At 42.4% G+C, this 288,358-nt stretch overlaps 3 protein-coding genes and 1 pseudogene across 8 annotated transcripts; 2 read left to right on the top strand and 2 right to left on the bottom strand.

The window, feature by feature from the left end:
• The first annotated feature begins 27,760 nt into the window (after positions 1-27,760).
• Positions 27,761-27,859, top strand: LOC147912990 (U6 spliceosomal RNA; annotated as a pseudogene).
• A 53,446-nt stretch (positions 27,860-81,305) lies between these two features.
• Positions 81,306-110,644, bottom strand: ASB13 (ankyrin repeat and SOCS box containing 13). 4 transcript variants are annotated; one of them, XM_087420865.1, is made up of 7 exons: positions 110,523-110,644; positions 92,321-92,508; positions 90,912-91,062; positions 88,383-88,589; positions 84,518-84,709; positions 83,251-83,282; positions 81,306-82,173 (listed from the first exon to the last, which is right to left on the bottom strand). In XM_087420865.1, the coding sequence occupies exons 1-7, from the start codon at positions 110,563-110,565 to the stop codon at positions 81,988-81,990; spliced, it is 999 nt and encodes a 332-aa protein (XP_087276991.1). In that variant the 5' UTR covers positions 110,566-110,644; the 3' UTR covers positions 81,306-81,987. The 4 variants fall into 4 exon arrangements, with proteins under 4 accessions (XP_087276991.1, XP_087276992.1, XP_087276993.1 ...); XM_087420866.1 differs by having other exon boundaries at positions 88,455-88,589; XM_087420867.1 differs by having other exon boundaries at positions 82,038-83,282.
• Positions 110,645-143,710: 33,066 nt separating this feature from the next.
• On the top strand, positions 143,711-224,805 carry TASOR2 (transcription activation suppressor family member 2). Of its 3 annotated transcripts, XM_087420862.1 has the most exons (24): positions 162,589-162,694; positions 167,862-167,995; positions 171,937-172,082; positions 172,379-172,474; positions 173,541-173,613; positions 178,031-178,122; positions 185,988-186,125; positions 186,272-186,396; positions 186,476-186,495; positions 186,598-186,697; positions 188,563-188,663; positions 189,459-189,562; positions 193,273-193,345; positions 193,447-193,509; positions 196,762-197,478; positions 200,725-200,967; positions 204,333-205,212; positions 206,882-207,311; positions 210,086-213,958; positions 218,031-218,156; positions 218,850-219,003; positions 220,007-220,112; positions 222,857-223,038; positions 223,572-224,805. In XM_087420862.1, exons 1-24 carry the CDS (start codon positions 162,636-162,638, stop codon positions 223,688-223,690), a joined length of 8,154 nt encoding a protein of 2,717 aa, XP_087276988.1. In that variant the 5' UTR covers positions 162,589-162,635; the 3' UTR covers positions 223,691-224,805. The 3 variants fall into 3 exon arrangements, with proteins under 3 accessions (XP_087276989.1, XP_087276990.1, XP_087276988.1); XM_087420863.1 differs by lacking the exons at positions 162,589-162,694; positions 167,862-167,995 and adding an exon at positions 143,711-144,288; XM_087420864.1 differs by lacking the exons at positions 162,589-162,694; positions 167,862-167,995; positions 171,937-172,082 and adding an exon at positions 144,114-144,288.
• Positions 224,806-226,523: 1,718 nt separating this feature from the next.
• On the bottom strand, positions 226,524-263,427 carry GDI2 (GDP dissociation inhibitor 2). The gene is made up of 11 exons (XM_004425392.3): positions 263,168-263,427; positions 251,603-251,710; positions 249,606-249,705; positions 246,345-246,479; positions 240,087-240,285; positions 239,689-239,820; positions 231,024-231,123; positions 229,404-229,575; positions 227,810-227,954; positions 227,555-227,609; positions 226,524-227,465 (listed from the first exon to the last, which is right to left on the bottom strand). Exons 1-11 carry the CDS (start codon positions 263,210-263,212, stop codon positions 227,319-227,321), a joined length of 1,338 nt encoding a protein of 445 aa, XP_004425449.1. The 5' UTR covers positions 263,213-263,427; the 3' UTR covers positions 226,524-227,318.
• Positions 263,428-288,358: the final 24,931 nt, after the last annotated feature.

Below are 288,358 nucleotides of genomic sequence, written 5' to 3'. Positions count from 1 at the left end.
AAATGATCAGAGGAATATTCTAAACCTTGATCGAGTGGCAATTTCACAGGTGTATACACATTTAAAAATTCATCAACCTGTATACCTTTGTACACTTTACTATATTACGTCATGTCCCTATAGAAAAATATAATAAGCGATCAGAGGGCCTGCTGAAGGTGAACATCAGAGAGCTGCCCAAACACCTCCTGAATTGTGGAGAGAGGTTAGAGGGGAGGAGAAAAGCAGCCCCGCCAACCCATCTGTGAAATGTTGCCAGTGTGTGAGGGCCAGGAGATACCTATCTACAGAAATAGTTAATAAATGCTAGTTTATCTCGGACTTCGTAAGATAATTTGTTTTATGCTTTTTGGAGTCTCATCGTTTATTTCCCTTATTTCTCACTTGGTATTAGACAAAGTACAGTCGATTATTTATTCATGGTAGTTAAGTTCTTTAAAGTCTCTAAGAACACTGAATTAGCAGATACGAAACCTTCGCTCCTAGGACAAATACAGGATTAGGTTCCGGCGAGCCTCTGGTCACAGCATTTCCATCAACCAATCAACACAGAACTTTGTTTTGTGTGTTTCTTTTTAAAGACCTCTTATTTAATACATATTATTGAGTCGTTAACATTGAACTCACTGCCAACAACACTGTTAACTCATGCCTGAAGGAGGCTGATCTAACACACGTATTTTCTCCATAAGGTACATCATAGCCTTCTCATACGTAGGACCACTAGGCACTATAGCAATACACTCGGGGGCCCTTTTAATCGGTGAAATCACCAACAAAAAGCCCAAAAATGAGAAAAACATGACACTAAATAGGCCGTGAAAGGACACTTGTTTACAGTATGAGAGCTGGAACAAATAGCAGAGCGTCACTTCCGTTTGACCTCAGCTGGGACATGCTCATTGGGTGATTCAAGTATTTTTGCTGCTCTGTGCAGGTTCCTGAACAAGTTTGAAAGCACTGTGAGTATTGATCTCAAGGTTACAAATAAATTTTAGCAAGTAGGTGAATTCACAAATACAGAATCCATGAATAATGAGGATCAACTGTATTTTGAAAGTTTCCACTTGGTTTAGCTGTGGTAAGTGGAACTAAAGGAAGGAGCTGTTGTCTATACCGATGGTTACCAACTTTACTCCATATTAGAATCTCCTGGGGAGCTTTTGAAACCCTCAGGGTCCAGACTGCACTCCATGCCAATTAATTAAGCATCTCTAGTTTGGAAACTAGGCATCAGTATTTTTTTTTTTTAATTTTCCAGCCATATTTGAAAGCCAATGGTCTGCTTTGACCAAAAGTTTAATGGCATAGCCCATGTTGAGGGGTAGGATGGTGTTGATAGCAGCAGAATTAGAAGGAGAAAACTTCAAGGGGTCATTGATCACCATGTGTATTAGTTATTTATTGCTCTGTAACAAATCATCCCAAAGCTTAGCAGCCTGAAACAACATTTATTGTCTCAAAGTGTCTGTGGGTTAAGAATACATGTGTGACTGAGCTGGGTCCTCTGGCTCAGGGTCTCTTCAAAGACCAAAATCAAGGTGTCAGATGGGGCTATGGTCCCATCTGAAAACTCAACTGATGGAGGATCTGACTCCAAGCTCAGGGCAATGATCGTTGGCAGGATGTAGTTCCTTGCAAGCTGGTGGACTGAGAGCCTCTGTTTCTCCCTCATTGGTGCTGGAGGCCACCCTCAGTTCCTTGCCATGTGGGCCCCTCCATCCAGCAGCTCACAATGTGGCAGCTGGCTTTTATCAGAGTGAACAAGTGAAGAGACAAGAGAGAATGTCCAATCTCTCGTAACCCAATATCAGAAGCCATATCCCATCACTTTTGCTGTATTCTGTTCATTAGAATCAAGTCACGAGGTCCAGCCCACACCCAAGGGGAAGAGATTACACAAGGTGTGAATGCCAAAATGTGGAATCGCCAGGATGGGGGTGAGGGGAATCTTAGAATCCATGTACCACACCAGCCTTTCTGACCTAGAGATTTTCTTTCTAGAGCTGAACCTTGAAATTGCTGGTTTGGTCTTAAAGAAATTACTTCTTTATATCTATACTTTCAAATAAAATATCTTTGTATGAAGTAGTCACTTCCTGCATTCTATGTGGATAAATCCACACGCTCCAGGACTTCGTTCTCCTGCTCTTAATTTTTGCCTGTTCAGGGATGATAGAGGCCACACAATTGGAAAGATACGTCTTCCACCATAAAATTATATATCTCGGGGCTAAATATAAATAGTTTATATTAATTATAAATTCATTAATTTTGAGGCAGAAGGAATACAAGTGTAAAGACCCTAAGGGACATTCATCCAAGAGGCCAATGTGGCTGGAGTAGGGTATGAGGGGGAGGAGGAGCTAGTGGAAGGAGAGAAAATTCTAGAAGTAATGAAGGTGCAAGGGCAGATTATACAGTCTTGTAGGCCATGTATACTAGTCATCTATTGCTGCATAACAAATAACCCTGAAATTTAACAGCTTAAAATGAAAATAAACCTTTATTATCTCCCACAGTTTCTGTGGTCATGACTTCAGGACTGGCTCAGCAAGTGATTCTGGCCTTGTATTTCTCATGAATTTGCTGTCAAGATGTCGGCCAAAGAATATTCATCTGAAGATTTAATTTGGGGGTGGGGAGTCCACTTCCAAGATGGCTCACCAAGTGGCTGCCAAGTCAGTGCTGGCTCTGAGGACTTCTTCACACAAGGATCTGTCTATAAGGCTGCTTGAGTGTCCTCCCAACATGGTGGCTGGCTTCTCCCAGAGAGCAAGATAGAACCGGATGTCTTTTATAACCTGACCTTGGAAGTCTGCTCATCAAGTTTCCATGTTACTAACTCCCACCCCTGGGAATAAACCCTGGGACACATGCTGTAAAATGACAGCCCTGGGAATATACTATCGTAATTACACTCAGGGACTTCACTGCAAGAGGGTCATGTCAAGAGAGCCCCCACAGGAGAAAATTGTCAAAAGAGCACAACTCTTTTGAAGAAGGTTCAAGAAGTAGTTCTGCAAGCCTTGCCCTAAAGAATGCCCTGGGCAGGTGACCACCAGCACCAGAGACTCCCACAATGGGAGATAAGCCATCCCGGAGAGATGTCCACACAGGGGTGCGACGGACCACTGGAGCTGCACTGTGATTGCTGATGGCCAACCATGCATCCAGAAGAGAAGGCTGGGCAGAGGGGAGTGACGTGAGGGCATCATTTGAGAAGTGACTGAGTGTAGACCTGCTGCCCTAGGTGGTGTCTATGGCTGTGATTGGGAGTCCACAGCAGAACCAATGGCTTCATACATAGGAGATGGCAATGCTTCACTTCTCGCTTCTGTGGTCTACCTCAATCCTAGCAAAGATGCTGCCCATGGTCCTCATAGGTGGGAGCAAATCAGGTCTGCTTCTGTGCAACAGAGGGAGGAAGCCAAACAAGGCAAAAGATACCCAGTCCCATGGAAAGTGAGGCTGTGTGCAGTTTCTCTTATATAATAGCAATGCTAAAATGTGTGTGTGTGCACGCATGCATGTATATTGTGTGTACGCCTGTGTGTGCATGTGTGTATTGTGTGTGCATGTGTGTATTGTGTGTGCATGTGTTTCTACACACTCTTGCCAGCACCGCACCCCTGCCCTGGGTAGGAGTGTAAATCAGCACACCTTTCCTTGAAAGCAAGTTGCCAGTGTGTATCAAGAGCCCTAAAAACGTCCATTGTGGAGCCGGCCCTGTTGCCTAGTGGTTAAGTTCGGCATGCTCTGCTTCAGCAACCCAGGTTCAGTTCCCAGGTGTGGACCTATACCACTCACTGGTGGCCATGCTGTGGCAGCGACCCACATACGAAATAGAGGAAGATTGGCATGGATGTTAGCTCAGGGACAATCTTCCACAAGCAAAAAGAAGAAGATTGGCAACAGATGTTAGCTCAGGGCCAATCTTCCTCACCAAAAAAAAGAAAAAAGTGTCCATTGCCTTTGACCCAGTCATTTCACTTCTAAGAAATTATGCTTAGGAAATTATCAGACATAAGGATAAAGTTATGTATAATGATGTTCTTCTCAGTGTCATTTATACTAATCGAGTGTTGAAATAATCAAAGTGTCCACCAATGGGGAAACGGTTAAATAAATTATGATGTATACAGCCAATAAGAATATATTGTCAGAAGCCATTTTAAATGAATGCTCACAACTAAACGTTTATTTTTTTATAAAGTAAGATGCCAAACCATATATACTGTGATTATGTTGTCGTGTGTAATCAAAAAAGACTAGTAGGGAATATACCAACATATACCTGGGTGCTGAAATTCTTGGTGACTGCTGGGTGCTGTTCTTATTTTCCAAATTTTCCACAGTGAGCACGTATTGTTGTCTTAGCTCGGATTTGCTCCAGAAAGCAGAGCCTGAGGCATGGACCCAAGGGCAGGTGGCTTATTTTGGGAAGAGATTCTCGGGAGCAGGGTGAGGACTAGGCAGTGAATCAGGGCCCGCTCATCACAACTTTGCAAAGCTGCTGGCTGCAGGAGCGCTGGGGAGTCGGTGGGAGGAGGGAATGTGAGAAGATGTGCCCATGATGTCTGATAATCAGAGAAAATGTAATTAAAAAGAAAAGAGAGAGGGGGAGGAGGGAAAAAGAGAGTGAGTAGAAAGGAAAAAGAAAGGGAGAGAGGGGAGAAGGAAGGGAAGAGAAGGGCGTCCATCTTCATTGTTGCTGCACTTCCCTCCTAACTCTCTGCCTTTTCTTGGTTGCGTCACCATCAGCACCTGCCAGCTGGTAGCTCAGAGCTCTGGTTGCAAAGGAGAGACACTCTGTTCTAGAAGATTCCGGCCCTGAGCAGGAGAGAGCACGGCCCTCGATGCCCCAGCCTCTCCTCCCACTCCACTCACTTCCCCGCCTGGGCAGGTCACTCCATGCTCCTGTGAGTCTCCTGAAAGTCAGGCCGATAAGAACAATCTACAGTGGTGTCACATTTCAGGCTTTACAAAGCTTTCACTTGAATTATTTCATTTTATTCTTGCAACCAAGTGTGAAGTAAACAAGGTAGGGCTTTTAATCTCTGTTTTGCAGCCAGGAAATGAAAGCCCTGAGAGGTGAAGCAGTTTGCTCAAGGTCACACAGCTAATAAGCGGCCGAGCGCCAGAGCCTGGCCTCGAATCTCCGGCTTGTGACCCCAAGAGCAGTTGTGTCTTCCTCCACAGAGCCCTGTCCTCTGGGTACGTGCCTTACAGCCTGACCACCAGCCCAGACGGTGCCCAGATCCTCATAAATTCTACACTCATTTGCAACAAACTGATAATATTTATTGAGCCTTTATCAAATACCAGACTTTTCCTAAGCATTTGCATTCATTATCTCGTTCAATCCATATATCAATCCCATTGACAGGCGAGGAACCAGAGGTTCCTGAAGGTGAATAGCTCTCCTGTGCACACAACCATGCACACAAGCAGGACAATTTGACTTCAGGACTATGACAATGACGTTACTGGGTGCTCCTTTGAAAAAGGGTCCATTTAAGATGACAAAATCAAATCTTCAAAGAGAGATCCCAATCCATCTGGACCAGCTCTTACACAGTGCTTAGATTCTGACGGGCCCCTTTCTGCTCTCTTCTGAACTTCATCCCCTAACAAGAGCCCTGACCTCTAACCCATCACTCTCTGGGCTCTCACTTGCAGAGCTATGATTTGGGGCTATGCCTCTCAGATGTCTGTAAGCACAGCACACACTCAGTCAACGTTGGGTTGTTGTCGATTGGTTGGCTGGTTGAATGAATTAATGAATTCTGTGCTCTTGGAAGCCCACCTTCCCCCCAATCCCTTCTCCACCAGTCTCAGGGTCGGACGTTTCCGATGTTAAGATCACCAGTTTAAAAGCTTGATGGAAGCATAAATGTTTTAACTGGATCACCGAATTATTTTACCCCGGAAGTAGGAGCCTATTAACAAGCTAATGAATCATCCCGGACTCATTCTCTAGCCCCTCTTCCCTTTCACCCCATGGCACCCTGTACCATGGCCCTGTGGGTGTGTTTCGATGGAAAAGAGGGAAGAAGTAGGAAACCTCTGGAGCAGCACTTCCGAGCTAGTTTTAGAAAACCTGTTGTGAATTCAGCTGCTCCTCAGTGAGCTTGTTTATTCACCTTTAAACAAAGGTAATATGTTGTAAATCCCATCAAATCCTTTAATGTGTTACCATGATCACAAGTCTCCCCAAAAGGAGGATTTCATAGACAAAATTTTTCAAAAACACTTCTCCATAGAACCGCAGTCCAGCAAACGGTCACTGAGAAGCCCAGCATAGGGCATGCACCCTCCAGTGGAGGGTTCGAGCCTGCTCTGTGGCCAGGATAGCCTGGGACGTTCTTAAAAACATATATTTCCAGGCCCACACTGGACCTTTGGGAACAGTCTTTAGGTTGGGACCAGGAAACGGTGTTTCTTAGACGCCCACCAGATGATCTGAGGATGAGCCAGTGTGGGCATCTCAGCTGAGGTCCTGGGACACTGTGTGAAGGTCTGAGTGGAAAGAAGCCCACCCAGGGATGGGGAGAGGCAAGGAGAGGTGTAGGGGAGCCCAGAATGAGGGGGTACTCAAAGGAAGGGTGTCACGTGTCGCCGACAAGCTTTGCCCAGCTGACAATTTCCCCTGCCCTCTCAGGAGCAGAGCAGGGGCTGTGTGCTTTTAGAAGGGTCGCCATCTGCCACCAAAGCTGAGGGGCGTGGGAAGAGCCAAGGCATGTCATCTTTACAGCCGGGCACAGATGTGGCATCCACCCAGCAACCCCCCACAACCAGGCCAGCCTCAGAGGAAGAGGGTGGGCCGAGAGCCTGGCTGGCTCGTCTGTCTCCATCATACTGGATGGGCTGCACAGGGCACAGCCCGGGGTGAGGACAAGCTCAGGGCCTTCCGGCTCTGCTCCCGGCTGGGTCTCAGAACCAATCTGTGTCGGCGGCACCAGGAGGCCTGTGGGCCGCGTCGGGAGGAAGCTGAAATGCCCAGGGCTTTGCATTCAGATTCCGTGTCCCTGACTTTTGTCAACCTCCCTCACTGCCTTGTCGACCACCTCAGGGCAGGGTCCCCACCTTACTTTTTTGGGTGCCCAGTGCCTAGCATCAAGCCTGGCCTCGAGTAAGTCTGAGATAAATACTTGTTAAATTGAGTTGAATTCTCCTTTTCAAATGGCCTCGAGTTCCTCCTTCTGTCTTTGTGGGTTCAGAGCAGGTGGTCATTGGGCTGATGGAGCGCCGTGGTCCAGCTAGCACCCTGCCCGCACGAAGCGAGCTGGACTTCTGGAGTTGAAATGAGTGCCTGCAAAACCCTCTCCCCTTGAGTCTGGCGTTGGTTTGCTTCCCGAGGGTCCAGGTGGACCTCAATGCTGTTGTCACTACGGGACAAACTACCGTGCCCTCCTCTCTTCCCACTTCTGCAACCTCTGCTCTAAGTGCAAACAGGTGAGAAGACTGGATTCGTCTTGCCTCCATCTGAGCTGGGGAGGGGCAATGAGGCATCTTAGTTCTACCAACTGTGTGATCTTGGACAGACTGCTCAACCTCTCTGAACTGCAGGGACAGAGGCTCAGTAGGTGTAAGCGCTGTGCATGGAGCCCATCTCTCTGTGGATAAAGTTCTGTTTACTGACAAGGACGTGGTTTAAACATCGTTGCATTTTGGTTCATGCATTTACACAAATGTGCGTCTTGTGCCTTGTTTATTAATGTGGGTGGTGAGTCTGCTGGGTGGGATCGTGCACCCTCCGGGCTTGGACACTCAAAGCCATTGCCCAGGCCCAGTGCCAGGTCCCTCCAATACAAAAGCCCCAGGTCCTTGCCCGTGAGAACCCTGCATTCCCAAGTCACAGCCTCTGTTCTCAGGACCACTGGGGACGTAGGTCACAGACAGCGCTCACTCCTCAGGTGGCGGAGCTGGAGGGAAGAATTCTTAGAGCAGGGTTCATTCAATAGATGACTAAAACAACCTTGCTCTGGGTGTAAAATCTTCTTTAGGTGAGTAGGGACAAGGTCAAGGAACCAAAGTTATTGATACAATTTTCTTTTTTTTTTTTTGTGAGGAAGATTGACCTTGAGCTGACATCTGTGCCCATCTTCCTCTATTTTGTATGTGGGACGCCATCACAGCATGGCTTAACAAGTGGTGTGTAAGTCCGTACCCAGGATCCAAACCCGCGAACCCCCAGACTGCCAAAGTGGAGCACGTGAAATTAACTACTATGCCACCAGGCTGGCCCTGATATAATTTTTTTTATAGATTTGATACAAGTTAACTGATATTTATTGATATCTATTCACACACATATTGAATGCTTATTGTGTCTGGGATTTTCAAGGCAGAGGAAGAGGAAATCTAGCTGTGGCCGTGATTGGGGCCCCCGTTTTCACAAGTCCTGTAGGATTTGGGAGTGAAGGAGACAGAGCTGCTCCTGCCCGCACATCTGTGGAGGTGGGCACACCTACTCACATCAGTTCAACACCTGGGGCACAGGGGTAGCTTTAAAACATCCTGCAGCTGGATAAATGCAGCCTGAACAGTAGGTTCCGTCTTGGGGGAAGGGGAGAGGAAATTACCGAGGATCCTGAAGGCAGTTCCGTTTATGTGTCTTTTTTCTCCCCCTTGGGCCATGGACTTGGTAAGGGCAGGCCTCGAACAGAGCTCTTTCCAAAACTCTGTTCTTGTGCGATGGTCGACGTCAGGGGCTTGGCTTCCTGGTCAGGTCAGGGCTCCCTGCTCCCCTCTGAGGAGCTGCCCTGATCTTTCCCGAAATTGGATTGGGGCGATGGGAGATGTTCTCAGAGGATGGGCAGCCCAGCAGATCCGTGCCAGCTTCTTCCCCAGAGGAGGAGGAGGGCAGGACAGCAGTGGCCTTTTTGAGGACAACAACCAAGGTTTCCAGTGGACCACACTTCACAGTGGATCACTCTCCTGACACCCAGTGCAGAAGTCCCATGCGCTGAAGAGCTGTAGGGGCTGCCTCAGCCTTGCACGTGGCAGGAGGCTCTCAGAGTGTGTGTGGAGCCCTCGGGGGCTCCCTCGCATGAGGGAGACTGTTAGCCCTGTCACCTCTCATTGCAACCTTTGCATTTCTGCAAACTCTGAACGAATAACCACAAACTCTGGGTTAGCCTGGTCCTCAGACTGAGCAGGATCTGGAAGTCACAGACTCTTCGCAGCCCTGACACTAGAATGGGTTGCTCCGGGCCTCCTTGTGGCTGGTTCCCAGTGAGGGGGGTGGGGGGGCGCTGAGCACATTACCCCCAATTCCATTCATCCCTTCTCCGGTCAAGTACGAACATGCTTCCTCATGCCTCTCCTTGGAACGTGCTTACAGAGCAGTTAGTCACGCGGCTCTTTATGCCCACAAAGTCTGGACCTGTTAGTTCTGCTGCGCCTGCTTGCATTACAGCATGAGCAATCTAAAGTTCAGGGAGATTAAATACATCACCAAGGAGAAGCAAATGACAGGCCACTGAGTCATTCAGCCGCCTTACAGACACTGTTGAAACAAGGACAGAACCCGAGGCCAGGCCCCCGACAGAAATCAGACATTAAGGAGAGAGAAACCATGCAACAGGCGAGTGGCTAGTTTAGCCAAAGAATAACTGAGACTCTTAACATCTCCTGGGCCTCCTTCTCATTAGGAATATGCACTCCATTCGCGATGTTTTCACAGTGTGACTGGTCCTTTAGAGAGGTGGTGTGACAGTTTGGCAGGCGAGGGAGGGAGAGGGCTTGTAGGCCAGTGGACTATGTAGACACGTATATCAGTATAGTCGAGTCTTCCTGGTTGGAAAGATGAGGTAGTCATGAGTGTCCAACTAAGAGCTTGCATGTGCTGTTTTTCATGCATTATCTCAGAAAATGTTCGCAATAGCCCTAGGAGATAGCTTTTGTTGAGGACTCGAGACTTCTGGCTTTGGTTTATATGTCTGGAGGCCCATTAAATTGCTCCCAGCAGCAAATCTGGCCTCCATTGTGCTTCAGAGGCCCCCATCACTGGCACACGATGCTGCCTCTGTGCCCGTCACGTCTAGAACAACATCCCACCTCCTGGCACCCGGGACTTACTGCAGTGCGTGCCCGATCTGCACCATTCACCCCAGATCTGATCTGTCCTCCTCCTCCAGCTCTGAGGTCATTCGGAGGAGGCTGAGGACAAAATGCAACTGCTCCCTCTAAAGTGGGCGGCACACGGTGTTCTTGTGCCTGATAAATGTACCAGGAATTTCATTATCTGATGAGGAAAGTCTCCTGGGCTGCCCAAGTCTGCTGCACAGCCAGCTGAGGGAGGCGCAGCTGGTAGGAAGCAGGATCGAAGACTGGGCCCGCCTTCTTGAGCCAGTGACCCCTGCTGAGGACAGCTGAGGAATATTTCCCTGGACCAGTCTCAGTCTCAGCAGAAGGGACAGACGGGGACTTTGGAGAAGACTGAGGCTCTGCGAGGTAGTGGAGGTGTCACCAGGCTGGATAAGAGTCAGAACATAGATGGGAACCCAGTATTCTAACTTTGTGATGACAGTACCCAACACTTAGAGAGAACCTTCTACAGGACCCACATAGCACAACTATTCACTCATTCAATCCTCCCAGCAACCTGCGAGGCCAGGACTGTTACTGTCTCAGTGCCACACACGAGGAAACTGAGGCACAGGGAAAGAGGCCCGCCCGAGGTCACACCAGCTAGTTAGGCTTCTTTCCCATCACGTCCCCTGTGGCTCTTATCTGTTCCCTCGAAGCCTCAGCCTCCCCAGCGGGAGGGCCACCTGGTTAATGATGGACACGCTCTCCAGGTGCAAGGGCAGCGTGCCCAATGGCTGGCTCACTGGCACCTGTTGTTTTATGGACGGTTGTAAGCATTCTGTGACCATAAGGGCACAGGTTAGTAGGCTCTCCAAGGCACGTCCAGACCACAGCAAACCCAGGTGGATGCTGAAACATGTCTTCCTCGTGTCTGAGCTTCGCCCCTACACACCTATCCCCCATCAGCCACCTGTGAACGAATGATGTCCCCTTCTCCACGCCTGCCTTCTCCAGAAGAACTCCACTGTGGCCCTCACTGGGACAGCCCTTCCTTTGAAAAGCCTTCTCTGACCTTCCATTTCCACGTGGCACAGCAGGCAGTGGTTGGGAGCGTGGCTTGGCTTGCATCTGGTTCACTAGCCATGTGACTGTGGGTTTCAGAGACACTTAAGTTCTCTGTGCCTTGGGTTCCCCAGTTGTAAATCTAGATGACCATGGGATCAGAAGCGAGGGCGTATGGGGCAGGTAGCAGGCCCTGTGTCAGCGGGACGCTCACCCTTCCTGGGTCCCGTGGCCCCTGGCCCTGTCAACATAGCGGTGTCTCTGTCCCATCATGGTGGACCCCTTGAGGGCCGGACCGTGTCTTATCGTCTCCTCAGCGCCCAGCCACGGAGGAGGTGCCCAGGGAGTGATGTCTCTTTTAGTAGAGAGACCGTTCTTGACTATTTGTGCTAAGTGAGGGAGGAAAACATAAATAACCCCAATAGGAAACGCTCCCTCTTCGTGACAGGATCAGCCAAATGGCCGCACTAGTAAATGGCGGGAAAGAGTGCTTAACTGCGTTCCAAGTTACAGAAATGATTTCCAGCTTTCTGCTGGTGGGGGATCATCTCCCTCGTCGACTTCCAGCCGATGATTCACACGCTGATTCTGTGCTTCATTCCCTAGAGGGGAAACCCTCTCAGTTTCTCAAGTCATTCATCTGACCGCGTGCGGCTGACCTAACAGAAAGCCGCCGCTGCCCGGCCAGTGCATTGCCGCGACCCCAAAGCAGAGCCAGCAGAGAGTCTGGACACACAGGAGACCCCGGGCTGGAAGGTGGGCCCTGGCGTCACAGTTGCACGTGAGACCCTAAGGAGAGGCCTGACTGTTCTAGCCTTTCTTCACGCTGCGTCTTTGGCCTCTGACTCCCTCCAGCTGAGCTCCCGGCCCGGGTGTCTGAGCCCTCCCCTGAGGGACCCCTGGGCTTCCCGGCCTGCTGTGTCTGGACGGGTGGCTGTGGCCAGGGTCAGAGGGGACAGCTGTCCCTCTTTGCCACCTGCCCCCAGGCCCAGGCCCTGCTCTGCTGCATGGTCCTCTACACCATCGCTCAGAAAGGAGCTCAGCCGGGCGGGGACGGGGGGTCTCTCCCTCACAGGGGGTGCAAGAGCAGCTCGGGGCTAAGCCGGGCCCACCCCTCAGTGGGTTCTGCTGCCCGCTGTGCCCCCACTGTTTCCCCCTTTGACCCAGACCCTCAGGCTGCCGCTGTCTCTCTCCCCCACCCCCACTTTTCTCCTCTGAAGGGGCCACAACCTCCTCCAGGCAGCTCACTTTGCTGCTGGCCTCTCTCCAGACATTTGTTTCCCTTTCTTCTCAGTGGGGACCAGGAGGGGCGGTCAGGGGCTAAGGAGAGAGGGAGAGCCAGGTCGGCCCCCTGGGTTTTCTCTGAAGCATGAATATTTCTGGCGGGGTTTACTCCGCCTTTTCAGAGAGTCCCGCTCCCGTTTCTGCTGCCGCCTTCAGATCTGGCTGCTCAGAGCCCAGGCCCCCGCACGGCCCCTTAGGACCTGGGACTCAGGGGAGCAGAGACCACCCAAGCCCGCTCCTGCTGCTCTGCCTCCCCGGGCGTGCCCCTTGCACCTGTGGGCACCCTCACAGGCACATGCTCACACACGCACACCCACATGTACTCACACACTCATAGGCACACACGCTCACACACGCACACCCACATGTTTCCACAGGCACGCACACGCACGCTCACATGTACTCACACACTCACAGGCACACACATGCACACCCACATGTACTCACACACACACAGGCATACCCACATGTACTCACACACTCACAGGCACACCCACACCCACACATGCACATCCACATGTACTCACACACTCACACAGGCACACTCACATGCACTCACACACAGGCACACATGCTCACACATACGCACCCACACATACACATTCACGCACTCACATACTTACAGGCACTTGCTGACATGCTCACACATGCACACACACCACATATACATTCACGGGCACACTCTGACATGCTCACACACAATCACACTCGCGCATACTCATAGGCACATGCTGACTTGCTCACACACACATGCACACTCACGTAATCATAATTGTACACGCACATGTTCACAGAGACCCTCTGCTGAACTGTCTTGCACATCCCTCACACTTATGCACACACATGTGTACAAGGAGAGAGGCCTCTTCACCCTTGGGGAATGGGCTCCTCTCACAGATGTGGGCCCACCAAAAACCTGTGCTCCCTCTTCCTGCAAAAACACGAGAGTCACCTACCTACATGTGCGCACACCCCACCCTGCTGTCTGCACTATCACCTTCCGGCCTCTCTCAGTCACCGTCACTCTGTCTCACCTCCACTGTCTCTCCCTTGGTCTCTTTTCCTTCTGTTCTTCTCTTGGTCTCTACATCTGTCTGACACACACGCACACCACATGCACACTCATACCTGCACACACACATGCACACTTTGTTCCTCAGCATTTCCATGGAGGTGAAGGGTGTGCATGTGAACCAAGCAAGCCAACCTAAATAACCTGCAAAATACATACCCAACTTAATGCAAATTGCAGGAAATCAAAAATTATAAACACCTAAACAATTGTGGTCTGGGCATTAGGTGCCCTGTTATTCTCTGTCACTCCTCCAGCATCCGGGCCCCCTCACTTATGGTTCAGAGCACCCTTAATTTTCAAGATTCTACAACTCCAGTGGGATTTGCTCCTGAACACACATGAGAACAGCTACCACCAACGCACCCTCCCAGGACTTGCAGAAATCCTCAGGTGAGATGTTTTGGAGGCTGAGAAGCTGCCAGACCTGAGGGCATTAGTGGGAACCAGCCAGTCCATGGAAAAAAGCCGCCCCCTCTGGGTTAGAAGTGTCTGCCAACACAGACCCAAAAGACCTCTATTGCTACTGCTGGACAATCCAAAAACGAAAACTAAAGGAAAGCAAAATACCCCCCTTTCACCTCGCCCAGCTTTGCAACCAGGAGGGGGGGGGGGGGGGGGGTGTCGACGATGCCCTAGAGGCCTGATCTTATGGCGAAAGGGAAGAAGGAGAAACCAGAGGCCCTTGTTTACTTGGTCACTGGAGTAGAAGCCACCTTCAGGTGAAGGAGAGGTAACCAAATGTGACCTTGATGTGTCCCCAGCAATTCCTTGGTTACAAGAAACAGAAACCACGGGAGGTTGTTAGAGGGACATGGGAGAGCTGACACAGTCAGAGGAACACTTAAGACCCAGCCTCTGGCTGGGATAAGACTTGGAAAGCCCCAAAGACGTAATGAAGGGTCTCTGTAGGACCGCAAGATGAATGGGCTACCACTCATTCAGGGCCAGTCACTCTGATGCAAATCCCCGAACAAAGGCTATGAGTGCGCCTGGCTTAGGTCATCTTGATTTATGGTCATTGAGACCTTCCCTAATGAGGGAAAGTGAGTCTGCAAAGTTCAGGGTCAGTTATCAGAGGAAGGAAGACTAGAGGCCGGGTAGGCAGAAGCAAAAGATGTCAGCTGGAGAAGACTTCCCCCTTTGCAATGTCCCTGCAGTGACAGGGACAGTAGCAGGCCCACACGGGCGGTGCCTGGAGCATTCCCAACCCCAATTAAAGAAGTGAGAATAGGAGACAGGGGCACTTTCTCAAGAGAAGGTATTTTTAAGGAGTTGGTACATTAACTTGGCTCCAAACATCTTCAAGGAATTTGAGATGGCTTTCCAGAAGGTTTCTTTATTTTTTAACTTTTCATGTTGATATAATTTCAAATTTACAGAAAAGTTGCAAGAATAGTTCAAGGAGCTCCATAAACCCTTCACCAAGATATACTAATTGTTTACGTTTTGGCCCATTTGCTGTATCATTCTCTTGCTCTCTCTTGCTCTCTCTCTCTCTGTATATATATATACACACACATATATATATATGTGTGTGTATATATATGTATCATGTGTGTGTGTAAATATATATATAACTATCAAAATGAAGAAATTCAACATCAATACAATACTATTACCTAATCCACAGCCTATATTCAAATTTCTTCTTGTCTCAATAATGTCCCCAGTAGCTACTTTATTTCTTGGTCCAGGATCCAGCCTGGCTTCTTGCATTGCATTTAGTTATTGTGCCTCATTAGTCATCCTGATGGGTTTTAAACATGGCCTCAGGCCCAGGTTCAGTTCCTGGGCACAGACCTACACCACTCATCAGTGGCCATGCTGTGGCGGGGACCCACATACAAAAAAGAGGAAGATTGGCAACAGATGTTAGCTCAGAGCGAATCTTCCTCAGCAGGGAAAAAAAAAAAAAGTGGCCTCATACACTCCTCCAGTTGAGAAGTGGGCCTGGGTCCACTCAAACCCTGCGGGCTTGTAACAGCTCTGACCAATGGTGGAAGTGACACTGTATCATTTCCAAGGCTACATGAAAACACACTGCTTCCTCCCGGCTTACTGGAATACCTGCTCTTGGAATCCTGAGCTACCCTGCAGGTGTCCTGAATTTTGGAAGCCCAAGCCACATGAGAGGCCACACACAGGCATTCATGTTCACTGTCCCAGCTGAGCCCAGACTTTGAGTCAGCCCAGCCCAGGTATCAGGCATGTGGGTGAAGAACATTCTGTGTGATTCCTAACTTCCATTCAAGTCACCCCCAGCCATTTGAGTCTTCCAGCTGAGGTCCCAAACTGTGGAGCAGAGTCAAACCATTCTTGCTGTGCTTTCTCTGAATTCCTGACCTACAGAAGCCATGAACATAATGAAATATTTTTATATGATTGAATTTAGGGTGGTTGGTCACACAGAGAGAAAACTGGACTGGTCTCCTTAGTCTGGACCAGATTTTGTCTTTGCTTCTTTGTCTTTCTTGAACTTGGCGTTTTTGAAGGATACAGGCCAGTTATTTTATAGACTGTCCCTCAATTTGGGTTTGTCTGATGTTTCCTCATGATTAGATCCAGGTTGTGCATTTTTGCCTGGAATACCACAAGTGTGATGCTGCATTCTTCTTAGTGCATTGTATCAGGAGGGACGGGATGTGAGTTTGTCCCAGTGTTGATGATGTTAACTTCGATCACTTGGTTAAGGTGGTTCAGGTTCTTCACTGCAAAATTACTGTTTCCTTTGTAATTAACAAGTAATTAATACTTTGAGACTATGTAAATATCCTGTTCCTCATCAAACGTTCACCTACTGGTTTTAGCACCCATTGATGATTTTCTAACTTCATCATTTCTTCTATATTTATTAGTTCACATTTTATTACAGGCAAGACCTTTCTCCTTTCCTCAGTTGAATTATTTACTCACTCATTTGTTTGTATCACTAAGGACTTGTGGATTTTAATTTTATTCAATGAGTTATAATCCATTAATATCATTATTTAATTTGATACTCATATTACCCCATATTTGGCTATTGGGAGCCCATTCAAACTGGTTTCCATGTCCTTTTGATATGCCGCCATCTTTTGGAGTATTCCTTGCTTTCTGATTCAACAAGATGGTCCAGGCTCATCTTGTGCTATCCCAGCCAGTCCTGGAAACAGTCTTTCTGCAGGGAAACTTGATTCCTCTTAGCAAAGGATGGTATTAGAACCAAGATCTGGGTGCTAAGTAAGCAAGCACATTGTTACTGGCGTTCACTGCTTCTTGGTCCTTCAGTGGACAGAGCTAGGAATACACACATGCACACACACACACCTCTCTATCTATATTTATTTCTATGTCTATAACTATACCCGTATCCTAGGTCTATATGAAAATAGAGACAAAGATCCTACAAACCATGAGTTCATACTGACGCCTCCTATCCAGTCCAATGCCACAAAACCACATTCTCTCTTTCACTCTTCCCATATTTTTAACTCCCTTCTCCAGCAGTGAGAGGCTCCCATTATCATTAACACATTTTGTCATTTGGTCAAGCCTATAGTAAACAGAAAGAGGTTTCAGAATTGTGACTCTATACCACTGAAAGAAGCAAACCTACTACCTAGGGTCAATACCTGTTTGTAGTTTTTTTTAAGTGAAATTTACAAACAATGAAACAAATGAACAAATCTTAGGTGTACAATCCAATGAGTTTTGACATATGCATATCCCCATGTAACCCACTTCCTTACCAAGATATACAGAACATTTTTATCACTCCAGAAATTTCCCTCGTGCCCCGTCCTATTCAAGCCCTCACCCAGAGGCAACCACAGATCTACTTTCTATCACTATAGATTAGTTGTCGGCATTGGAACTTCATATAAGCAGCATCCTACACACATGTGTGTAGTATTTTGTATCTGGTTTCTTTTGCTAAGCACGATGTCTATAAGAGTCATCATGTCATTGCAGATGTCACTGGTTTATTCCTTTTTATTGTGGCATAGAAGTCAATTACACGAATCTTCCAAAATTCATTTATCCATTTTCTTTCTGATGGACATTAGTGTTGCTTCTAGTTTTTAGCTATGGTGAATAAAGCTGCTATGAACCTTCTTGTACACGTATTTTTGTAGACATATGTTTTTGCTAAATGTCTAAGAGTGGCATTGCTGGGTGATAGCGTAGGTATCTGCTTAACTTTATAAGAAAATGCCAAACCTTTTTCCAAAGTGGTTACACCACTTTACATGCTCCCACCAGCAGCATATGTGAGTTCAAGTTGCTCTACGTCCTCATCAACACTTGCTGTCAGGCTCATAGTCAGCCTGCACCTGAGCTAAAGAGAGAAAATAAACAGAAAGGGCACTAATGTGTATTCAGTGCTCCATCAGCAAAGCATTCTGCTGGACCTTGCACAGGCTTAATTTTCATAGCAACCCCATGAAGTTCATTATCATCCACATTTTACAGATGAGGAAATGGAGTGCTCTGAGATCCCACAGGGAGCAAGTGGCAGCAAGGATTGCCACCCAGAGCTGTTGAGCTCCAAACCCCACTGTCTCCCAGTATATGGAGCTGCCATCACACAACAGCAGGGTGGCATGCAGGAGTGTTCACAGGGAAGACACATAGAGAGGTGGCAGCTTGTGTCAAAGGTGTGTCTCCTGCTGCCCAGCTCCTGCAGCCAGGAGATGTGAGATACCTGGTAGGCATCACAGGTCTACCCCCCGTTCCTTCTGGGGCTCAAGACCCTGAAAGCCAATAGGCATCAATGCAATATCCAAAGCACAGCAGGCCAATGGTGCACAGTTGACCCTGGATCTGGGAGAGGGGAGCAGACAGAGCCAACGGGGCCAGGCTGAGGCTCCAAGTGGGGCTGGGCTGAGCTCACTGGCACCAGCTCCCCTGGTACCCCCTGGCCTGGGCAGTGTGGACAGGCTGGCCAGGCTGTGAGGACTAGTTCCACCTTGCAGTTGAGAGAGTGCCCCTGAGGTCCAGAGACAGAGATGCCAAGCTGAGCCTGAGAAGGGAAACGCATGACCTGGCCTAGGTTCCCCAAACTTGCCCAAATGGGAGCATCACCAGAGGCAAGTTTTCCAAAACAGATTCCCAGGCAACCTTCCTAGAGTTTTTGATTCCACAGGTCTCAGGAATCTGAATTTCAAATACTTCTAAATGTTTCTGAGCGATTCTTCCGATCTGGATATTTTGAGAAAAACAGAGTTAACCAAAAAAATTATTGCAAAATCAAGGGAGTAGAAATAAACCTGCAGGATGGGTAGGAATGAAGCAGAAACGTCGCAAAGAAGGGAGGAATGTTTTATGCCTGTGCTCAGGAGAGGGATCTCTGTGAGTTTCTAAAACTTGTAGAGTTTTCCCTCTTCCAGAAGTGAAAATAGCTGGGATGGGTTCTGTATGAAGGAAGGCTGACTCCCAAGATATGGCTGCACGGACAGGGCCGGCCTGGAGAGGGGCGCCCTGGAGCAAAGAAAGGGCGTGGCCACGTCTCGAACGGAACCATCATGAGGATCCTCATGGAGGTGTCCCACAGATCAACGACCTGGGTCAGATGTTTTAGGGACAGGTGCTTAGAGGGTTGAGGCGCTGAGGCTGCAGGGTGGATCTGCCAATGTGGCCACCATCGGTCCCTCCCCAGGCCTTGTTTTCATCTGATTTTTATTTTATGTTTTATTGTTTCAGTCTTTGATGTTGATGTTCTCATGCCTGGGAAAGGAGGAAGAAAAGAGTCCGAACAGAAAAAGAGAGAAGGAGAGGAAGGGTTTGAAGACAGCCGGGTGGGAGTGGGAATGTGTGAAAGAAAGGGCTCTGCGGGGCCAGGTGGACCCCTGACGAGGCAGACACGCGGGAACACCAGCAGGTGGAACACAACAGGGAGCTGTGCTGGGAGCTGGCCGGCCGGAGCCGGCAGAGGGATCCTCAGTTGACATTTGGAACAATCGCTCCTGAATGGTGGACCTGGCCTCACCCCTGGCCCTCCCTTCAACTCCTTGACCCCCGGAGGCCGGTCCAGAACCGGGCTCCTTTCTATTACTCTTTCTGCCCCACTGGTTGCCTTGGCAACAGCTTCCCTGGGCCGCTGGCCTTCCAAAGCACCGCTGTAATGCAAATCTCAGGCAGGTTTGTTCTGCTCTGCTGGCTTTGAAGATGATAGGGGGATGCCGGGTAGCAGCTCTGGTTTCAGAACCTGTCCCCAAGGACACCCCTCTCCCATTGAGGGGAAGGAACAGGATCTGGGAGGAAAGGTGAAGAGGGGGCCACAGAAGCAGTGCAGCTGGGTGAGGAGCAGCCGGAGGAGTGGGGACAGTGGGACTTTCCTGTTACACCCTTTGGATCAGCGGGCTGGATGAGAGCCCACAGTGGGACTGACCTGTAGTCGATTAAATAATAGTAACTGAAGAAAGTATCTTTTCCCCCATCCTGTCCCTTCACCGTGTGCTTGTCTGTCACCTGCTCCCCTATGCTGCCTCATGGCCGAGAACCCCTCAGGTAAAGCGTGCAGGTCTCAGAAGGAAAAGTGGCTGATGAGATCTGAATTCAGGTTCCAGTGTTGTATTTAGAAGGTGAGTATGTAACTGTGTGACTCATGAGCCGTTTGATGTTGTGGTTAAGAGCAAGAATTCTGGAGCCTAACCAGGTGTGTTTGAACCCCACTCTAGTATTTATAACTGTGCGTCCTTGAGGAAGTTACTTAACCTCTCTGCATGTTAGTTGCGCCATCTATACAATGGAGATAATAACACCACCTATCTCTGAGCCAGTGACTCTAGATAAAGCCCTTGGAAGAGTGCCTGGCACATAGGAAATGCTTTTAAGTGGTTGCTACTGGTATTAGTGACTCAGCTGTGTGCTTTTAAAAGCTTAGTGAGTTATTTTTGCCTGGAGGGCCCTAGACTCTGAACACCTGGCCAGCCTCGATATGCTTGGGCAACTCAACCTCCAAACTCCTAGTCACCCCAGATATCATCAGGCCGTGCCCTGCCACTCCCGATAGGGCTGAGGTCCACGCCCAGATAGCCCTGTCCATCAGAGGGACCAATGACCCTCTCTCTTCCCAGGGCAGCCTAAGGGTACAAGCCCCAGACCACATTGCTGCCCTTGGTGGGACCTACGAATGAGAGGGCTGTCCCTCCTCTGCTGGTCCACAAGGACCCACTGATCTGAGGACGTGTGGCTGCCAGGAAACCACAGCTCCACACCCGGCTGTGCTGCATCAGGGGGAAGCCGCCTCCTTACCTCCCTTCTCTGCTAGGGCTCTCTCTCCTCCCCCACTGGGTCCTGGGGGGGACTAGAGAGGCCATTACCAAATGAGGATGTGACATTGTATAAACGTCTGCTTGTCCTGAGGAAAAACACTCTGCTCTTGTCCAATTCCTACAAGATCTGTCTGTAATCAGCCCCACACACCACCTCAGACACCATCCTGCTCCCTGACCTCACCGGAGGCCATCTCCTTCATAATTTCTCCTCTCAACATGGGAGCATTGATTCAGGAGCCTCTGGAGCCCTCGCCGTCCACCTGAACTTGTCGGAGAAGAGATTTACGCCATGCTTTGCTCCTAGGAGAGTGGCTCTCAGGCAGGCAAGCCCGTGGTCTTAACTGCTTTGTAAAGATCCCCGGATATGGGATTCGCCCTCCTTCACGTGTGCCTCCCCCAAACCCAAAACAGATTTGAAGCAACCAAAACTAGGATTGAAAAATGGAATCCATGCTGGAAAACTGTCAAACCTCATCTGAAAAACCGAATATGGTCTCTTCCCATTTGCCGTGGCCGATTTTTATTTTACTTATGTGTTATTTATTTTACCAACATTAAGTGCATAATGCCAGACGCTGTTCGAAGGGCTTTGCAAACAGTGACTCATTTAATCCTCAAAACAGCTCAATAAAGTAGATGCCATTGTTATCTTCTTGCCCATTTTCAGAGGGGGAAACTGAGGCATGGCGCAGTTAAGTACCACGCCAAGGTATATAGCCAGTAAGTAGGCAAGTCGAGATTCAAACCAGGGCAGCAAGCTCCAGAGTCCCTAGTCTTATCCCACCATGCTGGCTTTCATTCTGCCATGCTGGTCAGCATTTTCCATAAGTAGCCTGGAATCTTCTAGAAGGCAGAGATAGTGTCTTCCTGAAAACATCCTACCAGGGTACTGAAGGCAATCAAGAAATGGTTTGTGATGTTGATGGCTGTTAATAGTAGTGGCAATGACCAAGAAGAGTCGTTTACCTCCACAGCACTCATTAGAAACTGTGACCCTGGGAAGCAGGAGACACCAGCTCCTCTCTGCTGGAGCTGCTCCTGCAGCTTGCCCACTCGCCCTCAGAACAGTGAGCTGACAGTGCTCCCCAGGCCCTCAGGAAGGGCTGGCCAGGCGGGAGCAGTCTCCTGATGCCTGCCCCACCAAGGAGGAGGCTTCCCCGGCGGCACTCTGCCTCTGCCCGACCTTTCCAAGACCTGTAACCACCACACCCCTTCCAGCTTCCCCAGCGGGAAGAAAGCATCTTCTCTCCCATTGTTCTTTGAGGAAGTTTGGCAGCCGGCACAGAAAGTGTTTCTTCCAGACCCCCAGGCAGGCTTGCAGGAGCCTTGCTGGGCAAGAGTCCCCAGATGCTTCTGGAGTGTCTGCCAGAGCCTACAGCTCAGGGAGTGGCCCTCCCTTCTGTGAGTGACCCACCCTTGCTCAGATGCTGAGCAGGGAGGGGACAATAGCTGGCTCCCAGTCACACTCCCAGCAGCTGGCCTATCCTGAGCCCCCACCGTGCTGGGGAAGGACCGCCAGGAGCCCCTCCAGGCGAGGCAGCCTTTCTTCTGAAGAGTGAGACCTACTTGGTGGAGCACAGGTTGCACCCGTCCTTGCCCCATTTCTGCAGGAAGAATGACAGCTCTCACGTATGTGTCACACGCATCCCCCAGCCCCAGTGGTGGTTTATTCTCCACCCGTGCTGCTGGGGGTGGTCGTTTAGCACACACAGGTGTTTTGTTCTGGGAGGTCCTGTTACAGAGCAAGACCTGCTCTAAGAACACAACAGATCAAGCCCACACCTACTGCGGGCTGTGGGGTCTCCTCCCATGTGCCACGAGCCTAGGGGGCCAGGACAGCTGTGTGACCCCAGGAAAAAGCAAGGAAGGGAGATTCACCATCCTCTGCTCTCTGTGTCTCTACAATCAGCCGACAGTCTGCTCCTGAAGGTGCTGCAAAAACTCCATCGGCTCCAGTGTCAAACCATCATGCGTCGGTTATGAGTTCTCAGCAACCCTGCAGAGTAGACTGGTGGGGTTTTATTACACCCATTTTACAGATGAAAGAACACAGGAACAGAGAAGTGGTCTATCGAATGGCGCCCATCCTGACTCTCGGCCCAGGAACTTCCCACTTTAACAAACGCTGAGGAGTAAGGTTGCCTCGCAGGGGTGAGGGCGGTGAGGAGGGGAATTGCACAAACCTGAGAGTGAGCGCCTCTTGAGATTTGGGGCCCAGGCACCCTGCTTGCCTCACCCTAGTCCCAGCCCTGTAGAGCCTCTCTGTCATGGAATTAATGGCAGGCGTCTGTGGCCACCCAGCTGTCCCCTACTCCAATCCAAGGAGAGCCCACCCAAAACTGAGCCAACATTTCCTCTCTCCAGGAGACCATCGCCTTGTTCTCCCCAGTCTATCTATCTCCTCTGCTAGATTCCAGGATGCTCCCAGCCAGCACCGCCTTTCCTTAGGAAAGCCAGGGGACATGCAGTGACTGTTGGCTGGGGTGGGCTTGAGGGCCCTCGGGAAAGTGCCCTAGAGAGAGGGCTGGCATGCACCCGGAGCTGCCTAAAAATAGGCCTTGAGTGACAGCCTCTCCTTGAGTGACAGCTGGGACTGTGTGAGGAGAAATGGGGAGGCAGGAGCCAGGGAGACTGGGTGTCCCCAGTGGGCTTAGTGAAGCTATTTTGAAGCCAGTTTATTGGGCTGCCAGGAGGGCTCCCCCATGCTTGCTTGGTGACCTTGGAGGCACTGGGTACAGGGAGATGATGAAGAGGACAGCTCAGAGGTGGGAGCAAAAAGAAGAGAGAGGGACACTTAGAAGTGCAGCAGGGCCGAGCGAGGAGGCAGAGTCGGGGGCATTGCACCAGACTGCAGGGCCAGGCAGGGAGCAGGCCAGCCCACCACCTCCTGCTAAGTGAGGGCTCTGCTGGGGAGGGGTGGCAGGATCAGGTGAGCCAGACCTCCAGTGGGCAGGTTGTGCCATGCAGGCAAGTCCAAGTGGTGCTGAGTGAGGCTCCAGTGCCCACCGCACCCACATGTCCTGGAGGGCCATCCACCCCAGCTGAGGCACAGCAGGCTGTTCCCATCCCACTGGCTGGAGCCTGTGGTAGTGCCAAAGAGCTGGCTCTGCTTGGGTTTCTTGGAGGTTCCTCGGCACAGTATTCCACTGAGAACAATAGAAGTGCCAAGTTTCTTCTGGTGCAACCCAATATCTGTACCAATCCCAGCTGCCCAGCCCCATACCCTGGGATTCCGACAGCAGCTACAGATGAGTCAGCTCCTGTGGCTCCTGTCTGTCCCCAGTTGGGTGGACATGTTCCAGACCCTGAGATGTGACACCATCCCTTGGAGCACCCTTTCAGCCTCATTCCCAGCAGCTTTGTGTTGTCCCCAAGTCCCCCAGGACCTGCCATGTCTGAGGAGGAAATGCCCCAAGCTTCCTCCTCGCTCTGCCCAGCCCCACCAGCACTTACTGTCCTGTGTCCTGCCACCTGAGGTGGCTGCTTCGTGATAATAGCTCGGATTCTACTGACTCTGTTGAGAAACTGTTACATGGGTGTCCCGAAGGTTCAGTCATATGATACAGAGTCCTTGACTAGTTTGGGATTATCATCTAGTTGAATAGAAAACGTGAGTGAAAATGTGAATGCATTACAGCATAACCAGTAGTAAAAACTAAAAAAGCATTGCAACAATAAAAGTGGTTACAAGAGTTCCAGAAAGGGGACACCACAGTGCTCAACAGTGTTCAGGCTTGAGAGGGGATTTGAGGCTTGAACTGAACTCAGACTACCATCTCAGCACAGGGACATGGAAGCAGAGGAGCTCCGACCACCGTCTCAGCGTGGGGACATGGAAGCAGAGGAGCTCCGACCACCGTCTCAGCACGGGGACATGGAAGCAGAGTTTCAAATGTTGAAGTAAGTGGCCCTAGGTGGGAAAGGAGGAAGACACCACGTGGGTGTGTAGAGTTCTCCTCTAAGGGGTCTTTGGAGATAAAGGAGACCATCTTAAAGCTGAGGGTAAGGGGTTAGTCTTAGTCTTATGGGCAGTGGATGACTGTCAAAGGTTTAAAACAGGAAAGGCCAAATGAGGTTTTGAGATGACCAGTCTGGGGGTGGTAGAGGGTAGACAGGAGGGTGGAAAGACTAAAGGCAAGAAACGGTCTCAAGGGCCCTGATCAGAGTGCAGGCCATGAGGCAGAGAGGAGAGGAGGGGACAGTGGGGGAGGGAGGGGAAGGAGAGGGAGTGGAGAGGAGAGGGAGTGGGGAGGGAAGGCAGAGGAGAATGATGACTCCACAGTTTCCAGACCAGAAAATCTAATAAAGCAATGTTTGCTAATTGTGCTCTCAGATGATTTAAGAAGCCTAATTAGATGGCGTCTTTTTAAACAGTTCCATGAGGAGTGAGGCTGATGCCAGGAATTTCAAACACTGGTAGAGCAGAGTTTGGGGTAAATTGTCCTATCCCACTACCCTCTTTCTTTCTATGCATATGACTGGGCAGCGGGACTGCCATCTGGAGTGGAGACACCAAGGATGAAGGGAAAACCCTGGGGGATGGAAGAAGAAAGCCTTCTCCAGCTGGTGGGCAGGCGCATGCCCAGTGTCTGCTACCCCACAAAGATGAGGTTCTCATACCCGAAGTGCATAAACAAAGCCAATTATTACAGCATCAGCTTTTGGGAAAAGAATACAGCTTTATTGTGAGATCGATCTGCAAGGAGACGGGAGGCAACGCTCACAAATCTGTCTCCCCAATCCAGGGCTTGGGGCATAGTTTATGGGGTAAAGGTCAGGGTGGTCTGAAGTGTGGAGATAGGTGATTGGAGGTGATTAGAGGTGAGGAGAAATGAGGTAATTGATGATCTGTGCAAGCATAGTCAAGCTTCATGGCTCCTTATAGGACACATGTTCACAAAATGGTGGTGTTAGTAGGATCTGAGGGTGGAGTTTTCAGCCCCCTGATATCAAAAGGGTCACTTATAGAGCATTTGCACAGGCCCAGTTGATGGGTTGGTGGTCTTAACTGGCCTGAATGAGACAATGGGGGGAATCTCAGTTCCTTCAAGATAACTCTTGATTACTCTGTTGGTAAGATGGGTCAGTTGAATTGGTCCTAGTGGGCCCATGGTTACATGTCCACTCTCCGTGGGACCCTCCCATTCCTGCCTTTGGGGAGCACTGGCTATTTTCCTGGAGCCCTCCCTCCTTCCCCACTCCTCCGCCTGTGCATGGAAGAGGCCTCTGATGCAACCAGCCCAGGCCTTTTTGCTAGGAGTCATGGATTTGACTTAAAGCTTGATTTGATGCCATGCTTAGACTTACCCTGGGTTTCTGTGATTGTGCATCATTCTTCTCACGATCCGAGGGCCCAGCGCCTACCTAACTGCCTCTTGTCTCCGGAATTTGTTCCCAGTCTCCCACCTCACTGTGACTCTGCTTCTCCTCATACTCACTGCCCACCCCTCAGCCCCTAAAAACAAGGGATGCAGTGACAAAGAGGTGAAAGTCTGGGCCAGCAGAGCAGAGGGAGCAGGGATGTGGATGGCCTTCCTTGCAAGGAGGGCGGGAGGAGCCGTGGGGAGGAAAGCCTTCCAGTTGGTGGGGCAAGCACTGCCCTCCGGGTGAAGACCTAACTCCTCCCGCTGGGCCTTCGGGCGGACTCCAATTCCTCACACCCTTCCCTACTTCCCCCTGCATATTTTGCCTCATTAGTGTCCCCTGATGTTCAGTCTTTCCCGTTCTTTCTCTGTCATGTTTGGCAAACTTCATCTGGTATGCTTTGAAGTCTTCATCTTAAAGTTTCTGAGAAATCAGGTAGGATGCTATTCAAATACAGTTCAAATACAATTGCATTTTGCATTTATTTCCCGATGCTTTATATATATATGTATAAAGTACCCAACTAAGCCACTAGAAAGAACTTGAAAGGAAGATGACACCACTACCACTCTCAAGTGGCCTCCTTGAAGATCTGGGGAGGTGAGCTGACAAACGGACCTGGAATCCTAAGTGCCCCAGGCTGCCACCCGGGTGACAGGCGGGCTGGGTCTGGAGGTAGAATGTGCTCTCTGACCTTCAGCCATGAGGGCCCCCAGCTGAGCTCCCCAGGGACGGCCACACCTGTCCCTGCATTTCACCCATCCCCTCAAGAGGCCCAAGGCAGTTTCCCAGGCCCAGACATGGGGAACTTCCAAGGGCTGGGTCTGGAACAAGGCCTTTCCAGGTCACAGTGGCTCCGAGAGCTGGACTCCCAGCACAAAACACTCTAAGCTGGAGGTCTGCTCTAGGCAGGCAGAGAGGGTGGCAGGCGTAGCTAAAGGCTTCCTGGAAACAATGAGCCGGGCCTGCTTTCACCTGTTGTTCTCTGCCCTGACAGCTGTGGGAGATGAATGAGCCTAGCTGAGCCAGCGGCAAGGGGAAGGCTGGCTCCAGCCCGTGTGTGGCCTGTGCACACACACACCACTGCGAACATATCCTTTGGAATGTGACTGAGACTCAGGCTGGAGCCTCTTGGTGCAGGACTCACCAACTCCGATGCCACCATGGCTAGGAGCTTGTGTCGACCTGAGCCTGACGTGTGCATGTCACAGGGTCTTGGACTGAGTTCCTGGTGATTGTACCTCCAGGAAGATGCCCTCATTCTCTTTGTTATATACGTGGATCTCTAGGGGCCAAGGGAAACCGCAACCTGCACGGAGGAGGCAGCGTGGCTGCGCCGTGCTTTCCATCCAGGTCTGTTCTGGAAGCACCCCCCACAGGCCGCACCTGCCACCACTGCTCCTCAGCCACCCAGGAGGCCAATGAGAACAGATGACCCGTGACAACCACCATCTCATGGCCTTCCCCTGCACATTTTGCCTGCTCACGGGTGTCATAGCCCTGATGTTCAGAACTCTCCGTCTCTCTCTGTCATACTAGGCAAACTTCATCTGGGATGCCTCCAAGTCCTTACCTTATAGATTCCCAGAATTTAGGCAGGATGCCATCAGTGCGGTTCAAAAACATTTGCATTTTGCATTTATTTCTCAATGCTTAATACAAATGAAACACCAAGGCCATTAGAAATAACATAAGTGCTAAAATTGGAACAGTCCAGAGATTAGCATGGACCCTGCACAAGGATGACATATAAGTTTGTGAAGCGTTCCATATTTGGAGATGTGTTAACTCATCTTATTGCAACAATCAATTTGCAATATATACAAATATAAAATCGTGACTTTGTACACTTTAAACAATGTTATTAAGTGTGTTAAACAATGTTATTTGTGAATTACATCTCAATAAAGCCAGAAAACAAAAGAAAGAACTTAAAAGGAAGATGACACAATTACCACTCTCAAGCAGACTGCTTGAAGATTTGGAGAGGCACGCTGGCAAATGGACGTGAAATATTGCCAGGACAGCACAAGAAAGAATATGGTTCTGTGCCCACAGACACGCTACAGAAGCGAACGCTATGAAATGAGGAAGGATTCACCCAGCCCTGGGTGTTGGGAAGGTCCAAATATTGTGAAGGATGAAGCCGTGTGATTCTATGTGAGGGTCTAATATCAATGCCAGAAATCAGGTTGTCTTGCATGTGGAAGAAGAGTGTGTGGAATTGCCCAAATCCCAACGTATTGGGAGGGCGAGTGAGTGTGGTTCTGTCCCTGGGGGAGGCAGGAAGCCCATTTCAAGAAACAACCCCCAGCTCTATCATTCCTGAATTACCAGTTAAATGGGATTAAGATTTTTTTCTTCATTACTGAAATAATTAATCTGTGTTTATGGTTGAAAATTTAGAATATACAAGTGAAGAGCAGAAGAAAATACAAAGCACGTGTATTCTCACCCACAGTTACAGTTCGTCCTTCCAATCTTTTTTCTCTGCATGAGCAGAGTTTTGCTAAATTACAATTTCTTAAATAAAGCATTGATTCAGAGTATGTGTATCTTAGATTGTGCTGTTGTTGCACGTGTTCAAAGGTGGCTCAGTGACAGCGTGACCCCTCAGGTGTGCAGGAGGGCTAAGAAGAGTTACCCTTTGGGAATGTGACTATGACTTGTCACATCATCCCTTGGATTTATCGTCACATTGGATGCGTTCATATAAAGAAAGGCCAGCCCCTCTACCTGCCATCTCCTCAGCCCCCAACACAGTCCCCTCCAAAATCACCACCAATTTCACCTTTGTTTTCTATGACATGTGTCTGTGATACAGTGTGCAGAGTTGAGCATATTTGAAATACTTCTTATAACTCCCCGCCTCTTCATAAACCTCTTCGGTTCAAGAGTAGTGAGCCCACAGGGGCAGAAAGATGAAGAAAAATAGTTGTATGCACCCAGACGTGACCCCTGACCTCAAGGAAATGTCCACTTTGGGAGAGGCCTTATCTAGATTAAAAACAATCATATAGGGGCCGGCCATGGCCTAGTGGTTAAGTTTGGAGCACTCCACTTTGGCAGTCCTGTTCGGTTCCTAGGCGCAGACCTACACCACTGATCAGCAGCCGTCCTGTGGCGGCGACCCACAAACAAAATGGAGGACGATGGGCACAGATGTTAGCTCGGGGCTAATCTTCCTCAGCAAAAAAATAAAATAAAATAAAATCATATAATACAAGTTGAATGTTTATGGGCTTGAGTAATGTAAGAGCTGGGGAAGAACTGAGAAATAATCTGGTCCCCACCCCCCACTTTTGTATTACAGATGAGGAAAACTGGTTCTAGAAACAGACTTATCCACAGCCCTCTTGCAAAGCCCCAAAATGCTTGTTTCTGAGCCCTAATGTAACCTTTCAGCAGTTTTGGTGCCTTCTGGTTCCAGTACATACGCATCAACACATTTTTACTGAGTTTGTAGTAAGTCACTGTGACTCATGCCATCTTCCTCCTAAAGGCAAAATCTCCAGGAGCGAGTTAGAGGATGCAGGGCCTTCCTCCCCCCAAAGGGTTAAGTGGGGACTGGTGAAGTAAGTGCTGGTCCCAATGGCGTTTGGACAGGAAAAGAACTTGGGGGCTGTTTTTCTTCTCTGAAAGCCAATCCCAGTGGAGTCGCTGGGGTTTTTAAAACCAAATGTCTTTACAGCCTGAAACGAAAAACCATGACCTCAGCAGTCACACATGCAGCCCCGCTGCTATACATTTAGCATCGGCCGCGCTCCAGGCGGCCTGTAAATAACCCAAGTCTGCGGGGCACATGTGGGGAGGACGAGCTGCCGTCAGAAATGGTTTTAGTTGGAAGGCAGAGGCTCCAGCCCTGTGATTGTTCCAGTCATCTGTTAGTGATTTCCCGCTCCCGTTAAAGCCAGACACTGGGTCCGTTTGCGTCGTTGCAGACTGTCATAAGGGATTCGTTTTTATTGCTTGGACTCCAGTCTCTGAACCACATCAATTACAGCCCTTTGTGTTACGGATGGGGGGTGTGAAACAAAATGACAGTCTTGTTGTGGCGGAACAGTTCACAGATTGTACCGGGACAGGATCCCATGTTCACCGTGAAAACAGAGGAGGGGGAATAAATCGAGATTCTAGGCTGCAGAGACAGATCAGCCCCCCCAAAATACAAACGCCTAATCACTATCGGCAAATCATCGCGTCGGGAAGTTTAGGCTGCATTCAAACCTAACTTTGCAAGGTCAGGCAATGGAGACCCAAAACCCAGACTTAAGGAGTAATTTCCAGAGTTATCAAAACAATGTACCACTATTATTATTATTATTCAGAACAGCCTATGGAAAATTTAGTTGTTATTAACTAGCCTCGTGGAGACTGTAAGACACACAGTGGACCAGCCAGAGAAGAGAATTGGGGTTTGTCCTGGCTCTTCCATGAATTTGCTCCGTGACCTTGGGCATGTCATGGACGTTGAGCCTCAGTTTCCTGTTCTGTTAGATTAAGGGTTTAGATGATCCGAATTTCCCTCCATCTCTAACTCTCTAGGGCTCCAAGCACCTTTATGAGACATGGAAAGAAAACCATCAGCAGATAAAGTCACCGTGACTTGAGAAATCATCGTACCGGAGGGGTAAACGTTGCTGAGCTGTGCACACCCGAAGCATTTCGGACAGAAGGCCTGTGCCTTCCCAGAGGCCACAATCAAAGACGGCTGTCATTGCAATAACAAGAATCCCAGGGCACAGGTGGAATTTAGGTTCTAAATCACAAAGCCTACATCGTGAAGGCCTCTAAAGAGCTACTTTATGACACTCTCCAGCCTCCTGATAACCGTGTTCTGCCTTCGAGGTAACCCCCACCCAGGAGAAGAGCAGAGGCTACACTGTAGGAGAAGGGACCCTGGAAAGTATACAAAGAACAGTCTTTTGTCTTCAGGGAACTCCTGCACCTCGCAGAACAGGCCTGACTTGGCCAAAGGACGCCCCCAGCACCCCCGAGGAGGCTCACCAGCCACAACAGTTCCATCAAATCCTGGCAAAAAGAGAAGTCTGCCATCAGAAGTTTGCAGTCTGTCTTCTCTCTTGCTCTCTTTTGTCTTCTGCACATGACTGATGGATGCACTGGCAAGGAAGGTCGGCCCGATAAGTCATTTCCTCCTCCGAAGGCTTTTGACTCACCTCTGATTCACCTCGCACGCGTCTGCTCAGAACCAGACAGTGTGTTTTTTTCTGAGCTGTAATCTACTGTGGTTCTTGACTCGAGCCCGCACAGGTCGCATAGCTGTGCAGGAAGCCCGGGCTGGGGGCTGTGGCGCTGAGTCCTAATCCTGTTTCTCTGCTCTCAACTTGGCGGGCGCCTGGAATGAGTCCCGCTCATCTCCAGTTTCCGCTCCAGGGAACAGGAGGATGAGCCTGCCCAGACTCGCAGGAGGGTGGTGTGCAGCCGCAGGGTCCAGTCGGGACCAGACCCCACTTGTCCTGAGCACACAGGAGACCAGGCACCGGCCTGGCCTTACAAGGGAATTCAACAGCAGCTCTCAACAGGCCTGACACCCAGTGGGCCGTAGACGTCACACCCTAAGAAAAATGCAAGGGGTAGCTTCCGCTTAAAAAAAAGAGTTTTAATTGTCACCAACCACACTTCTTCCTGACTTACCCCCAAGGCTTGATGGAGGAACTGCAGCTGACAGCCTAGGAGAAAGAAGAAAGACTCTCCATACTGTGCCTTTTTCTCTCTGCTGTGTGTCTGTGGACACACAGTAGTCCGTCACACACACGTAGTGACCATGCATTAGCAGCCCCATCGGCATGGGCAAAGGGAGCCATGAATACAACGAGTCTTGATGAAGACAGACCCGCCCCACGCTCCAGCTGTTAGGAGAGGAAGTAGTAACTCCACCTACCTCCCATAGAGGATGCTCTCAGCTGCAGAGATGACTGTGTCTGCCCATTCACATCTGCCATTCCATGAATAAGTCCTGACTGCCTAAAGATGGACCGCCATGTCTGCCTGCGCCACAGAAATGTCCTGGGGCTGGCCAGCAGCTCTCGTCACACTGCCTGGGCTGCTTCCCAGGAGGCACTGAGCTCAGACATAATGCCACTGAAAACTCCTGGGGTGACAGGGGGTCACCTGAAGGAGGACCGAGGTGCTGGAGAGGAATGGGCTGTCTCTGCAGATTTGCACATCCCTGGAGGGTCCTGAGCACAGGCTGGATGGGCTCAGCAGGGCTGTGATGGGGGACCTGGGGACTTGCAGAAGCACACTTCCAAAGACCCTGCTGATTGCCTGAGGACAATCTCACCACCTGGGCACTGCAGAGTGACCTAGAGGTAGACTTCCTCGTAAATAAAATATGTGGTGTGACCCGAGAAAGGAGAGTGGCTGAGGAGAACAAGGGGCTGGGGGGACACTTCTCAGCCCTCCTCTTCAGCATCGAGAGGGGCAGCTAATGAAGTGGGGCCCAGGCATCGTTGTCATGGGACATGGGGAAATGTGAACTCTGGGGGGTTTCTCTTCCTGAGTTTTCCCCTCTCCCTGCTCATACTCTGTGCCTCAATATCCCCAAGTAAAAGTAGCAAGAATATTAATAGCTACATTTATTGGGTACTTCATGTGTGCTGGGCACATTTATTTTTAACTCATTTAATCCCCAGGGAGGCATAAGGAAGAGCGGGTACCAGAAATAGCCTGCACGTTTTTCTGGCTGTTCTTGGGAGAATTGAAGAGAGACAGAGTCTTGAAGAAACTTGCTGGGTGAAGGATTTCCCCCTGACAAAAGATTCAGCTTGCCTGTAAGGAAGGAACCAAGGGAGAGAAACAAGGAATGAGAGAGAGGGAATCGCGGTTTCTGGGGCGGGAGGGATGGGGGACCTGGGCCCACATCCTTGGCTCCTCTGAGGGAGAGAGGCAGACGAAACAGGAGCAGGAGTCCCCCACCCCCAGCCTGACAGGGAAGCACAGGACCAAAGTGGTCATCGGACTGGACAACGGATGTCTCAAGTGGTCCCATATAGACTGAACATCAAGGGGGGCTACAAGACCGCCCCCAAAAGCTTTTGCACTATTCAAGACCCCAAGAATATGCCACAATGCTTGGATGGGTGAAGACTGAGAAGGATTGAGGTTAAGTTTCCCAGCAGCCTGGCAGAGGATGGAGTGAAATCAGATATTCTGTTGTTACAGAAAAATAAAGTTGGTTCTGTTTCTTTCATAACTGAGTTTTTGAACTAGGATTCATATATGCTACATTTGTCTTTAAACTCCCAGCTTAACACTTGATAGTTTTTCAATGAATGTTTATTGAATGACTGTATGAGCCAGAGTAAAAAAGACAAGGTAAATACAGATATGTAATAGACCAATGGTTCTCAAAGTGTGGTATAGGGACACCTAGGGGCGTCCAAGATCCTTTCATAATAATCCAAAGACATTAAGTTGTTTTTTTCACTCTCATCCTCTCACAGTGGAGTTTTCCAGAGGCTTCATAAAGTGTGATATTACAACTGATCAAATGCAGAAGCACATGGAACAATCCCACTGTCTTTTCTTAAGCCAGACATTAAAACTATGTGCAAAATGTAGAATAATACCACTCTTTTCACTAATTTTTTTTTATTTTGGAAAACATAGCTATTAGTCATAAAATATTTAATGTTAACATGCAATGAGTTTATTAGTGCATTTTTAATGAATTAATAAACCATATTTTTAAAATTTCTCAGCTTTAATGTTAACACAACATACATCGCTAGATATGATGCATATAAACAAGTGCTCTTGGAGATCCTCAATAATTTTTGAGAATGCAAGGGGTCCAAGTCAAAATGTGTGGGAACTGCTGTAACAGACAAAGAGCAGGAGGAGGGATGAGGTGGGAGGGACAGGAGGGCAGATCTGCAACTGGCTGTTTGACCTTGAACGAGCCATTTGACCTCTCCAGGCTGATCTACCAAGTGATGATGCTGGACTGATGGGCTCCAAGGGCTCCATCCTTAACAATCTCTGATTTCACAGGCAGAGGCAGAGATGTAAGCTCAATAAAGTCAAAGGTGCCCTCCTTGAAATTCTGGCTCCCTTGAATACACCATGGGAATGCCACAGGATGGGTTCGCTGGCTAAAAATAATTGCCCTAAGACCTGGGGGTCAGAGGCCTCCTTCAGAGCTAGGAGGGGGGATGATGTCAGCGCCCAGGAGCCATCAGCATTCCTGGGCAGCTCAGGTCTGTGGGTGACTGCTCAGGAATCCGCCATCCTTTTGTGCCTCCAGAAATGTCACCTCTAATCTCTGCCTGAGCCCAGAGTGTGTGTGTGTGTGTGTGTGTGTGTGTGTGCGTGCGCGCGCGCGCACCCTCCATCAAATGCTAAAAGTAATCCGATTTAGGCTCTGACATCCTTTCAGGGAAGCCTCAGCGAGAAACAAAGCTCAGAGACTTGTTTTTCAGCCTCCCATCTCCCCTTCCCATGTTGGGGCCTCAGTAAGTGCAATGCTGAGGAGAGGGCAAGGCTGTGATTTCGAGCAGTGATGACATCCTGCACTTTCCGCCCCATCCCTCCAGAGCTGGAGCCCACACTGCTTTGTGGGGTTATTGAAAACCTGCTCTGAAACACTGTTATAAATACTCCATAATAAGTAAACATGAGCTATTTCTGAAATGTACCCAAGAATAGCCAACTGCCCAAATAGCCAAGGTTCTTCAGATCCTGGGAAAAAGAGAAATGTGGGTATGGTTTATTTTTCCATTGCCCAAAGCCGAATCGTTGGTATATGACTAATTTTAGTTTTCTGTTTCCATTTTTTTTATCTTATCATCTTGTAGCCTGAGCAAAGAGGGAAGAGGGGAGAAGGAGAGAGAGAAAGACAATGAGAGTGAAGGAGAAATGGAAGAGGGAGGAAGATTCCATTCTTCCACGTCAGTGCTTTTGATAATGTTCAGAAAAACAACCGGGTCTAGGTTTTAGTATTCCCTTGACCCTGGGAGACATGAATGATAAAGACACAAGATGGTGAGTAAGCCATAGAGGAATGTTATGAACTTCCAAATCCCAGAAGAATCAGAAAAAAAAAAGAGAAAGCTGGGGAAAAAAGAGAAAGGCCACAATAAAGACTGGAGTGACTTGAGGTGTCAGAAAAGAAGTTTGAGGTGAGCAAAGGGGTCTGGAATTAAGACCCGTCTCACAAGAGTCCTGGAGCCACTGGAAATGGTTCTCTTTGCCACATTACTGTGGAGGAGAACAGGAAATACACAACCTGATGAATTCCACAAATGTTGTTCGCATGCCCGGCCCCCAGTTTTCATATCCACAGGAAGCAGGCAGTGCCACCCCCTGCCCCTTCTCTCCTGTCGCTATCAAGACTCAATGACTTCAGCACATTTCTGAGTCATTGCTGAGATGCCAGATTCCATTCTCAGCGCTGGGTGAGTGAGCTGACACCAGCAGAGCTCTCTGTCCTCTTTGGAAAGTCTAGTGGAACAGAATCACGCCCCTGAGTGTCTCAGAGGGGGACCAACCCCACACAGCTGAAATTCCTCCTGGGCCAGGTCCTCAGCTGCCAGTACAAGGACCCCAGAGTCCTGACATCAGCCAGACCTCTCACCAGCCACCCAGGAAGTTGGGCCTGACATCCTCAAAGCTGTCACAGGATCACCTGAAGGCCCTCATCTGTTCCTAGCCTACTTGCTCCAGACCCCATCCATCTTCACCCAGCGTGGAACCTCTGGGTGTGTCTCCTTAACTTCAACTGGGCTGCTGGTGTTTTGTGGGTTTGACCTCTGCTTTTGGCTTCCTGGTCTCAGCTTTCCCCAAAGGATCTCCCTGGACTTGACCTTCATTTTTCTATGCACTCCCCCAATCCAACCCTAAGCAAACCAGCTTCCAAACCACTCCCACCCCTGAAAGAATAAGGTTCCTACATCAATACTCAGCTTAGGCTCTAACCATGCTATTACTGCCTCATCCACAGCACAGATCAAACGCCTGGGGGATGACATGTCTTTTGGGGTGTTCACAGGAAGACTGTTCACCTTCCCAGGTGCTCTCAGTGCTTGGATTTAGGGATGAAATCTTCAATATTCTGAAAAAGATTAGACTCGATGAAGAGAGAAAACTTTCATGTCTGCGCACGCCTTCCTCCAGAGCTGCTGTCAGGAGTGGTACAATCCTGACCTGCAGCTAACTAGGGAGGCCAGGGCAACAGCGCCCTCCCCAAGGGAACGTGGGGGTCTGATAGGCTGAAATGTACAATGGATTATAATTATGGTGAGCTTGAATTCCAAAAACAGGCACCAAAGCTTGGAGGAAAAGACTGAGAGACCAAACACTCTGATCTGGCCCTGAGCAGATCACTGTGCTTGTGTCCCTAAGTCAAAAAAGACTGTCATTTTTTGTGCCAAAGTCACACGAGGGGCCCTTGCTAACATGAACATGAAGATTGAGATGCTGTTCTAATCATGGTGACAGATTTGTTTTAAGGCCATCACATTCTCTCTCATCTGATTATTCTTGGAGCGGGAATACACATATGTTATGAACTGAATGTTTGTGTCCCCTCAAAATTCGTATGTTGAAACCCTACTCCGCCACGTGATGGTATTTGGAGGCGGGGCCTTTGGGAGGTAATGAGGGAGGATTAGATGAGGTCATGAGGGTAGCGCTTTCATGAACGGAATTTGTGCCCTTATGAGGGCCACGAGAGATCTGGCTTCCTCTCTCTGCGCTCAGCCACGTAAGGACACAACGAGAAGTTGTCTGTCTACAACCTGGAAGAGGGCCTTCACCAGAACCCAACCATGTGGCACCCTGATTCAGACTTCCAGACTCCAAAACTGTGAAAAATAAATTTCTGTTGTTAGTAAGATACCCAGTCTGTGGTAGTCTGTTACAGAGCCCAAACAGATTAAGACACACATTTGCAAGAGATCTGAGAGCATTTGGGTACAATCTGTGGTTATGGAACAAAGTTAAACCAGCTGGCCGAGATGAGTATCAAAGCCAGGATCTTTGTTTAAGAGCCTTTCACCACGATATTCCAGCCTCCCTAGTCCCCCAGCAAGCCACACAGAGAAGACGTGTTTGCGGTACATGCACCTTCTCCTGGTCCTAAGCTCAACTGAGTTTGATGTAAGAAACATCCTATACCTATGACTTGTTAACATGGCTCCTGCCACTTCACATCATTTACACACTGTCTGTAAAGTTTGCCTATCGCTCAGTATATGGTAGCTACTTGAGGGGTGAAATAAAGCTATTTTAACACAGGTACAACTTCATGGGGATAGATTTTGGAGGAGACCAGACAAAGAAGGCTTAAACACTGAAATTTGAAAACCCTTCCCATGATCGCATGAGGGAATTTTCTCCCTTTATTGGGTTTTATTTTGTACAGGGCACTTTTCAAGGACCTACGCTTGCTCAAGAGTTTTGCTGATACCTGGAGTTCAAAAGGAAAGACACAGCTGAATGGACGGAGAAAGTGAACCTCTGACAGCCACCTGGCCATCTCCCAGGGGTCCATGACCACCTCACCCTCAACAATGCCCAAATGAGTTCTCATCTTCTGCCCATCACATGCCACCCCATCTCCTGGTCTCTAAAAATGGAGGCAACTTGCATGTGTCACCCAAGCCCAAACCAAGAGTCATTCTAGACTCCTCCTCCTCCCTTGTCTTTTTTAACTCTAGTCCTTAGTTTACTCCAGATCTGTTCTCCCTCTCCATCCGCACTGCCACTGCCATATTTCAATCCCATGTCACTGGCTAGGACAGGCTAGGTGGGTTGCAGTGACAAACAACCCCAAAGTCTTACCGACTTAAACAACAAAGATCTATTTCTTGCTTGCGATACAAGTCCAGCATGGGCTGGCAGGACGGACTATACTCACCATAGTCACTCAGGGCCCCAGGTGCACTGAGATTCCACTGTATTAGCATGCTGACTCAATTGAAGCTACTGTGGCCAGGGTTGGGGAGTCGAGCTCTAGCAATTAAGTGTTTCAGTCTGGAAGTAACATATTATGATGGCTAATTGCATGTTGGGTTGTATGTATGGCTAATTGTATGTTGGGTGGCTGGGCCACAGGGTGCCCAGATATTGGGTCAAATATTGGATGAGACTAACATTTATTTACTTATTTTTTAATGAAAGCATCTTTTTTTTTTTTGAGGAAGATTGGCCCTGAGCTAACATCTGTTGCCAGTCATCCTCCTTTTTTCCTTTTTTCTCCCCAAGCCCCAGTAGATAGTTGTAGACTAACATTTAAATTGGTGGACTTTGAGAAAAGCAGATTGCCCTCCCTCGTGTGGGTTGGCCTCATCCAAGCAGTTGAAGGCCTGAATAGAACAAAGACTGACCTCCCTGAGCAAGAGGGAATTCTGCAGCAGACAGCCTTCAGACTTCATCTGCACCATTGACTTTTCCCTAGATCTCCAACCTACTGGCCAACTCTGCAGATTTTGGACTTGCCAGCCTCTGTAATCACATGACCCAATTCCTTAAAATAAATCTTTCTGTATACACATACACATCCTGTTGGTTCTGTGTCTCTGGAGAACCCTGAGTAGTCCACACATGGAGCTTCCACTCACCTTTCATCACCAGAACCAGTTGCAGAGCTGTGCCTCAGTTCAGGAGGGAGGTCAGACCAGCCTCAGTGTACCAGGAAGCGGAAAGAGCCTCTCTGCCTGCGTCCACTTCTGCCCCTTCCAAGCCAAAGTCCACTGCCCCCTTGGAGTGATTTTTTAAAAACGCAAATTGATGTCACTTGTCTATTTAAACCCTGCTGTGATGTCCCATCACCTCTAGAATAAAATTCTAAACCCTTAGACCCCCTTTCTGATGTGGCTCAGGCATTTTTTACTTCCTCCCCCATAGTTCTGGATCCAACCATCAGCAGGTCACTAGCCCCAAACGAGCCAGGCCCCCGCTCCTTTGTTGCCCCCACTTGCCTGGAAGGCCCCTTCTCTATTTTTCCATTGGTCAATTCCTGCTAAGCTCTCATGTGTCACCCCCGACGTCCTCGCCTCAGTAAAGCCTCTCGTGAGGCTCTCAGGAAGGGCCGAGAGTTCCTTCCTCAGGCGCCCATTGCATCTTGTGCATTTTTCTAGCCTAACACATCACATTTCAGATATCTCTTCCAATAGTAATAAAAATTAAAAATAATATAAATATATTATAATATATAATATATTTGTATTATATACTTTACATAATATAAATAGTATAACTATATAATATGTTATACTATATAATATGATATATTTATATTATATACTTAATATAATATAAAATAACTAGTTTTCATTCAGCACTTGTGATCTACCTGGTAATTTACATGCATTGTCTCATTTAGTCACCAAAAAGCCTTTTCTCATTCTACAGAGGAGGAAAAGAAGGCTCAAAGAGGTGAAATAACATGTCTGTCAGCTCTCGGTTTTCAGGTGGCCTGGTTGATGTTGGAACCCCTCGGGCTGACTCCATGGCCTTTACACTAACTGCCACACCTCAATGCACCTGTCTTTCCAGTCTGTCCCCCTCTAGACAGCAGTGCCCTGAGGGGGCACTAGGTGTCTGTCAGCCTTGCAGCCCCAGCCCTTTGCCCGGCACTGACACTGAGGTACCAGCATGATGGTAGATTCTAGCCAAGTGCTGGAAACAAAAGGAATCTGTGTCCTCATGTTCTAAGGGGCCTGAAGGGCTCAACAGAGGGACAGCCCCAAAAGGCAGAGATGGTAGAATCCGCCTTACTTACACCACCCGACCCCACCCAGGTGGCAGAGCACAGAGGGGAGAAGGAAGTCGGGATGTGGCCCTGTGGGGAGGCTACCGGAAGAGGTTTTTCTCCCTGACCCCTGTGAAAAGTGCATTCTTCTCTCTGCAGCCAAGTGAGGCTCATTCAGATGCTGGCTTCAAGCAGGGGCACTGGTGCCTCCTTCCCCAGCTGGTATTTGCTGAGCAGGAGTGGAGCATGGTGAGAGAGCACCCAGGAATGCAGGACATGGTCTCCCGGAGTCTGGGGCACGCGGGAAGGTGAAGGTCACTGGAGTGGCCTATATCAGCAGGGGCTTAAGATCCCACGTCCCGGGAAGAGAAGGAGAGGACGTCGTCCCAGTTACATGAGGCTCTGGAAGGTCAGAAAGAGTCTCAGAGGCTCCCATGGCCACCGGAAGGAGCAGACAGGGAAGAGGAGAGTCAGGAGCAGGGCACACCCCCACTCAGGAAAGGAGTGAGCGATGTGTCTGCTGAAGAGGCTGCGGGGGACACAGAGGCTGGTTCCTCAGGGAGCCTCCAGCCACAACAGGAGCCTGGGACCACCACACACATGCATGCACACACGCAAGCACATGCATGCACACAGCAGGCCCTCCATCTACACAGGACCTGCCACGTCAGCAGAGCCCCCAGTGCCCATGGAACCAGGTGGGACAGGGTGAGACCAGGGCCACCTCCCACTGCCAACTGCAACCTCACTCAGGTAAGCAAAAACTCTTCCTATGCCCCCCTATTTTTTAACTTAAAAAAAAACTGTGAAATATAACACACATAGAGAAATGTATATGTAAATGTTTAGTTGATGAATTATCATGAAGTGAGCAACCATGTAACGGTTGTGTCTTAGTCCCTGCAGGCTTCTCAAACAGAACACCACAGACTGGAGGGCTCATCAACAACAGATATTTATTCATCACAGTTCTGGAGGCTGGAAGTCCAAGTTGAAGGTGTCAGCAGATTTGGTGTCTGGGGAGAACCCGCTTCTGGGTTGCAGACAGCCAACTCCTCACTGTGTCCTCACATGGCAAGTGCAGAGAGGGGAAGCCAGCTGTCTCGTGACTCATAAGCATGCTAATCCCATTCACGAGGCCCTACCCTCATGACCTCATCTAATCCTAAGCACCTCCCAAAGGCCCCCCCTCCAAATACCATCATCTAGGGCAGTAGGGTTTCGACATATGAATTTGGGAGGATGAAAACATTCAGTCCTTAACACACCAGGCAGGTAGTAGAGCACAGCCGGTCCATAGAATCCGCCTGCAGGTCCCCTCTCCATCTCTACCCGTCTCTTCTCACAGCAATCCCTGCTGCCCTGACTTCCAACACTGCCCTTTGGCTTTGCCTGGCTATAACTGAAACGGTTTCTTAACTTTTTCCCTCTCTTCTCCATCTTGAAATACTAGAGTAGTGTTATGGGTCAAATTGTATCCCTCCAAAACTCATATGCTGAAGTCCTACCCCCCAGGACCTCAGAATGTGACCTCACTTGGAATTAGGGTCATCACAGATGATTAGTCAAGATGGGGCCCTACTGGAGAAGGGTGGGCCCGAATCCAATATGGCTGGTGTCCTCATAAAGGGGAGATTAGGACACAGATGCACACAAGGAGAAGGCCATGTGACGATGGGGGCAGAGATTGGGGTGATGCCTCTACCAGCCAAGGAACTCCAAAGATTGCCCACAAACTCCCAGGAGCCAGGGGAAAGGCATGAACAGACTCTCCCTCAGAACTCTTGGAAGGAACCAGCCCTGCCGACACCTTGATCTTGGACTTCTGGCTCCAGAACTGTGAGAGAATGTATTTCTGTTGTTTAAGCCCACATCTGTGGTGCTTTGTTACGGGCCCCAGCAAACTAATACAAGCAGCTACAGCCTAGAAGAGGTATAAACAGAGGTACAGAGCTTGAATTGGATCACAAATTATGGTTTTAAACTGGACAGACTACATTTCAATTACCCAGAGTGTGCAGAAAGCTGTGGCACCTGCTCCAGCTCTTGTTAAGGGAGAGGCAGGGGGAGTGGAGAGGGGCTGAAACCTGCCGTTGGGTTGGACAAATGAAGATACTTCAGATGTCAACACACAGGTTCTAATCGTCTGTGGGGTTGCTGAAGCCTGCAGGGGTCCCTTGGAGCGTCTGTGTGTGGTGAGGTGTTTTGGAGGTGCTCAGCGTGGGATCAGGCAGGAGAGGGAAGCAGCTGGGCCCCAGAGGAAAGACGTTTCCACAGGACCCATGCTTGCCCATCATGTGGCCTGCACCCACGCCTCCAAAGGGAAACTGAGTCCTCTGCCAACTTGACCTCATTTCCTATTCTCTTCTTTTTCCCTTGTGTAAAATAAGGCGAAAGACAAAAATCTCCCTCCTGAATTGGTGGCATGAGGAACGATAAAAGAAAATTATTTCAAGGCTTTCATGATATGTAAGTTGCTTAGACATTTTCTAAGAAGCACATGAGCGTTTCTCAGCCTAGTAAACAGCAGAGACCACGTCATTCCCTGTTGAATAATCACCCCTCAGAAGACGTGTTGTCTCTGTTCTAAATTACCGGGTCAGTAGTTTGGTTAGATTTAAAAAAAAAAAAAAAAAAAGTGCTTCCCAGGAGAGCATGCGTGCATGTGATATTCTGGTTGCAGCCCTGAGAAGCCATTCCTTTTAGGCTGGCTTCCTGGGCTGCAAGAGCAGGACTCCTTCCCATCAGCTTTAGAGACCTCAGTGCTCTGGACAGCTGTCACAACTCTGAGCTGTGGCAGGGAAACCAGTTTGGGAGACAGCCCAGTTCTCTGGCTCTGGACTGAGGACTCTGCACTAGCCTCTGCCTTCTCTTCGTGCCATCCTATGAGGAAGCCGCCTACTTGCACTGTAAGCCTGATGACACTGCTTTGTTTTTGGACCCCTCAAAAGAGGTGAGACCGACCCTATGGAGCAGAAGGTGCCAGACACGAAAAAGTGCATCTTGCATGTGACAAATAAATGGAAAGCAATAGGATATATTGGAGCATATGATGAAGCCATTTGGTGTAAAATTAATTCGGCCTGACTTTTTTTTTCCAAGAGGGTCTGACCGTGGCCTTTGAACATGCATTGTATATCTGCTTTAAGCATTTACCATGTCCCAAAGACAAGAACAAATGCCCTTAGGATAAGGATGCAACTTCCCCCACATTGGCATTTCCTTAAGGGTAAGCATTTCTCCCTAGGCTAGGATTTGATTGCTGCGCTCATCCTGTGACCACCCAACTCAAGACAGCAGACCTGCTACCTGCTGTGTCCATCAATGGCTGTGCCAATAGAACAATCTCATGACTATTGTAAAAGGGACATTGCAATCATATGTGATACATGCTCTTTGAAGGTACATAACTGCTCTGCACATCCCACTTCTTTGGTGTGCTTCCTTCCTTGGGGTAGGAAGTCTCCAGGCTATATGGTCCTCAAATTTGGCTCATAATAAACTCACCCCAATTTTGATTTATAGATTGATTATGGATTATTTGTGTCAACATATGATTCCATTTATATGAGGTCTAAGAACAGGCAAAACCAACTGTTCATCAGTAGCCCGTGCCACAGACCCCTGGGACAGGGTGGGAGGCGGGGGCCACTGGAAGGGACAGTGAGGGGGTTTCTGGGGGTGGCACTGTTTTGTTTCTTGAACTGAATGCTGACTTCACACGTGTGCTCAGTTTATAAAATTTCAACTAGCTGAACGCTTATGGCTTGGGTATCTTTCTACAGGTATATTCAATGAAAAGTTAAAAAGAGAGAGACGAGGACACAGCACAGAAAACTGCTCCTCAAATGTTAGGGGTTTCTATAGACTTCAAAGCTGCCTTGTCTTCTTCTAAACGGGATGATTTCTCTCTCACCCTCTCGTAAAAGTGATAATGATGTTTAATGTCCCAAATCAGAAATAACCTGCTCTCTGACTTCAGAAGGGAGATGTTGGCTCACTCTCCCATTCCCATAGCACCCAGTCATGGAAAAGTGGAACGGCCCTGTGATGAGGATCACAGTGTGGTCCTTGGTTCCAGGATTTGGAGCAGGCACGTAAGGCATATGTGATGTGATTAACTAATACAGGACCCTGGGGACAGGTGGGCTGTCTTGGGGGCTGCACAGACGCAGGTACACACTCCCTGCCTGGTTCCTCTCCACCCATCTCAGAATTAGACTCAGTTCCACTGGCCTTGTCTTCAAGGATCTCTCTGTGCTTCATCACAAGATTCTTCCAAGGAAGACCTGGAATGTGAGGTGGAAACTGAGGCACGAGGGGCACTGCCCAGGACCCTGAGGCAGCTTGATTCCCAGAAGCTGGTTGAATCCCCAGAGCAAGCATCAGCCAAATCAAGTTCCATTCCCCTAAAACTTAATAAGCAATATCTATCTCCCCCTAAAAATACAACCCAGCTTTAAATAAGCCTGCAGAGTTATATAAGGCCCAGGGAGTGAGGACAATGGAAAGATTGACTCCTGCTCTCAAAATCAAAAATAAAACTCGTGCCAATGAGTGATCTCGGACCTTGTCAGGAAGACCCCATAAAGACTCTTTTCTTCTCTTGCTGTCCCTTCTGTGCCCACAATTTCCCCAATCTAAGCCCTGACGACCTCATGATACCTCCAAAACAACCTCACCGACTCAAGTTATTATCTTCGTTTAGCTGCCTCTCTCACACTCTGTCACACTTTCTTAGAGCATCTTAAGGAAGATTTCCTTAGTCATGCAGTGAAAAGAGATTGGGGAGACCCACTCCATGCCAGTTAACTCCTGTCCACCAGCTCACATGCTCTGAACCGCTTTGACAGAGTCAGATGAGTCAAGTCCTAGAGTCCTAGAACCTGGAGAGGTTCCCACCCACCTTTCTGACTTCAGCCACGTGAACAGGTGAGTATCCATCCTGTGTGATTGGAAAGACCTGGGGAGGGTGAGATTGCCCGGGCTGCTTTTACTTTTGCTTTTAAGTCTTAAAAGAGTTAAGAGTGCCCATTATTTGAGCCATAAATTTATGAAAACATTAAGTTTATCCACTTACATGATGTATTTATGATAACAAGCCCAGGAATGGAGATCAGGAGGAAATTGGCCCAAGTGTTCGAGTTCTAATTCCGTCACTTTATAGTGTCTCCTTTGATATAAGCTCAAAGGAGAGGACCAGATGATCTCTAGGGTCCCTGCTGGGTCACCAGTGTCTGATTCAATTCTTCCTGGGTTATCTGATGTCGGCTTTAGCCGTGGTGTCTTCTGGTATCCAATAGGCAGGCCTCCCATCCCCACTATTCAGCTGGGTCAGACCAGTGGCTCTTACTGCTATGAAACTTGGGGTCCACCAAACCAAATGCCTAAAAGTGGCCATTGTGTGGCCCCACCATTGTGTGTTGAGAGTGTGTGGGAGCCCCTCTCAGCGCAGCCATCCACCTGACAATGGGTACTGAGCTCCAGAGGTGCTGGAATACAACAGTGAGCACAGAAGGCAGCTGTGCTTGGAGCCAAAGCATCTTCCCTTCTCTACACGGAGGATCCATGTTTTCCAGCATCGGGAGTGGTGTTGGGCCGGACAGAGTAAAGCAGGTGCCGTCTGTCATTTCCTGCCTAAAGGAAGCAAAGAATGGAGACGTCACATGTCATCACGGACTGGGTGGACAGGACCTCTCCAGACTCCCTGCCATAAAAGAAACAGAAAGTGGTGATACCCAATTCTGAGGAAATCGCATGTCAGTTTGGTCTTCAAAGTTAAGACTGATAATAGAGGTAGAGGTGGGCACAAGGTGAAGGTAAATGCTTCCCATCCTGAAGGGCAGATGTGCTGGACATCAGGTCAGGCCAGCCCCAGGACAGGCGTACAGAAGTGGCCACTCCCTGTGTTACTCTCCTTCCCTTTCCATAGACATGACATGTTCTCAGGAACCCTGCTTTGACTCAAGCTGACTCCAAGAGGAGATACTTCTAGAACCACCATTTCTCCTTTTTTTAAGAAAAAGTGGTTCTTCCAGAGAAGACTCTCCCCCACCAACTATTTCTCAAACCCCACCCCCCACCTCTCTTACCAGGACCAGCGCTTTAGTGCCAAGCCTGGGCCGGGCAGGAGATGGGGCCTTAGCGACCCCACACTTACACATAATCCCCATCAACTCCCCACCCAAGCCGCCCTTTGATGTTTTTAGTCTTTATTGCCGTTTTTCAATCTCATGCTAGTGGACTTTGGGGGCCGTCCCACCCACGTCCATAGTTTGGAGAGCCCCAAGATCCAGCTGATTTCTCTTGTCATAAGCATGGTTCAGGGAAGGATGCAAAAACAACCCATGCATTCTGAGTGAAACGCAGGGGTTTGTTCTCCCTTTGGGAGAAGAGGCGCCCTCTCTCTCCTCCTAGAGATGAACAAGGAAGCACATGCCCTGGGAGGTTAGGCAGCCATGCCATCACCATGAGGGAAGCCAGCCTGAGGACAGACTGCCCCACGGAGGAGGCAGGGCTCAGAGAACCACAGATAAATCAATCTGCAGTCCTGATGAGAGTGAGAACTTCCAGAGCTAATAACCCAGAAGCTCACCCTACCTCTGGCTGTTTTGGTGGCGTGAGCTGACAGGTGCCCTGTTGTTACACCAGTTGGATGTGGAATTTCTGTTATTGAACCGGGAAGCACTCTGAATAAAATCATCTTTAGAAAGCTTTGCTACTTGTATGTATCTGTTACTCCAACGGAAGTAAAAACATTGTGCTTACTACAAAAGTACTCTCTAAAACAATCCTAATCCCTCCCTTCTAGCCAGATTGCCACACCCAGTCCTCCTATAACGATATTCTGGACCCTGTGGGCAGGAGCCTGCCAAAGTCTCATCCAACATCCACACTTGTCCCCACACATCCTGAGATTACAGATTCTTGAGCAGAATGGACAACGTGATGAATGAGATATTCTAGAATGATTGTCTGGTGGTATTATGCAGATGGCACTGAGAAGCAGAGAAACAACTGGGAGGCAGCGGCAGCAATGGAGGCCTGAGGAGGCCAGGTGGAGGCCAAAGGAGAAGGAGGAGGGCATGTGAGAGATACTTCCAAGGAAGAACGGCCTGATGGAGTTAGAGGGACGAAGTGGCCAGCAATGACTCTGAGCTGCACAGAGCATGGCGACAGCTTTCACAGAGAGGGAGAAATAGGAGGTGTGTGTGCTGGGAGATGAGTTTAGCAATTTGGTTAAATGAACTGCAATGCCCGCAAGGTGGAATCAGGAAGGATCTGTCTCGATCTCTGATCATTTACAGTTTTGTTTAATTTGTTTTTGTCTTGTTTTGTTTGGCAGAGTGGGTGGGAGTTCCAGTGGCAAGTGGGAGATTTACGGGCATGAGAGCATGAGAAATCTCCTCTGCTCAAAGAAGGAAAGATGGAGATGAGGAGAAACTGTTACCACCCAAAGTGGGTTCGTCTGCCTGCCACAAGACATGCCAATAGTCAAGAGGCAAGATGGTAAGAGAGAAAGGACTTTTTATTACAGCTTGCTAGCAAGAGGGAAGATAGCTGACTCCTGTCCGAAAGAACCATCTTACAGAACAAAGACTACAGGCCAGTTATATAGGGGGCTGGTCTCCAGGTGGGGGAGGCAGCTGGTCTCTGGGTGGGGGCATCCATCTGATCTCCAGGTGGAGGCAGACATCTGGTGTTAGTTCCTGATGTTCTTTGGTTTTACTGGATATGTATCAGAGACGGGAGCAATGCCTCCTGCCCAGATCTTTCAGTTGTCATTGATGATGGCTATCAGTGTAGACTCTCTGTTCAGGGGTCATCACATTCCTAAGGAACTCAATAGAACAAAGTTATTCAACTTATAGCAGCTGGGAGGGGCCATAAAATCCACAGAGCATGTCTGGGCTAGTGAATCAGAGGTCATTCAAAGTTACAATAGGGTTTCTTTTCTACAATATGGCTTCCCTTATGTCAACCTTTTGTTGAGCTGGTATCAAAACAATTCCTTCCATTTCACTGTTAAAACCCCGATTGGGACAAATTAAGAATGTAGAATCAGGGGCCGGCCACGTGGCTTAGCGGTTCAGTGTGCGTGCTCCGCTACTGGCCACCCAGGGTTCGGATCCCCGGCATGCACCGACGCACTGCTTCTCCGGCCATGCTGAGGTGGCATCCCACATACAGCAACTAGAAGGATGTGCGACTATCACATGCAGCTATCTACTGGGGCTTTGGGGGGAAAAAAAGAGGAGGATTGGCAATAGATGTTAGCTCAGAGCCGGTCTTCCTCAGCAAAAAAAAAAAAGAGGAGGATTGGCATGAATGTTAGCTCAGGGCTGATCTTTCTCATAAAAAAAAAAAAAAAAAAAAAAGAATGTAGAATCACCAAGTCCTTTTCTCAGTCAGCCGTGAGGGCCTGGAGGGGAGATTAGAATTCGAGTGGAAAACCACCCTGGGTTTGAGAAGCCGGAGTTTTCTGCCGGTTGCCTGGGGGCTCAGTGTGGGGGCTGGGAAAGCGTCCCCCCTCTTACAGGGGTGCAGTAAGTGCTGTCAGACATGCAAAGTTCTCTCTTCCCTTCAGGGGTCGGTGAGCCCTACTCTGGACTCATTCTGCTCCCTCCCACCCAGCAACTTCCAGGTTCCCTTCTGAGCAATTTGGTCCCTAAGGTGCTGTCAGGACCGTGTGCGCAGACAGGGGTGTTGTTTACGTCCCACCATCGACACAGAATTCGTTTATTTGTTGGGCATTGGCAAGCACAGATCAACAGCCAAGGCTGTCAGAAGCCTCCTGGGGTCCGCAGAGTTCTAGGCGGCTGGCCTAGGCCCGGGCCTGGCACGTGGTCAGCTCTGTCTGCAGCTCAGGAATGCACACTGCAGAGGAAGGAGAGAGAGCCTGAGAAGGCTCTGGTGGGGTTGATGTTTCACATGGATGCGGCCCACGGACTGGGGACACTGAGTCACGTCTAGGCTCCCTTCTTCCTTGCGTACTGCTCAACGTGATAATTTACCCTTGCACAGGTTAGAGCAGGGAATGTAGCTAGGCTGGTGCATCCTTTCTACAGAGGAGAAACCAGTGACTCTTCCCAAATGGTCAGCCAGTGACAGAGCTGAGGACAAGGCCCAACTTTCCTGTGCCCAGAGCGCCACCACTGCCTGTCTCAGGAGCAGCAAGGCCTTGCCGTAATCCATCCCGCTCCTCGCTGTCTGAATGACAGCTGATCTTGTTGTCCACGCTGTGTGCAGTCCTGGACAGCCTCCCGACAGCAGGACGTGGCCCGGTTTTGCATTTAGAGCCTGAGTTATGTCTCCTAAATTCTCCACACATACCCCTGTGCCTGTGACCCCGACCAGGGCAGAGTGAGGCGTCTAACAGCAAAAATGAGATGGATTATCTCAATGATGACTTCTCCAGGTTCCCACTAAGTGCTCGGGAGTTGTCAGAAGTAACCAGAAAAGCTAGGGATCAGGCACCATTCCAACCACTGATAAGTTCTGTTATTATCTCCATTGTATAGCTGAAGATGCTGAGGCCCAGAGATGTTAAATATTTTGGGCCAGGTCACATGGTTAGTCAGAACTAAGATTTGAACCTAGATACTTAAAAAGGCAGTGATCTTTCATACGTCACTATACAGTCACTAAGTCACCATCTTGGACATAAAGACACATCCCACCAGATGACCTCCAAGGACCCGTCCACCTCTGATGGCTCTAGGTTAGGTGGCAGGGCTGGGAGAATTTTAATATCAACCCCTTTGTCTCAGTGAGCTCCGGCTGCTATAACAGAACACCACAGACTGGGGGCTTATCAACAGTAGACATTTATTTCTCACAGTTCTGGAGGCTGGAAGTCCAAGATCAAGGTGTGGGCAGGTTTGGTGTCAGATGAGGGCCCCCTTCTTGGTTCATAGATGTCATCTTCTCGCTGTGTCCTCACATGGTGGAAGGTGCAAGGGAGTTCTCTGGGGTCTCTTTTATAAGGACACTAATCTCATCATGAGGGCTCCACTCTCATGACCTCATCACCTCCCAAAGGCCTCGCCTCCTAATACCATAACATTAGTGCTTCAATATATGAATTTGGTGGAGACACAAACATTGCGTCTGAAGCACCCTTCTCCTCCTTTCTGGGGCCTTGTGGTTTGGATACATGGAAACATTATCTGTAAGAAAACTCAAAATGTACGAGCTTTGGGGAAATGCTGGGGTTCAGTCAACCTGCTGATGTGGGCATGGAAGAAAGCTGACATGCCTGAGGACAGGACCACACCTGCCTGTTCCTGACTATACCCAGCACTGGGCCCAGTGCCTGGCACAGAGCGGTGAGAGCTCACTGACGATTTCCTGAGTAAGTCAATGATGATTTCTTAATGTATTTAACCTATGTAACTGCCTAACAGATCCCTTTGAGCCTCTAAGTCCTGAGGCTCTGTTCACAGTCTTTATGGCATCCCATTAATGGAAATGTTTGTGGATTTACAAATTCTTCATGTCTGCTCACCAGAGCAGGAGCCACCAGGTGACCAGAGTCTTTATCCCAGTCACTTTAGCACCACAAAAAAGAAGAAGCATCTCAGCAAATCTCCTCTCCACCTGGTCTTAGCCTTCCAGACCTCCTAGGCTCTGCTGGACCAGAGCTGGAGGAACCTGGACGCGCATGTCTTGTGGTATCGGCCCTATTGTTGGTGTGCCCAGTCTACACACTCCTGTGTACACACCGTATGTGTGTATCTATGTGTACGTGTCCAATATCATATCCTGGAAGGTGACAGCTATGCCATGAAGAATGAACGACTCACTGCTCTGTACCAGCCCTCGATGGCACATAGGCCTGCCTGGAGCTGTCCAGAGCCTGGGTCCTGTAGAGAACAAGGATGGAGGATCAGGTGTGAAACTGAAGGCCAGGTCACTGCTTTGATAGGGGATAGGCCCTACACCCACCCTCTGCCATCTATTTGACTCTGGGCCACTGAGAAGAGAAAAGTGTTGTCTCTCTGGGTAATTCTCTTTCTTTTTAGTTTCTTAAATAAGTATCTAGGAAAGGTTGAAGAAGGGGAATCAGTGAGGTTTCCAGATAGCATCTGAAGTAGGAGAGAAAATGGGTTCTTTGCCTTGACCATCTGGATGACCAATTCCATCTTCTCATCTCATTTCCTCCCCCTTCTGGCTCTGCAGGTAACTTCTCTGTCCTCCCTCTGCCTCCTCCTCCCCTCCTGTCATTTCCTGACCCGCACTCTCATTCACTCAACATTTTAGGGACCTATTCTGCGTAGATTTTATGCTAGGCCCTGAGGATACAGAGATGGGTAAGGCAACATTCCTGCCCCTAAGGTAAAAACTGAGACCAGCTGGGAGCAAAAAGCTTGCTTCAAGTCTTGTTGAGTGTTGGGGGGAGGGGAGGTGGAGTCCTTAACCACTTCTTGCCTGTGAGCAGTTCAAAGAGGAACATCTTCACTGCTCTGGGTCTTCCTTGGAAACCTGAAGGGAGTGCTGAGTATGAGGCTTCAGCACTCCCAAACAGTTCCACTGTATTAAAATTATGTTTGGGCCAGCCCCAATGGCCTAATGGTTACGTTCAGTGGGCTCCGCTTCGGTGGCCCAGGTTCAGTTCCCGGGTGCGGACCTACACCACTTGTCTATCAGTGGCCATGCTGTAACGGTGGCTCACATACAAAATAGAGGAAGACTGGCAACAGATGTTAGCTCAGGGCAAATCTTCCTCAGCAAAAAGAGGAAGACTGGCAACAGATGTTAGTGCAGGACAAATCTTCCTCAGCAAAAAAAAAATATATATATATATGTTCATGGCTCCTTTTCCTGACCATGCACCACTGCTAACCCAGAAGCATCTCTCTTAAGCATGGAATCTAAGAGATGGCCTCTATGTGGGTGGTCCTGCACAACCAGACCTCTGAAAGATGGTGAAACCAGACCAGGAATGGACTGGAAAGATCCAATGCTTTTACACAGAAGCGTAGAAGGAATGAGGTGAGGTCTGGAGAAGTTCTGAAGCCATCTAACCTAGTCCTGGCATTATTGTGTGCTCCTTACTAAAGTCCACAAGCCAAACCATCTCAGGGGATGACATTTACCATCAGGAAACAGAGAGAAGGGCTGTGTTCACAATCCCCTTGAATCTGACAGCTTCTCCATTGGCCAAGATAGAATTTTCCTCCTAAGCTGGCAGGGTCTGGGCAGCTGGAAGTGGTTTTGTTTGCGTGTGTGTTTTGTTTTGTTTAAGGGGGATGGGGCAGCCTAGAAGCCATCAAGGATGACTGTTGACCTTTTACCCAGTTAAGGTCCTAAGGGCTCAAAGCCCAAATGTGTAAGCAGGTGGTTGAAGGGCCTGGTAGCCAAGGGACAGGAAGACCCCCTTAGTCTTGCTGATCAGGAAATATAATGCAGACAAACGGGCAACCCATGGAATCCTCGAAAAGCCCTACTAGAGGTCTACATTTCCAGTTCCAGTGGAGTTATGGTGGGAGACTGACAGACAGCTCCCAGAAGGACAGTCCTTGATTGTTCACCGTTCCTCCCACCTGGAAGGTGCTTCTTCAGTAACCAAACTCCACTGGAGACTGAACCTGATATCCACCCTCTCTACTCTCTACTCTCTACTCCACCTCCTTTAACCCCCCTGCAAGCAGAACGAAACCAAAGAGGCACGTTTACAAGGACAGGTTGAAAGCTCCCGTCCAGGAGGCTATGACCACAGGGTTTCCTCCGTCTTTAGAACCACAGGTGAACTCCAGGCTCTGGGAGGCTTTGTAGCTGAAGATGATGGACCTGTGGCTCCAGCCAATCAGAGACCTTGGGTGGCATCCTTGGGGTTGCTGGAGAAGGACATAGGCCCAGTCTGTGCTGAGGCCATGAGGTACCAGAGAGCCCGTGTGGGGCCGGGAAGGAGAATAGAAACCTCTTATGGTCCATAGGAAGCTTTATTTATCACATTTGAGTTCATTAACCTCAAAGCTTATGATTATGGGGGCAGAGAGGGAGGCTTATCATGGCCATTTAGCTAAAACTTTGGGATCACTTTGTGGAGGTTTTCCAGGAAATCGAGGTCTGCCAGGAACCAGGAATCTGGGTGTGTCTAGCTCTGCACATGGCCGTTGACGGAACGGAACAGTCCTGACATCCACTATGACCGACCCATCCTAATCCAGTATTTTGGTTAGGTTTGTTTTTCACTGTCTCATCACTAACCCTGTGGTTTTCAAATGCCTCCTCCCTGCCCCTGTTCCGCTAGGTTCTTCTGTCCCCAGAGGGGTCAGCTGCCAGGAACCAAAATAAATACTGGGAGTTGGAAAAGAGGAGGACTGAAATGGAGCGGCTGCTGCGAGTCTTTCTCTCGGTAGAGTCCACACCCCATCTCCACCCGCATTCCAGCTGCTCACCATGGTGGCTAAGGGCGCCTCCCCAGCCCCCCAGCTGCGAAGACTCCTCGAGTTTCTTTAGGTTGGCAGCAAAGGGAACGAGACGCTGCTGCACTGGAAAATGTCATGTTTTTACATCAATCTCAGACCACAGCTCTGTGATTGCAGAGACAGAGAGAAATTGACTTCTTCCCTTTCCCCTCAACCGTCCCAAATGTGGGTGTCTCTGCCCTATGGCCTGGGAAGCAAGGACAAACTACTAACAGACACTCTAATTGGGGCATGGTTCACCACGTGGGGCTCCAGCATGGTCTTTGGTTGCCTTGGGTCAGGCTTCTGCTTTCATTATATCCATGAAGGGTAAAGTGCTGAGATTTCACAGGTCTCAGACGTCATGGCCACCGCTCAGATTCAATCAATACTCTCCTATAATAACTCAATGCAAGACACAGAATCTGAATTAAGTCAACAAATGTTGTAGCTGAGATTCAAATAGGACCCTGATTAGCAACTGGTTTTCATTCTTCCTGGTCATGGTATTTCAGCTCTTTTTCTTTCTTTCTTTCTTTCTCTCTCTCTCTCTTTCTTTCTTTCTTTTCAATTGTTAGCCCTAATATCCTTATTATTCTTCAAACTATTTAGATAAAGTGAGTTCTGAAAAGGCTTTGGTCACTTATTCTAGTACCATTCAATGGCCACAGTCAGCAAGTTCTGTCCAGGTTCTAACTTTAATCATGTTGGCCACTTAAATAGGCCTGTTTTCTCTCAAAACATGAATGTCTGTGCTAGAAAGCTTTCATCAGGTTCCTGTACATGTTATTTTGTTTTGGGAAGACTGAAGAATAGCCCACAGTTTTAGGAAGAAGTGGTACCAAAGGTGGGATGATAAAACACTATCTCCAGAGATGAAGCGTGAATCTATGAGGCTCTCACAGACCCAGCATTGGAGTGAAGTTCATGAAATAATTTATTGAATGATTACCATAGGCCAGTCCTGTGCTGAGCAAGTTTATATGTTATATTATTTAATCCTTCCAACAGCCCTCTGAAATAAATATTATCTCCATCTTCAAATCAATCCAGGCAGAGCCCGTGACCTTCCCAAGGTCACACAACCACCACAGGCACAGCCAGGTCCAGGCTGGGCTTTCTGCGTGGGCTCCCAGTCACTGGGGTCCTAGGGTTCTGGATCTGATACCCTGTTCATATTCTCAGCAACTGGCAATAGATTACCTTTGTTCTACAGCTTCCACCTCTTCACTTTGCAGTAGGCATCGCTGTCGACCATCCACTCAAGAACATCAGTGGAAAGCGCCCGGCACTGTGCTAAGTGCTGAGAGTGGGAAGTTGTGGTGAGCAGCCCCCCAGGGTTGTTGTGGAGATTAAAGAGATGGTGTATAGCGATCCCTCATCACAGTTCTGGCACACAGTTGGCTCCCGATAGATGGGGGCTAGGTAGTAATGATGGCCCCACAAAGCCTTCCAGGACCATCCATGGCCACCAAACATCTTTTCTTCTGAACTAACTCTGGGACACTCATTGAGCACCACCATGAGCGTGGGTCTGCTCCCCTGCCCCCTCGACTCAGTGTATGTGCTTGCGGATAAGGTCTGGCTCTGGCTCATCTTTGTATCCTCCAGCGTCTAGCAAGGTGTTAGTGGCATAGAAGAAGCCCAGAAATGTTGCTTAGTTGATCCCCAAAATACTTTCTACCCGCAGCACTGGGCACCCTGCATCTCCCTCCACACAGCTGGATGATTTTATGTGTCAACTTAACTGGGCTAAGGAACACTCAGATAGCTGGTTATTCCCGGATGTGTCTGTGAGGGTGTTCTAGAAGAGATTAACATTTAAACCAGTAGACTGAGTAGAGAAGATCACCCTTAGCAATACAGTGGGCATCAACCAGTCCATTGAGGGTACAAATAGAACAAAAAGGAGGAGGAAGAGTGAATTTCCTGTCTCTGAGCTGGGACATCCATCTTCTCCTGCCCTTGGACATCGATGCTCCTGGTCCTTGGGCCTTCAGACTTGGCCTAGACCTACGCTGCCGGCTCTCCTGGGCCTCCAGCTTGCAGACAGCAGATGGTGGGACTTCTCAGCCTCCATAATTTTGTGAGCCAAGCCCTCATAAAAAAAAAAAACTTCTTTCTATATGTCTATATATATATCCTATTTGTTCTGTTTCTCCTGAGAACCCTGACTAATACAGCTGGGTCCTATTCCCTCTCCTCTTACCAAAGCAAATCGAGACAATCTACCCCCTTGGTACAGAATGGAACAATTCTCTTTGAATAACTGCTTTTTGACAGTCATTTTTGTCCTGAGAGAATTCAAGTGTTTTTAAGGACCCTTGAAGCTTGAGGAGACTTCTGCTGTATCAGCATGGGGGGATCTTTCTGGTCCCTCCACGGTCAGCGGGCAAATGTCATGTCCAGGCCTCTTTAGGAAAGTTGGTGTGAGTCTTCTCTGGACTGGGGACTGGACTGAGACCCCTGGACCCAGGAACCCCAGAGGCCGTGGGGGGAGGGGACCATGAGATCATGTCTGCAGAGGCCCGCAGCCCCTTGAAAGAGGTCCCTCTGCAATTTCTTGGAAAAGGCTTCTCCTTCCAGCCATTTCTGCTCACACCATCTCAGTTTTCCTTGTCTGGCAGCCCCCACAAACAGCAGCCTGTGTGCTCTTGCCAAATTTCCACTAGCTCGCCCTCTGGTTTTCTCGGGCTCTGGGATCCCCGCTTGGGACCAGGTGCGTGTCTGACCACACGGTCCCGAGTGTAAACCTGTGTGGTTTCCACTAGTAATTTAACCCTTCAGATAACTCTAATAAAGCGTGTTTGGGGATTTGGGAACATGTTTCTTTTGGTTTTTTCATTTTTATGCATTCCCTCCCTCTGTCTGCATATAGGAATCTGGGGAGGGAGGGAGAATCTAGGTTTTCTCGGGAGGAGATGCTTGCCTGTTGGGAGCATAGTAATTTAGGATTTGGGGACCCTTGGTCAACCCCCGGCTTGTGTGTGGTAAGTCCCCCTTCTGTGGTTCCTTCTCAGTGCACTAGGGTGGACATGGGTGGGGAGGCCCTGTTGCTCCCTAAATAACTCTACCCGGGACACTACGGAACTGGGTTCCGGTTCCGCTTCTCGTGTTGATGGATTGGGGATTGATGGAAAATCCCTTTTCATCTCCAGTTTTTATCCTCTCCTCTGTAAGATGGTCATTGCTGTCTGGCATCCACGGTTTTCTATGGGAACATGAAAATGCTTAAGTGGAGGCCACTGCCTGAATGAGTCTACTGAGGGGATGGACATGTGAACCGAAGAGTGGAAGGAAGGGTCCAGGTGCTGCCGTAGAAGAGGTGGCTGCCTGGGGGGGAGTCAGGGAAGACATCTAGAGCTGACTTTTCCATGCAGGATGGCAGCAGGTGGCCAGGAAAGATGAGGCTGGACAGGTAAGCAGGTGGGCAGGACGCTGAAAACTACACTAGGGAGACTGGGTTTTGCCCTGAGGACCAAGGGTTCTTAGCAGGGTGTCGGCAGAGCTTGGCAGGACTAGAGGCAGAAGATTCTGCCAGCTCATCCCTCAGCGGAGCATCTCAGACGTACGCAGTGAGAAGAAGGCCCAGTGGAAACCCAGCGACTCTGAGACGTCAAGGCAAGGAGGAGCCTCGAAATCTCTCTCGACAGACTAGAGCCAGAAGGAAAATTTCTGAAGGTGGCGAGAGTGCCGTGCTTCAGAGCAGGATCCTTGCCCCCAGCTGGACAGTCACTATGCAGCCATCCGGCAACTGCGTCGCTCTGCACAACGACCTCACCTCATCCTCCAGAGGTGGGAGGGTGAGGGTAGGGCGGGACTCAGCGTGCAGCCTTGAAGGAGAAGCCACAGCACTCTGCAAGCAGGGGTTGCTCTGTGGTTGACCGTCCTTTGCACTGGAAGGTGGAACGGGGTAATGAGGAAAGGTGTGGGTTCTCAGGTTGCACACCTTAAACTTACACAATGTTATATGTCAGTTATATCTCAATGCAGCTGGGAAACAGACAGCGTGGGTTCTGGCGTCAACGCCCAGGGTGGAATCCCAGCTCCGTCACTAACTGGTGTGGACCTTGTGCAGGTTCCTTAATTTCTCTGGGCCTCCATTCCCCCATTAGCAAACTAGGGATCACAGTAGTATGTACCCCTCTGAAATAGTCTGAGGATTTATTGAGATAATACGTGCAAACTCTTGGAACTGCACCTGGCATCTTCTGAGACCACCACAAAATGAGCTCATGATAATCTGTTTCTCTAGCATTTTGCTTTGAAACCGTCTTTGGAAAATGGAATAATAATGACTCGAGGGTTTTGGAGGTAGGAACTGTAATTATCCCACGTTCCTGAGGAGGAAACCGAACCTTGGGAGGTGAAATAACGTGCAGAATCAAGCAGCTGTACAAGGGGCGAAGCTCAGGTAGGAGGCTGGCCCACTTCCCATCATCGAGCATGGCCGGGAGGGGGGACCTGCTGGCCCGAGGCTTACAGAGCACCTGGTGTTCAGGAAGGGGGCAAAAAATATGGGCGGCCATGTCCTGGAGGCTGAGTCCCTGGCAGGCTCAGGCAGGCAGAATTAGGGGAGGCAGCTGCAGAGGTAGGACCCAGGGGACGGGCTCCCTCAAACCACACTTCTCGACAGCAGTGGGAGACATCAGCATCTCCTCTTCAGAGTGAGAAGGACGCCTGATCCCCAAGGCGGGCCCACCTCTCGGTGCAGGCCCACCCGGTAATCAGTAACAGCTGCAGCTATTGGTTCGGCTGGCCAAGGATCAAGGCTCCAGCTCTTAGTGGTTTTGTAGCCTGGCCAGGCTGTAGCTCAGAGCTGCAGCCAGGGCCTGAGTCTCTCCAGCCCGATGTCTGGAACAGCCTGCCTGTTGGAACAGAGTGAGTGCTCGTGAAATGCTGAAATGATGGATGAGTGAATGAATGAGTGAGTGAATGAATCTTTCCTCCTCTTCTCTGGTAAACGCACTGCAGCGGCAGCTCCTGCCTGGGTCTCAGGGGCTTTCCAGCCCTGTGCTGAGAAGAGGGGCCTGCCGTGTGGCAGGAACCACCCCCTCAGGTCTCAGACATCGCAGAGGCAGCAGCAGGCTGACCCAAGCCTCCGGCTTGTTCCACCGCAGTGACCACTCAGGCTGCACCTTCACAGTGTGCATGCCGGCAGCAGCAAGGGCCCTTCAGTGCGGGGACACAGTGTCTCCAAGCCCCCAGCCCAGGGTCTGCGGCTCCTCCTGGAAAAGGTAAGCAAAGAAAGGGAGCTCCTTTCCAAAAGGAGGAGGAGCAGATGGGGCCTGGGCCCGCTCTCGGGCGGGAGGAAAGAGCTGAACTGAGCAGGCCTGGGGCAGAAACACGTGTGGGGAGACTTACAGGAAACCCACAAGCCAGACGCTCTCCCCGGAGAGGCTGGGGCTGGCTGGAGGGCCGAGGAAGGGGAGGGGGGCAAGAGACGTGATGGAAAAGCGGGTCTGACAATTAACTCCAGACACCTCCTCCTCCCCTTGGGTCCCTCGTGTGAGCAGGCTAAACTTTAGGCTCTGCTCTGGGGGACTGTCCCCTCCTGCAGTGCCCCATTCCTACGCTCCCCACCCCACCAGAGACCTCTCTCCAAGGCAGAGACCCCGCCGCAGCAGAGCCCTCAGCCCACACATAGGAGCCTCCTCACTTCACTATTTTAAGTGGTTTGGAAGTGAATCCGGTTCTGGGTTTCGAGGCCAAGATACATTTAACTTTTTTCCCCCTTTTCCTCTTTTGAGAGTTTGTTATGGCTGGTTTTGGAGCCAGGCTGACAGGCGGAGGAGAAGGCGCAGGCTGTAGGGGGTGGCGGGGCCCTGACAAGGGAGGGCAGCCTGAAGGGGCCCGGGGACCCCTGCCCTGCGGAGGTCGGAGGCCGGGCTGGGCTCCCAGCAGTACCTGGGGATGGGGCTGGACCCGAAGGGCAGGAGGAGGGGGCACAGTGTCATGGCCACCTAGAAAGTGGTCTAGGGTTTAGGAAGTCCATCAAGTGAGTGGGAAGGAGAAGGGAGAAAATGGACATGCCAAGTCCTCGAGGAAGGGGCGCTTCCTTGTGAGGACTTCAAGGTTTGTGTCTTAGATGTTCTCTGAGCACAGAACAGACATCATTCATCTGCCCTGAACTGAGTGTTCCTCGTGTGCTTGGGACCATCAGGGCCAGGATTTAGGTTCTGGCCTCCAAGTCCCCCTGGGACAAAAGAAGGCCACGCGTGCCCTCAGCCAGCTCTGGGGGAGACGCCTGGTGGTGGCCCAGCTGCCCGCTCTTAGGGCTGCAGGCAAGGGCTGAAGATTTGAGGGGTGCTGAGGATGTGCAGTGCCACCAGCATTCCACAGTGGCCGCAGCCTGGGAGAGGCGGAGAAGGCGGCCCCAGACTAAACATAAGATGGAAAAGGCTGGTTCTGAAAAATGGCTATTTTTACATCGCCCTTCCCAGAATGCCAAGGTACTAAGATGTGATTTAAAACAAAAAAGAACCAAAAATAGGAAAAAAAATAACACCCCCTAATGAAAATTATTCATTCTTTCAACTCATTTCTAAGGCATTATTTCACCTGGGCAGCCGGTTAAAAGAATGCCAATTTCTGGGTCCCACCCCAGATCTACGAAATCAACTCAGGCCTGGAATCTGTATTTTTAATCAGCACCTCAGCTGACTCTTCTGCACCACAGCTACGGGGGGTGCTGGAGACACTGAGATGTTTTAAATACAAGCAAGTTCACAGCGCTGGGGAGGCACTTCAGTAAAAAGCAATCAATGCAATGGGGTCTGGACCAAGCTAAGTGAGAGCTCTTGTTGGGAGATCTGTTGTTGAAGGAGAGCGTGGGATTTGTGCCCTGGGCTTGGCTCTCCTGCCTTTTTCTGCTCCCCCAGAACTCAGCAGTTCCTCCGGGCCTCAGCAGCAGGAAGGTGGAAGGTTCTAGTTTCCAGGGGCAGGATTGCCTGGCAGCCTGCCTCTAGCCCACTTCCTCTGAGACAGCCCCAGTCAGCCCTTTCCCAGCCAGCATCTTGGAGAGAGGCAGGAGACAGCAAAGTCACGTGGGCCCTGGGGAGACTCAGGACAGGCTGGTGGCCCCTTGAAAGGCCTCTTTCTTGCAGATAAAGCAAGCGAGAACCAGAGAGGGAAAGTGACTTGCCTGAGGTCACCCAGCCAAGGTAATGGCCAGCAGAAACAGGGAACCAGGCCCCAGCAGTGTGTGCAGGAGAGACTTCTGCCCTGTGGCATTTCCTGCAGAATTCAAGTTTGAGAGCAGAAGTGGCCTTAGAGATCTTTATAGTCTACCCTGAGTGTTTCAGATAAGGAGCCCTAGGCCCAGAGAGGTGACGCTCCTTCCCCAGGGCCACACAGCTCAGCAGTGATGTGCGAGGTAGCAGCCCAGGATCAGTGTTTTCCTGGGCCCAAGTCACCTTCAGTGTCCCCAGAGTCATGGGGGTTACTGAGGGTGGCAGGGAGAGAAGGGCCTTCTAGATAAATACCCTGCTCTGGCCCAGGCCTCAGACAGCTCTGCAAACTCCAGCCAGGATGACCGGCTCAGGCAGAGATCCCAGGCAGTGGAGGCAGCAGGCCGGCACATCGATGCCCCCATGTGGCCAACAGTTGAAACACCAGGAGGGCACCGATGCTGCAGTGTGGCTGCCCGTGAGCTTTGCGCTAACCAGCACCTTTCACTCCGCTGGTCGCGGGCCAGTGAAGCTAAGGAAGTCTGTGCATACAGAGACTCAGGCGTTAAAAGTGGACCCCACCAGTGTCTGACCAATATTTTGGGTTGAACCCTTGACTCCTTCATGAAAGCTGAGGACGTGAGGAGGACCCCAAGCTTAAAGAGGCTTAAGGGTGACGTTAAAAAGCTAACCTGATTAAAAATAGAGATACCATATGATCCGGCTATCCCACTACCGGGTATTTACTCGAAGAACCTAATTCAACAATTCAAAGAGATTTATGCACCCCTATGTTCATTGCAGCATTATTTACAATAGCCCAGATGCAGAAGCAACCTAACTGCCCTTCTGTGGATGAATGGATAAGGAAGATGTGGTATATATACACAATGGAATACTACTTAGCCATAAAAAAGACAAAATCATCCCATTTGCAGAAATATGGATGGAACTTGAGGGTATGAAGTTAAACAAAATAAGTCAGACAGAGAAAAACAAACACCGCATGATTTCACTCATACGTGGAAGATAAACAAACACATGGATAAAGAGAACAGATTAGTGGTTACCAGAGGGGAAGGGGGTTGGGGGGTGGGTGAAAGGGGTAAAGGGGCACAGATGTATGGTGACAGATAAAAGCTAGACTACCGTGGTGAGCACGATGCAGTCTATATGGAATACTGATAATAATGTGCACCTGAAATTATACAACGTTATGAACCACTACGGCCTCAATAAAATAATTGAAAAAACAAAACTAAAAAAAAAAAACTAACCTCAATAACCTCCCTTTGGTTCTGTCTTCAGCAGTTACAGATTCCAGAATGGCCACTTCTCCCATGGTGCCCCTTTAGCGACCATCCCAGTGACTAAATTCCCTGCTCTTATCAAGGGTTAAGAGATACAGGGTCAACATATCTCTAGGCACAGTGGGGGCGCTGCCTGGGGCCCATGACACTTTAAAGGGCCCAGGAAAATGTTTTAACTTTAAGTTCTTTTAAAATGAGAAGGAAAAAATAAATATAATAATAATTAATATATAATAATCCAGCCTGGATTATATTCATCTTTGTACCAACATAGTCGTAAAATGTCATTTTTGTATAATTTTATTTATTTATTTATTTTTCCCCCAAAGCCCCAGTAGATAGTTGTATGTCATAGTTGCACATTCTTCTAGCTGCTGTATGTGGGACGCGGCCTCAGCATGGCTGGAGAAGCAGTGCGTCTGTGCGCACCCGGGATCCGAACCCGGGCTGCCTGCATCGGAGCGCACGCACTTAACCGCTAAGCCACAGGGCCGGCCCAAAATGTAATTTTTGATTTTTTTTTTTTTTAGCGGAGAGAGAGATTATGAAAGTAAAAATACCAAGGGCCCCTCACCAACAAAAAAACTACCAACCCAATTAAAAAATGGGCAAAAGACCTGAACAGACATTTCGCCAAAGAAGATACACAGATGGCCAACAGACACATGAAAAGATGTTCAAAATCACTAACTATCAGGGAAATGCAAATCAAAACTACAATGAGATATCACCTCACGCCCGTCAGAATGGCTATAATTAACAAGACAGGAAACAACATGTGTTGGAGAGGATGTGGAGAGAAGGGAACTCTCATACACTGCTGGTGGGAGTGCAAACTGGTGCAGCCACTATGGAAAACAGTATGGAGATTCCCCAAAAAATCAAGGCTAGATCTACCATATGATCCAGCTATTCCACTGTTGGGTATTTATCCAAAGAACTTGAAAACACCAATTTGTAAAGGTACATGCACCCCTGTGTTCATTGCAGCATTATTCACAATAGCCAAGACTTGGAAACAACCTAAGTGCCCATCAAGGGACGAATGGATAAAGAAGATGTGGTATATATACACAATGGAATACTACTCAGCCATAAGAAACGATGAAATCCAGCCATTCGTGACAACATGGATGGACATTGAGGGTATAATGCAAAGTGAAATGAGTCAGAGGGAGAAGGTCAAATACCGTATGATTTCCTTCATTAAGTAGTAGATGATAACAACAATAAACAAACACATAGGGACAGAGATTGGATTGGTGGTTACCAGAGGGGAAGGGGGGAGGGAGGAGGGTGAAAGGGATAATTCGGTACATGTGTGTGGTGATGGGTTGTAATTAGTATTTTGGTGGTGTACATGATGTAATCTATGCAGAAATAGAAGTACAATGATGTACACCTGAAATTTTTACAATGTTATAAACCAATGTTACTGCAATAAACAAAAAATTAAAAAAAAAAAAAATACCAAGGGCCCACGACAGTCATAGTGCAGGCCTGAGGGCCCCGGGCCTCCAGAAAGCCCTTACAAAGGTAAAACCATGTTTCCAGAGATGAGGAACACAATGAGCCCACGCTCATTTATTTTCACAGAATCGACTGGTTCATCCCTTCTCCAAGACAGGGCAGACGACTGAGGGATCACAGCCAGGTGGAGCAACCAGGAGGTGAAGTCGTATGAAGAACTGCGGAGGGGAGGGAGATGTTGAGAGGAGAAAACAAAGAGTGTAGGCAGCAGACTGCAGCACGTGCTAGCCGTCTGCACAGATGTTGACGCAGTAAGAAGAGTCTAGAAGTCAGATACCCCCCGGTTCCTCTCCACGTGCCGTCTCTTCCTTAGAACGTCATCTTAGAATGGTTTAACCTCTCAGAAACTTCCCTTATCTGAAAAACAGAGAAGATAGGAATACGTCCCCAGTACAGCTGTTGTGACACACAGGAGACGCTCGAGAACTAGAGCTTGATAATAATAACATTACAGACTGGGTGTCTGTGTCCCGCTCCCCAATTCCTACGTTGAAGCCTGACCCCCATGCTGTCGTACTCGGAGGCGGGGCCTTTGGGAGGTGATTAGGGTTAAATGAGGTTGTGAAGTGGGGCTCCTGTGATGGGACTAATGCCCTTGTAGAAGAGGGAGAGAGACCAGAGCTGCTGTCACCACCCTGTGAGGACTCAGTGACAATGCTGTCTGCAAGCCAGGAGAGGGTCCTTCCTCACCAGGAGCCAGATCTCCCGGCACCTTGATCTCAGACATTCAGCCTCCAAAACTGAGAAATAAATGTCTGTTGTTTAAGCCCCCAGTCTGGTATTCTGTTATGGCATGGCAGCCCGAGCTGACTAAGACAAACCATCAGTGTATTTTACTGCAGGACTGCCAAGTGGAGAAAAAGCAGACCTGTTCTCTTTAGTCCCAAGGATGGAGCAAAGCCCGGTAAGTAAAAGCCTGGCTGTCATCTCAGAGCAAAGCCCGAGTTGTCCAGAGATGGGACAGGCGCCCTCTGCAGTGGCCAGTCCCTGCCTCAGGTCGCAGGGCGCACCCAGCCCTGGGTGGGCAGGTGGGGTGGGTAGAGCCTGTGACTGTGGGTGAGACCGGGGCCCATTCGCTGCCTTGGGAAGGGGCAGGGAGGGAGGAGGAAGTCTCTCGCTGCAGGAGAGAGAACTGGCGTTGGGGAGATTCACAGAAGGGTCCGGAACGACAGTCGAGATGATCTACTCTGTGATCCTCCTGGAGCCGGCCCCTCACTGACCACTCCGCATGGCAGGACTGGCCTCTGCTGAGAAGTTGCTCTGCTTCCTCTCTGGTTTTTGCTGACTCTCTGCCTTGAGGACAAAGTGCTGCGGCCTCTTTAACGCTTCAGGCACCGCGGGCTGTCACGAGGCCAGCGCTCTCTGCCAGGGCATCCTGATCACCGTTGGTTCAAAGGTCAGAAACCCAGGGGGCAGCTGAACTTGTGGCAACTGTGGGAGAGGACCTGCTGTTGACCAATGTCTGGGCCAGAAGGCTACTTATTCCTGGCAGGTTCTGGAAATCTGTGTGGAGGGCTTACGCCCTTGTCCAGTGAACAAGCTCAGGGCAGTTACTTATTCACCCATCCACCCTATGCTGCGCCTAAAATTCAAATTCCAGATTTCAAATACTGCTCAAAGGCAGCCCTCTCCCTTTAGCCAGTGACTCCAGAAACGCCCTCACGAAGTGGTCTCCTCTCGGACCCGTTGGCATCTCCAGGGTTTCCCCAGCAGTCCTGCTGCTCGTGGCTCAGTGTCTACCTGGGAAACTATAGCAAATAAGCTACTGAGATATTCAGGCTCTTTCCTCTGTGCAGAGTGTACACAGGAGCCAGATGTAACTGGAAAGACCAATAGGGGCCAGCCAACCTCCCTGCCATGTGCCATGAGTACCCAGGGCCCAGGACACGCATTCCTGAGAAACACCGTTCTTCCAGCCTGGGCACGTGGTGGTGGTGGTGTTTGAAGCCAGCGTTACACCTCACCGTGTTAATGTGGGTGTCCGGGAAAAGTGTTCAGATTACAGTGGGAGGTAAAAATTGCAGTCCAAAAGCCACAAATATCCAGAATCCACACACTAACCTGCTCTTTCCAGGACTTCTAGGTGGATGAGCAGTGTCGTCGTCATCTCCGGCTGCTATACCAAGAATGCCACAGACTGGGGGACTTGAACAACAGACATTTGTTTCTCACAGTTCTGGAGGCTGGAAGTCCAAGATCAGGTGCCAGCATGGTTGGGTTCTGGTGAGAGCCCTCCTCCTGGGTTGCAGATGGCACCTTCTCGCTGTGACCTCACATGGCAGAGAGAGAGAGAGCTCTGGTGTCTCTTCCTCTTCTTAAAAGGGCACCAGTTCTGTCAGACCTCATTTAACCTTCATCACCTCCAGACAGGCCCATCTCCAATGCAGTCACATGGGAGATTGGGGCTTCAACATGTGAATTTAGGGGGACACAATACAGTCCACAGCAGTCACACACGGCAATGCATCGAAAAACATGGAGGGTTGAAAAGAGAGAATGCTAGAGAAGAAAGAGTTGGGAAGGGAAGGGGCCATGGGCAAGATGGTGTCAGAGTGAGTCGCTGAAAATACATAAAAACCAAGGATTCAGACCACCATCTGGGGCCACTCCTAAATCAAGGGGAATGGCTGAAAGGGTGCATGGTGGTCTCCTTCTGTTCTACAGCAGCTCTCCTGGATTCTAGCGCCAACTCAGGGCATCTCCTGTCCTTGTCACCATAGACTCAAAAAAAAAAAGAGCACTTGTCTGGAGAGGGGAAGTCAGTGATGGGAAAGAGAACAGAGAGAGGCTATTACACTTTAGGTTCCCGGAGGACAAGGGTCTTCCTGGTCTGTGAGTAAGGAACTTTCTGCACACCACATGCCTCACAGGACCGGGAGAGCATCTGCAGGGTGGTAGTTTGGAAAGACTCATGGAAAACAGAGTAAAACCTGGGGCCCAGGAAAACTGCCTTTTCATAAAATCCTTTTGGATGAGGCAGCATTGAAATAATTATCAAGAGACGTCATGGAATCTGCTTGCCACACCCTTGAACAAGCAGGACAGATAGTTCCTGGTACCTGTCATCCATCACCTCTCTTCCATCATCCATCATCCATCATCCATCATCCATCATCCATCATCCATCATCCATCATGCCAGAAGACACAGGAGCCTTCCATTGCTCCTCTCCTCAAGCTGGTAACAATCATTGCTGTGCCAGCGATGCACAGCCTCCTTTCTCCCCGCCTCTCTCACCACTTTCTTTGTTCCCCACCTGGAAATTGATGGTGCTTGAAAGGACTTGTTGAGTTTTTGTTTCGCTCTTTTCTTAACAAGAATTGGAAAATTTGAGTCGTCTTTTTGCAAAGTTAGAGTGTGAAGGTTGTACTCTCCTCTAAGGATTTCAGAAGGGAGAGAAGTTGAAGGTGACCAGAAACAAATAAACAGAGGAGCCCTTATTGACTGATTGCTTGGAGGATTAAAAAAAAAAAAGGCACTTGTGCTAGGCGCTGCTAGGTGCTACTTACTCTCTATTCTTCCCTTCTTCCTTAATAAGAGAAAACTTGTATTGTTTGGGATAGCAATGTGCCCAAACTAAAAAAACAAAAACTGTACGTCCAAGTCTTCTTTACAGATGTGGGTGGCCAGAGACATAAACAGAAGCTATTGGATCGGACCTCCAGTAAACAAAACTTATTTAGCAGGCAGACACCCCTTTGTCCATTTTTCTTCCTGCCTGGAACATGGACATGATGACTGGAGCTATAGCAGCCATCATGGGACCATGAGGGAAAAGTCAAGAAAAATGTAAAAATTTTGGCCCTGGCATACTTGAGCTTCTACACCAGGGCCTGGCAAACTATGGCCCATGAGCCAAATCTGGCCCACCAACTGTTTTTGTAAATAAAGTTTTATTGGAACACAGCATGCTCATTCATTTGTCTGTGGCTGCTTTTGCCCTGTAATGACAGAGTAAAGTAGTTGCAACAGAGACCATATGTCCCCAAAAAACTGAAAATATTTACTATACAGAAAAAGTTTGTCATCTTCTGCTCTAAACCACAGGCAGTAACTGCTTACTCCCAGAGTTATCACATAAAAATAATGAATCTTCTTGTGTTTAAGACATGAGGTCAGCTTTCTTTTACTCACAGTCTAATTGATATAATAATACTTACACTTCAGGCAATTAGAGTTTACACAGCTATGGGAGAAGAACACGGCAACTTTGGGGAAATTAAGAAAAAGACACATCCCAAATTCCCTCCATTAGAAGGAACACAGCCAACCCAGTGGACATAGCCCCACAGAACTCCAGGAGGCTCTGCTCACACTGTAGTCCAGGTGGAGCTGTGCAGTACACAGCCTGGGTGACTGTACATGGCAGCCCTGTAGCCCTGGCTTCTTCCTGCAGTCCACTCATTCAGCCAGCATGTGTGGAATATCTCTGTGCCGGATACTGCGGAAGGTGAATAAAACATGGTCCCTGGTCTTCAGAAGCTTACAGTATAAAGGAAATAAGCCAAGCATGCGTATGTTAGGGACTGAATTGTGTCCCCCCCCAAATTCGTATGTTGACTCCCTGACCCCCCAATATGACTATATTTGGAGATGGGGCCTTTAAGGAGGTGATTAATGTTTGATGAGGTCATAGAGGTGAGGCCCTGATCCAATAGGACTGGTGTCCTCATAAGAAGAGGAAGAGGCACCAGAGATGTGCACAGAGAGAGAAGACCATGTGAGGCCACAGAGAGAAGGCGGTCATCTACACACCAAGGAGAGAGGCCTCAGGAGAAACCAACCCTGCCGACACCTTGACCTCGGACTTCCAGCCTCCAGAACGGTGAATAAATAAATGTCTGTTATTTAAGCAGCCCAGTCTGTGGTATCTTGTCATGGCAGCTTGAGCCAACTAAGACGTCATATAAATCCAACACGGGGCGCTTTGGGGTAAGTAAGCATCCAGAGAGGCAAACATCGTATAGCAGACAGCTTCGATCTGAGGCCTGCAGGACAAGGGCGTGAGAGCCACTGTTCCATTTAGACAATGAGCCGTGACTGGCACGTTCCCTCCGTTCAGGCTGGCGCATCTGATCCTGAGATTGTCCTTGATGGACATCATATTTGTGAAGCAAGCATAGACTTGGGAGATGTGAATTCACTTGCTCTGATTTCTTCTCTCTGGTCTAAATTAAATGGCCCCCTTCTATTTGGGGGAGAAAAACGCTGGCGGGGCTCTGTTTGGGGCTCTTTGCTCACTCATGCTTCCCTGCCGGAACTACTCACAGTAAAGTGTGTTGAGCTTCAAGTTTCTGTCTTCCTTTTAATGCTTGATTTCCTGAGAACATGTTATTTTGGAAAATAATGTTTTCTTAGCCTCAGTTGAGCTCAGATGGGGAGTATTCCTTCTGCCCCATCTCCCTTCTCCCTAAGTGTTGGCATTTGGCCACGTCATAAAAAATGTGGACTCTGCTCTGCCCGGTGGCCTGGTCCTCCCGCACATCCAGTGTCCTGTGGGGCTGGAACTGAGTGCTGGGTTAGGAAAAGGGCACCTACATTTTGCCCCAAAGGGAAGACAAGAGAACAAGAATGCAAAATCGGGCTCCAAGAAGGACACAAGCACTTCTTGGCCCTCATGGTGGAAAGATCGTTATTCTTCCTTCCATGTTACATGCACAGCAGGTACCAGAGGAGGCCGGTCCAAACCTTAGACAAGTGTGGATCTTCTCAGGCCAGCAGAACAGAGGGAAATTCAAGAAGGAGGTTGCGTTTGGCATTCTTTAATACACATGTCGTTCTATTTGACTCAGACTAGCTGTTCACCAGTATCCGTCTTTCCATCTTCCCCACCACACAGTTACATTACAGTCCTCAGCATCCTTCCATCTAGGTGGAACCTGTTCTTACCAATAGACTGTAAGTGGCTGTGACGTGTGTACCTCCAGGCTGAGGTGGGTGACAGGGACATGCCTCCTCCACATGCTTTCTCTTCGCTTGTCTGCTGGCCAGTTGCAGAAGTTTCAGAGGAGAACTCCAAGGCCCCAGATACTGGTGAACCCTGGGTCTCTGAGGATTTCAAGGAGCAGAGCCCCCACCAACCCATGTTCCCTGTGCCATAAAGGAAAAGTAACTTTTATCATAGGAAGCCCCTGGGATTTGGGGCTGTTTGTTACAGCAGCTGGCCTCACCTGACTAATATAGAGACTTAAGAATGGAGCATTAGAGAGGGTCCAACATTGGACTCTTAGTCTTCCAGGGAAGAGAATCTCATTCCTTCCACCCTGAGCAACCTCACTCACAGGGATGACAAGACTGGACCCCACAGTTTTTACAGGAGAGAATGAAGAAGATCTGGGCTGAGCATGATATGCCCCCTCTTGGGATGGGCTGTGGATGTTCTGCTTGTGGTGTCGTTCAAGACCAAGTAAGCCAGACATCAGAAGATGTGCCCATGTCACACTCTTGTGTTTTTCTTGTTGGGGGCCTAAGATCAATCAGACCTCTGTGGGTGAGTGTGGGCTTCCCATGCAGATAGTGGCCACTGTTTCTCTAATTATCCTAGGAGGACATCAAGAGGTCTATTCTGGGGTGGCGGTTGAGGACTTGGAAGGCAAGTCGTTGATGGGAATAAAGGAGACAGTTCCTCTTCTCTCTTGAATTGGAGCTCCATCCAGAGGAAAGGCGGAGAAGTGGAGATACCAGGAGAGCGTCCAGCAGGGGGTGGGTCCACCACCCCTTCACACGGAGGCCACCTGGGAGTGAGACAACAGATCTCTGCTCTTCCTTTATCCCAAACTCACAGTAGGTTCTTGTTGACATTTCTCGCCTGGGCTGGAAGGTGTGAAGAGGAAAGGACTGTCCTAGTCTTGGGAGCAAAGAAGACGGAGGAAGAGTGTCTATACCTCCAAATCCAGAGAGAGAGTGGCCAGGGGGGTCAGCAGTGGTCCGCAGGGAACAGTGACCTGCAGAGGGTCACGGGCAGCAAAGGCAGCAAACAGTGTATGACGACAAGGCCAGAGTGCAAGGATCTGAGGGACATGCCCCCAAGCCCCAGCACCCACAGGCCAGGCCCCAGGGAAACACACAGAAATTGTGGGGCTGCTTTTGGGGGGGCCAATTTCCCAAAGTAAAGCTTGCAGGGACTCCCTTACTGTCATTATTTGGGTTACATAAAAGCAGAGAGAACGTTTCCATCTTGGCAATAGTCAGAGAGCAAAGGACATGCTCTGGCTAGCAAGACGAGCAACCCTGAGCCCCAGCGGGGACAATGGAAATTCTTTACTCTGGGAATCTAGGCTCCGTTAATATTGCACCTGAGTGGAAAGTTAGACAATTAGCACACGAGTAGAAGCAGGCCCCAGCCCTCATTTCCACCAGCTCTCAGGTCCATGAGTCATCTTTCCGTTGGGACTTGGCCGGTTCACGCCTTCTGCAGCAGGGTCAAATGCATGATCCCTTCAAGGCCTTACATGCCACTGTGGGAGGGATTGTTCTTCTAAAGAGGGGCACACTGCTCCCCTCTATTCCGGTCCTGCATCTACCCCTGCCTGCAGTGTTTTGGGGAAGTCACAACAGCTCCAGGATTTGAAGGGAAAATTTGGATTTTCTCCCCAGCTGTAAATCCGCCTGGAGGAAACTCCAGGTACCAAAGAGAGGCTGCCTGGAGCCTCAAGTTCCCACTCCTCCCTCTGCTGTCCACATAGGCTCTCACGAATCAAGTCAGCACGGGGATGAGGGACTTGGAGCTCCCCAGTCTGGGGACGGGCATGTGTTTGCAGAGCCGGCAGAGCCGTGGGGGGATCCAGGGTCCTGACCTGAGTGAGGGGGTGGCCACTGCTCAACCACCTCCATTTCTTCATCCCTTATTTTATTTTATTTTTTTATGGCATCATCATTTTCCCAGGAACTGAGTTGAATTCATGAGATCACTGCTCCCCACCCCGGGCTTAATCCAGTTAGTCACTGAGTCCGGTCAATTTTCCTCTGAATTGGCAGGCGCGACCTTCTTCACTTTCCTCCCTCGCTGCCATCTCTCATCACTGCTCCTCAACTCCCAAAAGAGCTTCTAACAGACCTCGTGCCTCCAGTCTCTGCTTGCTGCCCGTCTTCCAGAACATGCAGACTTCTGTTCCTATCATTCTGTTATTGAACCCAAACACAAGTTCGTTTACCCATCGCATAGTAGGGCCAATAAAGAAAACAACTGGGGGCTGGCCCGGTGACGTAGTGGGTAAGATCTTGTGCTCCACTTCGGCGGCCCGGGGTTCACAGGTTTGGATCCCAGGCGTGGACCTATGCGCCGCTCATCAAGCCATGCTGTGGCAGCGTCCCACATATAAAGTAGAGGAAGATGGGCACAGATGTTAGCCCAGGGCCAATCTTCCTCAGCAAAAAGAGGAGAATTGGCAACAGATGTTAGCTCAGGGCTAGTCTTCCTCACCACACACACAAAAAAAAACATAAAAGACTAAAAGAAGATGTAAAAAAAAAGAAAAAACTGAAACACCAGGCTTGTGGCAAGGAAAGAGGTTTACTATTATCGAAAGGCAGCCAGACGAGGAGATGGGAGTTAATTAGAACTCAGATTCACCTCCTCAAAGGGAAAAAGGTAGGGGTTTTTGTCTGGGGTTTTAGGGAGAGGAGGCAGAGCATGAGCTGGGGTTTTGGGTAGGGGAGAGGGATCATGTGGCCGTGCTTGTCGGCACCTTCCCACCAGGCTGTGTTTGGCCTTGAAGACTGAATTTCTTTTCCTTTGACTGGACTTTTCTGGTTAGATTTCATCTTCAGCTTGTGTTTGGCCTTATGAGGCTGAATCTTGATGTCTGGACCTTGACTTCCTGGGAAAGACAGCTCGCTCATATCCTAAGGAGGGACAGAAAGACCTGGTTAGTTTTAAACAACAGTTGATGATGCTGAATATGCACAGCTGCAGCTAGCAAAGCTTATGTCAAAGTTTTGATTCTCTTCCTCTAGCCCAGGGAAGATTTTTTAACCTCTTCATCCTCAGTTTCAATTCCCTGACTAAAATACTTCAGAGGGTCCCCTCTGTCTCCAGAATAAAACTCCCCTGCCCTCCTTACCCTAGCATTTAGGGCCCCTCCTTCCTTTCCATCTTATTTACCGATTCAGCATTTCACGTGTCCTCTGCCACAGTAGGTGGTCTTTTCCTCTGTTCCCTGGTATTCCCTTTATGGGAGCCACCATGGACCCCCAACACCCATTTCACCCCAGAAATTAAGCAAATCTCAGTAACTTCACTGCCAGCATTGGTTCAGGAATGGACATTAATTTAAATCTGCCCAATGTCTGCTGGGTGGGTAGGTGGGGGGAGCTTGGAAAGATGAGGGATGTCTGTTGGGCAGATTTAGGGAAAGTTCTCCCCATCCTACAAGAGAACCACTGTGAAGAGATGATATCACTTCTTCCTCTGGACATTGTGGAGGTGGGGTGTGAAGCTAGCACCTCAAAAGTCCTCTGCAGGGAGGGTGCAGTCACCCTGGGATGGCCCAGTAGAGCAAAGGGCCACATACTTGATGACATCTTAAAGCTGTAAACTCAGCCCACCGTGGAGCCTACCCCACCGCTGGACTCCCTGTCCTGTGAGAGAATACATTCCTCATTGTGTCTGGGGTTTCCTTGCAGTCAAATACATCCTAAGTGATGCTCAAAGCCTAAAATTCCCTATTCCCCACCTCTGTCTGTTAGTTCTGCTTCCTGTGCTTGTAAAGCCTTCCCTCTCTCTCTCTCTCTCTCTATTTAAATCTTATCCAATTTTCAAAGTTCAACTCAATGTCGCCTCCTCCATGAAGCTTCTCCAGATACATTTTTTCAAGAAAAAAACTCTTAAGCACTTTTTTCCTTTCTTAAGGCATTCTCTCCATTCTGGCTTCTTTTGAGATTAACGTTGATATTGTTTACACACCTTTTATCCCCTCCTAAATGGGAAGGTCCTAGAGGAAAGCTAGATCTTTGCATTCCCCATTTCCAATACTCAGTTCAGAACCATGTATTGGACATTCAATACATGTCTATTAAATAATACATAGATAAATGATAGATTGATAGGTAGGTAGATAGATAGATAGGCAGGCAGATAAATAGATATGAACAGCCATTATTTCTGGCCTTGCAAGGGATGCTATTGAAGCCATTAAATGTCCTGGCTGCACTGGGCAGGGGGTGGGTCCATACTCTGGCTGTAACTTCCTGAGCACCGTGAGAAACAAGCCTGACCCCAGGTAACTGCCTTCCTCAGTGTCCACCTGGGAACATGCCACAAGCCCAGGTGAGCGTTCTGATTTCCTAAGGGGACTAGATGTCCCAGTTTGCGCAAAGGGACCTCCTGAGAAAATAGGGTGCAGCCAAGGACTCAGTCTGACCAGTTCCCAAAAGGAAGGGAAACTGTCTCCATCCTGCCGTGAATGTGGATGTGGCTGGTTCCGAGGTTACATGTTTATGCTACTGCTCAGTGTTTCAGGGCAAAAAGATGGCGGCCACTCCTCTCCTTTACCTCATGAAGCTGCTCAAGGGCAAAACTTTACAGAGGGCCTCGATTCGCTTGGAAATATAAAAACGTGAAAGGAAATGCAGTTAACAGTGGCGTGTCCTTATTCATTGTAAGACCAAGATTTATCTGACGTCTTTGGATCTCTTCTGCTCATCAATCATTTCCTTCAGTGGTGGGCACGTCCTGAGGAAAATAATGATTCGCACCTGGTCTGAGGTAATCCGCAGTCGTCGTCAGCACAAAGTACGCACAATTACAGAGCTCAGTTCCTGAGGTTCAAACGCTTGGCTGCAGCTGGAAGTCTAAACAAATGGTGGCAGAAAGATTCAATCATATTCCTCCTGGCCAAGATCTGCAAAGCACATTTCCAGGGACTCCAGCCTTAGAAACCTGGTTCCAGTGATTTCTGGAAGCACCGAGCAGGGTCCATGGGAAATGGGCCTTGGCTGTGCCCGGCATCTTGAGACTCCCTAAGTCTCCCTAAAATACCAGACTTCAGGGGCATTTCATTCAATTGGGACTAGAAACTAAAATGAGAGAGCCTGGTGAAGAGGAAACTGTGGCAGGCTAGAGCAGAGGTTCTGAAAGTGTGGTTCTTCCCCATATCTGACCAACAGCATAAGGGTCCCTGGAACTTACTAGAAATGCAGGTTCTCAGGCCCCACCCCAGACCCCCTGAATCAGAAACTCTGGGAGCAGGGCCCAGCAATCTGCATTTTAACAAGCCCTCCAGGTGACTCGGAGACATGCTAAAAGTTTGAGAACCACTGGAATAGAAGCTCAGGAAAGTTCCATGACCACCTTCATCTCCTCCCTGGAAAGTCAGAGTGTGGGAGTTGATAGCTCAGGTCCATCTGATCCTGACCCTGGGAATCCCAATCTAGCTGCTTTCCTACCTTACCCCCTGACAAAAGGCAATGCTTAGTAGGTAGTAGACTATAACACAGATTTTAATAAACGTCAAATTTAAAGCAACATTCTTGCTTGGCAAATGAAGGGTCCTAGGTTCATATTCAGTAGGCACCGCCATGTTGAATTATGACTATCGGATTTGCAAAATACTCCCTTCTTGTATTAGGATTCTCCAGGGAAAGAGAACGAATGGGAGATACACATATTTACAGAGAGAGAGAAGGATTTATTATTAAAAAAGTGGGCACACGATTACAGAGGCTGAGAAGTCCCACAATCTGCCCTCTGTAAGCTGGAGACCCAGGAAGCTGGTGGTGTAGTTCAGTTCAAGCCTGAAGGCCTGAGAACCAAGGGATCCAACGGTGTGAGTTCCTGTCTGAGGGCGGGAGAAAACCAATGTCCAGGCTCAGCAGTCAGGCAGAGAGATGGAATTCACCCTTCCTCCGCCTCCTTGTTTGTTCAGGCCCTCAGTGGATTGGATGATGCCCACCTGCATTGGGGAGGGCGATCTTCTTTACTGGGTCTACTGATTCAAATGCTAATCTCTTCCAGATACACCCTCACAGACACACCCAGAAGAGTGTTTTACCAGCTACTTGGGCATCCCTTGGCCCAGTCAGGTTGACACGTATAATTAATCCTCACACTATTCATAGAATCCCTTTCTCCCAATCCACCCTGAGGCATCCTGCTCCTGAATGTTACTCCAGATAGTAACTAAGCTATGCTGGGCCAAATTTCCAACATCTCTTTAACCCCTGAATTGTTTCCTTCTCATCCAAGTTTTGCCCAATAACTTGAGAAACTCATTTTCCTCTCTCTATTCATTTTCTCTCTCACATTCTTCTCCCGTTCTTGGCCCCACACTGGCCTTTCTGGTGACGCACAGTCGTCCTGGAGGCACACCTGTGACGGGAGAAGGAACCATCTCCATTTTGAAGTCACTTGAGAGGAATAACCCAGGTTACAATCTTCTAAAACCCTTCCAAGTACTGAAAGTGCCTTCAGCATCTCCATAAAGGTTTGCTCCCACCTCCTCACCCTCCTCCTGCCTTTTCTCAAGTTCTGTATAAATCCAAAGCCTGTATTTGAAATCTGTTTTGTTTTGTTTGGTCTGGAGTAGATTCTGTCATGTTTCTTCACCGTCCAGCCTTTGGACCCCACTGTAGCCCGAGTGGGAGGCAACTGTTTGTTCCTAAGTGGTCTTCCCCGCAGCCCCAAGCTGAGCCCTCTTGTCTGCAGTTGGCTGGCTGCCTACCCCAGTTTCTATTCCTCTGTGATTCGAGCAGACCCTCACAGAATGCTCTACCCCTGATAGGCAACCAATTAAATGAACTAAAAGCTTCTAGAATGGGAAGGAATACATTGTTATAGGCTGGCCTGGGAACTTATAATGTTTGTTTCCGTGAAGAAATGTGTTCAAATAAGAACCAAAGGCTCCTGTCTTGGGTCAGTTTCCTTGTTATTAGAAATGTCATTCGGCTTTTTTGAGTCTTAGTGACTGTACTGCCCTGTTTTAAGGACATACGGAATTGATCTATGGGCTAGGTCACGTGATCTGGGGAAAGCTCGCTGGGTCTGGGAGTGGCAGATGTGGGATTCGGGTTTGATGTCATCTCCAGCCTGTCAGGTAACATTGCTCTGATCAATGCCACATTTGTCCAGAACTGTACCTACTGTCAGCCTGTTCTGAGTGGAAAGTTCCCAGCTCACCACATGATGCCACAAAGGGCAGTGGATGGACTCAATAATCCCTACACGCACGGCCGTGGCTCGCTAGCATGCTGTCCCTCCCCTCCTGGTGCCTCCATCCTCCATCCTCTCTCTTTGCTATCCCTCTTATCGCTTCTTCAGTTGGCTATTAAATAGAAGTGAATCACATTTTTGCTATATTTCTTGAAGAAAATTTTACACTCTTCGCTTTTTTACAAGTAGCAAGGGACCCCTCTGATTCTCCAAAAGGGAAAAATAACCTGATGATTAGACTCTTTGAAGGTAGCTTGTGATGGATTTTTTCATATGCCTCAGCTCACTTCAATTTTTTAATTTACCCACACGTGTTCTGCAAGGTGTGTCTTCCCACAGGCTCTCATGTGAAATCCCCAGGATCCCTGCATGGCCCATCCGGTCCTTTATCAAAGGCTCTTCCAGGTCTTTGGAAACCATAAGCATAAGAAGGGATTATAGTAAACTCTTTACGCATGTAAAATTTCATGGGATTACACCTCATTCTCTTCTTTCTGTGCTTGGGAGAAAAGTCATGAAACAGAAGAGAAGCCACATCAATAAGTCTTATGTATCTTCACACTCACTCCAGAGAAGTGCTGCCAATAACCCAAGTCCTTAAAATCTTTGTAAACTGCCCAGCACCATGAATATAAAATGGGGTTGTTTTTATGTTATGCAACTGCATTTACTAACCCAAGACTTGAGAAACAGAATCAAGGTCATCTCTCTTCTCTGGTTCTTCCCCTATTCGTTCCTGGGGAGCTTACCCAGTGGCCCTGGCAGGGTTGGCTCTTCCTTCGTGTTTGGGGCTCATACCCCTAACCCCTGACATTTCTAGATGCAGCATTTGCTCCTGTGTCTGCTCCTTGAGAGACAGTGAGATCCTGCAGGGCCAAGATTTGTGTTTATGGTTTTTTGTATCCTTAGTACCCAGCACAGAACCTAAAATAATTGGTTAAAAAAAAGAAGAAAAAAGGATGGATGGATGGACGGACGGACAGACGGTTGGATGGATGGATGGATGGATGGATGGATGGATGGATGGATGGACGGATGGGTGGACGGATGGGTGGATGGGTGGATGGGTGGATGGATGGATGGATGGATGGATAGGGAAAGAGGATCAAACAATAAATGACCGTTCTTTCTTCTTGTCTCATCTAAACCTCTGTCTCTAACACAGCAGAATGAGCCTCAGGATTCGGATTAACAACCAGAAGTAATGGCAGTTTTCTTTGTTGCTCAAGCAGAAGGCAGAGAGCTAAACTAAGTGTGCATGCTGGCTCAGAATTCAGTTGCAAATTCTCTCTCAGCCCTGAAGTTTGTGGTTTACAAGAACTGCACACCTGGAGACCAGCTGCTGGGAGGTAAAATTTTACATAAATAAATAAGTACATGTGTGAGAGAGAGAACTGTTATGAATCTTTTCTCCTTTTATTTATGGTTTTGAGACATTAGGCTTTTAGGAAGCACCTTGTTTAGATTGGACCAACTTAAGACATATTTTCAATCAAATTGCCAGAGATCACAAGACTTTCACACCAACCTAACTGGGGCCTAGCTGTCAACGCCATGTGGTACCAACATTGAGAAAAGAGAAAAAGCAAAGACTCCAGGATCTGGAAGTATTTTCCTGGCCATTACAGGGAGAACAGTAAATGCTACAGTGCTGCCCAGAGGGTGGGAGAGCAGTCACAGCCTGCTACCCCCTGGCGATCCCTCCTTGCATCTGGAAGACAGCACAGCTGCTCACAATATGGGAGAGCTGGTGAGCTGTGTGTTCAGAGCCAGTTTTATGCTCTTTTTCGTGAATAAAGGAACTCAACCGCTTAAAGTAAAGGGTGTTGCCCCCTGGAAAGAAAGCATGAACAGTAGTGCTAACGAAGCAACCAGGGGAGGAAATGGACAGGCATTCTTTTGGTCTCAAACAACTTCAAAGCTTTGTGCAGACTCATCTAAAAGTACCAATGGTTCACCACATGTGGCATTTGTGTGCAAGCATCAGCATCAGCAAAGGAAGGAAGAAGGGAGGAGACTCCACTTCCTTCCCTGGCGACTAGAGGGGGCCCAGAGATGAGCAGGAGAGTGAAGGCACTGCTGGGAGACCCACTTCTTTCCCTCCACCTCTCCTCGTCCCCACCTGCAGAGGGCAGGCAGCACCCAGGAACTGGAGGCTGCGTCTTCCTACTGTGAAATGGTTCCTCAGTTTAAAGGAACTGGTTTTGATCTCTCCAAAGGGTAGGATTTGAAGCTGGAGACTTTGCCCAGACCCACATCTAGAAGGCTTATAGTCATCTAGGGAGTGAGTCATGCCAAAGCAGGAGAGGCTAACCAATGAAAGCGATTTTACCCGACACTTTCCTTCACGTGAGATGCAGGCAGGTCCTGTGAGCCACACAGCACACTCAGGGCTTTTAAAGTCTAGTTTATCCAACAGAAGGTAGCTGCAACCTGTTTCCTCGTCCAAAAACGAGGTTGGTCAAGAAAAAGTGTGAGCACCTATTGTGGAACACAAGATCTTATAATCCCAAACACAACCTTGGGGCCAACAGGAAGGTATTCTTAAGCAGAATCCGGTTTGTAACAGTCACACAGATCTCTTTCTCTTTTTTTTAGACATTTCTGCCCTTTGTCCCTCCATTGCGCATTAAATTTTTATTATGAAAATAAATAAATACTGAAACATATGTGTAACAGCTAGATCTTAGGTTAGCATGAGGGAAGCCATCTTAGGGAAAGGAAGCAATATTGTAACTATGACCCTGACTCACCAGTCTCTATGAATGCCTTCTGGCCTGCACGTAGCCTAGATGATTAAGCACCTCTCGCTTTTGCAAAATACATGATCTGCTAGCTCTACGACTCTTGTTTACGTATATCTCCCAGCTGTGATAAGATGATAACTTTGTTCTCTGAGTTCCCGAGGAACATGGTGACCTCCAGAAGGAGAAACTCTGTGTTGGTACCGGTCACAAATGACAGAAGAAAGAGATAATGTGGTGTCTTGAAGTTTGTCACACGGGACAATCTATATCCCTAAACCCCCTCCATCCCTGCCCATTTCCCCTACATAACTGCCTCAAGATTCAGGATGATTTTAAGATGGTTCTTTAGGACACTAGTCCACCATCTTCCAATTATGCTGCTAATTGTATAAACTTTCCTTTCTCAACCAAAAACTTGTTGGCAATTGGTTGGCACCGGATTGCGGAGAGCAGAAGGAGCCCCTTTTTGCTCAGTTACACATGAAGAATGACACCCATGTATCTATTCTCCACCCAACATGAACGAATAGCAACATTCTACCATACTTGCTTCTGATCTTTTTTAAGAAATGAAATATCACAGAGAGGTGAAGTTCCCTTTGTTTATATCCCCAAGTCACATGTCCCTCCCTCCCCCAGAGGTAACCACAGTGGGATGCTGGCATGTGGTTCCCATGATTCTACGCATTTACTACACACATCGGTATCCTTAGGTACTTAGGCTGTTTTGTATTTCAATTTATACAAATGGGTTCATACTGTACATAAATGGGTTGGCAACTTTCTTTTCCTCTGCCATTATAATGTTTAGATCTATTTGTGTTAAAACATATAACTCTAATTCATCTAACTTTTGTTGAGTGCAGGCATTGTACTGATATGTTCTGCAACTTCTCCCCGACTAACGGGGCCTTTCGCTATTACAAACATTGCTGCACTAAACATCCTCACATGTCACCTTATGATGTGGCTGAGAGTTTCTTAAGGTATATTTGGAAAGGTAGAAACACTGGGCACACATGGCATAAACAATCATACTGGATGTCATCTAACAGCCCTCCAAAATACACATATCAATTCACACTCCCATTAGCAGCCTGTGGGTCCCCATGTGCCAGTATGGTCCATCAACATTAAGAAACTGTCAGACCTTTTGATGTTCATCAAGATGATGGTATATAAAACTAACACAATATTGTATGTCAACTACAATAAAAATTAAAAGATGATGGTATATAACGGTATTGCTTTGTTGAATTAAATATTCACCAATTTGCATTTCCCTGATCATAACTGACCAACCTTTCCTCAAATGCCAGCGAACATTTGAGGTTTCCTCTTTTGTAAATTTTCCTGTTCATTGTCTTTGCCGTTTTTTTCCCTGTGGGGTTGTTAATCTTTTTCTTAATGATTTATAAAAGATCTTTATGTATTTTGATTACCAGTCATTTGTTATCTATGTTGCAAATGTCTTCTCCTAATCTGTCAGCCGCACATCGAGTGTTGAAATACAGACTAAGAAGTCTTCTGAATATATTACTCCTGAAACAGGTGGTACTGTCCCGAAGGCAGACGAGAATCGTTTACACAGCGATAAGATCTACAAACATCCACAAAACCAGAGTACAGTCATAACCACATAAATTTTACATCCGGGGAGCTCTTTATACTTTTCAAGGTATCTTTTAACCACCTAATTTCAGCCTCACAAAAACGTATGAGGTTAGCAGGGCCTGATTTTCTCATCTGTAAGATTCAGCGGTTGATCATCAAAATCCTTTTAATGATCGACATCGGACCTTTTATCCTTCGTCTGCAGCTGGGAAGATCCAGGCCCAGAGGAGTGGACAAACTTGTCTACAGTCACACTCCTACTTGAAGATACAGGCACTTTATATGTCAATTATATCTCAGTAAAGTTGGGGGAGGGAAGTACAGGAGGCTCTAAAATCTTAGTCATCTGATCCCTTAGGCAGTGTCTCTCCCCATGAGGGTGGCATTGAGATCCACACTAGGAGACAAGCAGAAAGGCAGGAAGACGGGAGTCTGAGACAGAGACAGGCACAGCTCCATCACCGGACCTTCCAAAACACAGGAAGATGACAATGGCCCCTCTCGACTCACACAGGATGAACCCATCTTGTGTTTCCGCTCCCAACAAGAAAAGGGCCGTGTGAACACAAAGACGGACTCTATTCAAGAACTTTTATTGAGCAACGAGTATGGGGCCCAGATTCTGCACCCAGTGCTCCAGGTGTGGAAATATTATCGGCTTTCATTGCTAGAGGCAAGTTTCTCTCACAAAGAGAATGGGTTTTTTTTTTCATTGTTCTTAGTACATGCAGAAACACTGATTGACCCAGAAGATGTATCTAAGACTGTAACTGAATGGGAGTGGCTCTAACTCTCAGCGTACAATGACACACCACCGTAACAATGGCTGAAGCAGCGGAGATGGAAAATACCCATGGGTGCCAGCACGAAACTTCTCACCAGATCCGGGGCCCCACCCAAGTCACCCTGCAAAGAGACACTTCTGGTGGTGGAGCACAATGGGCATTACCGTGGCCAGTGTCAGCTCATCCTATTCCACACACTCTCCAGGGTAGGGAGGTCCAGACAGACCTGGGAGAATCTGGTGATGTTGGCATTTCTGGGGACGCTGGCTTCAGGCATGACCCACAACAGCGTTCACAAGTGGTGTCTTCTCCAGTTCCCCAGAAACCAAATATACCTGAACTAATTATGCAAAAGTCCGCCAGTTTAACTCCCTCGTTTCTGTTTTTGTTTTAATTACGATGCAGAATCTTAGGGAGACAAACGCAGTCTGAATACACTCCTTAATAGCACACCTCATGGCGTATAATGCAGAATTACTTGTTTCTATCACTATAGGAACAGATTGCGAAACATCTTCCTCCCTCCCTTGGATGATGAGTCTGATTCCTGTCCAGTTCGGAGCACTGAGACAATGCCTTCAGCATAACAGATGTTCCATGAGTATCCACAAAATGAATGAATCGCTGGTGGACGGCACCCACGGCTGCCGGCAACCTCTCCTGCCAATTTCAGAGGTTCAAGGAGTTAGCATAATTTAGAGTGGGAGAGGAAGTCATCTGTAGAAAAAGATGAAAAACAATACCTAAAGAGTTTCCTAACAGCCCTTCACATTAGAAACGGGTACTCCTGGTTATACATGCTAACACACCTCACATTCCCTGTTGTTTAGACTCAGTAACAAAACCTAAGGGTTACAGCCTATTATAGCCTCTAAAAGTTTTTATCCCCTACATAAACTTTTTAAAAGAGTTGAGACCTAAAACTGAAGAAAAACTTCCTAATAAACACTGTGCTAGTTGTGGGGGATAAAGAGCCTGTGCCTTCCCCCACTCAGACCCATAAAAAGCCCCCTGAGTGATGACCACACCTGGGCGCAGGTGGGCCTTGGAAAGAGCCCACCAAGGCTCCAGAAAACAGCATCCCAAGTGGCAGGGTGTCACCAAAGCAGCCGTCACGGGCCACATGGTCAGGACCTGACCTCCCATGGGCCCCCGTCTGCGGCACAGGAGCCTCCCTTTGCACACCCAGCGCCACCCTAGTGCTGAATGAGTCAGAGATGGCACCAGGTGGCTGGGCCTCCTGGACATGTGGAAATCAGCAGCAGTGCCCTGGACCCCCAGCCCCACCTGGCCTTGCCCTGTGCTCCCGGAAGAGTCTTTCCTGAGAGTCCCTCTGAGGAAGGTCGGTGAAAAGAGAACAACTGCACAGAGTTAGAGCGGAGTTCTAGAAGAGCCAGCACAGGAACATGCCCCCAGCAGAAGCTGAGGCAGGGCCTTCCTAATGCCTTGGAAACATTCTCCAGGAGTCGGCAGAGAGGACAAAACAGGACAGCCCAAAGGGACTCGGGGAACGTTGTTCTATCTATGGCAACTGCACCGCTTCAGACAAACATGGCAGAAGCCCTTGCAGCCCGACGCTGGGCTCAGCAAGGCCAGCAGCCATGGTGCCACCAGCCTGCTCCCGCCTCCCGTGCCTGCAGCTCAGTTGTAGGAAAGGTAATTGATGAGCCGGGGTGGGATGTTCAGCTTGGCGATTTTCTCCAGCCCTCTGACGCCGGTGGCCCTCCTCAAGCTCACCCTGCACAGCTGCGACAGGGTCAGAGGTGTCTCTGGAAAAAGGGAACAGGAAGCACGTGAGGTCAGCTTAAGGAAGTAGCATAACATCCTCCAACTTAATAAACACTCTAAGGTGGAATTGGAAACATCTCCCTCTTCCCAGAGCTAGCACACGTCCTGCATGCCTTCTCTGGAAGGCTACCAGGAAGGACAGCCAGGGACCGAGGACACACGATCAGGAAATGGGATTCCAGTGATGTCCATAGGGATTTCATTTTGTGGGGTTTTTTGTTTTGATTTTCTTTTTTGTTTTCCATAATGTTGTAACTTGGCACACAGATTTGTCAGCAAAGGACGAACCTACGGCTAGGAGCCTTGTTTGTCGAACTTCCGGACAAACGAAGGACGGGGCGGAGGGTTAGTGCCCGGAGGTGCTGGTGCCAGCTCCTGCTGTTCCAGACCACAGGCTCTGCTCTCACTACCGAGTGCCACAGGCCGCAGGAGACCCAAGGAGAGCGGATGCACATCACAGAACATCTAGCAGACACCGGACGCAAATGCACGTCCTGCTGGCAGAGGGTCAGGGCCTCAGGACTAAAGAAGCAGCCAGGAGCTGGAGGTGCTGGGGGGTGAGCAAACCAGGGCCAGAGATGGAAGACGCTGGAGGTCCCTGGCAGCTGGGGCATGGCACTATTGGCCAAGCAGAGCCTGGCCTCAAGGACTGCCTTTTAGAATGATCCGTGATTGATAAAAACAAATTAACCAGAGTATTCCCAATTTATGAAAATGTATGAAATAAAAAGCTCTTTGAAAGAAAAAAAAAAAAACTACTGGTGAAATTCATTTTCCCATGTTACTTCTTCCCCCAAATTATTTGGATGCAGAAGAAGAAACATCTTCTGGGAAATAGTTAACCAACAGATATGGATAGTGTTGCCTCTGAATTCATAATGGATTTTGGTTGGGTAGAGTTGCCAAAAATTTGAATAAATTGACACACTTTTTTTCAACTGATAGGTGTCTGAAAGCCTCTTGTGAATGTAATCCTGGTAAACTCATTTAAAGATTTGTACCAAAGAAGTCTTGTCCTTAGCCAGATCATTTGTACTTTGTTTCCTGAAGAGTGAAGCTTGTGTCTATATTACCAGCCTCACATGGAGTTTGCAATTATTTACTCATAAATGATCTGATATATTGCCAGAACAGAGCTTCCTGCATAACTGTCTCTCGTGCAATTCTAAAATACATTGCATCGTGCAAACAGCAACAAAAGTAAGAGTCCCCTCACTTTCGTAGTGCTCGAAGCATTTGCCAGGGGCGCTGCTGCTCCACGTGTAGTCGGAGGGTTTCTTCCCCCGGTTGTCCCGCGCGTAGATGTTGCCTCCAAATTCGATGAGCATCTCAATCAGGTCAACGTTCTTCACCTTGGCCGCGTGATGAAGGGCTGTCTCGTGAAGCTTTGCTGCATTCACGTTGGCCCCTGCAGGTCCAGAGCGGGGAACAAATATCACCGAGCAGAGAACGTGGAGCCAAGAGAAACATCAGCTCGTTCTTTTTCATTCAGCACCGTGTACAAAAGCGAACCCCATCCAGGGCACAAAATCAAAACAGACTCTGCTACAGCCTTGTCAGGATGTTTTTCAAAATCCGAAAGCAGGAAGTACTTTTTTTTTCTTACAACAAGTGAGCTAAAGTCAGGTAACAGTAATAAAGAAACATAACTGGAAATAGAACCAAAAAGAAGAAAACTAAAACAAAGAAGTCCCCTGTGAGTTAAGAGGCAGTTCTAATGCCCAGTGCAGGCTGTCCCCACAGGTCCCGAGGCTCTGGAAGCTCAGGTTGAGCTACTCAAGCTCTCCTGCCTGTCCTTGCATGCAAACGCACACACACAACCACACCGTGGACACACACACACAGCGACACACATACACACACCATGGGCACAGGACGGAGGCTCTAAAAATGTGCATTGAATGAATGTATATCTTACAAAAACACATACAGAGACACATTAGAATGGTGGGGCGTGGGGGACAGAGGAAAGAAGGGAGAAGGGGGAGAAAGTGGCCTTGTGTGGATTAATGTGCCTTGAACTGAGAGAGCGCGCATGAGCCAGCAAAACAACCGACACCAGCTGGGCGTTAAAAATCCTCAACTTCGTGCTTCAGAGAAAAGAGGTCAAAGCCTGCACATTATCAAAATCCTGATTCCAAAGCAAAATAGGATTTAAGCAGACTCAGAGTAAGACCTTAGCGAGACATGGGACTGTCACGCACCTTAGCGCACCAAGGACCCGGGACGGCAAGCACAAACGGCTCAGCATATGCTTGCGGACAAAAGAATAGAGAAGCATGTGACGAGTGCACGCCGGGCTGGGAAGATGGAAGTCCAGCACGCCTCAACTGGCTCCTTCGGAATGCTGCCAGCAGTTAAATATTTACTGCCCGGATCAGATTAACAATCGCTTCACCATAATAACTGGACTTTCACCTTCCCCAGCCCTCCTCCTCTGCAAAAATAATCTGCAGCTCGGTGACTTGGCCTCACTGCCTACACGACACCAGCAGCCTTGTATCCACCCCTGGGAGGCACCACACAGCCCCCCAGGGCTCAGCTCCTCCAGCAGGGCCAGGGGCCTCTCTTAAATCTCGTGCAAAAGCACCCACATGCATTTTTTTCTAGAGATGTGGTCCATGGCTTTCATCAGATTATCCATCTAGGTGAGAATCACTACTCTAAAAAGAGTCCATACGCTGTTCTCTTCTCTCTACTTCTCTGTATGTTTGAGATTGCCCATAGTTAAAAAATAGCTTAAGAAAATAAAAAGAATCCATTTAATCTAAGAAGGGATGTCAAAGATCGTCTGAGAAGACTAGACTAGAACCAAGGATTAAGTCCAGAGCTGACAGCGTGGTGGCAGTCAGCGACAGCGAGTGATGCTGACACATCACGGAGCATTCCCCAGGAGAATTCCGTTCACCCCTCGCTCCATTCTCCAGGTGTATAGAAACTCCCATGGAAACAACTGGGTCCCATGCTCAAGGCCGTCATGGACATTGTGGTTGCCCTCCTGTTCCTTTCCAACCTGCCCCACTGAACTGCCACCCTGCAATGTGGGGTCCTAACCTCCAGCTCCCCGTGTGGGCCCTTGCTGGGTTAATCCCTCCCCCTACCCAGGCCCGAGCCAATCAGAATTTGGCGAAGTCTGGCCAAAGGGACAACGTTTGACAGGGACACAATTCAGGCCGATGGGACATAAGGAGGAATGTGAGGGAGATATCTGGAGAAGGGGTTCTTCCCTCCTCTGAGAAAGCTATCAGAAGCCTCACAAAGTGACGTAGATTTCAGCCCAACTCTGCTGCAGCCATTTTACCCCTATCAGGGACGCCATGGGTAGGATCAAGTGGACACTGAGGAAAACAGAACTGCAGAATTAAAAGAAAGTGAGTTCTTCATGACGCTGTTGAACACCTGGGTCAAACTGACCCTGAAACCTGGTCTAGTTCTGATCTTTCCAGTTACCTGAACCCAGAGTTCCCCTCACCCAGGTGAAGCTAGTTTCCTATTACTGACAAAGGAGTGATCACTTCTATAAAGTCCTAACTAATGCAGAAAGGATGTTGGGGATAAAACCATGAATTTGATCCTTTCCTCTTGAGCCACAACAAAAAGAACTAAAGGAAAAATGGAATGAAGGTGTACCGAGCACATATATACCAGACACTCTGCAGAAGGTTGTCACACTGTAAAATTTTTATGTTAAAAGCTCAACAGCAATAACAGGTAGATACCATAGGTTGATAGAAATGGGGTCCAACCATCTGATGAGTGACTTGCCTAGAAGACCTATGACTGCTTCTAACCTAGATAGTTTATCATTGTATAAAAAACAAAAACTACCCCAGTGACCAACCCTACACGAAATGAACCTTTTTCACTGAAAAGACTTAAAAGTGGCACATTAAAGTAAGACTCACTAATAGAAAACTACACACAACTTGAACTCAGATGACCGTCATCCAGGGGGAATTCATAATCTTTCTATTTCTGAACAGTTTTGTTTCTGTATCCTAAATTGCACCCAGAATGGATGAGACGGCTGAGCTAAAATTTTCCATCAACAAAATATTTCAGTTGGGTTCATAATAAAAACTCCCTGCCAATACCCACTCCAGCTCCATTAGGTAGACAGGTCCTGAATCTAACCTTCAGTTGGTTGGTTGGTTTTTATTTTGTTTTTGTTTTTCACCTTGGGAACCTCTCTATCCTGAGCCTTTTCAGAACTGGATTCCAAGTGCTGCCAACTCCATTTTCCATTGGATCCCGTCTCTTCCTAATTTAGACAGCAAGTGTATCAGGCAGGTATTGTGAATGGTCCCCTGTGGCCACTGAAAATAATTGTCCACCACCTACTATGCACCAGGTACTGCAGGAATGTTATCACGAATCCTCCCAATAGCCCTGCAAAATAGGCTTCATTTTTCCAGTTTTATAAATACAGAAACTGAGACCCAAGGTCTCAGTTGGCAAGTAGGAAAAGCCAGCTTCAAACCTAGGCTATCTGAACCCATCACTCAGCTCTCTGCCGGCACACAGTGCAGAAAAACAAAACACCTGCGTTGAGCAGAGCAGGTATAAACACTGATGCACCTGCATTGAGCAGAGCAGGTATAAACACAACACACCTGCATTGAGCAGAGCAGGTATAAACACTGACGCACTTGCACTGGGCAGAGCAGGTGTAAACACTGATGCGCCCGCACTGGGCAGAGCGGGTGTAAACACTGACGTGCCTGCACTGGGCAGAGCGGGTGTAAACACTGATGCACCTGCACTGGACGGAGAGGGTGTAAACACTGACGTGCCTGCACTGGACGGAGCAGGTGTAAACACTGAGGCACCTACACTGGACGGAGCAGGTATAAACACTGATGCACCTGCACTGGATGGAGCAGGTGTAAACACTGAGGCACCTACACTGGACGGAGCAGGTGTAAACACTGAGGCACCTACACTGAATGGAGCAGGTATAAACACTGATGCACCTGCATTGGATGGAGCAGGTATAAACACTGATGCACCTGCACTGGACGGAGCAGGTGTAAACACTGATGCACCGGCACTGAGCAGAGCAGGTATAAACACTGACGCACCTGTGTTGAGCAGAGCAGGTGTAAACACTGATGCACCTGCATTGGGCAGAGCAGGTATAAATACCAACACACCTGCATTGAGCAGTACTTTGACACAGTCCAGATGCTCCCGGGCACAGGCAACATGCAGTGGGGTCCCAAAATGACAATCGTGCGCTTCCAGATTGGCCCCAAGGTCAATAAGAAGCCTCACACATTCGGAACTTCCTGAAAAGAAATGGAAAAGGATGAAGACTATCAATGAGCATAAGCATTTGAAATAACAAGCAAGACTGAAGCAGCAGCTAGAACAGGTAAGCCCCATGCTCAGTTGTAGGGGGAGGAGGGAACCAGGACTACATCCCAGGCTAAGAGCAGTTTGTGACCCCTCATGGCCCTAGGGAGCACGGGGCTAGTTGACCTTTCTCTTGAGAGCCCAACGGTTCTCTAAGCCTACCTGGCAGCGGGAGAAAGGGAGGGCACAGCTGGCCCTCTTGCTGGGAGAATAAAAACTTGGGGAACACCACCTCTTAACAGCCAGAGAAGATTCTCCTCGCTGCCTCCTGGCTCCTCAGTGGGAGAGAAGGTGCTCCCCATCTCCAGGCTGCCTCCTAAGCTGTGTGGGGAGCTCCGAGCTGGAGGTGATGACAGAAAGCTGCTGGCATCCTGGATGAGCGTCCCTAAACTTTCTTACCGGGTTCCCCGCCTGCCTCTTCCAGGCAGACGCCTTTCCTGCCTCTTCCCCTGGCTCCTCTCGAGTATCTTTAGCCCAGGTTTGGGTTGAGGTTCATTCTGTCCCACGCTCCATCCTCTCCCATCACTTCATCATGCTTCGTTGTTGGCAGCTACCAACTTGCCACCACTAGCCCTGAGACCCAGCCCCACCTCTACAGCTGTCTGCTGGCCATTCTCCTCGGGATGTCCTAACCACTACAAAGTCCCCTCCCTCCCCTCCCTGGGGGCACCTCTTCCTGGCCATCAGGCTCAGTCGTTGGCAGCACTCCCCGCTCAGCCCTGAGTCGGTGTTGACCCCATGCTCTCCTCCCTCTCATATCAAATCCCACTGATTCTCCCCCAGAGTTTCTAGATGAATCCACTCCACTTGGGCTCGAAGAGCTTTGCACTTGGATCACTGCGATGGCCCCCTCTCCACTTCCCCCCACCACTTTAGTCTATCTACTGAAGGGGAGCAGAGCATGCCACCCCAAAACATGCCACTTTGGAATAAGGATTATTTTGAGCTGAGGACAACTGAGAAGAAGCAGATAGAAGAAAAGCTCTCTACCCTCTCCTACTTGCCTAAAAGCAAGACATAATTTTGTAAAGGTGTCCCCTCCCCTCTCTACCAGGAAGGAAAGAAATTAATCAGCAGAGACAACTCTAGACCCTGACCAGCCCAGAGCCAGCACCAGAGGATTCTACACAACAAACCTCGCTAACTGGCTTTATCTCCCATTAGTCCCCCATATCTTTGCCTTCCCACAATTTGCCCCCCTAGAAACTCAGTCCTTTTCCTTCGTCTTGTCCTTTCTCTATAAAATTATTGTTCTTTGTTAAGATGCTCTGTAAGCCCAAGTTCTAACACCCCTCTGAGTCAGTCATCACTGAGTTCTCCCGCGTGTGAGCACGCTGCACACGTTAACAGACTTCTACTCGAGTTTCTCTTGCTAATCTGTCCTATGTCGGTCTAACTGGCAGGGCCCCAGGCAATGAATCTCAAATGGGTAAAGGAAAAAAAATTTTTCCCTCCTCTGCACTGTCCATGGATGGCCACTAAACCAACCTTTCAAAAATGTTTTCCTATCATTCAACATCTGCTCAAAAGCCTTAAGAGCTGCCTGTAGCAATTCCCAGTGCCTGCGGGTGACAAAGGATGGCCTAACTGGGAATCGGGCTGTGAAGCAGCAGAGAACAGTGGCCCTGGGTGGAGCCATGGAAGGGCACACCCCACACAGAGACCAACACCGTGCCCGCCAATCAAAATATAGGCCACACGTTTGCAACCTTTGCCCAAAGGAGTAGAATCCAAACCCCTTAGTCTGTCACTTAAAAAGTTTTCCACCAGCTGGTCTTGCCCTAAATTTAGTCCTATCTGTTGTAGCTCCTCTACTGGGAACTTCTGACCCAGTGAGACCAGGACAGCCTTCTGATTCTCCCACCATCTGGAATCAATCCATTCTTGGAGGGCAGTTGAAATCCCACCTGCTGTCTGAGCCTCCAGGCCCAGCACCCCCTCCTCTGAGAGCACCTGTCCTGGGGGATGTGTCTGGGTCTCGTCTCCCAACTAGATCAGGGCCCACAGGGCAAAACGGCAGCAAAGACCGAGTGAGTGGCTGGAGAGTGGACCAATCTCCAGTGTTGACATCTGAAAGGCACTGAGGGTCAGCCAAGAAATAAAATCCCATCATAGAAACAACAGCTCCCTCATCCTGGATGAGGACTGCATCTCTAGGAGGAAAAGATCAAGAGCCACATACAGAACAGGAGCTCTCCTTCGCCTGCTGATGGCTTCCACTTCCTGTCTCCACTGCTCCCTCCTGCCCAACTCACCGCTCATGCAGGCCTCGTGCAGTGGGGATGCGGTGTACAGGGGTGGGTTGACCTTGGCCCCGTAGGAGAGCAAGAGCTTCACACACTCGATGCTGCCCGAGGCGCAGGCATCACAGAGCGGGGTGCTGCCGTCGATGTTGCGGGCGTCCACCTTGTGGGGAAGAAGAAACCAGCGTCAGAGGGTGGGGGGGGACAATGCACACAACCTGCTTTCTCATCTCGATGCTCATTCATCTTTGCAGAGACACTTCTTAGTCTTTCAAAGAAGTTCTTAGGTTTTCTATTATGTGCTAAAGTGCCTGCCAGGCCAGGGAGTTCAAAAACAGAAGGGAACATGAGTTGGGGAGTGTCGACTAGCCTATACAGGAGTCACCCTGTTGGGGCTCTTTTCTCTCTCTGGGCAAGATCAACTCAGCCTCTCTCTCACCACCACCCCAAGCACCTAATAAGCACAGAGCAGGCAGAGAGATCCAGGGTACAAGCTGAGGGAGGCAGCGTATAAAAAAAATGGGTTTTAAAACTCCAACCGCAGCTAGGAGTGTCTGAACCAGCTTCACTTGCCTCCTCCAGTTGGAAAATCACAGGGCAGGCGGGGAAAAAGGCAACTCCCCAAACTGGCAGATCCTGCTTAGAATTTGCCCCAATTCAGCTCCTACGTGGGTACACACTGCAGCTTGTTCCAGGTCCTCCTGAATCACCTCCACAGCCAAGCTTTTGGAAAGAGTAAGTGGTGCACAGTCTTTGCTTCTTCCTCAACTCCTAAGCCCTGACACCAGAGCCTGCACTCTGGATACGCCGGCTATCCAGCTGTGTGCTGGCCGGCTCCTACCCACAGCCGACTGGTAAATATCCAGGAATCCCTCCAGCTGGATGCCGCTGGGGGCTGACCTCAGTGTGGTGTGAGTATTTACATCAGAGGAAGCAGCAAATCAGAATCTTGTTTTTGTTCCTTTTTACCTTTTTTCCAGAGAGCCAGTTTGCCAGCATCCTTAGTCATCCTGCTCTCTGAGACCAAACAGCAGCTCTTGAGCCAAGTCCCCACCAGCCCTCCTAGAGAGCCTGTGTCTGATGTGCACGGCCTGCCCCTGCCCACCTGGGAGCAGGGAGCTCCCTCCACCATCTTCCTAAAACTGCCTTCTCTTCGATCTCTAGTGACCTCCTGTTAGCCAAGTCCACAACCACACTTACTGGTCCTCAGTGTGCAGCTGGCATAGAGACCGCCCTCCCTCCTCCCTCGGCCTCCACCACACCCCATTCTGGTTTCCTCCTTCCTTTCCTTCTAAGCCTCCTGCGGTGGTTTCTTTCCTTTCCATGCTAATCCCAAGCCTCTTCTTTTCCTCCGAGCTGGCCCCGTCCATTCCCACAGCCACAATCCCAGTCTCAGGGGTCTGTCCTGAAGGGCGGCTCACCTGGGCCCCGGCGGCCAGCAGCAGCTGCACGCACTGCACCTGGCCCCGCAGACTGGCCACGTGCAGGGGCGTGATGGAGTCCACCGTGACCTGGTTGACGCAGGCGCCGCTCTCAATGAGCTGTTGCAGCTGCAAGGTCTCGCCCCGCTGGGCTGCCTCGTGCACGGGGGTGCGCTCCACCCAGAAACCTGGAAAGAAAAACAGACCTAGATCTAAGACCACGCCACTTCTATCAGGTCAAATGAACATACGGGCAACTCCAGGGACCCTTCACAAAACCCAAGACACTATATACGATCAGGTAATTGGTCCAAACACTCCTACTCAAAATCCTTGAGTGATGCCCACTGCCTGGAGAGTGGAATCCAACATCTTGGGCATGGTGTATAAGGGTCTTCGTGATCTGGACCTTGTTCACCTCTTTGACTCATCTCCCACCACAGCCCCCAAACAAACCCCACCCTCCCAGCACACTTGTAGCTCATCACTGCCCCCCACCATTTCACACCTGTGTCACTTTGCATATATTCTCTCTGCCTGAAATGCTCACCTCTGCCCCCACCCCAATCGTCCAGTCTGCAATCTCCTGTTGAGACATGACATCCTCCACATGGACCCATTTAAAATATCTCCTTCTTGGGCCGGCCCAGTGGCTTAGTGGTTAAGTGCGCGCGCTCTGCTGCTGGCGGCCCGGGTTCGGATCCCGGGCGCGCACCGACGTGCCGCTTCTACAGCCATGCTGAGGCTGCGTCCCACGTACAGCGACTAGAAGGATGTGCAGCTATGGCATACAACTATCTACTGGGGCTTTGGGGGAAAAAATAAAATTAAAAAAAAAAAATCTTCTCTGGGACACTTCTTCTACAAATACTTGTGTATACACATTCACAGCATTTCACTGTCCCGCTCCTTGCCTGGGAATGCCTTGAAAGTAGGGACTATGTTCTAATCATTCAATTTAGTGGATTCCTCAGGATTTTCTACATTCAAAATCATGTCATCTGCAAAAAAGAGATAGTTTTGCTTCTTCCTTTCTAAACTGGAAGCCTTTTATTTCTTTTTCTTGCCTAATTACTTTGGCTTGAACTTCTAGCACAATGTTGAATGGGAGTGGGGAGAGTGTACATCCTTGCCTTGTTCCTGGTCTTGGAGCAAAAGTTTCAATCTTTCACCCTTAAGGATGATGTTAGCTGTCAGTTTTTCGTAGATGCCCTTTATCAGGTCAAAGAAGTTTCTATTTATAGTTTGTTGAGTGTTTTTAACATGACAGTGTTGGATTTTATCAAATACTTTTTCTGCGTCTATTGCAATGATCACGATGGCTTTTTTTCTTCTTAATTCTATCAAAATGGTATCTTACATTAATTGATATTCTGATGTTAAACCAACCATGCATTCCTGGGATAAGTCCCACTTGATCATGGTATATAATCCTTTTTATATGATGCTAGATTTGGTTTGCTAGTGTTTTGTTGAGGATTTTGTGTCTATATTCCTAAGTGTCATTTTTCTTGTGATGATGTATTTGTCTGGTTTTGGTATCAAGGTAACAGTGGCCTCATAGAATGAGTTGGGAAGTATTCTCCTAATTTTTATAAGAGTTTATGAAGAGCTGGTATTAAATCTTCAAATGTTGGGTCAAATTGACCTGTGAAGACATCTGGGCCTGGGCTTTCCTTTGTTATAAGTTATTACTAATTCAATCTCTTCATTTGTTAAAGATCTATTCAGATTTTCTAATTTTTTCAGTCAGTTTTGGGAGTTTATAGTTGGTGTCTTTTTGGGAATTTGTCCCCTTCATCTATGTTATCTAATTTCTTGGCATACAATTTGTTATAGACTGAATTGTGTCCCCCCAAAATTCACATGTTGAAGTCCTAATGTCTAGTACCTCAGGATGTGACTGTATTTGAAGACAGGGTCTTTACAGAAGTAATTAAGTTAAAGTGAGGCCATTAGGGTGGGCCCTAATCCAATCTGACTGGAGTCTTTATTAGAAGAGGAGATTAGGACACACAGAGAGACACCAGGGATGTGCATGAAGAGAAAGGCCCAGTGAGGACACAGCGAGAAGGTGGCCATCTACAAGCCCAGGAGAGAGACCGCAGGGGAAACCAAACCTGTCCACACCTTGGTCTGGGACTTCCAGCCTCCAGGGCTGTGAGACAATAAATTTCTGTTGTTTAAGCCACCTGTCTATGATATTTTGCTATGGCAGCCCTAGCATACTAATACACAATTGTTCATAGTGGTCCCTTACAATCCTTGTTATTTCTATAAGGCCCATAGTAATGTCCCCTCTTTCATTGCTGATTTTGGTAATTGGAGTCTTCTTTTTTTTCACTTGGTCAATTTACCTAAAGGTTTGTCAATTTTGTTGATCTTTTCAAAGAAGCAACTTTTGGTTTTGTTGCTATTCTACATTGTTTTTCTGTTCTCTCTGTCACTAATTTCCTCTCTAATCTTTATTATTTCTTCCCTTCTGCTTTCTTCAGGTTTAGTTTGCTCTTCTATTTCCAGTGTCTTAAGATGGAAGGTTAGGTTACTGATTTGAGATCTTTCTTCTTTTTAATATAGATGTTTACAGCTATAAATTTCCTCTAAGGACTGCCTGAGCTGTTTCTTATATGTTTTTGGTATGTTGTGTCTGCATTTTCATTCATCTCAGACTATAATTGTTCATTTTTGCATTCCAACATCATAAAGTATGTGTTCAACAAATATATATTGATTAATAGATAAACAGGCACTATCCCAAGGGGAGTAAAATTCTCTAAAATTCCCCTCTTTCTTATACAATGTCTTACCTTTTCTCATCCTTCCTATACCTTCAAGCGGTGGTTCTCAAACTTGCATCAGCACCACCTGGAGAGCTTGTGAAAACACACAGTGCTGAGCCCCACCCCCAGAGTGTGAGCAGTAGGTCTCTGGTGGGGCCTGAGAATCTGAATTTCTAACAAGCTCCCAGATGATGCTGATGCAGCTGGTCTGGGGACCACGCTTTGAGAACCACTGCTTTAGATGATACTTCTCCCTCTGAATAAAGACCCCTTCTCTCCCCAGCTCTGTCTTTATCCCCAACCCCCCACCTCTCCCCACTTGTCCTAGATAACATCTACTTGTACCTTTCCAGACTGAAATCCAGTGGTTATTTTTTCTGGGAGGCCTTCCCCAACTCAGTCCCATTCACACTGGGACAGCAGCCCCTCCTTTCGCCCCCACAACCAGCCTGTTGGTTCCCACCAGGCGTTATTGTCCTGTGCCCACCACCTGTTTGCCTGCTATCTGCCACGTCGTAGAAACAGACTATATAATGGTCACTGAGGTTGGTTCCCAGACCCATCCATTCCACCCCAGATGAGTGGTCTAAGTCAATCATAGTAATCCCATTTCCTGTGGAACATCGGGCCCAACTCTAGCTAACGAGAAGTGAGAGAGAGCCTGCTGAGAGGTGTCACAGCTGCACAACTCCCTCTCTCCCAAGGCGTTACAGGAGAAGACTGTCTCCTTTCTTCCTCTGGATATTGCCTGGAAGTGAACTCAGAAATGCTGCAGCCATCTGGCCACCTGCCTGAGGATGGATCCAATAAGAACAGTAGAGCTGGGAGAGCCAGCAGATGGAAAGCACCACAGCCTTGAGAACCACGGTGAGTGGATGGTCACATGAGGCCTGTGCCCAGTGGACAATTGGCTTCCTATTATAGGAGAATGATATTTCCTTCCTGTCTCAGCCAGATACAGACAAAAGCATGCTACCTACTAGAGACTGTGAACTCCTCAAATGCAGAAACCATGGCGATGTTTACTCAGCACCCATCACAGCATCTGGGATATAGTGGAGTCTTCTAGACACTTTTTTTAAGATGTCATAAATCACAACGATGCTGCACTAATATCGACATATCCTTATTATCAAGGTTCTACCTCAAGCAGACAAGATCACATTACACACTTCTTCATAATAATCAGTTTCCTTTTATTATTACATCTCCCTAGAAAACCTAATCAACTAGATAGTTCTCAAATCTTATCAGAAGCACTTTTACAAACCATATTTGGGGTGAATTTATTTCCTCTGCAGATGGATCAACTAATCAGTTATGTGTTGAGGACTGTCTGCTCTTAGAGATTATCTCAGTTCTCCACACGCAAGCCCCCTCCCCACCTCTACAATGGGCAGTCTAGTACCGCAGCCAACAGTCCTCTAGAGCCAGAACTGCTCGGGTCTGAAACAGCTCGCCCATTTATCAGCAAGTGTGAGAACTGGCTTCCCTGAGTGTCCGTTTCTTCACCTGTCCGTTGGGATAATAATAATAATTTTATTCATTGGTGGGTTATGAAAATTAAGTGAACGAAAATGAGTACAAAAAACTTAGTGTGAGGCCTGGCACACAGAGTAAGTGCTCAATAAATGGGGTCCATCTGTAGTGTTTTTACCAACCCCCCCAACTGTACCCATCTGTCTTGCCCATGAGCCAAAGAGCCTGTGTGATCCTATGAAATGGGGACTTGATGGGGGGGGGGTGGGAGGAGGCTAAGGGGGAGCTGAAACACAGGAAGATTGGATTCTCACAAAATATAAAAGCCAAGCTTGTGGAACTTGCTACTTATCATCTCAAGAAGGGGACCCCAGTATGTTTCCCCAGTAGTAATTACCAGTAGCCTGAAGGCCTATCTTGGGGGGTAGAGAAAAGTGGCAATGGATCACTTTAAAGTCAATCTAGGGCGAGCAAAACCCCAAGGGCAGAATGAGCAGTTGTAACTTTTTAAAAGGAACAGAGAGCAGGTCCTGCAGCAAAAAGGAAAGTAAGCTCAGGACCGCCACCTGCGCTGTGGGAGGCCCTGAGGCTGAACCTCAGGCGGCCTTGCACGGCTCCCACGTGCCTCCACTCAGCAGCTATCCAGAGAGAGGTAGCATCTTCCACTGCAGTGTTCAAAGACGGATAAGATGTGACCGTTAGCAGTTCATGGTCATGGGCAAGGGGAACGTGCAAATAAAACAACATAATGACTGCGATACTGGAGGAACAGTTCATGTTACGGACACTTAGAAGCAAGACGACTCAAGTATCTAGAGCCAGTCAGGAAAGCATCCCGGAGGGGGCGGGCTGCAGTGGGGTTGTGACGAGCATTGCTGGTTTGTCTCCATATTCCCAGCACGTGGCACGGTAAATGGCTCCAGGAAGATGCTCATATCCACTCGCTTGTTGAATGAATAAGTGAATGGATGAATGGAAGGAATTACTAAAATGAATTATAAAATCTGGACATGAAATTTTTAAAAGAAAATCTATTTCTTCATGATCAGTCTATAGAGGAAGTGCAACTTACTGGTAACCGTATTTTCTAATGAAGAAACATCAGCTGCAATGGTCTTAGCAGCAGCAATCGAGGGCAGAGATAAGAGGCAGCAGATGTGATAACAAAAAGGGGAAAAAAAATTTCTGTGCATCAAAAGGCACAATCAACAGTGAAAAGGCAACCTACAGAATGGGAGAAAACGTTTGCAAATCATATATCTGAAGGGGTTCATGTCCAGAATACACAGAAAAACTCCTACAGGGGCCAGCCCGATGGCACAGCAGTTAAGTGCAGGCTCCGCTGTGGTGGCCCAGGGTTTGCAGCTTCCGGGCGCGCACCAACGCATCACTTGTCAAGCCATGCTGTGGCGGTGTCCCATATAAAGTAGAGGAAGATGGGCATGGATGTTAGCCCAGGGCCAGTCTTCCTCAAGAAAAAAGGGGAGGATTGGCAGCGGATGTTAGCTCAGGGCTAGTCCTCCTCACAAAAAAAAATATATATATAACTCAACAACATAAAAACAACCTCATTAAAAAATCAGCAAAGGACTTAGTTATTTCTTCAAAGAAGATATACATATGGCCAACAAGCACATGAAAAGATGCTCAACACCACTAATCATCAGAGAAATGCAAATCAAAACCACAATGACATATCACCTCACACTCATTAGGATGGCTACCATCAGAAAAACAGAAGATAAATGTTGGCGAGGATGTGGAGAAACTGGAACCCTTGTGCAATGTTGGTGGGAATGTAAAATGGTACATCTGCTGTGGAAAACAGTATTCTGGTTCCTCAAAAAATTTAACATAGAATTACCACACAACCCAAGAATCCCACTTCTGGATAGATACCCAAAAGAACTGAAAGCAGGCTCTCAAAGAGACATTTGCACCCTCATGTTCATTGCAGCATTATTCACAACAGCCAAGAGATGGAAGCAACCCAAATATCCATCAAAGGAGGAATGGATAAGCAAGATGTGTATAAACATACAGTGAAATATTATTCAGCCTTAAAAAGGAAGGAAATCTTGACACACGTTACAACATAGATGAACTTTGAGGACATTATGCTCAGTGAAATAAGCAAGTCATAAAAAGACAAATACTGCAAGAATTCACTTATATGAGATATCTAGAGTAGTAAACTTTGTAGAGACCGAAAGCATGGTGGTTGCCAGGGGCTGGGGGGAGGGGAAAAATGAGGAGCTCTTGTTTAATGGGTACAAAGTTTCAGTACTGCAAGATGAAAAAGTTCTAGAGATGTGTTACACAACGTGCATTCACAACTACTGACTGTACACTTAAAAATGGTTAAGATGGTAAATTTTATGTTTGACCACAATTAAAATTTTTTAAATTACTTTTTAAAGAGAGTAACAAAAAGATGACAGAGGACCTGGGAGTGTGGGAGGTTGTCGCTGGTAGCTGGCACCAACCACAGGCTGTCATCAACAGGGGGACAGCTTTACAGCAGGAGGGGAGGGGCAGAGGGGAGGTGGGGACCCCACCCCCTGCATAAAGAATGTGGGGGTCACCTTGTGCTCCACAGAGCTGCACGAAAGGGCCCACTGGCCCTCAGTGGGAAGAGCATCCTCCAGTGAAAAGATGCGGAGGGTCAGTGTGCAATTGTTAACCTTAAAGTAAAAAGACGCATCACCTTGCAATCTGTGAAAAGGGCGCAGGGAAACACCATACATTAGTCAACCCACTCACCCGGCCTGACCTCAGGCTTTGTTTCCATCTTGTGCCTGGACCCGGGTTGTGATGAGATGCCCCATCCCTGTGCCATCCCCCTCGGGAGAGGGGCCACCCTGGAAACCTGAGACCCTCCTGTCTGGCAAGTTCCCTCTGGGACTAACATTCCCCCTAAATCCCACACCTGCCACATAATTGGTCTCCTAGAACCCCCTCCACTCCCACCCCCAACCCCGCTTTGTGTGTGCTGTCTCTGGCATGGAACACCCTCCCAGCCCCTTATTCCCCATCCTCTGCCCTTTGGCTGAGTGAGTAAATTCCTCCCCATCCACTAAGACCAAGTTGACTGTCTGCTCCTTCAGAAGCTTTCCAACCTGGAACCCACTCACTCCCTTCTTTTTTTCTTTTGATTAGCCCTGAGCTGACATCTTTTGCCAATCCTCCTCTTTTTGCTGAGGAAGACTGGCCCTGGGCTAACATCTGTGCCCATCTTCCTCTACTTTATATGTGGGACGCCCGCCACAGCATGGCTCGATAAGCAGTGCGTATGTCTGCACCCGGGATCCGAACCTGTGAACCCTGGGCCGCCGAAGTGGAATGTGCAGACTTAACCACTACACTACCAGGCCGGCCCCACCCACTCCCTTCTTCATGCCATCTCTGTACAAACAGTGGCACACAAACTCCCACATACCTGCACCTGATTTGAGACTCCCATTCTTCCACAAGCATCTTTAGGATAGGACGGGGCCGCCCACCCTCCAGTCCCAGCACAGCACCAGACACACAGGTATCAGGTCAATACTCTCCAGAAGCGTGTTTTACTTACCAGATTGAACTTCTTCCCCCTGCAGTTGGGTTTGCCCTCCACCCCGGGAAGCACCTTCTAGCCCCTTACAGGCCTGCCTGGCCCAGGGCAACCGAGCCATGCCCAAGGCCTCGCCCACTCCAGCTGAGCCAGGTGCAAGGGTGTCAATTACATAGGCGTTTGTTGCAACCAGAGCCGAGGCCACAGTCCCTGGAAGACAGAGCACCTGGGCACTGGTGCTCCAGGACCAACAGGAGCTGCATCCTGGCTCACTCCTGCCTTGACCCTGTGCTTCAGTTCAAGGTCATTTCGAGGTCATGGTGATACCTGTATCATTCTTCATGTTGACCTGCCGCTGGCAAGCCCAAGCTCACGAAGGGCTAAGTGAAAACCTCCGTCTTGAAAACTGGAGTTTCACCAACATCATCCACAAATCTGCCCGAGACTGTAAGGGCCACCCAAGAAGGAATGACAGGGGCTTGAGAACATTTTGCCACTTCTCTGCCCCACAGCATGACCTTATTGATTCAGCCTATGTACCAGACGTGCACCTTTCCAGCTCCCTGCTCCAATGCCCTCTTTACCTTCACTGGGGCCCCTGACACCCTCACATCTGAGGGCTGGCCTGAGCCCATCCTTCGGGAATTAAGAGGACCCAGTTGAGTACTTCAAGTGGTTCAGCATCAGCCTCCCCTGAGGGAGCTGGGTACGTGGTGACTGAGGAGCCGCAGGAATCACCCAGCTTGTGAGCGCAACTCATCCGTCACTCACAACGAGCTCTGTGACCTTGGGCAAGTTGCTCACCCTCTCAAAGCCTCAGTGTTCTCACGTATAAAATGGAGATAATTTTACTCCGCAGGGTGGCTGTGAGGACTGAATGAAATACTGCCTGGACGTTATTTTGCCTGGACAATCCTAAGCACTCAATAAACGACAGATGCTCTGGCTGTGACGGGATCCTTATCATCATGACAGCCTCTGCTAGTCCTGTTTGGATCTTGGATTCCAGTTCTACTAACTGTCCTTGTGCCATACGAGCCTCCCATTGGACCCCAGTTCCAGTAACTGGATCCCGTGTAAGTCCCAGTACTGAGTCTTACCTGCACAGTTCCAGGGGCCCCTAACACTGGAGCCTGCATCCCTATAAGCTGGTACCAGCTCGCCACCCCTGACTGTTACATGTCCAGGAATTCTGCAGCCAGAAACCACTGGGGGCTCAAAATCAGCAGCAGTGTGAGTACACCAGAGAAAGCAGCAAATCAGAACCTTGCCTTTGTTCCCTTTTTTTTTTTTTTTCCTTTTTCCTCCAGAGAGCTGATTTGCCAGCATCCCACTTAGTCATCCCAGAGGCGGGAATCCTGCCCTTTGAGGCCCTGCCAGCCCTCCCAGAGATCTGCGTTGCTAACGTGCACGGCCTGCCCGGGCCCCCTGCCCACGTGCAGAGCAGGCACTCATCCGTCCTATCAAACTTTCCAGAGGCTATCATCCACGCAGCGCTGTCTGTGCTGGCCGTGACCATGACCCTGACCCCGCTCCAGGCCGCTCGCCCCAAGCTGGGCTGGCCTCTCCCCCAGCCTTAGCTCCACTCTAACAAAGAGCCTTTTCCAAACACCACAGAGAACACCTTCACCACAAAGCTGATCCAACACGCTGGCTTTGACTCAGGGTCAACACTATGATGTACCCCTAAATGTTGCTGGGCCGGGAATTTTGTCCAAAGTATGCCATTAAGAGGATCCTGGGGTCCTCACTGCAGAAATGTCCTTCTCTGCCGCAGCTGCACATCGAAAATAATCTGCAGGCTCTGGAATAAGCCCTTCCCCCAAAATACGCTGGGAAACATTCTTGAAATGATGGCCTTCTGCCCTACCCCATCCATAAGTGCAGCGCGAGGTAGAAGCGAGGGGCAGACCACACCTGTGAGGCCTCGCCACGTGCGGGATGTAGCGGCCGGGAATGACGCTGAAGACACGGTGGAGATGGTCTTCTGAGGCCTGCTCTCACTGGGAAAGTCAGGGTCCCGAATGACTCGTCCCCCAAGGTCACGGAAGGACAAGGATTTGTGTGTATAAGGCTAACAATGAATTTTAGAGCTGAAAGGACCTTAGAAATCCTTTACAATCAACACTTCCAGAATAGCATGGCAAAGTATACCCAACTATCTGATAGAGCAAAAGAATAAAAAAAAATTTTAAGGGCAAAAACCCACAAGGGCAAAGAGACTAGCAAGGTAGCGACAGAAGGCTAAGGATGATGATATGTACTCTGCAGGATGTTTTAAGCACCAAAGACACAACGTATGTGAGGGGCCCGGCATAAGCGGGTACTTAATAAGCGGTGTTTATCATGACCGCCAATTTTTAATAGTGCAGTCGGAATTAAAGTTTTAGTGCACTCAAAATTAGTCAGTCGTGGGGCCAGCCCGGTGGCACAGCGGTTAGGTGCGCGCACTCCTCTTCGGCAGCCCAGGGTTCGCCGGTTCGGATCCCAGGCGCGCACCGACGCACCTCTTGTCAAGCCGCGCTGTGGCAGCGTCCCACATAAAGTAGAGAAGATGGGCACAGATGTTAGCTCAGGGCCAATCTTCCCCAGCAAAGAAGAGGAGGTTTGGCATCAGATGTTAGCTCAGGGCTGATCTTCCTCAGGAAAAATAAAAATTAGCAGTCACCTTGGTTCTCAAGGAAAAACAGAAATCTTTATTTTTATGTGTGGAAACCCTTACTTAGGAATTGGGGCTGAGTGTGTTGCTGCTTTTTAAGATTTTTTCAGTAATGCCTTTTTTAATGTTTTCACTATGAATGCTCAAAAGATTGTCAGCAAACTTGAGGTCAAACGGCATACTGTGTGGTTTTAAGGTGTGTTAAATTGGGTAAAAATTAAACAGAAAAGGTTGATCTTTCTATAGGGACAAAACAGTCAAAAGTCAGTAAGAGAGGAAAAACAGAAAGCGAAAGAGAAAGTGAAAAACGCCCTACGAAGTGAAAGATGGCCAGGAAAAAGGAAGAGGAGGCTTCTTAATGAACAATGCCGTCCTCCTTAAACACACTTAATTAGACACGCTTGTCTCCAACTCACCCTGCTGCCTGGTTCCTCATTCCCTAACCACAGAGCGAGGAGTTTACATCCTAACGACCTCAGCAGTGGGTAAACCTCCGCCTTCCCCGTCTTAGCCAAGGGACTTGGGGAAGTTTTTCATTTAAAATCACCTAGGCTTCAGTTTTCTTATAATTGCAGATAACGTTTCACAAGACAGTTTTATGGAGAACATAAGAGAATGATGTACAACGTTTTGGCCAGAAAAGTATCCAGTAAGTGTTTGTAACTCATGACACATGATTTCCTTGAATACCTTTATTTGCCCTAAACAGGCTTTTTTGGTTTGTTTGTTAAGTCCTCTTTGAAGCCCAACTTTAGGATAAACTTCCCACTCTAAATATCTCTCTATCCATGAGAAGATACCCCGGATCACTTTCCTATTGGCGTCTCCTTCCCCTCCCCCCTCCCCCCTTCCCTCCCTCCCCCAGGAAGTAAAGGATGGAGCTGGGGGCATGTCAAGTTGAACATGGAGGATGGAGCACACACTTCTCTGGGCCCTCCCCAAAGACCCCACTACACTGAGAGCAAATGGGGGAGGGGGAAAGACCTACAGATGCTGACACTGAAATCTACAGAGAGCCCCCAGTGAAAAGGCATGCCCCTACCCAAACTCCCTGCCTGAAATCTACCCAGGGACAAGCCCACTGGACACAGAGCTTCTCAACAATCTCTTTCATGCCTCCCTCGTAAATACAAATGCACAGCCAAGGTTTATATTAGAACAAGAAAGAAAGAGATCAAAACAAACAGAAGACAAGGAATTCTGCAGAACCAGGGTCAATGCACGCAAAAGTTTCTTAAAAACTATTCTTGATACCTAAGCAGAGAGCAAGGAAAATGCTGATACAAGAGCAGGAGGCTTTTTAAAGGAAAATTCAGGGAATAAGAAAAAGCTTTTGGCAACAAAAAATGTGATAGCAGAAATTAAAAACAAATCCAACAAAAGAGTTAGAAAATGAAGTTCAGAATAGAACAAAAAGACAAACAGATGGAAAGTACAGGAAAAATAGTAAGAAAAAAGTTCTATCCAGGAAGTCTAAAATCCAATTAACAGGGGTGTCAAAAAGAGAAAAGAGAACTCGCAAAGAAATTACACTAACGTTCCTAAATTGAAGGGAATGAGTTTCTAGATAGAAAAGATCCAATGAGAAGCCTGAGTGATGAATAAAAAGGACCCACACCAAGCCACATCGTCATATCATTCACAACACCAAGGATAAGGAAAACCCCTAAAAGTTCTAGAGAGGAGAAAAAATCACCAAGAATTGGGAATCAGAATGGCATCTGACCTCTTAAAGCAGTTCTAGAAACTTGAGGACAGAAGCAATGCCTTCAAAATCCTGTGGGAAAAGGATTTCCAACCCAGAATTCCAAACACAGCCAGACTGCCAATTAAGTGTGGAGATGTAATCAAGACATTTGGGGATAATAAGATCTCAAGTAACTCGCCTCCTCATCACTCTTTCTCAGGATATTCCTGGAAGATGCGTTCCATCAAAATGAGGGAGTTAAAGCAGGAAAGAGGGAGGGAGATACAGGAGCTAGGATTCAACTGGGAAGAGAGGTGACTCAAATTCCCAGGATTTGGTCAAGGGGGGCTCCAGGAAGAGAGCTGGGCAGCAGGCCTAAGAGGCAACCTGCACAGATAGAGCAGGAAATGCCCCCAAATCATAAAGGAAACGAGAAAGACAGTGGAACCCGTGGGACCTCAGGTGCCCGAGCAGACAGAGGGTTATTGCACTCTGGCGGAGCATCTCGCATAAATTAGTGATTGTGCATATAGAACAGTGAACAGATAAAAAGAACAGTCGTTACCTCTAAGAAAAGCAAAAAGTCATACAAGGAGAGAAATGTATTCCTAGTAGAGCAAGTGGCACAGTTGTGGACAATATTCACAGTCATTATAATGTAAATGCCATAATACTGATTTAAACAAAAAAATTCAATTATATTAGAGGATCCTGGAAGGAAAAAAATGTGAGAGTAGAGATGCAAAGTGGACTGAGGCTTCATCTCCCATAACAGGATGTCTGCAGGGAGCGTAAAACTTGAAAGTCGGGAGATTGCACTATCAGCACATATTTAGACAAACGGAGGAAAACCAGATGAACAGCTAAAAGAGTTGAAAGTAGCTGCCTCTGGGTAGTGGAAATCGAGGAGGCGTGAGGAGGGGTTGGAAGAAGATAGAAATTTTTCATGATAAGTCTTGTGGTTTTATTCAATTTTTTAAACTACATATGGTATATCCATAAAATATATTTTAAAAACTAATAAGAAATCTTTTATAATCTCTAATTTAACTCATTTTAGGAAAGTGAAACAGAGCAAAAGCCTTGCCTAAGATCACACAGCATAGGAATCCCTGGTTTTGGAATCCCTGGGTCTCAAACTGGTCCCTTTCCCACCATGCCAGGCTCGTGCATGTGTGTTTGTGTGTGCGCCCCATATTTAAGAACTGACCCATCTCGACATGAAATGCATTTCTTGTCTCAATGCAAAACCAAAAACCATTTAGGGCCATTCAGCATCACTGGGATTCTTGGCTAGGTTCCCAATAAACATGTTAAATATACAGGCCCAAATTGCATTTTTTTTTCTGGCTTTGCCTTTCCAACCCATCAAAGTCAAAGTCTCCAAGCTTGACGGTTAACAAACACCTAGTGGATTTCACTGTTTTGGGTTTCTTTTTTTTTTTTCCATGCATACAAGAAACAGAGGTAACTTTAGGTTTGCGTCTTTGAACAATTTCTTCCTGTCGTCTTTCCCATGGGTTCTGAGTGAACCTACACATTGCTGCACTCGTGGATAGCGCTCACCCCTGACCCCCCACCCCTGGCAGGCCATCATTTCTGGAATCGCAGAGGTTTCCATATATAGAATGTAACATAAGCTTTAGGGCCCCCCTATAACTCTGTCCTCTGGAACCACGCAATGAAACTCACCCTACACAGAGGGAAACGCCTAATAACAAGACCATTTGAATGAGGTCGCAAACTACCCAACCCATGCAGAATTCCGCTTTATCTTACAGCAGGATGCATGCTTGTGTTAAAAATATACCGATTCAGTTGCAATTGTGATGGAACAGGTGAGCTCGCTCTAGTCTACTTTCTGAACATCTGTGAGCTCCAGCAGGTGGAAGAGACGATTTTAAATGGCAGGTTTAGTCAAACGCCCAGGAGCAAGGCAGATCTCAGAGCACAGACTTAGAAGTGTGTTCTCAGCTTTTGCCTGTTAGTAATCTAATCTCTATCCTCACCTAGACTGTCCATGAAGGGAGATCCAGAGAATTTAAATTCTCTTATCACTTCTATAAATTCTGCTCCTTAAAATAGCTGCTAGTGACTTGTGCATCTCCAAGAGACCTACTTTTCAACTTGGTCTTGCTAATTTGTTTGCTTCGATACACAGCTTCAGACTGCAATTTGGTACTATTTAAATCTTTAGGAAGGTAGAAATAGGAGACGGAAAACATTTCCTCTGATTCTATCAAATCACACTAATTAAATTCTTGGTTGACATTAGCACTTATCTCTGTTTCCACTTCATCAATACAAGTTGGGGCGCTTTTAAAACGTGCGGCAAGCAGGCTGTACTTCAGAACGATTAAATCAGAATCTCTGGGGATGGGACCCAGGGAACAGTATTTTTTAGAGACCCTCAGGTCACTGCAGTGTGCAGTGAAGATTGCAAATCACTGTTTGGCTGTTTCTCTGTCATAGGAAAGCACTGTCTTTACCTTCCACTGTGTCCCAGAGCCAGCTTCCCAGAGCAGCGGTCCTTTCTCCTTTCTTCCTGAAGGACCTTTGTGGTCCAGCTCAAGACACCTGCTTTCAAAAGGTGTTACATGGGAGCGCTTTTACCATTGACTGGCCATCTCTGCATTATACCACATCATATTTCCCACCATGAGAAATCTACTGTTCCCCAACCCCCAGATAAAGAAACTCCCAACCTCTCCCCATTCTCCAAGGCAGCAAAGTTGAGCCAAAAAATTAAAACTCATTTGTACTGCTATAGACAGCAGCCACTACTGGCCACCAGGACTGCCTCTGAATCCCAATTGGTGCTAAAATCATCCTAAATGGATTTCCTTCAGACATTTTTGTTAGCAGTATAATACAGTGCCCAGAGGTTTCTCCACTAAAGAACGTTTCTAGAGAACTCTAGAACGCAGCTTTCTCCAGGGCAGAGACAGAAACACGATTTGAGAAGGTTTTAAGGAAATTGACTTCCCAGCCAGGGCACTGATTATCTAGATCTCTCAAAGTACTTTCAATACACTTATATTTTTTAAAAATCAAAGTCTGCAGACAACAGAAGAGTGAGCAGGCATATAGGTTCCCGGCACGAGGATGCAGATCACCCTATGCTCCTGCTTGTGCATTTCTCACAGCGAGAAAGGCGATGTGGTTTAATGCAGAGATGGCCAATCGGTGGTAAAAGTGCTCCCATATCCCCTGAGAAACGCACAGCAGACATGGCTCATCCATCCCAGCCACAATACCAATCCAACACTCCCATAACCCTATAAATTGTGGAAATCAATAAAAGAAACCTTAAATTAAAGTCGAGAAGGCCTGTAGGGGGAGCTCTCAAGCCCTATCACACATTGTCAATTACACCAAACAGGAAGAGAGGGAGGCTTGCATCTGGGACAGGAAGTAAAACTACTTTACTACTGAAGGAAGATTTCTCTCCCCAGGAGGCAACAGCCCAGCCAATGAGAAACACTGCAGCTCAGCCAACGAGAAACACCGCAGCTCAGCCAATGAGAAACACCGCAGCTCAGCCAACAAGAAACACCACAGCCCAGCCAATGAGAAATGCTGCATTTCAGCCAATGAGAAACACCACAGGCCAGCCAATGAGAAATGCTGCATTTCAGCCAGTGAGAAATGCTACAGCTCAGCCAATGAGAAACACCACAGGCCAGCCAATGAGAACTGCTGCAGTTCAGCCAATGAGAAACGCCTCAGCTCAGCCAATGAGAAGCAGTTGCCACCCTGAACTGTTACTTTCTCCCAATGGACTTTCCTTTAGAGCAGCACCTCCCTATTCCCCTTCTTCTCTATGAAAGCAGCTCCCCTGCTTTGTTTTCTAGATTTGCCTGTGGTTTGTCATAGCAGGCTTGTCCCAAATTGTAATTCTTTTGGCTATTCATGAATAGGATAAACTCATTTTGAGACAAAATAACAGGCAAATTTGCTGTTTAAATTGACAAAATTAGAGACAAGCCTATGTGATGGGAAGGCTGTAAGCCTTTTAGCTTAAAACAAGCAACAACCAACAAACAAAACAAAAACCCCACCTGAGTTTAAACCTCAGCTTTGCCACTTTCTAGCCGTGTGAACTCAGTTTCACAGCTAAATTATCAGTAATGACGACTGTCTTGCAGCTGTCCCTATGGCTAATGTCTGGCACATACCTAGCAGCTCAGTGTCTCTGATCACAGTCCCAGGAGCTGCCTCTCCTTCCTCTCCCCATCTCCCCTTCTGAACACCCCGGACGGCAATGAACTGTGTTTCGAGTTCTTGGCTAAGGAAAACTGAAGAACATCAGCAGCTCACCTTGCTTAGAGCCCCAATTCCCTAAGGCACCCTTTCATCTTCTGCCAGCCTCTCACTTCCAAGTCAGAAGCTCTTGAGTACAGATGCTGAATAAGGGGATCATTTTTTCAGCTTTGCAAATAGACACTTACCTTGGGTCCATAACGATCCGTATTACATTTGCTAAGTTATAAACACTGGATTCACTTTAGGATGTGACTTGCCCCAAATTCTTTGTACTTATTGAGAAGGCCGTATTGTAAGATTCTGCAGTCTTTACCTCTGTGAGGTTTATATTAAAAAATGGAAAACCTACATGCTTTGGTTGGAGTACACCACACATATATAATTTCAGATCAGAATGCTAAAATGGGTTAATGTTCCTACGATGGACCTCTACTTCTGCTGGGAGAACACGGTTGTTCTGGATTCAACACATACAGCTTATTCATTAGGGTTGAGAATAAAAATGTCAGCAGGACATATTTTTGGAGAAATATATTAAATGAGACAATGACAAAGTCAAAAATATCCACGAACCCTAGCAGCTGTGCATCCATTAGTTTAGAATGTGCTTTTCTTCTAAAGATACATTCCTCGAACTATGCAAAAAAAAAAAAAAAACATGGTCAGAACTGATGCTGTGCTATTGAATGCTCTACAGAAACAAAAAAATTAAAATATGTGCTTAAATAGGTTCCGTGGTTAGCTGTTCATTGCTTATTTAGTTGAACCAATTGAATACAGATCACACTGGCAGGGTCAAAGTCTTGTGCCTGCTTGGGGCAGAATGCCAAGTAAAAACAGATGCTTATTAAACACCTTTGATCATGCTGAAGGTGAGTGTTTTGCAAAATCAATTAAAATACCTTTGCCTTGCTCTGACTGCAATTCCTCTTAAGCTAAATTTAATCTTAAGACTTTTCATTTTTATTTGCACTACTGTTTTTACCAGTGTAAAAATACTTTAGATTTTTGTTTCTTTCCAGGCTTTCAAAGTGCTTTCACTGCTCATTTCATTTGCCATAGTATAACTTCATAGGCAGGAGAGTTTGCTTCCCCAAAGAACGACCCTTTGCCCTCAAATCTATTTTATTCTTGGGTAGCTCAAATGATAAAGAAGATTCAGCGAAGAACCGAGGTCGCATTTTTTACAGTGTGACATGATGCCACAGAGGCACATCCACCTCCTGGAGCAGACTCCTTCTATCACAGCTGGGTGAATCTGTAGGATGCTCAAGACACTGGGCGCCTGGAAGAGGTTTCAGCTCCCACACTGGGCTCGTGCCAAGGCTCCCCTCTGAATGGTCCCGCATGGGCATTTCCTAGGTTCTCCTCCGAACTTGGCAATGACTACGCGCACACACACACCCCGATATTCCCCCAAGGTGCTCGGCGCTCTGGTGGCTCTGCAGTTGTGAAGTCCCACAACTATCGCGTCACAATGACCAGCCCTGCAAAGCGCTAGCCGAGGACACGGAGTGGGACACAGAAACCTCGCCTGAGATGCCAGGGATCACTGGACCCTGCTCCTTTAAGGACATGACCCTCCAACCTGGACCCGCCAAAACGCCCCTGACGACACACTCAGCGGGTCACCGATCTCGGAGCGAATGTCATCAGATGCACCTCTTCAGTCCCCAAGAGCCAGCTCTGGCGGTCCTCGCTCTTTCAACAGCACCCCCGCCCCGCATTCCCGGTACCCGAGCCCCGCGCCCGGACCCTCCGCTGCGCCCCGCGCGTACCCACGTCGCCCAGGAAGAAGCCGTCCGCAGCCCTGGGCTCCATGCCGCTCGCTGGCCGTGCGCCCCAGCTCGGCGACCCGGCGGCTCTCGGCGCCGGGGACCTGGGCCGGCGACCGCGCCAGGCCGGCGGGGCGGGGCCAACCGGCGCGCTGGGGCCGCGCGTCCGGCCCGAGGTGGCCGCCCGTGCCGGGAGTTGTAGTTCCCGGGCGGTGTGGCGCCGCTCCCGGGACTCCGGGCCAGCGCCGCTCCGCGGTCACCTGTGTCCAACTCCGCTGTCGCTGCCGCAGTGCTGTGCTGAGCAAAACGTGTCCATGTGCAAAATATGTGTCCATGTGTAAAACGTGCCCACGTGCAAAACATGTCCACGTGTCCAAGTGCAGAACATGTGTCTATATGCAAAACATGTTTCCAGGTGCAAAACGTGTTCGTGTGTCCATGTGCAAAAGATGTGCCCGTGCACAAAGCATGTGTCCACGTGCAAGACGTGCCCAGCTGCTAAAACTCACTGCCATCCTCTGCGTTATCGTGCTCGGCAAAGCACAGAGTTCCACCGTGACTGAATTTTCTAGATGGGTTTTCTACCAGAGCTGGTGTTCATACTCCTTGTGTCTTTCATCTTTCGAGATAAATCATAAATTCCAAATCGTTCACATTCTTTTTTTTTTTTAAGCCCTCTCCAAATCTTTAGGGACTGTTTTAAATCCAATGTTCCCCTAATAGTCTTAGCAGATAAAAGCCGGGACACGCGTGGCGGAAATGAAGAACCTGTCTCCGAATGATTCCTAGTAGGCGACTGAGCAAGCGCGGGGTATTTTTTTGCAAGCGGTTTACAAAGTTCAGAAGGTTTAACCTTACTGAAGCTCGTTGCCGCCTCGTCACGAGGTTTCTCACCCACCCTGAGCTGTGCTGAGCCTAATGTAAAGGTAGTTGGGGCTGGAAAGTAAAAACATGGGGAATCATCCGGTGTGGTAATACATAAGGCCTAGCAGAGCGCAGAAGGTGTGCTCTTTTCCCCGGGTAGGCGAGGCTCCCCTGTGACTGGAATGTTTATCTCCATTCTCCATGCAGGTATCGCGTTGAGGAAGGATTTGAACCCTCTGTAGGAGTCCCAGGATCCTGAGAGTTAGAGCCCAAGCCTGGGAAGGACATTGCAAGCCTATTAGCAATGTGTGTCTGTACCCTTTTTGCCACCTGTCTTCCAAATTTAGGCTCTTGCATTTTCTTGCAAGTTTCTTGCATTTTTTTTTTACTCAATGTAGTACATATTTGAATGGATATAATTGCCATGGGATGTTGTTTTCCCCTATGACAACACCATGTGTTTGGATGTTTGTATTTTCTTCAATATTTCTTCCTTGACAAAGTATCGTCTAGATCTGAGTATAGATCACATATATATATTTATATTTATGTGTGTATACTATACATATTTATAAACTATTTATATTTATATAGTTATGTGTATATGTATATATAGGTCTATATCTGTATGTGTGTATATATATATACACATATATACATATGTATGTATGCATGTGTTTGCTAAATATATTAGAAAGCAAATATTTCCTTATTATTAATTGTATTGTCATTCTTTCTCCATTCTGTTGCTTGATATCAATATTTTATTGCAGAAAAGCTTTTTTAAGTTTTTATACGTTCATAAATACATTCTGAGAGTATCTTCTCTTTCTTCAATATTCAGAAAGTATTTCCCCACCAAGAGCCAGAATATGTATATTATTCTGTTTCATTCTGTTCTGTTGTTAAGTCTTTAACCCATCTGGAATTTGTTGCAATATATGGGATCTATGTTAATTTTTATCTAAACTGAAACAGAACTGTTCCCAAAATATTCATTAAATAGTAAATCACATCTATTTTTGTGTTAATCTCCTTTTATTGCATATTAGATTCCAATTTCTTTTTCTTCTTTTATTGATATAATTGACAAATAACATTATATTAGTTTTAGGTGTACAACATAATGATTTGATATTTGTATATATTGCTAAATGATCACCAGAATAAATCTAGTTAACATCCATCACCACACATAGTTATAGTTTTTCTTCTTGTGATGAGAACTTTTAAGATCTACTCTCTTAGCAATTTTCAAATATACAATACAGTATTATTAACCATAGTCACTATGCCGTACATTACATTCCCAAGACTTATTTATCTTATAACTGGAAGTTTGTACTTTTTCACCACCTTCCATTTCGCCCACCCTCCACCCCCCATCTCGAGCAATCACCAATCTGTTCTCTGTATCTGAGTTCAGTTTTTTTATTTGTTTATTGTTAGATTCCACATATAAGTGAGATCATACAATATTTGTCTTTCTCTATCTGACTTATTTCACTTAGCATAATGCCCTCAAGATCCAGCCATGTTATTGCAAATGGCAAAATTTCCTTCTTTCTTGCAGCTGAATAATATTCCATTGTACGTATATACCACATTTTCTTTATCCATTCATCCATCGATGGACACTTAGGTTGCTTCCATGTGTTGGCTATTGTAAATAATGTTGCAATGAACATAGGGGTGTAGATATGTTATCGAGTTAGTGTTTTCATTTCCTTCAAATGAATACCCAGAGGTGGAATTGCTGGGTCATATGATAGTTCTATTTTTAATTTTTTGAAGAACCTCCATAGTGTTTTCCATAGTGGCTGCACCAATTTACATTCCCACCAATGGTGCACAAGGGTTCGTTTTCTCCACATCCTTGCCAACACTTGTTATTTCTTGTCTTTTTGATAATAGCCATTCTAACAGGTGTGAAGTGACGTCTCACTGTGGTTTTGATTTGCATTTCCCTGATAATTAGTGATGTTGAGCATCTTTTCACGTACCTCTTGGCCATCTGTATTTCTTCTTTGGAAAAATGTCTTTTCAGATCTTCCCATTTTTTAATTGGATTGTTTGGTTTTTTGCTATTGAGTTGTATGAGTTCTTTGTATTTTTTAGATATTAACCATTTACCAGATAGATGATTTGCAAATATTTTCTCTGATTCTGTGGGTTGCTTTTTCATTTTGTTGATGGTGTCCTTTGCTGTGCAGAAGCTTTTTAGTTTGATATAGTCCCACTTGTTTATTTTTGCTTTTGTTGCCTTTGCTTTTGGTGTCAAATCCAGAAATTTATCACCAAGACCAGTGTCAAGGAGCTTAGTGCCTATGTTTTCTGCAAAGAGTTTTATGGTTTCAGGTCTTACATTCAAGTCTTTAATCCATTTTGAGTTGATTTTTGTGTATGGTGTAAGACAGTTGCATTCTTTTGTGTGTGGCTGTCCAGTTTTCCCAACACTATTTATTGAAGAGACACTGCTTTCTCCATTGTATATTCTTGGCTCCTTTGTTTTAAATTAATTGACCATATAAGCATGGGTTTATTTCTGGGCTCTCTATTCTGTTCCATTGATCTATGTATCTGTTTTCATGCCAATACCATATTGTTTTGATTATATAGCTTTGTAATGTAGTTTGAAATCAGGGAGCATGATGTCTCCAATTTTATTCTTTCTCAAGGTTGCTTTAGCTGTTTGGAACCTTTTTTGGTTCCATACAAATTTTAGGATTGTTCTATTTCTGTGAAACATACCATTGGAATTTTGATAGGGAATACATTTAATCTGTATATTGCTTTGGGTAGTATGGACATTTGAATGATATTAATTCTTCCAATCCATGAGCATAGAATATCTTTCTATTTATCTGTGTCTTCTTATATTTCTTTCATAAATTTTCAGTATACAAGTCTTTCACCTCCTTGGTTAAATTTATTCCAAGATATTTTATTCTTTCTGATGCAATTGTAAATGGGATTGTTTTCTTAATTTTTCTGACAGTTTGTTGTTAGTGTATAGAACCACAAAAGATTTTTGTATATTGATTTTGTTTCCTGCAACTTTACTGAACTCATTTATTAGTTCTAAGTTTTTGGGTTGAGTCTTTAAGGTATAATATCATGTCGTCTGCAAGTAGAGACAGTTTTACTTCTTCTTTTCCAATTTGGATGCCCTTTCTTTCGTTCTCTTGCCTAATTGCTCTGGCTACCACTTCCAATACTATGTTGAAGAAAAGTGGAAAGAGTGAGCATCCTTGTCTTGTTCCCGATCTTAGAGGAATAGCTTTCAGCACTTCAGTGTTGAGTATGATGTTAGCTGTGAGCTTGTCATAGATGCCTTTATTATATTGAGGTACGATCTCTCTATAGTCACTTGTTGAGAGTTTCCAATTATTTTTTAATCTATTTTAAGAATCTCTATGACATTAATAAAAGTTTTTTTATTTATTTAGCAAATATTTACTGATTACTTATTTTAAGGCAGGTAACTTTTAAACTAGCCACTACATGTTTTTTTATAAATGTCATTTTATAACATCATAACCTTTTTTGTTAGAGTTTTAAAATCTGCTAAGACAACTATTTGGAAAATGGTATATTTAGGGACTGCCCACATGTCATGAATTAAGATGTCTTAAAAAAAGAACAAAGCAGGAGGCATCACAATCCCTGACTTCAAAACATACTACAAAGCAATAGTAATCAAAACAGCATGGTACTGGTACAAAAACAGACCCACAGATCAATGGAACAGAATTGAAAGCCCAGAAATAAAACCACACATATACGGACAGCTAATTTTCAACAAAGGTGCTAAGAACATACAATGGAGAAAGGAAAGTCTCTTCAATAAATGGTGTTGGGAAAACTGGACAGCCACATGCAAAAGAATGAAAGTGGACCATCTGCTATCGCCATTCACAAAAATTAACTCAAATGGATCAAAGACCTGAAGGTGAGACCTGAAACTATAAAACTCATAGAAGAAAATATAGGCAACACACTATTTGACATTGGTTTTAAAGGAATCTTTTCGGATGACATGCCTACCCAGACTAGGGAAACTAAAGAAAAAATAAACAAGTGGGACTTTATCAGATTAAAGAGCTTTTATAAGACAAATGAAACCAGAATCAAGATGAACAAACAACCAACCAGCTGGGAGAGAATATTTGCAAAACATACATCTGACAAGGGGTTGATCTCCATAATATATAAAGAACTCACACAACTGAACAACAAAAAAACAAACAACCCGATCAAAAAATGGGCAGAGGAAATGAACAGACACTTCTCCAAGGAAGATATACAGATGGCCAATAGGCACATGAAAAGATGCTCAACATCACTAATCATCAGAGAAATGCAAATCAAAACAACACTAAGATACCACCTCACGCCTGTTAGAATGGCTATAATCACCAAGACAAAAAACAACAAATGTTGGAGAGGATGTGGAGAAACAGGAACCCTCATACACAGCTGGTGGGAATGCAAATTGGTGCAGCCTCTATGGAAAACGGTATGGAGATTCCTCAAAGAATTAAAAATAGAGATGCCCTACGATCCAGCCATCCCACTACTGGGAATCTATCCAACGCACCTGAAATCAACAATCCAAAGAGGCTTATGCACCCCTATGTTCATTGCAGCATTATTCACCATAGCCAAGAAGTGGAAGCAACCTAAGTGTCCCTCGACTGACGATTGGATTAAGAAAATGTGGTATATATATACAATGGAATACTACTCAGCCATAGAAAAAGACAAAATCGTCCCATTTGCAACAACATGGATGGGCCTGGAGCGTATTATGTTAAGTGAAATAAGCCAGAAAGAGAAAGACAAACACTGTATGATCTCACTCATATGTGGAATATAAACCAACACATGGACAGAGAAAACTGGACTGTGGTTACCAGGGCAGTGGGGTTGGGGGGGTGGGCACAAGGGGTGAAGGGAGTCATATATGTGGTGATGGACAAACAAAAATGTACAACCCAAAATTTCACAATGTTAGAAACCATTAAAACATCAATAAAGGGAAAAAAAAAAAAGTTAGATTGCCTACCAGATAACAAGACTTTCTATGAAGCAGTAATTAAAACAGCATGATAATATGGAATGTGAGAGAACCCTCCAGAAACAGATTCACTTCCATGAGGGAATCTGGTGTTCAATAGAAAAGGTATCAGTGGGAAAAAAGGACTCATTCGATAAATTGTATTGAGTCAAGTGTCTGTGAAAAAAGATAAAATTTGCTTCCTACCTCACATCATACACAAAAATTCCAGATGGATTAAAGAGCTAAGTGTGAAAAAACAAAAATGTGACTATAACATAGGAGAAAATTGTCATGACATCATAATAGAGAAGAATTTCTTAAACAAGACACACAAAGCACAAAAAATAAAGGAAAATATTGGCCAATTTGACTACATTAGGCCAGATTTGGCCTGTGGGCATAGTTTGCCAACTCCTACTTTATGGCATTAATTCTACTCCTTATATACTCCACTGATGTTTCCCTTTTGTCTTTAGCCCTTAAAAGTTTTGCTTTTTCTTTTGATATTATAGCATGTGCCTTTTTGGCTGGAATTTCTTCTTTTTTTAATAAAAATTAGTTTCAGTGCTCTTTTATTGGTTTGATGGTCTTGGAGTCATTAATGTTGCAGATAAAATAAGGCATCATCTCTCATCTAATCTCAACTGCAAGAGGAAGAATAACAGTGAGATGCCGGTAAGAAAGACCAGCTTCTGGGCCTCAACCCTTACCTAGTTAAAAAAATGTACTCCAGGGGTCCGGCCCAGTATTTGCATTTCTAATTAGCTCCACAGGTGTGCTGGTTGGGTTCCCTGGGAAGGAGACGCTAAAATGAGTTAGGGTTAGGAGTGCAAAAGGTTTATTGGAGAGTGGGTCAGTTTGGGATCTCCAAGAAGCAGATACTGAGATGGGATAGGTGTGCAAGAGATGATTTATTAGGAAAAATTCCATGAAGGATGAATGGAGAGAGCACGGGGTAGGCAGGGAGAACCTATAGATGGAGATATAAGTCTAACACCTGTGAAAGAAGAGAAATCAGGAAGATTTGGCTATAAGGAGTCTTAGGTGGCAGCTCAGGTCTGAGAAAGTCTTGGCCAGGTTGATGGAAAGTCCCTCAGCAAAAGTGGTCCACTGAAGGAGTCAGGCAGGAATGGGCCTAGTACCCGTGTTGTGCTCAATTACTGTCTGGGAGCATCCTGGAGGAAGCATGAATGCCATAGCGGGTCCAATGGTGTAGCAGCTGGAGTCTATGAGTTAACTATGCTTCCACAGCAGGTTGTCTTGAAAGAGATCACTTCCATTGCTACCACAGTCTACGCCTTGCACCACACAGATCCATTTCTCACACATATTTGGGTAGCAGTTCCTCCATGGTTTCCAAGGGCTTCTCAAGAGGAAACTTAGAAAAAGAAGGTTGGTAGGGTAAACTACAGCCTCTCTCTCTGAAGTTAGTTTCAGGGCCTCAATTGATACTCTCCTTTCTCCTCCACTATCCATTTTAAATTCCCCTCAATCTCAACTATCATCTCAATAGGTCTTCGTGGCTTACTTGGTGGTGTGACTCAAGCTTTGATGCTTGAGACATCTGACCCCATAGTAATCATACATTTCATACATTCATATACTGGAATTGCTGTATGTGTCCATTCATAGTTACAATAGGGCAAGGAACGGCCAAGATACACCCAAGTAGATCGCCTGGATATACAAGTATTCCTTCCTGTATGTAAAAATAGCCCTACCCCCTCTTGCTGATAAGCATCAATACCACCATCAAGATAATGACCCCTCGCCCACTGCCCTCTGGACACAAAACTCCAGAGTGTCCTGCTGGCAGCTTTAGCTTGCAGTTTAAAAGGCGCATGCCGAGTCTCCTGACAAGAGTGCACTTCCTCTGGAGACCAGGATCTCCAGCCCAACGGAGCCAAGAGTTGTGGGAATGGGAAGCACAAAGTCTCTTAGGGGGTCATAGGAATTGACCGTAATTGGGGCCACTCCTGCTTCCATCTCAACCCTCAGCTTTCCATTCTGGCTTTCTTCTGGCTGTAGATGTTAAGTAGAACTCTCATTAGCTGCCCATTTATTTTGCTTCTGGAGACATCACGTCCTTTTTGCTATCTCCACAACTCCCTAACAGTCAAGCCCCCTTGGCTGTCTCTCCAACTTTGCCAGTCATTAGAGTAATTCTGACCTTTGGTTTCTATTACTACCTGGCCTTGATTACCTCATGCCCCCTCAGTCCCGTAGATAACAATGAGCCAACACTGTGACCACCTCTCTCAGTGTGAGCTGAGAGAGTCATCTCCTTTCTCAGGCTACCACTGGTGATGTCTTCAACAACTGAGCCACTAATTTGTGCCAAGGACTACCCTGCATCTCAAATTCCACTTGGAATGTGTTCCATCTTGCCATCTGGAGAGTGAGTGAGCCAACCCCAAAACCCCATCTAACCTCCTTTTTTCTTGGACCATTCTTAATATTACCTGAATCAGTTCTTGTTCTCCAAAAAGCAAATATACAAGAGACTTATTGAGGGAAACACATGTGAAGGACAAAAAAGGAAGAAGTAAGAGTAGGTGGGGAGAGTCTTCAGATTGTGGTGCAGATCTGATACTTGTGAATAGAAATGAGGAAGGAAGAATTGGGTAGGAAGAATCTCAGATCACTGTGAAGTTCTGAGAAAATCTTAGCTAGGCTGATGTAGAACCCCCAAGCAAAGGTTCTTCATTAGAGGAATCCTGCATGGAACAGGAATGGCCAAACACTAGAACCCCCACCATGCTCAGTCATTGGCTGGGAACAGCTTGAAGGAAGCACGGTCTCAGCATGGATGCTGTGGTAGACTAAGCGGGTGGCAGTGGAGGCTGTCAGTCAACTGTGCTACCCACAGCAGGTTCTCTTGAAGGAGATCTGAGTGAGGCATCTCCATGGCCACCACAGGGAGTAATACCTATGAAAGAAAGAGAGAAGAAGCAGAATTGGGCTGAACGAGTGAGCAAACTGCAATGCAGACCTGGCAAAGTCTCTGCCCGCCCAACGGAGAGCTCTGGAGCAAATTAGAGGAATCCCACGTCAGGCAAGAAATGGCTAAGTTCCTGTACCTTATTCAAGCACTGGTCATGGGCCACCCCAAGAAGAGCATGACTTCAGCTTGAAAATTGAGGCAAACTCTGCAGGAGCTGACAGCTGAGGGCGTTAGCTGACTGTACTCCTTGCATCTGAACAGCAAGTTCTTTCTTTAAGGGGGGTCCTGAGCAGCACATCCCCAAGCTGGCCACAAAGGATTCTTACACTAGCTAGAGTTTAAGAATCACAACTTTAAGGCTACCTATCTATGCAATTGCTTGTCCTTGTTCATTTCAATAGTAAGTGATAATTATACCTGGGTTGTATTTTATTATTGAGGTGAAATTTGTGGTTGTTATAATTTGCTTATTTTGTGCTATCTATTTATTTTATGTTAGATGTTTCTCTGGATTGGACCAGGTGGTATACCAGGAGGCCGTTTTAGCTGAGCCTAAGATTTCTAACATTCAAGTGAGGAAGTAAAGCTAACAGCTAATTCAAGACGAAATTGAGAACAGGAAGTGATTGGGGAAATTTCTAAGCCAAAAAAAAAAGTCACTTTCAGAGCAGTCATATCGGGCTTTTTCCACAGAATGGGTGAAATGGGAGCTAGAAGAATTTGTTTAATCCTGTTTGTTTCCTCTTATCCAGTTTCCTCTGAGCGCTTCCCCTTTCTTTGTTCGCTTTTTTCCTTCACTAGTTCTTTCCTCTCTCCACTTCAGTGTAATAAAACACACACTTTAAGTCTGTCAGTCAGTAATGTTTATCTATTGAGCCTCTGCTTGGTGCAAAATTTTATACTAGGTACTGTGTGGGATAGGAAAGCAAAGGAAAATGTGATCCCAAGACTTAAAGATGTCCGGTTTCTGCCTCTACCTCACTCCCACATCCCCCCAACCTAGCCCACCCTCCATGTGGTCATCAGAATTATCTTTTTAAAACAGATCTGATCAGATCCCATCACATCTTCAACACTCCAAAACTGTATCTCACAAATGACTTGCCATCCTCTGCAACATTTTACACTTCTCTGCCCTTGTTGCTGCTTCTGCATGTCAAAATCCTACTCAGCCTTAAGGAACCACCTTAAATATCACCTCTCCCATGAAGGCTGTCTGGTTCTCATAATCCAAGTTAATCCCACACTCCTCTATACTTCCATAGCACGTCTTTCTTTTTTTAAAACACATATACTCTGTTTACACTTTTGTTATGGCATTTTTGGGGGGAAGTGTTGTAGGATTGCTAAACTTCATCAGTTGGGCAGTGGGGTACACTTAAAACACCTAGAAATACTCTTGATTTCCTCCTTATTGTTAAAGATTATTTAACCCCTTTTACTCTACTTCCATTTTTATACACACATATCTTCTGTCCCTTTTTTATCTATTATAACTGTGTGTGTGTGTATGTGTATGTATGTTTTGTTGAAGAATTTGGAGATATATTTTTGATAGCTATGGAAGAGAATGGAGACAAGTGTTAACTCCAAGGAAAACAAAAAGTTGTACAAAAATTGTTTTTATGGCATAGCTGTGAACATGGTTAATAAAAAATGGTGATATAGGGGCCGGCCCAGTGACGTAGCAGATAAGTTCTTGCATTCAGCTTCGGCGGCCTGGGGTTTGTGGGTTCAGATCCTGGGTGTGGACCTATGCACCACTCATCAAACCATGTTGTGGCAGCATCCCATGTACAAAATAGAGGAGGGTTGGCACAGATGTTAGCTCAAGACTAATCTTCCTCAGCAAAAAGAGGAAGATTGGCAACGGATGTTGGCTCAGGGCCAATCTTCCTCACCCCCCCCCCAAAATGTTGATATACCTATATTGGGAACATGGAGAGAGGCAAATGTATATTTGCAGGTTATTATCTAAAAGAGCTCAGTGCTTATTACTCATACTAGGAAGATCCTATCTAAAACTGAGAAATCAAGTGGCAGAAAAAAAAATGTTTTTAGAAATATGTGGAAAAATAGCAGGAAAAACAGCCAAAAGAATTGGAAGTGCTTGTCTCTGAGGAGCAGGAATCAGGGGAGGGAATATATATAGGAAGGTGTACCCCACCCAATCTTTGGGAGTCAGGACAGGATTCCTAAACTGAGACCTGAATAAATGTAAGTTGAAGAAGAGACATCAGACAGAGCAAGAGTCTGGAAGGAAGGAGGAATATGGATTTTGGCCACATAAAAAATCAGTGTGGCTAGAGCATAGAGTGCAATGGAAGAGTGGGGGTGGGATTAGGGTTGCAAATGAAATTATCATTATGAAGATAGAAAGGTAAGCAGAGTCAGCTCTCAAAAAGCCTTGTCAAGTGTATAAAAGAATTTGGCCTCCAGCTAGGAAAACAGAATCATAAGTAATATTAAGAAACTTCTTTCAGTCATACATTTCTAAATGAAAGTAATCGAAGAAATCACTTTCCATTTTTACTTCTGCTTGTCTAGGTCCCACCTATCTTTCAGGCCTGGCCTAAATACCACCTACTCAAATAAACCTTCTCCAAAATTCCTTAGGCATATCACTCTTTCCCCTGACTTCCCGTAAAATTGTATCTGTTCCTCTTATTTATTTATTTATTTATTTATTTATTTATTTATTTATTTTTGTGTGTGTGAGGAAGATCAGCCCTGAGCTAACATCCATTCTAATCCTCCTCTTTTTGCTGAGGAAGACCGGCTCTGAGCTAACATCTATTGCCAATCCTCCTCCCTTTTTTTTTTCCCCCAAAGCCCCAGTAGATAGTTGTGTGCCATAGTTGCACATCCTTCTACTTGCTGTACGTGGGACGCGGCCTCAGCACGTGTGCGTCGGTGCGCACCCGGCATCCGAACCTGGGCCGCCAGTAGCGGAGCGTGCGCACTTAACTGCTAAGCCACGGGGCGCCCCATGTATCTGTTCCTCTTAAATGACACCTATACTTTTTAGCCACAGCCTGTTCGTTGTTTAAATATCTCAAACCTTCAAATACAAGGGCTTTAATGTTGGGGTCTTATACATCTGTGTATCACTTAGCCAATAACACGTTTCAGCATAATATATGCACGTAAATTTATGTTAAAAGCTAATTGAGTAAATTTAAAATGTACTGATTGCTTTTAAAAAGAATATATGTAATAAAATACTGTCTTTAATAATACACATTAAATATTTTGTATTCATTTCACTCTGTACAAACTTTTATTTTTCCACAAATTTATTCAATCTTTTTCTGTCTATAGTTCTTATCTACGTTATTCATAGCATTTAAAAGCATTATTTATCACAGATTTGCTTTTTAAAGAAAATCTCATCTTAAAAACATAATCTAGGATCCATGATTCTGAATGTCTTTTGCTTTCTAGTCTGTTGCTGTGATTCTATTGAAAATGCACATAAATGTCACTTGCCAGATGCCATTTCCTACTCTTCCTGTTTTCTTCTATTTCTAGCTTGTTCCCTTTCAATTTTTGTTTGATGTTATTTCCTCCTACTCTAGTCCCTTCCCTAAAATACCATTATCTTTTTCTTCAGTGAGTTTCCCCACTCTACCGGAAATTAAAGACAGAGAAGTAAAATGTTGCTTTGGAGGAAAGTGGACAGGAAGATGGAAAAAGCCAAGGCATTTAATGGACTTTTTAATAGAGCTCTATTCCTGCTTCAACAAAAACTAACCATCTTCCTTTTCTTCTTGAGGTACACGTGTTAGGCCATGTTTTCGTTACTGACCTTTTTCTGAGCTGGAATACTACATGAGGCTAGGTTCTTGAGTCTCAATTTGCATCACAGAAAACTCCCTGGACATGCATTGGCTTCCCTTCGTGTCATTGTTACTCAAGGTGTAATCTATTGAGTGCCTTTGACCTGTTGGAGGCCACACAGGATATAAACTAAGCACATCTCTTTTCATCTGAAAGTACAGATACCACCACAAACAAAATGGAGGCAAATTCAAAGCAGATAATGCCTTTCTAGCTAAAGGATCAGGGAGAACAAAGAGGATTCTTTACTCTTCTTCTATTGAATTACTTATGGTGATGTTTTTTGTTCTTCATTTTCCGAGGTAGACTACTCTAGTCCACTCCACTAATTTTACCTCTAACATCTTGCTAACTATAATGGACATCATAAAATGCTTGCAAACAAGGTTCCATGCCTAGTACTTGAATTATCCTGCTGAAAGGCTATTCCTTCATTAATTGGAATGTGGTAAAGGTAAAACCATCAACTATCCTTCTTGGTATCCAAGAATAACTTGGTATCCAAGAATAACTTTCTGCTCTTAGCATTATATGGTCATGGAAATTGAAGGAGACTCGATTGAAATTCAGAATATGGACCCCAGCTGTATCTCTGGAGTCTCCATATGTGTTTTCTATCAGATCTGTCACAAAGTGATAGCTATATTTTGGGGAAGAGTGCTTATAGTTGAAGAAAAGAGGTTAGGATGGAGGAAATGTAAAGACTATGCTTTTAGTTTTATTTTACTTTTAAGGGGCTATAGAGAAATTATTATATAGAATATTAGCTCTGATAAAGAGCAAGTCAATAAAAGATGTGTATTTTGAGCTCATGCTATGTGTAAGCTGCAGAGCTTGGCAGGAGAGAGTGATTAGATATTATCTACATGAGAAGGTAACTGAGACTAAACCTAACAGGAAATATTTAATATCTTTAGGGATAAAAATTTTAAATGTTATTGAAGGACATAAAAAAAGAACTAAAAGAAGACTCTCTGTAACATGTTCAAGTATAAAGATTCAACATATTAAAGATGTCAGTTCTCTCCACATTAATCTATAAGTACAAAAATCAAAAGAATTTTTGGTGAACTTTGACAAATTAATTCTAAAATTCATTTGGAAAGGTAAAGGAGGAATAGTAAAGCAGTTTTGAAAAGGAAGAAAGACTATTCAGCCTGACAAATATTACAGCATAAAACTATAGCGATCCATGCAGCATGATGCTCATGCAGAAATATGAAAATCAATTGGTAGTATGAAGTACAGCATGCACACACATCATTTATTTATTTATTTTTATTGTGGTCACATTGGTTTATAACATTGTAATAAATTTCAGGTGTACATCATTATACTTCTATTTCTGCATAGATTACATCATGTTCACCACCCAAATACTAATTACAATCCATCACCACACACATGTGCACATGTCATTTAATATGTAATAAAAAGTAGTATTCCAAATCAGCAGAGAGAAAGAATGAACTATTCAACAAGTGGTTTGGAGAACATGACTATTCATTCGAGAGGAAAATAGAGTTAGCTCATTACTGAAACAGTACACGAAAACAAATTCCAAATGAATAAACTTAAAAGTTTGAAAAAAAAGCTACAGAAGTATTAGAAGATATAGGAGATGATATTCAAGAACTTGACAACATGGAGGATGTCTTAGAAAAAGACTCAAGAAGTGAAAGCCATAAAAAAGAATAATGCATTGAACTCCATCTAAGATTTAAAACGCTACAACAACTAAAATGAATGAAAAATTAAAAAGCAAGCTACTGAACAAGAAAGTATATGCAACATATAAAGTTAGATAATGGACTACTAGCCAGAATATATGTAGAATTCCCACAAATCATTAAGAAAAAACAAAAACATACAAACAACCTAAAAAAGAAAAGGGAGAAAAACAATGAACAAGAAAGTCACAAAAGAAATATAAATGCCCAATAAATAGACGAAACCTACTCAGTTCCACTAATAATGAATGGAAGGAAAAGACAAAACAATGACATACCATCTTTCACCCATCAGATTTGCAAAAAGTTTTATAGTTAATAATATCCGGTGTAGGCTACCTTTGGAAAAATTACTACTCTCACATTCTACTCGTGGCATAGACTTTGGGGGCAATTTGGCGGTATCTCATTTTTTTTTTTTTTGATGTTTTAATGGTTTCTAACATTGTGAAATTTTGGGTTGTACATTTTTGTTTGTCCATCAACACATATATGACTCCCTTCACCCCTTGTGCCCACCCCCCCCAACCCCACTGCCCTGGTAACCACAGTCCAGTTTTCTCTGTCCATGTGTTGGTTTATATTCCACATATGAGTGAGATCATACAGTGTTTGTCTTTCTCTTTCTGGCTTATTTCACTTAACATAATACGCTCCAGGCCCATCCATGTTGTTGCAAATGGGACGATTTTGTCTTTTTTTATGGCTGAGTAGTATTCCATTGTATATATATACCACATTTTCTTAATCCAATCGTCAGTCGAGGGACACTTAGGTTGCTTCCACTTCTTGGCTATGGTGAATAATGCTGCAATGAACATAGGGGTGCATAAGCCTCTTTGGATTGTTGATTTCAGGTGCGTTGGATAGATTCCCAGTAGTGGGATGGCTGGATCGTAAGGCATCTCTATTTTTAATTCTTTGAGGAATCTCCATACCGTTTTCCATAGAGGCTGCACCAATTTGCATTCCCACCAGCTGTGTATGAGGGTTCCTGTTTCTCCACATCCTCTCCAACATTTGTTGTTTTTTGTCTTGGTGATTGGTATCTCATTTTTTTAAAGATTTTTTGTGTGTGTGTGAGGAAGATCGGCGCTGAGCTAACATCTGCTAATCCTCCCCTTTTTTGCTGAGGAAGACTGGCCCTGGGCTAACATCCACGCCCATCTTCCTCCACTTTATATGGGACGCCGCCACAGCATGGCTTGCCAAGCGGTGCATCGGTGCACGCCGGGGATCCAAACTGTCAAACCCCAGGCTGCCGCAGTGGAGCGCGGGCACCCAACTGCCTGCATCACCGGGCCAGCCCCTAAAAGATATTTTTTAATGAAAATAAGAAATAAACAAGAAACTATTGGAAATAATGTTAAAAAATCCACATACCTACTCCTTAAAATGTGTTTCCAAGTAAATAATAATAGTAATAAAACATTACATATAAAGTTAAAGTCATCTGTTTTATCAGATCAGATTCAGTGTAAGTCATAAAGCCCTGGTTAATGCATGTAGAAAGGGAATTCATTAAAAGATACTGAGTACCATTTCTGTGAGGGCCAGAGAACCAGCTTCAGGTGCTGCATAGCCAAGAAGAGCAGCTGTAAATTACACACCAGAACTGGCCTGGGATAGACATTGCTGCTTCTGAAAACTGGGTGGGCTGCTGCCACTACCATCACCCTGGTCAAAATAGATTGTGTATGGTCCCTACTTCTGATTCAAAGTCTGGGTATGCAGGCTTAACCAATGGACTCTGGGTCATATGTCTCTGCCCCAGCTGCAGGAGAAACTGGGAAGGTCAGTTTCTGGCTTTTTCAACTTCTAGATTGGGAGGTAGACCCTGCCTCATAATGACAATTGTGAATGACATCTTTTTATTTCTATTACATTTTCTAAGTGTTTATTGCTGTGTATGAGCAACTGTATGCCAACAAAGTAGAGAATACAGGTGAAATGGACAAATTCCTAGAAAGGTAAAAATTACCAGAACTGACTCAAGAAAAATAGAAAATCTGAATAGATCTTAAGCTAGAAAAGAGAATGAATCTACACTTGAAAATCTTCTGATGAAGAAAAACCCAGGCCCAGATGACTTCACTGATAAATTCTACCAAACATTTAAAGAATCGATACTAGATCTTCACAAACTCTTCCAGAAAATAAAGGAAGAACATTCCTCAATTCATTCTATGAGGCCAGTATTACTCTTATACCAACACCAGAAAAAGACATCACAAGTAAATGTAAAAAAAGATACAGACCAATATCTCTTATGAATATAGATATAACAAAATACTAGCAAACCAAATCCAGCAACATGTAAAAAAGGATTAAATGCCAACACCAAGTGTGACTTATCATGGAATGTAAGGTTGTTTTAACATCCAGAAATCTATTGCTCTGGTGCATTATATTAATAAAATAAAGGACAATCATTTAAATAGATGCAGAAAAAGCATATGCTAAAATCCAATATTCTTTCATGATAAGAATGCCCAACAAACTAGGAATACAAGGGAATTTTCCCAACCTGATGAAGGGTATCTATGAAAAATCTACAGCTAACATCATACTTTATGGTGAAAGACTGAAAGCTTTCCCCCTAAGATCATGAACACAACATAGATGTCTGCTCTGGCTAATTCTCTTCCAGCATCACACTGGAGGTTCTAGCGAGGGCAAGTAGGCAAGAAAAAGAAATAAAAGGCATCTAGATTAGAAATGAAGAAATAAAACTTACTATGTTAGCAGATGGCATGATCTTGTATATAGAAAATTCTAAGGAATCCACTAAAAAAGCCTACTAGAACTAGCAAGAGTTCAGCAAGGTTGCAGGATGTAAGATCAATATACAAAAATCAATTGCATTTCTATAACTAGCAATGAAAAATACACTGGATAGATTAACAGCAGATTAGATACTGCAGCAGAAAAGATGAGTAAACTTGATGACACAGCAATATAAACTATTCAAGATAAAGCACAGAGAGAAAAGAGACTGGAAAACGGAAACAGAACATCAGTGACTGTGGAACAATATCAGTTGCTCTAAAATACTTGCAATTGAGACCTCAGAATGGGAGAGGATGGACAGAAAAAATTTTTAAGAAAAGTGGCTGAAAATTGTCCATATTTCATGGAAGCAAAAAGTCCATATGCATAAGAAGCTCAACAAATCCAAACAGGTAAACAAAGAAAACCAGACAGAAGCAAATCATCATAAAATTTCTGAAAAATCAGTAAAAAAAAAAAAAATTTAAAAGGAGCCAAAGAGAAAATACATATTGTGTACAAGTAAACAAAGATTAGAATAACAACAGACTTGTCAGAAATTATACAAGCCCAAAGACGAAGGAGTGATACCTTTAAAGTAATTAAAGAAAAAAAGTAGAATTCCATCTCCAGTGAAAATATCTTTCAAAAGTGAAAGCAAGATCCAGCCCTGATGGCTTAGTGGTTAAAGTTCCAAATGCTCCACTTCAGCAGCCTGGCTTTGGTTCCTGGGTGCAGAACCACACCACTCATCTGTTAGTAGCCCTGCTGTGGCAGCAGCTCACATTGAAGAACAGAAGAACTTACAACTGTACACAACTATGTACTGGGGCTTTTGGGGAGTGGGGGGAGGGGAGGAAGAGGAAAAAAAGATGAAGATTGGCAACAGATGGTAGCTTAGGGCAAGTCTTCCCCTGCAAAAAAACAATCCTCTCTAAAAAATAAAAAAAAAAAATGAAGGCAATATAAAAGCTTTTTAAATAAAACAAAATCATTGCAATAGACCTATGCTTCAAGAAATTGCTAAAGGAAATTCTTTAAGCAGAAAGGACATGATTTCAGACTGAAATTTGGATCACTGCAAAAGAATAAAGAACACAGAAAATGGTAAATATGTGGGTAAAAATTTTTTCTTTTTAATTTCTTTAAAAGATAGTTGACTTTTTAGAGCTAAAATACTAGCAATGTATTGTGGGGTTCAGAAGAGATGGGAAGAAAAATGTAAAACAATAATAGCACAAAATCCAAAAAGAAGGAAATGAAAGTATACTTAAGGTTCTTATATTATATGTGAAGTGGTATAATATAATTTGAAATTTGACTGTAACAAGTTAAAGATATTTATTGTAAATGGTAAAGTATCCACTAAAGAAATAAAACAGAGAGGCATAGCTAGTGAGCTAGTAGTGGAGATAATATAGTTTCTTTAAAATACTCAATCAAAGGAGGGAAGAAAAAAAAAAGGAATCAAAAATAGGATGAAGAGAAAGCAATTAGCAATATAGAAAATTTAAACCCAACCATATGAATAATTACACTAAATATAAATGGTACAAATATTCCAATTAGAATTTGAAATTGACAGATTAATTTTAAAAAAAAAGGACTTAACTATATGCTCTCTAAAAGAAATCCACTTTCAATATAATTGTATGGATAGACTAAAAGTAAAAAGATGAAAAGATATATATACCATGTACATGTTAATCAAAAGAAGCTGGAGAGGCTATATTATAACAGATAAAGTAGACCTCAGAACAAGAAATGTTACCAGAAATACAGTGATATTTCAGAATGATATAGGGATCTTAATTTTGTATGTACCTAATAACAAAGCTTCAAAGTACATTAAGAAAAATTAATACAACAGAAAGGACAAATAGTCAAACCTACAATCATAGTTGGAGCTTTCAGCAGTCTTCTTAGTAATTGATAGATTACCAAAATAGACAGAAACCAGTAATGATATAGAATAGTTGAACAACCATATCAACCAACTTGACCTAATTAACATTTATAGAATACTCAGCTGAATAGCAGAAAAGTACACATTCTTTTCAAGTACACACAAAACATTTATTATGATAGACCATATTTCAAGCCATAAAACAACTTATTAAATTTACTAAGATTGAAGTCATAAAAAGTGCATTCCCTAACCAAATCTGAATTAAATAAAAAAATCAAGAGCAGATCTGGAAAATCCCCAAATATTTGAAAATTAAATAACATAATTTTAATAGTCCTTGGATCAAAGAAGAAACCAAAAAGTCTATTATAACATCCTTTGAACTGAATGAAAATAAAACACAACATATTAAAAATAAATGAAATGCAGCTAAAGCAGCATTTCGGGGAAATTTATAGGGTTAAAGGCTTTCATTAGAAAAGAAGAAAGTTCTCAAATCGATGTTATAAATTTCTACCTTAACAAACTTCAAAAAGAAGGGTAAATCAGAAACAACAAATAGAAGGGAGAAAATAATAAAGAGAAGTACAAAAATAAATGAGAGAGAAAATAAAAACAATACAGAAAATCAATGAAACCAACCGCTGATTCTTTGGGAAGATCAATAAAATTGATAAACATCTTGCCAGATGGATTAGGAGGAGAAAAAGAGAGAAGACACAAATTACCAATATCAGGAATGAGAGAGGGGTATTGCTACAGATTATACAGATATTAAAAAGATAATAAGGAAATATTGTACACAACTTTATACCAAAAAATTTGACAACATAGATGATGTGGACAAATTCCTTTAATGACACAAATATCCAAAGTTTATTCAAGAAGAAATAGATATTATTATTTGTTTTATTGGGAAATAATTCAAATACCATAAATTCACCCACTTACAGTGTACATATCAATGGTTTTTAGTATATTCACAGATATGTGCAACCATCACCACAGTCATTTTAGAAAATTTTCATCACCTCCAAAAAACAAACCTCTACCCTTTAGCTATTAGGTCCCTATTTCCCATCCTGCCTCCCACTCCTTAGCAGCCATGAATCTACTTTCTGTCTCTATAGATTTTGCTACTCTGGAGTTTCATATAAACGGAATCACATAATATGCAGTCTTTTGTGACTGAATTCCTCCACTTAGCATAATGTATTTAAGGTTTATCCATGTTGTAGCATGTATCCAACTTTATTCCTTTTTATGACTGAACAGTATTCCATTGTTTCAATGTACCACATTTTGTTTATACATTCATCAGTTGATGGACATTTGGGTTGTTTCTACTTTTTGGCTATTATGAATAATGCTACCGTAAACATTTGTGTACAAGTTTTTGTGTGAATATGTATTTTCCTTTCCTTTGGGTATATGACTAGGAGTGGAATTTCTGGGTCATATAGTAGGTCCATGTTTAATCATTTGAGATACTGTAAGACTAATTTCCAAAGTGGCTGCACCATTTTACATCCCAACTAACAGTACAAGAAGGTTTAGATTTCTCCATGTCTTCACCAAAGCTTGTTATTGTCTGACTTTTTTAATTCTAGTTGTCCTAGTAGATATAAAGTGGTATCTCATTGTCTTTTTGATTTGGATGATTTTGATTTGTACTTGATGGTGTCCTTTGAAGCACAAAAGTTTTTAATGTTGAGGAAGTGCAATTTATCAATTTTTCTTTTGTTGCTCATGCTTCTGGTCTCATATCTAAGAATCCTTTCCCAAATCCAAGGTCGTGAAGCTTTACTCTTATGTTTTCTTCTAAGAGTTTGTAGTTTTGTTTTTATGTTGGGTTTTGATGCACTTTGAGTTAATTTTTGTATATGGTATGAGGTAAGGGTACAACTTCATTCCTTTGCATGTGGCTATCCAGTTGTCCCAGCACCATTTGTTGACAATCAGTTGACCATATATATACGGGTTTATTTCTGCACTACCAACTCTATTCCATTGATCTGTATATCTACCCTTGTGCCAGTACTGCAGTGTCTTGATTATCATTGCTTTGTAGTAAGTTTTGAAATCAAGAAGCCTGAGTCCCCCTACTTTGTTCTTCTTTTTTGAGATTGTTTATTGGCTATTCTGGGTCCCTTGAAATTCCATACGAATTTTAGAATCAACTTGTCAATTTCTACAAAGAAGTTATCTGGGAATATGACAGAGATTGTGTGTAATCTGTGGATCAGTTTGGGGAGTATTGTCATCTTAACAGTGCTAAGTCTTCTGATCCATGAAGATGGGATGTTTTCCTATTTATTTAGATTTCTTTCAACAATATTTTGTGGTTTCCAGAGTACAAGTTTTGCACTTGTTTTGTTACATTTACTCCTAAATATTCTATTTGGATGCTATCGTAAATGGAATTGTTTTCTCAGTTTTATTTTCGGATTGCTCATACAAGCATAAAGAAATACAATTCATTTTTGTATACATATCTTGTATCTTGCAATCTTGTTGAATTCATTTATTACATCTAGTAGTTTGTTTTTGTTTTGTTTTGTTTTTCTTTTACTGAGGAAGATTAGCCCTGAGCTAACATCTGTTGCCAATCCTCCTCTTTTTCCTGAGGAAGATTGGCCCTGAGCTAACAGCTGTGCCCATATCCCTCTATTTTTTGTGTGGGACGCCTGCCACAGCATGACTTGATAAGTGCTGCATAGGTCCACACTCGGGATCTGAACCTGTGAACCCCGGGCCGTGAAGCGGAGCATACAAATTTCACTACACCACTGGGCAGGCCCTATACATCTAGTAGTTTTTTACTGGATTCCTTAGGATTGTTTTTATGTATAAGATCATATTATCTGAAAATACAGATAGTATTACTTCTTCCTTTCTAATCTAGGTGTCTTTTATTTCTTTTTCTTTCATAATTGCCTTACCTAGAACCTCGAGTACCATGTTAAATTGAAGTAATGGGAGCAGACAGCCTTGTCTTGTTCCTATCTCAGGGTAAACACATCCAATAATCTTATTGTCTTTTTTAAAAAGAAAAAAACAGTATTATCAAGGTCTCTACGTGTGGAATCAGGAACTTTTGAAATTAAACACATCACTTTCAGATTAGTTCTTTAACTTTCTTTTGCTCTTTACAATGTCAAATGTGGATAAATTATGCAAATGATTAATCAGCCTGCGCTGATGGAAGTTTTGACTTTGTCCCTGGTATAATTCGCATTGAAATACTTTATGAAATAAAAAGATTCTACTAGAACCAATGTTAGCACATTTCACTGAGCAAAACTATCAAACTCATTTCTTAAATTTCTTACTGGACTGAATAAAATCTGTTCTGTCCATTTTTAAAAAAAGCCTCTGAGTATGATGTTAGAATGGATCTTTTGTAGATGCTGTTTATCAAGTTGCGGAAGATCCCTTCTATTCCTAGTTTGCTGAGTGTCTTTTACCAGGAAAGGGTGTTGGATTTTGTCAAATGCTTTCTCTATGTCTATTGAGAGGATCATACGACTTTTGTTTTTTGGTCTATTGATATGATTTATTACTACAGTGAGCGCTTGGACCCAATTCCAACATGTGTGTGTGGAGGCTTCCCCACACCAACAAGCAATTCTCGGACACCAGCAGGGTGAATTCAACTCAATTCTGACGCTATCTACCTGGAGATAGAATCAGATTCCATAGGTAAAGCGTTCAGTTCCACAAGACCACTCCCCACTTCAGATGCCAATCACAAGTCCCAGGTTGTGGCCTGTACTTCTGACCAACTGGCTATAAGTCAGAGGTTCCAACAACTCCCTCCTTGGGTTTGATTAATTTGGCAGAACGGCTCACAGAACTCAAGAACACCCATTTACTCACTAGTTACTGATATATTACAAAGGATATTAAAGGATATAAAGGAATCAACGGTCAGATGAAGAGATACATAGGTCGATGTTCCAAACAAAGGAGCTTCTGTCCTCATGGAGCTTGGGGTCTGGCACAGTGGCAAGTGGAAGCATTCTGGTTCTGCAATGTGGAAGCTGTCCAAAAAGGAGAGCTGTCCTTCTATGTTTTTATGGAGGCTTCATTATGTAGTCATGATTGACTAAGACATTAGCCATTGGCAATTGATTCAACCTCAAGACCCCCTCTCCTCCCTGAAAATCAGGGAATGGGACTGACAGTTCCAATCCTCTGATCACATGGCCGGTTCTCCTGACAACCAGCCCCCACTCTTCAGTGGGGTCCAAAAGTCACCTTCATTAACATAAACAAGAGACAACTTTATCACTCTCAACACCTGGGAAATTCTAAGGGTTTGGGGAGCTGTGAGCCAGAAATAGGAACAAAGACCAAATATATTTGAGAAATGTATTTCAGTCATCTGAATGGGAAAATATATATATTTCTTATAAATCACAATATCGCAATTATATTAACTGATTTTTTGATATTAAATCAACCTTGTATTCTGGGATAAATCCCACTTGTTCATAGTGTACAATTCTTTTTATGTGTTACTGGATGCGGTTTGCTAGGATTTTGTTGAGAATTTTTGCATTCATATTCATAAGAGATGTTGGTCTGTAGTTTTCCTCTCTTGTGGTAGTTTTGTCCGTTTTTTTGGTATCAGGATAATACTGGCCACGCAAAATGAGTTGGGAAATGCCCCCACTCCCTTCTATTTTCTGGAAAAGTTTGGGAAGAATTGGTAATAATTCTTCTTTAAATGTTTGGTAGAATTCAACGGTGAAGGCCTCTGTGTCTGGGATTTTCTGTGTAGGTAGTTTTGTGTGTTTTTAATTACTAATTCAATCTCTTTACTTATTAGAGCTCCATTCAGATTGTTTACTTCTTTGAGTCAGTTTTCAGTAGCTTTTCAGTATTTCTAGGTATTCATCTATTTCATCTAATTTACCTAATTTGTTGGCATACAGCTGTTTATAATACTCCCTTATAACCTTTTTTATTTCTGTAAGGTTCATAATAATGCTCCCTCTTTCACTTCTGGTTCTAGTAATTTGAGTCTTCTCTTTTTTTCTTGGTCAATCTCACTAAAGGTTTGTCAATATTTTCAAAGAACCAACTTTTGATTTCATTGATTTTTTCCTCTGGTGTTATCCTATTCTCTGTTTTCTTAATTTCTGTGCTAAGCTTTATTATTTCTATCTTATGGCTTGTTTTAGGTTTAGTTTGCTCTTCTTTCAGCAGTTTCTTAAGGTGGGAGGTTAGATTATTGGTTAGAAATCTTTGTTATTTCTTAATATAGGCATTTACAGATATAAATTTTTCTCTAAGCATTTCTTTAGCTGCATCCCATAGGTTCAGGGGTGTAGTGTCTTAATTTTTACTCAACTCAAAGTTTGTTTTTTAATTCCCTTTTGATTTATTCTTGGACCTATTGGTTTCTTAGGAGTGTGTTAATTTCCACATATTTATAAGTTTCCTAATTTTTTCTATTGATTGCTAATTTTTTCCATTGTGCTCAGAGAAACACAATAAATTTATTGAGGTTTATTTTATGAGCCAGTATATAGTCTATTCTGTAGAATGTTAACATGTGCACTGGAGAAGAATGTATATTCTGTTGTTGAGTGGAGAGTTCTATAGAGGTCTGTTATGACTAGTTGGTTTATAGTGTTGTTTAAGTCTTCTATTTACTTGTTGATCTTCTATTTAGTTATCCTATTCATTATTGAAAGTGGAATATCAAAGTCTCCAACTTGTATTGTTTAATTGTGTATTTCTTCATTTACTTCTGCATTTTTTTCTTCATGTGTTTTGGAGTTCTGTTATTAGGTGCATGTCTATTTATAATTGTTGTATCTTCCCTATGGATTGACCCTTTTATTATTATAAAATTTCCCTCTTTATCTCTAGTAACATCTTTTTTTGTTTTGAAGTTTATTTTTTCTTATATTTGTATAGTCATTTCAGCTTTCTTATGAATGCTATCTGTGTGACATATCTTTTTCCATCCTTTTACTTTCAATGTATTTATATCTTTAAATCTAAAGTGTGTCTCCTGCAGACAGGGTATAGTTGGATCATTTTTTTAATCCATTCTGCTGATCTCTGCCTTTTGATTGGATTGTTTAATCCATTCACATTTAATGTTATTATTGATATAATTAGATTTATGTCTGCCATTTTATTTTTTTTCTATATGTGTCATGTCTTATTTGTTCTTCTATTCCTCCTTTACTGCTTATTTGCATTAAGCAAGTATTTTCTATTACAGCATTTTCATTTCTTTAATTTTATTTGTTTTTTTTAGGGGTTACTATAAAGTTTGCCATATACATCTTAAATTATCAGAATCAACTTCAGATTTATACTAGCTTAATTCCAATGATATATAAAAATGCTACACCTATATAGCTCTAATCCTTTTTATTTCCTTTTGTGGTATTATTGTTATACATGTTACATCTATTAATATTACAAACCCAACAATTATTATAATTATTACTTTACCATTTGTTGTCTTTTCCTTAGCCAAATGCAGCTTTGTTGCCACCTACCTCCTTTGTGGTTTTATTAGAGAATATATTATACATATATTAAATTTCTATATAAGTCCAATATTACATTATATACATATTATTTCATGGCTTTTTAAATCAGTTATGAGAAGAAAGGAGAAAAATGTGCATTTATACTCTTTTTTATCAATACATAATTAACTTTACCCGTGTTCTTCGTTTTTTCATGTAGATTCAGATTACCATCTGGGGTCACTTGGTTTCAACCTGAAGGACTTCTTTAGTATTTCTTGTGAGGCAGATCTGCTGGTGACAAATTCTTTCAGTTTTTATCTGGGACAGTCTTTTATTCACCTTAATTTTTGAAAGATATGTTTGCTGGATATAGGATCTTTGGTTGACAGTTTTTTTCCTTTGAGCACTTTGAATATGTCATCCCACTGCCTTCTAGATTACATTGTTTCCGCTGAGAAGTCAGCTGTTAATCTTATTGGGTTTCTCTTGTACCTGACAAGTTATTTTTCTGTTGCTGCTTTCAAGATTTTGTCCTTGTCATTGACTTTCAGCATTTTTACTATGAAGTGTCTATTTGAGAATGTCTTTGAATTTATCCCACTTGGAGTTCATTGAGCTTCCTGGATGTGTATATTATTGTTTTTCATTAAATTGGGGGGCCGGCCCCGTGGCTTGGTGGTTGGGTGCGCACGCTCTGCTGCTGGCAGCCCGGGTTCGGATCCTGGGTGCGCACCGACGCACCGCTTCTCCGGCCATGCTGAGGCCGCGTCCCGCATACAGCGGCTGGAAGGCTGTGCAGCTATGACATACAACTATCTACTGGGGCTTTGGGGGGAAAAATAATAAATAAAATAAAATAAATTTGGGGAGTTTTCAACCATTATTTCTTCAAATATTTTTTCTTCTCCCTTTTCTCTTTTCTCCTGGTATTCCTGTTACACATGTACTGGTGTTCTTAATGTTGTCTCACATTTCACCAAGGTTCTGTTCATTTTTCTTCAATCTTTTTCTCTCTGTTCCTTCAGCTTGCATAATCTCTATTGGTATATCTTCAAGTTTGCTAATTCTTCCTTCTTCCAGTTCAAATCTATTGTTGAGCCCCTCCAGTGTTTTCTATTGCAATTATTGTACTTTTCAACTCTACACTTTCATTTGGCTCTTTATTGATATTCTCTATTTGATGTGACATTGCTATCATATCTTTTTTTTACTGCTTTTATCACACTTTCCTTTAGTTTGTTGAACATATTTATAATGACAACTTTGAAGTCTTTCTCTGTTAAATCCAACATTAGTTGCTTTCACAGGAGTTTCTCTTATTTGCTTTTTTCTCAGTGTATGGGTCATACTTTCCTGTTTCTTTGCATGCCTCATAATTTTTGGTTGGAAGCTGGCCATTTTAGATAAATTGCCCCAATTCTGTGTACTGTCTGCCTGCCCACTTTGGGGCTTGTTATTGTTATTGGCTTGTTTATTTGTTTAGTGACTGGATTATTTTAGTGATATCTGTTTCCTCATACACATAGTGTTAAGCTTCTGTTGTTGCTTCTCAGGGAGGCACATCTTTAGGTATTCCCACAATCACCCTAGTATAACTGTGGTATTGGTAGAGCTCTCTTCCTCTGAAATAAGTATTATTAATAACTCTGTATCTATTAAAGAAACAAAATTTGTAGTTAAAAACATTCCTATAAATAAAATACAGGCCCTGATGACTTCACTGGTTAATTCTACTAAACATTTTTGAAAGAAATACCACCAATTTTAGTCAAAGTACTTTGGAAATGAAAAGAGAAGGGATTACTTACCAACTCATTCTGTTAGGTTAGAATTACCCTGATACCAAAACTAAGATATTACAAGAAAAGTAAACTATAGACCAATATCCTTCATGAACATAAATGACAAAATCCTTAATAAAATATCAGAAATTTATGTCCAGTAATATATAAAAAGGATAAGGTATCCTAATCAAATTAGGCTTATTCCAGGAACTCAAGCTTGGCTTAATATTTGAAAATCAGTTAATGTAATTCACCATTAGTAGACTAAAAAATAAAAACTATATAGTCCTCTCAATAGATGCAGACAAAATTCCACAGTCATTTATGATAAAAGCTCTCAAAAACTAGGAATAAAAAAGAAAAGCCTCAACCTAAAAAAAGGACACAAAACACCAAAGGTAACCTTATACTTAATGGTGAAAAACTGAATGTATTTCCCCTAAGGTTAGTGATAAGATAAAGATGTTTGTTGTCACCTCTTATATTCATCATTGCATTAGAGGCCTGAAACAATGCAATAAGGAAAAAAATACAGATTGGAAACAAAGAAAAGTATTTTTATTTGCAGTCACCATGTTCATCTTAGAAAATCTTAAAGAATACACACACAAATAGCTGTTAGATCCTAAGTGAGTTTAGCAAGTTGCAGGATATAAGGTTAATATGGAAAAAACAATTCTATTTCTATATATCAGCAACACACCATTGTAAATTAAATTTTTAAATACCATCAAAAATATAAAAAGATAAATATAGCAAAATGTGCACAAGACTTGTATACTGAAAACTATAAATATTGCTCAGAGAAACTTTAAAAGACCTAAATAAATAGAAAGAGATATCGTGTTCATGAATTTGAAGATAGAATATTAAGATGTTAATTATCCCTAAATTGATCTATATATTCAACACAATCCCAAACAAAATCTTAGCAGCTGTTTTTTTTTTTGTTTTGTTTTTTGTTTTTAGGTAGAAAATGATAAGCTGATACTACAACTTATACAGAAATTCAAAAGACTTAGAATAGCAAAAACATATTTGGAAAACAACAAAGTTGGAGGCAATGCAAATTCAAACCACAGCACTTCCTCCAGAGTAGCTAAAACTGAAAGGTGTTGACAAAGATGTAGATCAACTAGAATTCCCAGACATTGCTTGTGGAAATGTAACTTGGTACATTGTGAAACCAATTTGCAAAATGTTTGGCAATATCTATTAAGGTTGAACATATGGCTTCTTTATTGCCACAATAATGCTGCATAATAAACCACCCCAAACTCAGAGGCTTATGACAACAGCATTAATTTTCATACTCATCAACCTTCAGGATGTCTAAGGTTCTACTAACCTAAGGTGGGTTTGGGCTGCGACTTAGATTCATATCTGCTCCATATATGTTCTGAGGGCCCAGGCTGAAGGGGCAAGGGCTACATGAGACACGGTCTCTTCATGTGCATCAACTGAGCTCAAGAACTAAATTAAACTACACGAGCACATTTAAGACTCCTGCTTATACCATGTCTACTACTATTCTATCAGCCAAAAGAATTCACATAACCAAGAACAATATTAATGAAATAGAGAAGTAAACATGGCCAACAGGGAAGAAGGAAGAGAATAAACATTTGTTGAAACAAAAATCCAAATTATCATGTCCAGCATGGTATACACCCAACAGAAATAACGCATATGTGCACCAAGAGACATAAATAGTAATGCTCAAGCAGCATTATTCATAATAGCCAAGAACTGGAAACAATTTGAATGTCTATCAACAGTACAATGGATAAAGAAAATGTGCCACATTCATGTCTACCTATATAGCAATGAAAATGAAAAAAAAGTGCACACCAAATCATAAGTCTCATAAACAATGTTACTCCAAAGAAACCAGGCACAAAATCATTCAATTTATATAAAGTTCAAACCACAAGCAAAACTAAATGATAAAGTTTAAGGATGCATGTTTAGGCAGCAAATCTATTAAGAAAGGTAAGGAAGAGATTGCCATGGAAGGTAGACTAATGGTTAGGTTTGATGGTAGGGAGAGAGGATGGGTATTGATTGGGAGTTGGCACAACAGGGAGCTTCTAGGGTTTTGGCAATGTTCTATTTCTTGACCAGATTGGTGGTTTCATGAATATTTGCTGTGTGGTAAATCAGGGAGTTGTACAATCTGGTTTTGTGTACAAGCATACCTTGCGCTTCACTTTATTGCACTTCGTAGACATTACGTTTTTTACAAATTAAAAGTTTATGGCAACCCGTGTCAAGCAAGTCTATTGGTGCCATTTTTCCAACAGCATTTGCTCACTTCATGTCTCTGTGTCACGTTTGGGTAATTCTCACAATATTTCAAACTTGTTCATTATAATATTTGTTATGGTGATCTGTGATCAGTGATCTTTGATGTTACCATTGTAACTGTTTTGGGGCATCATGAACTGTGCCCACATAATACAGCAAATTTAGTTGATAAACGTTGTGTGTGTGTTCTGACTGCTCCAATGACTGGCCATTCTCTGTCACCCTCCCTCTCCTCAGGCCTCCCTTTTCCTTGAGACACAACAATATTGAAATTAGACCAATTAATAACCCTACAATGGCCTCCAAGTGTTCACGCGAAAGGAAGAGTCACATGTCTCTCACTAAAAGCCAAAAGCTAGAAATGATTAAACTTAGTGAGGAAGGCATGTCGAAAATCAAGATAGGCTGAAAGCTACGCCTCTTGTGCCAGTTAGCCCAGTTGTGAATGCAAAGGAAAAGTTCTTGAAGGAAATTAAAAGAGCTTACTGCAGTGAACACACCAATGATAAGAAAGTGAAACAGCCTTATTGGTGATATGGAGAAAGTTTTAGTGGTCTGGATAGAAGATGAAACCAGCCACAACATTCCCTTAAGCCAAAAGCTAATCCAGAGCAAGGCCCTAACTTGCTTCAATTCTGTGAAGGCTCAGAGAGGGGAGGAAGCTATGGAAGAAAAGTTTGAAGCTAGCAGGGGTTGGTTCATGAAGTTTAAAGAAACAAACCATCTCCATAACATAAAAGTACAAAGTGAAGCAGCAAGTGCTGATCTAGAAGCTGCAGCAAGTTATCTAGAAGATCTAGCTAAGATAATTAATGAAGATGGCTACACTAAACAATATACTTTCAATGTAGATGAAACAACCTTCTATTGGAAGAAGATGCCATCTAGGACTTTCATAGCTAGAGAGGAGAAGTCAATACCTGGCTTCAAAGCTTCAAAGGACAGGCTGACTTTCATTAGGGGCTAATGCATCTGGCAACTTTAAGCTGAATCCAATGCTCATTTACTATTCCAAAAATCCTAGGATCCTTAAGAATTATGCTAAATCTACTCTGCCTGTGCTATCTAAATGGAACAACAACACCTGGATGACAGTTCATTTATTTACAACATGGCTTACTGAATATTTTAAGCCCACTGTTGATACCTACTACTCAGAATAAAGATTCCTTTCTAAATATTAGTGCTCATTGACAATACACCTGGTCACCCAAGAGCTCTGAAAGAGATGTACAATGAGATTAATGTTGTTTTCACACCTGCTAACAGAAGATTCATTCTGCAGCCCATGGATCAAGGAGTAATTTTGGCTTGCAAGTCTTATTGTTTAAGAAATACATTTCATAAGGCTATAGCTTCCTTGGATAGTAATTCTTTTGATGGATCTGGGCAAAGTAAATTGAAAACCTTCTGGAAAGAATTCACCCATTCTAGATGCCGTTAAGAACATTCATGGGAAGAGAAAACATCAACTTAACAGGAGTTTGGAAGACGTTGATTCCAACCCTCATGGATGAGTTTGAGGGGTTCAAGATTTCAGTGGAGGAAGAACTGCAGATGTGGTGGAAATAACAAGAGAACTAGAATTAGAAATGGTGCCCGAAGATGTGACTGAATTGCTGCAATCTCGTGATAAAACTTTAACAGATGAGGAGTTGCTTCTTATCAATGGCAAAGAAAGTGGTTTTTTGAGATAGAATATTCTCTTGGTGAAGATGCAGCGAAGATTGTTGAAAGGACAACAAAAGATTTAGAATATGACATAAACATAGTTGATACAGCAGTGGCAGGATTTGAGAGGATTGACCCCAGTTTTGAAAGAAGTTCTACTGCAGGTAAAATGCTGTCAAACAGCGTTGCATGCTACGGAGGAATCGTTCGTGAAAGAACAACTCAACTGATGCAGCAGACTTCATTTTCGTCTTACTTTAAGAAATTGCCACAGCCACTCCAAATTTCAGCAACCACCACTCTGATCAGTCAGCCTCCATCAACATTGAGGCAAGACCCTCCCCCAGCAAAAAAGATTTTGACTCACTGAGAGCTCAGATGATGGTTAGCATTTTTTAGCAATGATGTGTTTTTTAATTAAGGTATGTAATTGTTTTTTTAGACATAATGCTATTGCACACTTAATAGACTACAGTATAGCGTAAATGTGACTTTTATACGCATTGGGAAACCAAAAAGTTTGTGTGACTCATTTCATTGTGACATTTGCTTTATTTGTGTGGTCTGGAACCAAACCTGCAATATCTCCAAGGCATGCCTGTACAGTTGACTACTTAGTGCGCCACATAATGACATTTCCGTCAACAACTGACTGCATATACAACAATGGTTTCCATAAGATTAGAACCATATAGCCTAGTTGTGCAGGCTATACCATCTAGGTCTGTGTAAGTACACTTTATGACGTTTGCATGATGAAATCGCCTAACAACGCATTTCTCAAACTGTATCCCCATTGTAAAGCAATGCATGATTGTACTTTTAAATATTTGTAATATTTCTACAGCCAACCTTCTTTAGCTCAAGAACACGCTTAATTTCACTTCTAGGGCCTTTGCACTTGCTTTGCCTTCTGCTTGGAAAGCTCTTCCTCCACATCTTCCAAGGGTTGATTTGGTCTGTTTTTACGTTGAGATTTGACCTCAGATGTCCCTTATTCAGTGAGACCTTATAACTCGGCCTCTTCTGCCCCTGGCCTTCAGCTTCCAACCACATCCTCCAGCTTTTCTAGCTGTTTTCACAGTATTGTTAAACGAAAGTCTATTTTTTGTTGTGGTGGTAGTGGTGGTGTGCTTGTTAGTCATCCACCTGTAGAATAGTTTCCATTTTTGTGCAGCATCCCTGTCTAGCTTGTTCACGACTGTAATCCTAGTGCTTAATTCAGCACCTGTCCATAGTAAAGAGTAAAAGGTGCTATTGAATGAATAAATCGTTCTATTCCCATCACGTAGAATTAATGCTATCTGTGGTCCTTTAGCTCTCTCTGCATAGATTATTAACTTCTACAGGTGTTTTATTAGAGAACTAGCATGCAAACAAATGCTACATGGATTTAACATTTATTAAATTACAAGGACGAGATTCAGTAAATGTCGCTTTTGGGAGAGACAAAACAAGCGGCAGCTTCGGAGTGAGACACGAGAGGCGGACACTCGACCACAGCGCGAGGAAAACCCCACAGCACGCGCACAATCGACAGGGCAGCGTCTCCCGCGTCTTCCGGTGCGTGCCTTCCGCATCCGGCGACGCGTCAGCACCGCGAGAGGCCCGGCCCCGCCCCACTCCACCCCACGCTGGGCCATCGCGCGCGCCTACTCCGTCCTCCAATCGCGGGGTGCCCTGCGGCATCGCGCCTGCGCAGAGGGGAGAGGTGAGTGCCGCGTGGACGCCGGCTGCAGCCCGCGCCTGCGCGTCGGCTTCCCCTCAGCGATTGGCTCCTGCCTCCTACGGGACCGCCACAGTTCAGTTTTCACTTTCTCTTTTTTTTTTCCCTTCTTCTCTTCCTGAGGCCCCGGGGTTTTACTTCCGGTTTCCAGCCCGCGTCACTGAGGCGACATGTTCCCTCAGGCCGCGGGGCGTCTCGGGGTCCCTTCTTTTCTCTGACCCTGTGAAGAAGGGACGACGCTTGTCTGAGGAGCGCGGCGGGGCCTGCGGGCTCGGAGCCTGGACGCCGGGCCCGCGTCCTTCGCGGGCGCCTCGGGGCCGCCCTCCGCGCGCGCTGGCACAAGGGCGGAGAGGAAGGACGGGCTGCGACGTGGAGCGTCCAGCGCGCCTCTGACGAGCTGTGGAAAGGGGCGGCGGAGCGCGCCCATTGGAAACCCGGGAGGAGGGGAGTCGCGGAAAACGGCGACTCGGGGCCCCGTAGCTGGGAAGGAGGCGGAGACGGCGGCTTCTTAACGGGGTCCGACAATCGCTCTGTCACATTTGGCCACGAGGGACCGAGAGAAAGGAAGCGCATGTCCGGGGGAGCGGACATCTGAAAGCATGGGGAAGAAATCGAACAGGAATCTCAGGTCCTCGGGGGCGGCGGCGGCGCGAAGGACAGGTAACACCTCCCGGGGCGGGCGCCTCGGTGTGTGGAGCCTTGTGACACCTGGACGGAAGGAGGGCAGGAGGCGAGGCCGGGTGCACGGCGTGGCTGCTGGGGCTCGGGTCGTGGCTGTTGGGGGCTTCGCTGTTGTAATCTTAAGAAATTATAAAATTGCGATTGATTTTGCATGCTTTTCTTGGATGATGAGTGACTAACGCGTCCTGGCCCGTTTGCCCTGCTCTGGGGTGACCGGGGTGGGAGAGCTCGGTGGTTTTCAGCATCATGTTGGCTTTGCCGCTTTTCACCTTCTTTGCTGCTTTTTTGAGAATGGCCACTTTTCACGCCGGTGGCCATTCTCAATTTTGCTAACTTATCGATCTTGACTCTTTTCGAGGAAGTTAGCATTTTACAAGCTCGTATAGGTCTTCCGAATTCGTTTTTCCCCTTTTTGAGGCAGACAGTCTAGAACGGCTTAGGCATTGCCTTTGAGTTGCCCGTCAGAGGACAGCTTCATCTTCGTGGACGTTGTAAGAAATACTTAGTTGAAGTCTTGCCCATTTGGTTTGGACTGGCTAGTGAATAATTGTCTAAGGGTTCTTCGTGAATCTGCACCTCAAGTTTCTTTCTGGGGGGACTTCATGGCAGTGCGTGACCTTTCCTTTTTTAAGTAAGTGTAAAAGGAAGAGGTCTGTGCATTGGGAGGGTCATTTAGCAGGAAACCTCACTAGTGCGTAAGGAGGGTGGTAATAGGTCGGTCCATGGGAGCCAGCAGTTTGTCTGAAGGTGGCACCAGGCAGCGTTGTGTGGGAGAACCTGGCAGATTAACCTCAAAATTTGAGGGAGATAACTTTGAAAATCCTCAGGTTTCATTTAATCACCACCTGTTTGAAATCCAAAAATTTACATAACACCTGTCTTAGCCTTCTTTGTTCTCCCTGTAAGGTGAAGTTAGGATGATGAAGTTGATGAAAATATATTCTAAATGTAAGTGTTGTACAAGTGTATGGTGTTACTGTAGTAGCGTTAGTGATCTAAGGGCCCACGGTGTTCCCTTGAAAGAACATTAGCAGATGAATGGGCTGTGTGAGTGATGTTTAATATTATAGGGTCTGAGATTGGTAGTAAGTCTAGTCAGCAGGTTCATAACAAAGCAGAGATTCCTTAATAGTATAAGAATACTCTTCTGTCGAAAACTACCTTAAAGAATTGGATACCTCTATATCATATGTTCAGTACGTCAGTAAATAACTAACCCAGACTGGAGAAAAGTAAAAAGTGACAAAGTGTCTGTCACAACTGACTTAAGAAAAACAAAGAATGGTATTTGAAATCTTGTGTTTTCAGGACATTTGCCCAAATGTAACCAGTTCTCTTTAAAAAGAGCTGTATCATGAGCATCTCCTGTAATCCAAACATACTTGCTTAAATAAAAATCCACCAAGTGCCTAAAAACTTGCCTGAGACATAGTGTTTGTTAAATAAATGCAGTATGATATCTATTTAGTATAATTAAATAGATATAGCATCTATTTATCAAATGAGTCTTTCATTCCTCTTCTGATGGACATTTAAGTTATTTTCAAGTTTTCCCCTGTAACTAACAATGCTGTGTGATTATCTTTTTTGCTATTATTAAACAATGCTTCATGTGCTCATGATAGTATTTCTAGAATCGATTCCTTATGAGAATGCTGCATAATAATGCTGTTAAATGGCCCTCAAGTGATTGTACCCTTTTATATTCACTCTCTCAAAGGTGTGTTTTTATTTCCCTGCTAGCCAGCACTGGATGGTAACAGTATTTCTTTAATATTTTACTAATTTTCTAATAATTGAAAATAACATTTCATTTTAATTTTTACCTTCCTTGGGTAATAAAAAAGTTAAATGTTTTTGGCCGGGTCATATCCTTTGCTTGTTTTTTTTTTTGTTTTTTTTTTAACTGGGTTCTGAACTCCCTTCTTTGATCCCGTTAGCTATTACCACACTGTTTTAATTATTGTAGCTTTATAATGTATTTTGGTACTTTCTTTTGAAAAAAGCTTTGGGCTCTTCTTTTGCATTTTTCTTCCAGATGGAATTTAGAACCATCTTTTCAAGTGCTGTAGAAAATCTTGTTGGGATATTGTTTGTGATTGCATTGAATTTATAGATTAATTTGAGAAGAGACATTCTTTTGAGTTTTTCCTTCTAGGAGAATAGGTATGTCTCTTTGTTTCTTCTATTAATATTTTTATTGTGAAATATACCATTTATATGTACTGTGAAAAAAAAATTTGTATCTGTGTACCCAGCTTAATAGAACATTGCAAATACCTTAGAAGCCTTTGGTGTGTGCCTCTCCCCAGAAGCAGAGTATCCCCACCCCCAGCACCATGGTCATCTTGAATTTTGTGTTAATTATTCCCTTGCCTTTCTTTACAGTTTTATCACCTATATTTGTATCCTTAACCAGTGTATTGTTTATTTTCACCTGTTTTGAACTTTATTTAAATAGAATCATACTGTATGTCCTGTGAATTAACTTTTTTTAAACATTATGTTTCTGAGATTCATCTGTGTAGAAGCATGTGCTTATAATTTAGCAATTCAGAAACTTTTTTGTTGTTGTTGAAGTATAATTGACATACAATATTATGTTAGTTTCAGGTGTACAACATAGTGATTCGACATCTATGTGCGTTACGAAATGATCACCGCGATGAGTCTAGTAACAGAAACTTTGGTCTCAGGACTCCTTTACACTTTTAAAGATTTTATTTATTTTATTTTTTCCCCCCAAAGCCCCAGTAGATAGTTGTATGTCATAGCTGCACATCCTTCTAGTTGCTATATGTGGGACTCGGCCTCAGGATGGACGGAGAAGTGGTGCCTCAATGCGCACCCGGGATCCGAACCCGGGCCACCAGCATTGCAGCGCGCGCACTTAACCACCAAGCCACAGGGCCGGCCCTCCTTTACACTTTTAAAAACATTGAGCTGGGTGCCGGCCCAGTGGTGTAGCAGTTAAGTTCTCGCGTTCCACTTTGGTGGCCCTGGATTTGCAGGTTCGGATCCCAGGCGCAGACCCACGCACCATTTATCAAGCCATGCTGTGGTGGCATCCCTTATAAAGTAGAGGAAGATGGGCACAGATGTTAGCCCAGGGCCAATCTTCCTCAGCAAAAAGAGGAGGACTGCCATCGGATATTAGCTCAGGGCTAATCTTCCTCACAAAAAAAGAAACAACTATTGAGGATCCCAAAGATCTTTTGTTTACGTGGATTATATCATATTAGATATTAAAACTGAAAAAATTTTAAATATGTTAGATATGGCATCTATTGGTATATTTGTATATGCCAGTAAATATATTTTGGTATTGGTACCTCTACCAATAATAATAATAATAAACCTATTACATCTTAACATAAATAATATTTTTAATGAAAAATAACTATTTTCCAAAACAAAAGAAATTAGTGACAAGAGTGGCATTGTTTTACATTTTTGCAAATATCTTTAATGACTAGGGCCTCGTATCTGCTTCTGCATTCAATCTGTTGCAATATATTGTTTTGGTTGAAGTATATGAAGAAAATCTGGCCTCACTTAGCTGTGTATTTAGAAAAGGGAGGAATATTTTAATAACCTTTTAAAATAGTTATATTTTTCTTCAATACTGTTCAAAACCTAATGGTTTCTTAAAAGTTAGCTGCAGTGTAGAATTTGAAACCATATCAATGAACTTCTCAAACTCTGTGACATTAAAACTCGTTGGATTATCTTGCGTTTTGAAGGGATCTTTCACCCATGCATTGGTCATGTAGATGTTAGTTCACTGAATTATGTAGATCTCCCAAAAGATGACACATTTCATTATATAATATCAAAAAATTACGTATATTAGCATCATCACCACTTTGAGAACCACCGCTGTAAATCATTCATTTTCACCGAAATACAATGGTTTACTGCAAGAATACATTACATATTTATCCATGTTATTCTTTATGAATATATTGGTTATTTTCAATGTTCAGCTATTATAATTAGTGCTGCCATAAACGTTCTTGTTCATCTCCAAGTGCATATATACAGTACTTTTGCTCGGGCATATTAGTAGTGGAATTGGTGGATCCATTGGGAGGGTATGTACATGTTCAATTTCATTAGATAATATCTAACTTTTCCCAGATGGTGGTTCTGACTTATACTCCACCGATTGTGAATGAAACCTCTTTGCTCCCCATTCTCTCCACATATGGCATTGTCCAACTTTTTAATTTCTTTCGGTCTGGTGGAAGTAAAGTGATATATTATTGTGATTTTAAACTGCATTACTCTGATTACTTAAAAGAAATTGAGGGTCTGTTTTCTTCTGTGTAATGTTTCCTTATGTTCTCCCCATTTTTTCTATTGGGTGCTTGTTTTCTCATTAATTTGTACGATTTTTTAAAAACATGTTATATATACAAGTTGACAGACTCTTTCTGTTGCTAAAAAAAGTTACTAGAATCATTTATTTAAACAATTAAGAAATATGTAAAGGCATACATTGAAAAGAATCTTTCTTCCCTGTACCTATCCAACTCATTCCTCAGTATATTTTTTTTTATTCCTCCTTCTTACTCTAATTTCTGCTATGCTACATTTTCTTCTCCACTTGCCAGTATATCCTGGAAATCCTCACAAATCAGTGTGTAGGCAGCATGCTCATTCTACAGCATAGGAAAACAGTTTTCCATTGTGTGGCTGTACCAGTTTATTTAACTAGTCTATAGTAGATAGACTGACTATTTGATTGTTTCTAGTCTTTTGCTGTTAAAAACAGTGGTGCATGGAGTAACTTTGTAGAGTTGTCATTTTATATGTCAGCAGGTATTTTTGTATTATTAATTTCCAGAACTGTGATTACTGGGTCAAAAGATAAATGCTTTTGAAATTTTGATAAATATTGCTAAACTGCTTTTCTTTGGGATTTTGCACTCTTACCTGCAGTATACTGAAGTAACCGTTTTCCTAAAGCCTCCCCTCTCAAAATATATTGCTAAACTTGTAGATTTTGATAGCCTGATAAGTGAAAAGTGTATGAGTTTATTTAAATATACATTTTATGATGACTGAGTTTGAGCGTCTTTTTGTATGTTTAAAAGACTTCCCCCGCTTTTTCTTTTCTTTTCTTTTGATGATTTTTTTTTTTTTTTTTTTTGGTGAGGAAGATTAGCCCTGAGCTAACATCTGTTGCCAATCCTCCTCTTTTTGCTGAGAAAGATTGGCCCTGGGCTAACATCCACGCCTATCTTCCTCTACTTTATATGTGGGAAGTGTGCCACAGCATGGCTTGATCAGCAGTGCATAGGTCCGCACCCGGGTTCTAAACTGGCGAACCCTGGGCTGGAGCGCGAGAACCCAACCACTATGCCAGCAGGCCATCCCCCCCGCCTTTTTCTTTGTACTGACTGTACATATCCCTTGTCAATTTTTCTATTTTTTATTGGGTTATTGGACTGTTGAGTTGTTGGACTTCTTAACATACTCTGGGTACTGAATCTTTTGATAGTTAAATGGGTTGCAAATACCTTTTCTCTATCTTTGTGGTGTTTTTGATGAGCAGAAGTTCTTAATTTTTAAAGATTTTCATTTCATGTCTATATACTTGGAATTGTTTTGTGTAGTTTGGAGTATAGATATAATTTAACTTTATTCTCATGTGGATAACCAGTTGTAGAATTTACCATTGAATCCACTTGGGTCTGAAGTTTTGTTGGTAGCAGATTTTTAACTGGTGATAACAGGATTACTCAGGTTTTTTAAAAAAATTATGCCAGTTTTGGTAAGTTAGATTTTTCTAGGACTTTGTCTATTTTGTCTCAATTTTTAGTATTTATTGGCACAGAGTTGTTGAAAGTGTCCTTTTACTATCTTTAATTCTGAAGCATGTATAATTGTCTCCTTTTTTCATTTCTGATATTGAAATTTTTTTTTTTAATTTTTTGTTTATTGCAGTAACATTGGTTTATAACATTGTAAAAATTTCAGGTGTACATCATTATACTTCTATTTCTGCATAGATTACATCATGTTCACCCCCAAAATACTAATTACAACCCATCACCACACACATGTACCGAATTATCCCTTTCACCCTCCTCCCTCCCCTCTTCCCCTCTGGTAACCACCAATCCAATCTCTGTCCCTATGTGTTTGTTTATTGTTGTTTGATATTGAATATTTCTGTTCTTGTTTCCCCCTCACCCTTTCTGTTAGTTTATCTTGCCTGTAGTTTATCAGTTGTTAGTCTTTTCAGTGAATCCTTTTGTGATTATTTCTATCAATTATTTCTTTTTGTGTTTATTTTTTTTCTCATTTACTAAACTATTTTGCGATAGCTGTAGATTCATATGTACTTGTATGTTTTAGATCTGTCTCTTTTAGAGATCATCTGTTGGAATTTTTTAATGCAATTTTAAACTTTTAGCTGGGCCATATAGCCTATTTATATTTACTTCAATTGCTCTTATTTTATGCTTTCTGTTTGTCCTGGCTGTTCTATATTTCTTTGCTCTCCTTTTTTGTTATTTTTAAAAATATTGATTTAATATCTTTTATCATCCCACTTTTCCCATATTCTAGTTTGAAATTGTATACTTTTTTCTTTTTAAGTTATCCTAGAGATATCATGCATCTTTGACTTTTCAAAATCTAAAAATAACCAATATCTTTACCTTCCCCTTAGACAATACAAGAAGTTTAACTTCATTCAACCTCTTCGTGACTTATGTTATCTTGTATTTTAATTGTTTTTTTAAAATTCTCACCTGACAGAAGGGGACCTGTTTATAATTATTTTTTGTGTTTTACAGTCAGTGCTTGTTTACATTTCCCACATTATTACTACTTTCCCTATTATTCATTGCTTCTTTTATCTTTTAGACCATCCATCCAAGGGCTTTTTTTTTTTTTTTTTCCTGCTTAAAGTATATCCTTTGGAATAGCTTTTATTGAAGGTCTGTTGATGATGAACTTTCTCAGTTTTTGTTCACCTGAAAATGTCTTTGTGTCACTGTCATTTATTTGCTGAATATAGCAGTTTAGTTTGGCAATTGTTTTCTTTTAGCACATTGAAGATATCATTCCTCTGTCTTTTGGTTTCCATTATTGCTATTGAGATGTCAGCTGTCAGTCTCTTGAGTCCTGTTTCTCTGTCTGCTTTAATATTTTTCTCTGCATCTTTAGTTTTCTGTTGTTTCAATGTAATGTATCTTTATCTTGCTTGCAGTTGTTTGTCTTCTTAAATCTGTAAATTAGAGGTGTTTTGAAATATGTTTGTTGGCTATTCATAATTCTTGAACTGCAAATTACCATTTTTATATTCTATTGATCTATCTAAGTGTATAAATAAATCTTTTATAACCTAAATAGTAAATATTTCCTCTGGTCTTTTGCTTTTCTTTTCACTTTGTTTCCCACAAACTTCCCCAACAGAATGCATTGCCAAACTTGTGGATTTTTGATAATCTGTTAAGTGAAAAGTAAAACTTGAATAAAACTCTGGAACTGGTCTTTTGGGAGAAGGAGTAGGACTATGACTGCTCTTTCAGTTTTTTCATCATAATTGGTTTATTCATATGTTTCTTCCATTTAGACCAATGTTGGTAAATTATATTTTTATATTTTTCAAATTTATTGGTATAAATTGTGTATGAGAATTTATAGTTTTAGAAACCTTTTTCCTATATTTGTGGTTATATTATCCTTTTTGTCCCTGATGTTTAATTTTTTTTTTTCTGTATTATATTTGCTAAAAGATTGTTCTATTCCAAAACAACCAGCTTTTTCTTCTATTGATTGGCTCAATTGGCCTTTTGATTTTGTTTTTAAATTTGGCTTCTCTTGTTTTAATTACTACTTTTATCATAAGAAATGTGTCTGAGCATACTTTTTGTTTTTCCTTAATAAGATTTTAATAACACTTAATTGGAGAAATAAATCCCTTGCTAATGTTCTGTGTAAAGACTCCCTACCCTCCTTGGCATGGTGGAATAGACCCTGTTTAGAACCTTTGGGTACACCTGCTCCCTCATTAGGAGAAAGAATATTCGAGACCCCAACTCCTGAGGCCTAATTTGACCAGTTGAAGCACCTGCTTCACCCTGTGGTTATCCCTGCTTCTCTGTGAGCCGCCTTTATTGAAGGCCTGTTCTTTGCCCTGGGAATCTGGGATGGGATATATCTAGGGATAGTGGCAATAAAAAAATTATCTTTGTTATGCCATGCATTAGGCATCACTTTCTCTTTTTTCGTATGTAATAATCAAAAGAATGCAAAGTAGGTCTTAAAGTGTAATTGTCCCTGATAGAAATTTATTCTTAGAATTTTCTTGTAAGAAGGACAAAACTACTTAACAATATCCTTGTAATAAATATAGTAATGAGTTCAATGCAGCCATTTCATTGCAGGCTGATAGTTTAATGCTAATGCATAAATTAGTAAACTCAGTTTGTTGAGGAGCCAGAACATAGGTCAGTTACTTTATAGGGATGTCTGAAAATGTCACCATATAAACTTTGAAATGATTCTAATTAAAAGTGCATAGTCTTGAATATGGAAAGTATGTTCTCTAAAGAATCTGGTGACTTTTTATACAGCGTAGCAAGAAAGAAAATAAAATTTGATAGATGTAAGATTATAAGCATGTGTTTGATATACAAAAATACTTTTTACAGTCAGATTGGATTTTGAGAATGTTGAAACAATCTTCAAACATTGAATATTAAATCCAAAAGTAAGTAAGCCACAGTTAAGTGAAGAGTCATAGTACATAGGTATAACTCATTTTGCACAATGGATATAATCCCCCAAAAAAATGTTTAAAAAAAAAAAAAGGCAATTTCTCTTCCATTGGATATACTAAATACCCAAAGTGAATTTGCTGTTTTAAATAGTACATAATTAATCTATATGATTCTTTATGAGTTTAAGTAATTTGCTTTTTGAGTTCAGATTTTCCTATATGTTTGCTATATGTACAACACAGTAGTGGTAATGATTCTCTAGGATCTCCTTCTAGGTTTTCCTCCAGCAAATGCAGATACAGTCAGGAGATACACGTGGATATCTTGGGTTACAAAACATGAGTCAAGAGTCAAGATGTCCTTAGGTCAGGCCAAGTACTTCACCTCCCTCCTTCCCATTCAGTTTTATTTTTGGTGAGTTTTGTTAGGGCTGGGTGGCTTAGTGGGAGGGACAGGCACCCCCATTCTGACCCCAGGTGCTGGTATCAGCATCTCTTGGGGATATATGGAGTATTCAAAACCATATTCAGTAGGCCTTTTATTTTGTAAATTATACGACAAAGCCCCATGAAACCCTAGCCAGTGCGTTTACGTAGTCAGTAATGAGAAAGCTTTATAGGGGCAATGAGTTAGAATAACTTGGGGTCCCTGTAGTGAAAAGACATGGATTTCGGATTACGTCTGGGATTTGCAATCCTGCATGGTTACTGGGTACCAGCGGGCAAGACCTACGAGGAAACTGAAACTTGGACCCATCATTGTAAAATAATAAAACCACGTAGGGGTATTGGGTGACGTCAGAAATAGAGCAGAGGCACTCTGCTTGCTTGTCTAGCCCTCAGACCAGACTGCAGCTCCCACGGCCCCCCTACCCCAGTCTCCACGAGAGTCTGCGGGGTGTGCGGCCGGGCGCCAGGCTCGCGGTCAGCCGCCCTCGTTGACTTTTAAAAGGCTCCGCCCCGCGCCGCCCGGGCCACCGCACTGGCCATCGCTGGCGGGAGGGGGCGGCGGGTCCGACTGAACAGAGGCACAGCCCCCTCCCCCACGGACCATGAGGTGAGGAGCAGGGGTCGCCCCCGCACCCCCAGCTCCAGCTCCCCGCTGCTGCCGGGGACACCCCACTTGGCCGGCGAGCTGCCTGCCAGACCGCTGGGTGCAGAGGAGAGTGGGAGAAGGGACACACTACGTGTCCTACCTTCAGGGGGCTTTAGGGAGTAAAGCTTTGGTGGGGCCGCTGTGACAGGTGAGGACACACACGGTTGTACGGTGCTTAAAGGTTACGGAGAGCCTTTGTTTCTAACTCGTTGGATTCTGAGTGTGGTAGGTGAGGAAGCCCTTGGAGACCTGCTGGAGAGATGGCATCACTTCTTACAGCTTTTCTCTGTGTGTAGACTTACAGTATTTTAGGTCATCTTTTGAAATGTAAGACAGAGATTTCAAATGGACTTTGCACTTCAGATAGTAGCAAGGGTACCTTGGTTTTCATTCCATCTGTGCATGATTATCTTGACATAAAAAACATTTAAACTTTTGTATATGGCAAACATTTTTATATTTCTTAAAATTTTTATGAAAATTGTACATTTCTCATTCTAGAGTATTTTCAGTTTTATAGTAGGGACGCTTTGTTTTGTGGGTCTCTTCATCATTGTTTTGGCTTATGGGAAATTGTGTTTCCTTTTTTTTTCTCTACCTTGTCTTCATTTAAAAAAACTAGCTTGTTTGCTGCTTAGGGCTATGGGAGATCTGTTTTTCCAAAATGAAGATAGCTTTACTTCCCCCAAATTATTTTTGCCTGTACTTGACCCACCCAAGGATAATTTAGTAAAGTATTGAGTATCTACTGTGGCACTTGGAGCTCTGCTGGACATTGGGGGACTTTGGTGAGCAAGACAAAGAGTATCTGCCTCTATGGACCTTATAGTCTAGGGGAAGATAGACCCTCCACAAAAGTAAATTGATAAAATAATTGCTTGTTGTAATGAGTGCTTTAAAGAAAAGACATACTTTTGGTCAGGTGATCAGAAAAGGTTTATCTGAGGAAATAACTTCTAGATTTCACTAACGGAAGAGAGAGAGCTAAGTCATGGGCAGGACAGGAGAAAGAGCACTCTAGTCAGAAATAACAACACGTGCAAAGGCCAGAAAAGAAGACAGAGCTTGACTCGGAAAGATCAGTGTAGCTGGAACTTAGGACATAGTAAATGAGGGGAAGGTAGATCAAGGTGAGGTGTAGGAAATAAGCAGGGACCAGATTTTACATGGCCACTGCAGGGAGTGCACCTTGTGTTCTGAGGGCAGTGAGAAGCCACTGACAGGTTTTAAGTAGAGAAATGAAGTGATCTGAAAAAAGAATTGATTCATTCATTACATAAATGTTTACTGAAACCTTACTGTGTACCAGGCACTGTTCTGGGCACTGGGGATACAGCATAGATAAGGACAAATGCCCTGTATTCGTGAAACTAATGATCTAGTGGTGGGAGGATAATCAAACAAGAAAAATATCAGCTGTTGATGAGTGTTGTGCAGAAGATGATCGTTGTTTAGATTGTAGTGTATGTTTGTATGTTCTTTAAGACTTTATATATATATATACATATGCTTCTCTTTTGTAATCTGCTTTTCTTTCCCCTAAACAATTTATGGTGGGACATTCTTCTGTGTTAAATGAACAGCGTTCTTTTATTTGGGAGCATCTTAGTTTGTTTTTTAGATTAAGTATGGCAAAAATAATAAAGCATGAATAAAAAAATACTGTGCAGCAACCAAAATTTATGTATTATAAGGCATCTGTTGGGAAAGAATTATATAGTAACTTCCTTTTGACTGTCTGACATGTGGCTCTCCTACCTCATCCCATACCCCAGTAGCCCCTCTGTGATGCTTTTACTTTGACCTATAAATGTGGTTAGTTAAATTTATGGATTTCCTATTTATTGAACCAATTCTTATATTGCTAGAATGAATCCTAATTGATTTCTGTTGTTATTTGAATATCCTGATGGATTCTCTTTGCCAGTGCATATACTTTAGGATTTTAGTATCAATATTCATAAGAGATAGGTCTATAGTTTCCTTTTTTATGATTTTCTTTGTCAGATTTTAATATTAGCATTTGACTGCTTTGTAAAAAAGAATTGGGAGGCTTTATTCCTTTTTCTGAGCTTTGGAACAGATTAAATAGCATAAGTATTATTTCTTCTTTTATTCAGTTACAAAATACATATTTAATAGACACCCACTGTGTGCCAGGCATTGGGCTGGATGCTGGTTAATCAGAAGTAAACGAAGCAGACGTGGTTCCTGCCCTCACAGGACTTGGTTTATTAGGGAAATAGACATTAGTGAAGTAATTATGAATATGTAATTATAAATCTTGATAAGTACTCTGAAAGAAAAGAACAGGGTGCTTTGAAAGCATATCATTGAAGATCTATATTAGATTTTACTTTTTATGTATTTGAATAAATGGTTGAGTACATATGTACCAAAAGCTAATTCTTTTTAAATTAATCATATTTATTGAAGATTTGTAATTAGGTCTGTGATAAGTACATAAGTAAATAAAATGAGGTCTTCATAATTATACAAGTTGAAATAAAAAATAATGGTAATAGTTGCTACCATAGTAGGTGGTATATTCCACATTTTTTAATTGAAGAAATTAAAACTTAGATTAAGTGGACACTTCTAGTTTAACATGTCCAACTGTGTACACCCTCTAGAAATCCCACTAAGATTATAATAGAAGAATAAAGGTATAAATCCATAAAGATGAAGAGAATGAGAGAGGAGAAGATAGGTGAAATAAATATTTGGGAAACTGGAAAGAAGACGGTCAAGTAATAAATGACGTAGTGGATTAGAGAATGCTGAAGGCTGAAGAGAGGTAAGCCAATCAGAAGCAAGCTGATGGCCACCACAGAATCTGGAAAAGGCTCCGGGTTTGGAGGTACCAAGTACTTTTCCAGGCAGGAATACAGGGTGAGAGGAAATAGAAGGATTGATGGATGATTTTTATAATCTTGATGCTTGGATCCCCTTCTCCACCCTATACACCCAGAGACTACCTCTCTTCTACCCTGACAGAAGATGGAAGGTTTACACTCAGGAGACAGTAACTAGGCAGGCTCTAGACAGCTGAGGTAGGGGTGAAGCACCTAAATGGAAATGAGGATTAAGTGCAAGTCAGCATACTGACCAGTGAAACTAGAGCTGTCTGTTTCTGTGTGGTTCCCAGAACTAATAGTTAAGCTTATGCTCCCCCTAAACAAGATATCAAAGCATTTTTTCCTGAGGAAACTTAACAACCAATGGCAAAATATTTAACAGATATGGGCTTTTGGAGTTCACCTGATTAAACAGTTGCATCACCGTCAGATTACCTGAGGGAGCAAGCGCTGCTGATCAAGAAGCACTGTTTATGCACCAAACCTTCAGTCACCTTTAAGTGCCTCACACTTAAACATAAATGCAGTCAAGGATCACCAGCCATGTGGTGAAAGTCTCTAACATCAAAGAGACCAAACAGCAGTAAACAAGTAGGAAATAAAAGGAGCTTGGTAGAAATAGATTTGCTGCAGGTAACAAAAGAAACATCAACAAAAGAAAATTACAGTGTCTTTAGAGAGAAAAGAGAAGATATTATATCCATGAAAGAAGAGATTCTATTTTTTTAAAAAGAGAGATAAATTATTCAGAAAACAGAAAAGAGCTCTGTGACAGCAGAAATTTGTTTAAAAATTTGATACAAGGATTGGATAATAAAGTTGAAGAACTCTCCTGAAAAATAGAAAAGTCACAAGAATTAGAAAATGAAAAGGTGAGAAAATTAGAGAACCAGTCAGGGAGGTCCTTCATCTAATACAGTAAGAGGAAACTATCGTCTGTGGCCCCAGAATTGAAGGATGTGAGTTTCTGGATTGAAAGGGTCCATCTGGTGCCCTGAACAAGAAAACAGGAGAGCAATACAAAAGCACCAGACTGACTACATAGTTTCCAAAGGAACAAGACCAGATGAGTTCTTAATCTCTCTACTTCTGAAAAGAAGAAAGCGGGGGTTGGCAGCTCTCAAACAACATTTTGAACTAATTCAAGAGAAAAAGAAACCATGTAAACCCTAAATTATATGTAGGTGCTACTGGGAAGCCACGATGAGAAGTTCCAATAGTTCTATGAGAAAGGTAGAGATGTGCAGAGGAGGCATAGCTCAGAAATCTCCAGCAACCATTCAGTCCCAGAAGCAGAGAGCCCCATCCTAGGAGAGAATAGCTATGTACTCGGTTAAAACTGAACAGCCACACAGTATCCTTAGAGCAGGAAGAGAGGATTTGGAAAGTGCCTGGGCGACCCAGAGATCTTAGAACATGCTGGCAAAATACTCCTAGAAGTGAATGTATGGCCTTGGAAAGCAAGGGTTGTCTCTGTTAGTGGCAGTGGTCTCAAAGAGGAAACAAAAGCTGGAAGTAAAGGTGCTCACTCTTGAACCAGATTACACTTGCAAGTGAGAAGAAGAGTGGCAACAAAGCCACCATATTATTTTAAAAAACAATCTTTGGATGCGGGAGCAGAGGAGGGAACCTTTAAGCTAAGAAACCTGGAAACTCTTCTATCTCCTACCTGCACCCTGAACCTTCTGGTAATGGTCCAGGGTAATTCATCTCATTCAAATATGAATAACAAAAAGAATATGCCCAACATCCATACAGTGATGCTGGGGTAGATTGCATTTCTTTGTTGGTTGGTTTTTGTTCTTTTAACATAATATTTTTATTACTGAGATATAATTCACGTGCCATAAAATCGCCATTTAAAAGTGTACAATTCATTGATGTTTAGTATATTCACAAGGTTGTGCAACCATCACCACTGTTGCTTGCACTATGGACTTTAGGGCTTTACTTCTCCTTGTATTCCTGCCATGACTCTGCAGTCCCACTCACTAAAGGGAAAGAGTATTTTTCCCTCCCGCTTGACTTTGGATTTGGCTATGTGACTTGCTTTGGGCAATAATATCAGGTAGATATTGACAGCCTGTCAGTTTCAGGCCTAATAAACCTTAAAAAGACTTGGATATTTTCATTTTTTTTTCTGCACCTCTGCCATTTCCATGAGAAAAATATTCCTCTGCTAGCTCATTGGTTGAAGGAAGATGAGAGACATGTGGATCAGGTTCCCCCAGCTGAGCTGAGCATAATTCAGCCAACACTGTAGAAGTGTCAGTAATAGTAAATGATTGTGGTTATAAGCCACTGAATTTTGGGATGGCTTGTTACTAAGCAGTTAACTGATACAAATATATAAGGAAAAAAAGGTTAAAGGGAGAGAAAGAAAGGAAACCACAATTTTCTATAGATTATGAAAAAAAAAAACCCGAAAATATTGCCACAAAGTAGATCAGGGTGGGCAAGCTACTGCCAGTGGTATTGCCTACAGTAATAAAACAATATTTTGGTTAATGAGGGACCACATATATGAGTCCCATAAGATTGGTACCATATAGCCTAGATGTGTACAACCTATGATGTTTGCACAACAACAAAATTGCCTAATGACACATTTCTCAGAATGTGTCCTCTTCATTAAGCAACGCATGACTGTATTTTTGTAAGTAAAGTTTTATTGGAACATAGTCATTCTCATTCATTTACTCATTGTCTGTGGCTGCTTTTGTGCTTCACCAGCAGAGTTGAGTATTTGTGACAGAGACTGTATGGCTCACAGTTCTAGAATACTTACGTCTGTCCCTGTATGAAAAAGCTTGCTGACCTCTTGAAGTAGGTGAAAAATGTAACCTAAAATTCCAATATAAATTTAAAAATAAATAAACTAATACATCACTTCCACACCTCCTAGAATGGCTATAATCAGAAAGATAATAACAAGTGTCAGCAATGATGTAGCAAAATTAGAACTTTCCATACACTGCTGGTGGGAACATAAAATGGTGCAGCCACTTTGAAAAATAGTCTGGCAGTTCATCAAATGGGTGAACATCAATTTACCATATGATTCAGCGATTCTCCTAGGTATATACCCAAGAGAAATGAAACTATGTCCACATAAAAACTTGTACGCGATTATTCATAGGAGCATTATTCATAATAGTCAAAAAGTGGAAACAACCCAAATGTCCAACAGTTGGTGGTTGGGTAAATGAAATGTGGTATATACATAAAATGAATATTTATTTGGCCTTAAAAAGGAATGAAGTACATGCTACAATATGGATGAGCCTTGAAAACATTATGCTAAGTGAAAGAAGCCAGTCACAAAGGACCACATATTGTATGATTCCATTTATATGAAATGATCTAGTATAGGCAAATCTCTAGGGACAGAAAATAGATTAGTGGTTGCATAGGCCTGGGGCTAGGGAGCAATGAGGGGTGAGGGACATGGCTAAGAAATACAGGGTTTCTTTTGGGGTAATGAAAATGTTCTAAAATTGACAATGGTGATGGTTACACAGCTCTGAATAAGCTAAAAGCCATTGAATTGTACACTTTAAATGGATGAATTGTATGCTATGTGAATTATATCTCAATAAAGTTGTATTAAAAAATAAAAATAAATTAATGAATCATAAAAGATATGAAGAAAGACCACAAAGCAGAAATATAAGAATTCAAGGAAGAGACAGCCAGAAAGCAGGAGGTTGTGAAATGGGAACTAGAAGAACAGCAAAGAAATGAAAGAAAAAGATTAAATCATTTCAGAAACAGTAAATTATAAGGTACTATATGGGAAACTAGGCACCATTGCAAAGGACATAAAGATAGATATGAAATTTTATAATGTGTATATTTTACCACAATTTTAATTAAAAATGCAAAAAAACAAAAACTAAAGATAGACATGAGAAAAGTGAATAATAGAAAACGTAGATTTTTTTAAAGTAAGTAGTGGGAGAATAATATAGAATACAGAACTGGAGCCCCAAGAAAGAAACTCAAAACGATGCAAGAAAACAAATAAAGTGTAATTCAAAGTGTTTCCTTAAATAAAAAAAGATTTCAGTCTACCTATTGAGAGAATGCATCATGTTCCAAAGAAAAGTGGCGTAGCACTGAGATATTCTGGTAAAAAATTTTGGACTGGCAAAAGGTCCTATCATGAGGAAAAGATTGGTGGCAGAACAGAAATAACACCAGAAAACAGTAGATGAACCACGTGCAAGCTACTCAAGGAAAGAAAGTATGAGCTAAGGACTTGGGGGATTTTTTTGTCCTGCCACGCTGTCCTTTGAGTGTAAAGACTATTGGCAAGTTTTGAACATTTGGGGCTTTAGATCTTTTTTACATGAGCCTTTCTTGAGCAAACAACTAGAAGACAGACTCAAGGTGATCAGTAAATGAGAAGGGAAATTTCAGCCAGGGAATTGACCACTAAAATCTTAGAATTATTTACAAGGTGTTATTAGGAATCATTGTCTTCGTGAATTTAAAAGGAGTACTCTTGATGTTCCATCATTATATTTGTAGGCTGTTTTCTATATATCCTTTTATCACTCGAAGTAATCTATTTACCACTAAATTTTTTTTTTAATCACAAGTGACTATTGAATTGTATGAATGCTTTTTTTATGTCTGCCAGGTCATAAGTTTTTCTTTAATCTCTTAGTGTGGTGAGTTACATGAATAAGTTTTGTAATGTTAACTATTTCTTGAGTTCCTGGCATAAGCCTTACTTGATCGTGTTGTTTTGTATTATATATATATTGCTGGTTTAGGTTTTCTTATGTTTTTATTTAAGATTTTTGCATCCGTTTTCATTGGTGTTATTGCCTTAAAAGTTTCTTTTGTAACTGCCCTCGTCTGGTTTCTATATCAAGGTTATGCTAGCCTTATGAATAATTTGAGAAGATTTTCCTATTTTCTGTTCTTGAGAAAATTTTTAAGTGGAAGACTTCTGGGCCTGGCATTTATATACCTATAACAATTAAACAACTGTATCAGTTATTTAATAGTTATATATATATTCTGGTTTTCTATTTTTCTTAAGCAGGCTTTGATATATTATTTCTAGGAAATTCTCCCATTTTATCTGTAGTTTCTATTTTTGTCATAAAGTTGTTTCTATTATTCTTTCATGTGTTGTAGTATCTATAAATTACACTGCCCTTTTTTAAAATAAAGTTTCTTGTTTTGTTTTTGCTGGGAAAGATTCACTCTGAGCTAACATCTGTTGCCAATCTTCCTCTCTTTTTCCCCCCTCCTCAAATCCCCAGTACACAGTTGTATATTCTAGTTGTAGTTCCTTCTAGTTCTTCTATGTGAGCTGCCGCCACAGCATGGCTACTGACAGACGAGTGGTGTGGTTCTGTGCCCTGGAACCAAACCCAGGCCTCTGAAGTGGAGTGTGCGGAACTTGAACCACTAGGCCATCGGGGCTGGCTCTGCACCCACTTTTTATTCCCAATGTTATTTGAGTTTTTTTTTTTTTTTTTGACTGGAGGATGTATCAGTTTTGTCAAAGAACTAATATTTATTTTTTTTTCTACTCTGGCATCTTTCTTCAATTTAATTTACATGAGCCTTTCTTGAGGAAACAACTAGAAGACAAACTCAAGGTGATCAGTAAATGAGAAGGGAAATTTCAGCCAGGGAATTGACCACTAAAATCCTAGAATTAATTACAAGGTATTATTATTTATTTCCTTCCCTTATTTTCTTTGAATTTACTGTTTCTCTGTTTTCGAAGTTCTTGAATTAACTCTTTAGTTCATTGATTTTCAAATATTTTTTTTCTCTTATACATACATTTCAAGCTAATGGTTTCCCTGTAGGTATTTTAAATGTGTCTAAGTTTAGATAGATGGTGTTTTCATTGCTATTCAGCTCAAACCCTTTTAAATTTTATTATAATATATTCTTTAACTTATGAATCATTTGTAAGTAAGGTTGGGTTTTTTTATTTCCAAACGTGGGGCTCTTGAGGTTAACTTTGTATGGTCACTTGGTAATTTTACTGGATTTTGGTCAGAGATTGTATTCTGTACAATATCAGTATTTAGTACTGCACACATTTTAACTATATAGTTCAATTAATTTTGGTAGATGTATGCACCCTGTAACCACCACACCAATAAAAATACACGATATTTCTATCACCCCAGAAAGTTCCCTTGTACCTACCTCACTTGCAATTTTCCTATTCCTACTCCCTCCCCCAAGCAACCAGTGATAAGATTTTTATCACTATAGATTAGTTTTGCCAATTCTAGAACTTCATATATATGGAATCCTACTCTTTTGACTTCTTTTGCCCAGTTTGTTTTTGAGATTCATGCCTGTATCAGCAGTTTTTCTTTTTTATTGCTGTGTAGTAGTATATTGTATGAATATACCATAGTTTGTTTATCCATTCACCTGTTGATGAACATTTAGGTTGTTTTCAGTTTTAGTCTACTGCGAATAATGCTGCCCTGAACATTCATGTACAAGTCTTTTTGTGGACAAATGTTTCATTTCTCTTGGGTAAATATCTTGGAATAGAATTGCTGGATGATATAGTGAGTATATATTTAACTTTATGAAAAACTGACAAAACTATTTTCCCAATTGGCTATATAGCTTTATATTCCTACCAGGATTATATGCCAGTTTCAATTGTTCCTCATCCTTGTCAGCACTTAGTATTTTCTGTCTTTTTAATTTTAGCCATTCTAGTGGGTGAGTAGTATTTGTGGTTTTAATTAGCACTTCCCTGATGACTAATAATGTTGATGATTTTCCTGTGTACATACTTGCTATTAGTATGTCTTTTGTAAGTGTGTCTAAGTTCTTTATATATTCTGGATACAAGTCCTTTGCAAATATTTTCAATTTCTCCCCCTTTTTTTTTGAGGAAGATTGGCGCTGAGCTAACATCTGTTGCCAGTCTTCCTCTTTTTTCCCTTTTTTCTCCCCAAAGCCCCAGTACGTAGTTGTATATCCTAGTTGTACGTTGTTCTGGTTCTTCCCTGTGGGTCACCACCTCAGCATGGCTCGGTGAGCGGTGCATAGGTTTGCGCCCAGGATCCGAACCGGCGAACCCTGGGCCACTGAAGCAGAGCGCGAGAACTTAACTGCCACACCACTGGGCCATCCCCTCAATTTCTTGATGATGTCTTTTGAAGATCAGAAGGTTTTAATTTTCATGAAGTCCAATGTGTCAGTTTTTCTTTTATAGTAGCTGATTTTTGTGCCCTAAGAAATTGTTACATGTCCCATGGTCAAGAAGATATTTTTTCTATGATCTTTCTCTAGAAGCATTATAGTTTTAGCTTTATGTTTGTGTCTGTGATTCATTTCAGTTGAATTTTATGGTTTGAGGTAGGGGTTGAGGTTCATGGTTTTTTCCATTTTGGTTGTTATGGCACCATTTGTTGTAAACATGTTCTTTCCCTAATGAATTATGTTGACAGTGTTGCTGAAAATCAGTATCTGAACTCTCTATGCTGTTCCATTAATCTGAATGCATTATCTTTGCGTCAACACATAGTTTTGACTACTTTAGCTTTGTAGTAATTCTTGAAATAAGGTGGTATGTCCTTCAACTTTGTTCTTCTTTTCCAAAATTGTTTTGGCTGTTCTAAATCCTTTGAATTCCTATATAAGTTTTAGAATCAGGTCATCAGTTTCTGCAAACTGGAATTGTGTTGATCATCAGTAGATCAATATTGTATCTCAACATCCCCCAGCAAGGTCGCAAAGCTAGGCAGTAGTATTAGCCTAAGTCCAGACTGAAACTGGACCACATAGTGCTCCATAAAGGATGTCTCCAAAAACACTTGGTGTATCTATCTATTCAGAGGGGATTTTTAGTTCTCTAGGAGAATTTTAGGCTGAAATAATGATTAGTAACTGCAAATTAAGCAGAGGCAATTTGAAATTCAGAAAAACAAAACATGGTGTAAGAAAGGAAATTGACTACCCCGTGTGGATCAGCCATGATTAATGCATACAATTTGATGAAACATTGAATACTGATAAAACAAAAATAGTGACATAACTATGAAAGGATGGGAAGGGGAAGTGTGGGGTATTTTTATATCTGTGTGTGGAAGGCAGGTGTTTTTCAGTAAAGGATTGTCTAAGGTTTATATGGGTGTTTTATTTAGAAACGTGGAGTTATACCAGAAGATACAGCTAAAGTTGAAAATGGTCGCCTAAGAGGAATGGAAATAAGGGCTCCCTGGGAACAAGGGGGCAGCAACTGATAAGCCTAGTGGTATTTGGCTTTTTATTTAGTGTATATTCTTTGTTGAAATTTATTTTTAAAAACAAGAGGAGGGAAAATTAAGTAGCTTTCCAAGAGTCACAAAGCTAGAAAGACCTGGGTTCAAAATCTTGTCTTGCCAAGATCTTTTGATTCCAAAGTCCATGCTCTTCATCACTTGTTCCACTCACTCCCTTCAGTCTGAAGAGGAGATTGTCTTGAACACAGTTGTTTCACACATAATTCTGAAATTATGACCTAAATGTTAAAGACTACTCTTTTAGGTAGGCACCTGGTCTTCGGTTTTCTCTTGTAATCCCCAGCTCCAGTGCAGAGCTATATATATAACAGGACTATGATAAATATCTGTGGAACACTGGTGAAGAATGATAAATGTGAGCTGGAAAAATCCTAAGACATTAGAGAAGCTAGATCTTGGGCTAGGCTTTAAATATGAGGGAAACTTAGACATGAGGTGGGGGAAGGGTGTAAAAATTGGATATATATATGTAACTAATGAGGGAAATTACATGAAGATTGATCTGAGTCAAAAGTATTTTGCCCTTGTGCCTGGGAGGGAGATAAGATTTATTGAGTAGGTGGGAATCAAGCAGTCAAAGGCTTTAAATGTCTTATATTTTAACTTTTTAAAGCTATTTTTATCTACCTTATATATGTAACTTTTGTGCTTCTGTGCTAATAAATACTTACTAGGATAAATGTCTCCACACATGGCAACAGATAAAAAAGGAATTTGATAAATAATCTAGTGCAGTGCACAATGCCTTGTACATAACAGGCCTTTAGTAAGTCAGTTTGTAGAGTCACAGTGTTAGAACCAAAAGGAGCCTTAGATATTATAACTAAATGAGGCCTTAGAATAAATAGTTTAACAAAATCCTTGTTAGTATGCTTTCAGCTGCCAATAAAAGTGGTTTAAACAATCAGGAACATTTATTACTTCACGGAACAGAAAATCCAGTGGCAGGGCAGCTCCAGGTTAATTCATTCAACAGTTCAAGGACTTCATCAGGGATCTAGATTCTTTCTGTTTGTTTTGTTCCATCCTCAGTGTGTTGGCTGATCAATCCCATCTGGGTTTTAGGGGTTCCAGGCCACAAACACAGCTTCAGACAAGGCCCTAAGGCTAGGAGAAGATGGAGGCAGGGAGAGTGCATCTTTTGTCTCCTGTCCTGTTGTAAGAAAACTTTCCCAGAATTCTCTCTGTAGATGACCATTCAAATCTCATTGGCCGGAATTGAGTCACATGTTTATTCCTAAAGCAATCAGTAACCAAAGAGAGTAGGATTACCATAATGAGCTTAAAATAATTAAGATTCACACCCCCCCCCCCCACTCCCAAGCCTCTCCTGAAGCGTGGGATCACCCAATACCTGAATAAAATTGTGGTCTGGGAGAGGAAGGAAAAAGGGGCATGATTATTGGGAAGGCAGTCAACATCATCATCACGTTAAGGTCTCAGAACAAATTATTGGTAGATCTGCACTAGAATCCCAGTCTCCTGATTTCCCTGAGTCTTTGGGGAGAAAAGCGGGGGGGGGGGGGGAGAATTGGCAGTAGATGTTAGCTCAGGGCCAGTCTTCCTCAACAAAAATAGGAGGATTGGCATGGATGTTAGCTCAGGGCTGATCTTCCTCACACACACACAAAAAAGAATCTTGAATGTATCCACACAATTCTGCCTCCAATCCTTTTTGAGAAAAGGTGTACTATTATAAAACTATATGTGCTATTTTTTTCTAAAGTATGTTGAATTCCTCAAATAATAAACTACTTGCAGTTCCTTACATGTATGGTATTTTTACCTCTGCATTAGTTCCTGCTGTTTCTGTTGCCTAGAAAACGTACACACTAGTGCCCTTTTGTGGCTTCCTTATTGTTTGAATACCTACTCAGATTTCAAATATCAGTGTTTCTATGAAAGCTATCTTGACATATCCCATCTCAATGAAGTTGGTTGGTTGTACCATTATGCACCTACTATATCATGTTCTAGATTCTCCTACACATTTATAGTACTGATTTCTTTCCAGATTTGTCTTCCTTTTCTAGTCTAAGTGCTTTCATTGTAGAGACTGTTTTGCATTTGTCCTGATAAACCCAGGCTATGGCATAGTACTGGATACATAATAGTCACCACTAATAGTTTTGTTTAATGAATGGATGAATCATATACTACTAATTTGGGAGTAGGGAGAGATTTTATTTAATTGCGTTCTATTTGATTTTATTTCCAACCAGTAGAATGTGGATATAGGTCTGTAATCTTGACTCTTCATTTTGAAAAATTTTTTTCCAGTGAGGCAAAAGTGATTCCTATAAACATAATTTATTTCTATGAACAAAATTTTCTTTAGAACTTAAAGAATATTTGAGGGAAAACATTTCATTTTATGTGTGTTACTGTTTATAGAGCAAGTTTAGCCGATAGCTCTGGAGACTTGTTAAAGGAGGTAAATATACATTACAGAGTTGTACCTAATGCAAATTAGATGCTGGGTAAACATTTGGGTTTGTTTATATAGTAGATATGCCATAAATAGAACTATTCACTTTATGATTTAATTTTTTCTTTTTTCATTTTAGCATTTTTGACATTAACAGAGAACAGGACTATGTCAAGAATTCTGGGGGTATACTTGGTGAAAATGAATTAAGACCACCCTCCCAGCTACAGTCTCTCTTAGAGAAGACCAAGACAGGGTTCATATCAGAAAACAGTGGGTATTAAACTAAATGCTATAAATTATTACTAAATAATCCAAAGTAGAACAGTACAATTTTTAAAATTTTAATTTAGAGGATGTAAAATGAAAGGACTTTTAAAAATATATATAATTTCCAGTAGCTACAAATTTCTTATAATCATTGACAAAATTGTTAGGTGATTAAGTTTCAAATTAGATCAGAAAAGGTATATGTTCAAGGGAGATTGTCCCCCTATTTGTATTTCTTTGAAATTACGATTCATTTTACTGGATTTTGAATTGGGATATTTTAAATAGTAGAAGTAATACATGCTTATGTAAGAAAAACCTAAATTGTAGTAATATATCTAAGGTAAAAAGTATAAGTTCCCCTTTTATCCACTTCCCAATCTCAATAACCATTAGTTTAAACACTGTTAACAATTTGGTTTCCCATTTTTCTAGATCTTTTTCTGTACACTTTGAAACACACAATTTTTTACCAAAATGACATTATATAATGCATGTTATTTGCTTAATAGTATATAATAGATATCTTTATATGCCAGTATATACAAATTTACTTTGTTTTTGTTTAATAGTTGCAAGGTGTTTCCCTGTTGATGTCAATTTAGGTCATCTCCAGTGTTTTTGCTGTTATAGATGCTGGTACATGGAACACCCTTGTACATATATCCTGTGGACTTATACTACTATTTCTGAGAAATAGATTCCCAGAAATGGAATGGTTATTTCCTTATGTGCATTTAAGTTTTCGTTAGGTCCTGCCAAATTGTGCTCTAAAAAAGTTGTATTTATCTTAAACTGGCAGTCCTTTAATTTCTTAAAAGGTGATGCGTTATAAGGATTAGATTGAGGAATGGTCTCTTCTTTCAACAACTATCAAATGGCCTGCTTAGACTACATCAAGTATATAGGCATGGATCGTATTAACTGTAGGTTGTAATCCATCTATAGGGAGTACTAATAAGGGTCTTTCATGGCAGATGTTGGGTTCTGAGTGTTTCTGTCTTTGATGAGTGTTATTGCTTAATGCACAAACAGGAGATGTAGTTGTGCAAGTCCTGTGGAGATGTAGAAGTGGCTAGTTTTTGTGAGAATTGTTGTGAGATCTAAGTTGTTGGCATTAGTGCATCTCATTATTTACTTTCAGACCAGATGTTTATAACAATGGAAAACAGATACCTGTGGCATAGCATCAGAAATTGCTTTATAATTTTCTAATCCTTCTTATTAGAAGTTAAAAAGAGAAAGAACTGTCCCAAACCAGACACTAGTTATCTGTGTGATGGATTTTGAGAAACAGGGAGATTTATGCAGAGCAACTTGTGCAGAATCTAACTTGTGTCAAGCTCGACTAAACTTTTAAGATTGAATCCACAAATAGAGAAATGTGCCTAAAGCCAGGTGCTACAGGAAAGAATATTAACTCAGTTTCCAGAAGCATTGTGATTGAACTTGTTTTCTTCACGTGCTGTCTTAAGCCCTAGGGACACTCTACACTCTACAGTTGGGTACTTTTCACGTTACCTTAGATGTTGTCTTAGGTTTCTTTGTAGAATAGCCCCCTCTTAATAGTCAGATAACCTTGAATTTTTAAATAAAGCATGTGTATTGCTCAGCAAAAATGAAGCCATCCATTTATTTAGTGCTCATATTGTTTTGTACATTAGTTAGACTCTTAAAGTACGTTGTATAAGAAGAGAGAGTGTCACATAATTTCTTGGTGAAGTTCTCCTCTATCTCCTTCTTTATAGAGCAGGAAACTTGTGCTTTCTTGAGAGTATAATTGAGGTCATTTATTGTAAAGTCATGAAAGATTCAGGATTTACTGTGGTTTTCTAACAACTTTGCTTTTGACATGCTTTTCCTTCTACTACTCGTAAAATGATTCCTTTTATAAATAAATTGCTATTTGGAGAAAGCTGACCTAAAGGGGAAGCATTTTTAACCATAAATAAATAGTTTTAGAAATAAAAATACATAAGTACAAAATAGTTCATTTCCTACTTGTTCCTCCTTGTTTATTTTAAATCATTACCTTTATTCATAGCTTTATTGGGAACAGTATTCCCCACACTGGTGTAAATAAAGTGTTCTCTGACCACACGGATTGGGCAACACTGTGTTCGATAGGTTTTATTTCTTTTTAATTGCACTATTTCTCACAGTTTTCAGTTTATTATTTTACATTGACACTCAAACATGGGGATATGTGTAGTATTCAGTACTTTTGAAACTTAAAATCTGTGCTTACCTATTAACACATTGCAGAATTTAGATAAGTTGATAATCATAGAATGTTCGTTTCCAAAGCTGTTACAACTTTTAGTTCATTCACTGTAAGCAACATATTTTTCAAATATTGAGCCTCAGAGTATACTTAGTTTTTTTACTATTATATTACCTTTTTACAAATATTAAATATGAGGTTTCCCAAATTATGATATTTAAAGGAATCTTGATTTGTGTTTGAGCTAGCAGTGCAGCTTATTTATGAGTTTGCAGGTGCAGGCTTCCCAGTGTGTTTTGAGTAATGCAGCTAAAGAAAGCCATAATTTTAATTATTACTGGTGTTTTGCGATTTGAATCTCTTTAGAATATCTGTATTTTTTACAGCACTAGTATACCGATATTGAAGGAGAAAGTGGAACTGAGTAAAAGTGAAACAGAATCGATATAGGTCCAGGTGTATCAACTTCAGAATGTTCTTAAATGTTTCATCCTCTTTTTTTTCCTTCTTTGTTGTTTATAATCTTTCATTTATTTATTAAAGCATTTTTAAATTACATTGATAATTGAAGTGTTAAGACAGTTTGGTCCAAATTAATTTTACTGAAATGTTTGTTTTCATTTCTGTGATAGTCTAGTTGTTTTTTTTAATCTGTTGTTCTTAAGTTAATTTTAATTAAGGTGCTTTTTTTCCTTCAACTTTTGAACTTTAAGTAATTGGCAGAGTTCTGGTGAAAGCAGGAAGCCATATTAATGAACTTATACTTATTTGTACATATTTATATTTATATGATAAAACTTCCAGTGCTATATAAATTATTCCATTCTCTTTATTATTCATAAATAATCAGTTTCTATCTCCCCCCCTCAATCTTGTTAAAGAGAATAGAGAGGATACAAATAGAAGGGAGTAAACAAATCAAATGGTTAAATGTTATGAGAATTCATTAGGCTCAGTTCTTGCTCAAATGAAGCCTTGTCAAGTCAAAACGTGCAAAGGCTCAATCATGAGAGTTACTGGATCAAGTTAGTAATTCTCATTTAGGGAAACATGCCTCTCATGGGAGGGGCATATCAGAATCTCTGGGATAGCACATGGATGTGGTTTAAAAAAAGCACTTTCAAAAAAAGTAATAAGGTTTATTTTTGTAGGATGAAAAAAAAATAATGATTTTATAATACAACCCATAAGAGGTGAAGTTCAATAGACACATCTAAGCTGGTGAAGAAACCCCAAAGATGCAATGATTTCTAATATGTTTGCTGAGTGTGCAATAGTAGGCCCCTTAAAAGGAACCTAACAGACTTACTTGGGGATTTGATGGGAAGGGTAAGTTTATCAAAATGTGGCATAGGTTTAAAAAATCTTAAAGATGAGAAACATTGGTCTAAGTGATTGCTGACCGCCAACTTCACACTACAGTTGCTTCTGCTTTGACCGACTGTGGTTACGCGCACAGCTTTAAACCAAAAGGCATAAGGGATTGGCAGGGTATGGTTTACTGTTGTATTGAAAGTAATTCACCCTCAATTGTAGTTAATCCATTTAGATTATTTTCTCACTTGAGAGGTCTTTTAAGATAGTACAGATATGGTAGCCAAAACCCATTGTGAATGTCTTAGTTATATAGGAAGGAAATAGATGAGGTATTTAGTGTGCCACTTTTAACCCCATCCTTTGGTTATCTTAAACAGTTGCATTATTTTTGTTTGTTTTACAGTTTTTGAGACAGTGTCCTTGAGTTCAGACTCTGTCTTCCAGAGGGCAGTTTCAATTCTCCATACTTCTTACTTGGACTCTGCATCTGAGCATGGTTTTCAGTACAGTCAAGTGACTTTGGTGAAAAATGACATTTTCTTAAATGAGGTGAGGTGCCTGGTACACACTGTGTCTGTGTGTTAGTTTTATTTTAGTTTTAAAGAAGTAGACCCATCATTTCTGGTATATAAGCCTAGATCTTTTTAGCTGTCACTTTTCAGATGAGATAAAAGATCCTTGAAAATAGTCACTTGAAAGGTAATAATAATATATTCTAGGGAATAGAAAAATAATAAATTTCATTAGTCTTTTAGAAGGAGGAATTCAGATGATGCACTTTTTAAAATTTATTTGCAAGGCAAAATAACATGTTTATAGCAATTGGTTATTCTCTCTTTATACAGTACAAAACCTTTTACCAAGAAAAAAAGGCAAGTAACTATACTCAGGAAGAACTTCAAGAAACTTATGGGTTTCTTCTGTTTGAAACTGAAAATCAGGTAAGGGAATTAGGTGGTAGAAAATTAATTTTGTGATATTAATGTACGAAATTAATGATATCATTAAACTTAAATATTGGTATTTCAGTTCTGTAAGATTACCAGTTAGTTCGTCAGTCTTTTTTGTTACTTAGTTTGGTGGCAATGTAAATGACATGAAAGCTAGTCATGAAAGAGATTTGATTTCTACAACTTTCCATAGGTCCTCTTTAGATTTATTTTAAATACGTTTGTAAGCTAATGGTAAGATTTGGATTAATGCAGATTTCTTATCAGTAATGCCTTTTAATGGGTATTTCTCCATTCTGGACCATTGTTTACATAGATACTTTCTGTTTCTTGTGGAGATTTTTCAAGTTTAAATTACATGGTTTTGGGGATAAGATGAACACTTTCAGCATTCCAGTTACTTGAAATTGTTTATGCCTGTCTTTGAAGATTGAACATCCATATTATTACTTGTGCTTAAGTGTGAGAGAAGGAAACTACTGTGTGCAGGGTATGTCTCCAAAGATGTGTATGGCTTCCTAGATACAATTTCAACAATACTGGAGAACTATAATCCAACTTAAAATAGTTCAACGGTAATATTTTGGTTGGGTTCATGATTTTTAAAAAACAAAGGTAGATTTGGTTAAAGAATAATTAACATAAGCATATATAACGTAAGACTTATGTAGTAATACCAGAGGAGTTTGTTTACTTAATCATCTACTTCCAAATAAGATATGCTATGGATTCATACTAAAAAAAGGCATTTAGAGTTAAGACATTTTCAAATTTAGTGATTCCAAAGCTAGAATTGAAAAAGAAATCAAGAGAGGACTTATCTGTGAGCTTAATTTAGTTTTGCTGGTGACATTTTTGTTAACCGAAATGGTAAAATTTCATGAGAAACTTTGAACTTTTTACCAAAACACAATTGCCTTACATAAGCTTGCTTTGTACCATGAATACCTACAGTGTACAGATTCAGTGTTTATTTCAGAGCTTATAGATTATAGCATTATTTCATTGCCTCTCCCAAGATTGATATGATAAGCAAAGGACGATCTTTTATTTAAAGGCAAAGTTGGTATGTCAGCGTGGACTCTGTGTTGGCAGCAGTGCTCTTACCACTCTGGGTGATCCAGCAAAAGGTAAGTCTATGAGAAAAAAGAATCTCTTCTTTTACAAGTTGAAGAGGGGTTTAGTTAATTTCATAAGACACCTATATTAAAAGCCAGTTTTATTAATGATAAACAAATAATAATCTTTAGCATCAGAACTTTAAACCTGTAAATGAGCTTTGAGTCTAAGACTTAAAGTTTTCCAATAGGAGTTACATGATCAGAACTTTTTTTTAAAGGTTGGTTGGACTAAAAAAGATATTGAAGGTATCTTTTATTATCAAGAGATTTGATACTATCTTTCAGGTCTAATGAGGATCTCTTCTAAAGTATCCTAATGGCAATAGGAATAGAGAATAGATAGAACTGACCAAACTTGGCAACTGTGGAATGTGAGGAGTAAGAGAAAGGAAATAATCAAATATAAGGTTTTAAACTAACACTACAGTAATATTATTAATAGAAGAGAGACACAGAAGAATAGGAGATTATAGAGAAGCTGATGAGTTAAAAGAGAAAGGTAGTCTTACAGTTAAGAACGTGGATTAGCACTAAATTTCTTTAAGCTTCAATTTTGACATCTGTAAAATAGATAAAAATATCTTCTAGATTTGTTGTTAGGATTACATGAGACTATGTAAAGTGCTTAGCCCCGAGGGTATGGCTAGTAAGCTCTCAGTAAATGGATACTACTACTTTGATTTTCATGAGTTTCTGGAAGATATCCTGCTGGTGGTAAAAATAGTTGGAAAAGAGATTAGGATTGGAGATTTGGGCTCAGGGTAGTGTGGGTGAGTGTAAGTTGAAGCCAAAGATATTGTTACATGGGATAGTGTAGAAGGAAAAAATGGCAAAGAACAGAACTTTTGGATCATTGTGAGACCAATGGGTGGGGAGATGGGGTAGACGATAGGAGGAGGAGGAGTCAAGAGCTGTCCAGTGGATGAACAATCAGGAAGGAGAGTTTATAGAAAGCAGAAGGATCTAAGGAGGGGTATTTAGCAGTGTCAGATGCTATGGAATTTGGAGATGAGATCAGGACTGAGAAAGATTATTGGGCTTCATGGCTAGATTCCTGCTGATCTTTTTTTTTTTTTTTAATAACAGCTTTATTGAGAGAAAATTCACGTACCATACAATTCACTCATTTAAAGTATACAATTTAGTGTTTTTTTGGTGTATTTACAGAGTTATGGAACCATCAACACAATCAATTTTAGACCATTTTCATCACCCAAAGAAGAAATCCCACACCTATTAGCAGTGACTCCCCATTCCCCACTACCACCAGCCTAGGCAACCACTAATCTACTTTTAGCCTCTATGAATTTGCCTATTCTAGACCTTTCATATAAGTGGAATCATATGTGATCTTTTGTGACTTCTTTTACTTAGCTTAGTGTTTTTGAGGTTCATCCATGTTGTAGCGTGTACCAGTATTTCATTCCCTTTTTGGCTGAATAATATTCCATTGTATGGTTATACCACATTTTTTTATTCATTCAGCAGTTGATGGACATTTGGTTGTTTCTACTTTTTGGTTATGAAAAATGCTGCTTTGGCCGGCCCTGTGGCTTAGCGGTTAAGTGTGCGCGCTCCACTGCTGGCCACCCGGGTTTGGATCCCGGGCGCGCACCGACGCACCGCTTCTCTGGCCATGCTGAGGCCACGTCCCACATACATCAACTAGAAGGATGGGCAGCTGTGACATACAACTATCTACTGGGGCTTTGGGGGGGAATAAAAATAAATAAATAAAATCTTTAAAAAAAAAAAAAAAAGAAAAATGCTGCTTTGTACATTCGTGTACAAGCTTTTGTATAGACATGTGTTTTCATTTCTCTTGGGTATATACCTAGGAGTGGAATTCTTGGGTCATATGGTAACTCTGTATAAAACAGAATTTTTTAAAACTTATGTTCAACTCTTATAAAGGACATGAAAGGGGATAAATTCATAACTCCAATAACACTTTATATAAAACCTTTTTTCCTTCTCCCCTATTCTTTTTCACCCCCTCCCCTTCTTTTCATTATGAAAAATGCTAACACAGAAAAAGTAGACAGCTGGGTATAATATACCCATCACCTAGGTTTAACAGATAATGTTTTGCATTATTCCCTTCATTTGTTTAAAAAAAAATTTTTTTTTTGCTGAAGAATTTGAAAGTAAATTACAAGTAAACACCTCAGTTTATATCTCCAAAAAATAAGGCCATTTTTCTATCTTACCACAATCCCATGAGTTTATTGTTGATGTTTGAGAGGCTGGCTTCAGTAGAGTGGTGGAGTAGAAGCTGGATTGTTCCTAACAAATACACCTTCTTAAACACATATACTGGGGTTTGTAATGAAATAACACTACTGCCTGTGTATATTTGACATGGTTTTTGGCTCAAATAGAAATGGATAGTTCTGTGCATAATAGTAATATTTTATATTAATGAAGTGTTTTATAGTTTTAAAAGTGTATTGATATTTTTAAATCTTCCTGATAACTCGGTGGTTATGCATCCGTGAGCCAAGCCCACCCTCCCCACTTAAGTGACATACTCCTCAGTCACGTAGTTATTATTATTAGTAAGTGGAAAACTTGGGACTGAAACTCAGGCTTCTGACCACAAGTTCTTTGCTCTTTCCACTATATCAAAGTGTTCTCACCATTGTCTTTTTATATTTCAAAAGAGATGCCTCAGTTCAGGAATATCTCTGAAATCTGTCCTTTCCTCCTTATTCTCACTTCTGCCGCTGCATGGAGATCCTCCTCTCCTGTCTCAACTCTTATGGTAGCTTCCTAGTTCATCCTGTTTCTAGTCTCTCCCCTCTATAGACTCACCTCTCTAACTTGTAAGCATTGATCTGCTGCTTAAAACCTTTGATGGTTCTCTACTGCCTTCAGAGTAAAGTCTAATAAATAAGCTCATTAGTAAGTCCTACAAAGATCATTACTGTTCGGTCCGAAGCTTCCTTTTCAGCCTCAGCTTCCACCATTTTCTCCCCTGTTCCCAACACTGTGGCCTGCTGTCCTAAATAGTTTATGATCTTTTATGCTTCTGTATTTTTGTTCACTCTTTTCTCTACCTAGAATTTTGTTCCTCTCTCAGGATGTGGAGAGAAGGGAACTCTTATACACTGCTGGTGGGAGTGCAAACTGGTGCATCCACTATGGAAGGCAGTATGGAGATTCCTCAAAAAATTAAGGATAGAACTACCATATGATCCAGCTATTCCACTGCTAGGTATTTATCCAAAGAACTTGAAAGCACCAATGTGTAAAGATACATGCACCCCTGTGTTCATTGCAGCGTTATTCACAATAGCCAAGACTTGGAAACAACCTAAGTGCCCATCCAGGGACGAATGGTTAAAGAAGATGTGGTATATATACACAATGAAATACTACTCAGCCATAAGAAACGATGAAATCCAGCCATTTGTGACAATATGGATGGACATTGAGGGTATTATGCAAAGTGAAATAAGTCAGAGGAAGAAGGTCAAATACTGTATGATATCACTCATTAAGTAGTAGATAATAACAACAAACAAACACGTAGAGACAGAGATTGGATTGGTGGTTACCAGAGGGGAAGGGGGGAGGGAGGAGGGTGAAAGGGATAATTAGGCACATGTGTGTGGTGATGGGTTGTAATTAGTATTTGGGTGGTGAACATGATGTAATCTATGCAGAAATAGAAGTATAATGATGTACACCTGAAATTGATACAATGTTATAAACCAATGTTACTGCAATAAACAAAAAATTTTTAAAAAAAAAGAATTTTGTTCCTCTGTCTAAAGAATTCCTTTCTCAGACAAATTTAATTACTTAGTTATTTCCATTTCTGTGTGCCCTCAAGTACAACATATGTCTGACAAATATTTAAGTACCTACTATATGTTGGGCTATGATGTGGCTACAATGGTGAACAAAACAAATATAATCTCTGGAATTTATAATCTAACCGAATAAACTGCTTGAAGGCAAGGGCCTTGTTTTATTTCTCTTTGTGTCATTGCTGCCTGGCACAGACCTGCCATGTAGTAAACTTCAGTACATGTTATTAAATAAGAGTACTTACTGAGATTTTTTGCAAAAAATAACTTGAGAATCAGATTACCATAGACCTTTTCACCCAATGATTGCATGGAGAAAAAATAGACAAACAGAATTTTTGAAGAATGTGAAACTTTTATCCCTTTTTAATTATTGTACCCATAGAAAATCAGTTGTCAGATATATTCTGTATCATCTTAGCTCTAATGTTTTCATACCTTTAGAATATCTCGAATAGTTTTTAAAAGGTAAGCAGTTTCAAAAGTTTTTTAATGTTGACTTTTGTCTTTCTTGTTGTCTTGTTCAGTTAAAGGTAGTCCTGCATGTGAATTGTATATGTGTGAATAGTCTTTTTAAAGTGTAAATTAATCTATATTTTATACTTTTACAGGTGTATACATTTCCAAATATTCGGACTATCTTCATGCAAGACCATGGTATCATGGGAAGTCCGGTTATGTTGTAATTTTTAATCTAATTAAGGTAAAGCCCAAATGTGCTTCTATGTAATTTTTCTTTTAAAAACTAAAGGTAATCAGTCTGTGATAATGTGCTTTGCAGATCATTTGCTAAACATAGTCCTTGCCAAAGACAGCTATCCAAATTCAGAAAAAATAACTATTTTTTCTTTCTTTTAAAGACAAAGCTTTTTTGTTCATTGAATAGGTGATTTATGAATGTATTTTTAAAAAACAAAACAAAAAAAACTTCCAAGTAATACAAAGGTATTCAGTGAAAAGTCTTCCTCTCACCCATGTCCCACAAAGCCACTTTTTAAACATTAAGTAACAGAAAACAAGTAGCTGCTTATAAAACAGTGTGATCACAGTTATAAGAAATGAATTTAGAGAGCAACATTTGTTGTCTGGTTTAAATTGTCAAAATAAGACATCTTTATTTCTTTATCCCTAACATTCGGACCTTGTTCACAGCGTTATGTGGCACCTAAAACTGATCATCTCAGGGATTCTTAAGCACCCTTAAATAGTCCAGTATAAGTGAATCACACAATTAGAATTTTCACTCAAATAGTAGGAAAACCCTGATTTTAGAGGGTGGTGGGCTTTTTGAGGATATATTCTGTAGTCTTCTTTTTGTGTTAGCTTTCTTGCTATCTTAAGCTCTTTGGTTATAAACCCAACACTAGTGATTTTTTTTAAGAGTGTGAACTCTTAATATTCAAAATTTGTCCACGAGAGCTGGAGGGAAAGTAGCATTGCATTGGTGCACAATCACTGCTTTTCCGCTCTTATCTTCCTTCTGCTCCATGATAAGTACAGTCACGTGCCACATAACGACATTTTCAGTCGTTCATATATGATGAACTGCATATATGACGGTGGTCCCGTAAGGTAAGCCAAAAAATTTCTGTCGCCTAGTGATATCATAGCCATTGTAACATCATAACGCAAGATATTACTCATGTTTGTAGTGATGCTGGTGTAAACAAACCTACTGCACTGCCAGTTGTGTAAAAGTATAGCATATACGATTGTGTATGGTACATAATACTTGATAATGATAAATGACTATGTTACTGGTTTATGTATTTACTATCCTATACTTTATATTGTTATTTTAGAGTGTACTTTCTACTTATTTTATAAAAAATTGACAGTTAACCAGTACGCCATGTTATGTAAGCCAGCAGCAGCCGCGTACATCTTGTGTTTACCGTGTCTGTTGATTGCATCATTTGCTCGTGCTTAATTTAACCTCGCGTTGTTTTGTTCATCATGGCCCCTAAGAATACAAGATCCACTGCTAGTGTCGCCAGTAAGAGACCACATTGAGAGATTGACATGAAAACAAAATTAAAAGTGATTAAGGACTACAAAGGTGGAAAATCAGTGGTGGTTGTTGCTCCCCAGTCAGGCATATCCCTTTCCACCACAGCTGTGATCTTGAAGAACAAGAACAAAATGATGGAAGCTGTTAAAGGATCTGCTTTATTGAAGGCAGCGAGACTTAACAGAAAATTCAAGAAGGGCCTGTATCAGACTTGGAGAAACTTCTAATGACCTGACTGAAGACCAGACGCAGAAGCGTATCCCTCTCAATACCATGATGATCATGGCCAAAGCAGAAGAATTTGTTTGTGATATTGAAAGAAAAGGCTGGAAGCATGATGTTGAATTTACTGCTAGCACTGTGCAGTTTAAACAATTCAAGAATCATTATTCATTATATAATGTGAAAGTGAGTGGTGAGTCTGCAAGTGGTGATGTGAAGGCAGCTGAAGAATTTTTGGAAACTCTAGATAAGCTGATTGTGGAGGAAAATTACTTGCCAGAGCAAATATTCAGTATGGGTGAAACTTCCCTGTTCTGGAAAAGGATGCCTGAAAGGACTGTCATCCGTGAGGAGGCCAAGTCAGTGCCAAGTTTCAAGGTTTTTAAGAACATAATAACAGTTTTGCTTGGGGGCAATGATGCAGGCTACAAATTGAAACCCTTTGTGATCTGGCACAGTGAGAACCCCAGTATAGCAGTAAGTATAGCAGTATACTTCAAGTATAGCAGTAAGCACACCCTGCCAGTGTACCACAGGAGCAATAGAAGTCAGGGATGACACAGCTCCTCTTCCAAGATGCCCTCCTGAATTGCTGTGCCAGTGAAATGGAGAAGTACTGTTTGGAGAATAACATACCTTTCAAGACTTTGCTTATTGTTGATAATGCTCCTCCTTTTATTGGTGATCTTCATCCCCACATCAAAGTGGTGCTTCTCCCTTCAAATACCACCTCTTCGATCCAACCAAAATATCAAGAAGTTACAGCAGCTTTTAAGGCCTGCTGCCTGAGCAGGTCCTTTGCCCAGGCTATTGCTGCACCTGAGGAAGACACTGAGAAGACCCTAATGCAATTCTGGAAAGATTACCACATCTATGACTGCATCAGGAACCTTGCTTAGGCTTGGGGTGATGTTGCCAAGGAATGTATGAATGGCATCTGGGAGAAGACACTCCAGAGGTTCGTCCATGACTTCAAAGGATTTTCCACTGATGAAGAGGTTGCAAAAATCAACAAGGCTGTGGTTGCGATGGTAAACAACTTTAACCTGGGTGTGGTGAAGGTGACATCGAGGAGCTCCTAGAGGTGGTTCCTGAGGAATTGACTAATGAAGAGTTCTTGGAACTGCATCAGGAATGCATAGCCGAAGAGTCAAGAGAAAAGGAAACTGCAGGAGAAGAAAATGAAGAAGAATCCCCAAGAAAATTCAGTGAAGGGTTTAGCAGAAGATTTGCAGACCTTAAGAAGCTCCTTAAAAAGTGTGAAAACATGGACCCCAACACTGACAGGTTTTCATTAATACAGAGGAATGTTCATGGTGCCTTATCTGCTTACAACCAAATCTATGACGAAAATGAGAAACAAACCAAGCAAACCACCATGGACATATTTCTGAAAAGACTGACACCTCCTCAAGAAGAGCCTCAGGAGGCCCTGCAGGAGGTGTTCCAGAAGAAGGTGGTGTTAGCGTAGGAGATGACCGCGCCATGTGTTATTGCCCCTGAAGACCTTCCAGTGGGACAAGGTGTGGAGGTGGTAGACAGTGACACTGATGCTCCTGACCCTGTGTGGGCCTAGGCTAATGTGTGTTTGTGTCTTAATTTTTAACAAAAAAGTTTAAAAAGTAAAAAAAAAAATAAAAATCTTTAAAATAGAAAAAAACTAATGGAATGAAGATATAAAGAAAATATTTTTGTACAGCTGTACAGTGTGTTTATGTTTTAAGCTAAGTGTTACTACAAAAGAGAGAAAAATTTTTTAAAAATTAAAATTTATAAAGTAAGAAACTTACAGTAAGCTAAGATTAATTATTGAAGAAAGAAAAATTTGAGGGGCTGGCCCAGTGGCGTAGCAGTTAAGTGCACACGCTCCGCTGCTGGCGGCCTGGCTTCGGAACCCCAGTTGCGCACCGATGCACCGCTTGTTAGGCCATGCTCTGGCGGCATCCCATATAAAGTGGAGGAAGATGGGCACGGATGTTAGCCCAGGGCCAGTCTTCCTCGGCAAAAAAAGAGGAGGATTGGCATGGATGTTAGCTCAGGGCTGATTTTCCTCACAAAAGAAAAAAAAAGAAAAGTTTTTAAAAAATTTAGTGTAGCCTAAATGTACAGTGTTTATAAAGTCTACAGTAGTGTACAGTAATGTCCTAGGCCTTCACATTCACTCACCACTCACTCACTGACTCACCCAGAGCAACTTCCAGTCCTGCAAGCTCCGTTCATGGTAAATGTCCTACACAGGTGTACCATTTTTTATCTTTTATACCATATTTTTACTGTACCTTTTCTTTGTTTAGATATATTTAAGATACACAAATACTTATCATTGTGTTACAGTTGCCTCCAGTATTCCATACATTATCATGCTGTACAGATTTGTAGTCTAGGAGCAATAGGCTGTACCATATAGCCTAGGGAAGTAGTAGGCTGTACCATCCGGTTTGTGTAAGTACACTCTACGATGTTCGCACAGTGACAAAATCGCTTTACAACGCATTTCTCAGAACAGTCCCCGTCGTTTAGCGACACATGACTGTACTATAATTCTGCTGTAGAAAGTGTGCCTGTCAGCTTAATTAACAAAGATTCGGTTTTTTATTTGTGTCAGATTGTGCTTCACCCTTGGGTTCTTGCCCCCGTGTCCCACCCTGTCTGGTGGATGTTGCTGTTTAGTTTTCGCTTTTAGTTCCTCTTACTTGATTGCTCCAAAGCCAGCCACACCCAACATCATAAGCTGTTTGATGAAGAGAAGATACAGGTGGTGATTGCTCACTGAGAAGTGCTCTTTATATTCTTTGACTTCTTTTTTTTTTTTTTTGTGAGGAAGATCAGCCCTAGCTAACATCCATGCCAATCCTCCTCTTTTTGCTGAGGAAGACCGGCTCTGAGCTAACATCTATTGCCAGTCCTCCTCCTTTTTTTCCCCAAAGCCCCAGTAGATAGTTGTATGTCATAGTTGCACATCCTGCTAGTTGCTGTATGTGGGACGTGGTCTCAGCGTGGCTGGTCAAGTGGTGCGTCAGTGCACACCCGGGATCCGAACCCTGGCCACCAGTAGTGGAGCGCGCGTACTTAACCGCTAAGCCACGGGGCCAGCCCTCTTTGACTTCTTAGTATTGCCTTTGGTGGTCCTATAAATGAAGAGGCAGGACTTAGCAGCAAAAAGAAATCTTTTTTTTTTAAAGTAGTTAAATTCTTGTAAAGATAAAAATAAAAGTTGGCTATAATCTCATACCTCATTTTGGTAAATATATTTGGTATATTTTTATTTTTTCCATATTCGTCATTATATTCAAAACAGCTTTTAAAATCCTTGTATGATATTTCATTGTATGGTAAACTTGACTGTGGTTTAATTTTTTTTTTTTTTCTTTTTCTGGGAGACATGTAACCCTTGATGAAGAGAAATCTATGATGGGAAATACTATTGACTGTTCAGTAATTAGGGCCAGTGGCCTGCTTAAGCACTTTACTGCATATTTGCTCCTAGCTGATTTACTGGGTCCTGGCATAATAGGTGTATCTTGGTCTGTAATTTACAACTGATAATTAATACTTCAGTTTGGAAACTTGTCTTTTGAAGCTTTAGATTTCATTTGTCATCTTTTATCTTATAGTCATTGATAGCCAATCTGGTGGGCTATATAATTTTTCTTTTAAAGAAATGGTTCTCTTAAATTTGGGGTGATTCCTGTACTTTTTTGATATTGTGATAAAAACTGTGGACATTTACCTCAGGAGGATGCACAGACATACTAGATTTTTAAATACAGGCATACCTCATTTTATTGTACTTCACTTTATTGCTCTTTGCAGGTATTGTATTTTTCACAAATTGAAGATTTCTGGCAATCCTGTGTCGAGCAAATCTATTGGCACCATTTTTCCAATAGCATTTGCTCACTTCCTGTCTCTGTGTCACATTTTGGTAATTGTAACAATATTTCCAACTTTTTCATCATTGTTATATTTGTTAAGGTGATCTGTGATCATGATCTTTGATGTTACTATTGTAATTGTTTTGGGGTGGCACGAACCGTGCCCATATAAGATGGTGAACTTAATCGATAAATGTTGTGTGTGTTCTGACTGCTCCACCAACTGGCCATTCCCCGTCTCTTTCCTTTCCTCAGGCCTCCCTATACCCTGAGACACAACAGTGTTGAAATTAGACCAATTAATAACTTTGCAATGGCCTCTAAATGTTCAAGTGATAGGAAGAGTCTCACGTCTCTCACTTTAAATCAAAAGCTAAAAGGGATAAGCTTAGTGAGGAAGGTATGTCGAAAGCCAAGATAGGCCAAAAGCTAGGCTTTTTGCACCTGTTAGCCAAGTTGTGAATGCAAAAGAAAAGTTCTCGAAGGAAATTAAAAGTGCTTACTCCAGTGAACACACATATGATAAGAAAGTAAAACAGCCTTACTGGTGATAGGAGAAAGTTTTAGTGGTCTGGATAGAAGATCAAACTAGCCACAATATTCTCTTAAGCCAAAGCCTAATCCAGAGCAAGGCCCTAACTCCCTTCAGTTCTGTGAAGGCTCAGAGAGGGGAGGAAGCTGCAGAAGAAGTGTTTGACACGAGCAGAGGTTGGTTCATGAAGTTTAGGGAAAGAAACCATCTCCATAACATAAAAGTACAAGGTGAAGCAGCAAGTGCTGATGCAGAAGCTGCAGCAGGTTATCAGAAGATCTAGCTGAGATAAGTAATGAGGGTGGCTACACCAAACAACAGATTTTCAGTGTAGTGAAACAGCCTTCTATTGAAAGTAGATGCCGTCTAGGACTTTCATAGCTAGAGAGAAGTGACTGCCTGGCTTCAAAGCTTCACAAGATAGGCTGACTCTCTTGTTAGGGGCTAATGCATCTGGTGACTTCAAGTTGAAACAAGTGCTCATTAGCATTCCAAAAATCCTAGGATCCTTAAGAATTATGCTAAATCTACTCTGCCTGTGCTATATAAATGGATCAACAAAGCCTGGATGACAGTACATCTGTTTACAACATGGTTTACTGAATATTTTAAGCCCACTGTTGAGACCTGTTGCTCAGAAAAAAGATTCCTTTCCAAATATTAGTGCTTATTGACAACGCATCTGGTCACCCAAGAGCTCTGATGGAAGTATACGAGGTTAATGTTTTCGTGCCTGCTAATACAACATTCGTTCTGCAGCCCATGGATCAAGGAGTAATTTTGGCTTTCAAGTCTTATTATTTAAGAAGTACATTTCATAAGGCTATAGCTGCCATGGATAGTAATTACTTTGATGGTTCTGGGTAAAGTAAATTGGAAGCCTTCTGGAAGGGATTCATCATTCTAGATGCCATTAAGAACATTCATGGGAAGAGGTCAAAATATCAACATTAACAAGAGTTTGGAAGAAGTTGATTCCAACCCTCATGGATGGCTTTGAGGGAATCATAATTTCTGTGCAGGAAGTAACTGCAGATGTGGTGGAAATAACAAGAGAACTAGAATTAGAAGTGGAGCCTGAAGATATGACTGAATTGCTGCAATCGCATGATAAAACTTTAACCAATGAGGACTTGCTTCTTATGGATGAGCAAAGAAAGTTATTTCTTGAGATGGAATCTACTCCTGGTGAAGATGCTGTGAAGATTGTTGAAATGACCACAAAGGATTTAGAATATTACATAAACTTAGTTGATAAAGCAGTGACAGGGTTTGAGAGGATTGACTCCAGTTTTGAAAGAAGTTCTGCTGTGGGTAATGCTGTCAAACAGCATCGCATGCTACAGAGAAATAATTCATGAAAGGAAGAGTCAATCACTGCAGCAGACTTTATTTTTGCCTTATTTTAAGAAATTGCCACAGCCACTCCAGCCTTCAGCAACCACCACCCTGATCAGTCAGCAGCCATCAGCATTGGGGCAAGACCCTCCCCCAGCAAAAAGATTACAACTCGGTGAAGGCTGAGATGATGGTTAGCATCTTTTAGCAATAAAATATTTTTTAGTTAAGGTATGTAATTGTTTTTTTAGACATAATGTTATTGCACACTTAATAGACTATAGTGTAAACATAACTTTTATATGCACTGCGAAACCAAAAAATTCATGTAACTCACTTTGTTGCAGTATTTGCTTTACTGCAATGGTATAGAACCAAACATGCAGTATCTCCAAGGTATGCCTATACAATTTTAAGGGGTTCGTGAATATTGGCCTTAAGATAATTTTCTGAGAACCATAGTTCTTAACGCAGTTAACTAGTCTTTGAAATACATCCACATCCTTATTAGGCTACTTTTAAAAATGAATCCTAGAGTAAGATTATTGCTATTTGAAGATATCTGATTAGTCTTAATATTTTTATTCTAGGGAAAAGTCAAGTTTGTGTCTGAGAATTATACAGCTAACTATACTAGCCCATCTTCTGGCTATGATTGCCACGTGGCTGCAAATACTAACAAGGTTTCTCACAAGACGAGTCATTTTCGCGCCTTTGAACTGAGTCAGGTATAGTCATCTGGGAATATGTCATTCCCAAGATACGTTTCCGAATCTAATGTGTTAAATTTCAGGACTGGGTGGGGTTGAGATAAACTTGGTGCATATGGAATTTCATAGTGCTACCCTGATGATGCTCATTTCTTTTCTTTTAGTATTACCTCTATGAACTTTCAGGCAGCACTGTTAATGAGCGACCCAGACAGATCTGTCCTTATGTGATTGTAGCTTTTCAGTACAGGGAACCTAAAAAGATGGCAGCACCAGCTCATAAAAGCATGTAAGTAATTATGTGCACACTTTGTTTTACTGGGTTTGTTTCCTTTGCTCTTATAAAAATGTTTTTTTTTTTTCCCTAGACTTGAACTCAGTGAAAATGGTAAGCATTATTTAATTGATTCTTTTAGGTTTTTAGGTTTTAAGTAAATGTTTTATTCATAAATGAAATAATCAGTTTCTTTCTTACCCTCATTTCTTAAAGTTGTTACCTCTCCGTGGAAAGGCAAATTAATTATTCAAGGCTGCCAACTGTGTGATATAACTCTTTGGTCCTCTTATGGTTCAGTGGTGCCAACACAACTGTAAGTGTTGAATTTTTGTCCTTTATTAATGCTTGTATAATTTTTTAACTCTCATTGTAAAGTCTTGCTTGTTAGCACTGGTGTGAAATACAGCAATAGTACTTCGTTTTAGATTACTTTTGGGTAGATGCATAGAGCACAGGGTCATGACACAGGAGACGTAAATTCAGATAAATTCTGCTCTTGGCTTTGTAATAAGTTGGTTTTATAATCTTTGACAAATCACTTTTTAAATTTTAGTGTCTTAATCTGTTCATGGGAAAGTGACCTCTCAGGCTAAATTAAATTGATTTGATACTAGAAGTTTGACTTTCTGCAAGAAACAAATTAGATTTGCCTGGATAGCAGATGCAGCAGATTATAGCCACTTAATTCTGTTTTTGAGTCTTTATTAAGATTTGTGGTATGTGATTTTCTAATTTTCACATGATTTTCCTAGGCTAGTATTAAGTAGAATAGCTGTCACATGTATTTTCATTACAATGAATTATCATAATATTTTCCTCCAGGGGACTGTGAAGGGCATCTTTGTTTAGTCTGTTCTTAGTTTGCACCCCAAACCATTGAAAGGTAGACATAGTTTAATTGAAATATAAGGTGAAAACTGATGTGCTCTCAGAATTCATTTTCTTTCTATTGGCCTTTTTTAAGAAGAGGGAGGAATATTATAATCCATAGAATGAAGTAAGAATTCTTTGAATAAATAAATGGGAGAGAAGGGCAAGTTCTTTCTCACTACAGAGTGCAACTAATAAGTGTAGAGAGAACGATGGCATAAGAAAATCACCATTTGGCAACACCATAATAATCAGTGGATGCTCAAAATAGTAAGGGAAAGTCGATGATATTTATGTATATCACAATATATCCCCAAAACTTACTTATCAATCAAAAGGGGAAAATACAGACTTTATAATGGAAAAACTGCAGATACCACCTTAACTAAGTGCTTAAGTTAACGTCACCAGGAATGGAATAAACGTTGTGTGCTTCCTGATATCATGCACAGAGAGGGACATGATATCACTTCCGTGGTATTCCTGCCAATCTAATCAGAAGGAAATATTAGACATACCCACATTGAGGGACATTTTGCAAAATAAATGGTCTGTAATCTTCAAAACTATCAAGGTCATTAAAGAGAAAGACTAAGAGACTGTTCCTGATTGAAGGAGGCTAAAGAGACATAACTAAATGCAGTGTGTCATCCTGGATTGGATCCTGGACTGGAAAAAAAATTGTTTTGTTATAAAGGACCTTAGTGAGATAGTTGGCAAAATTTGAATGAGGTCTTTAGGTTAAATAATTGTAGTGTATCATTGTTAATTTCTTGATTGTGCTCATTGTTTTGTTGTTTTATAAGGGAACGTCTTTTTTTAAGGACACACAGAAGTATTTAGGGGAAAAGAGGGCATCTATAAGTCTGCAAGTATTTAAAAATGAATTTTAAAGAAGGAAAAAGTAGTCAGGGGAAGTGATGCAAAAGTCTGGATGTGGTTCATTCTTGGGCACTCGTGGTAGGCAATCCAATATCGTCAAAAGTTTTCAACTCTTACGTAGCATAATTTTTAGAAAATTCTCATGCCAGTATGTATAATTCTTCCACACATCTGTTTATTTTGGTTATACCAAAAATACATGCATTCAGGAAATGTGAACATACTTGCAGACTATGGTCTATGGGATCATATATTTGAAAATCTGTAATATTTATAAATAGGCACATTATTTGACCTGAAATTTGTCAGTTAAAGGACTTTTTGTGGTTATGTTATCTTTGTTTACATTTATATTAGAAAACCAAAAATTATGAAGCTGTTGTTTGTGTTTATTGCATTGCATGATATTGTTGGTTTGTTTTTTAGCCCACGTGAACTAGATTTTAAGTATGTAATGAAAGTATCAGCTTTGAAAAAAAGGCTACCAGAAGCTGCCTTTAGAAAACAGAATTACTTGGAGCAAAAAGGTCTGTTCAAATGTAATGATACACTGCATGCCTTAGGCTTTGTTTCAGTTTCAGTTATTTCCCTCTCCCTCTCTCTCCCTCTCTCTCCCTCTCTCTCCCTCTCTCTCCCTCTCTCTCCCTCTCTCTCCCTCTCTCTCCCTCTCTCACCCTCTCTCTCCATCTCTCTCTCCCTCCGTCTCTCTCTCCCTCCGTCCCCGTCCCCCTCCCCCTCCCTCTCCCTCTCCCTCTCTCTCCTGGTTTCCCTTAAGTGATTCTTAAAAGAGTCTTTTGGGAAAGTTGTAGAGTTGCTTTGTGATTCATTTCCTTGGAAAGGTAGTTTCATCTAAGATGGCAAAGACTAGCTGTAGTATAGAATACTGAGGGAATTAGGTGAACAGGATATGCTTAGTAATAGTTGGAAACTCATAACCCTTCCTTTCAAGGAGAACAGAATTTTTGTGGTTGTTTTTATTTATTTATGTACTTTTAAATGAAGCAGAAAATGTGAGAAGGAAGTTTCTCAGTCATTTAGATTAATTCATGGAACATTGATGTTTATATTATTTATATAGTATTTGTCTTGTTAATCTTATAGTACTGTCAGTATAAATGATAGTGTTGTTTTCAAATACTTTGTACAGTAACTTTTTATTAAGGAGTTTTATAACCAAGAACATTGAATGATAAATGTTTTTTGAATAGTATTCCTAGTACTTCTTTCATCTTTTTAACATATAAAATGAATAAATTGGTTATAGAAAAGCATAATACCATTTTAAAATAAGACATGTTCTGTTTCTCTGATTTTCTCCACAGTCTGTTGCCAAGATATGTGCTTCGATATGTATGAGGTGGAATTGTCAAACAAACAAGGGGAAAAAATAGATAAACTAACAGAATACATTAAAAATAAGCAATTGGTAAGAATCATCAATTTGAAATATAATTATTATTTTTTCCTTAAATTAAGAAATTGATACCTAATTATTAGTTGTCTGTGTCAAGGTTGAATTATTTAAGCTTTGCTGAAAGGATTTTCATTGTTTAATAATTATTGACACAATATTTATTGACTAGCATTTTCATCCCCTTTGTATCTTACTTTTGTTGTCTCACTAGTCAGTTTATACTCCTGATTTTAAGAATAAGAGGACAGTTTTCCTCAAATCCTTTTTTGTTGTTGTTGTTTTTGTTTTATGATGGAAGAATTGAGTAGATCCTTAGTGTTTCTGCATTAATCAAAGGACCACTTGTGAGATACTTCTTTAAAAGTGATCTGTGTCTATCTGTAAGTTTATAAGGAAAAAAAAAGTTGCTGCTTCTACTGTTTCCATACTGTAGAATGTAAGACTCTACTGAGAAAAATATAAGGATACAAAGACTTATCTCTGTTACGTTACCCAGGGCTCCTCAATGTGAGGGTAGGAGTAGATGCTGACTTTATGGTGAGTGATTCCTAAACATCCCAAGGGAAATGATGTAAGTGTGGAACAGCGGCCACACAAGTCTGAGCCCTTTAGTGACATGATGACCCACTGTCCTCCATAGTAGATAGCGAGAAATCAATAAATTAAAATGGAACATGTATAGTATAAGTTGTGAAGGTAATCTGTTTTAGGAATAGTGTCAGTTAATATACTTTGAGTTGCATATAACAGAAACCCAAACTGGCTTAAACAGTAAAGGGATTTAATAGACTCACTTTCCAATTCTAGGTGATAAGGCAAATTCTAGTGCTGTTTGCTCAGGACTCTTTCTCTTTCAGCTTCACTCTTCTCTGTGTGATAGTTTTGTCCTGAGGTTGCCAGTCAGGGCTACATGGTTCCTTTTTGCATCCAGAGAGTGAGAGAACCTCTCCTCCAAACCATTACTTCAGTTTCATTAGACCAGTTTATGTCATTTGTGTATCCCTCAACTAGTAACTGAAAAGGGAATGGACTACACTGATTAGCTCAGGCCTCACCTTCCAGAACTGGGTATGAGATCAGTCCCACCCAATCTGCAGTAGTGCTGCACAGCAGAGGAGAACCATCTCTGCAGTGCAGAGGTGGACTAGGTGACATTGGATGCTGAGTGGAATATCTGTTGAATATCTACTGTAGGATTGTAGGCTCTGTTTTTTGAAGTGACGTAGTCCATTTTATATTTGGAAATTAAAAGGGAAAAAGTCCAGATATTTTCAGAAAATGCATTAGTTAAGGGACTACTTGTGAGTACTTACAGTATTGAAAGTAGTGGAGACTTGGTGCAGAACTTTGCTTTGAAACCTGTTTATTAATAATTGATTATACGAGCCAGCCCTGATGGCCAGCCCAGTGGTCAAAGTTTGGCACTCAGTGCTTTGGCAGCCTGGGTTCACTTCCCAGTCACGGAACCACGCCACCCATCTGTCAGTTGCCACGCTGTGGCAGTGGCTCATGTAGAAGAGCTACAACAACTTACAACTAGGGTATACAACCATGTACTGGGGCTTTGGGGAGAAAGAAGAAAAAGAGGAAGATTGGCAACAGATGTTAGCTGAGGGCGAATCTTTCCTTGCAAAAAAAAAAGTGAGAGAAGAATTAATTATAGAAATTACATATTACACAAGGTCTTTCCTCCTCAGTGCTCCATGCTTCTTTACTTGCCTCATCATATTATGAGTAATTAAATATATCAGTCTCTCCCCAACTAGACATTGAGTTCCTTGAGGGCAGGTATCATGTCTTAAGCATCTTTGACTCCTTAGTGCCTGGTGTATAGTGGAGGGGCAATAAATGTCCCTTGAATAAAGTTTATGTGGGTTTGTACCTAAGAACACTGAACTTCAAGAACAGTACAGAGCAAGGTGTCTTTTTAAAAGGGTGTTAAGGGCCGGCCCCGTGGCTTAGTGGTTAAGTGCGCACGCTCTGCTACTGGCAGCCCGGGTTCAGATCCCGGGCGCACACCGACGCACCGCTTCTCTGGCCATGCTGAGGCCGCGTCCCACATACAGCAACTAGAAGGATGTGCAGCTGTGACATACAACTATCTACTGGGGCTTTGGGGGGAAAATAAATAAATAAAATTATTATTAAAAAAAAAGGGTGTTAAGGACATGTATGACTATACTTTTCTGTGTGTAAATGGAAGAGACTAGAAGTACATATTTAAAAGATTCTATGATTTCTCCTCACAAAGGTTAAAATAGGAACTTTATGTAGCTCTTTCAGTACATGATTTGAGAGACTAAGATATACTACATATTTCTGTTTTATTTGCACAGTTTTTGGAAGATAGAAATGTATGGTTTTAAGTAGATATAGTTTTCATCTATATGACAAAACTAAAATACAGAACAGTATAGAGGCTAGTTATTGTCACTTTCACTTTCTACATCAATAGAAAGTGAAACAAGAATTATACCTGTTTGCAGTTTAATAGATACCGAAAGCTATATATATATATATATATATATATATATATATATATAAAACTATTGGTATATTTATTCAGTAATTCTTTCTTGAGTGCTTGAAGAAAAAATACAAAATAGTCCCTGCCATCAAGGAACTTATAAGACTGTGGAGGAGACAAAAATGTAAACTATAAATGTGTAGGGGCTATAATAGAAACATATGAAGAGTCACAGTAGTGATTGTTCCTGTGAGTGAAGTATCAGCATCATAACTTAGTTCTAATATAATAATTAGAAAAGAAGACTTTTTTCATACTTGAATTGTTATTGAAAAATTTATTGATTTACCATATTTATAGGCTTATGACCTATCAATTTTTGAAATAGAATGTTTTGTCACTTTATTTTCTAAAATGTTATATTTTTTTTCAGTTTTATAACTGAAAAGAATATTGGATTTTATCTTTGTTATGGGTATATAGGCTTTTGAAATGGTGAATAATGGAAAAGAAGAACTGTTATTTTTATGATTTAGAATGATGGCTTTTAGATAACTTCCCCTGCTCTCTGGGGACAAAATTCCCATAGTTACTGGAAACATTAAAATTTCAAAATTTTTTTTTCTTGAGCTCAAGGTTTCCCTGAAGGCTGTGGTAGAGGGGAAAAAAAAGAGGAAGAATTTATTTTCATCTGCATTTCTTATTGCCACGGACCTAATTATGTTATTTTCTATTATTTTCTGTCTCTTAGGCTGCTGTAGAAAGGATTCTTTTATTGGATGATGTCTTTCAGTCTTTCTGGTTCCAGGATTCTGTGATGTTTCATGTAAACATGAGCTTAAGATGCTAATCATAGGTCTGATCCACCTTTAATTCGTAGAGACTAAATGGTAACAGATTGGCTCCTTAGGCAGCAGTATGAAATGTCAAGCATCTCAATGAAAACATGAAATAAGTCTTTTCTGATTGATTTGTTATGTAGTTGAACACATATACTAAAACTAATCCTGGAGGTTCTAGTTAGTATATGTAGCCCTAACAAGGCCAAGATTATTTGAGCACTAAGGAACTTGCAGTTTCTGATACTGGAGGACAAAATAATTCTTATTCCCATGAACAGTAACGTTTCAAGAGTTTTGGGGGGTTTTTTTGGTTTTTTTACTTTTCATGAGCTCAAAATCCACTGTAGAATGTGATAGAGGGAGAAGGAGAGAGGAACTGAATCTTCTTTCTTTTTTTTTTTCTTATTTTTAAGGCAATCATCAAATGCTTAGAAGAGCGGGGGTTTTTCATTTTACTTACATCATCAGCCTTAATATCAGAAACAAGTAAGGACAACTTTTTTGAAGAAATATTTTTCAGTGTGTTTACTTTTGTTTTATAAGATCAACCACCTAACTTTTCTCTAATTCTCACTCATTCTGTGTAGATTTTGGAGATGAGCGAATGGGGCTACATGGGTTACATTTGTTCCGTTCATCCCCGTCTACAGGTAAGGGCACAGTGGCTTGCAGTTCACTGAATCTGTTGGCCCTGTTTCAGTCCTCATCTTACTTAACTGTTTTCTTCTCTTAACTCTCTTCCTTTAACCTCCCTGGTTGGTCTTTCTTTATCTCCTTTGTAGGCTTATCATTTCTTCTCAGTTTCACACCCTCATATCTACCTGTCTGTTGACATTTCCACTTAGATGTCCCTCAAATTCAGCATGTCCCAAACTGAATTCATTTGTTTTTGAACAAGAGCTAGGAGATACTTTTATCATAGTCTGCCTAGTAAATGTGACTCAGGGCCTTCACAGATGCAGTTCCCTCTCTCTGGACTCCTTGTCTCCTTTCCCTTTATCGGGTGATGTTGACCCCCATAGGACCAAGAATTGGCTCTTAGAGGCAAAAAAATATTACTCATATAGTATATAAATAGATATACAGTATATCTCTGGTTTAAAATTTCAAAGAACAATTAGGAAACGAAGTCTAAAAGGCCTCTGGGGGTGGGGGGAGATAATGAATAAAATCAGAGGAGAAGCCCTGCTTTAGCCTGTGACTCTTGTCTGTCAGGTGTCAGTTTAAATACCACTTTATTGATTCCTGTCACCACTCTTCCCTCAATGAAGAGCCCTAGGCTTATCATCAATGTAACTTAAATATTTATTTGTATAATTATTTAATGCCTGCCCTTCTTTTTTTTTTTTTTTTTTTTGTGAGGAAGATCAGCCCTGAGCTAACATCCGTGCTAATCCTCCTCTTTTTGCTGAGGAAGACCGGCTCTGAGCTAAGATCTATTGCCAATCCTCCTCCTTTTTTTTTTTCCCCCAAAGCCCCCCGTAGATAGTTGTACGTCATAGTTGCACATCCTTCCACTTGCTGTATGTGGGACACGGCCTCAGCATGGCCGGAGAAGCGGTGCATCGGTGTGCGCCCGGGATCCGAACCCGGGCCGCCAGTAGCAGAGTGCGCGCACTTAACCGCCAAACCACGGGGCCGGCGCAATGCCTGCCCTTCTTAAATTCTGCTGTATCCTTACTGCCTAACAATGCCAGGCACCTGAAAAATAATAAATGTTTGCTGAACGTATAAATAAATGGAAGTAAATGAGTCACTTCTTTTTGTCATATGAGGAAATTTTCCTCATTGTTTTATAGTTATACTTTGTGTGTTTAAACATAAAATTGTGTGTAGCATTTATAAAGTTACAACCAATACAAAAGGATTTTTAAAGTTGATTTTTTAAAATTGTGTTCAGTTACTCAAAGTGGAGAATGGCACTTTCTTAGGCATCACTTCTTTGTACTAAGCAAAACATTACCAGTTATAGCAACGTAATGGCAGGAGCTGTTCACACTTTTCAAGCTTTTCCTATGTCAGGTATTGTGCTAGGTGTAATTGATTTCGCAGCCCTTAAAATAGGCGTTCTTATTATGACCATTTCAAAGATGAGGAAACTGAGACTTAAACTTGCCCAAGGTCAAACAACTGACTCTCAAGCTGGCTTCCAACTCCGTCCCATACTGCCTCCCTCTTCTGTAAGAGACCTCTGACTATTCTTATTTTAAACGTAAACTGCCGCACAAATAAGAAACATCAGTACCTGTACCCTTCAGTGTTGAACAGCCCAGGATTGCTGTGGGAATAAACACTGCAGTGCTGTGTCCCGGTGCTCATGGCCTCCTCTGGCTCGTTAGGCAGTTTCTATTGATGGCAGTTTGGAGGTTCAGAGCCAGGGTTGTTTGTTTTAAATTGAGTGATACTTTGCTTAGCAGACTTAAAAAGTTCTTTTTCATGGATTTTATAATAGTCTGTTACAATCATTCTGGATTCTGTCTTCCCAAATTCTTGAAATAATTGATTTGTCTAGAAAAATACTACTTCATTGTGAACTGTTAGAAGTACATAAGAACTTTTTGTTCTATTTTTCCTTCACTTGTTACTTTTTAAATGATGAAATAAAAAGAAAGGAATTTTTATTTGAATGTCTAGGCACATTTTCCTATTTATTTATATTTGCCATCCTTTTCCTTTTCCTAATACCTGCTCAAGTACAAATGTATTCAGTACATTTTAACTAACTTGGTGTTACTTAATTTTAGTAGTACATTTAGTAGTACAAATTACTTAAATTTAGTAGTACAAATTAACTAACTTGGTGTTACTTAATTTTACAATGACTTTTTCTTTAAAAAGAAGCGTATAGGGCCGGCCCCGTGGCTTAGCGGTTAAGTGCGAGCACTCCGCTGCTGGCGGCCCGGGTTCGGATCCCAGGTGCGCACCAACGCACCGCTTCTCCAACCACGCTGAGGCTGTGTTCCACATACAGCAACTAGAAGGAAGTGCAGCTATGACGTACAACTATCTACTGGGGCTTTGGGGGAAAAAAATAAATAAATAAAATAAAAATAATAATAATATTTAAAGAAGCGTATATACTTCAGTTTAGTAGACACCAGAAGTCTATGTCATCTCTGGATTTTTATTAGTGATGACTTAAATTTCTAGGATTTTATTACCCACTTCTCAGAAACCTGACTTCTCTTTTTTCCCCTTTTAGTGTTTTCCTTTAGGTTATTGATTTGCTGAAAAATTAGCATTGCAGTTAAAGAGTGAGCCGGGGAAAGGAAGTGAAATGCAGACTGTCAGTGTAGTTACTTAAATTTTAAAAAATTTTTATTCCGTTTGATAGAGAAACCAAGACACCAATAGTTATTAACCATGAGATTTGGGGGTTACTTAAGGGTTTTACTTTTTTCAGTTCAGTTGGTTTGCATTGTAGCTTCTTAGAAGAATTTAAAGTAAGTTATATAAGGTATAGATAAAATAAGATATATTTTAAAAGCAGAAGGTGAGAATTAAAAAGCAGAAAAGCAAATCTGCCAAAGCCGGTGCCATTGCTCTGACAGTGCATCGAGGTCACGCTGGGCTCCTGGTCAGATGAGACGGAGCTGGAGGCAGATCTGCCTTCTTCATTGTAACCAAGTGGTTGCATCTGAATGATTCTTTTTTGGTTCTGTGTGTGTGTGATTTCATATATATGGAGATATGTATATATTCATTAAATATACCCATAAGTCTTCTATTAATTGTCATTTAGATTACCATTTGAAACACTATATCATAGTTAACCATCGTATAATTTTATAATCTAAAGCATGTTTTTCCTGCTTGTTTTTGTAAAAAAAAAAAAAAAAAAAAACTAAACAAAGAAAAAAACACACAACTTGAGGTTTTTAATGTATGTATATGTATTTCAGGGCTGAAAGACTTGAAAGTTGAAGATGATGTCTCATTGAAGGTGATACCTATTTTACCTGCCCTTAATTGTGCCCTGCTAGAGGCAAAGAAATCGTTTACTGAAGAAGGAATCTGTCCAAACACATTAGTAAAGCATAATTTCCAAGAACTGTACAAGGTGGACAAAAGTCCTTCATTGGCTGCTTCTCAGGAGGGAATTAAAGATACTGCATTCTTCGGCAAATTGTCCAATGGTTTTGACTTGGTTCCTCCAGCTGAAAAGTGCCCTTTACAATCTTTAACTCAGTTGAAGTCTTATTTTTCAGATCCTAGTGGGTACATTTTGGAAGTATCGACTGCGTTAGATTTATTGGCAGAGCGTCCTCAATCTCCTTATATTTCAGATGGAATTTGTGATGCTGGATTTTCTTTAGTTATGACTCCAGATCCTGAATTTCTTGACTCAGAGGCAGAAGTAAGAAAAGAAGCTGAAACAGAGAGGAATTCTGAAGAAATGTTTAAAGCAAGGCAGAGAGCTGTGGTTCCTTTAAGTCCAGCATCCAATCTGAGAGTTCGGCCTAAGAGAAAGGCGAGCATGCCGCCCGGGGTACAGAGTAAAAGGGTGAACTTGTGCCGTCCCTTCCCCAAAAGAACTCCTGCTGGAGCAAACAAGTGTTCAGACTCTCCAGCCACTCTCAAATTAGTTAAAGGACAGTTTCCTCAGAAAAGAAAACGAGGTAAGCACGAATTATGTGGATTATTAAATGAGAAGTTAGTAATAACTGTTATCTTTTAACACTATTCCTGTCTGATCATTGGGAACTGCAGCTTGACAGTATCAATGAGGAGTTTATTAGAAATGCCAGCATTTCTCCCCAGGTGATTTGTCTGCATGCTAAAGTTTGAGAAGCACTGATCTAGATAACAGATGAAAATCAAGAAGTAGGAAAAACTGTAAGATATCTCAAAAGCCCACCCACCAAAAGCTTATATTTCACTTGTAAAACTGCTCAAACTCTCATTCAGTTATTTACGTACCATTCCAAGAAATATGGTTATCCAGTTTCTGAGCTATCCTCGGACAGGTAAGAGTGGCAGAGGAGGATCTGCTAAAATCAGACACACCGATGGCAGTAAAAAGTGATGACGGATAGCCTGAACATAGAGGGAAAAAAACGTCTGGAACCTCCAAAACTAAAGCAGTCTGTGGCAGAATTTCTAATCCTTTTTGTGTATCAGAATTTTAAAAACGGTCACCTGGATCCTACCACAGACCTAGTGAAACCGCATGTCCAGTGGCCTGGTGACATATATATTGAAACAATTTACAGGCGGTTTTGTTGCCCCCTGAAAATTGAGTGAGAATCAGAGTCTACAGCCATTTAGTGTATAGTCAAATGCACTTTAGTGAACACAGCACAACAAACAACATGATTTTGGCTTAGAGTCATTTCAGATTATATGTAGTGTATTTTGTTTAAAAGTAGGGAACTATAAGCTATATGACCCCTTAGAGAAGAGCTCAGCAAACTGTGGTCACAGGGCCCCACAAGCATTTACCTGTTGTCTCTGGCTACCTCACACTACGCTGGCAGAGGTGAGCAGCTGTGACTGAGACCGTGTGGCCTTCAAAACTGAAAATATGCACTGCCTGGCCCTTCCCAGAAAAGGTTTACCAACCCTGTCTATAGTACTTTGAATTTAGAAATTTGGTTGCCTAAAGAGGAAACATCGAGGATATGTGGATGCCCAGGATTCTAGATAATTAAGGTTTTTTTATCCTATGGTTTAACAAATAGTTATTTCTGGCCTATTACAGTTTGAGAAATGGGTGTGTGTGTGTGTGTGTGTGTGTGTGTGTCTGTATTTAGGAGGATGGTGGAAAGTATGGCAGTATAAAGCAGTGAATCAGACTGTGCAACTACCTACAAATAAATTCCAGGCCAACCTATAGGAAATCTGCTCTATATGAACCCATTTACTTCAAGATATTAAATAAATTATCTGTGATTCAACATATATGTTGTCACTGTTTCTCAAGTTTTTTTAATTTCATCCACTATAAGAAATGTGTTTTATATTGTAGTCCAGTATACACAAATTCATGCATGACTGAAACAAAAATTTCAAAAAACATTTACCCTAACTTGTGTAATACAATCTGATATTTTCTATTCTTTTCTTTTTTATTTAAGAAAGACTTCTGTTTGCAGCCCATTAAATTTATTTTACAATCCACCAGTGGATTATTGCATGCAGTTTGAGAAACATGGTATTGAGTGATGCAGATTCGCTGAACAGTCCCTGCAGGATTGCCTTGGTTCATGTCTGTTTTCCTCCCAGGACCTGGGTCATGAGAGATTGTCCCTTCCTGCCTGTGCAGGTCTTAGAAACTTCCCCTAGGTCTTGGTCATCTCATCTTATTTTCTTTCTTTTTTTTTTTCCCCAAAATCTACTCTAAGAAGAGAAATCTTATTTTCTTTCTCTTCCTAATTTAGTCTTAACTGTTTTTATGCTTGATTTGTATTTTGAGTTTCTTTTTGCTAAAAATTTTAGAAAACGTAACTGGAGTGGAATGAGAAGTCTTATTCTTAAAAATAAACAATATGCTGCTTCATTAACTGTAATAATTTACTAGGGAGGAAAATAATTAGATGCAGGGAAGTGTACAGTATGAAGAGAGATTCTAGAAACTTATTTTTAAAACCACTCCTTTCTCTGACCCCCAAAAGAATGAAATGAAATTGGTTTCTTTTCTGCATTTCACTAACAGTCATCATAATTTCTTTAACTGTTTAGTATCATGTTTCCTGTTCTCAATTAGAAATAGTGTTTTTCTGTATAATGTAATTTTAAAATATTTGCCAACATTCATATGTGTGATTATATGCCATCTTGGGGGCTAAATTTTTTGGTGGGAACAATTGAAATTACGAAAAGTCAGTGGGAAAAAAAAGTTTTGAAAGGGAATATTTATTAACTTTTTTTAACTCTTAAAAGCTGGAAACACTTTGTGTTGTCTTATATAAGCAGGTAGTCACTAGTTTTTTTCTCCTTGCATGCCTCCATTGTTAGCTATTTCCTTCCTTCCATGTGAGAAGCAAAGCTGAGCATTTTGTGAGAGAGATGACTAATTATAATAGATTTGTAGGAAATTAAATCAGATGAAGACTTTCTTCTGTCTTAGAAGATGATGTTTCACGTGGTATTAAGACTTTGATATTTAGGAGTATTAAAGTGGAATATATCAGATGGCTCTTTATGAATATACGATCTCTTCTTTATAGGGTGACTATACTTTTGGGGGTTTTTTGAGGAAAATTAGCCCTGAGCTAATATCTGTTGCCCATCCTCCTCTTTTTTGCTGAGGAAGATTGGCCCTGGGCTAACATCCGTGCCCATCTTCCTCTACTTTTTTATATGGGATACTGCCACAGCATGGTTTGATAAGCAGTGTGCATGTCCGCTCCCAGGATCCGAACCCACGAACCCCAGGCCACCGAAGCTGAGCATGCGAACTTAACTGCTATGCCACCAGGCCGGCCCCATCATGACTATAGTTTTAACCAGATCCCCCTTATGGGAGCTGTGTTGCTTTTGCGTAAATTGAATTATCCATGTCCTAGCGCCATGAACTAGCATATTCATTCTTACCTGCCATATCAGTCTAGAAAGATTATGAAGATATTTTTTTAAATTAAGTCATGCCTTGTTTTTATAAAGTTATTACTCATATTTTTCTTCTTCATCTGATAGGGGTATAGACCAACACTTAGCAAGTTCATATTTTTATATTTATACGAGAACTTTTAACTCTTGCTTTGTTAAAAAAAAAAAATCTCATAATGAAATACCCAAAATTGTATATTTTATTCCCCATTACTAAAGTTACCCCCAGGAAACAAAAGAAGTAAAAGGAAAAGCTATGCTGATAAATCTCTGAGCCCCCTACCCCTTAAAAAATGGTGTCTTTTCTACATAAGGTGCTGAAGTGCTGGCTGCACAGTTTGTACAGACAACCAAATTGGATAGGAAAAACCAAGACGCTCCTATTTCTAAAGATGTTCCAGTGGCAACGAATGCTAAAAGGGCAAAGAAGCCAGAGAAATCTGCAGTCAAAACTGTTTCAAGGGCTAAGCCACCCGTGAAGAAATCTCCACAAAAACAGAGGGTAAATATAGTAAAAGGCAATCAGAATCCCAGAATCAGAAAGCAGCCACAACCTGGTAAGAAATAATCTTCCTGTAAATTTAAACACCACAGTACAGACTATTGCAAGATAATGTATTGAAATAATATAAGAACAGTTGAAATCTGTCAGCAATTCTTGCTATATTCTTTAGTTCAGACACTAACAGGACTAAAGTAACTTGCTTTCTATTATAAATAAATTAGGGAAGTGCAAAGATTCATGCCTTCACAAAATAGACCCTAATTTTTAGTTTGCATAAAGCCTGAACATGAACTGTCTATAAGAGTTAAAGTGTAAATGGCCTTTTTCATGACTAAATGCACAAGCAAGTAGAATCTGATGGTATTCTTATAAACTTACAACCTTCTACTTTTTATATGTCCAAAGGGAGTTGTAAAGAGATTGTTCGAAACAGTCAGTAATCCAGAATCCTGTATTTGGTTTTAAAAGGCAGTAAATTAATTTTAAAAGCAGTTTTACTTTTCTACTTTTGCTTAAATGAATAATAAAGTTTAGTTATAAGAACAGACAGCTGACTGTTCTGGTTCTGTATTTCCAACTGTTAGACATACCCTCTTTACTTGAAAGTTCTGTTGTCGCCGCAGACTTCACCTCTGAAGCTGAACACACACCAGCTCTCCTGCCAGGTCCACGTCCCTTCTTAACTTTCCCTTCCTGTGTATAGTGCAGTTCTTCCAATCGGCAAAATCTGTCAGTTTTACTTTCTCTTTGATATTGAGTTCTGTCGTTTTCTGTGTGTGCTGGTTTTTTGTTTGTTTGTTTTAACAAAGACTTCATTTCCTCATACCTTTATATTTCTATGAGTTTTCTGTCTAATCTCCCTCATCTATTTGTAGAGTTTAAAATAATCTCATATTTAGTGGAAATTCAGAGAAAGAAACTATTGTTTTGTTGGGGTGATGGTCTTATGAGTGAGCTTGTTTTTTTCTTTTGTAAGTTTCTTTAATATGGTTTGATGATTGAAGATTTTTAAAGGCTCATCATGTCATTCTAAAACCCATAGTGTTGCAATTTTGGCATCCATACCAAGGGTAAACTCTTCTGTGTCTCAAGGCAGTTCATAATGTGATCTTACCCCATGTGTCCATATTTCTCTCCTGCTGTTTCCTAACATGTACCTTCCCTGCCAGGCACTCAGTGCCTCCCACAAGCATAACATCTGTTTTTATTCTTGTGTAATTCCCTCTCTCAGTCCAGATTCTGCTCAGCTAAGTTCTACTTCCACAGTGAGGCATTTCCTGATGCTCTGATCTGCACTGATCTCTCTCTTCTTTCATTTCCTTTTGGGTTTCTGAGAACATTATGGAATTAAATTCACACTATTTTCTAATCATTTGATGTGTCTTGGTCCTGTCTTTCCAATTAGTTTGTAAATATATATCATTCCTTGTATTCTTAGCCATGTCATTTGAATTCTTTGTACCAAATTGGCTCTCAGATATTTGTAGACTAATTTATTAATGGGAGGAAGTATGCATTGGGTATTGGCAGAAAAGTGAGTCCAGAAAATGAAAAGTTTTTAAAATGTGTATTCAAAATAGGCTGATTTGTATTGCTAATGTCTGTATATATTGTGCAGCCACATTCCAAGTTAAAAATTTTAAGATTACTACCTTTTAAATAATCTTTTAATTTTTCTTTTATTTATTAATCACCTATACTAATCTGTTTCATTTCTTATACTTGAAATATCAGAGTTTAAGAAGGTTCAATCATTTTATTATTGAAACTAATGATTTTCTGTCTTTTTAAAAGTTTTTGTTTGTTTTGTTTTATTTTTGCTGAGGTAGATTTGCCCTGAGCTAACATCCATTGCCAATCCTCCTCTTTTTGCTTGAGGAAGACTCCTCCTGAGCTAACATCTGTGCTGGTCTTCCTCTATTTTGTATGTGGGTCACTGCCACAGCATGGCTGCTGATGAGTGGTGTAGGTCCGCACCTGGGAACCGAACCCAGGCCACTGAAGCGGGGTGCGCTGAACTTAACCACCAGACCATGGGGCCAGCCCCTAAAAGTTTTCAATATAGTTTTTATTTACTGAACTTTATATTTTTTATATAATTCATTTGGCATTGTCTTATCTGTATTCTTAAAAGAGATAAGACTATCAGTATTGTATTTTTAATTGATTGAGAACCTCTAACAAGTCAGTAATTAAATGATTTACCTGAGACTACACATATTTATTAAACTGAATCCTTTTTCTTGACTTCATTACAGTCTTCTTTATATTAGACCTTACTCATAAGTGATATTCTGTGTAAGAGCCATAATATTAACAAAGATAGAATGAAATTAGTATCAATAAACACATCAGATCAAAAAATGAATTTCACATTTCCAGTACACCTGTGGGGCTAGTGAGACAATTCTCTGCTTTGGGTCACTTTCTTCCACCTAACCCTCTTGGGTTTTGCTGTTTTAAAAATTGGACAGTGGTTGATTAATTTTACCCTCCTCACCATACCCACACACCCTTCTCTTTCTATTTGATGACCTCATGGGAAACAGGAACACAGTGACTTTTCTGTCCATCCATTCACCTGCTACAGGGAATCATTGCCTCATATTGTTGCGAACTTGTCCCTCATGGTAACTGCATTTAAGAAGGCTGAATTAATGTCCTGAGAAAGCAAGTAAATCAGTAAATGTCAGTTTTCTGATTAAAGGTAAACGGGTAGACTTGAATGTCTGCAGAAAGGAGAATTATCAGTAGACAAAGAGATTTGCTATTTTGCAGATAGAGAGGAGATGTTTTCAGTGCAGAAATTGAAGTTTTAAAGAGTGATGAAATTAATTGGCAATTCTGAATACTCTTAGAACTTTTCTAATTTTTTATTCATATCATTATTATAATTAAACATCAATATGGTTAAAATCATCTCTATTTTGAACTTAGGTGATTTCTCTAATAAATCAATTGTTAAGGGATATGATTTCTAAGGAAGTAGGTTAACACTATAATTAATATACACTTCAAACTTAGAAATTCTTGTATTCTCACTAGCTTGTAAGCTCTCTAAGGGCAGGATTCTTGTTATCTTTTTTTGTTTTTTTCTCTCTATATATTTCTTTAGCTGAGCAGTATGCCTTGTGTGTAGTTCAGTACATGCATTTTTGAAGAGTGATTTCTTTTTAAATTAATATGCACAGTCTTTAAGACTTGTTCCTCTGGTAAATACATTAGAATAGGTCTGAGAGGTGGAAGAGACCTCAATCTGAGAGTAAAATTTTAATATACAATCTATACAACATATCAAAAGGTTTTTCTTGAATATATTGACTTAACCATTGAGTTTCACTAAGCCGTAGTAATAGAGCAAAGGATTAATTTGATGGAAATCAAATGTTATATGTCTTTTTTTCTTTTATACTGAAGCCAGAGGAGAAACTGCTTCACAGCTTCAATCAGAAATTTCATCAGATGGTCGTGAAAATGTTATTAGCATAAATACAGCTCAACCAGAAAATATCACAGTGGCTCAGAAAGGTTTACCTGAGAACTCCATTGTCAACTGTGACTCCCAGGCCCTAAATATGTTAGCTGATCTAGCATTAAGTGCTGCTACCTCTACCCCACCATCATCTGAGCCCAGAAAGCTTCCCTGCTCCCCTGAAGTGCCAGAAAACAATGTTTTGCTTTCTAAAGAACATTCTTTGTGCGGTACATCTGACCATGAATATCACAGAGGAGTTAAAAATCAAAAGGGTGGACCATTACCTAAGCCCTCCTCTGATAAGAAGAGTAATCCGACATCAGACCCCACTATTAGCCACGAGGAAGAATGCTTGGTTCCTGGTAGTCAGGCCCCTTTGGAAGGCCAGTTGGCACTTCCTGAGGAGATACTAGAAACTTCGGATTCAAGCCAAAGCTCTTTTGTTGCTGTGGAACATTCCTATGCCCTGTTCCTTGCAGAACATTCAAAGAAGCATCTACAGCAGAGAGGGGTACCAGGCCCTGCCTTTGCCAAGAACGGCACAAAAGGCCCTGAAGCAGGAACCCCAGTGGGAAAAGTAATGCCGTTTCGGCATCAGCAGAGCACCTCCCCTCTGCAGAAGCTTTCTGAGGACTCATTACTCAAGCGCAAGAGCAGATTGCTGTCCTCCAGCCTGAAAGATTTTTACTGCTCTCATACTGTGTTCAGCTGTGATGGCTCCTTTAAGGTCACTTTCAAATGTGACACAGAATATGTATTCAGCTTAGACAGCAAATATACCAACAACCCACTGGAGAAAACCGTAATAAGAGCATTACATGGGTAAGTAGGACTGACATGATGAAAATGAATGTAACTTTTCTGTTGAGATAAGTGAGAAAGGATACTTGTGCCAAACCTTGGGGAAGGAGAAAGAAGTGTGTAAATCCAGTAACTTGGTAATAATATCAAGCAGTTTTGTTGACTGACAGTTAAGAATATGAGGCTGATTTTGCCACTGTCCACATGGAGAACTTTTGCAAGATAACTTTAGCCTTGTGAATGGCTTTCCATTTTGCGACGCTTCTTCATAAACCTTTGTTCTCTTTGAATTATAATATTTAAATGAGATCTTAATATAAAATAGCGAGATATAGAAATAATGCCTTACAGAATGAATTCCAGAAGAAACATTTAAAAAATTACTTTTAGCTTGTTAAGTTGGTCAGATTGCTGAGTGAACAGTTTTACATGGGGTTGTTCTATAAATCTTCCTTAAGAAGAGGTCAGGGCGGTAATAGCACAGCGGCTGGAAGCACAGGCTTTGGAGTGTGAACTAACCTAGGTTTTGAATCTAGGCTCGCCCACTTACTAGCTTCTGTGATCTGGAAGTGCCTGTGCTTCAGGACATTGCTTCTCAATCTTTACTGTGCATGACTCTTCTGGGCCTCTCATTGAATGGCCAATTCTGACTCAGTTTGTTGGGGATAGGGCCTGAGAGGCTATATTTCTAACAAATTTCCAGGTGATGCCAATGGAGGATGACCGTCTGTGGACAACACTTAAGTATGGGTTTAGTGATATCTACATTATGAGGTTGTTACGTCCATTTGGGTTTTGCACAGTGACTGGCACATACTGATAAATGGTAACTGTACCATTAGCAGGAAGCATTAATTGTGTAAAATGACATTCAGCTATCTGTTCGTGGACTGTTTCACACGTGAGTGACTAAATTGTATCCGACTTCTTTCCTTGCTCCAGTTATGAGCTCACACTCAAAAGAGCATACACTTAGGTTCCCATCTACCCATGAGGGTCATTTCCTTAGCCTTAATCCTGTTTAACGAAAGCTAGCTCCATAGCCCCTCTGACTCATCCCACTCCAGCTCTGTGCTATCCTTTTGCCTGGCAGATGGCCTGAAATGTTTTGTATCTCCCCTTATGGTTTCAGGAGATTTTCCAGAACTGTAATCTGAAAATAGTATAGTAGGTTGCTGATTTGCCCACAGAGATATTTTAATCTTCAGACTTTCCCAACTATTAGAAGAAAGAGGCAAAAATAGAAAAGAAACGAGTTGGCCAGACTTAGCAAAAGCAAGGAGATGAGGATTTGGGTAGTTGCTGAAACCATTATTCACATAATAGGTATATTGTATCCAGAGAGAGTTTGCATGGTATAAAAGAAAAATCCTAAACTAGGAGTCGAGAGACCTGTGTTCCAATCGTGCTTCTACCACTTACGGGGTTTGTGATTTGAAAGAAGTCACTGAAAGTTCTGATTTTCGGTTCCTCTCTCTCTGTCTCTGTAAAATGAATGGATTGGAATCATTGTAATTATTTGTTAAATCAACTTCATTTTTATCTTAGTCACTCTCTCATGTTTGTGTAATTTTTAAAATAAAAATATAAAAACTAAGACTAATAATGAAGACACTTGCTTATGATAAGATAATCAACTAAAATTAACCATTTTCAATGACTTTTATATGTTCTTTCTTTAAAATCTCAGGCCCTGGAACACTGATTTACCTGATAACGTGGAAGAAGTGAAGCTTTTACTTCATATGTGGGTAGCTCTGTTCTACAGCAATCAGAACAAGGTCATACGATCATCCCGAAAAGTGGTAGAACACAGCAACCCAGCAAAATATGTGTCTATAAATAGCACGTTAGAATCTTTTGAATTCAGTGAACTTGAGGAGCTCCCCAGCGTGGAAAGGTGTTCCGTAGACCCTCTGCTGGAGACTAATGAAACTCCTAGAGGTCATACTGCCGAAGTGTCCTTCCCTGACACTAACTCCTTGCTTCCTTTCATGAAACCACCACCTGCAAGAGGCTTGGAACTCTGGGTACAGAGTGAACAGAAAGAAATTTTTGCAAGAGAGGGTGGTCCAGATACCCCAGAAAGCCAGAATTTCATCTACTCTTGTAATAAAGAGGTAAGTAAAGCTAAGTGCTATAAATGCTAACATTGTTTTTGAAGAAATTTTTGGTTTTTGTATGTAAAAATCACATTCAAAACAAGACATTGGTTTCTTTTAGAAAAGTGGACCCTCTAGCTATCTAAAGGATCATAATGCCAAAAACTTAGTTTTTGTTTCCAGGTGGATTGTCTGCAAATTGCTCTGGATTGTCTGCAGGTAGAGCTTATCTACCATCCTGATTGAAGAAGCAGCAAGTAGAAAAAAATCATGGGGTCAGATGATCTGGGAGCCAACCATAATTGTGTCACTTATTAGTTGTATAATTTTGGGCAAATTACTTGTTCTCTCTGTGCTTATTTTCTTATCTTTTAAAAGAGGTGAATAATACCTGTTATGTCTTACCTAGAACAATGTTTAAAGATCAAATATGATAATAATTAGAAATCTTTGATAAACCTTAAAGTAAACTAAAATTGAATATATTAAAATTATTTTTGACGACAAATACTAGAACACTAAATCATTTATAAATATGGAAAATATACTTTGTTTCATTCCATTGTTCTTAACTGATATGCAACCAAGCCAGATAATCAGATTTTACTGGAGCAAATAAAAAAGTGGTATCAAAATTCTAAGTAAATGGATTGACAGTTACCTGCCTTTTTAAGCTTTTGGCCCAGATTTATTCCAGAATAATTTGGCATGGGTTTGGGCATCTACAATGCCTGTCTTAACATTGGGTAGACAAAAGTTTCTATACCTGGGGTTACTTGGGAATTTGCAGGTCCAGGGGTGAGCCTCAGAGACTCTTTGAATGTCTCCACGTGCTCATCTTCATCATCAAAATGAAGACTGATGGAGTGCTGGGCCAGGTGGTGTTCTGAGCCCTTCACTCAAATTCACTCAGTTAATTCCCATACAACCCAAGGAGGTAAGACCCATTCTTGCCCATCTTATAGATGAGGAAACAAACGCATAGAGAAGTAGGGAAATTGCCTGAAGTCACATAGTTAGTAAATTATCAAGCCAAGATTCAAATCTAGACAATCTAGATGTTTCTCGATATCAAATTCTGTGTATGTGTATGTATATACAGTCATGCATCGCTTAACGACAGGGATATGTTCTGAGAAATGCTTCGTTAGGCAATTTCGTCATTATGTGAACATCATAGAGGGTCCTTACGCAAACCTGTGTGGTATAGCCTATTGTACATCTAGGCTGCATGGTACTAATCTTATGGGACCACCATCATATATGTGGCACATGACTATATACATATACATATATACATATATCTTGTGTTTATATGTGTATACATACACGTTACATATGTATGTGGGTTTTTTCTGAGGATGGGTTCATGGATTTCATCTGATTCATGGTGAGATTCAAGACTGTGGCCAAACATTAGCAGCCACAGCATGATTGGGAGAGTCCCAGGAAAATTCTCAGAATGACTCTTACCATCAAGACTTTTCTATGCTTTGTGCCTGGCCCCTCACGTCCTCTTAAAACTGTCTCAGCTCCACCCTGCCAATTACTCAGGTCAGTGTCTTTCTTTGGTTTTTAACAAGAGATTTGAAACACAGGTTCTGACTTCCAGCACGATCACCTCAAGACATGGCAGGAAATCTGTGACCGCAATGTTCTAAAAATTACATGTGTATGATCAATTGTATGATCAATCCATTTTACCATATTCTGGATAAGACCATGCTTCAACCTTTAAAAAAAAAAAAAAAAAGACTGTTTATGAGGTTATCAAAATTGTCCAGAGGTATTTCTGCTAATGTCTAACCTGAGTCCTTCCTGCTATTCTTTAAATCAATCCCTTTGGTTTAGTTTATTAATGCAAACTGTACTATGTTTTCTATTGCTCTAATAGGAAGTATTATAATGAGAGAGGGATTATCTCCAGTTATAAGCAAAGAAGATAGCTAAGGGGTAAGGGACCTTTATTTACCAGAATGGAGATTGATACCTTGGGAAAACTGCTAATCAGTGTATTCTGAGTATAAGAGATAATTACTGTTTCCTCATGGGAAAGTTCCAAATGACAATGTATTTATAATCTAATTGAAAACTGGTGTTTAAAATAAGTTATTCTTTGTTTTAAAAAATATCTTTTAATCTTACTAAAAACAATTAAAATTAATTGAGTACTTTTTCTCTAGTGCTGCATTTCTGAATTAAGTGATGCTATTTAGCAAACAGGCTGCATTTTCAAGTCTTTAGACTGTCACTGGTCTAGCCACTTTTCTTCTCAAAAGTCCGTTAAAAAAATAGGATGTGCAGTTTAGAAAGTTTTAGAGCTCTCATTTGTGTATATTTAAAGAAAACAAATTCCTATTTTGGGGATATTTTAAGCCTATTTAAAAAGAGAAAGATTTGGGGTCTGGCCTGGTGGCGCAAGCAGTTAAGTGCATGCGCTCCGCTGCAGGGGCCCGGGGTTCACCAGTTCGGATCCCGGGCGCGCACCAGCGCACCGCCTGTCAAGCCATGCTATGGCGGCGTCCCATATAAAGTGGAGGAGGATGGGCATGGATGTTAGCCCAGGGCCAGTTTTCCTCAGCAAAAAGAGGAGGATTGGCGGATGTTAGCTCAGGGCCGATCTTCCTCACAAAAAAAAAAGAGAGAGAGAGAGAGATTTGCTTGATCTCTACCCTATGAAGATTCAAAAGAACAAACTAAAATTGACCCTCGTCTGTTCCGTTCTTCCCATATATAAATATTTTAAAAAATATTTGACTTTTTACTTTTTTTTTTTACTTTTGTCATTTCAGATAATTGGGCGGAAGGCCGAACAAGAATCATCAGATAAACTAGAGACTTCTAATCTTGTGCTTTCTGGTATTGGAAGCACCCAAACTAATGGACCTTCTATTCCTAGTGAAGATAAAACCTTTGAGCCACTTGATAGCACAAGAGTGACTTCTTACAATGATACTGTTACACAAACCACATTCACCAAGACTTACGATGGGATCAGCAATCAGTCAGTGATTTGTCAAAAGTCTGTGTACAGCACCCTTGAAAACAAAGTTGATATTTTTCATGCAACAATGCAGACAAAACCAGGTGCTTTACAAGGCCTTATCCAGCATAGTAGCCCCCTAAACAAAGAATGTCAGCCTTCATTGGCAAGAAAGGATGATGTGGGGTATGTAATGATTAATCTGGAACCAGTTACTCTCACTTTTGAAAAAAATGCTTATGTCCCAGTACATCCAGAAGTTTTAAATAGAGCTGATAAACCTACAATCTTTAATATGGAGTCGATTAAACAAATATCACCTCCTACAAGTCCGAGACATTCTATATCCACATTTGAAAAGGCACAAACACAAGGTCTTAGGGACATTCCATCTCTCGCAATGTCAGGACAAAAAGGCACTAAGTACCTTTGTGCCTCCTCAGTAAATAGAGAGACACTTGCTAAAGAAATGTGTTCATTACAGAAAGAGATTCCTGTTCCAGGCTCATCATCGCCATCTGATAATTCACTGGTAACGGAGGCATTATCATTAGTTAAAAGTTCTAATTATTCGTTACCCAGAGAAGAAATGAAACTCTCTCAAGAATTTTTTGTGCCAGCTCGGAGTCTCTGTGGTGTATCTTTGGAAGAGGCTATAGAGCCATCACAGGTTGAAGCAGCCTCATCATCAGCCTCTGCCACCTTGGAAAAAAATTATTCACTTAACTGCGTTCCATCAATAAGTAGTCTGTCAGATGGCTCTTTAGAACTAAAGAATGACAAGAGTGGTCTAAACAGTGAAAATATGAATTTTGAATCATTTAATTCAGCATTTACCAAACAAACTAGCTTATCTATGAATAGAGAGGAGGTCAGCCTAGAGTTATCAGAGGAAGATTCTGACATTGACCTAACTCTCACAATATCACCACCTACAAGTCCCAGAGAAGAAATGCCAGCTGGTGAAACAGAGCAACATCAGGAGGCCCCATTATCAAATTTAGAACTTCAGGATATGGCTGAAGAAATAATTGAGCCAGAAGAGGTGACTTTCGTAGAAAACAGAGAAGTGAATTCTGCTAATTATACATCAGTGTATCCTACAGTGTCAGAGAAGCCATTAGAAAATGAGGAGAGAAAAGGTGATCATTTACAAACAGTTACTTTAATACTTGCTAAAGAAACTTGTGCCCTTGAGATTGCAGAGGAAGTTAATGTTAGCTCAGACTTTCCCTTTGGTTCTTTAATTGAAGAAGTGTCACCAGCTTCTAGTCCTGACCCCCAAGTACCAGTTGAAGAAACACAACCATCTCAGGCTGTGTCTCTCTGTAGTTTAAAACTTCCTCATACACAGTGTGAGAAAAGTGACAGATTCTCCCAGATTGAGTCAGTAGATTTGGCCATAACAGAAAAAGAAAGTTCTTTTGTTGGTCCTACCCATCCAGTGGGACAAGATGACTTAACTCAGGTACAGCAGATGCAGCTTCCTCCTGAGACACCTCTAGCATTAAATAATCATCCAGCAAGAAGAGATAGACATTTAACCCTTCCTGGTAAAGTAACTGAGGAAGTTGTCCCAAATGAGCATGATGAGGGTTTCTCTCTCTCAGAAAAGGTGCCACACTGTGATACAGAGTTAGATCAGCCCACCTCAGCTGCCAGTTTCAGAGACGACTTCAAGCCTTCTCTGGAAAAACTGGTAACGGGAAATCGACTGCAGCCAATTAGTGTAGAGAACAGAAATTCAGACTTAAATCATCTTGTCTTGGAGACCAGTGAGCCTCCATTTAGTCCTAGAAAGATTATTGTAAGTAAGTCTTTGGCTGACACATTTGTTTCTACAACTGCTCCAAGTAGTTTAATGAATGTGTTGTTAAAAGAGCAGACTAGCCTTAAAGGCACTAAGAAAAATCTCTTTAGCAGTGATTTGAAAATAGATGAAAGCAATTACATGCAAGAGAAGTCCTTAAGCTCCAGTTCAGTTGATGGAGCTGGTATTTCGCAGGCATACGTGCACTCAGAGAGCCCCAAACTTGCTTGTTCCTCACCCAGCGCCACGTTAACCCATTGTACGAGATCCATAAATGCAGAGGCAGGCTTTCAAACACAGGAAATATCAGTAGTCAGAATGGCCAGTTTGCTTAAGAATAGTGACACTGAAGCTGAATTACATGAAAAAGCCATAGATCTAGGAGGTCTTGGCTCTCAGTCGAACACCACATCTCCAGAAGGCAAACAAAACAGCCACATGCTACAAGATATGTCCCCATGTGAAACCAAAGATCTGCTGAATGGTGGGCTTTTTCCCACATGTTTACATGCTGATTCTTACCAAAAGATAGCAGTCACTAGTGAAAATATCGGTAAAGAGCCTTCTGCTTCTGTTCCCAAATCTTGTGCTCCTCTTGTTTGTGGAGTCTCTACAGAGCAGATAGAAAATAAGAGCGCTGGTGGGCTCAGGGCCAGGGAGGACTCTGAAACCCTGGGTGGAGACATGGATATCAGTGGGATACCCATTATGAATTCTGACATCCATTATGAACCACTTTCTGGAGACTCCGATCAAGACTTTTTTGGTGACTGTAGAAATCCCAAATTAGAAGTGGAGGATTCCTGCACTTTGCGATGTAGTCACACCAAGAAAAAAGAAGGTGCTTCAAAAGATGATTATGCCTCTTTCCTGGGCCTAAACAATAGTGATAATGAAGACTGGGGCTACTCTAACCAGGTTCCAGGGTTGGAGACAAGCATTCCTCCCAGAAACTGGTCTGTTGGATTAAAGAAAGGAGATAAGTGTGTGCCACGTTATATCCAAATCAGAGATCTCCATGGTATCCCCAGGACTTATACTAATTTCACTGTAACTAGAGAGCTCAATGAGACCACGAGGACGTTGCACAGCCTGAGGAGGCAGCCCAGTTTCACTGCACAATGTGGCTTGCTCAGCTCCTGGACAAATACTTGGCAGGTGGCGGACGACCTCACCCAGAACACTTTAGACCTGGAGTATCTCCGTTTTGCACATAAACTAAAACAAATTGTAAAGAATGGAGATTCTCAGCGTTCTGCCTCTTGCACAAGTGTCTTTCTGAAGGAGTCACCTCTCCAAATCGCTGCTGGAGCTTTCCCTCTGACAAAACTGTCCGAGTCCCCAGTTCTATATCCTGCATCCCGGAGCAGAAGTCCCCTTGTGGTAACAGTCGTGCACTCAGACACCAGACAACAGAGTCAGCACACAAGAGGCCACATACCCAGCAATTTGGACAGTTCTTCCTTTTGGAAAGAGAGATGTGGTCGCAGTAGAAATCACCTTACAAATTCTGAAAGGAATCAGACTGTTTCATTCCACCTCAACAAACTGAAATATAACAGTACTTTGAAAGAATCACGGAATGACATTTCACTTATTCTCAATGAATATGCTGAATTTAACAAGGTGATGATGAATAGCAACCAAGTTGTTTTCCAGGATAAAGAGTCAATTGTTGCTTCTGGAGAAGCCACATCTCAAGAGATGTATTCATCTTTCCCAAGAAGGTCAGCCTCCTATGAAGACGTGATTACAGACTTGTGTACCAGTTTGCATGTGAAACTAAGAAGTGTTGTGAAAGAGGCTTGTAAAAGTACCTTCCTCTTCTACCTTGTTGAGACAGAGGACAAGTCATTTTTCCTAAGAACAAAGGTAAAGTGCCAGATTTTTCTTATAGTTTATATTATTTTGATTGTGTCTACTTTTAGTTTATTTTAGAAGTAATCAATTTAGCATTCTTGGCTTCAGAAAGAAGTCATGATACGAAGTGGTATTTGAGTTTCACAGCTCAGTCTTTATCTGCATACTAAATGTTAAGCTACAAGGATCTGCCATTTGTACTCTATTTGAAGGTTTGTATGATGTTCCAGAATTAGTGCAGTGACTAATTTTCATGAAAAGTTACCAGTGTAGACATGCTCATATTCAAATGTAAACATAAACATATTCCAAAGGTAAAATTCAGATTTTTTAAAAATTATTACCTGTCTTCCTCCGTTAGTGTGGATAGTTGAGAGGGACCTCTTTTGATTTTGGATGTAGTTTTTAATTTGAGTATTAGGATAAGTGATGTTCTGGTGTGAGAACATGGTCTTTAAATTTAAATGATGTAACCACGGTAAAATTCTAACTTGGTAGGAGCCAGAGTCCATCTTGATTCACCATTAGCTTCCTCATTTTATCCTCTCAGAATTTATTTCTCTTCTACTTGGGGAAAAAGAGCATTCTCTCTCTCTTTTTTAGCTTTTAAAATATAACTTCTGATTTACATAAAGGTTACAGAAGTGGTAACCTTCACCCAGATACCCTGCTGTTAACATTTCTGAGCCATTTGAAAGTATGTTGCAGACACGATGTCCCAGTACCCCTTAATACACAATTATGTGTGTCCTACCTGAGTGCAAGGACCCTTCTTCTGTATGATCACAGCACAACCCTAAAAGTCAGGACGTGAACATTAATCCAATATGCTTGTCCAATCCACAGATCCCACCATTGGTCCAGCACCATATGTTATCTTTGCTTGTCATGTCTCTGTTTTTCTCAGTCTGGAATAGTTCTTCTGTCATTCCTTATCTTTGTGACTTTGGACAGTTCTGAAGACTGTAGGCCAGTTATTTGATAGAATTTCCTTCAGTTTGTGTTTATCTGTTGTTTCCTCATAATTTATGCATTTTAGGCAAGAATACCCAGATACGATGTTCTCTTCTCAGTGCATCACCTCAGGAGGCACACAATGTTGATTTGTCCCATTCCTGGTGTATTAACTTTTTCACTTGGTTAAGATGGTTTCTGCCAGGTTCCTCCAATGTAAAATTAAGTGATAAGCATGTTATGGTTATTAAGTGGGAAGATACGATAGGATACGTAAATGTCCTATTCCTCCTTAGACTTTCACCCACCAATTTAACATCCCTTGACGGTTCTTGCCTGAATCAGGTACCACTGTGATGGTTGCTAAATGGTAGTATTCTACTTCCATCATGCCTTGTGCATTTATTAGTTGGCATTCTACTGTAGGGTAGAGCTTTCCCTTTTCTCCCATTTGTTTATTTCTTCATTTTCATATTTATATCAGTGTGGACCCATGTTCTACATCATTTTACTCAGGGTTATTATGTGATCCTTCATTATTTACTTTAATGCTCAGATTGTCCCAGACCCAGCCAGTGAGAGTCCTTTTAAGCTGGCTTCTGTGTCCTTTTGACAAGTCCCCATAATTCTGTGGACACTTCCTTCCTTTGTGGTACGACATGATGTTATAGGCTTATCTCGTATATTCCCTGCCCCAGCCTTGAAGTCAGCCATTTCTCCAAGGAACGGTGATTCTTTTTAGTGGAGAATAGTATTTGGAATCAAGATCTGGGCAGTGGGTGAACTCAGTGCCACTGGATGTCACTGCATCTAGGTCTTCCCAGCAAACAGAGCCAGGAAATATATTAAGTGTATACATTAACACACAAACAACATCTGTATCTACATTTATGTTTAAAAGACAAGAACGGGTGCATGCTTATCCAATACCACCAGCTTTATCCTAGCCGCCTTTGCCAGAGTTGCAGCTCCCTTCTCCAGCTGTCAGGACACTGACTCCCATCACCCTGAACGGATCCGCTGCTAGGCTCACTCCCCCACCCCTTGTGTAATCACGCTCCTGGCCTACAGCTCAACCCTGGACTTGCCGGCCCCTTCTTCACCGGCCTGGAGCACTCACCCAAAGCTGCACCCCAAACATGCCCCCTCCTCTGCACTCACAGCAGGAGCTGGTTCAAACGACAGCAGTTCTTCTTAGTATATATTTTAGAGCCTCCATGTGTGCAGTGGAGAGGAAATGTTGCCTCTGTCATGATCCTTACAGTCTAATGGGACAAATAAATGTGAAATTAAAACTATGGTAAGTGTAATGGTACAGGTGCTTTGACATTGTTTTGAGGGCAGTAGGCCCAAATGGAAGTCAGGGACGGTTTTTTTTTAAGGAAGTGATGGCTGACCCTGTAGAGGTGTGGACAGCTAGACTAGTAAGCGTTTTAGTTCGAAATGCTCAACTAAATTAGTTTCCCAGTTCACTTATGTCAATACTTCTGAGAAGTCCTGTGGTAAGTCCAGAGTATCTGTCACGTGATGAGTGTGTCACATGATAAATCCATGAATGTGGAATTACTAAGGAACATTAGACATCTGAAGAAGGTTGTGACAGTCATCGTCACAGAGCGCCCATTAGGTAGATGCTGAGGAGACCACTTCAGGGGAGCGTGAGGCCTCTGCAGAGACTGGAGTGCTGCATGACACGGCCTGACTGGCCCGCTCCTCTCAGCCAGGTGTGAAGCGCCGTCTGAGTTCTCAGCCCTTTACAGAGCACAGTGATACTGGTTTTCATGTGGGAGGGAGATCGTGCAATTACGTTTATTCATAGAAGTACTTCTAGATATCATGCTCGTTTCAGTAGTGAATGTACTCTTTCATATTTTATCACGTGGCCACTCTTTACAACAGAAAATAAATTTAGTGCAAAGGTAAAACTAACCTTCAGGTAAGTGAGCACGTTATAAAATAAACTTGAGAATAAAAGGACTGTGAAGAGCAAAATGCTTGTAGAAGCTCAGAGCGCTCCCAGGTCATTCTCCTGTCCTGTAGAGTCCTGCACACCCGCTGCTGACGAGACGTCAGGCCCCCATTTATCTGTAAGATGAGGAAGATCTGTGAGGTCACTTGTCACTGTCAGAGTTCTGAGTGCATGACAAAAGAGCTCAGAACTCCACAGGATTTGATTGAACATGTTGAACATATCAGAAAATGTATTCTTTCAAATAGTTTACTAGTAAAATAAGTGATGGTTGAAGATTTATGGTTAGATATTTTACTGGGCTCTTTGTTAAAAGAAATCTTGTCTGTCTGAATTTCTTGGAAAATACACATTTTGAGTGATAAATTGAAATAGTCAAAATGTAAGTTGTCTTGAGATCAAGGGGAGACTGACCAAAGTAACACTTTATAAGGGAAATAAGTGATCAGACAGTGTTTTTGGTATAACTAGGAACATCAAAGTGTGCAATGGAAACCTCCAGAATCCTTCAGACAGAAACAATGTCAAAATCACAAGAGGACAGGGTTAAGGACTTGCCTTCGTTACGTGAACTTATCCTCCCAGTCAGGCTTCTTAGAGAGTTATTTTGTATGAGAGAGTAAACTGCATCCCCACGGTGCCTCGTAACCACGCACAGTTGAACATAGTCTCCCATCAGATTCCAGTACCTACGTCCGGGGCACTGGATGGCTTTCTCCAAAATCAGTCCCTGTTAATGATGCTCAGAGTAATGCATAGGTATTATGGGTATTATTTTCAAAAGTTCTAGAAATGTTTTGACTGGAGATGGCATTTTTAGAGTAAATATCTGCATCCTCAAGGTAATTCCCTTGAAGAAGGTAAGACTCATACATGTCTGGTGTTTAAAAAGAATCAGCCTTTGATACTTTATGGAAAGTATTTATTATAAAGTGCATTGCCTTTGAAATAAACCTCTAAATCCAATTGTTAGTGACACCCAGGAATCATTTCTTTTATATGTGAAAGCTCATTTAGAAATAAGACAAACTGCCATTTATGTTGCCTTGTTAGAATATAATTTAGTAAATAGGATGTGATTTTGATGTTTCTAGTAAACTATGAAAGTGGTTCTGTGTAAGAGTCCTTTTTTTGGTAATGGCTATTTGTAAAATCTTTCAGAATATTCTGAAGAAAGGAGGCCATACAGAAATTGAACCTCAGCATTTCTGTCAAGCTTTCCACAGAGAGAATGATACGTTAATAGTCATCATCAGAAATGAGGATATATCTTCGCATGTGCATCAAGTAGGTTTGGAAATATCTTTCTTACAAAGAAATATATTCCGGACATTTTGTTATTCTGTAATTATCAGATTCATCACTGCGTTTTTTATTTAGGGAAGAAGTTAAACACATTACCTAGTGGGAAGATAATGGGGTCGAGATGATGTCCTATAGGATATTGTAATATTACCAACATATTAATAGGGCAAATTATGTTTGACAGAGTTAAGAAAATTTTCAGAGAAACTAAAGGAGAACTATGAAGAGTGGAGAACTGGTAAATTTTATCACCTCAGATATAAATCTGCATCTCTTGATGTTTAACAGTAACAAATCTTGCTTTAAAAGGACTTGTGAAATTTTCATAACTCTTTGTTATATTTATCTATTAGTTGAATAAAAGTAATTGCTTGTCGCAAGAAGATCTAACTTACAGGCATAGGCTGGGCAGACAGTTCTGCTGTCAGGAGGCAGTAGCTGAACCCCACAGCTGACCCAGCGCGAAGCCGGAGACAGGGATGCTAGTATGACCTTGTCACTTGCCTGTTAACGTTACAGTCCCCAGACGTCGGGGAGCTCTTCCCTCACTCACTGTCTCTAGCCTGTGGAGTTGTAGAGACCACTTTTAAGGAGCGTATTTCCTCCCTTGGATAAAAGGGATGAAAGGGCCCTCATGAACCTGTCTTCACTGAAGGACCCTTTTCTGTTGAACAGATTCCTTCTTTGCTGAAGCTGAAGCACTTTCCCGGTGTCGTCTTCGCTGGAGTGGACAGCCCCGAAGATGTTCTCGATTACACCTACCAAGAGCTGTTTCGGACAGGAGGCTTTGTGGTATCAGATGACAAAATATTAGAAACTTTAACGTTAGGTTGGTCTTTTATTTTCCTTTCTTGTTTCTTTGAAATCTAGTCAAATCGGTTTCTCCTCACCCAGTTCCCAAATATTATTTCATCAAAAAGAAATTAACTCAATATCAATCGCCACCTATTGAGGGCTTAATTTTTGTTATATGCCAAGCACTTTTCATATAGTTCCATGTAATTCTCATTCCCAGTGCACATGCTCTTAACTTCTTTTATTTTAATTATCTTCACCACCAAACCTGCTTCTAAGTTCCTCCGTCTCAGTAGTGCAGCTAAACTATTCCTACAAATTTGAGATTTTGTCATATTTGACTCATTCACTTGCCAAATCAAGTCAGCTATATATTAATTTTTTTGTTTAGAATCAGCCCTCTCTTCTCTATTTGTTGCCATCACCCCTACCATCTTGTTCATATCATGAAAATCTAAAAAATGGCTACTGAAAGTCTTAATTATCTGCTTGGACAACTCATATGTAATTTATTCCTCTCAGGGCACTGAACTGACATAGAAGAATGTAGAGCACAGGGCAGACACTTTTATGTATGGTCAAAGCCCACAGCACAGTACAGCTAAATGTGGACACCACTTCTAGATGAGAATATGAGGGTAGACCTTAACAAGCATGACTTCTGCATGGACACTGGAGTTGAAAAATATCTGTAGATTCTGTTATTTAGAAACCTGGACCTCTCTTTTCTCTGCTGCAACTGGACCGCCTCCTTTTGTTGCATCCACGTGATGCAGACACATTCACAGCTTTACTTGCTGTTAACTGCAGTGTTCTCATCTCCATACGCTTCTCTCCTACTGTAGTAGGAGTAGGTGGGAGTTGAGGGGCCATAGGTTGCTGTATCTTTGAAATGCAGTATGGGATTAAGTGGCAATGGTGATATACACTCAAACATGGGGTCTTATTTCTTACAAGTAACAATTATTAGGCTTTGACTAGACAAGCCAAAAACCCTAAAACACATCTTCTCTTGCCAAACTTATTCTCTTCTGTAGTTCAACTGAAGGAAATTGTCAAAATCCTGGAGAAACTAAACGGAAATGGAAGATGGAAGTGGTTGCTTCATTACAGAGAAAATAAAAAGCTAAAGGAAGATGTCAGGTAAGACCTTCATGTAAGGTCAGGCCTTAGGGGTGGGGGTTCTTCCCTTCCCCTTTTATGGGGCAGGGTGGAGACACCATGTGACTCACCCTGAAACGTTCAATGTGCTGGGACTAGTGTCACTTAAAGTGCTGCAGCAGGGTAAGTTTGTGCCGGAATGTAAATCACCGACATCACTCAACACTGTGTTTAGGTCTGCTGGCTGGCTGACTGGGGGATTCTGTTTTTGTAGTAGGGCTTTCAGTGAAGGAAGCTGTGTATGGTAACCATAATTAAGAGTTTGAGGCACATACTTTGAGTAGCACTTCTCTAGACCAACAGAAGTAAGGAAGTCAGATGTAGAAGTCCTAAAACGTCCATATAGTTTAGTTCAGGCTCTACTACCATGAACTGTAAAAAGTAAACTGAACTATGGGCTTGCCACATTAATGCTATTTGGGGTATTTATTCATATATTAAGTTGCCACAGTTATAAAGATGAAAAAATTGAGACCAGAATCTAACTTTAATTTTACCCTTAAACAATAGACTATAAATAGGCAAACCTCCTTAAATGTACAGCTGGGATTTTTAAAAGTATTTTTTTATTGATTCCTTGGCTGAAGAGCCCTGGGGCCTGTGGATGGCTCTTCCGTATCAAAGACCTGCCTCCAGGTTCTAGTGAGACTGGGAGAAGAAGAGTGGAAAGGGGTCTGGAGCTTGGAGACGGACCGGGAAAAGACAGATTTGACAGGCCATCTGTTAAGTGACGGTTTCAGGCCCTGTGAAGTGTTTTACATCGATTCTCTCTTCCTTCATCTGTGGGAAGTAGACAGTAAAACCCACTTTAATGATGTGGAAGTGGAAGCACAGAGGACAGACCTGCCGCAGTCAGACAGGGACCAGGCTGTGAAGCTGGGCGTCAGCCCCACACCATTCATCGCTAAGCTGACAGTGATTCTGTTTCACCATACTGCCTTCTCCAGAGAAAACAAACTTAGGCGTGAAGACAGCTGAAATTGGGGAAGTGCGTGAGATCCTAAAAGGAAAGATGGCTAAGAACAGAAGTTCAGGAAAGGCTTGTACTTAGGAGAGGAACTAGTGCAGGAGGAAAAGAAGGGGCAAAGAAGTAGGAGTAGAACCAAGAGCTGTCACCGTCCAGGAGGAGGGAGGAGGGCTGAAAGGAGCAACAGTGGGCAAAGGCCGTGACCATGAGGTCACGAGGAGGTAGTTAACCAGCACTTTAGAGGAAGTCAGCTTCAAAATAATTAGAGAAGCAAATTAAAGCTCTGAGGTGCCACGGCACACCTATAACATCCGTAAGTATCAAGTAATTTAGCGTTCGTAGGACTTGGGTAAACAGAAAGTGATCACTTCTCACTGCTGGCACTGGAACATGCTCTTCAAGTCAACCATTCTGGCGGAATGAGAACTCATCAGAAAGCTCGGCATGTCCTTTGACCTGGGGGGGCATTTATCCAAAACTAAAACCAAAAAAACCTTGGCTTTTAAAAACCAGTATTGGGTCGGCCCCGTGGCTTAGCGGTTAAGTGCGCGCGCTCCGCTACTGGCGGCCGGGGTTCGGATCCCCGGCATGCACCGACGCACCGCTTCTCCGGCCATGCTGAGGCTGCGTCCCACATACAGCAACTAGAAGGATGTGCAGCTATGACATATAACTATCTACTGGGGCTTTGAGGGAAAAATAAATAAATAAAAAATTATAAAAAAAAATAAAATAAAAACCAGTATTTGTACAAAGATGTTTATAGCCATGGCTGGGTATCAATAACTACAAAACCAGCCTCAAATCCATCTCTAGGGCACATATAAAAAAAGACGTATGGACTAAGTAGATATATAATTATTTAAATGTATGCAAAATAATGCCACACAAAACTTAACACAGTAAGTACAAGCATATAGTTTCTATTCATAGTAATAAGGAATATAAGTTGGTATCTTAAAACTATGTACAGTATGATGTCAATCATATAAATTTATATATACAAAGGATAAAGCCTGGAAGGAAATTCATCATCATGATGTTAACAGTGCTTGTCACTAGAGCTGTGGGAATATGTATGATTTTGGCTTTCTTCAGCGAGCAGGAGAGAGAATGTGAGTGATGGAGAAGACTGGAGCGATGGAATCAAGAGCAGAGGTAGAGACGTTTAAAAGTTGAACATTTTCCTCTAAAAGTGAGGCAGAAAAAAAATAGGTAGTAACAAGATTTAAAAGGAGGTGAGAAATTAAGAAAATTCTAGCTGCTACATAATTTTAATGAAGTTGGTGATTATCTAACCAAAAAGCATAAGTGTAGAAGTTCTGGAGAGACTTAAAAGATTTGGAACCATTGCAGTGCTATATAAATGAAGAATGCAGCAAGAGGTCCGCTAGAAACTAACGCAAGGCTTGCCAAGCGACACGGTGGGAAGCGTTAGTAGATGAATGTGGAGATGTCCCTCTTGCTTGGAATGAAGCCCATATTTTTAAAAAATCTGTATTTACAAAAGGAGTAGGTACACTGGAATGTTTTGAGGGAACTCAAGAGGGCAGTGGCGTTTAGGAAGCCCAATGTGTTGAGAAAAAGGATCTCATACAAGTTTGCCTGTTTTAACAAAAAGTGGTTAAACTAAAAGTAAAAGTATAGTGAACTCAAGAAAAATTCTCGGTATAAAACAACTAAAAAGTAAGGTACAGTAAAAAAATACTTTCACAAACTTACACTGCATCTAAACTTAACATTTCTGTGTATTTTCCAGAGTGGATTCAATTGCACAGAAAAAGAACTTAATATTGAAATCATACCAGAGTGCAAATATCATTGAATTGCTTCATTATCACCAGTGTGACTCCCGGTCATCAACAAAAGCAGAACATTTGAAATGTCTCCTAAACCTGCAAATTCAGCATATCCATGCCAGGTTTGCCGTTTTCCTAACAGGTAAATTCACAGCCTTAGTTCTGCCTAATTGTCATTAATCAGTTAATGCCAAAATCGGTCAACTCTAGAAATGTCCTTCCAGTGGACTCACTGGGTCTAACAACTGGGGGCCAAGAATAAACTTGGAGCCTGGTATGTGTGTTGACAAATGCACATGAGGCCGGGGCAGGGATATCGTGGGGTTTGTCTAATAGTTTTTTCAGTTAAGTTTGATCATCTCCTACAAGTATTTATTTAATTTTACGTGTATCTCTGACTTTTAGTGTTTCATGTGAATCTTAACCAAGGCTTTTAAACTTAAGGAATGACTGTAGTTATCATTTATCAGCATTTCATTGGGGCCCCCTCCATGGAGGCGGCTGCTCCCAAAACTTCAAACCTTTTTCTTCACTTGAACCAGAGTTCTTTTTTTTCACCCCCACGTGTATTAGGTAGTGTGACAAAAGATTTTTTTTTTAAATAAAAGGGGTTCTGCTACTTTAAAAAAAAATACATTAATGAATTTTTCACCAAAAAAATATTTCTTTTTACAGAAAAGCCTACTGTCTCCAGAGAAGTCTTTGAAAATAGTGGCATCCTTGTTACAGATGTAAATAACTTTATTGAAAATATACAAAAAGTAGCAGCTCCATTTAGGAGTAGCTATTGGTAAGAACACTTTTCTAACGCTCATCTCCCAGTGCGCTGGAATTTAGAGCAGACATTGGCATGTGTGTCTGTGAGGGCACCAGTTGTTCAAAAACTGTTCTTTACCTTATACATCAGCTGTAAATTTAAAATATGTTTGTTTATTTAGGGGTGGAATTGCTGTTGGTTTGGCATAAATGGGAACTTCTGAAGTATCACTAATGAAATAACCAGTCTACTCTGAGTTACCCATTTTATCTAAACGATATGCACTTTCACTTGCAGTTCATCTAGACTGCCAAGACAGGAGATAATGTAACCTAAGATGCGTAGACATTTTCCCCATTAGACAGCATCCTATTTATAAAATATTTCTTGGTTATTTTGTTTTAAAGACAGGACTACTGTCAATTCTGTGTTTACCCAGGTGATTCAGCTGCAGCCTGGCTAGATATCAATGATGCCAACAACAAATTAGTATTTTCTCTTTTCTTTGAAAAACTTTGAGGTACACGGAACAGTCTTCTCATATTTGGAAAATCAATGTTCTACAACTTGGGAGAAAGTTTTCCTTCATTTTTTATAAACTTTGGTAAAATGTCTGATTTTGTTCACAGTAGCACAGTAGTCCGTTAGCTTTGGGTTGCAGTGTTAAATATTGTTTTAAATTATTTTCATTTTAAACAGAATGTCTTCAAAGCTATTAATTGAACTTAATGTTTACTCAATTGTAGTAGCAAAAGAAGTCTATTTTAACCAATAGCTTTGTTTTTGCATGTTATTGTCAGGAAAGCATACCAAATGCACATTATAGTCGGCTTTAAAGGTTTTACCACCCTTGTAAAAACTATAAACTTATCTGCTGTTATTCAAGCAACACTACATAAACATTTTTTTCCTAAGTGGTACAAATTTATAAACTCGTTTTTCACTTAGTTTTTGTAAATAGTGAGTGCACTACAAATCAACCCTCTGAGGAAGAAATAATCATTTATTTATGATATTAGGAATAATTTCTACAGTAATCTTTGAAACTCAAAACCAAGCAAAAAGCATTTATAAGATACATAGTATCTATTTGGAACAAAGGTTTTTGTAACTAATTTGTTTCATTTTTTTAATAAAGACAACTAAAAATCATTTAACTGTTTCTGCAATGACTTGATAGCAACAATTAAAAGTGTAGGGAATGTTTCTAGGCCATTGAGCAGGAAGAACCAGCTTCCAGAGGCATCCCGCCGCTCCCATCACTTGGGCCACGATCCGTCAGCCTAGTGCCCCAGCCTGCCCTGTGCTTTCCCTCCCACAGCACCGTGCACTGAGCAGCAGGACCTTCCCAGGGCTTCTCACCTGGCCCTCCTACAGGGCTTTCAGAAGCCGTTGATCTGCTTTCTACACCTTTCACCTAAACCAAAGTGCCAATTTCACTGTTTTCTCAGGAGGAAGAGGACTAACAGAGTTTTAGTTATTTGACACTAGGTCTTGCTTAGAAACCCCATCATTTTATTTTTGCCCCAGGGATAAGAGTCTAGTAAGAGGATCATAACTATATTCAGTACACTTAATTAATTTGAAATTACTCAGGAAAAGGAAACTAACATTTATTGAGCAGCTACTACCTGCCAGGTACTGTCTGCCTGACACACTTTCATTTTTTTCAAATTGTACCTCAAATGTTCATCTCCCCTTGCCAAGAAGCCTTCCAGCACCCACAAGGCCATTGTTTCCATCCCTTTTTCTATAACTGTTTTAACACTTAACCAAGCCGCAGAATAATGGGTCTCCTCTAGCCTGTGAGCTCTTTCAGACACTGTGCCTGCATCTTCTTTGTGCCCCATTGGCCTGGCACAGAAGTATTAGTTGTTCAATAAGTATGTTGAATAAAGAATATGAAAATATCCTGATATTTTTTCTTTTTACTTATTAATTAGTAACCCAGCTTACACCTTTGCCTGCATTAATAATTAGTTCACAATTTGAAGTATTACAGGAAGGGAAGGGAAAGGCTGGAATTGTAGATAATCTTATCGTGGAAATAAAGCAGTGGTTCTCAACTGAGGCAGTTTTGTGCCCTGGGAGACATCGTGATACTGTCTGGGGACATTTTTGGTTGTCACGCTAGGGAGGCACTATTTGGCATCTAGTGGCTAGAGGCCAGAGATGCTGCTGAACAATGTACAGGACAGCACCCCACCCCCACCCCAAGGAGTTATCTGGCCAAAAATGGGTAGTGTCAATTGAGAAACTGAGCTCGTGATCACTTAGGGTAATAACAATTTAGATTGTTATTCAGGTTGTCTGAGTTCTTTTACAGATCATCTGCCTTAGTCTGTGTCCTTCAAACGTAACTATAAGAAAGAATCAATATTCAGCCTTAAGGAGAATACAGTGAGGCTTAAAACTATCAAGGGGCAAGGAGGTACCAGTAAAAACAATTTCTAACTGCAACTGAAATTACTTGAAAATAATAAAGCACGTATTCCACCTGACAGCATTCACTTAATGTCTTATAATTCCTGCTATAAGCAAAATTATCAAAGGCAGTCACTTGTATTTGTATGGAAAAGAATACTTGTTTTAAACCACTACTAAGAATATATAAAAGCGTAATAATTATATTGTGTCAGGAATATACTCTGGGGTTTCCTCACAGTGAAGCCACATAACAGACTCTCTTTAGCCATCCAAATTTGAACCTTGACGTGCCATCAGTGACTGAGTGCACCCTTCTACTCCGGCATCTCTCTCCTAGCATTGGTTTCAGCTCTACTGAAGAAGGTGAGCAGCTGTGTCATGGCCAGTACAAGACTTACTAGCTCTTAAACATCAGCACACAAACAGACCAATCGAGAGGGAACTATTTCCAGAGTTTGGCTTTATTTTGCAGTACAGACATCATCTGGAGCCACTGTGAGACAGACATTGAAGTACAGGCTCTCTCAAATCAATACTGCATTGCAGCTTGGTCCGTTGAAGAAGCCACACCTGGGATACAAAAGAAGCTTCTACATTTACCTGCTTTCTGATAGGTTTCTTTCCCCTTTGCTCTCATCAATTTTATTAGGTTAAAACACTGCACACAGGCTTCCTCCAAAATGGCTCTGAAGTTCGGTTAGAATTTTACGCCCACATAAACCAAACTTGTAGCTGTGCTACATGGGCACTGTCCTAGTACTTGGCAGGACACAAAATGGAAAGGTACAGGGAAAACTTAGGGATGCTGTCCCAAATTATAGAACATTCGATTTCGAATCTCCTTAACGTTAAGAGGACAGATGGCACGCAAATTGTACTGATCCAGCTCTTGAGCAGAAGCACATAACTGCAAAGACTACACTGATTAAAAGATACAATACTGTATCAAGTTCTCTGTATCAGTATCACCATGTTTTTTTAAAACTGATCCTTCACTAGAAGAAAAAAGCCTGTAATGGTTAAATTGAACAGAATGTGGTAACCTGCCAATTCTGAATAGCCACTCCGTGAAAACAAGTTAATACATGATATTAGAAAGGGGAGGAATATTTACTGGTACAGTGCTCTGCAATCTCTGTTTTGATTACAAAAGCAGGCCTTACAATGTTGATTTCATACAGTATGCATTTGCCACATGTTTTAAGTTTGTCCTCATTAGATGACAACATACACTGCTGTTAGTCTTCCCCATAGATGTCATTTTTCTTGCGCTTCATTTCCTCAAAGTCAAACTCGGATCCTATCATCCTCTTATAGATGTCTTTAATGTCATCACAGGTTGTCTCAAAGTGAGTTGTAGCATCATATGCGCGGGAAATAAAGATCTGGAAATAAAAATTACAAAGACTTGAGACTATTGAGGGATGTCTCCCAGTAAAGCCTGATGATACCCTTTTCGGATGGCCACACTCACCTGGCTTTCTGTTCCCAAATCTGTTGGTACAAGGAGGTCACTGATGCTAACGAATCTGGAGGGGAAAAAGAATTAAGTTAGCAGGTGAGCTGACCACACACCCACTCACTCCGCCTGAAATTCAAAACCCAAAAGACGAGACTGGTAGAGATGATACCCACACAGCAGCCAATGGCTGTTCTTATGGGGTTCACCCCACTGCAGAGCCAAAATCAATAATGGACTTTAGCTGATAGAAATGAGCACATCACTTACTTCTGTTCAATTGGTTCCAAGAGCTCCAAAGCTGGTCTGATTTCTTTCTCGGGTTCCTTGGTCTCCACAGTTGTACTGACTATGGCAATGTACTTCCCCTGGGCTGCCACATTGTGTGCGGAGGAGATCATGCAGACGTAGATATCTGGAAACAAGTAATGCTACCTCACTGCCAAAGTTTATAAACCGCAGGCACGTGTGCACACTCAGGTTTCACCCATATTTCATCGAGATGTGAATTAAAATTACTTAGAATAGACAATACCTTCTAAGCTTAAGTTCTGTATGGAGGCACAGGGTCACACATAAAATATGCAAATATTTAGCAACTTTTAGCTTATTGGAGATGAAGTTTTTATGTGGCAGTGAATTGCTGGACTTGGAAATGAGAGTTCTCCTCCTAGTTCTCTTCACAGCTAACTGGAAACCTGGCAAACCATATTAACTGCTCTGGGGTTGTCTTCCTCTCTGAGGCCTGCCTTTAGAAAGGTTTTAACTAGCTAGGAAAGGATTTATTAAGTACTGATTTCTCATTTAAGTGACATAAAATTGCAAATCAACATAAGCTATTCTTTCTTTCTTTTTTTTTTTTTTTTTGTGAGGAAGATTAGCCCTGAGCTAACATCCGATGCAATCCTCTTTCTGCTGAGGAAGATTGGCCCTGGGCAAACATCCATGCCCATCTTGCTCTATTTTGTATATGGGAGGCCGCCACAGCATGGCTTGATGAGTGGTGCATAGGTCCACCTGGGATCTGAACCCACGAACCCTGGGCTGCTGCTGCCAAAGTGAAATGCACGAACTTAACCACCACACCATTGGGCCAGCCCCTCCTTTTACTCTTCTTAGACTTGCAAAGACATGGATCTGCTTGGGAACCCTTGAAAGATTACTTTAGTCCAAGTCTTTTTGTTCTAGTAGTAATCTTCTATGATCTGAGTTCTTATATGGAAAAAAAATTAAATACAGATAGCTCTTAACTCTCCATTTAATAGTTGACAACCCCTTTTAAATTGAATTTTTGATAAAAGATTTAGGGCTTCTAACTAAAAAATGGGAAAAGCTAGTGGATGAATACAACTGGTTAAAGCAAAAAATTAGGATTTACAATTTTAGAGCTAAGTCCTGATCTTAATCAGAGAAACGAAAGTTGTTTACCAGCACACTGCTAAAATCAAATGTAAGTATTAAGTTGACAAATAATGACATAAAAGCAGTACTGTCATCAGCTCAAAAACACAGTGAAGTCAGGTCAACTAAGAAGCATAAACCTCCACAGGCACATAATGTTTGAACCGGGAGAGGCTGTAACCACTCACCTAGTCCAGCCTCTTAATTCTCCAGATGAGGAAATGGAAGTCCAAAGCAGTGGCTACAAGTCTGAGGCAGGGCTCCTAGGCTACTTTGTTCATTTCTACATAATGATTTAGGATCTCTGAGCTAAAAAGGGCCCATCACATTTTGTTTGCCAGTGTAAACTAAAGTTTCTTCACTATAATTATAAGAGCAGATAAAATTAGGAATTTGGGATGAAACATAAAGCAAGTTATGTCAAACAAAATTCTACAAACATTGGCTGATCTTGAAAACTCACCTGACTTCCGATTGACTTGGTTCTGTGGAATAATGATCTGGCAAGAGTTGGCATCACTGGTGTTCTTGATGGGGTGGCTGAGGATGCAGATAACTCTGATCACCTGGCCCACTTTTTCTACCCGATCTTTCACATAGCTGGGATCACAGATGAGCTGCTTACAGCGAGCGATCTATAACAATATTTAAAGACTATAACATTCACGGTCTACCATGTTTTTAGACAGTACACTAATGCCATTGTCCCTTGAATGTAACCTGTTATCTTCATAAAATTAACTGTAGATAATTATTAAACTACTAAACTATGCCAATAATCCCTACAAATTCTCCTGGAACAGATCCATGAATTCTAACTTTTATTCAAATGTTAGGAAAACTGTTGCATAGTGTTCAGAAGTATAAGTTTTAGAATGGGGCGAATTAGGGTTCAAATCCTGGCTCTACCCAACCTGGAAGGATTGTTGCTAGGATTAAATGAAAGTGTATTTAAGGGCTGTCATTACATGTGAATGTCAGTAAAAAGAAAATGTTCTATAAATGGTACTAATATTACAAACAGATGAAAATCATTCTCATTTTAAGACTATGCGTTCTAAGTAAAACTGAAGTTGCACGATAAATTATGTATTATATTACATTACAGTCTTCTTCCTCTTTTATCAAAGTCTTGAAATTTCCCAAGAGGAAGCAGCTGTGTAGCCAAGAATGCAATGAAACTCTGCAATAAAAAGAACTTCTGAGATATCAGATTAAAATATTTTTCCATATTTCCTAAATACCTATTATGCTGAGACCACAAGGTAGTTACAAACGATCTACAGTAATAATAAAAGTTCAGATGGCCAACTGGTGAGTGCAGATTATATGGTCTGAACCAATGGAATACCATTGGAAATAACGAAAATTTTTTTTAACTTAGTTTTTGAGTTTCTTTCTTGAGCAGTTCTAACTATTCTTAAGAGTTGATATTTCCTGAACTATGAATGATCTGGTCTGCAGACCAAGAGCATCAGCATCACCTGAGAGCTTGCAAGAAAATGCAGACCACCTCAGACCTAATGAGTCAGAATACGCACTTCAACAAGATTAACAATGATTTATATTCAGTTCAAATTTGAGCAACACTGCTCACAACTCCACCTAGCCAACTACACAGCTAAACCCGAAATGAAATAAATGTGACTAATTGTTATTAACATTATTATTTAGTAATTTATTAGTAAATAATAATAGATTAAATTTAAAAATGGTCAGTACTGGCCAAGCTCTATTTCAACCAATAAGTAGTACAAATAAATCTAAATTTAAATGAAAATTTGGGAGATAGGCACCAACCCACACTATGTAAATACAGAATACTTACCATCATTTATAGCTCATCCATAGTGTATATTTTAGTCTTAAGCAACAATCAACCCAATAGAAAATATTAAGATGTTTTTTAAATAAAGCACAGCATATGTAACTAGTCCTTAGTCATTATGAATACCAACTTACCATAAAGAAATCATATATAGTCTGATATGTAGCATCAGTGTCCATACCAAATTAAATACTTATTAGATAATGAAACTTTCTTCACAAGAACAAGATTTTTTAAATTGTAAAAACTACTTACCTCTCCTTCAGATTTTACACCAATTACTTTTCCATTTTGTATAATGATTTCTTCAATTGGTTTATTCAGCATGTAGGTACCTCCATAAATAGCACTTAGCCTAGAAGATTTTGAAAACTACAATTAATAATTTATAATTGTCTCAACTACTAAAGTCTCCTTTCTTAGATCTTAATGAGTTATAGGCAATACACATTTGCTCAATTTTCTCCTAGAAGGTGTTAGTTTAAGTCATTAAAGCATCAATTATAAAACAGAGTCAAAACGGTGAAATAATGTCTCATACTCAGAGTTATGAATATCAAGGCCAAAAAAAACCACTGGCTAGTAATGGGGGAACAGCTTATAAGGATCTAATCCTCCCAATTATAAACAAAACTGAACCACAACCAAAGAAACTATGAGGAAGCACCGGAGAGTGACTAAAAGCAGGCAGAAACGGGAGAAGAGACTTGAAAGGAAGCAACTGGATGAGGTCTTGTGGTTTATATGGCTCTTCCCCTGAGGGAACTGCCTCCCCAGTCTTGGTAACATGGGGCACCTAGAACAGAAGCAAAAAGCCTGCAGTCTTACTGATTTAATGCGGCCCAGAACAGAATCTGGGGCGGTCCGAGGAGATGAAAATTGTGGGATAAAATCCTACAAAAAGGAGAGTCATGAAATCTATAAAAGCTCTTCATATCCTTAATAACTCCATAAGTGCTTGTACAGGAGGGCGACCCGAGGAATCCAGCAAAAAGCAACAGCTGAAAGGCGAAAAGACTTGAGCAGAGATTATAGCTGTGGGCCATGAGGACAAATAAGTTTGAAGTCTGAAACTGCCACATTAGGGGAGCTTTCCACCGAAACCCCAAAAGGACCACACCTTATTATACTAGGACTAAGGATTCAGCCATTCACAAAAGACCCCCATACAAAGTGTAAAATCAAGCCTCCAGAAGTTCAAGGTGAATGACCAATAATTTAATTGCCAACTCAAACAAAAATCAACACTCTACAGAGAAAGAATCCAGCATCTCTACAACATACAATCAATTTGTCCAGTATACAATAAAAAATTACTAGATAGGTGAAGAAACAAAGTGATCCAAAGAGGAAAAGCAGACAGTACAAACAGACGCCCAGATTACCAAAGTTAAAATATGCAGGGGGTTACAGGCAGTTATTACAAGTATGTTCAAGGACAAACATCCTTGTTCAAAGATAGAGGTTCAAGAATGTTGTTATAAATATATTTCAGAGTCAACACAAGAAAAATGAAAACTGTATTTAAAAAATGGAAATTCTGGATCTACAAAGTACAACATTAAAAAATATTACAACTCACTGAATGGGATTAGCAGCCTATTGGGAAAAAAACAGAAATAGGAGTCAGTAAACTTGAAGACAAATCAACAGGCATTATCCAATATGAAGCACGGAGAGAAAAACAGACAAAGGAGAAAATGAGCAGAGCCTCAGTGACCTAGGGAATAATACCAAGCATCTAACATACAAGTAATTAGTGTCCCAGAGGGAGAGGAGAGAGAAAATGAGACAGAATATCTGAAGAGGATAATGATTGAAAAATTCCCAATTTGACGTAAAAATTAACTCACACATCCAAGCAGTTCAGCAAATCCCAAGCAAAACCACACCTAGGCAAATCCTAGAGAGACTGCCAAAAACCTAAGAAAATCTTGAAAGCAGCCAGAGGGAAAAAAAATATTACATACACAGAAACAACTACTGATAACAATGACAGCTAACTTCTCATTAGAAACAGAGCAGACACAAGTAAAGGGAACAATAGCTTTAAAGTGCTGAATGAAAAAAATCTCAAGCCAACAAAAGTCCTTCAAAAATAAAGGTGACAGAACACTTTCAAATAAACAAAAGCTGAGAGCATTGATCCCCAGCAGACATGTAACTACAAGGATGCCAGAGAAAAGCTGAAGAGAAATGACAACAGATGGAAACAAAGATTTACAAGGAAAAAATGAAGAGCAACAAAAATGCTAAAAATGTGGATAAAGGATTACCTTTTTTCCTTCTCTTCATTTCTTTAAACTGATGGTTTAATGCAGAAATTGTAACACATTGTGGGGTTCATAAAGTATGTAAACGTAAAATGCACACATCAGCAGCACAAAGGAGAATGGTAAATGGAAGGAAATTGTTGCCAAGTTCTTACATTTCATGTAAAGTAATACAATATTAACTCCAAATAAGCTGTAATAAAGGATGCATACTATAATTTGTAGAGTGAGCACTAAAAAATTAAAAACAAAAAGGCATAGCTAAAAAACCACCAGAGAAATTAAGATGGAATACTAGGAAATATTTGATTAATCCAAAAAAAGGAAAGAGGAACGGGGTGGGGGATGAAAAACAGATGGAGGGAGGAAAAGAAAACAAACTGCAAAACAACAGATCTAATCCCAACCACATCAATAATGATATTAAATGTAAATGACCTAAACAACTCCACTAAAAGGCCAAGGTTGACATATTGGATAAAAAAGCAATATTCAACTATATGCTGTCTACAAGAGACTCATTTTACTAAATATAAAGACACAGAGAATTTGAAAGTAAAAGGATGAAAAAAGATACCACGCAAACAGTAAGCAAGTTGGTAGGGTTACATTAGTACCAGACAAAGAAGACTTGAAGACATAATCAGAAATGAGTATCACCCAATAAGAGCTTCAAATGTACGAAGTACAAACTGACAGAACTAAAGTAAGAAACAGATAAATCCACAATCTTGGGAGAAGACCCGCTGTTTCAGTAATAGAACAAGAAAAAGAATCAGTAAGAATATACCTTTGAACAACTCTTATCAGCTACATTTATAGAACACTGCACCCAACACATGTAGAATACAGTTCTTTTCAAAGGCATATTCACTAAAATAGATTATATATTTAGCCATAAATTATGCCTTAATTAATTTCAAAGATTGAAATTTTATAAGTTTGTTCTCTGACCATAATGGAATTAAATTAGATATCATTAACAAGATATTTAGGAAGATCTGCAAATGTTTAAGAATTAAACATTATACTTTCAAATAACCCAAGAGTAAAAGAAAAAAAAAAAAAAATCACAGGAAAGATAGGCTACCATGTTGGATAGTACATATTTAGAGAGAAATTTAAACCTTCAAATCCTTATGTTATAGAAAAAAAGTATAAAATCAATCATCTGTTTCAATATTAAAAAACTAAAATTTAAACCCAAGTATGTAGAAGCAAGAAATTAAGAAAACAGAAATCAATAAAATAGAAAGTAACAGAGGAAATTAACAAAGCTAAAAATTTGGTACTTTGAAAAGATTAATAAAATTGATAAACTTCTATCAAGAAAAGAGAAAATATAAATTACCAATTACAAGAATGAAAGTGGGAACATCACTACAGATCTTACAGGAAAAAAAAGATAAAAAAAGAATTATGGACAACTTTATATCAAAAAATTCAAGAACTTTTTTGAAATGGTCAAATTCCTTGAAAAACACAACTGAGTTAAGAAATAGTACATCTGAATAGACTTAATTATTTATTTATTTTTTGCTGAGGAAGATTCACACTGAGTTAACATCTGCTGCCAATCTTCCTCTCTTTATATGTGAGCTGCCACAGCATGGCCACTGACGAGTAGTGTAGGTCCACTCCCAGGAACCGAACCCCACCGCCGAAGCGGACCGCACCAAACTTAACCACTAGGCCACCGGGGCTGGCCTCAATAGCCTTATTTCTATTAATAGAATGAATTAACCGTCAAAATGCCTTCCCAAAAAGAAAGCTCCATAGGCCCAGAGAGTTTCACTGGTCAACTCTATCAAACATTTAAGAAAAACCAATACGAATCTTCACCAACTCTGTCAGAAGATAAAGGAGGAAACTTCTAACTTGTTTTATTAGTCTACCAAACCATGATAACAAAAAACCAGACATATGACACTACAGGAATTGTAAACCAACATCTTTCATACACATAGACACAAAAATTCATGTGTGTGTATATATACATGTACACACACATGCAAATTAAATCTAACAAAAAATTAAAAGGAAAATACATCATGAATAGAGTCATGCGTTGCTTAACCATGGGGATACGTTCTGAGAATTGTGCATTAGGCGTTTCGTTGTTGTGTGAACATCATAGAGTGTACTTACACAAACCTAGATGGTACAGCCTACTACACACCTAGGCCATATGGTATTAATCTTATGGGACCACTGTTGTATATGTGCTTTGTCACTGACTGAAACGTTGATAGGCAGCACGTGACCTTAAGTGATGTTTACCCTGGGAATGCGAGGTTAGTTTAATATTAAAAAAAAAAAAAATCAATGTAATTCACCATACCACATAAAGAAGAAAATCTGCATTATTATCTCAATGTCAACATCCATTCATAATCAAAATTCTCAGCAAGCTATGAATAAAAGAGAATTTAATCTAACAAAATCATCTATAAAAAACCTGCAGAAAACATATTTAATAATAAAATATTGAGGGGCCAGCCCGGTGGCGTCCTGGTTAAGTTTGCCAGCTACGCTTCAGCAGCCCAGGGTTTGCTGGTTTGGATCCTGGGCACGAACCTACACAATGCTCATCAAGCCATGCTGAGGCAGTGTCCCACACAGAGCAACTAGAAGGATGTACAACTATGACATACAACTATCTACTGGGGCTTTGAGGAAAAAAAGGAAAAAAGGAGGAAGACTGGCAACAGATGTTAGCTCAGGGCCAATCTTCCTTAAAAAAAAAAAAAACTTCTAAAAAAAATAAATAAAATATTGAAAACATTCCCCTTAAGATTGGTAACAGGGCCAGCCCCAGTGGGCTAGTGGTTAAGTTTGGTGTGCTCCACTTCAGCAGCCCCGGGTTCAGTTCCCAGGCGTGGACCTACACCACTCATCTGGCAGTGGCTATGATGTGGCAGCTGCTCACATACAGAAAGAGGAAGACTGGCAACAGACATCAGCTCAGGGTGAATCTTCCTCAGCAGGGAAAAAAAAAAAAAAAAAAAAAAACACGACTGGGAACAAAGCAAAGGATGTTCATTCCCACCACTCCTATTCATTCTTCTGGAAGTCCTAGCCAGTCCATAAAGGCAAGGGGGAGGAAATCAAAGCTTCTAAGGGAAGAAGCTAATCTATTCACAGATGACATGACTGTGTACAAGGAAAATTTTAAGAAATCTACAAAACGAGTAGAACTTAATAAGCACAAGGTCACAGGATATAAGGTCAGTATACAAAAATCAATTGTATTTCTGTATCTTAGCAGCAAACAACTTGAAAGTAAAATTGAAACTTTCACAGCAGCATCAAAATAACATAAAACACTTTATGGATAAATTTGAACAAAAAAAGTGCTAGATCCAGCATCTTCTTGAATACCATGTCTACTCAGGCAAGGGAAACAAAAGAAAAAATAAAGAAATGGGACCACATCAGACTAAAGAGCTTCTGCAAGGCAAAGGAAACCATGAACAAAACCAAAAGAAAGGTGCCGGCCCCATGGCGTAGTGGTTAAGTGCACACGCTCCGTTGCTGGCGGCCTGGGTTTGGATCCGGGGCACGCACCAACACACCGCTTGTCAGGCCATGCTGTGGTGGCGTCCCATATAAAGTGGAGGAAGATTGACACAGATGTTAGCCCAGGGCCAGTCTTCCTCAGCAAAAGGAGGAGGATTAGCATGGATGTTAGTTAGCTCAGGGTTGATCTTCCTCACAAAAAAAAAAAAAAAACAAACAGAAGACAACCCACCAACTGGGAGAAAATATTTGCAAATCCATACATCTGACAAGGGGTTAATCTCCAGAATATATAAAGAACTCAACAACAACAAAAAAACACAATCAAAAAATGAGCAGAGGAGGGCCGGCCCCGTGGCTTAGCAGCTAAGTGCTCGCGCTCGCTACTGGCGGCCCAGGTTCGGATCCCGGGCGCGCACTGACGCACCACTTCTCCGGCCATGCTGAGGCTGCGTCCCACATACAGCAGCTAGAAGGATGTGCAGCTATGACTTACAACTATCTACTGGGGCTTTGGGGGGAAAAAATTTTTTAAAAATTAAAAAAAAAAAAATGAGCAGAGGATATTTTTTGCAAAGATATATAGATGGCCAATAGGCACATGAAAAGATGTTCAGCATCACTAATGATGAGGGAAATGAAAATCAAAACTACAATGAGATATCACCTTATATTATATAATTATAATTTTATAATTTAGTCAGAATGGCTATAATTACCAAGACAAAAAAATAACAAATGTTGGAGAGGATGTGGAGAAAAGGAAACCCTCATACACTGCTGGTGGGAATGCAAACTGGTGCAGCCACTACGGAAAACAGGATGGAGATTTGTCAAAAAATTAAAAATAGAAATACCTTATGATCCAGCTATCCCACTACTGGGTATTTATCCAAAGAACTTGAAATCAGCAATTCAAAGAGGCTTATGCACCCTTATGTTCATTGCAGCATTATTCACAATAGCCAGGACATGGAAGCAACCCAAGTGCCCATCAACAGATGAATGGATAAAGAAGATGTGGTATATATATACAATGGAATACTACTCAGCCATAAAAAAAGACAAAATCGTACCATTTGCAACAACATGGATAGACCTTGAGGGTACTATGTTAAGCGAAATAATCTAGACAGAGAAAGACAAACACCGCATGATTTCACTCATGTGGAAGATAAAGAAACACATGGACAAAGAGAACAGATTAGTGGTTACCAGAGGGAAAGGGGGTTGGGGGGTGGGCGAAAGGGGTAAAGGGGCACAGATAGATGGTGACGGATAAAAATTAGACTGTTGGTGGTGAGCACGATGCTGTCCATACAGAATACTGATAAATAATAATGTATACCTGAAATTTCACAATGTTATAAACCACTATGACCTCAATAAAAAAAAAAAGTGCTAGATCTCTACAACGAAAGCTACAAAACACTGCTGAGACAAAGAAAACCTAAATAGATGGAGACAGAGCACATACATGGACTGAAAAACTCATTATTAGCAGAATTCTCCCCCAAATTGATCTATAGATTTAACTCAATTCCAATCAACATCCCAGCAAGCATTTTTTTTCTAGAAATTGACAACCTGTTCTAAAATGTATATGGAAATACAAAGGACCTAGAATAGCTAAAACAATTTTGAAAAAGAACAAAGCTGGAGGATTTACATTACCTGATTTCAAGACTTACTATAAAACTATGATAATCATGACAGTGTGGTAATGGCATAGGAAAAATAAATAGATCTGGAACAAAACAGACACAGATCTACAGCCAACTAATTTTCTGCAAAGGCACCAAGACAAGTGGAAAAGGAAGTCTTTTCAATAAATGGTGCTAGAACAACTAAATATTGGTATGGAAAAAAAATGAACCTCAAGCCCTACCTCACCCCACACACCAACATTATTTCAAGATGAAACACAGATTGAAACACAGAACTAAAACTATAAAGTTTCTTATAAAAAGACATCACAGAGCATCGTTGTGCTCTTGAGATAGGCAAAGTTTTCTCAGGACCCCAAAAGTGCTAAATACAAAAAAATAAATTCTTGATATATTATCAAAACTTAAAATTTCTGCTTATCAAAAGAGAAGCCACAGACTGGGAGAACATTTATAATCCATCTATCTGACAAAAACTTGCTGCCAGGATACACCAAGATCTCTTACCAAGCAAAAACAAAGACAACTCAATCTTTAAAAATGTACAAAAGACATAATCACACCACAAAATTATACAAATGGCCAACAAGCTCCTGAAACGGTGATCAACATTAGTCCTCAGGAAATGTGAACTAAAACCACAGTGAGACAGCGTTTCACAGCTACTTGGGTGGCTACAAGTAAACAGACTGACAGTGCGAAACGCTGACGAGGGTGTGGAGGAACTAGAACTCTCATGCACCACTGAGTACACGTGCAATGGCACCAGCACTCTGGAAAGCTGTTCAGCAGGGTCTCATGAAGTTACACACACTTGCTCTCCCACTCCTGGATATCTACCCACAAGAGACGACAGTCCACATCCACACAGACTGTTACACAAACGGTCACAGTAGCTTCATTCATAATACCTGACAACTGACAACAACCCAGATGTCCATCAACAAGACAAGGTGGTATACTCATGTAAGTCATATAATGGAATACTACTCAATATTTTAAAAACAAATTATTGGCATGTGTATCAACATGGATGAATCTCAAAAATATTGTTAAACAAAAGCCAGACACACATGAGTAATTATTGTTCCCTTTATATCAACTTTAAAAACAGGCAAAAGTAATCTATGGTGAGAGAAATCACAAATGTAGTTGTTACAGTGTGGGAGGGGTGGTCATTATGGGGTGATACGAGGGAAGTTTTCTGGAATAAGAAAAATGTTCTATTATCTTGATTGGAGTTCTGGTTACACAGGTCTATACATTTATCAAACTCAATTTTTTCACTGTAGATCTGTGGTTTCACTGTATATAAATTTTACTTCAGTAAGAATAAAAAGCACCTCACTACTCACAGACATACCCTGCCTCATTACTCACAACCATATCTCATGTACTCCGTTGAAGATGAGGTTCGGGATCAGTAGGGTTTTACCAAACAGGTTAAATATGGGCTCTTACCTTGCAAATCCTTGAGGCAGTTCTCCAAGGCCATAGAGTGGATAAAGGTATGGGCTTTTGCCATATCTTGCCAAAGACTCACTGTAAAGTTTAATCCTATTAATGGTTTCACAACAGGGTTGATCTAAATAGCTAGAGAAAAAAAAATGACTATTAGAAAAAGGCTTTAGTTTTGACTTTTGTGTTCAATTTAAAATCTTCTTCTGAAGTGATTTCACTTGAATACCTTCTTCATATTTTACTTAAAAGGTTCTAACAATAATTTGCAACGAGAACCTCTTCTTGCATAGTATATAACATGACCATGTATTTGTTTGGTTAGAATTTCCACACTGGAGAATTGGGAAATTCAGTGCGAGTTTCAAGAAAAATATAAATCTAAAAACCAAAAAACTTACTCATCAGTTCTGTAAAGTGCCAGGGCATGACCAGTGAAATCGACAACATCCTGGCCCAAGTCAAATTTCTTGTACACCTCTCGCATTGCCGTCTTCTTAGGATCAATGCCTTCCCACGTTCTAGGATCTTTTTCATCGAAGTTGGCAACATATACTAGGAATTTTCTGAAGCGACGTTTTTCAAACAGCCCCATTAAGCCTAAAAAAGAATTTTTCAAAAAGCACACACTCACAATAGGACACTGAGGAAAACAAAGTGTGAGAGGCAAGTTTAAATGTGCCATGTTATTATCTGAGGTGCTTCTAATGCAATGTGCAATTTAAGATATGGGAGTTTGGACATTTGAAAATAAACTGACATAATTACAACAGATCAGTAATTAAGCCTTCAATTTTACAATACAATTACAAGTAGTTATAACCAGTACTTAATTAAATGTAGTATGTCTAATTATATCTCTTATTAGGTACAAAGTAAATATGACTTTGAAAAACTATTATTTATGAAGGCATCCATCGGAATATTATTCTTTTGACAACTCGGATCTATACTCGGCCAACTGCCTAAAATTCTGAATGTTCTTCCTTTTCTTTTTCTGTTTGCTAAGATACACTCTGACATTGAATGGAAAAGCTTAGATACCAAGAAGAAATTGACCTCAAAGAAACTGAGATGTTGATTATGCTGCTAGTCACTTACTTCAATGAATACCTAGATGATCAGAGTTCACTACTTTTTACACTAAAAAGCAGATGAGGAGACAGCTATAAACTACAACCCGATAAACCCTCAGCTAGTCAGGATTCTTACTACTAGTACACAGCCGATAGAAAGACCAGGCCAAAGGAAAAGAAAATATTCTGGTTCTAGCTCCTCCTTCCCCTTTCCTAAACTGTATGGCTACTTTAAAAACTATACCCTTAAAAATAACAAACTCTCTTGGGCCGGCCCCGTGGCTTAGCGGTTAAGTGTGCACGCTCCGCTACTGGCGGCCCAGGTTCGGATCCCTGGTGCGCACCGACGCACCGCTTCTCCGGCCATGCTGAGCTGCTGTATGCTCCCACATACAGCAACTAGAAGGATGTGCAGCTGTGACATACAACTATCTAGTGGGGCTTTGGGGGAAAAAAAGGAGGAGGACTGGCAATAGATGTTAGCTCAGAGCCGGTCTTCCTCAGCAAAAAGAGGAGGATTGGCATGGATGTTAGCTCAGGGCTGATCTTCCTCAAAAAAAAAAAAAAAACACTCAAACATTTCCTTCATATCAGTTGACAGTACAATGTTTTGATATTTTTAACATTATTTCCCCCAAGACTATAGCTGAAACCAACGAAAGTGAAAATTAAAATCATCATGAGGCTATGATATCTGACTATATTTAATTTTAATTAATATTTATAACCTACCTTTAAAAAAATGGACAGATTGCATACAAAGGCTAAAAAAGAAATATTCTATTACCACATCAGCACCATGGTTAAGACACAAGTTTAGCGGCCAGGGGGTAGGGGTAAGACAGCCAAGAGGGAACAAGCGTCCCTTACTGTAGGGCACTTCTAATTCAAGTGTCACACTCTGGTGGACACCGCCTGGTGGAACCTAAAGCTACAACCAACAGTTTATTGTGGAGTTATTACATTACTTTTTTTAAAATCAAAATAAAAATCGATCGTGTTTTCTTACATTTCCCACTCTTTCCTCCTCTTTCATCTCCCTCCCCGCCCTCATCCTCCAGCCTGACAGGGACAGCATCAGCCCTTCTGGCGACTCCTGTTGCACAGCACAGCAGAGACGCCCTAGCTGCTTCTCCATCCCTCTATGCTGCCATCCACGGCACCAGCTAGTGGTCTCCACTGCCAGCTGTTAACGGCATCAGAACCAGATACCGCTGCAATTACAAACGTTTGAGAGATCCAGTGCTCATCTGAAAACGTTATAATTGAAAGGGTTCAAACAATATTTCCTACTGTATAATTCTGTAAGAGCTACTCCTATATGATGATGCCGTCCCTGATCACTGGCCCCATTCTCCCTCCTCTCATCTTTCTCCATAGCTCTGTATCACCATCTAATACACTTTTCCCTCATTATTTATAGCCTGTCTCGCACTAAGGTAAGCTCCATTAGGGAAACCATTTTTTGTTCAGTTTTTAACTTCTGTTGAGCCCTCCTTGCCCCCAAACCTAGAAGAGTACCTGGCACATAGCCAGCGCTCAATAAATATTCATTCCATATAATTAATATCTGATGGGAGCAAACATAAAAGAAGTCAACTTATTCATAAACTGGCTATATATATGAATATACATAACATATATGAATGTACATATACACATATAAAGAAAAATATTCAAATTATACAATAAAAGGATTTTTTTTTTTTGTGAGGAGATCAGCCCTGTGCTAACATCTGCCAATCCTCCTCTTTTTCTTTTTTTTTTTTTTTGCTGAGGGAGACTGGCCCTGGGCTAACATTTGTGCCCATCTTCCTCCACTTTATATGGGACGCCGCCACAGCATGGCTTGCCAAGTAGTGCGTCGGTGCACGCCCAGGATCTGAACCGGCGAACCCCAGGCTGCCGCAGTGGAGTGTGCGCACTTAAACGCTTGCGCCACCAGGCCAGCCCCGACAAAAGGATTAAAAAAAAAAAAAAAAATCTTTTTCAGGGCCGGCCCCGTGGCTTAGCGGTTAAGTGCTCGCAGTCCGATGCTGGCGGCCCCGGTTTGGATCCCAGGCGCGCACCGACGCACTGCTTCTCCGGCCATGCTGAGGCCGCGTCCCACGTACAGCAACTAGAAGGATGTGCAACTATGACACACAACTATCTACTGGGGCTTTGGGGGGAAAATAAATAAATAAATAAAATTATGGAAAAAAAAAAAAGAATTTAAAAAAAAAAAAAATCTTTTTCAGAATTACACAGTCCCGAGTAGTGTCTTAACTTCATTTCAAATCGTTTTACTTTCCTTCATTCACTTACACACTGAGGTTTATTTACCATAAAACCACTTATGTCAAGACTTTCAAAACATAAAAAAGCTACAAAATCCAGAGCAGTTTCAATAAGAAAACAGATAAAGTAAAACAGAGAAAAGCTTTCTAATTAACTAATAGGTTTAAGATTTGACCACAGAATTAAAAAAAAAAAAAAATTGGAGTAGAATTCGTGTCACAAGAAAACTCCTCAGATCTGGTACATGGTGTAATTCTCATATATATGGTCCCATGTCGGACGAGCTGCAGCAGGCACGTCTACTCCCCGACCACAAGCCCCGGGGTTCCCTCAGCTCTGTGATACCAGAGGAGATGTGCTGATGTCAAAGGCGCTCCAGACAAACAGATGCCTCACAGCAGTGAGAATGAGAATAAACAAGCTCAAGATGTAACTTAAGATACAAGATTTTGCTGAGCACATTTCAAAGCTATTCATGAAAACTTAACAAAACATTGCTGAACATAATATCTGTGTTCAACATTACTCTAGAGATCAAATATATTTCTCATTGATTTGACTAAAATAGCATTTGACAATCAACAAATAGTTATTGGAACCTTGAGTTTTAGTTGGCATCATGAATTACCACAAGAACCAACAGCATATACAGCTCCTAAAAAAGCCAATGTAAACTCAGACTATGTTAAAGAAAGAAATTGTCTATGAAAGTAACAGTCCCACTGACACTGAGTGAGCAGACACATTCCGAGTATTATGTCTGGTCTGGCTGCAATACTATTTACTATATATGGGATAATCTTGGCAAATCTGAGAATCTCCAAAGAATAGTGGCCAAGAGATCTAGATAGCATATTATATGAGAAACAATCACAGGAACTAGAAATGTTTAGCATGAAGAAAAAAGGAATTAGAGGGTAAGTGATAGTTGTTAAAATACTAAAAAGCTCATTTATACACTATATAGGACAGTGGTTAAGAGCATAGGGTTCTAGAATCAGATAAATCTGGCTTCAAACCAGTTCTACCAGTGATGAGCTATGCTACTCTGGGCTTTTCTTTCACACCCACATACCTCAGTTTTCCCATCTGTAAAATAAAGATAATAAGCACCCACATCTCACAGAATTGTAGTGAAGGACTACATAAAATAAAGTTAGATAATAGACCTACAGTACTTAATACGCCTGCAAATAATGTTCAAAAAATGTTAACTATTATTAAAATTATAAAATAATTTGTTCTTATCTTTCTCTTGAACTTCCCACCTCTAAACTTTTCTTTATCCCATCATCCATTCTGCCTAGAATTTTTTTGCCTGCCATTCTGACTTTAAAATCCTATCCATTCATATAAAAACAGTTGCTGATAAAGTAGTGATTTGGTAAAAATTCATAAAACTGCATACTAAGGCAGGTAAATTCTACTGTATATAAATTATACCTCAATATACCTAACCGTAAAAATACATACATTGACATATTTGCCTGTTTTTGCAAAAAGAAACTTAAGGATAAACCAGAAACACGTAAAAATGATTAATTACTATCAGTGGAAAAAATGGAGTGGAAAAGATAAGAATAAGATTCTAAATATATCTTTTCATATAATTTTGACTTTCAAGTCATGTAAATGTTTTACGTGTTTGAAAAAATTAAATCAAAAAGGGAAAACTAAAACTGCCAAAAGTCCTTCAATTTTTATTAAATGAAGGAGATAGCTGAAGCTATTAATATAGATAAGAGCTCAAAGAGAGAATAAAACTTTAAAATAAAAAAAACACAAACTTTGTTTAAAAAGATTCTATTCAAACTCTTGAACTCATTTCTATGAAAATACTTTTCTTTGGATTAAACTTAGGGTCATTTATAAGATTTATATAATTTAAATAATTTCTAACCCATGATTACACCACTGACTCCTCTCAATTTAATCAGGAGCCATTCCCAACATTCCCCAAGTGTCAATCCTAACCTCACCACAACAGTCAGTGGTATTTTTACTTTCCGGCCATAGTATCTTTCAACACTTTATGCCCAATATTTTCTCCCCTAACAGCAAGAAGTAAATAAATGGAGTTAGAGAAACTGCCAAAATAATTCAAATTAGGTTTTTAAGTGCAAAAACTTTTCCACGCTTATGCCAAAATAATTACTGGAGTTTTATCAGCACTTTTCCTATGCTTTCAATCCAAACCGCTCCCTCCTCTAAACTCCTAGAGCACTTACTGTATAAAACTCACCTACCCTTTAATTATACAAAGTCATCCTTCCTCAAACTGTTCTGCACAACAACTGAAACACCTAGAAGGACAGAAGGTCTTTTCTAAGGGTGTCTGCTATTTGAGAGAGAGATGGAAATAGAAAATGATAACCAGGAATCTTTGATGAGCCAGTAGAGGAAATAATTTTGGGCAGAGAATAAAACCACTCCAGACTCACCGGAAATTCCTAAAAACAGAGATGCTGGAGAATGAAAACAGCACCAATCAGAAGATAGTTTTACCAGAACGGAGCTCTTTTCTTTTCAGGCAGGTTGGATAACATAGAATAGGAGGTCAGCCTACCACAGCGATTGAGTACACCAGCTCTGGATCAACACACCAGGGTTTCAGTTCCAATCCTGCCACTTACTACCTATCTGATTTCAGGCCTGAGCTTCCTCATCTATAAAATGGAAACCCTACTTCATGAAAGTGTTTCAAAAGTCAAATAAAAAAAATGAATAAGTATTTAGCACAGAACCTAGCATACAGGAAACATGAAGAAGGGCCGGCCCCGTGACTTAGCGGTTAAGTGCGTGCGCTCCGCTGCTGGCGGCCCGGGTTCGGATCCCGGGCCAGCACCGACGCACTGCTTCTCTGGCCATGCTGAGGCCGCGTCCCACATACAGCAACTAGAAGGATGTGCAGCTATGACATACAACTATCTAGTGGGGCTTTGAGGGAAAAATAAATAAATAAAATTATAAAAAAGAAAAAAAAAGGAAACGAAGAAAAAAAAAATTACTCATTATTATTATTATGAAAAGAGTACTACTAGACCTAAACAGGCTCAGATTCACCAGCAACAAGGTATGTGATATAGACTCTCTCTAAGCTTCAAAAGAATAGGAATTACTGAAGACTGTGTTTACTGATATACTCTCAACTGCCTAAAACAGTGTCTAGCACATAACACACCCAATACATCTTTGCTGACACGATAAGTGGATGGATGGTTGATGTAGGGGACCTTAAATTGTATCTCTACAATTCCTTTCCATTATAAAATCTTAATATTCTGAGAAAATAAAATTACTTACTAGATGCCAGGGCTTCTGCTTCAGTGGAAGGAACCTTGTAGATTTTTCCTCCCTTATAGACAAAGCTCCCTTCAATCACTTTGAAATCCATATAGCGAGTGACCTCTGTAAAAAGCAGCATCTTAACCAGCTGACCTGTAAGAGTAACATAATTTAAACTATAACTTAAATCTACCTTCAAATATTAGCAGAAATAAAAGTACATTTACTTATACTAATGGCTTCCCATTTTTTTCTTAACATTGTCCAATGACTTCTACAAAAAAAGTCTCCAAAGCCATATTTTAAATGAGACAATGAGAATGAAGAATACTGTTTAGCATATTTAGAGCTATTTTTTTAAATGTTACAACTTCAAGGTTAATAATAACTTTATCAACTTGCTTTTATAAATGCTATACAATAATTATTAGAGGTATGAAGTTTAGAATTATGGTACTATTGCAATAGGTGTGGGTTTCTTTAAAGTTCCTATTGTATTTTAGAGAGGCAACTCTTAGGCAAAATTTTTCAGGAATTTGTGCTTTTCAGCTTCTAAGTCCATTTATACTTATTAAAATGAACATTAATTTCAGAAAAAGAAAAAGCCAGGCATACAATTAAAAATATTACCTGCCTATAAACCAAAGAAATTTTGGTATATTAAAAATATTGAGAAACCAAACAAAATTATTTTAAAGCTCATTTGAAAGGATAAACATACTATAAAGGTCAAAAAAAATTTTTTTGAGAACAAGGAATAAAGTAATGAGGAAAGCTTTATGCTGCCAGATATTAAAGTATATTGTACAATTATATCAATTAGGCCATACATTAGGGAAAACAATAGAGACTCGGGTGTAAGAATTTAACATATGATAAAAGTTCTAATCAAAGTGGAAAAGATAAATGGTATTCAGGGAAAATTGATTAGCCATTTTGGAAAAATAAATTTCAATCTCTACTTCTCAAACAATAGGATAATAAAATAGATAACTTTATTTATATGGTAAAACAGGTGAATTTATTTATACAGTGACAGAATTAAAGGAACCAATAAAAGGAAGAAAGATCAACCAATGACTACATGAAAATTAAAAGCTTTTGTACAGAAAAAAAATACAAGAGTTATATATAAGGCCAATCATAAACTAGAAAAGATATTTTAAATGAGTATTATTTTGTTGTTAGTGCAGTGGAGTGGGTTTTGACTCCTAGCGACCCTGTGTACAGCAGAGGGGAACCCTGCCTGGTCTTTTTGTGCCATCCTCTCACCTTCTGGCACTCTATCAGACAACGCTCCACTGCTATTCATAGGGTTTTCATGGCCAATTTTTTCAGAAGTGGGCGGCCAGGTCCTTCTTCCTGATCTGCCTAGTCTGGAAGCTCCACTGAAACCTGTCCACCATTGGTGACCTTGCTGGCATCTGAAATACTGGTGGCAGAGTTTTCAGCATCCCAGCAACATGCACCTGCCACAGTATGAAGACCAAAACACAGGTGATGCGGTTCCCTGACCAGGAACTTAATGGAGGCTGACGTGGTGAATACGCCAAATCTAAACCACTAGATCCCACCAGGGGTGGCCCAAAAGGGTATTTAATAGCTCTTTCACAACGATAAGGAAAAATACAAAAACCTCAATAGAAGAATGTGCAAAACCCAAGGCTGGCCAATTCACTAAAGAATATAAAAGCCAGTAAAGATCTAGAAATCAAATAAATAGATATATTTTTTAAATCCATTATTTCGCCTTTTAATACGACAAAATGCCAAAAACTAAAATGAACAATATCTGGGCTTGGTAAAGGTCCTGGGAAAGGGGCAGTCTTACAGTCTACTAGTAAAAGTAAAATTTCGCAATATAAAGGAAACCTTAAAAAACTCATTGCCTTTTTCCCCATAATACACTTCTAGCAGTATACAATGAGGTTTATCACACACACACACACTCTCTCTCTCTCAATATACGTTCACAATATATTGGTAGAAAAACATGTTAATTGGGGAGGAAAAAAAGAAAAAACAAAAATATATATATAGCCTGGCAGGTTATACACCAAAATATTAACCATGATTCTAGATGTAAGAGTTTGGCTATGAAAATTTTATTTCCTTCTGCTTATTTGTGTTAATAAAATTTTAATAAGACCATTTTATTACTTATACAGTCACGCGCCACACAATGACATTTTGGTGGTATACGATGATGGTCCCATGAGATTAGTACCATATACAGCCTAGGTGTGCAGTAGCTATACCATCTACGTTTGTGTAAGTCCACTCTGTGATGTTCACACAACGATGAAATCAGCTAAAGACACGCTTCTCAGAACATATCCCTGTTGTTAAGCAACACATGGCTGTGTAATAAAAACCACTGTGTTTACAATTTACCTCAAGAGAATTCAGTTAGTTAATTTTACATTTCAGAGAAAATTCAAAGAAGATCTTTCCATTAAAACAAACTGGAACATCAACTCAAAAAAAGGAGAAAGGGTGGCACATACTTTATTTCATGGGACATAAATAGACTTATACCAACCATTTAGTTTTTCAGTGTCATCTCAGAAAAAGGTACTAATATCACAGCAATTTAAAAAGATATTTAGGGGCCAGCCCGGTGGCGCAAGCGGCTAAGTGCACTCACTCTGCTGCCGTGGCCCAGGGTTCACCGGTTCGGATCCCAGGCGCGCACTGACGCACCGATTGTCAAGCCGTGCTGTGGCAGCGTCCCATATAAAGTGGAAGAAGATGGGCACAGATGTTAGCCCAGGGCCAGTCTTCCTCAGCAAAAAAAGAGGAGGATTGGCAGATGTTAGCACAGGGCTGATCTTCCTCACAAAAAAACAAAACAACAACAAAAAGATATTTAGCTCCTCTAATTAAAAATATGAGAAAAAATAAACGTGAAAAAATAATTTTAAAAGCCTAGAAACTACAAAAACATTAATATGGCTGTTTCTGAATGCGCAGTTACCTAAGACTCACCAAAGCATCAGGAGGATAGTCTGTTATAAATGCTTACCATTTTGGTATGAATTGTGCCACATCCTAATTTTGCTTCTCCAGAACCAAATACTAATAAGTCACCCCCTCTTTCCTTCCATTCTCAACTTACTGACTCTAGACACCTGAAATAGACCATATTACTCACCATACTGTTGCCATTCAACAAAATCCATTGCCACATACCCTGAATAATACTTTCTGTCAAGAGTTAGTTGCTACTTTTAAATTGGATTCAGTGGACTGTCAGAAATTTAAGTTAGAATTCTTTACCATTAGCCATAAGGAACTTGGGAATTAAGTCAACATTCCAGTCTCTTCCTCTCCCCATTGATGCTGGTGGTGCTCCTGGTATTTTAAATCTTTTGTATAACTAAAACCAAAACAAAAAATACCCATAATGTAACAAAATTTAATTTTCATTATGCTATGCAACTATTTTTTGATGAAGTGGTTTTGGTATAACTAAACACCACTAACATGAGGTAAAGTATAACACGGGCATTTCATTTTTAATCAGATAAAATTTTTAGCAAAGTTCCAATATATATGTAAACTAAATATATTACTAAACTAATGAATGCTAAAATAAATACTGCAGAGGTGGTGTTTGTTGGCCTTTTACTAGCAGAAAAGCAAGAATACAAAATAAACTGTCAGTGACAAACTAGTTATGCAGACACATCCCTTATTATTTGTAGAAATCATTTAAACTTATTCTCGCCTCAATAAAAACCTAATAAATGCTTAATTTTGCTTTCATAGTTATGTAAGGAGTTAAAAACAAATTTTCAGTTAATTTATAATTTATATGAGTTGAGTAGGAGCTCTAGATAAAAAGAAGCTTGCAATTTAAAATGTGAGACCATTCAACCCATGAATTCTACTGCTAAGGTGGAAGAGAATAAGCAAAGTTGTATATATTTACTCAGTAAAAATCTCCACATCCTTGAGCATATTCACACACACACACAAAAGAACACAGCTTTGCTCATCTTATTGAAGATTCTCCTAGGCGTGGAAGGAATGGTGACAACACATCAATCAACGGATTATTTACAATGAGGAGGTCTGGCGGTCATCACCTTACCCAGGGTCAAACTTAGCATCATGAAGAGTAGAGGCAACCACACATTATGTGCCTCCTGATATGGTGCAATATGAAGTACCCAACAATACTTTCTTATAAACTAGCCTAGACTTCTCAAAAGAAAAAAATGGGGAGACTTTTATAGAATAAGAGAATAAAGACAAACACCACCAAAGGCAATGCTTAAACCGGTTTAAAAAAAAAAAACACTACACAGCAATATAAGACATTCTTGGCATCCCTGGGAAATTTGAATATGGTCTGGATATTATTGTTAATTTACGTAAATGTGGTAATGGTATTATGATTATGTAGGAGAATGTTATTCTCAGTAGATGAACGCTAAAATATTTAGGTCCAGTATCAAGATGTCTATTACTTTCAATGGCTCAAAATCAGTAACACAAAAAGATAGACATGAAGCAAATGTAGCAAAATGGTAAGTGCTGAATCCATATGGAAGGTTTTTGATCCACTGGTATTATTCTTTCAGCTTTTCTGTATGCCTGAATATAGAAAAAAGCTTTCTGATATAAAGTTTATTTTATCAAAGTTATTACTTAAAAAGTAATTAATGATATATATATCTCTCTCCTAGAAGGCACAATACAGCTCTTATCCATGCATGTGGATGATGAACAAACCTCACACAGAGAAATAAACACATTTAGTAAAACACACTCTGGAAACGCTTCATGTGCCCACGTTCTAAAAAAGCAGGAAGCAGCGCAGCATAGAGACAGGAGCTAAGCTCTGGAGACAAACAGCCTGGCTTCACAACCCTTCTCTGGGATTTTAACCCCACAGAGACTACTCTGTCGTCTGAAAAATGGAGATGAAATCTCTTTGAGTGACTGGGAGAATAAATAAGACCATGTGGAAAGCACTTGGGCATTGTGCCTGGCATACATCAGGTCTTCATCAAAAGGTGATCCTCTATGCACCCTGCTGAGTCTATACTCTATTAACTTTGAGAGTTAGAGATAACTGCTCCAGAGCGTAACCAAGGTCATGATTTAAATTTCTGCAAGTCCCAAACTAGGAGCTCCTGAAAAATTATGATGCAACAGATAATATATTTAATAAAACAAAACTACAACCATGTATAAGGAGTAAAGTTGAGATTCACAAGTAAAAGATTCAAAGTATGAAAGGCATATTAATTTATTATAATACTTACATCTTCCAGAGGTGTTATAGATGCACTTTCTCCTCCATAATATGGGTTTCTATCCATGTGAAGAACTTTCTTTCCATTCACCGACATTATACCTGACAGGATACATTCCTACAGCAAAAGCATAAGTATCTTCAAAAGAAGGAAAGTGCTACACCATGTTTCAAACAGATACTTAATTTTTTTTAAAAAGCCTGTCATTAAACATTCTTTTAGTAATTAAAACTTATATATGTGCAATATATGACGTAATTTAAGGACAAAGTCCTAAAGCAACCAGGGTTCAAAGTGTGGTCTGTGGACCCCTAGGGGTCCCAAGGTCAAAACTATTTTCATAATAACACTAGACATTATTCACTCTGACATTTGCACTGATGGTACAAGATGAGTGGTGGATCAAGCAAATGAAGGCAGTGGCTCTACACTGCACTTGTCACTATATTCTTCACCACCAGGCACTCACAGTTTAAGAAACAAGGCCAGTCTCACTTAAGAATATCCTTGATGCAGCATTAAAAACTACCTCTGTTAAATGTACACCCACCCTTGAACACCCATCTTTTTAATATTCTGTGTGGCAAAATGGGAAGTACACATAAAGCAATTATGGCTCAAGGAAAACCTTTTGTGCAACTAATTTGTAATCTGAACTAGCTACTTTTTTCATGGATCATCATTTTTATTTGAAAGAACAACTGATTGACAAACTATTACTACTCAGACTTAGGAATCTGGCAGACATTTTCTCAAACCTGAACGTCAAGGAAAATAACTGACAGTATATGCTGCCAAAAACAAAAAGTCAGAATTTTGAATAAAAATTTGAATTTTGGAAAACTTACATCCACCACCAGGGGCACGTCAAATCCCCAATACTTAAAGGATTTTTCAGACAATAGCAGTGATGATATTAACAAACATGAGTTTTTGATACTGTATAATGAAATGTGTCAACAATTTGAAGATCTGCACTACTCAGTAAACCACTATTTTCCAAATGAACAATGAATGATGTTACAAAATCATGCAGGGGGTAAAAGAGTAATTCAAAGTGCAAGCTAGATTAATGGATTTTAATGTAACAGAATATGAAATGTTCACTGATGCGGTTTCAGATTTCATATTGCAATTAATTTAAAAAAAAAACCCTGCCACTTGTGTTTTAGTATAAATCAAAGACGACTATCCACAACAATCTGAAAGGCTATTAAAATACTCCTCCCTTTTCCAACTACACATCTGTATAAGGCCTGATTTTCTTCATATACTTCACCTAAGACAGTGTATCACAAAAGACTGAACACCCAAGCAGATATGAGAATCCAGCTATCTTGTAAGCCAGACACTAAAGAGATGTGCAGAAAAAGTAAAACAATGGTACCCTTCCCACAAATTTTTTTGTTTTGGAAAATAGTTACACTTCATAAAATTGTTATTCAAGTTAACACGTAATGGGTTCATCATTGTTATCTTTAAGTGAATTAATAAAATATTTTTTTAATTTCTCAGTGTTGATTTCTAATATGATAACTATTGATAGATATAACCCTTAAAACAAAAGCTCTTCCAGGTCCTCAATTTCTAAGAGCGTAAATAGATCCTGAGACCAAAGGGTTTGAGAACTAGAGCCCTACAGGAAGCATCCAGGATAACCATTAATACACTGACAGTCAACAGAGGATTATAAACGACCACTCTCAGGAAAAAGGTAAATAAAGCATGGATACTAAGACACATCAAATCTAAATGGGGGTGGGGATAAGAAAGAATACGATTAACGGATCAATGAGAAGAAACAGAGATGGGATATACATTCACTCAAGACCGTTATACCAGGGTTTTGGTGATCAGAGCTTTATTTTTTAAAAAGACAAAGGAAATCCCATGTTATCTCTATAAATCCTTAGTGCTTCACAAATTTATCCCCAAGACCCTCGATAGCAGAAAACAATCTCATTCCTCTACAAGTCTGACTTTGAAACCTTCATTTTCAAAATTCATACTATTTCAAATTTTCCTCTGTAATATTATCTATTCATTTTAGTATTTTTTAAATGTTTTAAATTACATAATATCGAGTTCAAATTTTACTCCAGGAGTGTGCATCATTTCTTACTTTGATCAAGAAACAAAACACTGTGAGCACTCCAGAAGGCCACCTCATGCCCTGTTCTAGTCATAGCCACCCCCTCACTCCCAGCCACTCTCATGACTTCTAAGAAGAAAGATTTGTTCTGCTGGCTTTTGAACTCTGAATGGAATCATGTGGTATACAGTTTCTGTATACACCTTTTAATCAACATCATGTTTACAAGATTCATCCATGTTTTGCGGGTAGTCGAAATTCACTTACTCTCATTGCTGTAGAGCAGAGGTCCCCCAAGTACTCAAACCAAATCCAGCCCGCAGACTATTCTTGTAAATAGTGTTACTGGTAAACACCCATGGCCGTTCATTTACAAAGTGTCTATGGCCGCTTACACTGTACCACAGCAGAACTGCAGTTGTGACAGGGACCGTCTGGCCTGCCAAATCTACAGTAGTGACTATCTGGACCTTCACAGAAGGTCTGCTAACCCTGCAAGCAGAGGATCTCAAAGTGTGCTTCCCAATTTGGTATCACCTGTGAACTTGCTAGAAATGTAAACGCTAAGCAGAGTCTCAAACTTCAGTTTGCATCCACATCACCTGGGCGGCTTGTTCAAAACAGACTGCCGGGACCCACCCCCAGAGCTTCTGAATCAGCAGGACTGGGGTGGGGCCCAAGAATTTGCATTTCTCACCAGTTCCCAGGTAATGCTAATGCTCCAGGACCAAGTTCAAGAACCACTGCTAAAGTAGAACTGCCCAAACTTTATAAAACATAAGAATCACCTGGGGATCACGTTAAACTGTAGATTTTGATCCAGTGTATCTGGGGTGAGGCCTAACCACCTGCACTTCTAGTAAGCTCTAAGGTGTCGCACAAGCAATTGATCCATGGACCACACTCTGGGTAACAAAGCTGTAGAGGATTCTGATGAATGAATATACCACACGAATATACCACACTGTATTGATGCATTCTCCTAGTGATGGACATTGGGGTAGTTTCCAGTTCTTGACTATTACAAATAATGCTCTATAAACATTCTCAATGTTGTCTTTTTTTTTTTTTTTTTTGTGAGGAAGATCAGCCCTGTGCTAACATCTGCCAATCCTCCTCTTTTTTTGCTGAGGAAGACTAGCCCTGGGCTAACATTTGTGCCCATCTTCCTCCACTTTATATGGGACGCCACCCCAACATGGCTTGCCAAGTGGTGCGTCGGTGCGCGCCCAGGATCCGAACCGGTGAACCCCGGGCTGCCGCAGCAGAGCGCAAGCACTTAACCACTTGCGCCACCGGGCCGGCCCCTCAATGTTGTCTTTTTTGTATGCATTTGTTGGATACATATCAAGGAGAGTCCAAGTACGTTCAACTTCAGCAGATACTGCCAAACAGCTTTCCAAAATGGTTGTGCCAAATTACACTTTTGTCAGCAGTGTACGCAAGTTCCTGTTGTTTCAAATCCTTGTCCGACACTTATGTTGTTGTCCTTTTAATTTTAGCCATTCTAGACGTGGTTTAATTTGCATCTCCTGACAACTAATGAGGCTGAGCACTTTTTTAGTTTACTGATAATTAGGGTATATTCTTTTGATAAGAGCCTATTCAAATTATTTGCCCATTTTTAAAATGGGCTTTCTGTCTTTTTCTTACTTATATATTCTGGATATATACAAGTCCTTTATTGGTTACATGTATTGCAAATATCTTTTTCCACTCTGTGGCTTGCCCTTTCACTTCCTTAATGTCTTGATACACAGAACTGAAGGTATTTTACAACTACAAAAATCATCCCTAATATTATCAAAAGCACTTCATTTCATTTGTTCAAAAAAAAAATCTAAAGAAACATTAACATATATGGTTCAACATATTATATGAAAGTAGAATAACATTTACTATCTCAAAAATAGGTTTTGACATAAACAGAGGAAGACTGAATTATCACATTTCCAGCTGACAGAAGTAGACTTCAAGGTCCAACTTTTGGAAGCAAAATCAAAGCAAGCAGCTTTGAGTGCTGCACAGCTTCTATACAGAACTTTTCACGCTCCACTGCAAGTAAGCATGACCCACTCACCGGACCACGGCTCTAACGCAACAGGCACTGAAGGCTGAGGCCTCATAAAGGGCCCCATATTCAGCAAAGTCCAAAGAGCTGATACTAACGACCTCTAACGGCAGCACTTGGAGCAAATATGACAGAAGCTAATTAAAAATCTGCAGGTCCATTGATTCTTCTAAACCCATCTATAAAAGACTGCTTTTAGGGGGCCGGCCCCGTGGCTTAGCGGTTGGGTGCGCGCACTCCGATACTGGTAGCCCAGGTTCGGATCCCGGGCGCACACCAACACACCACTTGTCGGGCCATGCTGAGGCGGCGTCCCACATACAGCAACTGGCAGGATGTGCAAGTATGACATACTACTATCTATTGGGGCTTTGGGGAGAAAAAGGGGAAAAAAAACCAAAAAAACAGAAGAGGAGGATTGGCAATAGATGTTAGCTCAGGGCCAGTCTTCCTCAGCAAAAAAAGAGGAGGATTGGCATGGATGTTAGCTCGGGGCTGATCTTCCTCACACACACAAAAAAAGATTGCTTTTAGAGCCAGCCCTGAGGGCCTAGCAGTTAAGGTTCCACTTGTCCCATTTTGGCATCCCATTTACATTACCAAAAGAATAAAATACATAGTAGCATAAATGTAATACTTTAAATTTTGCTTTACAACATGAGACGAAGTCATTAATTCACAGTAAAATTTATCAATCATATTGGGCATAGGGTGTACATTAATGACCCTAAAATTTTAACATCTTCCAAAATTAACAACTAAAAATTAAAATCTACTACAACTACCTATCTGGTGAATACAGAATAACAAGCAAAGTACATTCAAGTCAGAGAATATACTGTAAGCAAATTTCCTTTTTTGCACTAAAAAACCTGGGCCATCCATCAGATGTGTCAAGAATACTGATAACTTTTACCAGGAAACATACAAATGAATATTAACCAACATATTAGTCTTAAATCTAACATGAGAGTACTCCACATTTAATTTCAGGCTCACCCACAAACAACCTGAGCAGGACGAGAATACACAGACTCACATCCATAATAACTAAAACTATAAAACCACCTTCAGAATCCAAGCTCTGGCACTTCATGTTGTCCTACAGGAAACAAAGTAACCAGATAAAACTGTTTCAAGTTCAGCTGTATCAAAGTTCTAGTATGTGTATATAGGTGGGGATGGGGGAAGAACCATTATCAGTGATACTGAAGTTCACTTCCCTTCAGCACCCTACGCCTGACAGTAGAGTTGCAATAATCAAAGAGTAACTAACTCATGTGGACAGCACCTAAACACATTAGGCAAAGCACCTCTTATGTAGTGAAGCCGCCTGAATGGCTTTCCTATATATAGGAACTGTGATGAACCTAAACGGTGTTTCCAAGGCCAGTGGTACTAAATAGTATCCTAGTATCCCGGAAAAGTTAATGCCCACCTGCCCTGCTACTTAGAGAGCAACTTAGGCTTGGAAGAGAATACAGCCAGAGTACATTAATATTCTGATATAACTTGCAAGTGACCAAACTAAACGCCCATTAAAACTCTAAATCCTACTTAAATTTTTAAGTTTTGTTATGAGGGGAAAAAAAAAACTAACAGAAAGTAAATGCACACAAAAATATAATTAGGAAAACAAAGTGGGGCCAGCCTGGTGGCGCGGCGGTTAAGTGTGCGCACTCCACTTCGGCGGCCCAGGGTTCCCAGGTTCAGATCCCGGGCGCGCACCAAAGCACCACTTGGCAAGCCATGCTGTGGTGGCGTCCCATATAAAGTAGAGGAAGATGGGCACGGATGTTACCCCAGGGCCAATCTTTCTCAGCAAAAAGAGGAGGATTGGCAGATGTTAGCTCAGGGCTGATCTTCCTCACAAAAAAACAAAAGAATTTAAAAAACAAAAAAAAGAAAGAAAACAAAGTACCTAATAACTAATATTAAGGAAAAGTGTCTTTTGAAAGCTACTTATCTAGAAATATGAGAAAAATGTATTACCTAGAAAAATTTTAAATCAGTTAATGTCAATGGTATATGTCTTACAGCAATAAAATAATAAAAATGATTGTTAGTTTTCAGCAGAATAAGTGTTTCTTTAAATGTCTCTGCCCCTTTAATGCATCTCATTAAAATCGATCAAAAGATAACTTTTCTTGAAATTTGGCTCTAATTATATCTTTCCTGCTCAAAATCCTCTCCCCACTGCCTAGAAGATAAAAGTTCAAATTTCTTGGCCTAGTATATTCAGCATTCTTGGTGGTATGCCTTCTTTGCAATCCTGTTTCCCATTACACCTCTTCATAACTTCTGTTTTAGGCAAAATAAACTCCCTATTCCCTATATACACCCTCTTCTTAATATCAATTTACACTGCTCTCTCTGCCCAGAAAATCACTCCTCATGTTCAAAGCTTACCAATATTTTTAAAAGCCAGCTCCAATACCTCCTTCTTTATGAAGGTTTTCCTGATTCCCGTCTGAATTCCCACAGGCGTCTCTCGTATGGCACTCAGTACTTTCTCTCATTAACTCGTAGTATAGTCACCCCCTACATGGGAACAAGCTACTTACAGACAGGTGTGTTTACCTTTCTATTGCCCATAACTGACGACAATAGTCACGGGTCATTTAAATAACTGAAAACTGGGTAAGCCATTACTCCAGGAGGAGTCTTTAATCAGGTACTGTGTGAGGGGAGGTAGAGGTAATTGCAGATTACCCTGTACGTGAGCCAAAACACTTACCTAATGGTCTTTCAAACCGAATGTCTCACTACTACCTCTATGTGCTAAAATATGTCTGATTCTATGTCCATTCTAGTGGGCCAGTAAGCTTACGGCTGATTTAAAATACAAACTGCCTACAAGATATCTACACCTTCCAAAAGTAAGGCATTTATACATATTGGCCCGATGATCACTACGGCAGTGGACAGAAAGGCCTGTGTCTACAGAACTCTAATATAGCGTTGGCAAGGATTTTCAAGGAGCAAATCTAAGAGGCAATTTAAATTACAGTTCAAGATTTTTAAATCAGGTACAAAAACTCCTCTTTGAAAGCACAAAATTTTAACAAAGAGAAAGGAGGAAAAGTATTGTGGGATATAAAACAATTTTTTAAACATAAAATGCTGAGAACAGTCTGGTTAAATATCACTATAGTGTACACTTCTCTTCATAACTCCTTACTAGAATTACTAAATAGAACAAAACAAATACCTCTGGGAAGCACAAATAGCTGTGGAGTTAGTTACTCTTACTTTATAGACTATTTCTAAGAAGATTCAATTTATTGCCAAGCCCAAAGTCAATCAGAAGTAGCAAATTAGGGGCCGCCCCGTGGCTTAGCGGTTAAGTGCGCGTGCTCCGCTGCTGGCGGCCCGGGGTTCGGATCCCGGACGCGCACTGACGCACCGCTTTTCCGGCCAGGCTGAGGCCGCGTCCCACATACAGCAACTAGAAGGATGTGCAACTATGACATACAACCATCTACTGGGGCTTTGGGGGAAAAAAAGGAGGAGGATTGGCAATAGATGTTAGCTCAGAGCCGGTCTTCCTCAGCAAAAAGAGGAGGATTAGCATGGATGTTAGCTCAGGGCTGATCTTCCCCACAAAAAAAAAAAAAAAAAAGGTAGAAAATTAGGTGGTCAGAGGCTGTCTATACATGCTGAAAGAAAGTAAAAGTCGCCAGCCTAATAGCAAAGTAAGCGAGCCGGGGTGGAATGAAAAGCAGACTGTAGAACTCACAAGGCCGAGCAATCTGAGACTATTTAGTAAGGCGGGCCAAAGTTCCTACAAAGCTCACCAGGTCCCAATGGCTTCACGATATAGCATAACACAATAATTAACCCTCATGATGCGAAATCTTTAGTTATCAAGTTAATTAATTATGTTCCTTAGTTTGTTAAAGTTGTGGTATCATTTGGAAAGGCTCTTATCTAAAAGTTTTGGTTCTAGGGCAGGCCCCATGGCTTAGTGGTTAAGTGCGTGCGCTCCGCTACTGGCGGCCCGGGTTCCGATCCTGGGCGCGCACCGACGCACCGCTTCTCCAGCCATGCTGAGGCCGCGTCCCACATACAGCAACTAGAAAGATGTGCAGCTATGACATACAACTATCTACTGGGGCTTTGGGGGAAAAAATAAATAAAATTAAATTAAAAGTTTTGGTTCTTTAAAGCGATAACCCTCAATTGCTTAGAAAATTCAATTATATGGAATATTCTATTTCTCCCAGAGAAAGAAGATTTTGCTCTAGTTTTTACCAAATCTTCTTTATTAAAGTTACTATCAATATTTGTGGATTAACCTGACCTTATTTTAGATGTAACTATCAATGCAAACAAGGACAACACTAGGCAACACAGAGAAACTCCAACACATCCTTCCACTTTATTTTTTTTTTTTTTACTTTTTTTTTTTAATTTTATTTATTTATTTTTTCCCCCAAAGCCCCAGCAGATAGTTGTAGGTCATAGCTGCACATCCTTCTAGTTGCTGTATGTGGGACGCGGCCTCAGCATGGCCGGAGAAGCGGTGCGTTGGTGCGCGCCCGGGATCCGAACCTGGGCCGCCAGCAGCGGAGCGCGCGCACCCAACCACTAAGCCACGGGGCCGGCCCACCTTCCACTTTATTTTAAAAGTAACAAGTTAATCGTACTAAAGTACTTGACACACTGGCATCACATAATATTTGGTACCCATAACTGATAGCATACGCCTGTTTTCAGGTTCTTAAATCTCAGGCACTATATATTTATAAACCAAAAACTAAGAAAATTAGAGGCCAGCAGGGTGGTGCAAGCAGTTAAGTGCGCGCGCTCTGCTGCGGCGGCCCAGGGTTCACAGGTTCGGATCCCAGGCGCGCACCCATGCACCACTTGGCAAGCCATGCTGTGGCGGTGTCCCATATAAAGTGGAGGAAGATGGGCATGGATGTTAGCCCAGGGCCAGTCTTCCTCAGCAAAAAGAGGAGGATTGGCAGACGTTAGCCCAGGGCTGATCTTCCTCATAAAAAAAAAACTAGGAAAATTAAATATGTTCACTCTAAATACTCAAAGTTAATTCTAACTTGAGGGTTTTAAACTTTGGTGGTCTCTTCATTTAACTTTAAGTAATCAAAGTCCTTGTGTCACTAAAAATGAGGGTACAAGATTCATCATTATCAAAATCATCCTGTCACCACTATTCCTATCAATGATGGTAATAATGTGATTGCTCTGAATTGATATAATTCTCAAAAAATATGTCACAAAACAATCTATCAAGGCTCATAGGTATTAAAGTTATCACAGCTATAATATGATAGCAAAAATTGGTCTGATTTCTAGTTAGGTATGCGTCTACCACTCACCAAAAATCCAAATGAATCCAATTAATTAATCCTAATGAAAATTTAAATAAAGTGCATTATCTGAACTTGGTTGTTATACAAGACTGTGCTGTCTTTGCTACAATGTGATGCTTCTGAACTAGGCAGGTAGAAACCTGCATGATGATGGATTTGCACTCATTTGTCCACGCTCAACTGACCTAACCAAGAGCAAATCTGAAAGACCAGCACTAACCGTAGAAAAACAGTGGAACTCACTGGCTCTTACAACATGCGGGCAGCAACAGTGCCCATTCCAGTGAGCAAAATCCATCACAAACTAAGCTCAGCTCAGAATCCCAATTAGGCATTTTAAAAACTAAAAAGACAACCCTGCAGTGGGTAGGCCAATTCATTTAGGCATCCAACAGTCTTCCAAATCACCACCAAAAAGGAAATTCAACCCAATATCTCACATTCAAAATGACTAAATAGCTTTCTAGGTAAGTAATCTCATCTATTTGGTACTATTTCCTAGGCAGGCACACGTCTATCTCTGGACTGGTCAAATGTGATGAAGCATTCAGAAATGAGTATTCTCCAACAATCACCATAAATCACTATAAACAGAAAAATGACAGGCCAGAAAAGTGCCATTCTAGTTCCTAACAACCTTTTCCTAAAAAATTAGCCAAATGAAAGTTAAAACGTTTCTCTTGTTTAGAGAAATCTAAAATAGTTATTTTGGAGTGTTACCTGAAAAAAATATTAATTTGATCCTGAGAGATTACAGTGCATTTCAACAACCCTGAAGCGGCGATTTACATTAAATGACCCAGAACTTTGGGATCAGATTATATAGGACACACAATATTTACATCAGCGTTCATCTTAAGACAAAGCAGCCCAAAGTCAGAATTTCAAATTTCCAAAAAATTCTAATAATGAAAATGGTCTTCTCTTCAAATGGAATCCTTTTGCAAGATGAATAGTATTCATTTTCTTAAAAAAGGACAAAAGGACAAAGAGAAGTACTACAAGATACAACACCTGCCTGCATTATTTGCAGATCATCTAAAGGTCTCTAGACAGACAGATACCCAGGAAATTAAATTTGCCATGGTATTAGCAACACCTTGCATTCACATGACAACTGCATTTTTTATGTTGGTACTGATTGATCTCCTAACTCCCTGAAGAGGATAGTAGTGGAGAACTTGGCCTCTAGCAATCCATCACCAATCCATGTCTTAAGGGAAAGCATCCAGAAGAGACAATGGAGTCAGGGAACAGACCAAACAAAAGGAAAACGTGACAAAAGTCAGGTGAGAAAGCGTTTGATAGACAAGTTTTGAGAAAACTCATTTCCAATTCTACAGATGCTCCCTAAGAGGGATAGGAGGGTGGTTACAAGGAATGGACAATGCTTCTCAACTGGAGTGGGGATAGGAAAACTACTTTTCTCCAAAAACTTAAGTTAACTGAACTCTGACAATTACAAAACAGTGATTATCCAAAGACTTGTCACAAAGCCTTGCGCCTCGTTCTGGCAGCCAGAGCTGAGTGGTAGTAGTGGCTGCAGGCTAAGCAGGAAATGCAACTGTGAGTGGCTTCCACCCTCCCCCACTCTGCCTGGCGCTTTTGCGTTTCCAATCCGGAGAGGCCATCCACCCGTGAGGGAGGTGGAGGGGCATCAACACCCCGATCCGGGCTTCTACGGTGCCTTCTGCAGCACAGCGACACTCCGCTGTTCCCCCCACTTGTATTTCGCCGTGACCACCCATCAGGGCACCCACGGGACCGCGTCTTCCATCTCCTGGCGCCCCCTTCCGCACTCAGAGACGACCCACTCCACCGGCCGACCCGCCCCTGCGCGGCCGCGAGCCCCCGCGCAGGCCCACTCCCGCTCCCGACCCCCGCGAAGTTCAGCCCCCGAAACCTCGACGGAGGACGCCCCCCGCGGCCAGGCCGAGGCTCGGGGCCGGCGCGCGCAGGCCGTTCCGCGCGGTCTGGCGGGGTGGGCCTCGCCTCCCGCGGCGGGAGCGAGGGGGCTGGGGAGGGGGCTGAGCCCCGGCCTCCCGCCCCCCGGCCCCCGGCCGCGCCGAGCTCACCGTCAGGCCGGTGCCCAGCACGATCACGTCGTACTCCTCATTCATGGCGGGGCAGGGCGAGGATGGGAGCGCAGAGGCGGCGCAGGATTCTAGGGGCAGGGGTTATGCGGCCACCCTGGCGGGGCGGGGAAGCGCTCCGGCGGCCTCGGGCCGAGGAAGAGGGCAGCCGGGAGGAGAGGTATACGGAGCTGGAGAGGACGGAGGCCGGCCGCCACCTCAGACGGGAAGAGAAGAGCGGGGCACGGAGGGGAGGGAAGGCGGGGAGGGGAGGGAGAGCGGGCGGCGACCCGGGCCTCCGCAGCCGGGGCGGGGCCTAGAGGAGGCGCTGGAGGGCCGTCGATCACGCCCTTCCCGCGCTCTCATTGGCTACGTCCCGTCGCCCGCCCAACCTTCTTCCGTTCCCACCTCTCGCGAGAAAAGGGCAGGACGCCTGCCGGTGGATTCCGGTTCCCCGCCCGGCCTCTTGCCACCGTGGTGGGAGGCGGAGGCGGTCGTGCGCGGACCCTGGAGGGCCGGAGGGGGGCGTGCCCTCGGCCGGAGAGCGGCTGTCCGGTTCGTTAGTCCCGCCGCCGTGCGGGAGCCGGGGCGCTCCCCAGGCCCGCGCCCTGCCGCTGCCCTTGGACTTTGAGCCTGCGGCGGCCACGTGCGCCGGAACCGGCCGCGCGGGGTTCTAGGCGGGCGCGGGGAAGGCGGGCGGCCGCCCCGGGTCCCGCCCGCCGGGCTGGAGCCCACGTCCGGCGGCCTGACTCCCGCTGCGGCCCACAGCGGGCTCAGCCCCCCAGCGCTCCTGGTCTCGTTTGCAACTTGTTTTGTTCTTTCTGTCCTGCCTCCCTTTTCCGAAGGAAAAACGACCCAGCGTATTTTAAGGAGTTCAGAAATCACATACGTTTTATCTCACTTCCCGCCCTGTGTCATTCTTGCTTGTGCGTTGCCCCATGTGCACCCTTAGGAAATTCAGAAGAAAAAAAAAACTTCCTTTTTAAAAGTAACCCTTAGCATAGAGAAAGGGGAAGGCCAGATTGGATTTGCAAGCAGGTCTGCGCCTACTGCGAGCTGTCACTTAAACCAGCTATAGAACTAGTAGCTGACCAGTATACGAATAGGTTTAGGCCATGCGTGTAGAAGAACCTTGGCCTTCCATCCCCTCTACCCCTACTTCCATCCCGCCACACACACCTTTTTTTTAGGATTCTCATTGGAATCTCCAGCTTTGGGTGAAGAGACAGGTGTAAGCAGAGGCTTGTGTTCTCACAGCAGACCCTATAGCGAGGCCTTCTAGACAAGCGACCTTCCTAAAGGCGTTGACAACCTGTATTTTCACCCTGAGATAGGTCTGCATACTCAGCCAACAAAAGAGTCGGTATTTCCTTCAAGCTTTACTTTCAAATATAGCTGGATAAGAGCTATTCAAAGTGAATCTTGGTAGACAGAACTTCCTTCATATTTAAATCATTCAGATTCAGGAAAGAATGTAAAACATTTTTTACAACGTTTCTTTGCCCCATAAAGAGAGTTTAAGAAAGTATGTTATATTGGAGAATAGACCTTTTTGAGGGGGAGGGAGAAGAAAGCAGTTTAAATTTACATACAGCCTTAATTGGATTTATATATATTAGTGACCAAAAGCATTTTTATAAGTAGACAAAAATCAAGAGCAAAGTTGACTACACTACTGAACAAATTATATAACAGTGGTGTAACTGAATTTTTGGTTGGCTAAACAGATGATGCCTTAAGGTCCTGCTCTCGCTCTCCAGGTAATCAGGAGTCACTCCATATATGCTTATAAACAATTATTTCTCACGGATCTGGAGGCTAGAGGTACAAGATCAAGGTGTGTCTGGTGAGGGCCCACTTCCTGCTTCTCATTGTCTTTTCATTGTGGGGCAAGGGATCTCTCTGGGGCTGCTTTTACAGGTTACCTATATATTTGAACTGACATGAAACACTGACCCTTTTTAAAAAAATCAGTAATAACAATAAAGAGCCTTTTTCTCTTATTGTCATCAGCATCTGAATGTTGAAGAGGCTTTTAAGCCTATCAGCTGATTTATGTTACTATGTTTTAAGTGAAGGATATTTCATCAATATTCAGATAGAGTTACTGAGAAACTTAAAGGCATTGGATAAGGGAACTGAATTTAAGGCTAATAAGGCTCCTCAGTCTGATCCCTTACACTGAAATTTAGTTTTGTTGGCAGTACAAGTCCCATGGCCCAGCAGAAGGACCAAAAAAAACCTAAAAAACCAACTGGAGTAATCTTCAACAGGGTGAGTCCAAGCAAAATTATGTCAGCTCTTGGATCTTCCACCCCATCTATTCCAGTTGCCAAGGAACTTGGTAGACAACAAATACTGTTTGTGGTGACCTGGCTTGAAAGCCACCAATTGGTTCAGTGTATCAAAGGCCACAGATGCCAGTTCCTGATAGAGTGAAACAGGTTTGGAGGAAGTAGGTGGTTGGTGTAGAGGAGCGGAAAACACCATGAATCTTGAAAATATTTCAAATCCTTCTATAAAGCAAGAGTCCAGTGGGAGTCTTATTATACCTGGGCACTTGGGAATAACTGTTTGCTGATCTGTTTCTACTAAGCCTCCACCTGCACTTTACAAAGGAAGAACCTGAGTCCAAGGAAAAGAAATTTAGAGAGAACCTTAGCCCAGGCCACATCCTCTGTCCCGAACCACTGCAACAGCTTCTCAACCCGTGTTCCCCCTCCTGTCTGTTCTGACCATTGTCTTCTTAAAATGTGAATCAGATCATGTTCATGCTTCCGCCTCTCTTTTGCATTTAGAATAAAATGCAAATCTTTTAATGTGGCCTAAAAAGTATGGTTTAATCTAGCCTCTCATCTGTCTTCCACTTCATCTTGCTTCTTGCTCGCTGCACTCCAAACACACTAGTCTTTCAGTTCCTAGAATCTGGTCAAGCTCTTAACCACCCAAGGGCCTCTTGTTGGTCCCATAGCCATCAGTCAACCTCACTTCCCCTCCTGCACTTCTTCTCACGGCTAGTTCTTTCCACTTCCTTAGTTTCAGCTAAAAAATCTTCCCTGACTAGCTCATCTAAAGTAGGTTCCCCTCAACCTTTATTCTCTATCAGCACGCCGCCTATTACTTTTTTTTCATTGCTTTTTATCAAATTGGTAATTATTTTCTTTACTTGTTTTTTGTCTGCCTGCCAATCAGAGAGTAAACTCCATGAGGGCAGGGATATTATCTGTCGTGTGCACAGCTGTGCCCCTAACACCCAGAGCAGTGCTGAGCGCCTGCCAGATGGCGAGTAGATACTTGATGAATGAATAAGAGACCTGGAAGTTGATGCCTCAATCAACAAGGACTAAATGTGATAAAATAGGTACTAGTTCCTCTTGATACTTTTGAGAAGTGCAGCTTTACTTATAGCGAGAGATACTACAATTATATTTTAGAGGGTCTTCAAGATAGGGATCTATAAAATATAAACCTTTTTAAAACCTAGATAGCTAATGCTGAAGATAAAACATAATAGGATATCTAGAAAAAATTTAATGAATTTCCAAAAATACATATTTCCCTAGTTTATGATAGATCATTTACCCACCCCCCCCGACCCCACCCCCCAGTGTTCATCTGCTCCCAGTCTCCATCTCAGCAGTGACTGGCTCCACCCCGGGCCCAACCAGAATTCTAGATATCATCCTTGATTCTGCCTTCTTTCTCTCCTTCCATGTCTATTCCTGTCTTCTTTTGCTGTGTAACAAACAACCCTAGAACTTAGTGGCTTAAAAAAAAAACAACAAAACCTAGCGGCTTAAAACAACAATGTATTATTACCTCTTATGGTTCTGTGGGTTGAAGGGGCTCAGATGCGTGGGAATTACTTGGGTCTGTGACACAGCTGTAATCAGTGGCTGGGGTCATCTGAAGGCTGACCTGGACTGGACATCTAAGATGGTGCACTCACATGGCTAACAGCCGATGCTGGCTGTCGGCGGGCAGCTTAGCTGGGGTTGTCAGCCAGAGCAGCTATGTATGTGTGGCCTCTCCATGTGGCTTGCAGTTCTCAAAGTATCATAGCTGTATTCCAAGAGCACAAGTTCCAAGAAACAAGAAATGGAAGCCGCAGGTCTCTTAATGTCTGGGCCCAGAAACTGGAACAGTGTCCCTTTTGCCATATCCTATTTGTCAAAGCAGTTACAGAGCACACCCAAATGCAAAAGGAGGAGCTATCAGGCAGGACCTGCCTGTCAATAGGAAGAATGTCAGTCAATCTGTAGCCATCCTTGATCTGCCATAACACTCCATTACATTCTAGCCTTTCCACCTCATAAAACTCCTTCCACTCCCTTCTCTTCAACCTCACTGCCACCACCCTAGTGTAGACAACCATTGGATTCTCTCCCAGATAATTGCAGAAGCTTCCTCATGGGACACTTGGCCTTCAGTTTAGAGATCTCAAACCTGTTGTCTGTATTATAGCCCAAGTGATCTTCATACAAATCAAAAGAGTGGGCCGGCCCAGTGGCATAGTGGTTAAGTTCACATGCTCCACTTCAGCAGCCAGGAGTTCACGGGTTTGGATTCCGGCCGCAGACCTACACCACTCATCAAGCCATGCTGTGGCGGCATCCCACATACAAAATAGAGGAGGATGGGCACAGATGTTAGCTCAGGGACAATCTTCCATCAGCAAAAAGAGGAAGATTGGCAACAGATGTTAGGTTACGGCCAATCTTCCTCACCAAAAAAAAATCAATAGTGACTGAGTTGACCATGTCTTTAAAATCTTTCATGGGTCTCCACTGTTCTCGGGATAAAATCCAAACACCTGTTCATTTCCTAAGATGAGCTTGAATGATCTGGCCCTCAATTACCTAGTCAACCAAATCTGTCACCACAACCCTCCTCCACCCCTCACCATATTTTCGATTCACTGTTGTATTAGTCAGTGTCCAGTCAGAAAAACAGAAACCACTCTAGGTATTGTAAATAGAAGCAATATAATAGAGGCAACTGGGTTTCAAAACTTGAAAGGGCTGGAGGGGCAAAAAAGACAAGGTTACCCAGAAGTTAGGAACTGCCTGGAACTCTAGGCTGGAGCAGGAGGGGAAATGGTGTTTCCCAACGCTGAGGACTGCTGCGCTGCTCAGGCTGACCCACTGCCATTACTGCCACTACTGCAGCCACTTTGCCGCTACTGCTGCTGGATCCCAGGAGACCCTGCTCACTGGCTGCTACTGCTGCCAGGACTGGAGACGCTACCAACAGCCCGGGAACATGGCTTCTCCAGTCTCCCACCGGTGATTTCCATCGGCAGATCCTCGCCAGAAGCCAGTTGGCAGAGGGATATGGGAAGTGTCATTTGCTGACTCAGCCCCTGCAGTACAGAGAAAAGCAGGAGTGGAGCCGAGAGCTAGCAGACAGGTGATGAGCACAGCTGCTCTGAACGGTTTTGTGTTCCATGAACTCGCCATGCTCTTTCCCTTCTGGACACTGTTCCCTCTGTCTGGAAAGTTCTTCCCTATCCTTCTACTTGACCTTGCTTTCTCCTGCTTGTTGGATTTCTCAGTGCAGATGTCACTTCTTCCAGGAATCGTTCCTTAATTCCCAGTCTGGATTAAATTCTTCTATTCTGGGTTCCCACAGTACCCTCTACTGCCCTTCTCTTAGCACCTATCACCTGGGTTGTAAGTGTTGACTGCTCTAGTCTTACCAAGTTGTGTTCCTCTACACTCTACACTCTCATCCTTTTTTCCTTACCATCTAGAGCACAGGAGGCACTAAAATATTTAATGCAGGGGCTCATAACCTTGGGGATAACTATGATGTCCTCTCAGTGGTCTATGAACCCTCAGATGTGTATGCAAAATATAGTGCATTTTTCCAGAGAGAGGATCCACCATCAACTTCCCAAAGGGGTCAATGACTCCTAAAAGATTAAGAAACCATATGTATGGATAAAGGAATGAATTCACAGTATTCCTAAGACTTAGATAAAGAAAAATAAAACTTCCAGGAAGAAACTGAGTATCAAAGACCATTTCAGTGGCTTATCCTAGATCAGAACTTTTATTGAATTCCTGTATATAGAGAGATGAAATCAGTACCAAGACTGATGATGTACATGGAAATACACAATAATATGCACAACAGAAATCATTAGCAAGTGGAAATTTGTATATAACGACTAGGAGTTGGTGGAACTGGTGGGGCTCAGGTGTAGGGCAGAGCAGGTGAGCCAGGTGTCCTGACTCCCAAAAGACTCAAAAGCACAACACAGGCATGTCCTAGACCTCTTTGCCCTTCAAAAAGCTTCAGCTCACTCTAGGCCTAATTGTAGAGATATTGTGGGGAAACAGCATGGCTGTCAGGGAAAAGTAATGACAACTGACTATTTCACTCTATTCATTTGTTCCATCCTAGAGGACTAGAACGATCCCTAAGCTGCCCAAACCTTAATGTTTCTTAGGTCATTTTGGAGTCATTCACTTGAATGTTTCTTATATTAACTTAAGTTACTTTGGTTTCAAGTAACAAAGACCATGTCAGGCTATCTTAAGTATAAACTGAGGGCCGGCCCTGTGGCTTGGTGGTTAAGTGCGCGCGCTGCGATGCTGGTGGCCCGGGTTCGGATCCCGGGTGCGCATCGAGGCACCACTTCTCCGTTCATCCTGAGGCCGAGTCCTGCATACAGCAACTAGAAGGATGTGCAGCTACGACATACAACTATCCACTGGGGCTTTGGGGGGAAAAAAATAAAATAAATAAAATCTTTAAAAAAAAAAAAGTATAAACCGAGAATATATTAGAATGATAAAGGGGCAAAAATGTACTCAGGTCTCTGGAAGGAACTGGAATCAGGAATTGGAAGGCTCTTGTCTCTAAGCTCTCTTCCTCTCTGTATGACTTCATTCTTTTCTCTCTTGGCAGGTTGACTCTGTCTGCTTCCCTTGGATGTGGAGGGTAGACAATGGTCGACAGCCCCCGTCAACTGAGTTACACGATGTAGATTAGAGTTACACGATCAGAGCAAGGTTTCTCAGCCTCACACTACTGACATTTTAGGATGGATAATTCTTTATGGTGGGGGCGCTCCTGTGTATTGTAGGATGTTCAGCAGTATCCCTGGCCTCTACCCACTAGATGCCAGTATCACCCAACCTCGCCCCAGTTGTGACAATCAAAACATCTCCAGATACTGCCAGTGTCCCCAGGGGGCAAAAATCACCTCAAGTGAGAATCACTGGACTAGACTATCTAGGTTGTCATAATTCAATATCATATTAGCAGAGAGAGTCTGATTGGCCTGATTGGCTTGGGCTCTGTGTCCAACTCGATCCAGTTAACTATAGCCAGAGCATAGTGTCACGTGGCCCCAATAAGGTTGCCAGGAGTCCACACCTGAGGGCCAGTTGCCAGAGAAGAGGGATGGACAGATATTCCAGAAGGTGTCCATTACATTTGCTTGCCCCTAGAAGCGAGGTGTTCTAGCCTGACTCTGTATTATATTCATAGGTAGTTTAGGGGAAAATGTTCTCAGAGATATATTTATATCTATATACCTTTAATATTTTAACCCAAAATCTTCCACTATAAAGCTTTTGAAATAAAAATATCTGATATCTTTTTATGTATTTCTTCAATAATGATTTATTGTGTCTCCCCTATACCAGGCGCTGGGCTAGCGCTTCGGGAGCTAAGTAGATTGGGCCCTGTTTACACAGAGGTTCCATTTTGATTCCAGATTGATTTAATGGTTACAATAGTGTAGTCCTACTTAGGATTAGCCTTTTTATCATTTTCAAAGTCATTTTACCTTTGATATCTAATTCCTATTTTTTAATTTTAGGTTTTTAAATCTAATTCTCTTTTTTATACCACTGTGGGGTTATCTGCCTGTCAGAACTGAATGTTAGTCTTGGTATTCTTACCAATTCGAGAACAGATGCCCGTTTTTTACTGGACAGTCACAATCTTGACTGCTGAGTCGCAGTTGCCCACGGCCTGGAAAAAAACTCCAAGGTTAGCCTTGACTCCTACCAGAAATAAATAATCAAGTATTAGTAAGAACATTCTGTCTTTTCTCAGACAACACAACAATAAGTTATTGGGTTAGCCAGCCAAGGACTCACTACGTAGGGAAGGTTATATAGAATGACTCAGTTTGAAAATAAGCTAAATTTACAGCTACGAATCTCTCCCCATCTCCCAAAACACTGCGCCGCTCTTCCAGTGGTGCGTAATCTCATCAGTATCCCTCGATGTACTCTGAGACACTGAGTGCTCAAAATGCTGCTCAAGGAAAGAGTTCCATGGCTATATAAGTTTGAGAAATGCTGCCTATTATATCCTCCTTTGATGTTGAGAGCTCTCAGAAGTTTTCACTGCCATAGCCCTTTTGGAGAGAAATCTGGTAGTTAATAAATTTAACATGTGTAAATCTTATGTCCCAGCTCTCTATACCTGAGAAATTTTCTGAAGTATAAGAAGATGCGCTTGGGCCGGCCCGGTGGCTTAGCGGTTAAGTGCGCGCGCTCCGCTGCTGGTGGCCCGGGTTCGGATCCTGGGCGCGCACTGACGCACCGCTTCTCTGGCCATGCTGAGGCCGCGTCCCACATACAGCAACTAGAAGGATGTGCAGCTATGACATACAACTATCTACTGGGCCTTTGGGGAAAAAAAGGAGGAGGACTGGCGATAGGTGTTAGCTCAGAGCCAGTCTTCCTCAGCAAAAAGAGGAGGATTAGCACGGATGTTAGCTCAGGGCTGATCTCCCTCACACACACACACAAAAAAGTCACGCATAATAGACAAAAAACAAAAAAAGAAGATGCGCTAAAATGTTCATCAAATTGTAATATATAGCAGCAAAGAGTTGTAGGTAACCTCCTGCAGCAATGAGAAGGATTAAACCACAATGTAGCAAAGTAGAGGAAGTTGAAAACAGTTGTTGAAACAAGTGCCAAACAGAAAGAGATTTCTAGTACAATACCATTATCGTAAAATTTTTAAATGCATGCATATTATACATTGTCCAAAATATACGTATGTTTAAAAACCTGAATGGAAGCTGAATTGTAACGGCATTCGTTCATTACAGTGGGTGCAGGCTGGTGGGGGGAAAATGACATTAAGAAGATTGAACATATGCCTTTAACTTGATTCCCTCCCCAAAGTCTGCTAAAATGGCAGTAAAGGGATAAAAAAGGATATAAACTCATGAGTTCAAAGAGAATAGAAAAGGAGATCAGGCGTTGCAAGAAGTTGATGGAATTCCTGAAGATAGGAAGCAGATGGTTGAATCTCACTGACCTAACAGACCAGAGAGAGCCGAAACTTCAGGGCCTGCGTGGGGGTAAGGCATCAAGAAGCAAACATTCAAGCTAGAGGACCCCAAAAAAGACCAAGAGTTAGGGGAACGGCTGGGTCCCTCCAAGGCCAGGCTGGGTGAGAACAGGAGCAGTGGCTGAAGGCATGTGCAAGCAGCAGTGGGGTCCCAGAGCCCCTCTTCCTGCTGGCCCCTCCACCCAACACAAGGCAGCAGTGGAGTGTGGACAGGTCGAGTCAGAGAGGCCCTGATTCTGGCAGAGAGAGAAAAGACACTCACGTCCAAACCAATGGGACTCTGGCGTGGGATGCTGACAGTGGGGGAGGCGGGAGCATATGAGAAGTCTCTGTACCTTCCACTGTGCACCTGCAACTGCTCTAAAAAAAAATCAACCAAAAGTTAAAAAAAAAAATGCTTTATGATACAATGTCATTCTAAGAAAATAAAATATAGCATTTTCACTTAAAAAAAATAAAAGCAATCCAAACGGCACTTGACAGACAGAAAACTGATGCAGCAAGAGTAAGTGTCTTCCTAAAAGACTAGGTAGAAGTGGGAGAGGTGGCCTGGGCCTCCTGCTCCTCTGCCCACTGCACTGCTGGCTCATGGTGCCTGACCTGGCCGTGGGCATCGTGGCAGTGGTGGGTCTGGAACAGCCTGGCTGGTTCCTCTGGTTTGCTGGCCACAGAGCGATACTCAGTGAACGTTTGAAAACAACAGGACTTTTCCTCTTCTGTGGAAACTTCCAAACAGGGACTGGTGGGAGTCTGTTGACTCCCAGTCAGCGCTTGGAAGCCAGTGTGTCAGCCTGTAGACCTGAGCAGTGGCTGTCTTATTCCTGCCGTTTCTCACATTCCCAGGAGCTTACCGTCGTGTTTTTGTTTCGTCGTAAGGCTTTCAGTCTCCTGGTGCTGTTTTAGAGGACTGCTGGCCCCAGTTCACTTCTCCACCTCTCATCTTCAGACAATGTAGAGGCCCTGGATTCTGGGATAGACTGGAAAGCACTTTAAAGACCCCACTTTATCTCCCCAATTTATGGATGAGGAAACCTATGGCTACAAAAGCTTAAATAGCTTGTACCATTAACCATCATCTCTCAGTTAATTAAATTAATTTTCTCTCCTGGTGGGGCCCTGTCAACACTGTATGTTTTATTAAGCCTTGCTTTATGCTTTGAAGATTTTAATTCAGACCCAGAGAATTCTCAACTTCCAGTCTCCTGTCTTCAGAGACACAATTCACACTCAGAGCCTCATCTTTGTTTTTGGGGGGACTGAGCTGACCACCTTGGCCCAGCTGGCTGAGTGCTTCACTTACTATCCTGCTGTCAGCACAGCAAGAAAACAACCAAAATGCAAGTTACAGATACGCAGAGCCCTTTGTATCCTCGATGCCTAGTGCTTCTTCGGACAGCACTTTTTTTACTCTTTTAAATAACACTTTCTTTTCCACATGAGCGTTTAAGCAGCAGTCACTGGCAGCGGCAGATGGCTAGGGGCTTGGAAGATGGGTCAGCGGGCTGCTGGCTCGCCCTGGATTATGAAAGCGCATCCTCTGGTCTCGCTCTTCACCTCTTCTCCACATTTTCTCTTCTTCTCCCACTCCCCGATTTTTCTTGCCTTCTTTTGCCCCCTTTCTTAGACCTTTCCTCCCATGGCACCTTTTCCAAACTACCGACATGAGAAGGTAGAATCTGTCTGCGTGTTGTTTGGAAATGTGACATAATTGTTTCCATCCCTCTGTGAATATGCCATGAACTTCCCTGCCTCCCTCTTACTCTGTCCTCTTAGCTCTATCAAATCGTGGGTTTCTCGGGGCTCTGTTCTCTCTCCAGGGGTTTTGCTCACCCCAATGCCAAAAAATGCTCAAGGTGTACAGTGAAAGTGACCTGGGATGTGGATTTGAGGGGCGTGCCGAGCTGTGTGTAGTCCTTCACTCTGCTCATCCAAGTGCCTCTCAGGGAAATTGCTCTGAAGATTAGCATCTTGGTCCAACAGCCTTATTTGCATATTGGGGTCACTTGGCCCTTGTCCTTCTGTGGGAAGTACCTGGGTATCCTGGGTTGAACAAGAACCTTCCACTCCCTTCATTCGATACCTAAAACTAACCTCAATTAACTCTGTGGCTTAGCCCGTTGGCAGCAGAGAAATCCTCTGACGTGGGCTCATGACCTTAGAGCCTAACATTTCTATGATGTTAGAAAACTTACGTTGCAGATTTCACCCTTAAAAAGCCAATACTATATATTTTTATTAATTTTTTATTTTAAAATAACACATACAGTTAATAAAGTCAAATAATACTTAAGAGTATACAGTGGAAAGTAGCACATGTTCCCTCTACCCCAGACCTCCAGTCCCCACTGTTAACAATTTATGTGTCCTTCCAGAAGTATTCTATGCATAAACTCGTTTGTGTGTGTGTGTGTGTGTGTGTGTGTGTGTGTGTCTGTGTATGCATGGTAACATAAATACAAATAGCAGCATACTTAACATTATTCTGCTCCCTCCTTTTTTCACTTCATATATTTTACACATTGTTTTGTTTCTGCACATAGAGACATAACTCATTTTTTTAACAGTTGCATAGCATTCTATAATTCAACTACCCTATTTCTTTTTTTTTTTTTAGGTTATAGTATACATTCAAAAACTTTACTAAGATAGAAGGTGGAAACCAGTTTGGAGGCACTCAGTGTAAGCACCCAAATAAAACAGTAATCTGCACCTTTTTGGCAAAGCACTACATTCAGGGCAGGACAAGCGATTTTCCTCCAAGGAGCATGTAGTGGGTTGAATGGTGCTCCCAAAAGCCCCAGGTCCTAAAGCCTGGAACCTGTGAATGTGACCTTACTTGCAAAAAGGGTTTTTGCAGGTATAATTAAGTTAAAGATCTCCAGACAAGATCATCCTGGAACATCTGGGCAGGCCCTAAATCCAATGACAAGTCCTTAGACGAGACAAGATGAGAGACAGAGAGAAGAGGAGAAGTCACATGCCCATGGGGGCAGAGACTGGACTGATGCAGTCCCAAGCTAACGAACACTAGAGCCACCAGAACCTGGAAGGGGCAAGGACGGATCCTCCCTTAGAGCCTTCGGAGGGAGCATGGCCCTGCCGACTCCTTGATTTCGGACTTCTTCTCATAGTCCAGAACTGTGAGTGAATAAATTTCTGTTGTCTTAAGCCCCCCAGATTGTGGTAACTTGTTACAGCAACCCTAGCAAACTAATACAGAGCACTAACCTAGGCTTCAGGAGTCCTGGCCTCATCCTTTTAAGTTATGGCATTAAATGTGTGCCCCAAGACAAGCCACCTACTCATCCTGGGTCTTGGTTTTTTTCTTCTCTAAAAATGAGAAGACTTGGCCACATAATCTACAAGTTTCTCTGTAGTCCAGTTTCTGACCTAGTTAGGCAGTAGACACGTACTCTTGGAGAGTTAAACAACAATACAAGGTCACACCAGATGGTGATAAATCAAAGAAAGGGCCAAGCACTCTGAGTTCATGTCAGAGAGGTTTCACTGTGGGCCATAGGTCTAGGGAAGGTGCACAGAAGATGGTTGGAGGAGAGGAGAGAGAGAGCCCAGCTGGGTGATGCCCGAGGTCGGGTGTGTAAGGTTGAAGGGTGGGGGGTGGTCTAGAGATTTGATTCAGAAGAGCTCTCTCACTGAAATGGAATTTGTGACAACAATAAAATTATCTCCCTCACCCTGGGACAAAGATGAGATTGGCATTAATGAGAAAAAATTTGTTGTGAGAAAGTTAGCTTTGACTTCAGAGGGGACACCAAGCAAAATTGGGAAAAATTAACTTTGAATATTAACCTTGGTGAAGAATAGGAAACCACTCACAGAATAAGCTTTTGGTTTGCCAGCCAGTTGTCACCAGATGAGATGGACAAGGGGATGGGGACACCTTCAAGGCTGCACCCAGATCTTGATCATTAAGAAGAAGCCAACGAGAAAAACACTTATTTCACCAAGCTGAGGAAATCAAGAAGTATGCCAAAGAGAGTTGAACAGAACTTTGATACCTATAGCGATGAACAAGAAAACATCAAGGCCACTGAGAAGATGTGGGAGATGTGGACTCTGCGGACACGTGCAGGGATGCCCACCAGGAGAACAGCACAGGGGACACCAGGGAGAGTGATCTTCCAGGCAAGGGTGCAGATGGCAGTCAGGGACGGGCAGACGTGGGGGAAGGCACCCTTCAAGGCCTGCTTCCCGAATTCATAGTGTTAATGGGTAGATTGGAAGAAGATGAACATGTTCCAGATCATAGAAAAAGGAAGACGTTAAGAGAAAAAATGATTTTTTACAGTTTTCTGGCCCGTTAGATCAATGATTAATATATTTAATTAAAAGGTGACCTTGTACCACTTATAACCCAGGTCTTTCTAACCTCCTTATGTCAAAGTCAGGAGTTCTTTGCAACAAGAGCCCCCTCGTTCAAGGCCAGGGCTGTGGGTACGTCACCTCAGGCTCTATCTGCCCTTTCCCACAACTTGGCTTTTTTCTCCTTTCCTTTCAGAGTGCTTCTTTTCCTTGTGGTCACCTAACGCTTTTCCAGGAGTGCTAGCGTGAAACACGGTGACTATTTCCAGCCAGAAGGAACAAACTTTCCTTCAAAAGGTCAGGACTCTTTGGTGACCAAAATGTCATTCAAAATAGCTTAGGAAAAGGGGAAGTGTGTGGATGTTATGAGGCATCACCCCAATCCCTCTTCATGAATGAATGACTCACCACCCAAAATGCTGGGAGTCGGCCAGCCCAGTGGTGTAGTGGTTAAGTTCACATGCTCCACTTCGGCGGCCCGGGGTTCACAGGTTCGAATCCCAGGTGTGGACCGACGCACCAGTCATCAAGCCATGCTGCGGCAGCATCCCACATACAAAATAGAGGCAGATGGGCACAGATAGAGGCAGATGGGCACAGATGGTAGCTCAGGGCCAATCTTCCTCACAAAAAAAAAAAAAAAGAAGAAGAAGAAGAAAAAAAAAAGAAATGCTGGGAGTGACCTGGCAGCCCCTCGCCTGTCAGCCCCTTAAGGGGACTGCGTCAGCTGAAAAGAGCCACCTCGCCCCAAGGCCATGCCCTTCCCAGGCCCACATCCATGACTGGTCCTCAGTGGGTCCAAAGACCCACCCTCTCAACTCTACTCTAGCTCTCCAAAGCTCCCAGGGGCTGGCCGAGGCTGTCCTTGGGCCTGCATGGCAGCCTGGTTTCACCCTCCACCCAATCCCTTCCTCCCTTCCACAGGTGTTGACACCAAGACACTCCCTAATGAACCATCTGCTGTCTGAACCCCATCTCCACCCCAGCCTGGGGCAGAAAACTTACTTGGCTCCTGTAACCAAGCCATCAGTGGAGCAACAGTACAGCTGCCCAGGAACTCGCTGGACCGGGGGTTCCATTAGAGACTCTCGCTCCACCCTGGCCTCACGCTGGCCTTGTGCCAAGAAGCTGCTCACACCACAGAGAAGCCAGACTTTAGCCTGTCTCTGCCCCCCAAGAGCAGATGCCAGAAAAGGCTCTGATTGGCCTAGTGTGGGTCAGGCCCCCTCCAGACCGAGGAGGAACCAGCATTTATAAAACGCTGGCAGTGCCGGCTTAAACCGTTTGTCTCTAGTGGGAGAAGACCAGAGCCAGATAACAGATACCATCAGAGGCAGCAGAGTGCTCCTGAGCAGACAAACCAACGACCCCCAGCCACTGTGGGCACCCTCTTCCCATCACTTTTCAGTTTTTATCAGCCCATGTGCGTCCAGGGGTGAGGTGAGCAGCCTGAGCTAGCTGTGGCAGGCGGTGACTTTGGGGGCCCCACGGACCCCCTTGCTGCGTGCTAGTGTTAACGTTATGTTTCTTCATATGGTTTGAAGCACCTTAAGGTGAGCGTCACACTTTCTAAACTGTATTCCTCACAGGGCCTGGATTGCGGGTAATAAATGCCAGTTGATAACTAATACTAGTTCTTCATGGTTTAAATTGAAGGGAATGGGGTGGAACTGCTTAGAAAGGGCTTTGCTAATCCCCACTTAGATATATTTTTCAACCCACTCCAGCCATTCAAACAGTGCTAACCTATCAGTATAGCAGGTCTTGAGAGTAATACGAAAAATGTAACATTAAGAGAATCAAAGCGGGCGTAGTGGCGTAGTGGTTAAGTTCGCACGCTTCCCCAGGCCTGGGGTTCACAGGTTCAGATCTCTGGCTCGGACCTACGCACTGCTTGTCAAGCCATGCTGTGGCGGCGTCCCACATGTAAAGTAGAGGAAGATGGGCACAGCTGTTAGCTCAGGGCCAATCTTCCTCAGCAAAAAGAGGAGGATTGGCAACAGATGTTAGCTAGGGCTAATCTTCCTCACCAAAAAAAAAAAAAAAAAGTTTTAAAAGAAACAACAAAAAGAGAATCAAAGCAAATTAAATAAAAACCCAAAACCCTGACAAATTAGATAGAGATGGCCAGCTCTCTCTCACGCCACCCCCACATCCCACAAGTGCCAGGTCAGAACCCACTGGTCCTGCTGATAGAGTAGATACCTTTGGGACTCTGCCGCTCCCCTCCCCTGTCCCACCCCACACGGACCCGCCCCCCTCACTGCCTCTGTTCCCTCCAAGAACTGACTGGACCAGGATGGGCCCCTGACGCAAACCAGGCACTCAGTCAGATTCCCTCTTCGGCCAACTTGGAATCACGACCCAAAGGTGCTGCGAGTCCATTAGATCCTCGCTTGGGAAGCCAGGTGGAGCCAGGTGTGCAACGGCTGCATTTAATCATGAAAGTGCAGAGGCAGGAGGTGAGGCTGCAGAGAGAGGGAGGCACCATGAGGTCCTGGGGGCTGGGGCAGTAACCCGGGAGCCTGCGGATTCAGGGCAGATTTCCCGTGTGCTTTGTCCCTGGGCTTTTGTGCTGATGACATCAGATGAAAGGAAGAGTCCAAATGGACCCTGCCATGCCACTAACCTGCTGTCCATCTCGATCCTTCTTTCATTTAGCGTAAGCCAGGTGAAACCTCTCCAGGAGCATTCACATTCTGATAGGGATCAAAGCCTTAGGAAAGAATTTCAGGGGTCAGCTGGAAGTGCACTTTCCAAGTAATCTGGAAGCCAGAGGGACCTTTGCAGTCATGCCCTGCATAATGACCTTTCAGTCAAGATGGACCACATGTACGACGACGATGGTCCCATAAGATTAGTTTACCATATGGCCTAGGTGTGTAGTAGGCTATACTATCTAGGTTTGTGTAAGCACATTCTATGATGTTCATACAATGACAAAATCGCCTAACGACACATTTCTTAGAACATATCCCTGTCATTAGGCGACGCATGACTGTATTCTAGGGGCAGCCCACAGTGAAGACAAAAACAGTGTGACAATCAGTGGTTTTGTGATCCACAAGTGGGGAGGGTTGGGCTCTCATCTGAGGCCCTTTACATCTGAGGACATTTATACTTGAGCCTCCCTCACACCTGCCCCCAGCGCGTGGCCCACACTGGGCACTTAGCAATCATGTGAGGGTGATGGATGAATGGATGAACAACCCTTGAAGGATGAAGGGCTTGCTTTGAAAGCAGCGACCACAGGAGATTCCCAGGAAAGGGAGATAACTTAGGAATTATAAAAACTTAATAGGAGACTGATCATTTTTTTCAAGAGGGATTTGGGAGAAACATGCATACTGCAAAACAGGTAGCTGGTAAGTTGCCATGGAACAAGATGTAGGAAGGAAACAGACTGTATTAGTCAGGGCTCTCCAGAGAACCAAACCAATAGGATATATACAGATATTGTGGAATTGAAAAAAGACGGAGTTTCTCATGTTAAGGCACTAACATGGAGCTGGGCAGACATAAAGAGGAGAGGAACAAATTCCTCCTTTAGGATGAACTCTTGAGTTCATTAGATGCCTGAGGTGCATCTGCAAGTCTTCCCAAGGAAGATAAGATTACTGGGACAGAGACTTCATTCCTGTCAAGGTCTTCTTCTATCTTCCACATTCCTAAGTTTTAATGGCTTGTTTCAACCACCCTCACCCCGATGATTACCTTGTGCCTGGAATTTGTTAAAGGTCACTCCTTCCATGTTTTTCTTTGTCCTTGTTAGCAACGACTATAAAACCTTCCACAGTGGAAACACAATTCAAGGACTACATGAATCTACATTCCCAGGCTGCAGTCCCAACAAACCCTGACTAAACATCCTTTGTTTAAGTCTATTAGAGTCTACCTCATAATTGGTCAACAACATATGTGAGAGGAGATTTATTATAGGAATTGGCTCATACGGTTATGAAGGCTGAGGAGTCCCATGATCTGCTGTCTACAAGCTGGAGACCCAGGGAAGCTGGTGGTGCAATTCCATCTGAGTTTGAAGGCCCAAGAACCAGGAGAGTCAATGTCCAAGGGTGGGAGAAGACATCCTAGCTTAAGCAAAGAGCAAATCCTAGATCCTCTAGGATTCTACCAGTTATTTAGTGTGACCCCCTTACGGGTAGATGGGGCCACCAGAGGCTTTGACTTCAGTGGGAATAAGCAATTTGCTAAAGTCATTTAGTCAATCAGTGGGAAAGTCAACCGTTCAACAAACATTGAGTGACTACAGTATGCTGGGAACTGTGGCAAGGACGGGGGATAAAGTGGTGACCACAGCAGCTGTAGTCCCTGCCTCATGGAGTCTAGTCTAGCATGAAAGGCAGACACTGAACAAGCAATGGAAAATGGGATACGCGTTACAAAAGAGAAGAGCAGGCATCACGGAGCATTTGGCAGAAGCTGTGCTGATGCACGTTAACAGCTACCATACTGCTTTCCATGCAGCTGACACTGCGCGGCTTCTCTGTGTGTGCCGTGTCCTCTCCACAACAGTCTGGTGAGGTAGCTTCACAATCATCCCCATTTTATAGACGAAGAGACTGGAGTCTTGAGAGGTTAAATGCCTTGCCCAAGGTTACACCACCAGCAAAAGGCAGAGCTGGGAATCAAGCAAAGGTCTGTTTGACACCCAAATCTGGGGTATTTCAGCTTTTTGTTGCAAATTATAGAAATCCAAGTCAAACCATCTTAAACAAAGAAGAGAATATTTTGGTCACATAATTTAAAAGCCTAAGCATAGGTTTTAAGCCTGGCTAATCCAGAGGCTAAAATAATGTTGCTGGGGCACTGTCCTTCTCTCCAGATACTGGACAGGCTCTCTTGAGTGGCAAGGACTTCACGGCCACCACAATTCATGAGCAAGCCAGCCACCCCAGGAGAAAGAGCTTCTTCTGTGGTAACCTGGAGAGGTCTTTCGTCACCTGGCTTTGGTCACATGCCCATGATTAACCCATCAGGGAGCCAAGGAGTGAGGGCCTCTGATTACCAGACCTGGCCTGTGACTGCCCTTGGGTGGGCAACAGCCCTACCTGAACCACATGGAATCAGGTCCCCCCAGGGAAGGAGGGCTTCTGTTGCCAGAAGAAGGGGAAGGAATGCTGATCAGGCAAAACATACACCCACCATGGCTTTTAACCACTACACTCTACATCCAGCTGCCTTTCCAGAGTCTGTCTATCCTGTGCTATGCACCAGCCCAAGGTGCAAGACTCTGGTGCACGGAGAAGAGAGTAAAATGATGCTAAGGATGACTCATGTTTTTCTTATAGGACCACTTAACGACTAGTATTTATTCATTCCACAAACTGTTTAGCACACATTAATTAAGTTACTCTGGGCCAGGCACTGTTCTAGGCCAACGGACTAGAAGTTTTTTTTTTTAAGGCACAGGCCCAGCTCTTAAGGAGCTCTCCCTCCATCTGGTAGAGAGGGCAAACATGTTAAGAAACTGGAATGTGTTAAGAGCAACAATAAAAGCATATGAACTCATCCAGGATATGTCAAGAATACTTACAACTCAACAACAAAAAGACAAACGACTCAATTAAAAAATGGGCAAAGAACTTGAACAGACGTTTCTCTAAAGAAAATATACGATGGCCAACAAGCACATGAAAAGATGTTCAGCATCATCAGTCATGAGGGAAATGCAAACCAAAACCATGAGATACCAGTTCACACCCATTAGTATGGCTATCATATTAAAAAACAAAATGAAATAACCAAAAACAAGTGTTGGTGAGGATGTGGAGAAATTGGGACCCTTGTACATTGCTGGTAGGAATGTAACATGGTGCAGCTGTTGTGGAAAACAGCTTGCTGGTTCCTCCAAAAGTTAAAGAGAATTACCCTATGACCCAGCAATTCTGCTCCTAGGTATATACCCCAAAGAACTGTAAGCAGGGACTCAAACAGATATTTGTACACCAATGTTCACAGCAGCAGTGTTCACAACAGCCAAAAGGGAAACAACGCAACTGTCCACCAAAAGGATGAATGGATGAACAAATTGTGGTCTATACATACAATCAAATATTCAGCCATAAAAAGGAATGAAGTACTGATACATGCTCTAAAACTTTATGCTAAATGAAAGTCATAAACAGAGAGTCACATATCGTGTGATTCCATTTCTGGAAATATCCAGAATAGGTAAATCCACAGAAACAGAAAACAGATTGGTGGTTGCCAGGGGCTGTGGGGAGGGGGAACGAGGAGTATCTGCTTAATGGGTTTTTACCCTGGGATGATAAACATGTTTTGGAACCAGATAGAAGTGGTAGTGGCAAAATATTATGACTGTACTTCATGCCACTCAATTGTGCACTTTAAAATGGTTCATTTTAGGGCTGGCCCCGTGGCTTAGCGGTTAAGTGCGCGTGCTCCGCTACTGGCGGCCCGGGTTCGGATCTCGGGCGCGCACTGATGCACCACTTCTCCAGCCATGCTGAGGCTGCGTCCCACATACAGCAACTAGAAGGGTGTGCAACTATGACATACAACTATCTACTGGGGCTTTGGGGAAAAAAAAAAAGGAGGAGGATTGGCAATAGATCTTAGCTCAGAGCCGGTCTTCCTCAGCAAAAAGAGGAGGATTAGCATGGATGTTAGCTCAGGGCTGACCTTCCTCACACAAAAATAAAAAAATAAAATGGTTCATTTTATGTAACATGAATTTCACCTCAATAAAAAACAAAACAACAAACAAGTTGTACATAAGTTACATAAAGCATATGAAAAGGCAGGCCAGAGGAGGAGGGGTGATTAACTGCAGGGTGGAGTCAGGAAAGCCTTTCTGGTAACAGATTTTCTATGCGACATGTTTTGACTGAGTGACTGAGGTCAGCGCAGCTGTGGGCAGGGACCCAAAGTTCCTGTTTCCTTTTAATTTACAAGCAGGCCGGTGCTGCGCCCCATAGAGGTGGGTCTTCATTTCAGGGTCGGACCTGGAGTCTTGGCTGTGTCTGCTAGAACCATTCTCAGTGTGTTTGTTACTTTGATTTGGAGGCCGGGATAAAGGGCCATTATCAAAGGACTGCATGTTCCCTGCCTGATCACGGCATCCCTGGAGGCCAGTTTACTGGGGAGGAACAAAGCTGCCGTTGTTGTGCGGAGGAGGCAGTTAGAAAGTACGTTCTTCCTTGGGGTGAACTGCTGGCCCTGCAAGGCAAGAAGATTTCTTTCCATTTCACAGAGCCCTCATTTTGTGTGTGAGGGGTTCTGGGCAATAGTGTCCACTCAGTCCTAGGCTGCATGCTGCTGAGTGGGGAAACAGGAGGCAAGGAGCCACTGGTCACCCTGGGCCCGGCATTTAGGTTTACCAAGCGTTCAGGCCTCCGGGCCAAGTCCCAAGCTTTCCTGGAAATCCCTGACGACTGACGAGAGAATCAGACAGAACCTAATGGAATGTGCAGTTTCTGGAATTAACGGCATGTGTTCCCTGGAAGATTTTACTCTGCGGCAGTTGCCCTGGCGGCCGTAAGGCCTTGCCCATTCAGCCATCATCCTCAGAGCCCTTCTCCCCCCTCTTTCTGTCAGTTCCTCCCTTGGTTTAAGGCCCTCCCGTTCTGATGCCCCATCAGATCTTTCCTTTAATAAACCTCAGACCACTCCGGGCTTCTCTTCTTCTCTCATACTATCCCATCTGTTTTGCATTCCATTATTCCATTCTTTCAAGGTCTTCTGAACAGATTCAAACTACTATTTTGAGGTTCTATTTTGACCAGGCACTCGCTAAGTATTTATCATATGCTGGTCCATTTAATCGTTGTAATTACCACATAAAGTAAGTATTACTAAGCCCATTGTACAGATAAGGAAACGGACTCAGAGAGATTGGGATTTGGCCAAGGTAAACAGCTGGACAGGATCAAACTCCAAATTTAATGTTTAATAAACTGATCCCTACAATAAACCAGTTATGGGAGAAATTATCCCTTCCAAATGACATAACGTCTGAACAGAGTAAAAATAAGAGATTTTTGTGGTAGCAGTGGTATATTTGTAGAGAGATGGAAGGTGTCTGGATGTATATTTTTTATGGGAGGGGTCCCTCTATAACCTCCAAATTGCCACACGTGACTGCCTAGCCTACATTTACCAGAAGCTGCTATTGAGCAGCTCTATTTAACAAACAGTTCAACAGTGGTATTTACTCTCTGAATTGACACACAGATGACTCTGAGTGAGCACGATGTGTTGAAGGCACTTCCTTCACCATCCCCTTAACTTATACACTGGAGAACTGAATCAAGAGTAAGACTTGGGGCTGGCCCTGTGGCATAGCGGTTAAGTACGCGTGCTTCGCTGCTGGTGGCCCGGGTTCGGATCCTGGGCGCGTACTGACACACCGCTTGTCAGGCCATGCTGTGGTGGTGTCCCATATAAAGTAGAGGAAGATGGGCACGGATGTTAGCCCAGGGCCAGTCTTCCTCAGCAAAAAGAGGAGGATTGGCATGGATGTTAGCTCAGGGTTGATCTTCCTCACACACACACAAAAAAAGAGTAAGACTCACCCGGAGTCACAGGCGAGCTGGAATGTTCTTCCTAACTCACTTCTAGTGCTCTGTCTCCTCTGAAGGCCCCTAGACTCCCACCTCTAACACAAGTTGCCCCTTTTGTGTTATCTCCTCCACTAGACTCTGGCACCCTGAGCTCAGGGACTGTATTTGAGGAATCATCTTGTCTAGAGGAAGGAAGGAAAGAAGGAAGGAAGGGAGGGAGGAATGAACAAAAGTTTCCAGAAGGTTTACAATTCAACATAAAAAGACAAGCCAACTGAAAAATAGGCAAAGGACTTGAATAGACAATTCTCCAAGCAAAATGTACAAATGGCCAACAGGCACATGAAAAGATGCTCAACATCATTAGGCATCAGGGAAATGCAAATCAAAACCATAATGAGATAACAATTCATGCCCACTAGGATGGCTAGAATTGAAAGAACAGACAATAACAAGTGTTGGTGAGGATGTGGAGAAATCAGAACCCTCACACACTACTAGTGGGAGTGTAAAATGGAGCAGCCACTTTGGAAAACAGTCTGACAGCTCCTCAAATGATTAAACTTATACATTGGAGGGACTTATACATAGAGTTGTCATATGACCCAGCAAGTCCACTCCTAGTATATATCCAAGAGAAATGAAAACATATGTCCATACAGAAATTTGTAAAAGAACGTTCATAGCAGCATTAATCATAATAGTCAAAAGGTGAAAACAACCCAAATGTCCATCAACTGATAAATGGATAAACAAACTGTGGTCTATCCATACAATGGAATATTATTTGGCCATAGAAAGGAATGAAATTCTGATACATGCTATAACATGGATGAACCTTGAAAACACTGTGCCACATGAAAGAAGCCAATCACAAAATACCTCACGTTATATGATTCCATTTACATGAAATGTCCAGAATAGGCAAATTAGCGGGGGCTGGTGGTGGGAGTAGGGAGGAGGGGACATGATAGCTAAAAGGCGTGGGGTTTCTTTTTGAGTGATGAAGATGTTTTAAAATTGACTGCAGTGATGGCTGCCCATATCTGTGACTATACTAAAAACCACTGGATTGTACACTTTAAGCGGCTAAATCATATGACATGTTAATTATATATAAGCTGTTTTTTAAAAAGTTTCCAGAAGGCACTGTGCCCCTTTCCACAATTCCTTTTTATTCATATTAAACTTAATTACTTGAATTTCAATTTTTAGCAATCTAATATATATTTTAAAATTCCTCATATGCATTTTAATAAATACTAAAATAGTATTTAATATCCATTCTAGAGTTTTATAAATATATAAACCATTTAATTTCCTAAGATACATATTTTCTCACAAAAGAATAAAATACTTATTACCTACAAAGAATTTAACATCTCAACTTTGTTCTCCTAATAATCCAGGTCCCTGATTCCATATTTGTAGTGTCAAAAGAGGAGTGATGTGTTTGCAGCATCTACACTTGACATATCTTGTAGAGTACCAGTGGCCCAGAGGATGTAGAGGAAAAAACAGTCCACTTCCTGCCTGGCCCTGAAGAAACTAAGAGAACAGTGAGGTATAATGACCAGTTAGCCAAATGCTATCACAAACCAATGGATATTTCCCCCGGGCTGCTGACTGAACAGACCCAGCAGAGGGGAAAGGAATTGTGTCCTTGAGAAAAGCATCTGACACTAATGAGAGCCTTTTTACTTTTAGGAAGATATTTAAAATTTGTAAAACTAGAGCCACTTAAATTTTTTTTTTAAATAATTTTATTTATTTATTTTTCCCCCAAAGCCCCAGTAGATAGTTGTATGTCATAGCTGCATATCCTTATAGTTGCTGTATGTGGGACACGGCCTCAGCATGACTGGAGAAGTGGTGCATCGGTGCGCGCCCGGGATCTGAACCTGGGCCGCCAGTAGTGGAGCGCGCGCACTTAACCGATAAGCCACGGGGATCGCCCTAGATCCATTTAAATTTAACTTCAAATTACAAAGCAACTGGAGAGTCTTAAAAATGACATTTTGGCACGACACTTTTGCTTGTGTTGTCATTCTCTCACAAAACTAGCCACGCTCATTTCCTAGGACCCGGCCCTTGGTAGGCGGGATTCAGGGAGAAGTTCTTGGTTAAACAAACAGTTGATGAAAACTTGTGCATACGGACAAAGGCAGGAAAAAAACATGAAACAGTGAAAACATCATGTTTTTGTGTAACGCGAGTATGATTAAATTGAATCCTCTAACATTGCCTTTCGATACGATTATAATGTTGTTAAATAAAATTTGGTTAAAATATTCACCTGCAGTTACATCCACTCAGTGGAAAAAGTATAAAGTATGTCTATAAAGTACTAGCACAGACGGATGTCCAAGATATACTTATGAGAAAAAGGAATTCCCAAAAGAAAGTATTAAAATATGATTATATTATTTTTGTAGTACCCTCCCCCCAAAGTGTATGTATTTGATTCAAACATATAGAGAAAGATCTGGAAAGCTGTCCACTAAGCCATTAACTCTGGTTGTTTCTCAGAAGGATAATAGGGAACTTTCACTGCGTTCATATTTCTATATCATTTGCATTATTTAGATGTATTTCTATTTTAATGTAAATATAAAATCTATTTTTAGGCTTTTTTCTTTTTTGTTTTCCTGCGCTTGATCATGTATTAATTTTGTGGTTAGCAATAAAAAAAAGAAAGTAAATCACCCATTTTAGCTACACCTTTTTGTTTGGTGATTTCATTTTAAAAATCTAATACTTGGAACTTGTGTTCAAGTTGAGGCTTGCACAGAACCAATTTCATAGCAGCACTGTATTTAGCTTTTCAAAGTTGCTGAGCTCTCATGAAGGAAAGAGCAGCTGTTCCATCACATAGCTTCTCCTTCCTCCCGCAGTGACGATGTGAAATCACTCCAGCTATTTTCATCTGTGTAAGTAATAATTTCCTTCCACTAACCTTCCTTCTCTCGCTCTCTTCTGTCTTTCCTGTCTATTTGAG

Source organism: Ceratotherium simum, chromosome 32, assembly GCF_057802395.1.
Source record: "Ceratotherium simum simum isolate JZ-2026a chromosome 32, ASM5780239v1, whole genome shotgun sequence".
Classification (NCBI taxonomy): domain Eukaryota; kingdom Metazoa; phylum Chordata; class Mammalia; order Perissodactyla; family Rhinocerotidae; genus Ceratotherium; species Ceratotherium simum.
This window is presented reverse-complemented; position numbering and strand designations above follow the sequence as displayed.

What these genes read in the sequence shown, in the direction of transcription:
- ASB13 (XM_087420865.1), bottom strand. Translation starts at nt 110,565, where the DNA reads ATGGAGCCCAGGGCTGCGGACGGCTTCTTCCTGGGCGACGTGG. An exon ending in CTTCTTCCTGGGCGACGTGG is followed by an intron (nt 92,509 to 110,522) that starts GTACGCGCGGGG and finishes TTTTCTTTCCAG; the next exon opens with GTTTCTGGGTGGAGCGCACC. An exon ending in ACCTGCTCTGCTCAACACAG is followed by an intron (nt 84,710 to 88,382) that starts GTGCGTCAGTGT and finishes CTGGACCTGCAG; the next exon opens with GGGCCAACGTGAATGCAGCA.
- TASOR2 (XM_087420862.1), top strand. Translation starts at nt 162,636, where the DNA reads ATGAGAAGGGAAATTTCAGCCAGGGAATTGACCACTAAAATCCTAGAA. An exon ending in TCCTCAGAAAAGAAAACGAG is followed by an intron (nt 197,479 to 200,724) that starts GTAAGCACGAAT and finishes TTTCTACATAAG; the next exon opens with GTGCTGAAGTGCTGGCTGCA. An exon ending in GTTTGCCGTTTTCCTAACAG is followed by an intron (nt 223,039 to 223,571) that starts GTAAATTCACAG and finishes TTCTTTTTACAG; the next exon opens with AAAAGCCTACTGTCTCCAGA.
- GDI2 (XM_004425392.3), bottom strand. Translation starts at nt 263,212, where the DNA reads ATGAATGAGGAGTACGACGTGATCGTGCTGGGCACCGGCCTGACG. An exon ending in TGCTGGGCACCGGCCTGACG is followed by an intron (nt 251,711 to 263,167) that starts GTGAGCTCGGCG and finishes CTTTTGCTGTAG; the next exon opens with GAATGTATCCTGTCAGGTAT. An exon ending in CAAGTTCCTTATGGCTAATG is followed by an intron (nt 246,480 to 249,605) that starts GTAAAGAATTCT and finishes TTACTCTTACAG; the next exon opens with GTCAGCTGGTTAAGATGCTG.